The sequence below is a fragment of the Macrosteles quadrilineatus genome, unplaced genomic scaffold, assembly GCF_028750875.1.
Source record: "Macrosteles quadrilineatus isolate MER2022 unplaced genomic scaffold, UCM_ALF_1.0 Scaffold_3__2_contigs__length_128488019, whole genome shotgun sequence".
Lineage (NCBI taxonomy): Eukaryota > Metazoa > Arthropoda > Insecta > Hemiptera > Cicadellidae > Macrosteles > Macrosteles quadrilineatus.
In genome coordinates this window covers 110,404,722-110,693,079 of record NW_026542596.1, presented here as the reverse complement: position 1 = coordinate 110,693,079, position 288,358 = coordinate 110,404,722, and the positions used below count along the sequence as shown (strand labels likewise).

Below are 288,358 nucleotides of genomic sequence, written 5' to 3'. Positions count from 1 at the left end.
ATGACCCACTTCGCAGAGTCTAAAATTATAATTCCCTCCTCGGTTTTCACAGCGATTGTAATGTGTTATGAAACATGCTGAAGCTTATGATAAGTCGTCTTGTCAGTTTGACTTGGTTAAAAATTATTGGACATTTGTCAGAAATCATGAACAAATTTGCCATTAGCTAGCACAACATTTTTACAATAGATTAGTTATCAGAACTAGAATTAGTAAAAAATTATCAAACCTAGTCAAGCTGATCCAATGAATGCATTGTATTTGAGTGAAATATGTCTACCTGTGTTCAATGTTTAATTTGATTTGCGACAAATCTTAGAGTAAGAAATATCTAAAGATGTGAAAACATGTAGTTTAGTAAAACTCCAAAGGATATTTCAAGGTAATTGAATTATTAATACTAATACCAAAACATAAGAATTACATTTTAGGGTGTGTTTTTTTGTTATCAGAAGGTTTGCCAAAAGGCTGACAGAAATCATGTACTCAGCCTATTTTTTATCTTCAAAATAAAGTGCTGGTAATTTTTTTTATTTTATTTTTTTAATTAGAGAAAACAGTTAATGTTTACCTTGTTACTAAAAGTTACATCATGAGGTTCATCTTCAATCCTTACTGAAGCACAACATATCCATTCACTGTTTTTAATTTTGACTTTAGTAATACTTAGTACTTTAACTTTAGTTTTCTTGAACTGAGGATACACGACTTCACCAGTTTTATTCAACATGTCATCAATTTGATCTGAAATGGAATCATTGAGATTTTTATGATTTTGAGGAATTTCCGCAGGTCTATTCTGGAGTCCAGATTTATTTTCACTTTTTGCACTACTCGGTGATACACTGAGCTCTTTGTTCGATTCATAAGCAGCTTGTCTATTTAAAGTGTTTGTGTTAGACACTCTTACACCAGTACTTGAGGATGATTCGGAACGGTTATTCAAGTTCTTATTCAATGTTGTTGACAAAGAAGATTCTCTCTCCGGCCTTAAATCTTCCATAGAAGGAAATAGTTTTGGTCTATTGTGATTTTTAGGTCTAATAGGTGATAGACGCGTTTCTTCTGGAATGTTTTCCACAGAACTATGAACTATTTCTGGGGAGTTGTGGTCTAAAACTGGAGACAATTGGTTCACCGGTTGATTGAAATTGTCATTAAACATCGTGTCTGGCAACTGACAAAACAAGTCATTGTCATCTTCCATCAGAGCAACATAATGGTCTTGGTTATCTTGATGATTGTTGCTGTCAATCTGGAGGGAAAAATAATTTCATCATCAAATATGTTGTGGCATAACACAGAGGAAACTAATATGCTATGTTTAACAAGAACTGCATACAAAAATTAAATAAAGCACAAAATGTATTTTTTAGTAGAGTAATTGTTAGTTAAATGATGTTACATCTATATTTTATATTTACCTAGCACCACAAAATTAACCATTACTGTAACATTTTTTTCTTGTGGTTACGCCAGTGGTTTTTTTTTTTAATGCAGTAAGTTGAAAGTTGAAACGCTTTTAAGGGAAAGCGGTCCAAGCCCATGAAATTTTTTCATTCTATTCATGGGTAATATTTATAAAATATGGAAAACATCTTTTGAGATCTCTGATGGACTAATAATAGACTTAAATGATTTCTGTTAGACCAAAAAAATCTTAAAAGAAGATTTAATGTGAAGTAAATAATTACTATTCAGAATATTCTTTGACTAAGTAATCGTCTAATGGAGATACACAGCGAATGTAATTGAAAATAATAGGTTAGTCAACATACAAATGACGTTGAATCTGGTAGCTGGTCTACATCATTCATCATTGGCTCAAGTTGAGGTCTGTTGTCGAAAGTTGGAGGAGGGGGTGGAGGGAGAGAAACCGCAGGACGATTACTGTTACTCCCTGAGCTGTTGTTACTCTCTGAGGGTGTTATATTCCTAAAAACAAGAAATGTTCATCAAGTAAGTATTAAGCAAACACAAATACGAGGTATAATCAAAAATTATACGGCCCTTCTTTTTATCTAGTTTGAGTAATCCAACAACCCCATTAAGCCGCAACCCTGGCGTGTAGATCGAGGAAACTGTAAAGCACGTCACGTGACTTCGAAATGGCGTCAGTTTGTTGTCAGCCGCTTGAAACTGTGTACGTAGTGTTAATTGTGTTTTAGGGCTAAGCATAGTGACGGAATGGGTGGAACAGCGATACTGCATTATTTTTGCCAAAGTCAGGGTGATAGCCAAACTCAAATAATTCTTTTAAGATTCAGCAAGCATATGGAGACGCTATGGGTGTAACACAGATAAAAGAGTGGTACAACAGAAGTTGCTCAAGACAAGATGGGGTGCATTCAAAATGCTACATCTGGCCCCTACTCACCGGATACGGCACCGTGTGACTTCTGGCTGTTCCATACCTTCAAGACGCCGCTTAAAGGAACCTGATTTCGGAGCAGAAATGAGATAACGCAAAATGTGACAGCTTGTCTGAAGTCCATTACCAAGTGCCAGACTTGTTTCCAAAAGTGGCAGGAGCTCGTGAATAAGTGTGTTAAGTCCCAAGGGGACTATTTTGAAGGAGATCACATGTTGTAACAAATTGATCAATAAATTAGGCTTTCCTGTAAAGGGTAGGGTATTTTTTGAACAGACCTCATATGTTTATTAAGTAGCTTGAGGACAAACTGAACAAACTTCTTTGTAGGAAAATCATACTACAGTAGACTTCCAACTATCGACGATAATGAGTGACTGACTTGGATAGTCAAAATCGGGTTAGTGCAAACCTAACCTAAAATGCCTGGGAATATCTAACATTGACATGCGTATTGTTAAGCTTTAATGCAGTTGTTTTAACGTAAGCATAAAGTAGATAAAAAATTAAAACTCATACAAAACATGTCTTACTATCTCATAGGCTGCAATCGGCTTTTCATTACTATCATATTGATGGTCAGTGAAGTAAACATTTGCAACTCTATAGTCTGCGCTCAGGATGATAGGCCTCTTAAGCATCTTATTTGTCACTGTATTACGTACATTAAAAATACATTATACCCCACTCCATTCCGTTTATCAGCTGTGCCTCCAGGAATCATGTTGCCAACATAATTGTTACCAAAGTGATCTAATGGCGGAATGGAGTGGGGTAAACAGTCATCGTCGTCGACCAGTTCAGTGACGTGTGCCGGCCGGCCAATTATGTTAAATGTCTACCGTGTTCGTGTTATGTTTGTTTGTGTGTTTGGTGTAAGGTTTGACAACATTCAATGAATGTAATATTTTAACGTTCCGTTTTTGATAATGACTACATAGTAGTCGAAACTAGTCAACGGACGCCGACTAAGGAGTTGTGGACCTCAAGGTACGTAACCTGTTATAATTGATTACCAATTCCGGAAGGCTTCAACATGAACAAATCTAGACTCCTATCTTCTCTGTAGACAGCCCACTAAAATTGTCTTAAACTACATCTTTAGGGAGGTTGTAAATTTTTATGATCATATGATTTTAAGATGATCTTCATTTAATGTGACAAGTGGTCACCTCGAGGTCAAAAACTCAACAAAAAATATGTATTGTATGTAACTTTTCTATTTTCACCCCACGCTGTAAATAAAACAAGTGAATGGAATTCCTGCAATTTGTTTTGATTTTCAGTTTATATTTCGTTGTTATTTTGTCACCAGCATGGCAACCCATAAGGGCAATGTTAATTTTATATTAAATTTAAAATTCATTTTTTGTGCTTTTTTTACTATTTTAATTTATAAAAGAATTCTGTACATCTACAGGCAAATATCTTCCAACAGTATGCGTAGATTTTGCCTTGGATGCACACGAGCTGAGAAAAAAGGTTTTCAAGAAACATGCTTGCCTTAAATTTTGCAAGAAAGAATATTTTTAAACTCATATGTAAAACACAAATACTTACAAACACCGAGATAGGATGCTCTCTTTTGAGTTTATATCACCCATATAGTCAACTTCGCCCCCAAGAACAGTGATATTGTTACTTTTCAGAAAGAGAATACCTTTTCTACATTCAATGGGTCCAATTAAAACCACCTGAAAAGTCAAAATTGAATTTTTAAAACAACCATTGCTATGAAAAAATAATATGGTAGGCTACTTGAATAAAAGATAAAACAAATAATAATGCTGAGAAGACAGGTTTGTTTATTGCAGGATTAAATTAGAACTAGGGAAAATATAAGTTATAACTACGATGCAAAACAAATTCAAACTATATAAAAAATAAAAAGCGACAGTATTTCTGATCAATATTTACAAGACATGGAACAAAAATTAGGACTAACAAAACAGACATCCTGAGTTAACAAACCAAAGCGTGCCTAGGGGCGGTGCAGAGAAGTAACGTTGAAAAACTCTCTTTGCGCATGCGCAGCAGAAATTGTCTGCAGGAGGATTTTTTTAAATAGCTCGAGGTGATAAAAAAAATCTGTCTGCGAACTCAAGCGGAGGGACTGATTCCTGTGTGTGTTGTCACATTTGACAACATGTTCATATTCATATTCAAATATCTTTATTCATCAAGACTCATGTACAGTATTCGCAGCTAGTCTGGGCGCGCGGACTCTTGTGTACTAACCGTCCCCCACGCCAAAGACATGAAGACAGCGCTGAGGCGCTGAACAACCCCAGATAGCCTTGTGGGCCAGATGTTTTTGGAAATGAGCAATAAACACTCCCCTCTACACCCCCCGCCCTAGCGTGGCCGCGCGCCCAGACTAGCTGCGACTACTGTACATTGGTGGTACAGTAAATAGTGTCAAAATACATAAAAGAAAATACTATTTCTATTTCTGGGAGGTGGTAAACTCATCAAAAAAATATAACGCTAAATTTATTTAACCTTTTGGAATTTTCTTGAATTTTGATATTTTTTTACGAATTAAGAGACAAATTTTAGAAAAACTTTACCAGCGTATGAGTGCTTTTTTTCAAAAACTTTTAACTTGTGAGGCTGGACAAATTCCTTTCTCCTCCTGAAATTATAAGAATGCAATGAATTTATTACTTTCTCTGGTTCTTTTTTTAGCGATAGCAATTGATTTATAAATATATTGCCCATAAACTGTTAAAATTATTAATTTCTTAAAATGTTCTTTTGCCGAATCATCTTGATTAAGCTTGAGCATAATTCTAATAGCATTTTTTGCTGGTTCAGAATGCTATCCATATTTAATTTTGTTGTTGACCCATACAATGCTACACCCAATGAATGATGAGGGGCAAATTTTAGTCCGTTCGTCTACGTCTCTGTGTGCGCCGGCCTTTGTTGATACGTACAGTTAGCCCCTTGACCCTTTTTTCTTAGAATACTATCTATCTGAAATAATTCCTTCTTCAGCCATACAGCTTTCCTTCAAATCTTGACATATTTAAGTGTTAGTTTCCTACTTATTGTTTAGGCCCTACTGTCATTACAACTAAATATAATAAGTACCGACAATTTTGCATCACCTTAAAGCCAGGTATGAAGGGCTCTACAAGCTTTGCTATCGGCGAATGCTCCATGGCTTTGAGTGTTGTGAACCCGTCTGTTATCTCCATCATCAGTACTCTCTTGGGATTTGGTTCCCAGTTTTGTTTTTTTGTTTCCTCTGCAGATACGTTCTCATTGCTGTCCTCAATATTGTTGTTTTTCATAGCTTGAAGCTGTGTGTAGCATGGCTGGCTTATATCTCTGACCCAATTCACCTACAAAATAAGATACTCAATAGTCAGGGATCAACAGTTTTAAATGTTCTAGAGCATAAGGGTTTATGGTTTGGTTTATGATTCTCAGGTTTAACTCAATTTACAATTAAAAAGTATAAAGTACCGACAAGTATGTAAATCAAAGTTTGTCAGCAAGCAGTAGAACTTAACTTAACCAGCAAGCTATACCTTGCTACATGTCTTACACTAGTTTATCCCGTGCTTCGCAACGGGGCAAGAATGCTCAAGAGAATAATGTGGGTCTCTAAATCTACTGTAGCTAATAAGGATGACAAACTTTAGAGAAAACTGATGAACTTTTGAGGTCTTGATATAAAACTTTCCCAAATTATATCAGTTTATCGATAAACCCTCTCCTAAGGGCACAAACCTCAATTCAAGGGTTTTATTGAATCACATTTATAATATTTTAAGATGCATCAGCTGTTAGATTTGTTTTATTTAAAGTTTGTTTACTTTTCATCTTTTGGTTCTCATTACGGATGTTTACAATTTGATAAAGTTATTGTTTTGTATCCTGCCACAGAGTTTAATGGAAGTACACAAGAGAGTTTCATCAAAGTAAGCTTTAACTACTTGATTTGATTTACATTTATAGTTTCCATTTTAAGTGTAACAGTTTTTTACAGTATATTTAGAGACCTTCATTATTCTTTTAAGCATTCTTGCCCCGTTGCAAAGCACGGGAAGAACACTAGTGTTTGTTAAACATCTTAAACATCATAATATTTGCTTAAGTAGGCTACAGTTCCGCAGAGAACCTGTGATATATTATCAGTTTAAATATCGGTATATATAGTGATTATAATTCAGTTTAGCGCTTCTAGAACTTTTTTTCCCGATGTAGACATTGAATTTAGTTATGATCTATTTACGTTTTTTGTTTTTATTGATGTTAAATGGATCTATCTTAAGCTATCCATAAGCTATTCAATAAAAAACTAATGGTTATGAACATGAACATTAACAAAACAAATAATAACCAAAATTTATTTATATGATTACCGCATAGGGTTAAAAAGGTTTCTTCGATTTTAGTTGTATAAATTTAGGATGAAACCAATGATAAAAAAAACATAAATTTGTTTGTTAACTTATTTTTTTTATATCGTAAAATTAAATTTGATGCGATATAAATATATCAAATCGACTTATTGATATTTAATCCGATAATATATCACAGGTTCTCTGCGGAACTGTACTAGTTTGCTTTTATTCTGAGCAAGGATTAGGAAATACTTTCTTTTCAAAATCAAATAATAGCTTACATTGAAAATCACTATCTTAAATCTTACCTGAACACAGTATCTTCCGGGCAGCTCTGTGTTCAAATGCTTACAATTTGTGGGTAAACATCGCTGTTGCACATCCTTCAGATCAGACAATAGCCACTGAATACATACATAGTCTTGAAGGGAATGGTAGATGTTCCTCTTGAATAAAACACAAATTATCAAGAATAATAGCAGATAACTTATGTTAGGAGTATGTTCTAAAGTTAGTTTATAAAAAAAACAGAGCATAGCTACACTACAAATTACAACGTATCAAATTCTCAAGTCAGTAGTAATTGTGATAGAATAGGTATGGTACTAAGTTATTAACACGTTGACTGCGAGTGCCGACTTTAGTCGGCGTCGCCAGCGCTCCCAGGTGGCGCGCGCCGACTACAGTCGGCACCAGACCAACAGTAATATATTGAGTCAGTGTGAGCTTAGCCTCAGACGGAGACGTTATAATCGTTGCCAGCCTGCCAGCTTAGAATGCGAGCTTTACTTTGGTGTAGGTTGGTACTAAAATTTCCTTTAAAATCCCGTCTGGCAATGCTTTTGTCCCGGTTTCGGGGATTTTTTCTCTTCAACCCACATTACAAAGACACTGGATACGGATCCATGCAGTGCTGCTACCTTTGGGTGTTTCAGTGAACTACATCCACTCTCGGGGTAACGCAGCACAGTCACCACTGCTCTTTTGTGATTCGTCAGACTGAAATATTTGAATGCCAATTGCGTTCGCTGATTCGGTTGCGCGCCGGGGCTTCGCCCGCCACTGGGGAGCGCCTGTAAAGTCGGCGCGCGCAGTCAACGTGTTAAGATTAACATTTGGAATAAACTAAATCTGGTAGCACCCACACATTGTGCAACAAGAGAGTACATATATTGGCAAATTTTTAAAATTAATTTTTAAATTGTAAAAATATTTAATGAAAAAAATTTGAAGGTTCCTTACCACTTCAGAGTGGGATTTATACCAGCTTATGCAATCTAAAAGCCATTTATTGTTTGAGGGTAGCTGAATCTCTTTTGTTTTTAAATACTTGGAAATATTTTCAGCTTCTGTACCCATGATCAAATCTGAAACAAAATGAAGAATTAAAATACCCCTGCCGCAGCAAACCTGTTAACTAAGTGAAATGCCCATTGACCTGGGTGGATTACCTCTAATTTCCTTAAAATTTTCAGAATCATTTCCTATTTAAATAAAATTAATTTTAATGTGTACATAGGCTTGCTACGCCTAATAAATAAGGTGTTTTTTTTTATCAAAATGTTGATTAGCTTAATATGAAATAAAGAAATGTGAAAAATGTTATTAAAACATAGGTAGGCCTACATATCCATAAGCAAACAGCAACCCAGTCTATTTAATATTTATTCCCCATAAGACGGGAATTTTTACTTACCACCGTATACTTTTAGAGATTTTTTCCGTAACTTAACCGACAATAATTCAATAGACTTCTACTCAATTATTTGTTGTTAGATATGTGCAAAAAACTGTAAGTAGACATATCAGAATTAAATTTTTAAATCATTGAAAGTAAGTTATTACCTACAGAACATTTTCTATAGATTGAAATAAGCCTATTTAATTATGTTGTTTACCTTTTGTTGCCAGGTTCTTGATGAAATAATAATGTTAAGCTCTATGTACATTTTGCCATTTTTAGTGACTAAGTGATAGTGATGTAAGAAGAAACCATACACAGCTCCTGAGGATGCCACACTTGTGGCGAAATGTACATAGAGCTTAACATTATTATTTCATCAAGAACCTGGCAACAAAAGGTATGTAAACAACATAATTAATTATTTGTTCTTGAATCTGGGAATACCACATCAAGCCTATTTAAATAAAGATTTAATCAAACTAACTTGATAGGCCTACTTCATTAGGCCCCCCTAAGTATTAATATATTGTATGTTTTCTGCGAAACTGTACCCAAGTAAATCGGTCCCGGGTCTAAGTCTTACCATGAGACCGACAGTAAGTTAGGCTAAGTTAATTTAATAACTTAACAAAATATATGTTTATTGGAGTGTAGCCTCTATGGTCCTGATGATCTTTCTTCTTACTCTTTACACACATCATAATTTCATCTGATGATCTGCTGCACAAGATTATCAACGGAAGAGTCGACTGTCCTGACATACTCCGACAAATCCATTTCAAGACTCCTTCCAACACAAGGTCGACTGATCTGTTTATTAAGCAACAGCACCGCACTAGCTACTCAGTCAACAGCACGATGGTTCGTGTCCAGGGAGCTGGCAACAAAGTAACAAGGCATGTCGACTTTTTTCAAGACAGCGTTACTACATTGAAAAAGAAAGTTATCTCTTTAACACTTAATGTTTAGTTTTTTCCCCTTTCAAAGTCTCTGACCTGTCTAATTAAAAATTGTTTTCGTTGTTACCATCCAAAACTTCTTGTCTGTAAAAAATTCACTGTTGTTTTTGCATTAAACTATATGTTTGTCGTTGCTCTCTAATCAATTTGATTTTATATATAACTTATTAGTCATATTTATCTTTTTTAGTTGTTATTGGTTGTTAGCTTGTGGGTTTGTTGTTATTGTTTTCATATTATTTATTTATTGTTGTTGTTTAAATTATTTATTTATTAGTATACCTTTTGTTATTTTGTCAGTTTTTGTCTTGTTCGGCTAGGTTTGTCATTGTTATTGTAGTTTGTATTAGATCATTATTATATTGTTGATTTTATTTCTAGTCTATAAGCACAAAATTTGTTATTATTAATTAAGCCATTCTGAGTTGTAATGTTTTGATGTGTAGCTGTAAAATGGAGATGTCCGTTGGAAATAAATAAATAAATCTGTCATCGACATCTGCTGGTACAATTAGGTGTTTGAGGTTATATTTTCATATTTTTATAAGAAATTTGACAGTTTCTGGTCATTTTAGGAACTTTTAGCTCCAAAATTGCTGTATCACAGACTTTGGCTGAAAAATCACAGATTTTTTCCCGTGAATCACAGGATCTAGGAAATAGTAGGAAAATTGAGTGTTAATAGGACGTAGAAAATACATTTTTTGGCCATAATACAGGGTAGACTTCCATATCTGTTGGCACAAACAACCGAATGAAAACATTGATCAATATAACGATCGTTTGGTTAGTTAGGTAAGGTTAACCTAACCTAAGTTAAATAACCAAACGATATATCGAATGAAACAATCGGATAATCGACATATTCATTCGATTGTTTGTGCCAACAGATACGGAAGTCTACCCATCGTAATTTTATTTGTTATAAGGCCATTTAGGTTATTGTGCAATTTCAAGAGAACATTTCTTAAGGTCACGGTATTTGGGCAATTTACCTTAACAGAAGTCAGCCTAAAAAATTATAACTTAAATAAGTTAGGCCTACTAAATCCAGGAGCTATAAAAATGAATGTTATGCTAAATAACTTAAATTATTGCCAAATAAGTTTACTGTAGTATGTGGATGAATACTTCTACTAGGCCTAGGCTGTATTTGCCAGAAATATAACTTTCGACGAGAAATGTAACTCCACAGATTTTCACTAGGAAATACACATAATAAGCTAACACGTAATTTAAATTTTATAACACTTTAAATTGTTTGGATCCAATTCAAAATTAAACAGAAACATTCACTTCAGGCTATCAAATTGTGCTCTCATAGAGAAAGGTTTACTTTCTCAAAACTAGTTAGCACTAGGTTAAGTAATGGAATAAATATTGATTCTTAACTTACAAGGCGTGATGAGAAATAATATTTACCAAATTTTCTGGTTAGGTACACAATACTTACCAAAATCCTATGCTGATTTGTTTAAAGATAAAATCAGAAAACTTAAACTAAAGAAATTATTTCAACCGTTCGTATTGTAACTTAACATAACACAACTCATATCACATATCATAGAACAAACAAAACAAAACAAAACAACTTCAAAGAAATAAACAAACAAAAAACAAAAGTCCTATTTCCTATTCTACCCCATAGAGTAAAACTGAATACTTACTTGAATTGATTCCTTCATCTTTGAGCAAAAGATGCAGTTGGATAGATTCACGGCCGCCTTTAAATCCAGGCCTCGGCCTCGGCCTTCAAAGTGCCACGTCGCAAGTAGGGTTGTAACAGCTGTTTTTTTTTTTTTTTTTAAGAAGCTAATTGTATTAATTTGGGTATTTACTATTTACAAAAGCTTGGACTATGGAAATATCGGGAAATATTGACTCCGCTTAAAATGTACAGATCTAGATTTTCAATTCATATTGTTTTGGCTTTCAATTCTGTATGTTATTTTAAATATTTTAATAAATTTTTGTTAGTAAATTTTAATAAATAATATGCGAATTAATGAGCTGATGTCACCTTTCTACCACCTAGCCGCGGAGCGCGGAGCTAAAGACGGCCGTGGCCTATCCTATTCAGAACATTTTAGCTCTATGTCACTAATTTTCTTCTCACTCTCTCCAAAACTCCAACGTCAATGCCAAAGCCCAAAAGTCAACTGCAACTCCTTTTCCCTAACCTTTCCCCCCCGCGAAAGGTTATGACTCTGTAACTGTGCCCTTGTTGATAATTTTCTCAATATTTATAATAGTTCTTTAATAAGTTAATTTGATTTACAGTGGTGATCTGATAGATTTAAGAAATGGCCCCTTCAGCCTCCTCCGTCCCTAGAGGGAAAGAGAACGAACAACCTGTTGGAATAAAAGCAGTTTTATTGGGACCACCGGGATCGGGAAAAGGGACTCAAGTAAGTTAATATTACTTTTTACTAGCGATTCAATGTAGGCTATATAAGATTTTCTGTTTTATTTATTTCTCAGGGCTTTGTAATTAAGTTAGTGTTCGTATTTTGTTCTCAGACATGAAATTACAGTTAGCCTTTGATAGTCAACAATACCTATTTTATTAAATTTTCTAAGTCCACATGCCTGTAGTGTTGGGACATCGATATTAGTATCGATAGTCATATCGGCCTTTATATATCGATGTCAAAAAGATACCGATACATATAAATATAAATATAAAAGATACATATAAATATCGATTAATGGGCTATCGGAGAAAAACATTGACAGCCTATTTAGTAAAACAAAATGATAGTAAAAAATACATATCGGAGTATATATACTAATTTATACGCTATTAACAAAAATATTGGAGTGAAATATCGATAACTTAGTAGCAATATCGGAGTAAAATGTCGTTACCGGTACTAAAAATATATTGGATGCCTACTATCGATGGCTAAAACATCGATATTTTCGATATATCGACATACCTAGAACACTACATGCCTGTCTAGTTAGGCCTCATAAGTTATAGTCTGTGAACTTGATTTTCAGGCTCCACTGCTCAAAGACAAATTTTGTGTCTGCCATTTATCAACAGGGGATATGTTAAGAGCTGAAGTTGCGTCTGGTTCTGAACTGGGGAAAAAACTGAAGAAGGTTATGGATGAAGGTAACTTAACCCTGCATCTGGCAAACGACTGTTTACTAGTCGCTAAAACTAGTTCCTCCTTTTACCTTTTACCTTGGTCCTCTTCACCTTAGTCGTAGTGACTAGAGAATCGTCATCTTCTTTTAGCGAATTTCCCATATAGGGAATAAGCTATTACCGTAGTACTCATGGTAAGACCTGGTCGCGGGACCGATTTTTTTTCTTCGTTTTGTGGTCCCTAGAGGTCAAAAACACCATCCGTTCAAATTCATATATATGGCCTATGTATATTTATATATTTATATATATATATATACAGGGTGACAAAAAAGTCTGGAAACGGTTTAATATCTTTTTAACTAAATTCGTTAGAAAATTCAAATCTTTCACATCAACTTATATGTACGAAAACTACTTTTTGCAATCATTGCCATTATTTGACCTCCCCCAGGGGACGGCCCACAAGGAGTAGGTACATAATCTTTAATGTAAGCATAGGTTGATATGCACACCATTTCAAAGGTCTGGTCAAGTGGAGTTCATTGCCGGAAACCGCGTCAAAAAAGGTTCATCCGTTACGAAATGGTGGCAGTCCAAAGTTCTTGCGGAATATACCTGCAGAGGCAGTATTGGTAGATACTCATAGTCAACATTAGTAGGGAAATCTGAAACCCGGTTAAATTTGTTTTGAAGATTGAATACTATTAGTCTATGAGCTAGTTGACTTTAAAATACAGTTTAAGCTCTCAAGCTAATGTTTAATACGAGTATTTGCCCATACTAAAGCCTGTGCAGGTATATTTCACAAGAACTTTGAACAGCTGCCATTTTGTAACGGATGAACCTTTTTTGACGCGGTTTGCGGCAATGAACTCCACTTGACCAGACCTTTAAAATGATGTGCATATCAACCTATGCTTACATTAAAGATTATGTACCTACTTCTCATGGGTCGTCCCCTGGTAGAGGTAAAAAAATGACAATGCTTGGAAAAAGTAGTTTTCATTCATGTAAGTTAATGTGAAAGGTTTGAATTTTCTAACGGATTTAGTTAAAAAGATATTAAACCGTTTCCAGACTTTTTTGTCACCCTGTATATGTGTCCGTTAGCACGATAACTCGAGCAAAAATTATCCGATTTTGATGAAATTTGGTACAAACGTGTAAACCTACGTTTATTCGAACGAGTTCGCGATCCAGCATGATCGGACCATGGGTACGGGGGTTTACGGGGGGTTTTATGGGGTAAAAATAGGTTTTTCCCATTTTGACCCAAAAAACATAAAATTTAGCATTATCTTTCCAAACCATTTTGTAGAGCTTAAAAAAATAAATAATTTAGTATATTGAAGCGCTGATATGCGCCTAATGGTTACATAGAAAATTCCAAAAAATTGTAAATTAAAATTCCCATGTTATTCTCATGGAGAATAAAGTAAACTGTTGTAGTTTGCTTGTTTATGAACATATTTTGATCAAATTTGGAAAATGTTTTTATTTCTTACTAACTATTAACATTTTACAAAAAAAAACAGTTTTACCCTCCCTGATGCAGCAAACCTAAGTACTTGTTAAAACTAATTCTATTTAAATCGGGAATAAATGTTATTTTTTAAATAGACATTTCAGTGTAAATTCAATCAGTCAAATGGAAATTCGCTTAGTCTGCAGGTTGGCTGCGGCGGGGGTATTTTCTTTGTTGTCTCGTTGTAGTGTTTGGTGTATACCCTATGTGTGTGTGTGAATGGTGTATTGTGGGTTCATTTTGGGACCTGTCTTTATGGTGAGCAGTGTGCTCTTAGAAGAAGTCATATCTAATTTGTAAAATGGTTTTTGGATTAGATATTCTTTTTAGTGTTTAAAAAAGGTTTTTGGATAGGCATATTTTATTTGTTTTACTTTCTGGGAGAGCATTTAAAATTTTGACCCCATGATTTGGTTAACTTATTTTACTGGTTTTTGACAATCTGTGTTGTCAATGAATTTGTTTGTCAGTGGAGATATTTTTTGCTCCAATGGCAAACGACTAAGTTAGTCACTACTAAGTTGTTTGGGCATTAACTTTCTTTAACTGCTAAGTTTCAATAGAAAACATCACTGTATTAGATATTGCATTAAGGTCCATACCATTTTACACAAGAGATATTGATGTACAGGTATATTATTTTACAAAAGATATTCTAACGTTTATTTTGAAAGTTGTGAATAAAAACATAGAATGATGCAACTGCGTGTTTAGCGCAGTGTGACGTAACATTCTTTCTTATATTTTTTACATAAAATTAATAATAAATATGGCTGTAGTTCCGTTAGGGACTACGATATATTATTGGATGAGTTTTAACGATATATAGGCTACCGAAATATGTCGATTTCAATCTGGTTTGATAATAATATAGTAATGATTTTATTTGTACCATATGATATAAATAAAAACAACAACAATAACATTTACGATTTTTTATTAATTTTATTCCATGTTTCCACTAAAATAAGTATTTAGGCTAATACTAAAAATGGAAGAATCTGTGAATTTGAGATAGTTTAGTTTATATTTGTTAATATTTTGTCGTTAATTTACTTTTTGGTTATTGTTTTTTGTTAATTTTCATATAGGCTAATAAATTTAAATTGTGTTTTTGTTTTTATATTTTTAGTTAGGGCCTATATATTTATTAGGTAGGCCTAATAAAATTATAAACAAAACAGTTTTGAAATCGGTGCTTAAAGTCTAATACAAAAATTTAAATTGATTTATCAAATGGAAAAAGTTTTGATGTGTAGGCCTATCGTTATTCATCCTGTAATATATCGCAGGCCCTATATGAAACTGCCATAAATATGATTTATTTTTCTTATGAAGAATAATATTTTAAACGTTTTGCAGCCTATATCTGGGATTTATAATAAAAACATCCTTCTGTTTTTATTATAAATCAATAATTTAAAATAATACAGTTCTTCCCAAGCCTCTAACTTACTTTGGAAAAATGTTACAGGCCCATTTTCTTTTTCTTTTTTTGTTCTTACAAGTTAACAGTAAAACACATTTTTTTGTAGGTATCTGTCAATGGTTTAAATTTGTACCTTTTAATGTCCTGAAAAATAAAATCCTTACCTATATAATACGTGAAGGCGATTTCTACGAAACACTACTCCTCCGTTAATAATGAACAGATTTTTTACAAACGATGTGTCAAAATCAAGTATTTTCTGTGTAGACGCCCCCTTTCACCGATTCCTGTAATAAAAGTCCTCGGACTTTGCCCCACAGGCCATCAAAATCCCAATGTATTTCTTATGAAGAAAAGATTTTGTTTACTTAAATAGACGGATAATTTGAATTAATTACAGCTGTTCAGTGTTCATAGTAAACACATGATACTTGCAAGAGCGTTCATCTTCAGAGTGAGTTCATTTTCAGTTTCGATAACTGGAGTGTAGTGATTGATTACATTATCTTGGAGTTGACTCTTTTACATAGTAAATTATGATGGTTTTGATATCACGACTGTAATACTTTGCAATTGCTCAAATTCAAGCAACAGGTGCACTAGTAGTATATAATTAGAGGACCTAAGGCTATATACTTTTGTATGGTAGAGAACACAATTTATTCAACTCTAAAGTAATTTTTGTACATACAGTAAAAAAAGGCCTGCTAGCACAGAGATTTGTAGCTGCCAGATGCAGAGTTAAATGTATCATAATATCCTTGTAAATTTAAAATGTTTGTATAATAATTATAAATACAAGTGTTGATCACTTAATCATGTAACAGACGGCTTGGCTTAGGACTCCTATCCATGTTTTACACTCAAATGTAGAACACCTTATTGGAATAGATCAGGAGAGTCCTGTCATTTCAACATCCTGTAGGATGACCACTAAGTTAGTCTTATTAGTATCAACTGATAAATAAGCCAATTTTATATTATAATACAAATAGACTACTGTCCAACAAATGTAGTCTTTAAATCCGGTATCCTATAAGTAATTACATTTGTATTTGTATATTGCCAGTATATTAGGCCTACTAACTATATGATATTTTGTAGGCAAGTTGGTGAGTGATGATCTGGTGGTTAGTTTGATTGACAGCCACCTAGACAGGCCCGAGTGTGAGAATGGATTCCTACTCGATGGGTTTCCTCGTACTGTACCTCAAGCTGAAAAGGTATGTAACTATTCATTCACTGAAATAAATCATTGATTACAATCACATCTTTACAATTTCATACGAGCTCTAAGAATTAGTGATGGACCCCATTTGAAGTGGAATGTGGGGGATTGGTATTCTAGGATTAATCTCTCTAGAATGGCAAAGGATATTTTCACCAATTAAAAATGTTATAATAATGTGTCTTACTGGTACGGTACTGTAGGCTATTTGTTGTGCTGAATCCGAAAATGCAATCAGTTTTTAACAGAAAAAGTCATTAGTGTAAATACCCCCGCCGCAGCAAACCTGCAGACTAAGCGAATTTCCATTTCCCTGAATGGATTTACACTAAAATGTCTCCTTAAAAATATCACATTATTATTCCCTATTTAAATAGAATCAGTTTAAAACATACTTAGGTTTGCTGCAACAGGGAGGGTAAAAGTGTTTTTATGTAAAATGTTAATAGTTAGTAAGAAATAAAAACAATTTCCAAATTTGGGCAAAATATGATATTAAACAAGCAAACTACAACAGTTTACTTATTCTCCATAAGAATAACATCGGGAATTTTAAATTTACAATTTTTTGGAATTTTCTCCGTAACCATTAGGCGCATTATAACGCTTCAGTATACTAAATTATTTGTTTTTTTAAGCTCTACAAAATAGTTTAGAAAGAAATTGCAAAATTTTATGTTTTTTGGGTCAAAAATGGGAAAAACCCATTTTTACCCCATAAACCCCCGTTCCCATGGTCCGATCATGCTGGTTCGCGAACTCGTTCGAATAAACGTAGTTTTACACATTTGTACCAAATTTCATCAAAATCGGATCATTTTTGCTCAAGTTATCGCGCTAACGGACACATATATATATATATATATATAAATATATATATATATATATATATGAATTCGAACGGATGGTGTTTTTGGCCTCTAGGGACCTCAAAACGAAAAAAAAATCGGTCCCGGGTCCAGGTCTTACCATGAGTACTACGGTAATAGCTTATTCCCTATATGGGAAATTCGCTAAAAAGTAGGGAAGATAAAATAGTATGAATTTGAGGATTATAAAGTTGTTTGAATTGTGGTTTGGGGTGCAAAGATTACCAAACGTCGAAGGCATGGTACAAATTATGATTGATCATTGCAAATTATTTTGTTCTTATTTAGGCCTATGAGGCAGGTAGGTCAGACTTAATGCTGATTCGTGACTGTATAGGAAAGTAAAGTTTAGGTTGGTTTAAATGAATCAAGTTATTTATTTTATGTCAGCTCCAGTCTGTTTTTGTAGCCTAAGGTTGAATACAATAAATAATCATTCAAAAATGCTTGTAAACAAAAATTTGTTGTAAATCTTGGACTATTTATACAACTTCAGTTTCCAGTAGTCAATGATTTAAATGCAATGAGGAGGCAAAATTCAATAAAACGGAGACAAAAACTACGACAACCAATCAATACAAATTTTTACTTTTCGTATCCAAACTATTAGACAAAAAGTTTTTTGTAGGTTAAATTGCATAGTAGCGTAACTGTCATACTCTGATAGAGAGTAACAATCAATCTTTATACTGTAACAAGTAAATGTATTAAAATTTGTAATTGGCTACCTCAAATTGTGTAATATCCGTTCATTTTTTTAATTTTATCAACTTGGTATCTCTTTCATTTTAAATCATATTTAACAGTCGCCAAATGTTAAATGTGTTTTATCAGTACTTATCATTCATTACATCATAGCCTACTGATAAAAATATTGACCCTCACCAATTAGATAAGGGAGCAATCTTTAACCTTTATTTTCAGTTGAGAGATTTATGGCTCTAAATAAATACAGAATTCCATTACACGTAAAATTGTACTGTAATGACCTAGAAAACCTTTTTGAACAAATATTTTTTCCCACTTACAGTAGACTCCCTCTTATCCAAACACCTTTTAACCGGACATCGGTTTAACCGGACTACATTAGGCGGAAATGACATCTTTTTAACTGGACAATTTTTATCAGCACATTGGTTTAACCGGGCTAGATTGGCAGGAAGTGGGCGGTACTGAAACAACTGTTCTCATGGGAAAGATTTAAGACCAGTCATCACGTGTCTAAATACAATGATCTCCTAAATTTAAGTTGAATATCACAGTAAACGGTCCGTTTTAACGAGTTTTTGGGGACGTCGGTATAACCGGAAAACCCGTTATCTGGACTGGCCTCGATCTCAAGGAGTCCGGATAAGAGGGAGTCTACTGTACCTATTACTATCATATTTATTTACAAAATTAAACTACCGGTACCTACCTAGTCTTTTCTGTCCATCCAATGTGGGCTTTTAAATTAGGAACCAATAATCGTGACCTCCTAAGTATTCAAGAAAATTACAGCTAGCATCATCACAGATTTGTATCAAAATTTAATTGTAAGGCCTAACAAAATTGTGAGTTTATCAAAATTCAAATGAGCTCAATAATGATAAATTGTTATCATGACCATTATATTTTGTCAAACTGAATACAATTTAAAAATACCCTCGCAAACCTGCAGACCAAGCAAATTTCCATACTTGGCTGGATTTGTATTAAAATATTCCCTGAAAATTGTCAGATTTATTTCCTATTTAAATATCATTATTTTAATTGGTACCTAGGTTTGCTGCTACAGGGAAGGTATTGTGGTGTGTTTTTATTGAAATGTTGATAGCTTAGTACGAAATAGGCCTAACCAAAATTTCAAAATTCAAATTTTAATAAAATATACTATAAACAAGCAAATCACAACAGTTTATTTATTCTTCGTAAGAATAACATGGGAATTTTAAATTTAAAGATTTTTTAAAATCATCTCTGTAACTGTTAAAAAAAACAATAATGCTTCAATAAACAACATTATTTCCTTTTTTAAGCTCTACAAAATGGTCTAGAAAGAAATTGAGATTTTTTTTTAGAGTCGAAAATGGGAAAAACCAATTTTTACCCATAAACCCCCGTTACCATAGTCTGATCATGCTGGTTTGTGAACTCGTTCGAATAAATGTATGTTTAAACTAAACGTTTCTACCAAATTTTTAAAATCAAAATGTTTGGGTTATCGCGCTTAACGAAAACACATACATACATATATATGAATTTGAACGGAGGGTGTTTTTTGCTTCTAGGGACCTTAAAACGAAAAATTAAATTGATCTTGGGTCCAGGTCTTTCCATGAGTACTACGGTAATAGCTTATTCCCTATTATGGGAAATTCACTAAAACACTAAGTCACTATTATTTTTCCAATATTTGTTTTTTTTAACAAGGTAACATATAATCCCAATCTTCCTAGAAATATCTATGATTATAAATTATCAGTAGCAAACTCTCATATACTAATATGTACTTGTTGATTAGTAGGCTAAACTTTTTAACTTTAAATAAGTTTTTAACTTTAACTATGTACGGTATGGTTCAGTAGTTAAATTGAGAAACTGACGGTGTGTTTCTACAGGGTGAGGCAAAAAACCCAATCTATTTTCTACAACACACTGTTTAGCGACATGTCGTCTGAGGGTGGTAGGGGTAGGCTCAATGGAAAGCCTACACGATGCCAGTATCCGTAGTCATAGAGCAGTGGTCACGAGAGCAACATATGTTTGTTATTGGGTCGTTCAAAAAAAGTAATGATTCAATCATTGCTACTAGGTGGCATTTCCATGCTTTTTTTTAAATTAGGTTGACATGGAGAGGTTCCTTCGCGATTATCTGTATGGATAATCAATCAAATTAAACCGGGAATGTGAGCTATCATCATGCCAAATTTCAGCCCAAACCGTCCAGTAGTTATTGCGTGATTGAACTTCAAACAAACACACAAACATTCACAATTTTATAATATTAGTAAGATTTTAGCAAATTTGCCATTATAGGGAAAATGCTGTCGGTTTCTGAATGTTTAAAAAAATAAGTTATAGCTTAGTTTTTCTTCTTCAGCTGGATGAGTTACTGGCTCGTCGCAAGTCTGCGCTGGAGGCTGTCGTAGAGTTCAGCATCGCAGATAGTCTTCTAGTCCGAAGGATCACCGGAAGACTCATCCATCCATCCAGCGGGCGGTCGTACCACGAGGAGTTCCATCCTCCCAAGAAACCCATGACTGACGATGTGCGTACAGTTTTTTAGCCTCACATTTCAGTTTTTTTCAATATCCTACCTTTAAGTTCTAGGACACAGGTGCTAGCCTAGAACATTCGTACACTTCACTTAACTCAAGGCTATGCCTAGAGAGCCAATAATCTCTGGAAATCAATTCAAGATCCGATAGGGTGTGGCTAGGGGATTCAACCCAGGGTGTCTACCAACCGGGAAAACCGGGAATTGTACTTAAATTTTTACTGACCATGAAATGTACGGGAATTGTCCTTAAATGCCAGACAATGTCCTTAAATTTTTAATGGGCCATAATTTTATTGATCGCTAGTTGTTTAGGAGCACATAAAAAGTTTATCAGATGTTTGTTTACATTTTCATAATTTATTACTAGAGTAATTATGCAATAAAAATCCCATTAACAATCTCAAACCCACTAATATTTTATCACGACAATCAAGTGTGAAGTCAAGTACTTCCAAGAACTGTTGACTCAGCAGCTAGCTCATAAAAGTTGTATCACTTTGATTCCTTTACAACTTCTTTTTTTATTACTAGGGTAATTATTATTAGATCCCAAACCTATTTTATCGTGAAAATAATAGCTTTATAATGGCTGTTAAATTTCACTTCTTACTTGTACTTTCGGTTCAATTTGCCGCGGCCAGTGCCTAGTGCCATAAAACTGTTTATGGTTTCATATTAAACATGTAAATAATCTACATTCTTATTATGTAAGTTAACCCCTTTTTTATGGACATATTTTATCTTTCAATTGACAAAACCACAAGCATTAATGTTTTATCACTATGTAGGCCTGCTTGGTTTCAAATTATGTCATTGCATTTTCTGTATCTTTGTCTTATATTGTTGGCTATTTAGGTTTCAATGTTTTTTGTTTCCCATATATTTATTTATTGAGTTGTATGCTTTAAGCAATCAAAATCTTATGAACTAGAATAATGACAGTAACTTTGCTGCTAACCTCATTGTTTGTTACTCAGTTTATATAGGCCCTCCTAAATAATTAGGTTTAGGCCTGGGTATTTTGATTCTTGAAAGAGCTGTAAAATATATTAAGAAAATGTAATTGAGCCTAAGATAAACAACTAATGATTGCTATAGTCGATATTAACTTTACAAATGAAAATACAATAATCTTACTCTGTGCTTATTGCTTATTAATACCTTGATTTTGTACTAAGAATTGAGTAACAATATGCATTAAAGATTTTTTTTCAAAAGTAGTCAAGAACCTAACGTTGTGCCAGGGCGAATCATGCCAAATTAATCCGCCTGGATCGGATAAGCTATGTTATGAAGTTTACGTGACGGATGGAGATATTTGTCGCTATCGCAGGAGACAATGATTGCGTTTCTCTGTTACACTATAAAAGCTTTACCTAAAGTATAGGTAGGCCTATGTTTGTTTACTTTCAATAAATTTACAACTACAGTGAATAACAAGATTAATACAGTTTGACAAATCAGGAAAATTATTCGGTAGGCCTAATGACACCGACAAAGGTTACGGCAAAGTGTCCTTAAATGTACGGGAATTGTCCATGAATTTTTTATCCAGAATGTAGTAGACACCCTGAACACGTAATGTCGGGAACCAAAGCCCCGTGGGTACTTTCCTGTTAAAGGGATCATTAATTTTTCTTAATTTTCAAGATTATCTCGTTCGCATGGCTCAATCACGTCCTGGTTGAAGTTTGTTCGCTACGCTCACTCACCTTTAGGTTGGAGCTCGTTCGCTACGCTCACTCACCTTTAGGTTGGAGCTCGTTCGCTGCGCTCACTTGCCTTCAGGTTAGCTCGTTCGCTACGCCAACTCGCCTCCAGGTTGAAGTTCGTTCGCTACGCTCACTCACCTTTTGGTTGTAAATTAGCTGTTGTCATAAATGTAAAAGAAATAATAGTGCTGCACCCTGTTGGTAATCCTTGTAACTTTAATGCTATTGAACATCATAGAACAGAACCAACTTGTTTAATTGAAAAAGCTGTTAAGATTCAATAATTCCATTTCTCATAAGGTTAACATGGGAAACTCCAGAGCCACTGGGGCGGAGCCCGAAAGGATTTTTGAAATAAGAATATGCCTATATGTTAATCGGGAATGTGAGCTATCATCATGCCAAATTTCAGCCCAATCCGACCAGTATTTTTCGCGTTCACTTGTCACAAACATACATCCATCCATACAAACTTTCTCATTTATAATATTAGTAGGATGATTTCTTTTCGATATTTTATTTTTTTATTCGATATATTGATATTAACAAATTGAAACTTATCAGCTGATAGCTACGATAAATAAATATTGTTCAGTATCAACAAACAATAAAAAAATATTATATTCAAATGAAACTGTTCTAAACTAACCTAACTATTAAATGCCAGTGTTTTGTGTGTTTATAAAACTCGACAACCTCGCAAGAGTGACAACAAGAGCCTGATGATGAGGTTATAACCTCGAAACAGGTTGCTCATTACTACAAATTTAGGATCATAGACGGAAACAGGTAATCTTATACCTTTTTAATATTGAAGAAGTGACCCTGGACCAAAGAACATCATTATAACCTAACTAACCAAACTTGCTGTAACATTTCAAAATTCCGTTTAATAGCCTATTCCACAAATGCCTTTTCTGTTATCAAACGGAAATTTGATACGGTAACTAAGCATACAACAAGTTTGGTTAATTGTGTTAGCTTAGTTTGGAATAGTTTCATTTGTTAATCCAATATATAGGCTATTATTTTTGCCTAAACCAGATTAGTTCTTAATCCTATTCTCTAATACGAGCTATAACTCAATAACTCGGTTATTGAACCGAGTATAACTTAGACATATTTGATATGTCTGTTTGTCTGTTTGTCTGTCTGTCTGTAATTTAAATGTGTTTGAAGATATTAAAACATATGGGATATGAATCGTAAAGGAAAACAAAAATATGGATATATCGAAAAGAAATCATCGATAATAATGAATGTTCCCCTTAACAGAAAAGTACCGCCCTGTGTTCAATCACTAGACCAGCTTACTTGCAACCTTGCATTGTAGGGGGTTCTTTATTATTCCGACCTTGACTTTATATGACTTTATATCCTTGATATGCTACCACACTTTTTTCTGAATCAAATAAGTTTTAAACATCAGAAAGAACTAAAACAAATGGATAAATGTAAAACTACTTATTTTCTATGAAAAAAATTCTAATTAGTTAAGGAACATAGAGCATTAACAACTTTATGTATGTATATACAGACCACTTGACGAATATGATTGTTAACGATATATGACGAATATGATTGTTATGAAGGTAAAGTCTCATTTTGTCTGGACTTAATTAGTCCAAGTTGCAATAATTATCCAAATAAGAAAACTGTCTTACTGGTATTTTTAAATATATATTTTTATTGTAGTTATTCTTAAATTGGTTTTTTCTTTCAATAAAAGTATTACCAATGAACTGTCATGTCATGTTTCATAAATATCTATTTTTTCCAATTTCTAATATTAATTTCCTGATAGCGGAAAATCTCTCACGCACGGGCAGTAGCCTATGTGAGAGGCATTTCATATTTAATTACTATGTCAGTCAGGGCCGATTTACCGAATAGGCACGGTAGGCACGTGCCTAGGGCGCGAGACAATAGGCTTTTTTTGGGGGCGCCAAAATTTGGAAATAAAAAAAATCGTGGTAAAATCGCGGTAAAATTCTGATAACCCCTCGCGGCCGTGTAGGCATCATAATCGTCTCCCGCGTTTGCGGCAAGATTCTTACTATTTTCCGTGGTCGGGTCGTTTAGACATAATTATCGTCTTCCATGATCGAGGCAATACATAAGGATATCCAGCGGTCGTGAGGAGATTATCATCGTCTACCGCAAATGAGGCAATATTCTGTTATTTTCCCGCGGTCGTGAGGACATTATCCTCGTCTTGCGCGATCGCGGTCAAATTCTGACCACCCCTCGCGGTCGTGAAGACACCATATCGTCCCCTACGGTCGTATGGACATAGTAATCACCTCCCGCGATTGTGGAAAAACGGTAAACATCTCCCTCAGTCTTGTGGCAACATTTTGACCTTTTCCCGCGATCTTGTGGCCATAATAATCGTCTTGCGCGATTGTCATCAAATTCTGATCACCCCTCGCGGCCGTGAAGACATCATTATATCGTCCCCGTTGGTCAACGGACATAGTGATCGCCTCCCGCGATTGCGGCAAAATGGTAATTATCTCCCGCGGACATATGGGGATAATCGTCTTTGGCGAATGAGGCAAAATCCTGATCCTTTCCCGCGGCCATGTGGACATTATCATCGTCTTGAGCGATCGCGGCATTATTGTGATCATCCCTCGTGGCCGTGTAGAAATCATTATTGTATTCCGCGGTCCTGTAGACATCGTAATCGTTTCCCGCAGTTGTGAAGACATCGTAATCGTCTCCCGCGATTGCGGTAAAATGTTAATAATGTCCTCCAGTCGTGTGGAGATCATCATCGTCTTCTACGATCGCGGCAGAATTCTGATCTTTTCCCGCGGTCGTGTGGACATTATCATCGTCTTCCGTGATCGCGGCAATACTCTGATTTTCCGTTGCGGCTCTGTAGATACCATCATCGTCTTCTGCGATCGCGGAAAATTCTGATCATCCCTCGCGGCCTTGTGTAGACATATTATCATCTCCCGCGATCACGGAAACGTCACTTTTGTCATGCGCGATCACGGTAAATTGAAAACTCCAGGTAGAAAAACAAAATTCACGGTTCAAAAATCTCTCGCATGATTCCCGGATTTCCCGGTCGGTGGACACCCTGTTATATATATATTGCAAAGGGGCGCTACTATTAGATGTGCCTAGGGCGCTGACAGGGTCAAAAACGGGCCTGATGTCAGTATATTATTATAACCATTGCATAACTATAAAATTGTTACTGACAAAGTATTGTAACAATGTATTTACTTACTGAAATAAAAATGATTTTGGTTTGATTTGATTTGATTTAACTAAGCAACAGACAAGGTGAGTGTGGTTCTGTATGAGTCCAAGTGGTTTCTGAACTATGTGGAGTCAAAACCTGGTTATTTTTTTACCTGTGTGATTTGCAGTTGTTGTGTTATTGTCTAGGGACAGCTTCTGGGCGATTCCATAGATTGGCCAATCTCGATAGAAAATGTAAATTCTCTATCACAATATAAACTGCATGCATAAATACAATCTAAGGCTTAGGTTATGCCTGGGTTTAAACCGAACCCTAAACGGGATTTGTAGATAATTGTACCATTTAAATGAAGAAAAAATTTGTTGATTGGGCATTAATATAATATATATGGGGGAGCGAGCTGGTCTAGTGGTTTCCGGTTCCTGGAGTCCCGAGTTCAAACCCCGCCAAAACACCAATGGATTTTATCTAAGTGATATTGCCATAACCCCTTGGTCTAGCCTGAAGTAATGTGAAAAACAATTCTGGGCTTGTGCCTAGCGTCCTAGGACAAAAAAAAAAAAAAAAAAAAAAAAAAAAATGGACATTAATATATAAAAACTTGACAGATTTACATTATTACATTGATATAAATAAGGGATTGAATCAGGATAATTTGTTGATTGACTTTATCTCAATGTTTCAGGTTACTGGTGAACCGCTCATTCGTCGGTCAGATGATAATGTTGAAGCTTTGAAAAAAAGATTAGAAGCATATCATAAGCAAACTAAACCTCTAGTGAGCTATTACAATCAGAAAGGTAACTATACTGTTACAAGTATTTGCACTAGGAATCGTTTTAGAAATAAATCCGGTCTAAACATAGCAGTCTTTTCTCTTTGGTGGTTGTAATGAATATCATTTGAATTACTTTAACACACAATTAATTTTAGTAGAGTAAAATGTGTAACCGTCTTCTGATTGTGCTAGCTACCACCTGCTATTCCTTACATTAAAATTGGTTTTAGAAAAGTTTGCAAGACACTTTTCCTGCACTGGAATAAATATTAGATTGCAATCGCAACTGTTTGCCAAGGATAGCTCAGCCTACAATGGCTGGGTAAACTTCCAGGGTATGCGTAAGGGAACCACTAGGCCAAAAGCCGGGCCCAACAAGCTATCAAGATAATGTGTTGGATCAACAAACAAGCTGCTCAGGTTAAATTAAAATCATAAACAATTAACCAATAAAACAGTAAAACACTACTACTATCAAGGTGATATTAATTAGCTGGGTTTCTAATGAGTCAGCCAACAAATTTAGCTACTGGCCACGTTCGGTCGACAACGCACGCCAATTTCTGTGGCCTAGGTTCGTCCTGCCTCAGAGTTACCAGTAAAACAGTTAACTTGTGGTACAAACCAATACAATAATTATCAAAGACAATAAACATATTTTTGGTGCTTGCTTGGAACTGTCAGGAATATACTTTAGTATTATTTCTGACACCAGTAAATCCAGCTACCGTCAGGCTTAAACCAGCAGGGGTTTAACTCTAACCATTGTAATAAAATCAGGGAATAATTCTATAGATATTATTGTACAGCACTGTTGCCAAAATAAAAGGAAAGTCGTCACTCACAGCTAGCGTGTCTCTACCCAAATTCACCACAACACCGACACAACTGTCCCTTGTACACTATTCTCATCTCCACCAGACACCAACACCTTGCTATAAGTCTGCGACTTGAATTTAGTAAGAATATAGTATAATCCAACCCAACTAAACCTCACTTCAAAATGGAATTTACGTTAGCTAGTATTTTTGGGAGTACTTGAAAAATCTTATGTGACAGCTAAGACCATTATGAAAGTCGCCAGCCTTGCTTTTTTTTGGAGTTGCTACACTCTTCATTTGATTTCAAACTAAAGGAAGGTTTTCAAAGATATAGTCTTTGAAGTTGACAAGACATTTTAATGTAAGCTTTTTTTCTTATTTTAATTCATATTTAACCATATTTTAAGCTAGAAAAAGGCTCAGATTCTGCAGTTAACTTAAGTATAAACAATATCAAATTTTGCTTCAGAAGTTAACTAATAAATAATTTTTTCTAGGTCTTCATCACAAAGTGGATGCTTCACTACCAGCAAGCCAAGTGTTCAAATACATAGAAAATATATTTTACAAATGCGCTTCCACGAAAACTAAGGATAGAGTGGTGTTTGTGTGATAGTGTAAATTATAGTTTTGGAAAGTCAATACAGGTAAAGGAATATAGATCTAAAATAAATGTTGGCAAATCATATCATACAATGTTTTGTGATTGTTCAACTTTTCCTACCCATATCTTTGATCGATTTGAGAAGAAAATTATTGGGAAATAAGTGTGAAATTGTGTCAACCTGGTAGAGATTGTGTTTTTGAAGGATATTTACTTAGTGACTAAGTTCTAAAGTGAGTCTACAAGTTTCACAACGGAGGCAAAACCGAGGTCGGTAAATGAGTAAGGGTCGTAAAGTTACTTTTTGTCCATTTGATGAACTATATTTTTGTATTTGTATATATATTATGTCTACATGATTATTATAACTAGTAAACACGTTGCTCGGAATAGAGCAATTGCAAAGAAGTAAAGTAGTTATTTAAAAACAAATAAAAGTCATCATAATTTCTGATGTGTTTAAAATACGTTGAATTGAAAAATAAATAACAGCAATTAAATTATACAGCTGATCAAAATGTAAACAATTATGTTCTTCATAAGGATAACATGGGGACTTAAACAGCCACTGGGGCTGAGCCCAACGGACTTTTCCAAAAATGTAAATGTAAGGTCAGTTTGCAAATCTACGCGACACAGCCATTGTGTAGAGCTAAAAATAATTTTGTATAAAAATTACAAAGAGCAAGAAATAGAAAACTGTTGTATTTTGCTTGTTTATGGATATATTTTGATCAATTTTAACAAATTTGTTTATTTACTATTAACTTTTGATCAAAAATCTCTTTTTTCTTGCTTCGTAGCAGCAAACCTTAGTAAAATACTTGTTAATATTTTAGTAAAAATCCAATCAGACAAATTGAAATGTGCTTAGTCTGTAGGATTTGCTGCAGGTGGGTATTTTTTTGCTATGCCTTGCACTGGTTTAGGTCATTGTGGAAAAAAATGGAATGTTTAAAAAGGTGAATAACCTCTTAAAAGAAGACATCGTTGAAGGTTTCGTATAAACAACCACATCATATTGAGATATTTTATTAGTCTTATTAAAAATATCATGTAAAATATCACATTAATAAAGCACCAATCTCGCATTGAAATTAAATTACATTTAACATAACTTAAATATTTACAGGTATTTATAGTTATTAATCAACTCAAATATATGACTTGCAATTTTTTTAAACTATTTATTTTGTTAAAAGCTTTTTATTTTGTTGTTAACAATTTAGTTGAGTAATCAGTTTTTCTCTAGATATGGTACTTATTTGATTTTGATATTAAAAGAGAGGAACACAAAACTCAAACAACATACATACTCCAGTGCTATTGTAAAATAAATAAAAATAATGTTTATATAATAAGATTTAAAATTAAAATTAGTTAATTATTATTTATTGAACAAAATTAAAAATAATGTTACTCTTTGTATTTTGTAATAGTACCTCAAAACAGTTATCAATAAATGAAGATATCAAGAACAATTTTAAAAAAATCAGGATACATGTAATACATTATGTGTGTGGAATAGTAGTTTTTAGTAGGCCTATTATTGATTACGGAAATTGAATTAGACATTTTTAAACAGTATCTTGGAAAAAATACCTAGGTTTAACAGCCTAACTTTTTCCCAGTTCTTTGATCAAAATCACCATAGCTGATGTGAGCCACCAACAGAATTTCTGGTGACTACACAAACCTTTTTACCAAGTCGAACTAATGGAATTAATTTCTAACTATCAAATAGCTACTGAGAAGTCAGTAGCTTTTTGATGATCTGAATCTGGACCCAGCGGTTCCTGATCATTTGGCTTTAAATGAATGATTCTGACTGATTAAAAAGACCTTAGTCAGTAGCAAAGCTACACAGATCATATCCTACCATTCTACACTTATCCTTCACTCATTTTGGGGTGAAAATGCGCACATAGGTCGCGTCCCTGTCTCGATGAATTGATAATTGATAACTTATTGTGAGCTATAGCTACTGATATGAACCCTCACCTTCGTCAGCAACACAAAATAAGGTGGACAGTAGAATTTTACACACTAGCCTATTCTGTGGCTGGCTCACACAACTATGTTCTTTTTTAAAACATTGTCAACAGCTCATCCAAATATGCTAGATGTGATGTATTTATCAGTATCCAATAGCCAATGGTAGAAGCTACCTTTAAAACTACCTTTTGAAACAATTATTTTGATGTTTATTGTTCTATATCCTACTTTTTCTACCCAGTAACCATACCTAAATGTGTTTTTAGAGCAAATTTTGTCTGATCAGGTCAACACTATTTGTACTGCCCATAAACACGAACAACCTGTAGGAAATGCTCAAATCACATTTAAAATATGTATGATCAACATTCACATACTGTATGAGTTTTTTGTTAGCCTCCAACCTTACCAATTTGCCACATGTATACTAACATTTTCATCTATCACCATCAATGCTGTGTCATGAAACCAATTAATTGTAAAACTTACCCAGCTAGAAAAATATAAATTATACACTTTTTACAATATCAGTCTTATAAACAATATAATACAAAATATTGACTATTTCAAACTAAAGTTTCGCCCCCATTTTTCCCTTTGTGTTTCCTATGACACCTCTGTACTTTCACAGGCTGTTGGTAATAATAAAAACCGTGGCTGGCCGGTGTTATAGCTGGCTTTTTGTGAGTCTCCGGACAGAACACGGTTTTCAAAGTGGTCACTGACTTGGGCAAACACAGCCAGATCGATAGAACAGTGCCGACCGAGAGAGACAAGATAGATCGTAGAAGGAACACGTAGAGGTTAGCGTGCGGCTGTGTCCGAGGAGTAGGGGAGGGGGGGAGAGCGAGCACCCAGTCGTCGTGTTGGCAGTACTGGTAGAGGTGACTGGCAACAGTGGCTGCGGAGGGGAGGATGTAGAGGGTGGCGAGTAGTGTACGATGAGATGACCAACCGCCCTGTCGAGACATGAGGGTGAGTAGCAGCATGGAGGCCCCCAGCACGAGGCAGGTGAAGCTCGGGGCAATCACCAACAGTAGGAGGGACTCTGGGTTATGATTACCCACAGAACATATACCTGCGACAAACAACTTGAATAAACTTAGGGTAATTGTTCATGTGCTTTCTCAATATCTACAAAATTTTAATGTAACAAAATATAGCTGTAACATTTTAAATATCATTAAAAAGTAATAAATATCATTAATAAGTAAATAAACCAGTGTAACAGAGACAATAGAGTTTAGGGTTTAAGGTACATGTGCAGACGTGCTCTATCAAAATGTAAAGAACTGTACGTCATGATTGGTAAACAATTCAAATGTTTAGCATTAATGTTAGATAGCCTACAAACAATTCCTGTGGACAAAGCTTACATGTGTGTGTAGTGCGTATATAATTATCTTTCAATATATTCTCGCTTATGGCAAAAAATTCCCTATGAACATAAGATCATGTAAGTTTTGTTTCTTTTGTAGCATGAACAAAAAATGTGCATACCCTTGTGAAAGAAGTATTCACTCTAACCCTTTTATATTTAAAACTTTAATTGCTTAGTATTTGTAGTAACAATCAATTCTTATATGAAAACTAGTATAGGACAGAATCAATATTTTTCCATAAAGATAGTAATTAACTTTGTAAAAATATGTATCAACAAAAGCCGTTGCACATATATATTAAGACATTTTATTAAAATACAAGGTGACTAATCAAAGTTAAGCCAGTAAATCCAGTATTTTTTTATATTTAAAGTTAGTAAGTGTTATTTAAATATTTGCATACCGGTATCTACCTCTACAACATGGCAATGGGAGATTTTAAAAACAATACCTTGTCTAAATACAAAGTTTTATACAATAAGGTAAAGCCATAACTAAATTACCAAAAAGTACGCCCAAAAATCAGTTGTGTATGATAAGAAATTGTATTTAAATTTAATAAAAATGGAGGCTCTCTGGCTCAGTTTACATCATCTGCAGGTGTAAATTGAATGCATAAATGTGAATGTGTTAGATTTGGCAGCTGGTAGAAGGCAGGGAGTGCTGGAATGTGTTCCAGTAGCTAGCATCTGGTTATCAGAAGATATACAGAGCAAATAAACCCGATCTGACAGTTATTTATTAATCCCTCAACACACGTGCCACAGCCTTGCTTACAACACGAGTCTGTTCATGTTACCTCAGCAGAATATTAGTTTTGGTTTTATCCTAATTTTGAGAAAGCAACGCCACCTCTAGGTGACAGGTATGTAGGTGTATTACTGATTAATTCCTGCTGATTCTTTATGGGTACCTATTCATTTATCTATTATTTAAGTCCCAATGATTAAGCACAGTGCTGGGCATTTCGAACCATTAAAAAGCTATACTGACTGTCTCAGGATCCATTTAGCTACCTACTTCAAAATCATTTGGCATCAATGCATCCATTCTGCTATACCATAGACAAAAAGAATTAAATATAGACTGTCAGCTGTGCTGTGGTTACTATAGGTTCTGGTGCACACCGCTGGGAGCGCCATGTATTTGTAGAGCACCTTAACTACATACATGGCGCTTCCAGCGGTGTGTGCCAGAACCTATGGTAACCACAGCACAGCTGACAGTCTATATTTAATTATTTTTGTGTATGGTTGTTGGGTTATACCCAGCTGGCCCTGGTCAAGTTGGGAAACCACTTCTCCAATTTCGGATGGATGATTAAGATTCTCTAAAGATTTTGAAAATTGTGATTAATCCGACCCAATTGCAAATAATTTAAAATCTGGCATTAAATTGTTGTAACTGTAACATGTTATAACTGATGTTTAAAATTGGCAAAAAAAATTCTCAATCAAATCGGTATAATATGTATATTACTGAAACGTTATTCCTGTAAGTTTAGAAAACTTTCAGCTGTAAGAGTGATCAACCTGCAACGAGAGATATCTTATTCTACGAGCTATATCTGTCTTTGTCTGTAATTTAAATTTCGAAATCCAGCAAATGATTATGACTAAATTTTGGAATTAGGGACTTTTAGTCCTAAAAACGTGATTCGTGACAGCCACTCATTTGTTTTTCTCTACACAACTCATTTGAAAATTTAACATTGGCTTTGCCAGGTAACAATGTTGATTGAACAAAAAGGGAAAAATTAAACACACTGTGTTTTTAACAAGCCATCAACAGTACACTAGCAAATTACAAAATACAGTACAAAGGGAAAAACATCACTTTGTAACTATTGAGCAAAGATTACACAGTAGAATATTAGATATAGGGGAAAACAAAGTCGATCAAATACTGATTATTTTACTTAGTTAACCCTTAAAAACTTAATCCCCAACTACTGAGGCATTCCAAGTAAACTAATTACATCTGGGGGTTTTAATTGGCATAAAACTATTACCATGCCCGGTCCCAGGGTACTTTAATATATAACTGCAATCTTTAAATCATCAGAATAAAAATATCAACTTTTCCTACACAAATTGAACTATTACCCAGTATTTATAACATGAATGTGCAATCCCTTCTCCTAAAAAAAAGTATGTACACATAATTTTAGTTATTTAGTTTTTCTACAAAATACGATTTTTGACTGTTGGTGAAGACCAATCCCCACTCACAGGCTATGCCTAAGTGGGAATAATGAATGGGTAACCCATCTGTTTGTACAACTCTATGTAACAGTTATTGTGTTTTTGATGGAACACAATTTTAATTTCATTTCAAAATAATTGTCTAAGAGAACGTTTCTAAGCCGTAAGTCCTACTGTAGGCGCTACCGACTGAGCCACCCAAAAATAAAGATTAATATATTATTAAATTATAGTTTTAGAAATTAAGGCTTAAAAATTAGCATTTAATGGATTTTTACAAGATTTTGCATACTTATCTAGTGTCACTCCGTCCCTCGTCTCCCCCCCCCCCCCCGAAAATGTGCCAACATCATCAATCATACAACATATTTTCTAGTCTGCTTCAGACTCTCTGCCCGTGGTTAATCCACTGTTGGATGAATAAATTCGATTCGGTTCTAGTAAACACTTTTATAATAATTCAAACGTTTTTCTAAATAATCGCTAAAGTCGGAAAAAGACCATCTAATGCAGTGCAATATTTCACGTGCACAGTGGCCTAAACGAAATAGGGACTTTTATATATCTGTTTTAGCCTTGCATAACTCAGAGACCGTATCGGCTGTCTGGTGACTGGAGGGCAAACAATAACGCTATAACTCCTGGAGCGGCTGAGCGGCTGCTTAGCATACTGGACCACCGACCATAATTGCCGATACGACGCTCCTTTATTTACGGGCTTCCTTGGTAATTGACAACGTAGAACGTCGGGCCCCTTATGCATATGTTGCTATGCATACGGGCTTGTCCCATTGTTCCTTTCTATTTGGCGGGTGTTTAATAATACTTCGTTTGAATTCTCAACACGGTCTGGGAGGCGATTTGGGAAAAAGCCAGGTTAAAGTTTTGGCAAAATGTTAAGTTCAAGCAAATTTGTAGGTTGGTCAACGATTAAAAATTCTATAGCGGACACATTCCTTTCCTCTTTTAAATGTATATATTAATCTTTAAATATCTTAAACCATATATCATTGTCACAATTTAAAAAGGTATTATGATGTATACGCGTTTATTAAAGTATATCAAATCCTTGGGTTATTTCAAAGGCGTCTGAGTTAATCATTCGTTTCCGTTATATCAACCTGCTAGACATATTTTGTACTATCTACCTAAGTTTTGTACTTGACTCAAATATTTTCCGTAAAATCTAACTAGCTTTGTACCCTTTTATAATTACTGCAGTTGAAATTCGCAAGTAGCTACTACAAACTCTCCTAAAAGCAGTATCGCCAAAGAAAGCAAAACACCTTTACAACTGGAATTCAACAGGTTTACGTTTAAAATATAAATGGACTTCCGTATGTGTTGGCACAAACAACCGAATACAAATATCGATTGATATATCGATTATTCGATATATCGTTTGGTTAGTTAGGTAAGGTTAACCTAACCCAACGAACCAAAAGATAAATCGAATGAAACAATAGAATAATCGATATTGTCATTCGGTTGTTTGTGCCAACAGATAAGGAAGTCTACCCTGTAAATGTTGATGATTATGTATACAGGTATTATGGAAATTTATGTGGTTAAGTGGTTTTAGGAGTTGTACGTTTAGCTCTGACATGCCTACCTGTTAGCTCTTCAGCGTCGACGTATCTAAGGATCAGGACGGCGATGGTAAGACAAGCAGGAACACCCCAGCTGAGGAGGTGTAGTAGAGGAGCGTGAGGCAGTATACGATCATGTGTCCATCCTAGACCTAGAGACAAGAACCAGCACGTCATCAACATGATCCACCTGTAACAATCAAATAAAATCACATGACTTTTCAAGGGCAATCTTCAAAATATTTCTCTTCGACCATCAAGTTAACCAAACTCAAAATGTGTTTCCTCTTTTGCTTTCTCGATTCAACCTCCAGTATAAGTTGCACTCCTGAAGAAGGTAAAATTCTCAAACAACCCCATTGGGCCATCACGACCACGTCGTGAGCTTAGCACCGAAACTAGCTAGACTATAACCATTTACTTGGGGTTTCTCAAGGAAACATCCCATCTGGACTATCCTGGACAGCTCTCCAATATTTTTATCATACAAAACATAATGAGCCTTCTAGAGTGCCCTGTAATCTAATAGGAGTTTTTTCATCACTAGGAGCGAAAGTGGCTTAACTTTTTTCTACGCAATTTCTGGAAATACGATTAAGTAAAAAAACACACTTTCTCTGATGAACAACTACTGTATTTCTATTTGCATCATACTGTGGGAGATAACTTTATAATCGTAAAAAAGAATTATCGTAAAAACGTATTTTAAAAACGGCTCCTAAAATGTCTTCCAAATTGCTAGAAATATTGGAAATCATACATTTGTAGGGTCATATTTTAATTTTATACTTCTTGAGCAAATTAAACAACTCGATCTACTTTACATTTATACTGTTTACTCACAAGACGTTTAAACATTATGCACAGCTGATTTTAGATGACATTGTAACAAACCTCTTCTCTATATAACATGTTTTTCACCACACTATCATGTTTTTGGCTGTATTACATACGTTAATTGGTGGCCGAAAGTTACGTTTTGCTGGCGATGCCAGCTGTCCATAATTTGGGGACCGAGCAGGTTTTTACAGGCCGGGGCCGCAAAATCAGCTGTCCGCTTACTTACTTAAAACATGACTGCATTTTAAATACATAATCAAAATCCATAGCATTTCAATAGAATTGTGTTATTGTCACCGTTGCCTAGCAACTATATATTTTTATTTTTGCTGATTCCTCAAATTATTTCTTCACATAACCTTAAAGTTGTAGTTGTGTTGACTATCAGTGTGCATTATTATTGTGGTGAATAGTGGTAATAGGGTATAGTGTGGTGAAAAATAGCGTTCGTACCACGGACCGAAATGGTTTTGCGGCTCTCGATCGATTTAAGTTCTCGACTTCGTCTCGAACTTAAAAACTATCTCGAGCCGGCAAAACCTCATTTTCGGCCCTAGGTACGAAATATACTATTGTAAACCATACTGCAAGGCTAAAACAGTTAAGCATCAGATCCAAACAAGTTTGATTGTCTTTGACACAAGGCGTAAATGTTTATAGTTAGGCGTTTCAAACAAACGATTTCAACGCTTAACAAACAAGACTGAATGTGTTGATATTCGTATACAACTAGCTGTATGTGTCTTTGAAATATACCTAGTGAATAACCTTGATTATATACAGGGTGTACCACGAAAGGTTTCTCAAATTGATTACAGAAAAACGGCTTATACAAGGGTGAAATAAAATTATCTCTCGCTAAATCGACTCCAAGGAATAAGGTAAAAATATTTTTAACTTTTTCCGATACAGGGTGTGCCAAAAACTAAGAGTCACTAGTTCAAATTTTGGGATTTTAAAATGTAAACATATGTCATGTTATACATAATTTTAAAGGGATTTAATAGACAAATATTTTGGCGAAAACATAAATGAATGATCATTTTCCGTTTCAAAAGGAGGCAGTTTCTTTTATTAATTATGTTTTAATGCTCTGTGTTTCATATACCAAAGCATTTAGCACTTCTCTGGTTTAATTTTCTCACTCGTTATGAAATTAGCTTTACTGGGATATGCACCAAGTAACGGGTTTTTTATAACAATAGAAATTGAAAAAATATTGATTTTTGAACATTTGCAAATGCCCATTGTACAACATTTCCAAATAGCAACACATGTCAAGTGGCACATTATTTTATAGATCTTTTAATTCTTAACAACGTTGTAATTTACACTTACTTCGTACCTCTTTTAGTTTTTGTGTAAATTACAAAAAACCTACTTTTCCTATATCAAATACACGTTATTTGGGTTCAACACTAAATGAAATGTCAAATAACATGCATTTAATATAGGAAAAATAGGGATTTTGTTATCTACCCAAAATTAAAGAGATACGAAGTAAGTTTACATTACAAAGTTGTTAAGGATTAAAAACCTATAAAATAATGTGCCAATTGACATGTGTTGCTATTTGAAATTTGTTGAACAATGGTCATATTTAACAATTCCCAAAAATCATTTTTTTTGGAATTTTTACTATTTTACAAAACCATTATTTGTAGCATATCACAGTAGGCCTAAAAAGCTAATCTCATAATGAGTAAGAAAAGTCAACCATTAATTTTATTTCATCCTTGTACTTTAAGCAGTTTTTTCGTAATCAATTTGAGACACCTTACGTGGGACACCCTGTATACCCTTCTTGATTTAGTCAAAATTGTGAATCTGATTGGTGAAATTTTGAGATATGTTTCACTGTGGCACTTCTTGAGTACAGCACATGTTCATATGATTGGTAGCCTACCGGTACCCTCTAACTTAACTATTTTCTACTACAAAATACATTGTTTAACTGCTGCATGTCCTAAAAGCGGGAAGGTAAAGTTTTCAATTGTACTCTAAAATAATAAACGTTATCAGAAATCTGACTCATACTTTCTCCCATTGGCATGTCACCAAACTTTATCATGAGCAGTGGGAGTAGAGTAACTATGTTGAAAATAACAAAATGTTGTAGTTACTAGACTTACATTGTATACTTTTTAGACGGTTTGACCTACAGCTAAAGGTTGGTTCCGGACCAAAAGGTCACGAAATACCTGAAACCAAGTGATTGGCGAGGTTTGAACCCGTACCAAGACAAAAGTCCCTCGCTCTATCTACGTTACTTGGACAGCCACGTTGAATTTCTTATTGGCGAATGCGAGACCAAGCTTATATATTTTAAAACCGAAGCAAAAGTGCTACATACCTATATCTATCAATTTTGGCAAACATTTGATGAGAAATATATCCGAAACTACAGATTAACCAACATCCACGGTGGTCTACATTGCCCCCAGTCAAGATCGATGGACGCCAATAACAAGATATTATTTGCTAAACACCGAGCTCGTAATCACCATGATGTACAGCTTATTTGCTCAACGATCAGACAATTAGGGGGGACGCAAATTAAAACGGGACAGGTTTGTAATTACCGGCCGTAAAAAACGACGAGATCGGACGAGGTAGTAACTATTACGAAAACACACAAAACGTGGAACGCCTTGTTAGAATAATCAGGTGGTTAGTCCAGCAAATAGCTCGAGGCACGCGGTGTTGCCGGTTCGAACACATTAACATACTGTGGAACTCGCTTCTCGAGGAATCTGGGAGAGTGTGGATGTTTGAAGACATCTCGGTTAACAAAATCTCGTTGACAAAAGACAACTTTTAAATTTTCTCGTGTGACATGTTCGGCTATATTTGGGAGGGCTGACAGAAAGGACTCATTGTAGGGTAAATTTTATACATTATGTTTTATTCATTGCAGACTACAATTTTATTTTCAAATAATTGTTTCAAGAAGAAAATGTAAACATCTTTGACTTGTCAATGGTAACATCGTAGATTAACCAAGGGAGTTTATACATGGTAACACCAAAACACACCCTACTTAAATCAGAACAAAATAAAAAACGTCTCCAGCTAATCGATAAGCGCGATAAACAAGTGAATTTGTGTTTCGTATTAAAATATGTAATTCAAATTCATTTAACACGCTGAGGAAGTTTTTGCGATCAGTAGTGGAGAACTACCGGTTTAACGGCACTTGGGGCACGTTTTCCCATAAGAAATAACATGGGATCATTTTTTGGCCACTAAAACCAAAAATCCTGATCTTTGCCTAAATATCCCTATATAATTGTCAAACCTTATTTCTTACTTATTCCCCATAAATATATTCGATATTAAGCTAAAAAAGCTATTTCTTATATTTATTGACCCTTACAAGTTCAAATGTAGAGTAGTGGCGAACTAGCAATATGACATCACTTTAGGCACGTTTTCCCCATAAGAATAACATGGTGAGCTTTTTTTGACCACTTTTTTTAAAATCCAGCTCTCGGCCAATACAAGCCTATATAAATGTTCAATGCCATTGTATAACTCCATTACTATTTCAAATCCACATCCATTCACAAAATCATCAACTTGACAGTGCGAGGTTTGTACGCGAACTCGGCTCATGGCGTGTGTGCGCTCCCGGCTCATGGCGTGCTCCCTTGGACATCCTTAGTGGAAATCCATGAGTTCTGGCTACTTGGGAACCCAAGCCATTTGACATATAATAAATCACCTTTTCTCCTAATAACCTTTTCTATCAAATACATGTCTTTATATTTGGTCTTTAACAATTCCTCTGTATAGAAGCCTCCCCTGATTATATTACCATTTTCATCTTTCAAGATATAAGTCACAGGCTTTGTATTCTTTACTTCTGCTATTGTAAATAGCTCCCCTGTCCAATTCGGGGTATATCCTTTACTAAAAACATGTTTATACTTGGAAATTCTCACACTATCACCTACCTTATATCTTGGCTTTTTGACTTGCACTACTTTAGAAGTCAACCTCTCATGCACATATTTACTGTTCTTAATATTCACTTGGTTAGGCTTCATACCTATAGATCTATGCACCTTATTATTATATTTTCGAATTAACTTTGGAAGTAAATCCACCCATTTATAACTTCCCTGAGCACTAAATTCCCTATATAACCAATTCTTTAAAGTTCTCTGAAACCTCTCCACAATCGCAGCCTTAGTTGTAGAAAAAGTGTGATAGTGATTAATATTTAAGTTTTTCATTAGTTTGCTAAAATATTGATTAAAAAATTCTTTTCCATTGTCAGATTGAATGTTTTTAACCCCCTTTGGTAGAATGGTTTTAATGGCTTCTGTAACCACTAACCCTGTCTTATTTTTTAGTGGAGCAGCATAAGCTTTTTTAGAAAATATATCTATTAAAGTTAAAATATATTTATTGCCAGAATTTTCTCTAGCATAGTTTTGCATATCAATTAAATCTATTTGTACAGTTTCGTTTATACCTAATACTTTAAAAGACCTTCTAATGAAATTCTTTCTTGCAGGCTTATGAAGTTCGTATGCAATTTCATTCATTTTTTATAACATCATTCTTTCCTTGTACTGTAAATATATTACCATTAGCCCCAATCAATAGATTATCTTCCATTCTTTTAAATACATAGTTTTCTGGTATATATGGTCTATTATCTATATACTTAAATCCACTCAAAGATGTGGGGTCGGCAACTAATAAATCAGGATTGTATTCCATCAAATTAAATTTTCTTCCTCCATATACAAATTTTGATCCATCATAATACATAGCTTGTGACATTAAACAAATATCATCTAAATATTCCCCCATTGGCAGATTTCTTATATATTGTTTTTTGGCATCCCAACATTTTTCTTTTTTATCAAAAGTTATAGTCTGTTCTTTTGTAACACAGTCAGTGTCATCAACGGCAGGTTTAACACGTACTAACCTTTTATTATTAAAATCCCAATAGCCTGCTTCCATTTTTGGAACTTGTGAAACATTCACAGCATCCTTACTATCTGTACCTTCTATCAAATTGCTAAGTTTCTGTTTCTTAGCATTCCAAACACCATTCTCTGATTCTAAAAATTCATAATTATTATCGTCTTGTACAAATTTACCATCTTCTTTTCGTATTAAAGTCTGTTGTAAAGTGGGCACATCATTTAAACTTTCACCCTTTTCTACATTAGTAATTTTCCGTTTCTTAGCATTCCAAACACCATTCTCTGATTCTAAAAATTCATAATTTTTATTGTCTTGTACAAATGTACCACCATCTGTTCGTATTAAAGTCTGTTGTAAAGTGGGCACATCATCTAAACTTTTACCCTTTTCCACATTAGTAATTTTCTGTTTTTTAGCATTCCAATTTTTATTCTTAGATTCTAAAAACTCATATTTAGTTTTACCTTGTAAAAATACATCACCTTTTCTAGTTAATGTCTGACCCAAAGTTGATACATCATCTACAAACTCCCCATCTTTAACATTACCAATTTTACGGTTTAAACAATTCCAACTATCGTCTTGTAAATTTAAAGTAGGTTCATTACTAGCCCTGGGTTCTGTAGGCTTATTATATGGATTATATAAACGATAAAATTTATCTATAAACATATTTTTATTTAATAAATAATTCCACTTTCTCTTAATTCCTCAATAATGGAATCTATTTCATTATCCACTCCTGAGTTACCGGCTTGGCGACTTAGCCAAAGAAGTCTTAACCTATCTACAAGCTCATTAGGATCATCCCAATAAATATAGTCTATTTTATTACCAGTCACTTGTCTCAAACCTTCACCAACAGATTTAAAAAGAGGTTTAATTATATTAAGATATTTAGTATGTCTATTACTTGAAATTGGTGCGCCATCTTTGTAACTCTTTAAATGTCCATTTGTGGCTTCCAAAATCTCTTTATAATTTTGCAAATCAACGTGAGTATAATCCTCAGGTTCTTTTAAAGTTAACAACTGCCACAAGCCTTTTGTCCCCTTGTAGGTTTTATTTGCAACTGTGACATCATCATTGGCAATATCAACTTCCTTATTTCCAATAAAAAATTTATTTGCTTCTCGTCTAATACCATATGTAGTGTCTGTCATACTACTTTTACTGAGGTAATTTCCTAAATAGTCTGATGCTAAAAGACCAAAATCTAATTTCTGTGGAGTGGATTGCTGTAATGGTTGTAATGGTTGTAATCTTGGTATCATTGATATTCTAGATGGAGTCATTGGGAGTATCTCCATTTGAGGCCTCTCTGTTTTGCCAATAGATGTGATTTTTTTTAATTCTTGTAATGGCTCTATTAAAGGTTGGAATGTTTGGAACCTCTCTTCAGCCTCTAGAAACTTGCCACGTTTTAAAGCTCTATATTTCTCTCGTATTTGATTTGCAGAGTCAACCAATTCTTGTTGAATGTTTTTCATCTTTTATTTACATTTTATTTATCTCATTTGACAAAGGATTGTACTCAAACACTTTATCATGTATTATCAAACAATATGCAGATGTATTTGCTGGTACATTTTCTGCAGTTTCAATCTCTAATTTAATATCAACAATTCCTTCCTTCACTGTTTCATTCTGTCTAGAACAGTCTATTACAATTAGTGGATATTTCTTCATAAACTCAGCCCTACTAATCATAGGATCTGGGATAGTATTATAGTAAGTCTCTCTAAACCTCATAAACATCTCATAAGCTTTAGAGACATCTCCATTTTCAAAGTCGAGATTTAAATCACTATAAGGATAATATTCAGAGTTTAAAAATACTTTGAGATTTTTTAATTTACAGTGATCAAATTCATCAGTTCTTTTTCGTGCACTATTATCCCTAGCTGTTTGGAAACCAAATATAATATACCTAGGCTTCTCCAAACTTGAAGACGTCTTTACTGACCATGTATGTCTTGTGGTATTGGGTTATGATGGAAGTTCATGTAACTCTAAACTTCTAAATGCAATTTGCAAATTTTTATTTTGCAATAACATCTTTTGTAATTGTAACTTCTCTCCATCTGATGGTATCACGTGTGGCATTACCCACTGAATTGAGTTAAGTGTAATTTTGGGAATCGTATCAGCAGTGCCACTGGCTGGAGCACTAGTGGTTGTTAATATACAATTCAAATCATTTTTGGATCTTTTCAACACCAATTCTTGTTTGACATTTACTAAAACCTTATTAAAATCCTCGAATACACCCATTAACAACTCTAATGGCAAACAAGTACTGAACTTGCCACCTTTATGGAACTCTTTTAAATTCGTGTCAGAATCAAATGCTACATTTGACAATTTAGTAGTTTTATTGTAAGAGCTCAATATTTTCATAAGACTAGAAATTCCTGGGTTTCTTACAATGTCTATTTCTTTACCTGCAACTTCGTATCTAATTTCATCAAATAAGAACGCAAATGCATTATTTATAAAATGACCTTTATCATGATTTTCAATTTCTCCCTTAATATACAGATAACTCCTACATGGGAGAGTTAGCAAATCTTGATTATTAATACATATTCGAATTTCATCAGAATTATTTATTGCCAAAGTGTTGTGGGGAACATAGGAGTGATTTGTAATTTTAACCACACTATCGTCGAATTGGTATTTCCCTGTAACGTCTAGAAAATCTTCCATTTTTATTAATAGAAAATTTTAACTTTAGTCCTATTGACTTTAGGAACCTAGCATTTTGTACACTTATAGATAAATTCTTATAAATTCTCATATCTTTTTTATATGACAAGTAATTGTAGTTTCTTCTCCGTTAAAGTCAATTGCCTTGTCGTGTTGATCGGCAAATGTAATACTGACAACATCTAAACTTCTCTTATTTACAGGAAAATATATAATATTTCTTGGAACTTCAATAATTTTGTAGCCAGGAGGAGCTTCTGGATAAAAGCTATGTATGGTGTGTGATTTGTTGCCATTTAAATAGGACCCGTTTGCAATATTACATTTTACTCTAATCACATTTACATTATTAATGTTTATTTTATTTGTAGATTCAAACTGAACACCAGGAGTAGAAACACCTTTAAATCCCAATAAGACAGACCCTAAACATGGTTTTGTAAAATCAAACACATGGCTAGAAAGTAATGTCGCTTTCATAGTTTTATTATTAGCTGTAAGGAAAAAGTCTGGGATTTGCTTTTGAATTTCCTTTGCAAGCTCAACCACCTCATATGTTCCTTCAGAAATTTCTATTGTAACTGGAGCATTGTGATCATAATAGAAAACATCATCACCTTCTCCAATGGTTAATTTGTTGCCTTTAAGTTGATTTAATTTTGGAATAAGCCCTTTGAATAAAAGTTTGGATTTAGTATTAATTAATGCGTCTCCATTTTTATCTATTATAACTTTAAGTTTACCATCTAATAACTGGTTTAAATCATCAACTGAGATATCTCCTTTTGGTAATGTTTTTTTCTCTACTTTATAATATGTTAAAGTATTTAGAGGTTTTTTAACATTAAATATAGAATTATAACTTTGAAAATCTACTAATCCAATTACATAATCATCATTTAATTCTATGGGAGGAAAGAAGACTGACTTTAGCTCTGGCTCTGTACCTGAAAATGTTATAGTAAATGAATCCATTTTTATAAAGAAATATTTTTTATGAATGATAAACATAAAATTCCACAAATAGAACTATTTAAATCTTGTATTTGATCGGTTGTATAGAATATTTTATATCCCTCAAAATATTTAATTACTTCTTTTGGAGGTTGGATTCCAAATGGGTCAAAATAAATTACAATATCTTTATTTTTACGATATGCTGTCCAATGTGTGCCAGATGAGCTATCTAAATTAACTATTCCGCACTCTTTTACTCTTGGTGTTAGATTTTTTAGCTCGCTTTTTAGGTACACTCCCCGGAAGTGAGGCACGTCTTTTGCGACCTCTAACAGCTGGTAGTTGTCCATCTTTTTTATTAAATTTTAATCCCATTCCCATTTTTGCTTTTGCCTTCATCAAATTTGTCACTGCATAAGCAGCAGCTTTTTCAGCGAGATTTGCATCATTGGCTGTAACTCTAGTCCAAGCTAAGTCTGCTAATCTCATGTCTGCTTTGTTCCGAGCAGCAGTATCAGGATTATTCATGTAGAATATGTCATGCTCTTTACAATAAGAGTCTAGTTTATTTTTTGGAGGTACATTTTTGGCTAGATTCTCACGTATATTCGTTCCAGGTCCACAGTACCGATATGATGGTATGTGAAGTGGGAATGGAAGGTTATTTATAAGAGTATTCAATAACCCTCGACCCCTGTAAGGCTTTAGGAATAAACCTTTGCCCTTTTTACATGTTTTCTTATTAACATTTTTTACCATTTTTATTATATAAAAAATGTCTTTTATTCAACAAAAACACAAATTTAAAATAGTACATACTAAGGAAAATATACCAAAGAAGTTGGGTCTATTTCCTACCAATATTCGATGTGTTATTTGTGGTCCAAGTGGAAGTGGGAAGACGGTTGTAATTTATAACTTAATTGTAAGAAAGGAAGGATTAAAATTTACAAACTTATATTTAATATCTAAATCTTTAGAACAAGAAAAATATAAAAAAATAATTGAAATATTTAGTTTGTGTGATGAAGTGAAATTACACACGTTTACTGACTGTGAAATCACACCAAATGATGTAAAATCACAGTCAGTTGTTGTATTTGATGACATAAATAGTCCAAATATTACACAATTTTTCTCAATGGGTCGACATAAAAATATTAACTGTTTTTACTTGTGTCAATCTTACAGCAAAGTACACAAACATTTACGTGATAATGTAAATTTCCTAATATTATTTAAACAAGATGATTTAAATTTAAAACATGTATATAACAATCATGTTGGTAATGACTTTTCATTTAACCAATTTAGAAATCTCTGCCACCAATGTTGGGATAAAACTAAATATGGCTTTTTTGTAATAGACAAAGAAAGGTCAAAGAATAATGGCAAATATAGATTTATGTTTGACCAATTCTATCAAGAGGATGGTAAGGGTAAATAAATAAAAGACTGGAGTTTTTTTAACATTTGTATTTATTTTGCAACATTAAATATAAAAACAACATAACAATTTATTGAACATAACTATGTTTGATCAATTTTATAATGACCAAGCGCAAGAGTATTGATGCCATCTTCCAGAATAAACCTCTTGTCATCGTCAAAGGATAGTACTTTCTTATTCATGGTCAAGGTTTGAAGATGATGATTTGTAGATTTAATTCTTGTCACATTCTCATAGTAATCTTGCCCAGTTGCAAGACAGTTCAAATAATGTTGATGTCTAAGGAGATGTTTAACTGTAGCACCATCAGCTCCTTTAGCTTTCTTCACCTCTAAAGCTTGCTTGTCTTCTTCATATAACCATTTTAGAGGAATATAAGAATATAACTTTGGTCTTAAACCACAATATTCATACATAATATGACCATTTAATTCGTCTTTAAACTTTCCAGTGACTTTTTTATTTTTATCAGAGTATAAGAAATGGTCTTTACTATATCCAGAGGTATCAAAATAGTGCAAGTCACATTCTATTTCCTTGTAAAAGTCCTCTGTAACTATAGCATACATTAAAGAATCTGTATCTGTCATTAGAAATCTTTTATTCTTAAATTTTGACATATAATTATAGTGGAAATCATACATTATTACTTTACTAATATCCAAAATGGTCATTCCCAAATATATTGGTTTATTAAACTTTACAACTAATTTATTTAAATGTATAGCATGTAAATTGTTATCAAACTTTTTGCTACAATCAAACCTTGGATTAGTGACATATTTTGTTAATAGTGACTCATCCTTGAGATATATATCACGAAACTTTCGTTGATTTATAATTGTTCGACCAAAGAGACTATTATTTAACAATTTGTAAAAGTCTTTTTCAAAATCAGTTTTAGCACATTTGCGTTTTTCAATATTAAAATTAATATAGGGCGCAAGCCATTTTGATTGTCTAAATTTTAAAATTCTGTGGTATTTTGTAACAACCAAACCTAATTCCTCATATTTTTGTAATGCTTTATAATGTAAAATATATTTAGTTTTGTCATTTAAATTTGGTATTAATTTGCCATTCATTTTCTCAGGTGCTAATGGATAGTCATTATGTAAATCATGTAAGCTTTTATCATATTTTAAATCAACTTCTAAAATGTATCCAAACTCGTCATTTTGATTGTATTTGTAGTCTATCTCATTAGTCCAACGGAATCCATCCACAGGCAGTGGCTCGCACATTGCTGTAGAGTATAGTGAGTTACAGTCTAAATATATTAAATAGACACTCTCTTGATTGGGATCATAGTGTTCACCCATATATCTATTATTTGCTTTAGCGTAACGTGTAGAAATCATACTGACTCCTCCTCTAATCGCACTTTCTATGAACAAATGCATGTCAATATCTTGAAATAATTGTAATTTTATACCAGTCATTCTAAGACAGGCCTCCCATGTTAATCCAGGGAGTGAATACATATGTACGGGGTCCAGTTTGTAATCCTTTAAACACAGGTCTCTAAAAGTCTCAAACACATCAGCCAGTAGCAATACGTCTGTTTTAAGATATAAATCATGATATTCTTGTAAATTATTTATATTAAAATGGTTCCAGACATTTTTAGCATGTTCGTATTCGTTGGAAGAGATATGTTCTTTAGTTAGAGTGCTATAGAATGATTCAATTTGTGGTAGAGACTCTGCAAACTTATCTGGTCCCGTCATATATTCATAGGGATATACACCTTTACGTTGTAGTAGTGGATTGTCTATGAATCTAAATGTATTTAAATTGGAAGCTAATTTGTATAATGGAAGGGACAAAAAGTTATAGGAATCTAAAAATACTAAATCATCAATAGAGAATGAAATGTACTTTTCCATATCCTTGGCTATGCAATTTAATTTACTATTAAACTTTCCCAAGTGTTGCATTATTAAATGTCCATCATAATTTTTCAAGTTATGGAAGAATATTGGGATTTTCTTTGTTACTTTATAGTTTAAATTACAATCATTGTGGGCAGCTCCACGGTATTGGCCATTTGAATGAGAATGATCTCTCACCCTATCAAAATATAGGGGCTTTTCACAAATATGACAATGCGTTGAGTTTTGGAAACATGCCTCTTGCTCTGGAGTCATTACAAGAGGAATATATATCGCCATTTGGCTTTTAATGAAGTCATAAGTCTCAAACAACCTTTTGAAAAATACGTCCATAACATTTTCGCCACTATATAACTCTTCAGAAATAATCTTAGACTCTTTCACTACTACGAATGCAAATCCAGATGGAGTATGGTTGTTTGAGTTTATAAAGCACTCAAAATCTGCATAAATCACAAATGGGGCTTTAAGTTGATATTTATAGTTTTTAAATTGTAATGTATCTTGTTTAGACATTTCCACTCGTTGGGCATCAAAGTTTTTACAATACATTATGTGACGTTCTAATATATCATTACTGTAAAAATGTTGCAAACACAACTTGCAAAAATGCTTCTTATGGTCATCTTTTGTAGAGTGGAACATTAACTTATCAAAATCACGAATTAAACAGTAATGTGATTTACGACCTTGTTGTAATAACAATAGATCTATATGAGTACTACTATTTAGTTTGGTTGTTCTTAATGGATATATACATTTATCATATTCAACCCCAAATACATTAACACTTATGTTATTTTGTATTTCAAATTTATCTATATCAGATATTTTCACAGGATATTTTATGTTTGTCATATTCAACTGACTTTCATAGGGTACATAATTAGAGACTCTATTAGCACTTTCATTTTTAGCATTCCTTGGATATAAAGCTGCTAAAATTGACCAAAGGAAGCATTTATTATCAGAATTTTTTATATTTAAAACTGCATGTTTCGATTTAATACTCTCTGGTGTGGAGATATATGACTTTGGAGTTAAAGGCTTATACTTATAAACATGCAACTGCCAATATTTAGTATGGTCATATATCCATCCACTGCCTTGGGCTTGATATTTGTGCATGGAAGCATCAATCTTTAAAAGTGCATTTTCAATTTGAGGTATTAAATCTCTCTTCTCAATAGTTAAGGTAGTAAGGCTTCTAAAATCTGCAATACATTCTTTTTCATTAACTAATTTTCCATTTTGATCCATTGAATATTTTAAAAATTTGATTCTCCTAACTAAAGTCCATTTTATCGGCAGAGGACAAGACTTCAGAGTACTTTCAAGGTCAGTTCTAATCGATTCACCGACAAATTTAATCATTGTATATGGACATTTTATGCAAGAATTGGCGTGTCTTTTAAAATGTCTAACAACATTCGTTTTACAGAAATTACAAGTCTTATGACTTTGTAATATATGTGATTTTAAAGCCACATTATTATCACAGATTAAATTGCAAACTTTGCACAGTTTCACCTTCATTTTATGAATTACCTTGTAGTGGCGAATCAGGTTACTTTTGGTGGAGAGCGACACGGAGCAGTGTTGACAGGTCGGCATCATGCACGAGAATGAAATATCACCCGGATGCCACCTCTATTTATAGACTTTTTGAAATTTGCAAAATTTTTTACCAGAAATTGTGAAATTTTCTTAATTTTTTACTAGAAATTAAAAAATTTCAAACAATTTAACTAAAAATTACTTCAACAGGAGGTCTCCCAACTAGGACTAGACCACTAGAGACAAGAAGACCGACCATGGATCAGGAGCAGGACCATGGGTCGGGAGCGCACACACGCCATGAGCCGAGTTCGCGTACAAACCTCGCACTGTCAAGTTGATGATTTTGTGAATGGATGTGGATTTGAAATAGTAATGGAGTTATACAATGGCATTGAACATTTATATAGGCTTGTATTGGCCGAGAGCTGGATTTTAAAAAAAGTGGTCAAAAAAAGCTCACCATGTTATTCTTATGGGGAAAACGTGCCTAAAGTGATGTCATATTGCTAGTTCGCCACTACTCTACATTTGAACTTGTAAGGGTCAATAAATATAAGAAATAGCTTTTTTAGCTTAATATCGAATATATTTATGGGGAATAAGTAAGAAATAAGGTTTGACAATTATATAGGGATATTTAGGCAAAGATCAGGATTTTTGGTTTTAGTGGCCAAAAAATGATCCCATGTTATTTCTTATGGGAAAACGTGCCCCAAGTGCCGTTAAACCGGTAGTTCTCCACTACTGCGATCATATCTCCTACAGTAAATTGTTTAGTCACCAGATGGTTTGGTGCTACCAGACGTTTGCGTATACCGTGGGCCAGATAACGTAATTCGTTTTGTAATAAAAATTACAAAATGATCATTCCCGAGTAAGGGCGATAATTTTCTGTGTAAGATTTCTAATTTTTCATATGGCTTTTGTAGAAACTTGAACTGTACTTAAAACAAATAATTGTTACTTAAACTCCACATAAATGTTCAATGATAGACCCATTCTTAATGTAAACTAAAAATATCCAACAACACAAGTCATATATAGACATCAATGCTTAAATATGAAAATTGTTTCTTTATTGTTTTAAAGAATTCAATAAGGATATTATGAGGGACATTTATTTAAAAAGAAAATTCAAACAAGAACCATATATTGATTCGACATTTGTACACAAGGGTATCCAGACTTGAAATTGAAACGAGCATGATCCTACAATAGGATGAGAGGTTTACGTGCGGTATTAAAAGTCAATGGTCTTGTGGACCGGGCCGAAAATAAGATGTTAATTTATTCAGTTTAAACATTTACATAACTACTCTACTACAATATTTGTTTTGTGTTCGTGCCTCTTGGCACAGGAAACCACGAAATTCAATCATTGAACTTTCGTACAGTTTTGTTTATTGGATTCTCAGGGTGAGATTCAAAAGCCTAAAGTTTATTTTATACGAGCAGCAAATCCCAGCTTTGCCTGGTGACAATAATGTACAATAATGTTGAATAAGTTTTTTCTGTTTCATTGCATCCAAATCTTGGAACCATTAAATCTAGATGTGAAATAATCTTTCTCTAAGGTGGAACATCATAGACCAACTAACTACTATCACGCATTTTTATATTTTATTTTTTAATCTCCCCTACAACCTCCACATCCTACATCCTACACATCACATTGACTTAGATTGCCCTGGAGAACTCTGACATATTGCACGAAAAATTTGAATATTTTCACGCACACTGATATTTTTTGTCATCAACACGACCTCGAACATCCACCGCCTTTCTTCAATGAACATAGCATTGTTATTTCAAACACAGTATCATATACAGGGTGTCCCGCGAAGTGGTTTAATCGTTTAATTCACAGCTGTGTCTAAATAATATGTCGGCATTGTACTTATAGCATCACTAACACGACTACAAGATCGCGCCACTCATCCTACACTTTACACACTCATCTCCATTCATACTTGGCTTAAAATACCTAATTTGTATGGTCGCTATTTCAATGAAAAGTATTAAAGATTTTATTTTACTTGCCCATTAATGTACAGAATATTTGAAACTTTACACAATTTATAAAGTAGGTTTTGAAAATATCCTGGAAAATGTTAGCTCCCTTATCCTTGCAGAAACAAAATGGTGGCAATTTTTAACATTGGTACTTTAAAAACATTAAAAATTTTGTTTTTGGTTTTGTTAACTATTTTTATTGCCACATTCTGCCTTCTTTAATAAGGCCTTTAAATCAGGAAACATAGACTAACGAAAACCCTAAAAGAGTCCAAAATGATTTAAACATCCACAGCAACACACTGATAACAGCGTACACATGCATCGTAAGTTCAAGGATCTGGGAGCTAAAATTTTGCCATAATATTTTTAAAACCTACTTTAAAAATTTTGTAAAGTTTCTAAATGTTTGTAAATTTGTATATAAAAGGAAAAGAAATATACAATCAAACGCTTAAACCTCTTCATGAGACACCCAATATATAAGATTTTTTCTCTTGAAAAACATGCAGACAAAAACTTAACTTACGTTAGGGTAAACTCTCACAGAATTGGCTTTTAATAAATAAGAATTACAATATTACAAATTATTTATTAAATTGAAATCATCATAACTGTAAGCAGTCCTACCATTGACTACTTTAACATTTCTCATTGAGTATCACAGTTTTTTTGTTGTTACTTACTGTTGTCATAAATTCAAATAAAATATTAATAATGCCGCACGTTGTAACCTTGTTACTTTTTATTGAACATCATAGAACCAACTTGTTTATAGTTGGAACTGTGTGTTAACATTCAAGTTCGAATACTTGAGTAATATTTTTGAGAACTCCAAAGTCACTGGGGCGGAGCCCAAAGGATTTTTGAGATAAGAAATAGCCTTATGTTAATCGGGAATATGAGCTATCATAATGCAAAATTTCAGCACAAACATACCAGTAGTGTTAATGCGTGATTACACTTCTAACAAACTAACAATCACACAAACTTTCACAATTTAAAATATTAATATGATAATGGGGAAAGAGAGCATTCGCACCTCGGGCAAATCATTTGCAATAACTCGTTAGGTACCATGTTTCGAACTTGAAACTGTAGTCCACAAACTTGAGAAGATTTTCTATATCATTCACTTTTTTAGTGGAAGGACGGTTTCCTTACAAAACAAATTTTGAAGTACCTATGTAAATTTAGAATATTGTTTTATTATAACAGTGTTGGATGGACAATTCTACTTTTGACGTTCAAACGTTTATGTTCTAGGCTATGTAAAGAATGTAAGCGGATACCTATTATATTAAACGGGCCCTTAGTAGATGCTTTTAGGTTTTTTGCTTCAACTAACTTTCAACTTTATGGTAAGATAATGTTAAATATTTACACATTTTTAAAGAACATTATCTCACCAAAAAGCCATGGTGTTTTTGAACTATAAACATTGTGTGAGAAAGATATGTTTATTCATTTTACGTTTAAAAATGTAAAATCTATGTAAAACACTTTCCGCAAACATCTTAAATTTATGTTTGCGGAATTGTCGGCATCTATAGACTCAACTTTTTAACTACCGGTAACTTAAATATTCCAATAAGAAAACATAACAAATTATCTTACCAAACAGCAATAGCGTTCCCAAAGAAGAAGATGAGGAAGAAGACGAGAGCGCAATGAGCGTTTCCCAGCCCTTGCTGAGCGAGGAGCAGTTGCGACGAGTGACCTCTGGGGTCAGGGTAGCAGGACACCTCCTCGCGGCCCAGGACAGCCCTCAGGCCCCACCCGATACTGACCATGTTGTAGCAGAGGGCGAGGAAGGGCAGCGGCCGGTCAGGGTAGGGCCAGCGGGAGTTGCGGGACCCAGGGTCTCCCAGGAACGTGAGGACCGCGAACAGAGAAGTCACAAAACACAATGAAGACATGACGGTGATCCAACACTCTGCGGAGGATTTGTCCGCTGGACTAAACAACACGTCTCCTCTGCACAACTGAAGACATCTCCGAGAGCGGTTGGAGCGGACGTACATCCCGGGACGGGCGTAGTGTGCACACGGAGCTTGGTCAGGATCCGGAGGAAAGGGTGGTGGAAGATTACGAGGAATAGCTGCAGATATCCCTATATCAGTCTCTCCTGGACCCTCCATGCACATGTGTTCGTGGTCGTTCCTCTCAGGGAACCTAGAGCAGTCCAGAGCCGCGGGCCAGGGAAATCCGAATCCTTGAAGAACCGGGTAACATCTCGCCTTGACCGCCTCACACAACCCTCTGCACGGACCGATGGGCACGGGGACCTTCTCGTTGCACATTGGAACATACACGGAACACAAGAAAAAACTGAGTTGTCCGGAACATCCGTACTGCACCAGTGGTGAGAATGTCTGGAGGGTGAACTCTGCGTCGGCTTGCGTCTCGTGGCCTACCAGGTTGGGGGTGCCGGTGTAGTTGTACCCCGTCCCGTGGCAGAGGTCGACGGCGATGGGTTGACACGAGGCCGCTACTGTGGCTAACACGGTGGGTAACACCAGGAAGACGAGTGACGTCATTGTACCACTCCAGGTCCTACCACGACGGGAGGAGCGCGCCGACTACGCTCGCTCACCACTTCACCTTCACACTGGAGCTGGAGAACTGCGATGCTATCACTCACTACCGGTACCGATAAACGAGTACTCAAATACTCGTACCCACCGACTACAGTACTCACAATCGCATCGAATGCGAGTTAGATTCTTTCTTTATTTTTAACATTGATACAGTGTAGTCGGTATATTTTGTTAAAAAAATATAAAGAGTAGCACGATTTATTTTAAAGGTATTCTACTGAAAATTTTGAATAGATAGTAGTTGCAGTAACAGTATAACAATCACAATATTTGAAACACAATTCTGAATATAGTATTTCTACAAATAAATGCCTACCTAAACACATTTTTACTTTAGCTGTTTTAATGTTTACGCATGCTGTTAACATGATAATAGCATTTAAAGAAACATAGAGCAATAAAACCCTAAGATTATATAAACCTGTGTACGGGATCTACAGTGGTAGGGGGTGCGTTAGTTTGATGGGACTTGACCTGGTCTCCATCGGCACTCCCGTTTTGCTACCACTGTATATTTAAAACTTACACAAACTCAGTGTAGGCTAGAGAGTGTCTGGTCGGAATCAGTGCCACAATTATACTATGTACACACATATTTAAAAAATACCATAAAAATGGCTTCTTCACATGAAAATAATATATAACTTAATTGTTTTATCTCTTAAATAGCAGAAAATAATGGACAAAATTAATAAAACCCAGGTAATTTATGTGAAACTAAAATATCAGACTTTTATATCATTTTACAAGTTTGCACTAAAAAAAGGATAAACGTAAACCTTCACTTGAAATACGGCTGGCTACATCGTACGGACATTTTACATATATTTTCCATTTATGGTTCAACGCTGTGTATATTGGTATAATGAATGTGTAGGCTACGTTATTTTTAAATACATCAATTTTTAAGGTTAACGGATAATTCTGTATACAAATTTGGCATTTAGAACAGCATATTTTCAAGCTGTGTAAACTTCTAGACATATTTTTGTTGATTTTCCCTCAGCCAATCATTGATTGTTCATAGGATGGCTAACTTGTTTATCAATATTTTAACGACTGACTACAGCCGCTACAACTTCCCAACTGTTATAGATTGGAACCGAAACTTCGACTACAACATATCGACTACCCTTTATTGACTCGATTTTCAACTCGATCGATAGTATCGGGTATTTTTCTCACAGTGGGAGGAGTGCAGGAGTAATAGGAAGAGGAGGGGAAGTGTTGATGGGAGGGGAGGGGAAATCGTTGGCCGGAGATTAACAACCTGTTCTGTTATGAAAATAAACAACTAAACTACCAAACCAGCCACTTCCCATGGCTATGAATAACATTGTTTAATCAGGAGTTTGTTTGCTGATAAATCTACTGAGATTAACCAGACGAAATAATTGGTTTTGGTTCATGTTCGATTATAGTTTGCTGTCTACACGGTTACATAGGAATCAGAGAGATTACTTCGAAGTTGGCGAATTTATTGTTTTTATTCTGTTAACGATTATTATATTTTACCGTTATGTTATTTATATTGAAGTAAACAGCTTACAAATAAAGAATACGCAAGCAATGTACAATATTAATTTAAAATTAATTTTGATTAATGATTAAGTTTCAAAAACGCGATATTTAATGACAATTAATTATTCAGATAAAGGATTCTGTTGCATAAATTAAACGGGGCTAGTGACTCTCAGCGAAACAGCTGATTGATTGTTTTGATGTGAGGCCTAGCAATTAAACAGCTGAATTAACAGCAATCTATCTAAATATATAATACCCCCGCCGCAGCAAACCTGCAGACTAAGCGAATTTCCATTTGACTGATTGGATTTACACTGAAATGTCTACTTAAAAATATAACATTTATTCTTGATTTAAATAGAATTAGTTTAACAAGTACTTAGGTTTGCTGCATCAAGGAGGGTAAAACTGTTTTTTTTTTTTTTGTAAAATGTGAATAGTTAGTAAAAAATAAAAACATTTTCCAAATTTGATCAAAATATGTTCACAAACAAGCAAACTACGACAGTTTACTTATTCTCCATAAGAATAACATGGGAATTTTAAATTTACAATTTTTTGGAATTTTCTCCGTAACCATTAGGCGCATAATAACGCTTCAAAATACTAAATTATTTGTTTTTTTAAGCTCTACAAAATGGTTTGGAAAGAAATTGCTAAATTTTATGTTTTTTGGGTCAAAAATGGGAAAAACCTATTTTTACCCCATAAAACCCCCCGTAAACCCCCGTTCCCATGGTCCGATCATGCTGGATCGCGAACTCGTTCGAATAAACGTACGTTTACACGTTTTTACCAAATTTCATCAAAATCGGATCATTTTTGCTCGAGTTATCGTGCTGACGGACACATATATATATATATATATATATATATATAAATATATATATATATGAATTTGAACGGATGGTGTTTTTGGCCTCTAGGGACCTCAAAACGAAAAAAAAATCGGTCCCGCGTCCAGGTCTTACCATGAGTACTACGGTAATAGCTTATTCCCTATATGGGAAATTCGCTAAAAGGCAAAACCCTCACTGACTGACTGACTCACTCATTACTAATTCTCCCACTTCCCATTTACCTAGGAGGCTGAAATTCGGTACACACACGATTATTTGGGCATTAAATAGGAAAACTAAGTAGTTTTTATTCTGTTCGGGCTCCGCCCCAGTGGCTCTGGAGTTTCCCATGTTAACCTTATGATTTTTCATATTTAAAAGGAATTAATGAATCTTAACAGCTGTTTCAATTAAACAAGTTGGTTCTGTTCTATGATGTTACAGCTAGTACTATTATAAAAATAATATAGTAAAGAAGAATTATTGTTTCCTCTAATACCTGAAACAAACCAGTAGTATCTTATCTTCTCATGGTGAGGGTAGTTTTTGGAAAATGTTCAAATGTAGGTTAAGCGACACCTCATTTTCAAGGCATTTGTTCACTGAGCATTTTGATAAAAAATATTTTAAATTTATCTTAATGGTCATGTACAAGGTGTTCAAAAATCTTTAAAATTCAGTGTCTTACAGTTGATTTTATTGGAATCGCCTATATCAATCTAAGGAATCACAATTTTTATCTCAGATTAATGAAAAGGTACCCTTTTCAAAATACCCTTAAATGTACCACTACGACAAATTTTACCAACTTCAAAAATACAGGAAATTTTGGAAAATGTAAGAGCTTACAAGTGAATAAAAGAAGAGATAATAGATTACATTGTTGATCCTTATCTATTCACCCCTGTTAATTTCTACTTGTTAGTCTTATATCTTGACGTCAACTGTACAATCTGTTTCTAGTTTAAATAAATCTTTGAATCTAAACTCAAATAGCAACAGGTTTTAAAAAAACATTAAAAAGGTTTAAAAAAACAAACATTTACTACATTTAACGTTGGGTTCTATCATTGACTATACTATTTCTATCTCCAACAGGATTTGAAACTATAGTCTATAGTTTCAAATTTTTCTTAGTTTTTTTAATGTTAACAGCCCTTTTTACCTAGAATAATTACACCCACATGGGCCTCACCCGTGCTTGAGTATTATTAAGCAAAGCAATGGGTTTATCTTGCACATTTGCCTTAATAATCAATAGATGATATGATGAGTCGGTGGAGTAGTTGGTTTGCTGGCTTTCAGAGGAAGTAATTTTTTCAGTACAGGTATCTTGTACCTCCACAAATTCGTTTACCATAGCTCAAAAGGTTTTCTTAATGGATTATTAAACCATCCAATCTACCAGTTTAGTGACCAGCTTTTTTTGTGTTCATAAATTAGTAGTGTGTTAAAGATAGTGTAGGAATATAGTTGAAATCACTGTAAAATCCGGAGAGTTATAATGGTTAAAAGGAATTGGCTAGCAATTTGATACTGTAGGTTTACCAACTTCAATAATGAATCACAAAATAAAAACACAGATATTAAACATGTTATGAGGCATTTATTTACAAATTTTCCAACACAACGTCAGTCAATAACAAGCGCCATCAAAAACTGTTCACAATTTAAAAAATAAAGATATAGCCTTAATATGTACAAGCTGCACGGTAAACTTAACAGTTTCAATTAAGGACACAAGCATAGACATTTAGCTGTAAATATTTATAAACAATTTCACTATTGGTTTTCTCGTTAAATTTTATACAAAAAAAAAAATAAAAAAAAATCATTATTGCAACCACAGTTTGTCCATAACAAGTTGAGTATACTTTATAAAGCGTTCTAAACAGCATATGCAGACTTAATATAATCTCTATCTTAATAAAAACTATCAACAACTAACTATTAACAAATACAGTGTATCAACATCAATGTTATACAGGATGTTTCGTGATAAATTTTAAAATTCATTTAAATAAGTAGTATTTCTAGGTGTATTTTAAATTAAATAAATAATTAGAGCACTAGTTATTACCCATCTACTATTTTATATTTTCATTGTATAAACATAAAAAAGTTTCTGGCAAGATAGCTTCAGAATTGTAAAGTGTATAAAATATGACTCTGGGATTAAAACAGAATATATTTATATACAAACTAACACCCTAGGCCTAGATATATATTTTAATGTTAATATTTTCATAACAAAAATATAACGTTATTGTTACAGCTATGTATAAATAAATATTTTTTTACTCATTACACATTACTTTATGCTGAAAGAAAATGTAAATACCACTAAATGTGCAATTATGAGGGGTGTATTTTAAGGGACCGATTGTGCAAATAGCTCCATAGTTCACAAGTACAGTAGAACTCCAATTATCCGGACTCCAATTAACCGAATCGCCGACTATCCGAATCGCATATTTCAACAACTTTAAAAACGTAAAGCTTCAGTAATAATAAGTTTTGCAAAATATGAAAGAATTGTTACTAAACAAATTTAGCCAGTGTGTAATTTTGGACTCTGATAAGAACATGTATAGAACACTTGTGCTATGAGCATTGTAAACTGTAAAAATGTTCTGATTTAATTTATTATTAATTAGAAGTTCATTTAGTACCGAAAATGAGGATTTTCTTGGAAATTGCCGGAATTCCTGTAAAACTCCGACCATCCGAATGGGGTCTGGTCCCAATTGATTCGGATAATCGGAGTTCTACTGTACACAGCAACGTGGCAGTTTGCTGCTTACTGGCGTCATTTGTGAACAGAATTGCCCCATTTTCAGCTCTGTAGCTGATGTGTATGCTTTGCTGTGTGCCTAGAAAATGTTAAGAATTATTGAACATTCCGGCTAGGTTTTACATTATTGTCTCTTTTCTTTTTGGTTTGTTTTCTGAATGCAAGAAACATATCCAATGCTGCTCATCCATCACCAAATGACTGATGTTTTTCACCTTGCAATGAGTTAGAGTAAAGTGCGGAAATGGGTTGGGGATTTTGATTTTTCTTGCAGTCAAAAACGTATCACTGATCTTATCTTTGCATATGGAGGAAGATTGAATAATTTCAATAAAAGTCTAGGCAAACAGCATAGCCATTATCAGCTACACAGTTGCAAGTGGCGTGATTCTGTTCACCAATGAGTTAGTAAGCAGCGTGTCGCCTCGTTGCGGCGTACACACAAAGTATAAAGCTATGCACGAACGGACCTTACTTAAAAAGTAATGAAATATACTTCGTCAGAAATTACGTGTTAAGATTATAATATTTCTCTTCAATAATAACTTTCAAGATATTACGCAAGCATAATACAATAATTAAAGGACTAGAATAAGAATATTAAGATAACTTGCAAATTGATAGGGCTACTTATTTTATAAAATTGACAATTACTGATTTTAAAATATAAAAAAAAATCTAAGCAAATTTGACTTGGCTTGTCTAGCATTTAAAATTAAAATTTTTTTAGTATCATACACAACAAAATATAGTAGGTCTATATGTTAATAAAATATGTTTGATAATATATGGAAAGGGAAGTATAAAGGACTTAAAGCTTCATAAGTAAGTTTAGTATTGATAAGGGAAAATTGCCATTGAGGCCATACTGTATTACCCATTTGAAAGTTTCTACAAGAAATGTTTTTATTTCAGAACTATAGACATGCAGTGTTATCAAAATTAATAGACTTGTTGAAGCAAAATTACAGATAAAATTTATAAAGAATTTCTTTTTGGGTTTTACTTATTTAATATATTTATAATCAATAAATTTTTACTACAAGCTTCGCTATGAAGAACACAATAGTATGAAGGTTTGGCCATCAAACCCATAAAGTACTATTTAGGGATGCAGATCACTAAAAAAATTCCTAGGTATGTAACAAACAATTTGAAAAATCTTTGCATATTTGGTTCTGGGTGGCTGGGTAGCTGAGTGGTTATAGGGCTCGCCTATTAATCAAAAGGTCACCGGTTCGATCCTGAGAAAAGTCAGTAGCTTTTTGATGGTTCGAAACTGGACCCAGCTGTTCCTGATCATTGGGCTTTAAATAAATGATCCTGACTAATGAAACCGCTGATATTAGTCAGTAACAAAGCTACACAGGTCATCACACACCATTCTACACTCATCCTTCACTCATATTTGGGTTAAAATACGCACCTAGGTGGCGTCCCCATCTCAACGATTGATTATTGATTATTGATTATTATTATTGATCCTAATCCAAATAAAGCACATTGATTTCAGACCGTGAAAACTACAGTAGAACTCTAATTACAATCAAAACTACAATCCTCCAGATAACCTTAAGAAAAAGAAAAAAAATTGACCAGAAAAATAACTAAGTTTATTCTTGTTGCATGCAGTTTGTGGTAATCATTCACATATTTAAATGTGGGCCAATAATTGTGTGCATCATGCGGCGAGTCTATTGGACAAGTAATCATCTTCCTAATGCCACCTTCTCATAAACAAACTACTAAGCAATTGTCATGTAAAAATGTACATTACAATTTGGTTTATAACTACTTTTCCATTTTAGACAATTTTTTCTTGAAAAATATGTTTATCTGGATTTTTGATAATCTGTATATGGGGTCCAATCCCGATTGATTCGGAATTGGTTTCCTACTGCACAGAAATAGCCAGTTTCCCCAAAAAATCACTAAAGATTAATAAATAATAGAGTTAGTTTTTCTGACATTTGCGAGAAAAAATTAATTGTGATCATTGTTTTAATTTAAGTAGTACAGTAACTATGAACCACCCTATAGTTTTGACATACAATGTATTTGTAATGATACTTTGTTTTATAATGGAAAACTAAATTTTAAGTAAATATAATTTAGATTTTAGGAAAAAGTAAAATAAAAAAAAAGATCTTTGCTGTTCTTTATCATACTATTATCACCAAGACACCTCTCTAAACTTATCAGTAAGCCTTAGGACACTTAAATGACTTAACATAGCAATATGTGAGCAAATATAAAATCCTTAAAATATTTATACACAAACTGTAAGTTTTTGGCTGCTAACAAATAAAACATAACAAATCATACAGTCTAGCTCTGTTGTTATATTTTTTTTTTTACAATAACATATTTATACAAAATAACACTAGTGCAAAACAGTATAACATCAACCATTAAATTAACGATAATACTATTTTGAAGGGTAAATTTACAGCAATTAACGTATTGTAACAACTGAGATTATTAATTAATTAGCTAGAAGGTCTAACTGGTTATATTCTTGGCATTTAGTTTGTCCAGTTGTAACTGAAGTGAGATTTTCTCCTCTTTTACGAGAGTCAGATCGGTATGCAGTGTGGCACACAGTTGCCGCAAAACCTCATTATGTTCCTTCCGAGCGTCCAGGCTGAAAACAATTGATAATGTGATAAACAGTATACTCCCTCTTCTCCGCACACCTTTTAACCGGACTACACTCAGCGTAAATGACATCTCTTTAACCGGAAAATTTTTATCAGCACTCGGTTTAATTTTAATTGAACTAGATCGGCAGGAAATGGGCGGTACTGAAAAACTGTTCTCGTGGTAAAGATTTGAGACCAGTGATCACGTGTCTAAATACAATGCTCTCCTAAATTTAAGTCAAATACTGTATACAAAGTCATTTAAACAGTCCGTTTTAACGAGTTTTGGGGACATCTGTTTAACCAGAAAAACTGTTATCTGGACTGGCCTCGGTCCCGAGGAGTCCGGATAAGAGGGAGTCTACTGTAGTGGTCTTTAAACTGACAACAATAATAGATGATTCTCAACTAAACGCTTTGTGGCTTTGGATTGGTTACGAATCCTAAATCTCTTGCAAGGGGGAATTGTCATCATCTACTGCATTTGAGGTAAAACAATGATAATCTTTTCTGCAATTGCAGAAATATAGTAAATTTTCGACCACAAACTTTGCACTTGTAGACATCTTTACATCTTTCACAATTAATTGTGCCAATATAACAATATTCCAGATCTAAAAATGGCTGAAGGTATTCATAGTGGTGTTTATCAGGAAAGTGCAGCTTAACAATTTCTCTGATACAAAAAAGAAGCATTTATAACCAGTACTCTACAAACAGTTGATGTTGACTAACAGAAAATTATGTTACTTTTCACACCAGTACAGCTGGCACTTGGCCTAGCGCGGGCAATATAGTAGGGGCCGTCGGGGGGTGGATGGAGGTAAGGAAAAGACCGGACTGCAAACATTTCTGCTGACTCATGCATGGGGTTGACTCCCCATGTTTCATGTACTTGAGCGCCTTCGCATGGGTTGCGACTGCGAGGACAATTGACGCAACCCGCATGACGGGACAAGATGTTTTTGAAGTAGGGAGTAGGGATCAGTGCCAGCTTACGTGTCACAAGCTGTATCTGGGTACTACGAGTACAATTACAGAAGCCTGAAGCGAATGTATTTAAAACATTATAACACAGCTTTGACACCTACACATGAAATGTGCCTACTGATAAATCACTAGACGATTATTAATTAATCAATTATTAGTCCAACATTATTACCTGCCATCAGAAGGTGTGGGAGGAATTTCTCTGAACGGCGGAGAACTTCTCTCTGGAACTAATAGATATTGTTTAAATAAACTTATACAAATTGATAATACTGATTGACAATATAGATTCGACCCTTCTTCTCAAGTTATTTAAATTTTTAATAGCTAAGAGAGTTTTTTGTTATGGAAGGGTTTTAACTGTTTTAAGATTTCAACTCTAGGTTACCACAAAAAATTATAATCTAAAGTTATATAAACACAATAGATGTAAAGGCAACACAACTGAAAGTAACACGTACTTGGTTTTCTGTACACCTGGAAGGCCCCGTGAGATCTGACTTGATCACTCGTCTCCGCGGGGAACTGAGCGAAGTCTGCGAAAGCTGTCGACTGATCTGCCTCTCCTTCTTGGTGATGATGAGTGATGTACTTTTTGGGTGACATCTGGAAAAAAAATCAATTTTGAGTACATCACAATTAAAAAACTGCGAAGGGTTGAGTCGGTAGTGCATCAAACTAAAAACAAAGCATCGATGTTGAGGGTTTGCGCCTTGGAGGCATCACCTAACAATTCATCAATCCAGTTGATTCAACAATACTAGCTCATCTGTTGTTTACAAGAGGCTGGCGACCTAAAATATGAATAACCTTCCTTTCAACTACTGCATCAGTACATTTCCATATACACCATGAGTTGGGGAAAACTGTGAAGGAGTGCCAGTGGGAAGGGAGAGGAGTGCAATAGTGGAGAGTAGTGACTAGTCAAGAGGGAGCTTTGGTGAGTGACAGGGGCAGATGAATAAAATTATTTATATTACCTGTCTGTCAATGATCCTATTGTCGTCTTAGGTGACCGGTTTTGAGATTAAAATCCCATCATCAAAATACTATATAGGCTAGACTCGCTCATTTAAGCAACGATTTAAAGAGCACCTTCATTCCAAAACAATAGTCCAGCAAAAATTCGCTTTGGCCAACCACCTCGCAGACAGTAACCATAATTATTCTAGCCTTGATAAATAACCTACACATTTTACATAGTTACCCTAAAAGGACGGTTTTTAGACTGCTTTAGAAGAATTTGAGATCTACAAATCCATAAAGAATGAGCCACAACATATTTTAAATGAACAGACCTCTTTTAAGTCCAACATTATCTATGACACAGCGATTAGAATAGCACAATACCACTGGCATTCCATAGATAACAGGAGAGGAGCAAGGACACCTCAGTCATGACCACACATCTACCTGTGTCGCGTCGTAGTGTCCTGTACTGGCCAATATCTTTGTACAATGTCAATCCGTGTTTTATGTGTGTGTTTTTGTGATTACCGACGACCTCAATTCGAGTGATATGACGTTTTAACCGCCCGATAATGGGATTTTAATCCTGGAAACCGGTCGCCCAAGATGACAATAGGGTCATTGACGGCAGGTAATATAAACCATTTTATTCAATAAGTGAAGAGAAATCTTAGAAAATGGGAGTTGGCCTAGAGGATATAGTATGACCTGGATTTTAATAAACTCAGGTTTATAACATGAAATGAAATGAGAACTTCAATTAGAGAATCTCACAATGTACCCCTTCTAATCAGGAGAGTGTAACATGAGAATAGCCTATCATTTATTTAAGCTAAATTTAAATTAGCCTACTTATTTTTTGTTAATAGCAATTTTAAGAATCAATTTAATCATTACCTACTTTGAATGAATGAATAAATTAAATGAATGAATGAAATATAATATGTTTATTTCCACATAATGTATACAGAAAGAAACATACTTTTTAATACAAAATATACTCACAATTACAAAATATAAACTAAGAATAAGAATAAAAAAAGAACATTTCCGTATTAATTAATTTGATGATTTTATGAAATACAGCAGACATAGGCAGGTGCTGCCTGTGCGTCTGCTGGGTTGCTATTTAATAATTATCAGTAGGTTACCAAATCATAATGGAATTAATAAAAAAAAGATTAATAAATGGAATGACAGTTGCTTATTATTTATTATTTATTATATCACATAAACTTACTGATCCAGGTGATGTCCTGGGAGGAACTGGAGGTATGTTTGTGAGTATGCCACTTTTACCTGAAAATAAAAAAAAAATTATTATTAAAAAAAAGATCAAATAAACTAATAGCTAAGCAAGATTTCTAATAGAGTTAAATTACCCCCCAGAGCAAACCTCGAACGATGTGAATTTGCATTTACCTGAATGGAATTTTACTAAAATACTTTCTAAATATGTATAATAATATTAGTGAGATTTTTTTTTTTAAGAGGTTGGCGGCCTCTTTTAACCTTGCATTTACCCGTCCATATAGACTAACCGCCCGTGCATGGATTGTTGACAGTAAAGCAAGGAGTGAGCCGGTACAGTACAAAGGTGAACTGTACTGATAAAATGTTATCGGCAGTGACCAGGATCCAAACCCACGATATCGCTGCCTTGGGCCCGAAGTGCGACGCTACCGACTGAGCCACCGAATCACTAAGGAAGGAAGGGTTAGATAATTATGGAAGTTGTTTAAAAACCTACATAGGATGTCATAATGCGAAACATTTCACCTTTTTTGACACTCTTTTTGCATAGTCCTGCACTTATTCTTTTACCTAGGGAAGCAACTAGGTGTATTTGCAACCTCATATAAATTAACCCTTAGCAAATCAAAAGAACATTTTTAGATTAACTTAATTGGTAAAGTGGCCAATAATTATACTTTTTGTTTTTGCACAGAAGCTACGCAGCTACGATTCATGAGGGAGTCAGTATCCATTTACGAAAAACGCCTGCAGAAAGTCAACGCAATACAGGAGCGCATTGTTGTTGCGTTTCTTTTGCGAAGGCGTTCTTATTATTAATTAATTCTTTGCTTGTAAATATTGCTTTAATTGTTTTAAATTTTTTTGTTTTGACATAGAAAATGATGAGAAGTTTTATTAAGTGTAAGCAGTGTGAGACATCTTTTACTACTGTAGTAGCCAAAACAAGTCACTCCAAAATCTTTCTAAAAATAACACAGGTCTGTAAAATTGTTACTTTATACTTAACTAATAAGATTGATGTTATAGACTGATAAATTTGGTATTTTTGTAGGTCTGCTTTGTATTCCTTGTAGTTTGTAGGTCTGATTCTATCCTCTCATTTTATCAGTGTGAACCAATTGAAAGTTTCAGTATATATCTTTCAAATTTTTTTATTTGTTTAAAACAAAACATATCTGTATTTGTAAAATAAATATTATAAAATAGGTAACATGCTAAACAATAAGATTCTGCGTGTAAAAATTATGAAATAAGCAAGTAAAGCTTACACTGACATTTCCAGCGATACAGGTTCTTCTAATATATATGATTGAAAATAAATATTTTTTCACCCAAAATTCATATATGTCATATGTATTTATAGGCCTAATACTACATCAACAAAAATTCGCATTACACGAATGTAGTACATTTAAATTAGCCTATTGTTACTTCACTTCATTGGCAAGTATGAATTGTAAAATGCCGTATTGCTTCGAATCGAGTTCTATCGATTCAAATAGAAAATCTTTTGAATCAAATATTTTTTCTGCTTTGCACACCCTTAGTTCTCACAATTGCTTGGATAGGCTTCAGTGTTACCATAGATAAAACATACTCCCTTAGTAGATTTCTCATCCTTATGGAACAGCTGTAGACAATTATATTGTTAGTTCATGTACGGTTTATGTAGAGGTCGTGTTTTGTTTACAATTTGTTTCCCGTTATTACAGCCATTTAAAACCTCGTTTAACCAAATAATACGATCTAATCATAAACAATAACTTGTCCCCTAGTTATATAACCAAACAGTAAAGCACAAATAAAGAAATTAACCCTAAAATAATGGAAACAAAGTTTCATCGACACTAGCGCCTTTGTGTCACGTACATGAACTAGACACGAAAAACGTGCTTCAAAATTTACAATGGGATGAAAAGTCTACTTGTGTTGGTTAGTCTATGGTGTTACTACCCGACATAATACCAAGGGTTGTAGGATAAGTGAGCTCCTTTTGTAGATTTAATGACTATGAACAGCTGTTTCATCAGCGGGGACCATTTAAACAAGCACAACTATAAATTACACGATTACTGTTCAGTTACCAAGCCTGTTGAGGTCGAGAGAGGAACTTCTAGTGTGTGTGCGGTGAGGCCGTGGCGGGGGTGGAGGTGGAGGCTCCTTCTTGAGTACAGTTGTGGGCAAACTGACAGGGCCTGAGCTGCAGACAAACCAGAGGAATCAGTGTATTGCTGTTCCGCGGATGAGTTCTCCGATAAAAATTCCCCCAATCCTAAATGACTTATCTATTTTGGTATTTTATTTTTAAAGATTAATTGGTGAAATAACGCAGGGGTCAGTGATACGGTAAACAATTTTTGTATTGCATAATACTGTTACAAGTCAGGAGCCCCGCGCAACAATAGCCAGGCGCCGTCACAAAAGGGTTGTTTGTTTACACGGGTTTCTCAGAACGCACCACTGATAGACAAAAGACCTATGTCAACGGACTACCTCAATAGGGGCCCTAGAACCTTCTACTTCTACGCCGGTTTGTAAACAACGGATGCTCGAACTCTCCACTCTAGAATGTTCCACGAAAAACTTATATAAGGGACCGTCCTCCAGCACACGGCAGTTGAGTTGAGTTGAGCCTTCCGAGAATCGTCGCAGCAAGCGCGTGTCGGTGTTAGTGACCAGTGCTAGTGCTTGTGGCAGTGACAGTGCAGTGACGGTGTAGAGACAGTGTAGTGACACTAGTGACAGTGTAGTGACAGTGTTGTAACAGAAGTGATAAATCCTGTAGAGGCTAGCTGTAAGTAGAAACATTGTAAATTAGAATAGGCTTTAGCTAGGTTTAGATAGGGTTAGTTAGGTGTTAGGTAATTCTAATATCTGTAAATATAGAATAATTAGTGTAAATAAATAGTTACTATAAAATCGCCAAGTTTTTATTGTAGAGAACCCGTTAAGCCCGCAACAATTGGTGTCAGAAAGCGGCATTATTTTGGCGATTTTATTTGTAAAATATTGAGTTTTATTTTAGTTGTATTAGAATTAGTAAAGAATCAGGGTCTTTGTTACATATTAGTAATTTGTGTCTTACATTTGTTTACAAAGGACAAAATCATTTATTGTAAAATTATTTTAATTGTTTTGCATAAAAATGGCTTTCAAAGGTGTAAAACTTGATGAATTAAAAGTAGCTGATCTTAGGAGAGAATTAGAAGAACGAGATCTAGATACTAGTGGAACTAAATCAGCCCTTCAGGCACGCCTTAAACAAGCTTTAATTGATGCAGGTGAAGATCTGGATAACGTTTTATTTGAACCATCTGATGTCAATAAAATGCTTAAAAACTTGGAGTCAAAAATTTCAGAAAGTAGTAAAACATTAGAGTCAAATATGTCAGAAACTAGTAAGAACCTAGAAGCTAATATTGAATCTAAAATGTCAGAAAATAACAAAAACTTAGAGTCTAAAATGTCAGAAAATAACAAAAGCTTAGAAGCTAGCATTGAGGCAAAAATGTCAAATTTAGAATCAAAAATGCTGAACAAATTAGATGAATATTCGAGCAAAGTTGATAGTTTAGAAAGTAGAATGAATGAAATGGATGAGAAATTTAATTGTTTAGAAAAAAAACTAGAAGATAGGTTAGTTGATAAGCTCAGGCAGGAGATGGCTGCATCGGGAAGCTTCACACCTGCGTCATCGGCTAGCACGGACGAACTTCGGCAGGATAACGCCCCAGAAACGATCTCCAAGCCAGCGCCCACCATTGCTGCCGTTGCCCCACAGAACATCGTTCCTCACTTCGATGGCAAAACCCCATGGGATGACTACATGCTTCTCTTCGAGACAGCGGCTATGGTACATGGGTGGACTGAGGAGACAAAGGCTTCAGCACTGTGCCTTGCACTACGGGGCGATGCGTTAGCAGTTCTGCATGCTATGCCAATGGCGGAGAGGAAGAATTTCCCAGAACTAGTGAGGAGATTGGACATGCGCTTTGGGCATCGACACATGGACCAGCTTTACCGATCTCAACTGCGGAACCGGATCCAGAAACCCAGCGAGTCACTTCAGGAGTTTGAAGCCGACATTGCTCGTCTGGTGAGAAACGCCTATCCATCGGTCACGGATGATGTCTACGAGAGTTTGGCAGTGGATAAATTCCTAGACGGTCTACGTGAACCTGAGACTCAACAGGCAGTGAAGCTCGCCAGACCTAAGACCCTGAGTGACGCACTGACACAGGCACTGGAGTTCGAGGCTGTACGGCAGTCGGTGAGAGGTCAGGCCCGAGTCCGTGTAGCAGACGCAGAACCTACATCTCCGCTCGACATCGAGGAGCTGGTGAAAAGAGTGCTGGAGGCACTAAAAAATCGTCGCCGGCAGATACGCTGTTGGAGCTGCGGACAGATGGGACATCCCCGGAGTAAATGTCCTTCGACCACACCAGAACTGAAGCAGGAAAACTAAGGAGGGTTGATGGAAAGGGGCAACCGTCAGCCCGTGATTCGAAAGCCCCGAAGGAAAGTGTTAAAGTTGCTTCACTGGGAAGTCAGTCAAGCAGTTTCTACATCGACGGAAAAGTAAACGGGCGTCTCCAAAGCTGTCTTCTGGACACCGGAGCGACTATGACCATCCTGAATCCAAACACTGTGTCGACTGAAGATATTTCGCCAACATCATGGTCTCTACGTACAGCTACAGGTCAGCTGGCTCAGGTCTATGGACAGACGGTTGCTACCTTCCACATCGGCGGCTGCGTGTTTCAACACTGCGCACTTGTTGCCGACATAGACGAGGACGTGATTTTGGGAACCGATATAATGGTGAAGTTCGGATTGAAGTTGGACATGTCAAGGGGATTAGTGACTCTCGGAGATGAAGATGTCATACTTCGGCGTGGAAAGGATATCTCTGCACGCGTCCTTCTATTGGAAGACACGACGCTACCAGCACGCAGCCAAGTCATCGTTCGAACTACTGTCGAAGGAGAGTGGACTAGTGGACAAAGTGTTCTTCTGGAGCCAGGAAGTGACAGTGAATCCCAGCTTGGACGTGGTGTTTTTGTCGCCAGATCCTTATTTAACTTAGGACACGACAATCCGGTGCGACTGATGAACTTGAATGGTTTTCCTGTGACAATAAAAAGAGGAGTAACGATCGGAACTTGCGTGGCTGTTAATTCGGTGGTACGTCAGCTAAAATCATGTCTGCCATCCCCAAACGGATTGCCGAAGGAGCTGGAAGATTTCGTGGAGAGCATATGTCAGGAGCTGACGCATCAACAAAGTGCTAAAATAAAGGACTTTATTACCAGATGGCAAGATGTCTTTGAGTATGGAAGTGGCCCTAGAGGAAGAACGAATATAGTACAACACAAGATAGACACCGGAGATGCAAAACCCATACGTCAGGCCCCAAGACGACTCCCACTGGCGAAGCCGAGAGAATGATAAAGGAGATGGAAGCGGATGGTGTCATCGAGCCTTCTAACAGCCCTTGGGTATCACCTGTGGTACTAGTGAAAAAGAAAGACGGCTCAACGAGATTTTGCGTAGACTACCGCCTTCTCAACAATGTCACCAAGAAAGACAGCTACCCTCTACCCAGGATTGATGACACACTCGACACTCTGGGAGGATGTCAAATATTCTCAACTTTGGATCTGAGAAGTGGCTACTGGCAGGTCGGGCTCGCTCCTGAGGACAAGGAGAAGACGGCGTTCTCTATTGGGACAGGACTTTGGCAATTCACCGTCCTGCCTTTTGGACTTTGCAATGCCCCTGCTACTTTTGAAAGGCTTATGGAGAACGTCCTCAGGGGATTGTCATGGGAGACATGCCTGGTATACTTGGATGACATTATCGTCCTAGGCAAATCCTTCGAAGACCACCTGAAGAACCTGGAGAATTATAGAGACAGTGTAGTGACACTAGTGACAGTGTAGTGACAGTGTTGTAACAGAAGTGATAAATCCTGTAGAGGCTAGCTGTAAGTAGAAACATTGTAAATTAGAATAGGCTTTAGCTAGGTTTAGATAGGGTTAGTTAGGTGTTAGGTAATTCTAATATCTGTAAATATAGAATAATTAGTGTAAATAAATAGTTACTATAAAATCGCCAAGTTTTTATTGTAGAGAACCCGTTAAGCCCGCAACAATACTTTTAGTAGTAGTACTCCAATACAAAAATACCCTCCTATTCTCAAAAGACCTGGATTAAACATATGGGGATACTTATGTTTTGATATTTTCCAACACTAAACATCAATTATAATAACTGGCTGAAGGATATTCTTATCTTCCCAAAACGGTTTTAAAAGGTAATATTCTTTGAATTCCAGAATCCAAGAGTCAAGCTGAATTTAAATAAATTAAATCAACTTTATTCGTATCCTACACATTGAAAGGATTTGACAACTGCACAATTTATTTATTTTTTTGAGTAAATAATTATAAAAAACATAAATGATATATTTGTTTAACAGAAGTAAAAGTTACAGGTCTAAAATTGCATATAGTAGTATTTTCCACAGGAGACAAAAGGAATTCTGCCTAAGAAATCAAACAACTAATTCTTGTTTCGACCCGTCGAAAACGTACTGATAACAACTGAATTAAATCTCAACCACAAACACATGCTAATGAATGAAAATTACTGTTCACAAAATATCAGGTGACAAATAGATTATTACAGCTTTTAGTTAATATGTGCTGACTAACAATGTAACTACAAAAATTAATATAAACTCACTTTGTAACATCGTCCAAGACTGGCTGAGGTGGTGGAGGTATTGCACCAGGCCCTGGTGCTAGAATATAAATTAATTGTTTAATTCAAATTATTTCACAGTTGTAAAAGCATATGCTGAATTTGAGAACAAAACCTTTCACCAATATATGTTTATCTCTAATACGTTTGATTTTTGAATAGGCTAAGTGGTAAAGATAGCCTCAAAATTATAAATCAACTTTTCATTTTGAGAACACTTTGTCCAGTAAATATTACTAGGGAACTTAAATTGCTCATGAGATGGTGTTGATCTAGTTGAGTTTATATAACAATAAAATCCAATGTTTTTGGTAACGATGGTTTCAGGCCATGGTTTTTAAGGAATCCATAAATTAACCTAAATTCTATTAGTTCTGCTCTAATTATACTGTGTTCTAACAAAAATGAAGAAGGGATAGACAAGTCTCGAGAAGAAGGGATAGACAAGTCTTGAAGTTTCGGGAAATTTTAAATCTCGTCCTGCCTGCAGAAAGTCAAGGCAATAACCGCAATACTGGAGCGCATTGTTGTTGCGTTTCCTTTGCGAAGGCGTTCTTATTTAATTAATTCTTTACATGTAAGTATTACCATTGACTATATATACCTACAACAAAAAATTATGTTGAAACCTTAGGCTTAGTACAGCGGACATTTACCAGCAGGTTTCTTGGGCTGCGGCCGCTGTATTGGTCGTATCGGACTCGCCTCGCCTCCACTCAGCTGTTCCGTTAGTTTCTTGGGTTCCTCAGACTCCAGCAGGTCTGGCGCAGGAGTCACTCTCAGAGGCACTGGGTGGAGTATCTTGGGATCCTGCAGGAAATATTCCCAAATCATGACAAATACCCATAGGAGTGTACAATTAAGAGGCGGCGGGAGCCAGCTCGCCCGAGCTCAGCGCTGCCCGCTAGTTTAACATGGAGCGGCGACACATTTTACTTATTTCAGGAAATATATAGACATTTACAAAAAAAATGGAACACTAGTAATGTTTGTCACTACATATGCTACTATATAAAGTATAATAAACCATTATAAAGTTGTTTTTTAATTTTATATACATGAAATACGTAATTTGATTTCCCATAAGGATTTCGGTAAATTAGTTCAACTGTAACTAACATATATTTTAATATTTGTAATTGAAATTGGTACCATCACAAACTAGAATATTTCAGTTTTTGTTTGAGTGTACCACATCTAAAAAATAAAATCTCTGAGTAATTAATTTGATCGTTTTAAAAAACCTTTGTCATCAAGGGTCCCGCAGCACACGGACAAGCGACTGAGGTAGTTCAGCGGTCCTACGCTAGGGTGCACTAGCGTCGCACAGTCTTGAGAAACAAAACACGCCAAGCATGAGTAGCATGACAGATATTCCAATCACTTTCGCTGAAGTGGATGCAAGCCTAATACATTGTTAATAATCTAAACGCAAACTGAAATTGTACAAGTTTAGCTCAATTTGTCTCTAGGTCTATAGGGAAAAACTAATTGAACTATGATTTAAAATAATTATACTTTTTACCTCGATATCTTAGTCAATACTATGTGTGAATAGTTTAATTTTATTATTGCTTTTTATCTCATGCAAAAAAAACCTATTTTTATATTTTTTTACCTAAATTATCACTAGATGTAATGAAATTGTAAAACTACATCTAACCTGCAACGTTGTGATATAAATCTATGTTTTTCTCGCGTTATTGTAATAACCAATTGAATAGAACGTATTACAGTTAATTTTAATAAGTATGTTTCGTTATCTTTTAAAAAAAGGTCTCAATTTTAACTATAACACGTATCCTTATATAAAACCTTATAAAGTTGTTTCATGTTTATATTTAAAATATGTTTCCTTATACAAATGAAGTATTCTATGCATCGATGTATAGTCAAGAAATATATACGACGACTCCATTTTATCCAAAACACTAGCCATAAATCATGTTTTAGAAAATTCTCGTTCCTAGGGGCGAGGAGTTCCAGGAAAGGTGTGAGAGAATATCTGTATTTGTTTATAGATTTCCTCCTCACCCTATCTCGGCGATTGTCTGTGTGGTTGTTAGCAGGTAGCATTGTTTAGTCTACACGCGCTGGAGCTGGACACAGTACCTACGATATTCGTGTTTATATTGGCCTAGTGGATGTTCGTGTTACAGTGCGCGATATGTTATTTTCCTTGTGATTCGAGGCTAATGTAAGTTGTGTCAGTTTGGAACAATGGGAAATTGCAAGAGGTTTCCTTCTAGGAGGAAGAAAAGAAGAGTGCCTGCTTGTTTGAAAAAGTTGAATCAGCAAAGGACGTAAGTACAGAACAAGTCAATTTAACAATTCAAAATTCTATATCATGTGCTCTTATACAGCCAGCCAATTACATAAGGCACTAATACACAATAACATAAATACATGCACGACAACTACCCTACAGCAAACAGCATACGACTTTGATACATACACATAAGAAATATTAATAATTGTAATAGTTTGAAACTGGTTTTAGATAACTATATTACTTATAGATAAATAAATAAATAATATACACTAACAAAGGACCATAAACAGGCAATAATATGCAACATGCAGCCAGCTAACATGAATAATTGGCACTTTTCATTTAACAATTGTTTATATTACTATTTAATTTAAATCTAAACATGCTTAAAGAAACGTTAAAGATATCAAGTTCTCGGCAAGACCAATTATATAACCTACACATGTTGTTTAGTGGTGAATAGAATTCTTGAATTTACTTTCAATACTAAGTTTGGTCCCGTGGGCGTTGGCTAAACATGCCTTATGCCCCGGAGAGTTGTATATCGTTGCTTATGCCGTATCCCAATGTTGGCTTTCAATTGATTTAAGCGAATTCCCCTGTAGAAGTATTATGGTTTATGGGGGTGTGACTTGTAGTTTTCTCAAAAGTTCGTGGGTACTTTGGGCTTTATATACAGATATATAGATTTATATATATATATGTCCGTCAACGCGATAACTGGAGTAATTTTTGTCCGATTTTGATGAAATTTGGTTTAAAGATGTAAGGCGAGATAAACTTGAATGAGTTCGCGAACCAGCATGATCGGACTATGGGAACGGGGTTTGATGGGGTAAAAATTGGTTGTTCTCCTTTTTGATATCAAAACCCAACCCTTCCCAATTTATCGCTAGACCTTGTTAAAGAGCTTAAAAAAAATAACAAGTGTTTTTGTACAGTTATTGGTAACGGAGAAAATTCAAAAAATTTTAAATTTAAAATTCCCATGTTATTCTTACGGAGAATACTGTACAATGTTGTAGTTTGCTTGTTTATTGACATATTTTGACCAAACTTGGGAAATTTATTTTTTTTTATACCAAGCTATTATTTTTTACCAAAAAACACACACTTTATTGGTTTCCTTGTACTGTAACTGAACTTTATTGAAAATAGTTTATAACAATGCCAGACGTTTAATGTTTTAATCGAACACATATCTGTATGATCTCATCGTCTAAACTGCTATTAACGAATAAGTGCATATTATATATATATGTAAATTATATAATTTATAACTTGTGTTTTTTAATGTTTTGAAATGTGTTTTCCAGTTTGATGAGTGCCATGAAAGCTAAACCATCGTTGGAGCAAGAGATTGAAGATTCAACTGATCAACAAACAACATCGCAGAAAAAAGAATACCGGCTGAGTGGCAGGCGCTTAGTGAACATATGCGACTTTATCAAACAAATAAAAGTGCTGAACGTCCACAACCCCAGCATCGGCTGCAATTTTTCTAACATGGAAGTGATATCTGAGGTTAGACATGGACTAAGAAATGGATTTGTCTTTGAATGTGCCATGTGCAAATTTAAAACCACTCTTTGGTCTGAGGAGATCAACGAAAAACTTATGGATGTGAACAGTGCTAGTGTTTGCGGTACAGTTACAACCGGCGGTGGACATGCTCAACTCGAGGAGTTCCTAAGCACTCTTGATATTCCCCCTATGAGTTTTAAAACTTTCAAGAAGACAGAAGAAAAACTGTCAGTGGGATGGGCAGCAACAGCGGCGGTTGAGATGGAAGAGGCTGCGGCTGAGGAGGCGCGGTTGGCCCGGGAACTCAATGAGGTCGACAAGGACGGTGTCCCGCTCATCACGGTGGTTGCAGACGGCGCCTGGTGCAAGCGTTCCTACCGAACCAACTACTCGTCATTATCTGGAGTCGTAAGTATCATAAGCAACTGCATTACATGGTGCATGGTACATATGTGTTATACGAGAATATGGTCATGTTACAGCATAAGTGAATACTAAAAATCGTAGTTTACACAACAATCGCGTAAAGACTATTTACGCGTGTTGCGTACACTACTTTACCTACGACCGTATCTTATATTACTATCAATCTGTGTCATATTACTAATTGACTCCTAAGAAAGGGTATATTTTCGTTGATAAAAATGTTATTATTACGCCTAATCATAACTGAAACAGTTTTTAGCCCCACACTCGGAGTTTGATGCAGATTACAACGATATAAGTTTTATATGAACAAAAATTTTGTAAATTCAGGGAAGAGAGAAGCGTGTAAATGAGCCCGTGCGCTGGTCCCTGCTCACCCTGGAGTGCGTGCGGTTACGTCACAGCCACGCGGCAGTGGAACCACTCGTTGATTTGAGCCAGCCCCTGTATTCTATAGCCCCAGATGCAAGAACTCATTTTACCAACAACTAATTGCACCCATCATTAACGATTAAATCGGTCGTTCCATCTAGTAAGTTGACGTTCGAAGCATTACAATTTGACTTATTTTCTCTAAATATTTTAAACTCGTTGGTCCGTTACTATAGTCCGTCCGTTTGCGAACTGCCCAGCGGATTAGGAACCTTCTCGGAACTTTTTATTGTGTTATGTATATATCTTTTCAACTATCAGAACTCCACTGAAAAGGCTAGTTTTAAAAACGGTCGTAGGTAAAAATGATTAGTTTTATGTTTTATAATTTATTTTTTATTTATTATTTTTTTTTTTTATTTAATTTTTAATATAGATTTTCCCATAAAACCCCATAAAATACTAAATAGTGGTTTAAATTACCTTGTTACTGTCAAAACGATCCTTTGTAGTTAGTAAGACTACAGCTGTTTCATGCTTCGAATGGACACATCATCGGGTCAGAAGAATGTCAAGTAGTCTTCATATTCCTCGCAGTGGAGTTCGTCAAAAGTTTAATAATAAATAGACAACAAAACACATAACACACGGAAATACGAAACATTTACTTTTACATTTACTAACTACAAAGGATCGTTTTGACAATAACAAGGTAATTTAAACCACTATTTAGTTAATTCAGACGATCCAGAGGCCATTCCACCCGGAAATCTAAATGTATTAAAACATCCCAAACTATTTTGATAAACATTTTATATTTTACATTGTTTTAAACTTTTAACTAAACTGTGCAACCAAATTATTTTTTGAATTACGGTACAAAAGTGATTTTAACTTATGTGATTTACCCTACCTATCCATAGAAGTCTGAAGCCCATGGGTAACAGCCAGTAAAATGTCATAGTTCCAAGAAAGGGGTTTTCAAAGTAATGGGATAAACTATGTATCAGATTGCTGATACAGTTTATTTTTATTGATAGAGAAAGTTTTGTATCAAAAGTAGCACAGTAGTTTTATTTTATTTTTCATTGTCAAGGAATTATTTACAGGAGTTTATTTCTCGTCACACTGCAGCAAAAACTGCCATTTTTGTACCGTACTTGCGTTGCGGGTAAATAATTATTTGTGTAACTGTGCAGCAAAGGCCTTTTGCACTTGTGTTACACGTTACATTTTTCCTACAGTCACTATAAAGCATATAAATAATTAGTCTTTCAAACACTATACAACACGTTTTTAGGTTCAGCTGGCAACACAAATAGGTGCCCTAGAGAAAGTAGTACCCGGTCCATATCACTCCGCTATTTTTCCTCGGCAAGAAATGTGCTCCGAAACTATAAACACGAAATGACAGCACCAAAGTATAAACCGTACGACGAATTATAAATATGCAGCAATTAGCAGCTTTCTTTACTATAAACAGTACAAGGAAGCCAACTTTGTCGGGTGACTGTAGGAAAAATTAGTTATTTTACTCCTTAGTAAAAATCAGCTGTTGTAAGCTCTTTTGTAAACTTCGTTTATAAGTAATCGCATGTATCGAAATTAATTATGTATTCGTTTTTCTTTCAGGCCGCTATTGTCGGGTACAGAACCCGTAAGGTGCTGTTCATTGGCGTAAAAAACAAATATTGTACGACTTGTGCACGAGGTGAGGGAAAAGATGAGCCGGTGAAACAGCACACATGCTACAAGAATTGGGGAATGAAACAGAGCTCTACAAGTATGGAATCTGCGTTGGTCTGCGAAGGATTCCAGAATAGCGAACAAATGTACAACGTAAGGTATGCTAAACTTATTGCTGATGGTGACAGTAGTGTCTACAAAAAGATCAATGAGTGTCGGCCATACAAGTCATTGTCTGTGCAGAAAATTGAATGTAAAAATCATCTACTCAGAAATATGTGCACAAAACTAAAAACACTCACATCCTCAAAAACTACCGAACCTTCTGTCTGGCAAAGAAAGAAAATTGGAGACAATTTGTTGCGATGCAGGATGGCTGTACAAAAGGCTTCTGAACACAGAAAAAATGAAAATCTGCCTATTGCTAGTAAAATAGAACAACTGAGGAAAGATATATTAAACGTACCAAGCCATGTCTTTGGAGAGCATAAAAACTGTTCAGAGCGTGGATATTTCTGCAACCTTGACCCATCTTCAGCTCCACCAAATGAAAACTTGGTTCCCAATCTAATATCAGTAGGGTTGTACACGCAGGTGTTAGACATTTTTAGATACTTGAGCCGTCACAGTGCCAGCCTGATAGCAGACGTCAACAGTAATTACGTGGAACACTACAATTCCATTGTAGCGAAATTCATTGGGGGCAAACGGGTGAATTTCGCTAGCACAGGATCATTTACAAGCAGATGTTCTGCTGCGGTTGTACAGTATAATTCGGGACTTGCGCATTACAAGCTGCACAAACAGATTTATGACTCCAGTCCAGGCACCTTTGCGAAGAGCACGGCACTGAAAAGGAAAAAGAAGGTAGAAAATCAACGAAATCAGAAGAGATGTAGAAAAGCATTGTTTACACACAAAAATTCATCGTGTGAAAAGGACTATGGGCCTAGATGTGAACAACCCGACATCGACGAGAACCAAATGGAAATTGAAAAAGAAGAGTTTTTGAAAAGTTTATTTAAAACTGAAGAGGAAGTACGGCGGATTGAAAGAGAGACGACTGAACAGAGTGGCTGTAGCGAGTGGCTGGAGATTAGAAGAAACATCCTCACAGCATCAAACTTCGGGAGGATTTGTAAAATGAGACCCACTACAGGCTGCGAGTCCATCGTGAAGCAGCTGCTTTACTCTTCATTCGATTGTGAAGCCATGAGGTATGGGAGAAGCAATGAAGAGACAGCACGCCAAGACCTTCAACAACACATAGGCGAGGAAATAAAGAAATGTGGGCTATTTATCGATATCGACCATCCCTATCTTGGTGCAAGTCCCGATGGATTGGTAAATGACGATGCAACGGTGGAAATAAAGTGCCCAGCGTCTGCCAAAGACTTGACTCCTGATGAAGCAATTAGGAAGAAAAAGTGTACTTTCTGGTCATCAAACAAAAAAGGAGAGATTGGAGAAATTAATAAAAAACACGCCTTTTATTACCAAATTCAAGGCCAGCTACATGTTACGAAAAGGGAATTTTGCATTTTTTGTCTATGGACTCAAAAAGGAATAAAAAGCGTTGTTGTAAATAGAAATAAAGAATTTTGGGAACAGGAAATGTTTCCTAAGCTAACACAATTCTACATGAACTGCGTCCTCCCAGAACTAATAGACCCTCGAAACAGTAGGACTATGCCGATTAGAAATCCTGGATACATTTTGGAGGCTCAAGAAAAAGCCAAGAAGAGAACAGACAAAAGAACAAAAGAAATAAGTTTGTAAATAGTTGTACAAAGCACGTCAAGAAAGCATTGTATCCTAATATAATTTCAAATATTTTTTTGTAATTTTGTTTTAAAGCGATTTTTAAACTTTTAGGCTTATTGGTTTACTTATATGTTCAAAATAATATATTGTACATAAGTGTTTATTCATGTTGTAAAATTATATAATACTTGTGCTTTGTGAATATTCAGTTACAGATATATTATTTATTTAATAGATTTGCCTTACCGTTTTATTTTTACATACTGTATATTCAATTAATTGTACATATTTATTTTTAAAATTATGTTGTAAATAACTATAGAATATGAGACAGGTTTTTACTCTACTGACCCATATTTATTTATATTTATTTACTGAACAAATTTATTTTTGTTTCTTACTACTATTATTACTTAGGTCAATAAAAAACGTATTATGCGTTCAAACAAAAACAAACTTGAAATGCACTTTAATTGTTAGTATTAGATAAGTATCAATAAGTTGATTATTTAAAAAGGTTTGAATTTTAAGTTATTAAGCATAGATAGTCATAGGGATAATTATTTATTTAGTAAATTCTGCTCTCTTTACAAACTTAATGCAATTTCAAAAGGTTTAATTTTTTTTATTTTTTATACAATTATAACCTGGAATGATTACTACTTTCAATTTTAGTTTGTTTGCCACGGATTAGGCCTATAATTAAGTATTTATAAACTCTCTCTAAAATCAACTTATTATTTAAGTGTTTCGAGCTAACTCCATACTAATAACCTAAATTAAACCATGCATGAATGAGGTACTGTACTTAGGAAAATACTTTGGTTGTAATTTTGTGTTGGATCGCTAAATAGTAATAATAATTTTACTAAAAGTCCATAGAACACTATACTAGAGTTTTTATTTGTCTCAATTTATCGCCGATCTAATGCATATTGCTTAGTGTAATTTTGCTCCCTGTTAATAAAAAAGGCAGTTTTGAGCATCCCTTATTAAGTCAATTCAACTTTTAAATGTAATAGTATTCTCAAATTAGTACATGGTGAGGAAATACTTTATGTGATTTTATTATTATTCTATATATTTATACAATTTGGGGAAGACGCGGTTAGGATAGTAGCATGGTTCACTTTGATAGAGAAACTGACTTGGAAAACTTTAAAACTATACAATGCATGAATTTTGTAAACCATATACAAGTGTCTAACTTTTTCAATGAGGGGAAAGGTTTACTATTTATCCATTTAAATATTAGAAGTTACAGTAGGAACATTGATGCCGCATTGGTTTTGTTACAAAGTCTAAACTTAGAATTTAATTGTATTGCATTTACTGAGGCGTGGACCCATGATTTGAATACACTGAATCACATCGACGGATATGATCTATTTAATACAGACAACAACTGGAACAGAAACGACGGTGTTATTGTGTACTTGAAAACGGAACTTTGCGGAACAATGCAACAGATAAGACTGGGTGAAGCGACTGGATTACGACTTGACTATACATTGGACTCCAAACATTACAGCATACTTACAGTTTACCGTAGCCCATCCATGAATATTGATTTGTTTTTAAATGATCTAGAAACCTACTGCATTACTACCAACAATTCAAATACTCACATTTTCATGGGTGATATAAACATTGACATTTTACCAGAGTCAAAACAAACCAATCTTAAAGAGGTTTACTTAAATATAATGTATTCAGCGGGTTTTATTGAATTAATAAATAAACCTACAAGAGAAGTTAACAACTCTAAAACTTGCATTGATCACATTTTTGTCAAACACTATGACTGTAACAAGCTGACTTCGTGTGTACTTACAACTGACATAACTGATCATTACACTCTTATAGCAAAAATTGAACTTGACAACATTACAGCTCAACCCGAAACCTGCAACATGTACTTGGACTCGGGTGTTCTGAGTGGCTTGATGGCGGTCCAGTCGTGGGATCACGTCCTTGCACATCAGGATGTTAATGATTGTTGTGACGCATTTTTAAACACATTTTCTAGTTTAAAACTTAAAGCTATGCGTGTAATAAAACCCACCTCTAGATTTAAGAAATTAAAGCCATGGATAAACACAGAGTTAATATTTGCTATTAGAAAACGAGATAAAATGAGTAAACTGGTTAAAGCCCGACCTTTTGATGAGCAATTAAAATTTCAATTTCAAGCTTTTAGAAACCAGTTATCAAATAAAATCAAAACTACAAAACAAAACTTTTACAGAGAAAAAATAACAGCCTCTGTTGACAACCCCAGATTATTTTGGAAACATATAAATGAATTTAATGGAGCAAATATAAAGAGATGCAATTTTCCTGTTTCACTTTTCCAGCAACCGTCAGACTCAAGTGGAGGGGGTTTGGGGGCGGTGGCTAACTCGTTTAATGAATTTTTCTCTAGTGTTGGTAATAGGTTGGCGAGCGAGTTGCCACCGCCCGTGGGTCCGCCACTGGTCGACGATGCTTTGTTCAGTGTAGGACAGGGGCGTGAACTGCGACTGGAGCCTGTCTCTGACAGTCAGTTGGCTGAGTGTGTGAGGGAAATGCGAGGCGGTTCTGCTCCCGGGTTCGATGAATTTCCAGCCAAAATACTAAAAAATCATCTGCAAGACATTTTACTACCTCTCAAACATCTTATTAACTTGAGTATTACTTCAGGCATTTTTCCAAACAGATTTGAAATAGCTAAGGTAATTCCTCTTTATAAGTCCGGGCAAAAAAATGACAAAAATAATTATAGACCAATCTCATTGTTAAGTGTATTATCTAAAGTGTTAGAGAAATGTGTCAAAATTCAACTCCAAAATTATTTGGATGAACATGGAATTTTATCAGAACAACAGTTTGGGTTTAGAAAAGGTAAAAATACTACTGATGCACTATTTCTTATCAATAAAACATTAATCGAGTCAGTGAATAGAAATGAAAAAATACTAATTGCATTCATAGATCTTGCTAAAGCGTTTGACTCTATTGATAGGAAAATTCTTTTCAAAAAGTTAGAATATTTGGGAGTAAGGGGTTTAGCCCTGGCATGGTTTAAAAGTTATTTAAGCAATAGGACTCAAGTAGTATCAATTAATAACGTAATTAGTGATCAAATGAATGTAGATTTTGGAATTATTCAAGGTTCTACAATGGGGCCCTTATTATTTTTAATTTACATAAATAACATAGATAAAATTGATATTTCTGGAAAAATATTCTTGTTTGCAGATGACACAGCAGTAATCTTTAGGGCACGTACTTGGGAAGAGGTTTTTAATATTGCATCATCAGAATTACAAATTTTAAAAAGATGGTTCTCAGAAAATATTTTAACAATGAATGTCAGTAAAACAAAATGTTTGCCTATCGCACTTCGTCCCGCTAGCGAGCCGCCCGCCGAACTCAGACTAACCTTGCACTCATGTGGCACCGCAGGCAGCGATTGCAACTGCCAAATTATTGAAACTGTGTCGCAGTATAAATACCTGGGCATTATAATGGATTCTAAATTGAAATGGGAAAGCCATATAATTTTTTTAAAAACAAAGCTTAGAAAAATGATTTATGTTTTTTATCAATTGGGTCAAATTTTACGACATGACGAAATTAAAAGAATTTACTACGCATACGTTCAATCTCATCTGCAGTATGGTTTAATAGCTTGGGGAGGGGCTTATTCATCGGTAATTGAACCTTTGTTCGTAATTCAAAAATCAATAATTAGAGCTGCGTTAAGAAAACCGAGACGTTATTCTACTGATCATTTGTTCAAAGAATCTCAGCTTTTATCAATAAGGCAGCTATATGTTAAAGATTTATTAGCTTATTCATACATTCATTTGGACCTTATCGCCTTGCCCGTAGTTCATAACTATCATACCAGAAACTCAGTGATGATAGGATTACGGGTACCAAGAGTTCTCAAATCAATCAATTTAACAAATTCCTTTTACATTGCTAATTGCTTGTTGCGTAATATTCCTTCAGAAATTAGGGACCTGCGAGTGTCACTGAGTGTATATAAGAGGGTTATCGCTAATTGGCTGATGGAGATAGGCCTTGACAATACAGAGTCGCTTATCAGCCCAGAATATCTCGTTTAGACCTAACCAACTGATAACTGGACTATCTATTGTACCTTCTACAGCACTCTTTACTTGACGGAATCTACGCCTCAGTAAAATTGGGAATTGAAAAAAAAAAGTTATTGAGTTGCACATTGTGTATGGTTATTAGGTTGTTATAATTATAATTGTATATTAAATTAAATTGTATGCTTATTTTACCAAGTAATTGTTTTTTTTTTTATTCTTTTTTTTATGTGTAGTGAAGTGTGAAGAACTTTTATTTTGATGAAGCAGCCAGTAAGGACTCTATCACGCACAGGTCATTGTGACCCATGTGATATTTTTATTTCTTAATGTATTTGCTGCAAAATAATGTGTATAAATAAAGAATTTCTCTCTCTCTCTCTCTCTCTCTCTCTCCATATATTTTTCATTCATTATGCAATGTTTCAAAATGTTTTTATTTTATTTCAAACATACCGGTACGGTACGAGTATAATTAATTAATTACAGATATACATTTATTAGAACTAAACTGCCCTCCTGTAGTTGTGTTACTGATATATATATTTAATAAAATGTGCATATAAACATTACATTAAGTGTGGGTTTTAAACTTTTAAAAATTATGTTTTAAATAACTGTAAAATATCAAACTTGTTTTTACTCAACTGGCTCATATATGTTTTATTCATTATTGTAATGTTTCCGAATGATAAAATTGAATTTGAAACAAAAATCACTTTCCTAATTATAAATGGATTAATATAACCTAACGATGTTTTATTATATATTCCTACAATGCACATTATTATATAATATTTTAGAATTAAGTTCTATCGGTGCTTTTATTATTATTGATGGTATAGTTTCAAATCAAAGATAACTGTGCAGGTAGCTGGCCAATTTTAAATATATTTTAAATATGAAAATGGCCAAGTTTCAATTTTTGATGTATTGCACCTAAAACAGAGAGCCTTCGGGCAGTTCCGTACATCATTCTTGTTTGGAAATTGCAGGCAATAGTGCAAGCTAAATTATTTTAGGGTGATTCGCAATGCATTTTTTAGGCTGATGTGGCACTTTTAGTATACTTTAAAAATAAAAACCAATTGTGTAAACAGACAACATTGTTATAGTTTCAGCAGTATGCCTTGCGAGATGGTTATTCGAAGGATTTGCATATGTTGATATTTTTTTACTGTACAAGACGAATTTACTGACATTATTGCCAGTATGGGGTTCTACAGATATTTTGTCATACTTGGACCGCGCACGCTTTAGTACAATGCGAGTAGAGGAAGCGTTCGATTCCTGGACACGCCTGTACACTGGCAAAAATGTGAAAGTTAGAAAATAGGCGATCCTTTACCCACTCACTCGCACGAACACAATGGGACTACCTGCTGGGCCTGCCCTATCATCCGTTAGTGACGAATGATAATGTGGTTTACTAAAATAAAAACTACCAATACTTGTTGTTTATAACGTTTGATAGTGATAATGTTATGAAAATAAATACACATTCACAGGGAAAACAAGAAATATACAACGTAAAATATACTCCCTAAGAAATTTATGGAGTTGAGAAAAATCAACAGTGTTTTTACATTAAAAAGGGAAGACCGCCTACTTGCATTTAAGACAATTATACGAATATGCCTCACATTAGGGCCTATTTGTAAGTTGTAACGAATTTGATTAAAATAACATTTCACTCATGGATACAAAAATACTTACCCACTTTAATACAATTTACTAAACAACACGCGTTGAAATCGTTCAACGTACATACCGTTTTTATTACATGAACTGTTCTTTTATACAATCTTAGACATACAAGTCGTTTAATATCAATTTCATTTAAAAATTAATTTAAAGATTAGTCAAACTTGTTGTAACTTACGTTAGTACATATCGGTTTAGTCGAATTTACATTTTTGGAAATTATTTTTAAAACTCTTTAAAGCAATTGAAAGACTAGCTACTAACCAAATGTTAAAACTGTTCATATGTTGTTTAGAAAGATTATTTTGTTAAAACTGTTTTGAAACGTATGTTAGTCAAATCTTAGATTTAAAAAATGGTTGATATAATTATTAGGATCTTTGATAAAATTTTAATCGCTCAAACAAACATTCTTAGGAAAAAGCTTCAAACTGATTTTTAAATAACGATAACTGTAATAAAACTTATATCTAAACATTGTTAAAAATGGTTTTAAAATAATTCAATCTTGTAATAAAGTTATATCAATGACTTGTACTACAATTGTTTCAAAGTGGCATAGCAAGCTATAGTGAAGGTCAGGTCAGACCCGACCAAACCCGACAAACATTCAGCTGTTATGATTTATGATGGATATGGAGTCGAGGAAGGGCTACGTTACTATCTTGCTCGGTTCCTTGCGGTTATTCAGTGTTTTTTTTACACTGTGTGTTGTTCTCGAAGCCTAGGTTTAGTTCTGTGAATAGAGCAAGAGCACGTAACTCCCCTAGTGGCCACCGATAGTGGCGCTACCGCATCTCACGTATTGCAGGCGCTGCCAAAAGGCGAAATTTTCGCTGGCTCCAGCCGGCTCTTAATGTGCGTTTCCATGCATAGCTATTCAAAAATATTTCAGTTCCAACCCAAAGTTGAGGCTTATGGCAGAAAAACTGTAAGCGACTTGATGTTAGGCAGCTCCTTATAGCTTGTGGAACGTGAGCAACGTGACCAATGGTAGGTTAAGGAGGGAAGGACATGTTGTTTAAGATATATTTCCAGAAACTATCCCTAACCATAAGTAAAAAAAAACCCATGACTGGGTTTGTGTAAAAATCTTTTTATATTTTAGAAACTTTATCGACTGAGGATGGGATCAAATTCAAGATCCCAAAGGATGTGAAAACTTTACTTTTTAGTTTTTACTAATCGTGACAGAAAATGTTCATAGTAATTCCTTAAAAAGCATAAACTCACTGTCACAAAAAATGAAATTTTTGTTTGGGCAGGAAATGTGTGGAAAGTATAAGAACGATAATCAAGAGTGTTTTATTCAGATGTAAAAGAACAAGACCACTTGACAGACCAAGTAAAAATTGTCCAGTATCAAATTTAAAATATTCGCCTGTTGGGTCTGATAATGATTGGAGTGTCCAATCGAAATCGATCACCACTTACCATCTTTTTTGTATATTTACCGTCTTGTAACAGTATAAGCGTGAATAAATGTTTTAAGTGTTATAAGACGTTTCTTTTATTTACTTTCCGTAAATTTAATAACACGTAGGCCTACAATGCTGATCAAGAAGTTATTCAATAAATAGGTCAGTAATTATTTAAAATTTAATTACAAGGTTATATAGAGTGCCTACTTGTAAGGATTAGCATAAAAGTATAGGGTATCAGACAAAGTAATTGAGCGGCATGTTTTTATTAGCAGGCATCCATTCATTAACTGTCTAAATAAGTTGGATACCATTATATATCTAGATCCCTCTAAACTACGATATGATGTTTCAATATAACATATTATTCATATGAACAAAAATAATATCAAATTTAAAACCTACTAATTAACTACTGAAACAAAAGTGGTCTTACTTGTTCTACTGCAGATTTATGGAAGTCGAAATTCACAGGTTTGGGTCCAGGAGATGAAACTGAGCTTGTAGGTGAATCAACAAACTTGGTCCACTGAAATAAAAACAATGATCGTAAAAAACTAGAGCACACATTTCACACTTGCTGGCATATATCTATTTCTACACTAGTTAGTAATGATAAGAATCCCAAACTCACACTGGAATACATTTTTTATACCTAAAGACATAATGTTTTAGGGAAAAACACCAAAATTATACATCTACATTTTACCAAACTATGCTAACATCTACATTTACACGGATCTTTACATTATTACAGTTATTTAACATGCGTGAAAGACTAACATACTCTAACGCAAAATATTAACCACCGACAAAAAGTGCTCCTCATATTTCATTGGGTGATTAATAGTTAGCCAACTAGGGTTGTTCTACAACTTAATCCTCTTCAGCTTTGGAAAAATTGGAGCTTTGATGCTGAGTGTAGATATTATGAAACAATAATAGTCTATTCCAAACAAGCAACTTGTTAACATTTAACCCCGTAAACAGGATTTTTAGACTGTGTGCTGGATTATGACGGGATGTCGGATAAAACGGGATATGTGGCTCTCACAACAGTTTTTCTTTTTTATACTGATGTTCTAAAAAAAACTAACCTATTGACAGATTAAATGTTTCTATCAATAAGTGCAAGGTTTAAAGAGGAATTTAAAAACTATACACCAAAAAGTCCACTTGCAATAGAACTGGAATATACATGTGGGAGAAAAGGGGAGTTTTTGTTGTATTAAAGCAAGATATAACGGGATCTTCTCGTCCCGGAAAGCAGGATTTTTAAATTTAACTCCTGGACACACTAGTTATGTGTTGTTGTGGTTAGTTTGTGTTCTGTTGGTTTGGTTCTGAATGGTCTGGTTAATGCCATAGAGTTGTTGGGGAGAATTCTAGAGGTTCTAACACAATCGAGGTGTTGGAGCATGAGATGTTTAAGAAAGTCTCGGAGAGAAGATAGCCTATAGAGGTGGGGTTGAATTGTCTTGATTTAGGTTCCAAAAATAAAGGTGGGTAGGCTAGTTGCAAAGTCCGCCTTTCAACAGCAGTGTTAGGCTGACATGAGTGCTTTGACTAATGATTGTACTTGCCTCTTTCCCCCGGTGTGGTGAGCTGGTTGACCCAGCCGTGCTGAGAGCTGGACTAGACGCGCGTGAGCCGGTCACGCTGGGCAGTAGAGCGGGCGGCAACACGTCCGGTAGCGGGATGTTATTTCTCCTCAACACCACCAGGTGCATTGCAACATTGAATTCAGCCAGGGACAGCGCACCATCTTTCGTCACATCCGCTAGTTGCCTGCAAAATGTACATTAAAACATCAGAAAGTTTGTGGTTCAGGTAATCATTGTGTTAAACTGTAGTTCTGGGCGAGTCAGTGTTCTTTATTACAAAATGTATGATTAAACTTTTGCGATTCCTAAATAAACAAAATTTTAGAACAGGCTAGCTAAAAACCATTTGGCTTAGTAAAACATATAGCCTATATACAAAATTATAACATACTATCAGCAGTGTTACTACAGAATTTATTGTAAACCAATAGTTTTACATTTTAGTAGTTACTTTCATTCAGTTTTGTTGTAAGGGTTGAAACAGGGAAAATAAATGCTCCATGTTATTTTTATGGAGAGTAAATAAACTGTTGTAGTTACAATTTCAAACTAAGCTACCAACATAAAAAATACCCCCGCCGCAGCAAACCTGCAGACTAAGCGAATTTCCATTGACCTGATTGGATTTACACTAAAATGCCTCCATAAAAATAGCACATTTATTTCCTATTTAAATAGAATTAGTTTAACAAGTACCTTAGGTTTGCTGCAACAGGGAGGGTAAAAAAGATTTTTTTATGAAATGATAATAGTTTAGTAAGAAATAAAAGTATTTTCCAAAATCGATCAAAATATGTTCATAAACAAGCAAACTGCAACAGTCGACTTATTCTCCATAAGAATAACATGGGAATTTTAAAATTACAATTTTTTTGAATTTTCTCCGTAACAATTAGGCGCATAATAACGCTTCAATATACTAAATTATTTGTTTTTTTAAGCTCTACAAAATGGTTTAAAAAGAAATTGTGAAATTTTGTGTTTTTAGGGGCAAAAATGGGAAACACCTATCTTTACCCCATAAAACCCCCCATAAACCCCCGTTCCCATAGTCCGATCATGCTGGTTCGCGAACTCATTCAAGTTTATCCCGCCTTACACCTTCAAACCAAATTTTATCAAAATCGGACAAAAATTACTCAAGTTATCGTGCGGATGGACACATATATATATATATATATATATATATATATATATATATATATATATATATATATATATATATCTATATATAGATATATAAAAATTTGAACGAATGGTGTTTTTGGCCTCTGGGGACATCAAAATGAAAAAGTAAATCGGTCCCGGGCTTAGGTCTTACCATGAGACCTACGGTAATAGCTACTTCCCTATAGGGAAATTCGCTAAAACAAAAAAAACCTTTCTACCTTCCCTCTAGCAGCAAACATAAGTAAGCATCTTACTCATTAAAACTTATGTTATTTAAATGGGGAGATAAATCTGACAATTTTACAGGAATATTATAGTGAAAATCCAGCCAGGTGAGTTAAACGAAAATTTGCTCATTCTGCAGGTTTGCTGCGGTGGGGGTATAGTTTATTAGATGATTTTCACACAGTACCTAGCCTAATGGGGACTCAAAATATGGTATGTGCTTCAAGCTTTATGAAAAGCTCGTAGAAGTCGTAACTAACACTCGCGGACCGCTGCCAGATTATATGTGTTTGCCAATCGAGATTTGTAATATAATAGGCCTACCATATTTTGCGGAGTTCCTGCACAGGCAGTTTGGACTTCTCAAAGAACTGTCTGGCCGTGGGTCCTGGCAACAGACAGCTAGGGTCGGGCTGCAGGTTGCAGAACTGTGTCCTGTAGTACTCTTGTTGTTCCTCATTGATAGTCCACACCTCCTTTGGTATCTCATCTTCTCCGTCGCTGCTGTGGCGGTCAGATGACTCTTCTTCTGTGCCGAGCAGCTGTCTTTGCTCTTCTGAAACTGTGCAGGGCAGTTAAAGATCAAATTCATTTCTGTTACTTCACAGTATTCCTAAATACATGAATAAGCAAGTAGATAATAGGCTATTAGGTGAGTAGTGGATTATTACGATAGGCAAAATTATGTGCTAGTTTCAATTTTAGAATGTAACTTAATCATCTCAATTGGTAGGTACATATGCTATTCCAATATTCACAAATTAACTGCACACGATTTTAATACTTAATAGAGGTTAAAACTTAAAATACCTATTTAATCCGTCAGTGTGATCAATGTCACCGATGAGCGGCGACCGGTTTCAACCCAGCAGCGATAAAAGAAGACTACACTTAGAAGTGAACTACTTAGAAGTAGAACTCCACTTAATGTATTTAAGTGTAGTACTTCGTTATGTATTCATAGACTTTTTGACAACCTTTTTGGAGTGAATTTATGTTCTTTTATTGGTTGAAGATGACCCCATTTCCGGGTTGAAACAGGTCGCCGCTCATCGGTGACATTGATCACTCTGACCGATTACAGGTATTTTTAACTCTAGTATTATTTTAAATTTGTGATCAGGAGGCAAAGACACCAGAAATACATGATTTTGGGATTCTACCTAAAAATGTACAAACAAATCTATTTAATATTCACTACCGTACTCTAATTACATAGTAACTCCTGTAACAGTCTGAAGTAAGTTATGGTTCCCATTGTAATCATTGATTAAATCTAGGCCTATGTCTTATTATTTATTTCCTAGTAAAAATGGTGAGCAATTCTGTAGATATGCCTAGGATTTCTATCTCATTTGGCTATTTACCAGAGTGTGGTTATCCTACATTGTTATTTAAATTTTAGTTTTTTCCCCAGAAATGGATTTAATTTATTTTAATTTAAATTAGGTCTAGTTATTTTTGTTGAAAATCGTAAAAAGAATATGTTTGGCTATTAAATTTGAAATACTTTGTTAGGTAGGCTACACACCTTCGTTGTAATTTCTTTCAAAACCATTTTGTAGAGCCTAAACAAAACTTAGCACACTAAAGCGTTGTTGTATGCTTACCGGATATAGAGAGAGAAAAAAGTGTAAATAAAAAATGCCCATGTTTACTCATTAAATTGATTGTTTGTTTAAAGTAGAGGTTAAATCTGACAACTTAAAGAAAATATTGAGTAAAAATCTATAAAGGCAAATGGAAATTCGCTTAGTCTGCAGGTTTGCTGCGGCAGGTGTGTTTAGTTTTATATCTGTTTGACTACTACAGTATACTTGTTCTGTGGGTGTTTTTATTCTGTTTTTCCAGCTTTGGATGTGTTTGTATACTATCCTTGTAAAGTTTTTAATACATTCTCAGCTGAGGATGGAATCAGATCCAAAACCCTAAACGTTATGAAAAACTTTGTTTTTATTTTCACTATTTGTGATGGAAAATGTGTGCAACATTCCCTTAAATAATTTAAATTCACCTTCACCAATAATGAGCTTCAAACAAACCATAGTCACAGTTGATTGGTCTTACCTCCGTAATGTCATCTCGAGTAGCATTGTAAGGAAGTCCTCGCATGTGCAAAGCATTTGATTTACGTTCTCTACCTTCGCCCTGGTGGTACCTTGGTTCTGGGTCCCGTTGTCTTCCATGGTTTTGGTCGTATGGTGGGTATCTGGCGCCATTCCATTGTTGTCTAATGTATCTGTCTATGAAAAACAGGCTTTTATGACATAGATCATTGGGATGTTAGTAAAATATTTTTCCTACAGTTAACTAACAATGTACATGTTCTCTCACTGATTTGAGAAAGCAAAGTGGCCAATTCGCTCATCAGTGAGACAATGTTAACATTGTCTCACTCTAATTACTTTGTCTCACTCCAGATTTTCAACGTGAAGGCACGAAATAGTGAGCGCGTAACCTGCAGGCAACGTCGTATGCGCGCGAAATACGTTGGCAGCACTGGCTGTAAATCAGCTGGTCAGCTGTTGTACTGTTGTATTTGTCACTTCACTTATATTAAAAGTTCACTTTTGTGTAAAAATAGGTTATGTTTCTTCACAAATTTATTTGTTTTATGGTAACTGTAGGAAAAGTATAATGTGCAACTCGAGTTCAAAGTACAATTGCCTCACTCGAGAAACCATTCCTCACTCGCCTACGGCTCGTGAGTAAGGATTTCTCTTGAGTGAGTCAATTGCTCACTTTTCTCACTAGTTGCACAAATAACTATTGATAGATAAATGGTCAGCTGGTCATCAGCTGATTGTAGGTTATCTACCTACACAGTATGGCATTATTATTCTCATTTAATAAACTTCGTGCACAATATTTAGGCGGTTTTAGGGAAAGAAATCTATCCCCTCCACTTAACCCTTACCTTTAATAATAGCTCAACAGCTAGCAACATACATTAAATACAAAAAAGTGGTGGGGGAACTTCCCCTTCAATTCGCCTAGAGAACGAAGTATATATATAATTACTGACAGGAATTAGAACAACACTCAACAGAACTCTTGAGTTTTGTAGTTTTATTAGCTTGATGTCACTCAAAATAATGGAAGAACTTGATGTTTCATGAAAATGTATCTAGTCTATATAGTTAATTCCATATATCGTTCCCCACGAAATATCTCGAGCTAGGAAAAAGGTAGCATGGCTGTTGAGGATTCATTTTAAAGCTTAAGATCCAAGGACGATGGGAAAAATATCAGAAGTGTCAAAAACTAAACTGCTCTGCCCCATAGGCCATCAAAGATCCGGTCATTTTCTAATGGAAGTACTGCTACAGTGTTTCTATAAGCTGTTTTAAGCATACCAGATGATGTATACATTGTTATGTTTGGTGTTATATGTGGACCGCAACTAAATGTGTAAAAAAGTGTGTATTTCATTTAAAGTTGTATGCATAGCAATAAAGTAGCAATTGCTGCTATGGTCCCCTAGTTTAATTTAAACAGGGTTCTACTTCTTGCCTAGAGTGTTCATACTTGCACAGGCAGAAGTTGCAAACAATCATGTTAATTCCACATATTCCTCTTTGCCCGTCTCTTTCTCTCAATGAAATGGAGATAGTTGTACACCGCGTGCTCTTAGAATAATTAATTGTCATGCATTTTTCTTCTCTTAAAAAAGAGCAAAAATCTGAAACTGTAGTGTACAAAATACAAAAAATTGAGATTAATACCTGGATAACCAGAAAATCGCAGTGGTCTCAGTATTTGATAACCCCTGTTGTTCATAACCGGCCCTCTGTATTGGGTCTGTGGAGGGGGAGGGGGAGGGAGGTACTCCTCTTGATCTGTCTGGGGCGACTGAGCGAGCCTCAACTCTCCCAAACTACTTCTAAACACCTCTATATACCTAATGAAAAACTTAGTTTATGACTCTGACATTTTACAAAGCTTTGGAGTGGATTCTATGTTACATTATAAATACATACACCTAGTCAAACTAAGATGCAAAGAACTTACACACAAGATGACAACTAGATGAAAACTAACAAAAAATTAATAAAATACAGTCTGATTTTACTTTGATGTGCCTCTTCATGTGTAACTCTTTGACCAGACTGGGACGGGTGGCGTCGTCCTGTAATCCAGCTACTAGGAGGTCACGAATTGTGGATATTTATAGGCATGCACTGTGGATGTGATACTCTCTGGTGTGGATTAACGTCCGCACGAGTGAGTACTACAACTATCCGCAGTACTATCCTGATTAGACCAACTCGTATATACCAAGGCGAAAATGTGGTTCGGATTCCACTATAAACTGTAGGTCCCTTAGTTGCCATTCGCTGTATGGGCTATTAATTAACAGCTGTGTCTAAGGAATGTCGGCCTTAGTCACTAACAAGACTACAAGATCACGCCACTCATCCTACACTCATCTCCATTCATACTTGGCTTAAAATACCTACTTAGTATGGTCGCCATTTCATCGAAAAGTATTAAAAGTATTGAAGTATTAAAAGTATTAAAGTATTAAAAGTATTAAAGTATTAAAAGTATTAAAGTATTAAAAGTATTAAAGTATTAAAGTATTAAAAGTATTAAAAGTATTAAAGTATTAAAAGAAAAGTATTAAAGTATCATATCATTTTAAAAATGTCTATGGACACTCAGTCAGTTGTTTATTTAAATATCGTCCTTTGTAATAGAAAATTGTTCACGGTTAATCCACATGGATGGAATGGTATCCAAAAGTCAATGATAATATAGGCTTTGAAATAATAGGTTATTTTCTTAAAAGGATAATACGAGGGTTGTCCGTAAATTAAGGTCTCCATCTAACTCCAGTCGTAACCAAGCAAGCTGGTTCAGATCTCAAACCAACGTCGGGCTCCGGACTACTATTCTAGCTCGTTCCTATTTCAATAACCTACCAGAACAACTTAGAAATGAACAATTCACCGTTTCAAGAACCAATTAACTGCAAGAAAGAGAATTGGCTGCAAGAAAGGCCATTTACTCAGAAAAAAAATTCCTTGATAACCAGCTTTAACAACATATTAAATCCACAAACTTTATTTTTATTCTGACGCATGTACTTCTCTCAGCAAACATGTCAATAAAGATTATTGTCTATTGTCTATTGCCTATCCTTCCTTATAAAACGATTAGTCTATTCATAATATTGAAAGTTGTTGGAAATGAAAATAAACTCCCCCACTAATATGAATTGTGTTAGGTTTCTTTAGGAACTAGGAAGGGGATCGATCCCTGTTAATCTGATTACTGATACCAGTTGACAGATGTGTGTGCAGAAAAGTGGTTTAGGGTAGCAAATGTGCATTAGTGGCTTAGGCAGTGCGCAAAAGCATGTAAATATTTGCACAACGGGGCCCGAAGCTGATGTTCATCAGTTTCCATTGTGACAATGATTGATTAGGAAACTTTGCTGGTAGATCGGCGTGTTTCAGACTTACAAAGGTGAGCATAGTCCTGATAGTCTCATAGAGACTGTATTATTTATTTTTTGTTGTTTTTGCCTCCTGGATCACAATATAAATTAATACTAGAGGTAATACCTTAATCAGTTAATGTGATCATGTCACCGATGAGCGGCGACCGGTTTCAACCCAGCAATGGGGTCATCCTCTGGCAAAGCAAGGTCATAGAATTACTCTTAAGAGGTTGTCATAAAGTCCAACACTAAATACTAAAAATCCCAACACATTTTGAAAAAAGCATCTTTTGAAAGTAATTTATTGTATGAAACAGCAGTCGGCTTTGAAAGAAAGTAACAACACGGAAAGGACCTGATAAGAACTGAAAGAGGGGGAGTGGGATGGCAGATGGACAAGACGGCAATGACTACAGTCTGGACTTATAACTCAATTTACACGTACCGTCTGCCAAGCAGTCAATTTCTTGCAAAACGTTTTTATGTAAAAATGTGTTTAATTGTTACTGTTCTTTGTTTCATATTTATAGACTTTTTAACAACCTCTTCAGAGAATTCTATGTCCTTTCTTAGCCTGAGGATGACCCCATTGCTGGGTTAAAACCAGTCGCCGCTCATCGGATTAAGGTATTTTAACAACTAGCTCGACTGTATTAGTTTGATAATCTCTCTCATTGAGTCACTAGATACGTTTGTGAAATTCGCCTAACTTTGGGCAGATTAAACTGATTAAAAAAACAGTCAACCTCCACCATGGAAAGCATTGTGCTAAATTTAAAATCTTTCAAACTCCTTTCACCCCTTTCGCACATTTTTTAAATGCGAACATTTCACTTCATACGTCCGTCAACTGCTTTGGACTTCAATTGTGTTGACAGGTGAGAACACAGAAATTTAATAACAGAACTAATTTTGTATTTGGTGGGAGCGTGAATTTTCTTCCACAACCATATTCAATAACATGACCAGAGTAATCGTCCATTAGAGGTGGGAACCATCTGAAAAGTAGTGAACGAAGTAAGAAACATGATGTTGGTTTCATATTTGAACTAGCCTGCCTCTTTGCGAAAGATGGATGGAGACCTTAATTTACGGACAACTCTCACATTTAAACACTAAATAGACAACAAACTGAGCTGAATATACCTTGAATTCTATTTTCATTAAGAGAATATTGACTTTTTCTGTATTTTTAAAGCTTTGAAAAAATTGCTCAGTTCCACCTTGTGAGTAAATGCTATTCCTTACTTATTTGCTTGGCAATTTGTTGCTAGTTAAGCATACTTTACTTATTAATCCAACATTTACTGTATTTCCAATTATAATGCAAATTTAAGTATAGTTACACCACTTTTTTATTGTTATGTTTATCACAGCTCAAACAAACCTGTATATCATAGATTTATCAGGAGCATCAATAGCACCGATAACCCATGCAGAATTTCACAAGGAAATACTACATCCTAACCAGGAATTTCCATGATGAATTTTACTCAGGATCCAGAAGTTATTCTTTAGATTTGAAGGTGATTCCTCTTGATTTGTCTACTGTCTGTGATTCTCATGGACCAAAATATAGCTTCAATTAATTTATTACCTGAGATCTACATTTGTTATAATGGCGACTGATGGTTTTACCTGTGATACAGTCGTCCCATGTGCCTTTTGAGTGCTCGTTCCGCTTCTTCTTGATCTCTAAACTGCACGTACGCCTCCCCTGTAGTTCTTCCTTGATCATCGTGTACCAAAAATACTCCATCAGGTAATATGTCTAAACCTGAAAGACACATTCTTTCATACTGTTTCCTATTGAAATATTTTAAAACTTTTAATTCATTGGGTATTATGATTGATTTTGTATACTGGAGTAGAGAGGGGCTAGACCAGCTGTAGCAAATTTTTCATACGAGTTGAACATAGTTGTATCGTTGTATGTGTTGCCCAAGTTGCAACTCTATCCTATTGTTACTAGGTGTGCTAATGCAGTTATCTGCTTGCAATATTGAGCGGAGCTAGCATATTAATCCAATACTTTTCTTTGCTTCATCTATTTTTATAAATTCATTTTCTACTTGCAATATCCAATATCAGTGGAATATTTGGATCACATAAATAGAATGCCTATTTGCAGTACCCAAGGTCAATGGTACACTGGTTCACTTAAATAGAATGTCTAATTGAGTATTCAAAGTCAATGGCATATTTGGTTCATGTACATGGAATGGCTTTTTGGAGTGTCATAAGTCAATGGGGCATTAGCCTAGTTCCGGGAACCCTAATTAGTTATTCATTTTGTAGTAAATTATGCTCAACGATTTTAATCCAATTGTTCTTCCCTTTTGTTCTAGAGGTAAATGTATTAAATGTGTTAAATGAATTAAAATGTACTAAATGTTAAATGTTTTAAATGTAAATGTATAAATGTATTAAACCATTTCAAAGTAAAGTTTTAAAAGTATCTGGAACACACTAGTTTAGATGAGTCGTTGACCAACATATGTTACACTCTTTTGTTTACCTCTTATTTATCTTGCAAATAATATCGTAGTGAACAATAAACCCATAAGACCCACTTTCAATTTGTAAAAATGTAAATCAACGTAGAGAAAAGCCCTTTGTCTAATTTGTAAGGTATGAATCTTAAATGAGATTTATACCTTCCGATTGTTGGTTACTATGACTGTGCTAAATTTCATGCAGATCCCTTCAGCCGTTCAGGAGGAGTATGTGGAAAACAAAAGCAGGAGTGTAGAATAAGATCTTTGCTCGCTCTGCTCAAAAATGAAATTTCTCTGTGAGCTTTCTTTTCAGTTAAAAAGTTCCTTCCCTCACAATCTGGTTACAAAAGAAATAAGTAATTGGCATCAGCATACTCTGACAAGGATTATGCAACTACGAGATTTTCAACCTTTATCAACTTTAATCAACTACGAGATTTTCATTCTAAAATTGGCTTCTACTTTGATATGGGAATGGCATGCCTACATATCTCCATAATCAGGGTATATTACCTTACAGTGTTACAATGGTTAGTTTTCTTAAAATACATTAACTGAAGCAAGTAACCTGCCTGCATAATGCAGGTTAGTTGATAATGGAAAAAACCAACCTTCAAAAAAGTTGATAACATCCTGTTCACTTGTCTTGTATGGAAGACCTCTGACTCTGACACAAGCATCGGATATTGCTCGTTGGATGCTTTGTTTGCTTCTTCTAATCGTTCTCTGCATCTCACTTACAGTTGCTTGGAACACTAGATAAGTAAATCAGTCAAAGTAACTTTCCTGGTTATCTATAACATCTTTATACAGGGTGAGACAGACAGCCGTACACAATTATTACGTCCGCACTAGTGAGTACTACGACTGTCTGCCGTACTATCCTGATAATTAGACCAATTCGTTAATACCATAAGGCAAAAATGTGGTTCGGATTCCACTATAAACTGTAGGTCCCTTAGCTGCCATTAGCTGTATGGGCCATTATTTAACAGCTGTGTCTAAGGAATATGTCGGCCTTAGTCCCTAACAAGACTACAAGATCGTGCCACTCATCCTACACTTATCTCCATTCATACTTGGCTTAAAATACCTAATTTGTATGGTCGCCATTTCAATGAAAAGTATTAAAAGTATTAAAGTATTAAATTATAGCAGTCAAACTAATTGAAGTAGATCTTTTGTAACTAATTAGTAATTAAATCCCCCATGTTTTACATTGTAGAATTTGTAAAAATAATTTTGAAATCTCCCAAATGTACCAAATGGGTAGTGTTTGGAAAATTTAAAATCCGGACAAGTGATACCTCATTTTAAAGGTATTTGTTCACTGATTATTTTGATTTAAGAAAATAACTTTAAATCTTTATGCTTACAGGGTGTTTAAAATGTCTAAAAACTCAGGGTCTTACAGTTAATTTTTTTGCAACCGCCTACATTAATGCAAGGGAACACAATTTGTATCCCAGATTAATGAAAAGAAGCCCTTTCCAAAATTACCTTCAAGTGTACCGGTACAATGTACCACTGCGCCAAAGTTTACTAATTTTAAAAATAGAATGAATTTTGGAAAATGTAATAGCGTGTGGGGTACAAAGGTCTTAAAACAAACATTTTCTACATTTAAAGTTTAGTTCTATCTCATACGGTTTTAAAACTGTGATTCCTGAATAATATATTCTAATCAAAAATGTGTACAAAACTTTTAAGCAAAAATAATGCTGAAAAAATTATTCTTTACAAAAAATAAAAACAATAGTTTACCTTCTATGTACCTCTCCCCTAAGTATTGACCATCCTTTTTGTAAGCCAATTCCACATCATCCTGGGATTCCAAGTCTACATAAGCTACCCCACTTGGCCGTCCTTCTTTTGTTATTACCAAATGGACTCCCATAGTTCCGTTCTTGATATTGCAATCATCTAAAAACATATAACAACTATTAATTACTTAAGTTAACACCTGCTGATGCATTTATTCAAACAAAATTAAAAAAATAATTGTATGTGTTTGGTAAGTTACAATTCAACAGGAGAAAATATATTTGTTGACTTGTCAACATAAATACTGAAACATCAGTATGTGTGTAAGGAAACATGATTTTCTAATCATTGATATGAAACCTTTCCTAATGATACTGCCAGCTTGATATAGCTTAAAAGTTTCATGATCAAGGACAAGGACATTAATTATGTCCCTTATTCTCTTAGGATCCAGTTTTAGACCTCATTCCTATATGATGTGGTCAGGAAAAATAGTCTTGCTAAGAGGTTATCATAATAAACTAAACTAGAATAAACATTATAGTAGTGCTCCTGCTACCCAGAAACTTTTAATTAAACTATTAATTAACAGTTGTGTCTAAGGAAAGTGTCGTGCCTTAGTCACTAACAAGACTAAAAGATCGCCCCCACTCATCCTACACTCATCTCCATTCTTACTTGGCTTAAAATACCTATATATTGGTATGGTTGCCATTTCAAAGTTAAGTATGTACTTTGTTTGTGTGGGTAAGGAACATCTTTTTGGGGGAAGGCGTTGGAAAATACAGCGTTTGTTTGGCTAAGCAAAAACTATTTTCAGAACAATTAAAATCATATTTTTTGCTTGGTGATTGGCTGGATTTGAACCGAGGGCTGCAGAGGACAGAAGTCCCGCACCCTAATCACTACCCAAGTAATTATCTAAAAACTACTAATACAATGGTCAGTAATTTAATGCATGCTGTTTATTGTTATACATTTTATTTATTTAAGATAATTGTTTCAAGTTGTTTTAAAGCAAGCTAGTCTTATATATAGAAAGGTAGAGAATAGGTCAAAACAACAATATAATAGCAGATCTTGACAAGAAACAAGGAAAACCAGAGTGTAATATGGAGAAGGACTGACCAAGGGACAAAGTTCATTGTTATCTAGAACAAGTTTATCTCTATGAGCTGCAGACAAGCCAATTTTTCCTGGCTTTTGCAGCAAGCTTTGTTTATAAAATGTTGTAAGATTTTTTTGATTTTTCAAATAAACAAATTAATTAATTAATAATAATTATTACAAAGCATTTACAACAAGCCACTTAAGTTATCTAAGCATTAAATTGTACGTAATGTTTACAAACCAAAGAAATTAACGACATCGTCCACAGTTGCAGTCCAGGGAAGTCCTCTGAGTTTCACTACACAGCTGATACTGTTGTTGCTGCTGCAAAATTATTCACATTTTATTTACAGATTAATAACACCTGATTGACAGAATGCCAATGTAATACTAATAGTTTGTGTTATGAAATCAAACATAATCTCACCTTAGAAATCAACTGTTCGAAAAGTGGATGAGAAATTATATTTTAATTACCTTGAATTCGAAAAGTTAGATTGTTTTACATCTATCGTATACAATTCATTACATACGGTGTTGGATAAGTTGTGTCTTTACAATGTACTATCAGATAAAGTTCTAGCTTGAGCGACCAAAGCAACTGCAATCACTGTAATATATATTATACAGAAAAGGTTGTCTGGTTTAAAAAAGATTCCGAGAAATATTACTGTATTTTACTAAGTTTCATCGGGTGTTGAAACATAAACTGATTGGATTGCAGTACAAAATTACAGAATGATTTTCAAAACTTACTGATTTTCGAATCCTTGACATCGACTGAGGAAATTCAACTGAATAAGATAAACATAAATGAAACTGGTCAAGATCACTTTAACAGGTAAATCCATTTATTTAAAATATCCAACCATTGTTTCACTACGCCCATTCAATGTTTGATCTGATAAGATTTTCTTCAAGATATGAAAACCTAATTTAACATTGTATGTGTAACACATTGTGTGTGGTGACTGTAGAATTATTACATCATCGAGATTCTGTCACCTATCTTAACACTGCCACAGAACAATCATTTCTTAGTAGCTTATATTACTAATGATCAGGATTACCGGTACTTTTGTACAGCAGCTTTAATTCTCTTGGGCCAACATTTGAAACTGTTTTAAATAAATTAACCTCTGGTATGTTTGCAGGTTCAAACAAATTCACGTTTTTTTGTTATTTGTCTGTAACATTTCAATTTAAGTGTTATTAAACCCTTTTTAAGGGAAAGCTGTCCAAACCCATTTTGTAATATTGATGTTCTGAAAATTATTTACTGCTCCCTTACTAATATAGGTATATTTCATTGTTTTAACATACACACAAAATTTAGCACACTAATTAAAGAGCAATTAACCTAACAAAATATACAATATTTTGAAAGAAGATAATAATTTAAAAAACCAGATATATGCCAATAAAAATTTAAACAAAACTGAACATTTAAAATGCCCATGTTACTCTTATGGAGGAAAAGAAAACTGTTGCAGCTTGTTTGTTTATCAAAACAAATCAAATCATGTTTATTAGCACATAAAAGTACAGACGTTATAGATAAATGGACAGGTGCTTCGTCATTCTTCTTATAGCCTAATCTATACTATTATATAAAAATCTAATGGTGTCTGTCTGTATGTGTATTACTAATAGGTGCAAAAACTACTAAACCAACTGGGCTTAAATTTTACAAAAATATAGCTACCATACCAAGGACCATTATAGGACTATTCACATTTCGGTACTGACCGTAGGATTTGCCCCTTTGGCTTTAAAGTTCTGAGGTGAACATTTTAAAAGTAAATATTGATTGGTCTCCATGGCTGCGATGAGAACACTAACAATGTTTGTTTACTTGTTTGACATGTAAATGTAAACAAGAAGAACTGCTAAACTTAATATCTCACAATTTCAGACAACTGATACAAAGAAATTAAATATAATATTTTCCATAACTATGAAGTAGGTTTATTTTCATCTAACCTTTTATCATGGATTATCTATTATAAAACTATGTCAATGATTATAAAAAAAAGATTCTATAACCGTTGCTGTATCAACTCCGGCTCTGCTTTGGATTTTTTAAAGCGTCTAAGTTATGAAAACAATGTCATTGATATGTTTTCATGGAAACAGTATGAAAATTACAATGTATAGATGTTTTGTATGAATTTGGAGGCTACTTTAAATAAATTCTAACTGCTTAACATGGGTTGGATTAACTTAACATAACTTGCACATCATATTGTTTTTTATATGTATATTTAGGTAAATTAAGTTATTGTGTTTTGCTAAACCTATGCTTAAATTAAACTATAGAATATCACCAATAACTAAATTGTACGTTGTTGATTTTTGTTTTCTAAAATCTGTTGTATATGTGTAACTATATTTAATTATAAAATGGTCATACAAAATACTCTTATTTTATCTTAACCTAGCTTTCACTTCACATTTACTTTATTTGATACATTTATTATTTGTTTTGCCACACCACTGATTAAATTAAACCAAGGAAAATATCATACAACTAAGCAGTACACAGTGTTCTTTTGTTTCTAAAATCAATTAAATATCTGTTACTATGTTTACTTAATGGTAAGTGTGAAAATGTAAAGGCAATGGACGATGGAACTGATTAAAAGAACTGGTTTGTATATTAAGTTGTTTGTTGATATTTTTGTAGAGTAAAATCAGAAATGCAATGAAACATATACTGTATTTGCTATTACATTTTTTAGTGTTTGATGCTTTGATAATCATATTAGTTTTGTCCGCTGTCTTTAATGCTAAATTATTTGTTAAACATTTTTATAGTACCTATAGATATAGTCAACGATATAAACAACAGCTCAGTTTACATCGGTTAGTTCGTTAGTCGTAAAGTAGTTTTTACATCGTTGGATATAGTTTCTTTAATATTTCAAAAGACTGTATTGATAAGGCACAGCAATATTTCTAAAGCTTATAGGAGCTGACTTAGTTTTGCTAATGATTTATTGTGAGTGAAGAAACTAAAGATGGAAGGATTTGTGATTTAATATAAAAAGAGTGAAATAAAAAAATATTCATTTAAATTTAATAATTAGTATTTTTGCAACTTCAAAATTGAAATTTAAAATGTCAATAATAAATTAAAAGATATGTAATTAAGGGATATGAAGGTAAATCATGTATGTCAAAGTTTTATTCGAAGATTTGGTTAGTTTTTCTCATATATCAGCTTACACAAGATTTAAAATTAATCAAAACCAAAATGGTGGTATCCACTACTTACCAGATTTAAAAGTCATAACTTAAACGTTTCTATTACGGCTATAAAAGTTGAATTTTGTTTCTAAAAGCGTTGGCGGATGTGTATACACATCTATTATATAACTATTATGCAACAGATGTAAAGATTAAAATGTTTATATTTTGTGTCCTCTTCCCGTTGCAAAGCACGGGTACAACAGCTAGTATTATATAAAGCCCTTTCTTAAAATGTATTTAGTAATAATAAATAAAATAGTTGTTTCACATTTGTGGAACTCTTTGTACCGGTATAGACTAGCCAAAAGGCTTAATAAAGAAGATAATGTCAAGGTTAAAACTAAATAACAGGATTTATAGAATTTAATTATAAATAAAACATAAAAAATGTATAAAACATTTAATGTAGTCAATAACAAAGTCTTCATTAAAATTTCACAACAAAAACAATCTACTGAATATAATATGTAATATTTAATAATCAACAAGATTAACATGGAGAAGGAACTTTTAGTGTAATTCTGTTCACTAATGATGCCAGTAAAATGGTGATTAGCCTCAAGCGAACTACAGATTTATACCTGAGACCGGCACCGGCCCTTACTTAAAAAAAACCACACTCGTATTTAAATATTTTGAGGAGTCAATTAAACCAAGGATGAATACAAGGGATTCTACTGAAGGGAGACAAGACCAAAACCGGTTATTAAAATAAAATTTAAAGAAATCGTTGATGAAATTATGATATTTAAAATTCTCCTCAATTTGTCCAGTCATTACTAAAGTGATGTAATTTTGTTGTAATGCACTCTTATAAATAAAAAATGCAGGTATTTGTAGTACATACATTTAAAACCAAACTGTAAAGTCTCTAAAAGCTGGACAGATATGTTACACCAGTACCACTTGTTAACATTGTAAAATCTTTAATTTTAATTTTGATAATATGAATTTATAATGACTATATAGTTTGTAAACTTAGGTTTAAAATTTACTCGGATAAAAGGATGGTAAAAGTGATTTTTAATATAACGTAGAATCAAGTTTATTTTTCTTTTAAGGTTTGTATGAGTACCAACAAATTGTAAGCATTTAATTTATAGTAAATTGTGTACTGAAGATAAGTACACAATGTTATGTTACAATAAATACAGTAATACAAACTTCTTTTAGTATAGTATTTACATTAACTACAGTATTATGTTAATGTAACTAGAATTGACAAATTGATTCAAGTTTAGTATTTGATGTTCGAGGGTTGGTATAATTCAGGAAAAAAAGAAACATAGATCTTGTTATCTGTTGTCCTTATCTTGACTAGAAAATAGCAACTAGCTATAATCAGATCAGTGTTTTAGAGATGGGAATTGTCGTTGTTTTCCGGCAACGGTTATAACGATAACGCAGCTGCCCAATAACGTGTTGCGGCAACCTGTTATTTCAATAACGATTGCCAACTCGTTGCCGCTGTGTAAACCGTTGTCCGCCGGTCGGTGTCGGTGTTGCGGCGTTCAGTTACCGTTGTCGGTTGATCAGTTCAGTTTCCAGTTGTAGTCTCGAGTCGGACGTTGCCGCGTTGTCCAGACAGGATGCGTTATTCTAATTCTAGTTCGTTTCAGAAGTTATCGTTGCTCTAATGCTCTGGTAGCGTTGCGGCAACGGCACTAACTAATGGCAATGCATGTTTTCGTTTTCGTTGTCCGCGGTCCGCGCGGCTTTCCTGCAACATTGTGTTGGTAGATACGTTATTATAATAACAGGGAGTTCTCGGCAACGTGTTGCCGCGATAACGTTGCCGTGGCCGCAACACTGTTATTCATCCTGTTATGTTAAATAACGCCCATCTCTACAGTGTTTAGTTGAGAGTAACTGCAGAGGCTAACTGCACAGTTATCATCACACTTAATGATAAGCTTGATTTGACCAACAAGAGCAAATAGGAAGAAACAGGAATTGCTTTTCAAGTGCTTGATAGTAGATACAAATTACTGTAGACTTGCTCAAGAGAGTAATGTTGCATGTTTAGAGTTGAACAGGAAAGGATATTAAAACATGGTAAGTAAGGTTATTTCATATTTTAGTTTACATCTGTTCTTTAAGTAAAAGTGTATATTTAAAACTGCATTTTCTACAATTATGTATTGCTCTATTATTCATAGTTACCATGAAATAGTTATTTGTGCAGTAACTAATGTGTGTGAAGTGGCTCTTTGCTGCACGGCAAGTGCGGTAAGTTTCTCAAGTCCAGTAAAGGCACTTTATTCTCGTGTTCATGTTACATATTATATTTTTTCTACAGTTACTATCAAGCATCTATCTATATATTAATAGACAGCATGTTTCTTTAAAACCTATTTTCTCAGCTCATGTGCATCGCAGGGAAAATCTACGCATACTGTTGGAAAGATATTATCCTGTAGGTGTGCAGAATCCTTTTATAAACTAAAACAGGCTCAATAATAACCACAAAAAATGAGTTTAAAAATTTGAAAAAATTAACATGGATCTTATGGGTTGCCATATGCTGGTGACGAAAAAATAAACAGAAAATCAAAACAAATGGAAGAATCTCCAAAAACATGTTTTATTTACAGTGTGTGGGGTGAAAATATAAAAGTCTGTGCATTACATATTTTTGGTCGAGTTTTAACCACTGGAGGACCTCTAGTATAAATAATTAGTCTTTCAAACACTTAACAACATGTTTAAATTAGGTTAAATCCAAGTGTTGAACGGAAATAGCCTGCTTTGTCAGGTGAAAATATGTAGGTATTTATTCGTGTTTGAAATTCTTTGTAATTCATATTTTAGCCTATACATGAAATTCTATAGTAGATGATATGGTCCCGGTAACCTCTATACAGGGTGAATATGTTTAATGGGTCAAAATATATAATCATTAAATTTATTAATTTCTAAATTTTAAGAAAATTGGTTTATAAAAAGGGAGATCGATAACTCATTTTTAAGATAATCTACTGTTGATCAAACAATGAGCGTTCATTATGGTTAAGATCACAAAAACACCATATGTTCAAACATGTTTACAGGCAAAGTATGATAATGCAGACATTTTAACTTGCTTAAAGCTTTTAGGCAAAGTATGAAATAGTATAGTAACAATTTGATTTTATTCACTTTGACTAGGCATAAAAGCATTTTGTATGTCCACATGTGTGTCAGGCAAAGTACTAGGAAGTATTTAGCATATTAACATAAATTATTGTGTATAATTAGATTAGGTTGGTTAATTTTAGTTAACTCTAGAAATATACTTAACAGAATACCCGTCCTTCATACCGGGTTGGCGTATGAGTGTAACATGCTCATTTTGTAGTTATACTCATGCTTTGTGTTTGCAATGGGGGGAGAAGTGGTTTTAGAAATTTTGGTTACTATAAAACTAAGGAATGAAATGGTTAACACATAACCATAATGTTTTACCAGTCCACCTTAACCATAGAAAAAAGTAAATGATCAAACAATTAGCATTACAACTGAATCTAAATTTCCCTTTAACGTACTTTCAGTAATGACACCAAGTTTAAAAAGATTGAATAAGAATAGCTGAAACATTACGATTCTTAGTTGTAAAATGACAGTATAAGGCTAAACTAGACAGGTTTGCCCCATTTTACAACTAAAAGTTATAATTTTTCAGCTATTTCTTATTCGATTTCTTTGAAGTTGGTTACGTTTGATAGGGAATTAAAAATGCTAAGTAAAATATTCTTGAATTTTTTCATACAATCAGCCATTTTCTAATTTTAGTCGAATCAAGATGAGTTTTTTTTTCTAAGATGGGTCTTTTCAACCTTAACATACATACCAATTTTCATAAATATAGGTTGAACAATTTCAAAGATAAAAATGTTCATGTAAAAAATACAAAATGGCGGATACATCTGATTAACGAAGCAATAAAAACATGTTATTCTTGAATTTCTCTTTATTTTCACCCAAGGAATCACTACGTAAAATATGTCCCCACCTTTTTTGAACACCTGTATAAAAGTATAGGATATGTATCAGTGGAACCTCGACAACAAAAGTCTCATGGGGATAATTAAATAAGACTTGTTATCAAGGTTGACTTCTTATCTAGGTTTGCAATGTTAGGGGTAAAATAAGTTCTAGAAGATTTTGAAAATTACACTTGTTATCAGGTCTTGTTAACGAGGTTCCTCTGTACATATGAATTTGAGCAGATACTGTTTTTGGCCTCTGGGCCGATCAAAGTGAAATAGTAAATCGGTCCCGTGTCTAGGCCTTACCATGAGACTTTTGGTAATAGCTTATTCCATATATGGGAAATTTTCTAAAATATTATAAGATGTCTGCTGTTATTTTAAACTTGTTGTTGTTCCACTTCCAGGGTAAGGTGGAGGGGATATGGATTCCACTCAAACCTTTTAAATTTTGTGGATGTAGTTTTACAATGAGCTTGTGCTACGGTCTACACACGGGGACTATTTTTACATCTCACATTCATAAAGTTATATTTATTTTTCCTACAGTTACCTAACAATGTACATGTTTTCTCACTGATTTGAGAAAGCAAAGTGGCCAATTCGCTCATCAGTGAGCGACAATGTTAACATTGTCTCACTCTAATTACTTTGTCTCACTCCAGATTTGCAACGAGAAAGCACGAAATAGTGAGCGCGTAACATGCAAGCAACGTCGTATGCGCGCGAAATACGTTGGCAAGCACTGGCTGTAAATCAGCTGGTCAGCTGTTGTACTGTTGTATTTGTCACTTCACATTAAATGTTATATTAAAAGTTCACTTCTGTGTAAAAATAGGTTATGTTTCTTCACCAATTTATTTGTTTTATGGTAACTGTAGGAAAAGTATAATGTGCAACTCGAGTTCAAAGTACAATTGCCTCACTCGAGAAACCATTCCTCACTCGCCTACGGCTCGTGAGTAAGGATTTCTCTCGAGTGAGTCAATTGCTCACTTTTCTCACTAGTTGCACAAATAACTATTGTGTTAAAATAATTTTAATTAGGTTAGCCTAAATAAACCAAACATAAGATTATTGCGATCTTAAAGGGAAATTTTACAATGAATAGTTTTTTGCAAGGTTCCTTTTCAAGACAAATATTTTGAGTTGAGGGTTCCAATTAATTATTTATGTTGAAGGATGTTAATTTGTGTTTTCTGAAACAATTCTATTTCCAGGAGGATGAAGATTTAAAACGGTTGCTGGATCGGATAGAGGTGCTGTATGCGGTGCCACAGCTCTGTCCTAATGAAATGTGTATGGTTGTTACCTTCTTGGATAATCACTCTAAGTACTGTGTTTACAGACAGATAAAGTGTACCAATTGTCAATGGTTTGGAGCCGTCATTGAGTGGATTGAACATGTTAAAACACACAATTCCAGTGTTCTAAAATTAAATGTCACCAAATGCTTATACATCAATGATTTCCTGGACGGTTGGAAATCTAAGTATTTCAATTATCCAATTGAAGACCAACATTTTATTTTTAAATGTTGGAAGAAAGGAAACAAATTGTATCACAGCTTCAGACATGTTATGTGTGAGAGATCTAGTGTTGAGTACAGTGTGATATTTGAGTACAATCGTTGCCAGCAAACTGTGTATAGAACTTTGATTGAAGTCTTGCCATATGAGGATGATGAGTCCATGGAGAACAATGCAGCGGTTTTTCCTATTGACGAATTAGAGGAACTGGTTGATGAGGATGGCCATTTGCCAGTCTTTGTCACAGTAAAATCTAAATCGTTTTTTTTATTAAAGTGAAATAACTATGTAAAACTTTTTGTTGCATATTTGTATAAGAAATGAAATAACACAATTGCGAGGCATTTTTTTCTACATTAGCATATATGCATTATAATTATATTAATCAGAGGTATGGTATAGCATATTATTTTTCTTGTTTTGTATTCATTAAAAAACCTTGGGGAATGTTTTGCTTTAGGGTAAAAAAGAATGTACAATAAAAAGTTTTTTTCTTGAGATTTTGTAAGCTGTGTAGTATTTTTCCCTTTAAAACAGTAAAACCTCCTGAAATCCTGTCAGTCTTAGGGGTTTTTTGCAGATTTTGTGAAAAACTACAAAGCTTACTTACTCACCAAAAGAATAATAAAAAAAAATTTATTTACAATTAAGTTTACAACCCTTTATACCAAATTATTTGATTTTTAAGCTCAACATGACTTTAGAGAAACATTGCTTAACTATTTGTTTTGTAAAATGGGAACATCCTTTTTACCCCATTTAATCCTGTTTCCTTAGTCTGATCATGTTGGTCTGTGAAGATCGAATAAACGTTGTTTACTGTTTGCAGTTTATAGCAGCTAGCTTACCTTGAAAAAGTAAAGATAGGCCATAGAACATACAGCAGACACACAATAATGCATCCCCTGGGACTTTGTCAAGTGTAGAGAAAGTGATAAAGTTAACAAAATAGCTGCTGTCATGGCTATTGCCAACTATCTAGTGTTGCTACATATCACTAGGTATATCTTAGGTTAAGGTTGGGGGGAGTTCTGGTGTTGGTTACACACTGGATTGCCTATGTCAAACTATATAAATCTGGTTGAATAAATGACTTTGACTTTACTTTATGACTTCTTAAATTGAAAAGCTTTTTTTAGATGGATGGTGATCAATAATTTGGCTTATTCTGTAATGGTAGGTCCAGAGTGCACGCTGATTCAGATTCAGATTTTTGGCACGTCGTTAATCTGAGTCAGATATATTTGGTGGCTACAGTGGAAGCAGAAAATACGTCGCCAGTACTGACTCGGTAGCAAAGAAGCAAGTCAGTCGTTAGGAATTGTCGGATTGTAAAATTATAGTGTCTGAAAATGTTGTGAAGTTACAGCCAGTGAAAAATGGTGTTAATGATATTATATAAATCTTTTCCTATAGCTAGAATAGAAATGATAGAGCTTCTTTCTAGGTATATTGCGATGAATGGAGCTCGAAACCACCGAAACTTTTTATTAAAATTGGACATCGTATTGTAAGAAACTTGTGTAACCTACATAAACAAAAATCCTGAAGACCGTTTAGTGGTAACCCTAAAAGTAAGAATGAAAAAAAAATAAATATTTTCCTATAAAAACATAATTTATTGACCTAAATAGTATGCATACGAGCAAAATCTGAATTGGAATCTGAAACCAGAATGAAGAATTCCGGTAAGCAGTTGCCTGCGCGCGGGCTCGGAAACCGGCAGCCACTATGGCCACTTCCATTTGAATGCAAGTGCCATTCCTGTCCCCAAAAATCTGGCGTGCACTCTAGACGTACTGTAATTTGACAATGCTGACTACCTTATTAGACATTATCAGACACCTTATTATCAAATGTTTGTGATTTTATCTTTAGAATAAAGTCTAATCTTTTGAATAAAACCAGGGATGGCTAAAGATAGCATGGAAATTGCAGAAATATGCTAGGGAGTTTTAAAATGGCTGTGAAAATGCTCATTTTGGAAGGAATTCTGTTTTTGGTGAGTATCCAGACTTCTCAAAGAAGACCAATAAGAAAAAGATTTCACACTCCATAACGCATTTCCGCACTTTACCCTTACTCATAGTACAGGGTTAAAGACATCACCTTAATTCATTTGGGGATGAGGGGATGAATATCAGCATCGGAAATGTTTCTTGTATTCAAAAAACATATCACTTACTTTATACTTTTATACTTTTCTTTGAAATGGCGACCATACAAATGCAGGTATTTTAAGCCAAGTATGAATGGAGATGAGTGTGGGATGAGTGGCGCGATCTTGTAGTCTTGTTAGTGACTAAGGCCGACATAATCCTTAGACACAGCTGTTAATTAATAACCCATACAGCTAATGGCAACTAAGGGACCTACACTGACCTTACCTCGGACGTGGCAGGAGATTAGATTGTTAAAAATTTTTTTTAACATACAGCAAAGCATACATGACAACTACAGAGCTGATATTTGTGTAATTCTGTTCACTAATGATGCCAGTAAAATGGTGATTAGCCTCGGTGTGGCGTACAAGCGAACTACAGATTTATACAAGAAACCGGCACTGGCCCTTACTTAAAAACCACACTCGTATTTTAAATATTTTGAGGAGTCAGTTAAACCAAGGATGAATACAAGGGATTCTACTGAAGGGAGACAAGACCAAAACCGGTTACTAAAATAAAATTTAAAGAAATCGTTGATGAAATTATGATATTTAAAATTCTCCTCAATTTATCCAGGCATTACTAAAGCAGATTATTTAATTTTGTAATGCACTCTTATAAATAAAAAATCCAGGCATTTCTAGTACATACATTTAAAACCAAACTGTCAAGTCTCTAAAAGCTGGGCTGATAAGTTATACCAGTACTGTGACGTCGCCGGTGTGACGACGTCTTAACTTGACAGGAGACGGGACTAGTGAGAAATAAAAACTACATAATTAGTTAATACCACGGGCTGCACGGACCGGGATAAAGGTGTACGGTTGCAGGACTAGGACGGACTGACGTAGTGGTTAGATGCACGGGTATAGCGTGGTCGCGGCAGCCAATGGGAATTTATTAAAAATCACCTGATATGACGTCACAGACGTGGCGTGATGTACACACACACTAACACACACTTACATTTTATACAAATCTGGTTTCCTACAAGAAACGCTGTTTTACAACTATAATATCGAATACATAAAATCATTAAATATACTACATCCCTCCCGTGTAATTTTTATATACATCTCAGCAAATATAAAAGTTTAAAACAAGTAAAACAAAACTATTAATTTCAAAAACAAACTTCAAAAATCACACATACAATTTTTACAAATCAAGGTGTTCGACTGGTTTTATTATTCTACTGGGATATCTACGTGCTGTTGTAGTAACAGGTGTTTGGGGATGTACAATGGGCGATTGTTGTGGAGAACGGACCATGGGAGTGCTAGGTGAGGAGGGGAAGGAAGTATGACGTGTAGCTGGAGTACTATGATCAGGTGATCGGTTGGATATGCTGTGTCTATTTTTAGATTGGGAGTGGGATTGCTGTAACGGAGTTTTGGGGGGATCAGCTGATGGTACCACTGCCGGCTCACATACGGTTTCAGAATGCGCATTCCTGTCATTGTTACTACTTCCCTGCAAACCTACCAGTTGATCAATATGTCTCTTCCAAACAACACCTGAACTTAGTCTAACTTCATACAAAACATTACTCAATCTTTTATGTACAGTACCTTCTACCCATTTATCTTTTGAGCGGTAGTCTCTAATTAATACAGCCTGATTTGGGTACAGGACTCTGGTTTTACTGCCACCAAAATACTCTCTTTGTTTGTTTTGTTTACACTCAACATGACTTGGTAAGTTAGGTTTTAGCAAATCTAACCTGGTCCTTAGGGGACGTTTAAACATCAGCATAGCTGGAGTTTCATTGGTAACAGCATGCACGGAGTTTCTATAGTCAAACAATATACGACTTAGAGCAACATTAAAATCAGTGTTGTCATTTAGTGCACATTTAAGCTTAGTTTTAGCATATCTTACTGAGTTCTCGGCTTGGCCGTTTGATTGGGCATGATAGGGAGGTGAGAAAGTTTGTATTACTCCATTTGACTTTAGGAACTGTTTAAACTCAAGTGATGTGAATGGTGGACCATTGTCACTGTGACAAGTTACTGGCAAACCAAATCTAGCAAACAAATCTCTTAAATGTACAATTGCTTGTTTGGCTGAGGTGGAACCTACTTCAAAAGCCTCCAGCCACTTAGTATGAGCATCAACTACAATTAAAAACATTTTACCTCTTATTGGTCCAAAATAGTCCAGATGTAATCTTTCCCAAGGCTTAGATGGATAGTGCCAATTATGCAAGAAACTTTTAGTTGGGTTAGAACGTTCCATAAGGCAGGAAAAACAGCTGTTTGCTAAGGCTTCTATGTTTTGGTCTATATTTGGCCACCAAATATACGACCTTGCCACTGACTTCATTTTTACGATTCCCATATGACTACAATGTAACTCTTTTAAAACATAATCCCTCATAGAATTAGGAACCACGACTTTGTAACCCCACATTAAAATGCCCATTTCTACAGTCAATTCTTCCTTCCTTTGGAAATAAGGTAACATATCACCTCTCTCTTCCGGCAAAAAACTAGGCCATCCATGCAGGACATAGCTACACACTTTGTGTAAAATAGGGTCTTTTTGCGTTTCGACTTTAACGTGTTCAAAGGTTAGTGGCACTGAGCTTTCAAAAATACAATTTAAATATGTGCCTTGCCATTGGAAATCATTACTTTCCATCGGATGTGGAACTTGTAGTGGTAATCGTGACAGAGCGTCTGCGTTACCATGACTTACTGACTTAACATATTTGATGTCAAAAATGTAGCCTGACAAAAACAAAGCATATCTTTGTAGCCTACTAGCTGCAAAAACAGGCAACCCCTTCTTAGGGCCAAAAATACTTATTAATGGTTTATGATCTGTACATAAGGTAAACCTTCTGCCATACAAGTACTGGTTACACTTTTTAACACCGAAAACAATGGCCAGAGCTTCTTTTTCTACCTGACTATACTTAACTTCAGTGGGTGACAAAGTACGTGAAAAATACGCAACAGGTTTCTCTACTCCTTCACTTGTTTTGATACTTAACACACAACCTAGCCCTGTTGAACTTGCGTCAGTTGCTAATATTACAGGCAAACTCGAGTCATAATGAGCAAGAATAGGGGCATTTGTCAATAATTCTTTAACCTTGTTGAAAGATTGCATACATTCAGCATTGAAATTAAATGGAACATCTTTCTTAAGCAAATTATATACAGGACTCAGAATGGTAGACATGTTAGGAATGAATTTTCCGTAGTAGTTTACTAAACCAATAAAAGCTTTTACTTCAGTTACGTTCTTAGGTACAGGTGCTTTTACTATTGCTTCAACCTTGGCTTGGGAGGTGTGGAGACCTTCCTTGTCGATACAAAATCCCAAATACTCTAATTTGTCTGAAAAGAACTTGCATTTACTCTTTTTGATGGTAAACCCCTTATCATTTAGCCGTGTAAGAACTTCCCGTAACCTACTCAAATGAGTGTTAGTATCTTTAGCTGTAATCAAAATATCATCCAAGAATACTGCCACACCTTCCAACCCTTGGAGTGTCTGTTCAATGACCTTTTGAAAAATGCCAGGAGCTGATGAGATGCCATATGGCATTCTCTGATAGGAAAATAGCCCTTTATGAGTACTGATAGTGCATAATTTCTTTGACTCGTCATTTAATTTAAGTTGCATGTAAGCTTGGCTGAGATCAATTTTACTAAAGGTTTGTCCACCTTGTAAATTAGCAAATAGCTCATCGATTCTAGGTAGAGGATATTTTTCAACTTCTAGGAATGGATTTAAAGTTACTTTAAAATCCCCACAGATTCTAATTTCCCCACTTTTCTTTAAAACTGGGACGATAGGCGTCCCCCAAGATGAGCTACTTACAGGTACTAAAACTTCCTCAGTTTGTAATCTTTCTAGCTCTGCTTCTACTTTACTTTTCAACGAAAAAGGTATCGGTCTAGGTTTGAAATACTTGGGAGTAGCATTCTCTTTTAACTTAAGCTCTACAGGATTTCCTTTGTACTGACCTAACTTGTCACTGAAAACTTTTGGAAACTCTTTTTCCAAATCAACTACAATTTTGTCAAACTGCTCATTGTGTGATAACAACTTAAAATTTTTGTCACTCAACAAATTGGTTTTGAACGATATATTTACCCCTAATACTTGAAGTCAATTACGCCCCATTAATGGATGTGCGCCTTTTTTAATCACATACAGATCTAGGTTATCCTTGAAATCCTGGTAACTAACATTCACTTTTATTTTACCAATAGGGACAATAGGTTCGTTAGTATACGAACTTAAGGATAGATCATTAGGCTGTAATTTGCAAAATGACAGATTTTTGTTGTAAAAATCCTCACTACAAACACTGACACTAGCTCCAGTGTCAACTTCAAACGTGACTTGTTTACCTTCTACAATAGCATCAATTTTAAGGGCCGGTTGCTGAGCTCGGGATTTAGCTAAGTTCTAGACTTAAACCGGCTTTAGGCTCTGGAGTCTTTGAAATGGCTTGCTGAGATAGGGCGTTAGCGAAGTCCAGAACTTATTAGACTCCGGAGTTTATTTGGCTGGTTAGACTCTGGAGTTTAAAAATTGACTTGCTGAGTCAAAGACCTATAAGTCCAGAATTTAATTTAGATTCTCATCTCTTGCTGAGACAAGGATCTAGCAAAATCCGTTAAGTCCAGAACTTAAAACACTACGATTTTAGATCCTCGCCAGGGGCAGGATTTAAAACTAGATCCTAGACTTGACCGAGTATAAATGCCTCAGTTTTGGTTTTGAAGTCGGTTTGTGCGCATCGTTATCATAAAATAATTTGGATTTTTGCCATTTTTAAAGCACCACAACGTAGACCAAGACAAGACATCTTGGTCGTGCACTTAACCCATTGCTCGTGTTATCTGAAGAAGAGTTTCAGGATGATTTCATCTTTCAAAATATAGTTACGTTTACTGTCTCCAGGAATAAGGGTTTATAATAAAAGAGCTCCACACAGCATTCCGAAATTTTTTTTTTCCTGACGTGACTTTTTAAAGGGAAACTGGAGATCTTCTCCATTGTGTCAGAGTCTACTGCTTGTAGATTTATCCATAAGGTACCAAAGGTAATATGCAAGATATGAAGGGCATAATTTAAATTTCCTGAAGGGGAATAGGACGAAAGCAGGCATGTTTCCTGGGGTGTTAAACAATGTCGATGGCGCTTCGTACCTATTATGTAAAATTTATATACCAGGTTCCTATAATACTCCCCTGATTAATTTTTGAACGGCTGCATATATTCAAACGAGCTTCGATACACGTTACTAGGGCAATGAAAAGTATCTTTTTGTGGTATTTTGAAATTCACCCCTCACCCCCAAATAGGGGTCGCTAGGGGTAACTTGTTTTCTTAAAGGCAACCCGTATCAAGTATCACACCGTTTTAACTTTAAGAAAAGAAAAGAACTTTAAAAAAGGAAATTAATGCTGCAAATTCGACTTTGATACGACAAATTTTTTAAAAGTTGTGGCAAGAAATGTGTTAGATGTTAATTAATTCCATCACTTTTATTATCTTTTTTCATGACTTTAAATGTTCAAATACTCTTCAGTACACGTGACCAGGGTAATGTAATGCACCTTTTAACTTTACTTCAAATATATATTTGAATTTGAAATACCAAATAGGGGCTGGTATTAAAAAATCAAAACACCACCGGCAACCCGTATTTGGGGGTAGGGTGATGAACGTGACATCACCCTCACGTGAACTGAAGGTTATTTAAAAATATAGTCATGAAAAAATAAACGTGAAGGAATGTAAAGTTCAAGTTAAATTAACGTCTAACATTTCTTACCATAACTTTTTTTTATTTGTCGTGTCAAATTCAAATTTGTGGCATTAATTAATTTCCTTTATTAAAACTCCTTAAAATTATGTGCTACTTGATAAGGATTGTCGTTTAAAAATTTTAATTTATCCCCAGCAACCCCTAGGTGGGGGTGAAATTCAAAATACAACCAAAAAGTACTTTATAATATTACCCTAGTAACGTGTATCGATGCTCGTTTGGATATATGCAGCGTTCAAACATTATTCAGGGGGATTTATTATATGGGACACCCGGTATGAAAGATTGTTAGAATAAATCAAACATCATCTTGATATTTTACGTCATTGACCTTTGGTACGCATTTTTCAGAAGAGAGGACTGTCGTTAATTATAAATTGGTATTACTGTACTTTAATTGAAAACAATCATCTTATAAAAACCTATAAAATATAAAATAACTTATGAAGTATAATAAAATCATGCATAAAGATGACACAGCACTCCTAAAATGGATATGAAGATAACAACATAAAATGTCATTTTTCGTTCTCTTTGTTTAAGTAATTATTAACGCAGTTTGTACAACACTATTTTATTTATTTTATTTTTTATAAAAATGTATTTAAACTTACTTTATTCACAACCAAAATTACAAATGAATGATTTTGAAATAAATTTAAGCCTATACTGCATGTAAAAATAAAGAACCATTTAAAAATGTTAAATATAAAAGCAATTCAAATAAACGGTATCAGCATTCTGACACATACTTTCTCCCATAAGTTTGTCAACAACCTTTATCATGTGTAAGTGGTGAGTGTAAATATACGCAAATGGGATTTGTACAATATTGTTCAGAATTTAAAGGACTATAACATGCTAAATTTTTATCAAAATCGTTCGGGCAATTTTTAGGAAATCCGATTTTTCTGTTATTTTATGGGGGTTTTATGGGAAAATGACATAATTTACAATAACTTTTGAACCGTAATTTTACAGAAATGGGATTTGTACCATTTTGTTCAGAATATAAAGGACTATAACATACTAAATTTTTATCAAAATTGTTCGGGCCATTTTTGGGAAAATCATATTTTTCCGTTATTTTATGGGGTTTTATGGGAAAATCCCCATTAAAAAAAAAATTTCAAAAAAATTAAAAAAAAAACTATCAAAACTGTAAAGACTATAACATACTATGTTAAATCAAACCCGGATTGTTTTCTGAAATCCTATTTTTCGTTATTTTATGGGGTTTTATGGGAAAATAACATATTTGACCATAACTTTTGAATGTAATTTTTACAGATATGGGATTTGTACCATTTTATTCAGAATTTAAAGGGCTACAACATACTAAATTTTTATCAAAGTTTTCAACATGACCTTATCATACATATATTTTTAAATAGACCTAAACCAAACAAGAATGATAATGTAGGATAGTAATGATTATAATAACAGTTAACATTAAAATTTTACTAATCTCTAGTTTACGAGGGGGGAGCAGACAGCACGGCACGGCCGGCTATCACCCACTGCCAACATCACAACGCCAAATACTCTACGATTCCCTCAATTTTTATTGCTTTAAGTTCTGGACTCAAATAGGTCCAGGACTTATAGATCCAGGAGTTTCAGAGATAGATCCGCCACTCAGCAAGACGATTTAGATCCGAGAGCTTATTTGAGTCCTGGACTCAATAAGTCCAGAACTTATAGATTCGGAGCTCAGCAACCGGCCCTAAGTGGAGCTACTTTAACGTTGACATTACTATTATTAGGCCTATCTACCTCAATTTCGTCCTCAATTTGAAATAGTGTAGAAATATCGTCAACATACTCATCACAACTATCATTAGAATTTATCTGAGATTTCCTGTCAGAAACAAAGTTATGCATTTTGTTGTTTTTACTAAACTGTCCATTAGTCCTTTCAGTTTTCAAATTGTTCTTATCATTCTTAACAGTATAATTTTTGTTTGACTTACCTAACAGCTTTGATCTGCACACCTTAGATAAATAATTCTTTTTTCCACAAAAATGACATACCACAACACCCAATAATCTGCACTCATTTCTCATGTGACCGAAGCCACCACAACAAAAACACTGCACTGATTTGTGTTGAGGTCGAGGTGTTGACTTTGACGTTTGATTGTGCTGCTGGGCGCCGCCGTTGCTCCCTGAATCTCGTCGTCGTTGTGCCGCTGCCACTCGCAACACCTTGCCGCCGCTGCTGCCGATCGTCAACGCCGCTGCATTCTTCTCCGCCGCTTCCGCTGATGAGACGATTTTCACAGCTTGATCAAACGTTAAACTGGACTCTGATAACAGTTTCTGTTTGATAGTGTCGCTTCTTATTCCACTAACTAGACGATCTCGAAGAAAGTCGTTCAACGATGCGCCGAACTCACAGTGCGTGGACATCTTCTTCAAATTTGCTACATATTCGGCAACTCCTTCCCCCTCTAATTGGTTGCGTTTACTAAACTTGTAACGTTCCGCGATGAATGATGGTTTAGGATGTAAATGATCCTGAATTAACTTTACTATATCTTTAAAAGATTTTGCGTTAGGTTTATCGGGCGTGCACAAATCGCGTAACAGATTGTACGTTTTCTTCCCGACTACTGTCAATAAAGTACTCACTTTTTTGGCATCACTAATCCCGTTACACTCGACAAATAACTCAAACCTTTCAACGTACGAGGTCCAAGATTCTTCACTCCCGTCAAAGTCGCCGATTCCGCCGATGATTCCAGACATTGTATCTTGTTCAAAGAAGACACGAGATAAAATTAACACTGGGTTGTCGTAATCGGACATTAACCCTAATACTTATAAAAATACGGTCGAACAGTTACACCGCACACACGAATAATTAGGTTCTTAATAACGCCATCGTTATCACTGTAACTTCCTCGTCGCCAGTGTGACGACGTCTTAACTTGACAGGAGACGGGACTAGTGAGAAATAAAAACTACATAATTAGTTAATACCACGGGCTGCACGGACCGGGATAAAGGTGTACGGTTGCAGGACTAGGACGGACTGACGTAGTGGTTAGATGCACGGGTATAGCGTGGTCGCGGCAGCCAATGGGAATTTATTAAAAATCACCTGATATGACGTCACAGACGTGGCGTGATGTACACACACACTAACACACACTTACATTTTATACAAATCTGGTTTCCTACAAGAAACGCTGTTTTACAACTATAATATCGAATACATAAAATCATTAAATATACTACAAGTACCACTATTGTTTAATATTAATATTGTTAATATTATTGTTAAATCTTAATTTTGTTAAATTTTAATTTTCATAATCTATAATGACTATATAGTTTGTAAACATAGGTTTAAAATTTACTTGGATAAGGATGGTAGAAGTGATCTTTAATATAATGTAGAATCAAGTTTCTTTTTCTTTTAAGGTTTGTATGAGTATAACACTACAAATTGTAAGCATTTAGTTTATAATAAATTGTGTACTGAAGATAATACACCTTCTTATGTTACAATAACTATAGGTATTCCAAACTTCTTTTAGTACATTATTTACATTAACTATAATATTATGTTAATGTAACTAGAATTGACAAATTGATTCAAGTTTAGTATTTGATGTTAAAGGGTTGGTATAAGTCAGAACAAAAAGAAACATAGACCTTGTTATCTGTTGTCCTTATCTTGACTAGAAAAGAGCTTAACTTCAGGGAGGAGCACAGTTATCATCTTAAACACATGATGATAAACTTGATTTGATCAACTCTTGCAAATAGGAAGAAACAGGAATTTTGCTTTTCAAATGCTTGATGGTAGATAAAAATTACTGTAGACTTGCTCAAGAGAGTGATGTTGAATGTTTAGTTGAACAGAAAAGGATATTAAAACATGGTAAGTAAGGTTACTTAATATTTTTAGTTTACATCTGTTATCTAAGTAAAGTGTATATTTAAAACTGCATTTTCTGCAATTTATGTATAACACTATTGTTATTATTCATTGTTAACATGAAATAGTTATTTACCGGTAACTAGTATGCAGTGTTTCCATTCGCGGGATTATTATCCCGAAAACGGGATTTTTAGACCATGAGCGGGATTAAAACGGGATGCGGGATAAAACGGGATTTTCGGCTGTGACGACTATTTTCATTTTTTTTCTACTCAATTTTAGAGAAAAAGTAACTCAAATTGTTTAAATACTGTAGCAAAATATAATAGTGATGTTTAAACAACTTATAAAAATGATACGTAAAGTTTAATACTAGGTATTGTACCAAAAAAATCATGCGGGATAAAACGGGATTTTTCACGAATTTAAAAGCGGGATAAAACGGGATTTCTCGACCCAGTAAGCGGGATTATTTTTTTGGTCGTGTGGAAACACTGCTAGTATGTGCGGTAAGTTTCTCGAGTGCAGTAAAGGCACTTTGCTCTCGAGTTACATTTTTCCTACAGTTACTATCAAGCATATAAATAATTAGTCTTTCAAACACCAACATGTTTTAGATTAGGTTAAAAGCAAGTGTTGAACGGAAATAGCCTGCTTTGTCAGGTAACTGTAGGAAAATATGTAGGTATTTATTCGTGTTTGAAATTCTTTCTGATTCATAGCCTACATGAAATTCTATAGTAGATTATATGGTCCCGGTAACCTCTATACAGGGTGAATATGTTTAATGGGACAACATACAATTGTACCCATTAATTTATTTAATTTTAAATTTTAAGAAAATTGGTTCATGAAAGGGAGGTAACTAATTTTAAAGATAGGTTACTGTTGATCAAACAATATGAGTGGTCAATGGTCATTATGGTTAAGATCAACACCATACGTTCAAATTCATATAAATGTTACAGGCAAAGTATTATAATGCAGGAATTTCAGCTTGTTTAAAGCTTTAGGCAAATTATAAAGTACTAGCAGAATACCCGTCCTTGGTACGGGGTTAGCATATAAGTATAAAATGCTTATTACAGTTATGGGAGAGGACATGGTTTAAGAAAATTTGGTAGGTTGGAGCTCGTTCGCTGCTCTCACTTGCCTTCAGGTTTAGCTCATTCGCTACGCTAACTCGCCTCCAGGTTGAAGTTCGTTCACTACGCACACTCACCTTTTGGTTGCAAATTAGCTGTTTTCATAAATAAAAAAAATAACAGTGCTGCACCCTGCTGGTAAACCTATTAACTTTTTGATGCTATTGAACATCACTTAATAAAACTGTTTAGTTGAACCAGCTGTTAAGATTCTTTAATTCCATTTAAATATTAGTACTCATAAGGTTAACATGGGGAACTACAGAGCCACTGGGGCAGAGCCCGAGAGGATTTTTGAGATAAGAATATGCCTAAATGTTAATCGGGAATGTGAGCTATCATCATGCCAAATTTCAGCCCAATCCGTCCCGTAGTTTATGCATGATTGAGCAACACACATACACACAAACTTTCAGATTTATAATATAGTCCAGTCAATGAATGATCCAAAAGTAGGTGTAGAGTGCGTGAGCAGGTAACTAAGCGATTCCTTCAGAAACTTGTTCAGGGGGCTTAGGGTGTTAACATACCAAAAGTCCTGACTCCTAGGTGGTGAGCCAGGGGGTGGAGGGGGGAAAAAGGGGGGGGGGAAAGGTACGCATTTTAGGTTTTTTGATTATATCTCGAAAACTATCAACTTTTTGTATACTATAGTAAATTATAAAATTGAAGAAGATTAAATTTTCTACAAGAAAAGTATATAATGTGTTTATTTTGGTTCAACAGATTACGAGTTATAACTTATTTAATTGATATCTTATTAAAATACTCCTTCCTTAAGAAATACATGTAAATTAGTATGCGAAATGGGGCGAATCCTATCCGCCCAAAGGAAATATAACTGATATTCTGGAAATCTTGACAAAATTTCCAGTAATTTGACACTTTAATCATGAAATTTTGTCAAAAATTAAAGCGAGGGTGAGCGTTTAAAAATGGGATGATTTAAGGTTTTTTTTATATTTCCGATAAAAAAAACACCAAAACTCGACATTTTGTTACCTCGCCCTCGCCTTAATTTTGGATCAATTTTAATGATTAAAGTGTCAAATTACTGGAAATTTTGTCAAGATTTCTAGGATATCATTTATATTTCCTTTGGGCGGATAGGATTCGCCGCATTTCGCATACTAATTTACATGTATTTCTTATGGAAGGAGATTTTAATAAGATATCAATTAAATAAGTTATAACTCGTAATCTGTTGAGCCAAAATAAACACATTATATACTTTTCTTGTAGAAAATTTAATCTTCTTCAATTTTATGATTTACTATAGTATACAAAAAGTTGATAGTTTTCGAGATATAATCAAAAAACCCAAAATGCGTACCTTTCTCCCCCCCTTTTTCCCCTCTCCACCCCCTGGCTCACCACCTAGGAGTCAGGACTTTTGGTATGTTAACACCCTAAGCCCCCTGAACAAGTTTCTGAAGGAATCGCTTAGTTACCTGCTCACGCACTCTATACGTCATTCCTTGACTGGACTAATATTAGTAAGATGAAATATTATAATAACAATTTGATTTTATTCACTTTGACTAGGCAAGGAATTGTGTAAGTCCACATGTGTGCCAGGCAAAGTACTAGGAAGTATTTATAGCATATTAATATAAATTATTGTGTATTAGATTAGGTTTGTTAATTTTAGTCAACTCTAAATTATACTCAACAGAGTACCCGCCCTTCGTGGGGTTGGTGTATAAGAGTGTAACATGCTATTGCAGTTATACTTGGGCTTTGTGTGTGCAATGGGGGTAAGAGCGGTTTTGGAAAATTTGGTTATTATAAAACTACGGAATGAAATGGTAAACAAATGTACCATAACCATAATGTTTTACCAGTGCACCTAAACTATAGAAAAAAATAAATGATCAAACAATTAGCATAACAACTGAATCTAATTACCCTCGTACTTACAGTTATGATACCAAGTTAAACAAGATCGAATAAGAAATAGCTGAAATATTACGACTCTTAGTTGTAAAATGGGGTAGTATAAGACTAAACTAGTCAGGTTTGCCCCATTTTACGACTAAAAGTCATAATGTTCCAGCTATTTCTTATTTGATTTTTTGAACTTGGTAACGTTTGATTGGAAATTGAATAAAATATTCTTGAAATTTTTCATAAAATCTGCCATTTCTTTGTAATTTAAGTAAAAAAAATTAAATGGCTGCCATTTTTAAATTTTAGCCGAATCAAGGTGTTTTTTTTTCTAAGATGGATCTTTTTAACCTTAACATACATATCAAGTTTCATAAAGATCGGTTGAAAAAATTCAAAGATAAAAATGCTCATGTAAAAATACAAAATGGCGGATATCTGGTTAACGAAGCGATAAACAAAATTTTATTCTTGAATTTCTCTTTATTTTCACCCAAGGAATCACTATGTAAAATATGTCCCCACCTTTGTTGAACACCCTGTATAAAAGTATAGGATATGTATCAGTGGAACCTAGACTACAAGAGTCTCATGGGGACAATTAAATAAGACTTGTTATCAAGGTTGCCTTCATATCGAGGTTTGCAATGTGATTAGGGGTAAAATAAGTTCTTGGCGATTTGAAAATTACACTTACTTGTTATCAAGGGTGCAGATAGTGTTTTTGGCCTCTGGGGAGATTAAAACAAAATAGTAAATGAGTGAAAATTTAAAAACGTACGTTTTCAGGAAAAGCACTTTGCAAATTTTTTTCCCCTTTTTTCAAAACTTTTATTATTTTTTTTATTTCATTAACATTTGAAGTTTCATAAAATGTCCATGGTAACGCAATATCTTTGGTAGTTTCTTTTTAAAAGAGCATCTTTAGTGGAAAAACACAAAATCCTGTCACGACCATAACGGACGTTTATATGAATATTAAAAATAGTTAATATTATTTTTATAGCTATGTTTTGCTATAAACTAATTTACTTTTATGACCATTATACAATAAAAAGGTCACTGAGCTTTTGGTATATTTGGTCTTTCTAGAAAAAAATAATAAAACTCAAAAAATTGAAAAAAAGCCAATAAAATCTTTTTAAGTTTGTATAACTCCGAAAAAACTTACCTGAGACCCGAAAAATCGTTATGTTTGTATAGAGGTGTGCATCTTTTGTGTATAAAACATTAAAATATGACGATATTTTAATTTTTTTTAATTTTTATGATAGAAATCATAAACGTGATGGTCAGGGACAAGCGGTACGGTCGTGAATTGTCTGGAAAAATCTAAATCTTTCTAAACAATCCTTCAATTATCCTGTTAGTTATAATAAAAATATGTGTTTCAATTGAACTAAACTGTTCAATTTACAATTATATTAAAGTTATTGTCACGACCAAACACATTATAATCCATAAGGCTGGACTGGTCGTGAAAAAACCCACGATGGTCGTGAAACTTTGGTCGTGATATTACGTGTTATTTGGCTCTGTTCTGGCGGTAGCCCTGCACCTCATGTTCGAGGATACAAAGTGGACTTCTAGGTTAATCTAGCAATTGAAATATCTTATAAACAAAAATTAACACCATGTCTACTTCATCGAATGACTACGTACGGTCATGGACACACCAAAATTACAAAAAACACAATCTTTCCTTTATTAATCTTGTAATTCCTCCTTTCAACTCGAAACGACCGGCACTACAATCCTGACGTACACCCCGAACTAGTCTCTAAAACCAACTGACTCCATTGACGCCAGGCTTGCCACTGTCGTGCTCCAAAGTTGAAAATTTTTCCCAAATGGTCGTGACGCCAAATCGAGGGACAGACTTATTTTGTCATGGTAGTCAGTTTTTAATGACAATAAAATTATAATATGCTCCTTTTTTGTAAGTTTAATAACCATTGATGACATAAAAATATGACTTTATATATTTTGGCATGAATAATTAGTCTAAAAACAGCGTGAAAGTTGGAAAATGTACCCTAGGGACACGTCATGGTCGTGAATTTCGAGACTTTAAAAATACGAAAAAAATACCTAGAACCTATTTAAAACTAAATAAATGTGTGTAACATGTTGCCCCCGTCCCAAAAAATATTAAAACACATAATAATAAACTACAAATCCAGTATCTACGAAGTAAAAGGCCAGGGACATGAAAACGTACGTTTTTAAATTTTCACTCAAATAGGTCCTGTATCTTACCATGAGACTTATGGTAATAGCTTATATGGGAAATTTGCTAAAAAGATTATCGGCTGTCTGATGTTATTTCAAACTGTTGTTGTTCCACCGTCAGGGTAAGGCTTGGGTGGAGGGGATATGGATTCCACTCAAACCTCCTAAATTTTGTGGGTGTAGTTTTACAATGAGCTTTTTGTGCTGTGGTCTACTGACGGGGACTATTTTTAACATCTTACATTCATATAGTGATATTTATTCTGTGTTAAAATAACTTTATTAAGGTTAGCTTAAACAAACCAAACATAATAATAGAACAAACAGATGAGAACCCTTTGGTAAAATAAAATATCCATAGCAAATTTATCCGTAACGTAAGTAAAAGAACATAGAAAGTTCCCTTTAGTCCCCCCTCCTTTAGTTCTTTTAGTTTTTAAATAGTTCTACCTTAAATGGCAATTTTACAATGAATAGTTTTCTGCAAGGTTTCTTATCAAGACAAATATTTCTAAGTAGAGGTTTCATAGGGTGTGTTCCAGACTGCCTCGTGTATAATCCAATTTTTTATATTGAAGTTATATGCAAGAGGTTAAGTTTTCTTTTATTCTGTCCAAGTAATCCTAAAGTTGTCTGTAGGGCAACCAGTTTCGACGTCTATGGTTGGTCTAAGGAGGTTGCGATTTTAAGCCAGCTTGACAATGACGCCATAGACATTGAAACCGGTCGCCCTACAGACGACTTTAGGATTACTCGGACAGAATAAAGGTAACTTAACCTCTTATATATCGTTTTTGAAGTAATCTGAAGTAAACCAGAAGGCAATACACAAAATAAAGTTATGTTGAAGGTCGTTAACTTGTGTTTTCTGAAACAATTCTATTTCCAGGAGGATGAAGATGTAAAACAGTATCTGGATCGGGTAGAGAGGATCGCTCAATGCCCAGTGTGCCTGGAGTTGGTCAGAGCGCCAGTCGTCTTGTGTGTCAACGGACACGTAACTTGCGGCCAGTGTAGGAATGCTGCCAACTGCCATGTGTGTCGTCAACCGTTCAGTGACGTTTCTCCCAGGGTATTAGAGGAGCTGCTGTCAGCGTTGCCACAGATTTGTCCTAATGAAAGGTGTGGGGTTGTTACCTTCTTGGATAATCACTCCAAGTATTGTGTTTACAGACAGATAAAGTGTAGAGTTGCCAATTGTCAATGGTCTGGAGCCGTCATCGAGTGGTTTGAACACATCAACATCCATACCTCTCAAACATCTAAATACAAACTAAATGTGGTCATTACAAACTTGTCAATCACCAGTTTCCTAGGCAATTGGAAATGTGTTTATTACAATCATGTAGTTGAAGACCAACATTTTATTATGAAATGTTGGAAGAAAGGAAACTATCTTTATCACAGCTTCAGACATGTGAAACATGAGAGATCTAGTGTTGAGTACAGAGTTATAGTTGAGTACAAGCGTGGTCAGCAAACTGTGTATAGAACTTTGATTGAAGTCCTACCATATGAGGATGATGAGTCCATGGAGACCAATGCAGCTGTTTTTCTTATTGATGAATTGAAGGAACTGGTTAATGATAATGGCCATTTGCCAATCTTTATTACAGTAAAAACTCTTTCTTCTAAGGGAGAGTAAAATAACTGTGTGAAACTTGCTGTTGCATGTTTGTTTGACAAATAACATAATACAAGTGATGCATGTATTTTTGTTAATCAGAGGTATAGCATATTATTTTCTTGTTTAGTATTCAATGAAAACCTCTTTAGGAAATGGGAATGTTGTTTAGCTTTACGGTAAAAGCCACATTATACAATAAATAAATATGTTTTTTCTTTGAGATTTTGTAATCTGTGTAGAGTTTTTCCCTTTGAACCCATAAACCTACCTCAAATTCTGTCAGTCTTAGGGTTTTTTTTGCATATTTTGTGAATAACTACAATAGTTAACTTACTCTATAAAAGAATAATAAACTAATTTTAAATTTACAATTCTTAAAAATTGTCTCTGTTAAACAAATAAACACAACACTCTGTTAAATGCACAACACTTTAATAAACTCAATTATTTGATTTTTAAGCCGTACATTGTCATTGTGGTTTAAAACGCCCATTAGTTATCCCATTAAATCCTGTTCTCCTAGTCTGATCATGCTCAGGGCCGCAGCTACACATTTTTCTAGGGGGGAAGTCCTAAATTTGCCACCCTTTCACTATGCAACTATGGATTTTGATGATACTTTTATTTAAGTTATTAAATCTCAATACATGAAGTTCCTCAATAATTAAAATAGATTTTTTCTTGATTTTTAGCTGCAAACATCTTGATTATGTCATAAAATTAAATTACACCTTACATATTTTAATTAAGATGATACTTGCTGAGTCTTTGATCGTCTTGTCTAATGTTCAGTGGCGGATCCAGTCAGGAGTCGAGGGGGGAAAAGAATTGCCTGCGATCGCGGCAAAATCGTTAACACCTCCCACTCACTATTACGGGAAATCGTTATTGTTACACTCTACAGTAGGAAGGGGTAAATTAGTGGGAAACAATGCTGTAATTAGTTAGTTTCAGCCTCCCATTTAAAATCATTATCCAAGTCCAAAGTTTCCCACTAATTTATTTTCAACTAGGGCCAGCAGCATGTGTCTAAGGAGGACAAGAAAGAAGTGGAGGACTCTTAGAGAGTTTGAAGATGGGGCTTGAAAATACCAGCTTTTTATTAATTTAAATAGCAATTTTTTATTATCTTTCCATGTAAAAAAAATCATTTAAGGAAGATAAGTTTTCTTTAAGTCCAATATGGTGGCCAGTGAGTTGCTGTTAAAAACACAGTTCCAGTTGAACACACACTAAGATAGTAAGTGTGTTTAAGTATTTATAAGGTGAGTACCAGTAGGCTAAGTATATGGCCATGAGTAGTGATTGCTATCTAGTGTACATTTAAAAAGGAATGCAAGTATATTTTTGTTTACGGGCCAGTTATAAATAGACAACAGCATACTTATGACAAGATTTATTTTTAAGTGATCACAACAAAAATCCACATAGTAAAAAAAGAAAAGATTAAAACTAAAACACATTTGAGTTAATACGAAATATACAAACTGTCTCGGCAACAGTTAATTGATCTAGTCTTCAATGATTGGACAAAAGAGAAAAACTTGAAGTTAGTTTCACGTTACAGAACAACACTACGGACCCTGTAGCCACCGATCTCTATTGTGCTAGACTGTTACAATCCGAACAAATCACTTTAATAATTAGTGTTATTATACCCTTATTTTAGAAATGAATTACATTCAAAAAGAGCTGTACTTAAAACCTAGATTGTTGCTGCTGCTGTTTGAATATCCACCACCTCGGAATTTGCTCCCCATCCCTGCAACAAACAGCACAAAATTTCAAAGACAATTAAACTGTGAAGTTTCACAAAGAGTATAAATCAAAGATTTTTGGAGTACTTTTTTACCAGAAACATAAAGTGATTTTTAAAATAGAGTCATGGAATGATTGTTGGTTATAAGGGGGGAAGTCAAGTAGTTTTATCTTTTCTGATAAGTTTAACAAGCTACCTTTTACGTCTCACCACACACATACTCTTCCGCCAGCTTAATCAAATGGGGTTTCATACTGTACTGTAACGAGTTTTTACCGGACACCAAACAGCTGATTATACTGTATTTGGCAATGAGTGGTTATAAACAAAAACATAACTTCTTGTAGAGGTTATGACTAGTAATTGTTAGTCCTTTAGTCAGTGGTAATATATACGCATTTGTACAGATTTAGTAGTATGGTGTAAAATATCGTACGTCACTCTTCCAAAATGTGTTTACCGGACTCGTATGGTAATCCTGTACTCGACATTTCTCACACTACTCCAGTAAACACCTATTTTCAGGACTAGTAACGTAATATAACTATTACGCCACACTACACTGTTTTAATGAACTTCCCACGCAAGGATTTAATCAAGAAAACAGCTGTTTGCCACCAGCTTAATCAAATGAGGTTGCATTACATACTACTGTACTGTAATGAGTTTTTATCTGACACCAACCAGCTGATTATATTTAAAAACATAACCATGAGTAGTGATTGTCCTTTAGTTGGTGGGGATAAAAGGGGATTTGTACAGAGATTCGTTATTGTTCAGTTAGCTTAGAGTAGTATGGCGTAAAATATTGTACGTCACTCATACAAAATGTGTTACCGGACTCGTATCGTAATCCTGCACTCAACTTCGTATCCCACGGGGACGACCACACTCGTCTGGTTAACACCTATTTTAAAGGACTAGTAACATAATGTACTATTACAAATCTTGATTTAGGCTACTTGTAAATGTATATTGTCTCACCATATCCGCCACCGCCTGGGGTGGAGTTGAGGAAGAGTTCGATGTAGCGATGTTGCATGTGACTCTTGTCTTTAGACATGGCTCGCAGTGCGTCGTCGTGAGATGCAAATTCTACATCCGCCTCTCCACTTGGCCGCCCGTTGTCATCATACACTATGCGAATGTTCACTGGATTTACCGGTCTGAAGAACTGCAACCAAACACGATAAATATTTTGGTCGGGTTATGTTTCTAGTATGGAAACTTGTTTGTACAAGATAAAACACCAGACATACTTATATTCCAAATATTTTACACCCTCCGAATATAATTTTATTCAGATGAATTATAACTTCAACACAAAGTATAACGTTGATAGTGTATTTTAGCAATTAATAGTTGAAATATGTAGAAACGAAGAAGGAATAGTAGCTGGCTTACCATTACCTTAGAGGAAGTATAGGTAGGCCAACACAGATAAGACATAAAACACACAATATCTCGTCCCTTTGGGAACTTTAAGTGTAGGTACGACATGAAGAGTTATAGCTGTAATGTAAACTACACAGGGGAGCGAGCTGGCGTAGTGGTTAGAGCGCGGGACTTCAGTCCCTGAGGTCCCGGATTCGATCCCCGCCAATTCACCAATGGATTTTATCGGGTCCGCGGAATTGGCTAACTCTGGAACTCGCTAACCCCATGTTAAATGTCCTATCTTAAAATTTGGTCGATGAGAGGAACTCGCTAACTTGTTCGGTTTCGGAATTGGCTAACTCCGGAACCCGCTAACCCGCTCTAGAGCCGGGTTAGTGACTTCCGTACTAGGACAGAATTCGCTAACTCGGTCCCTCGGCGGAACTCGCTAACTTCCAATCAGAAGCGTCGCGCGCCGGCCAATAGGAGCAAAGCACGAAGATTGTTGGCCAGTGTTGCCGAAAGTGTAGAACCTACGATCCTATCGGTACCATAATATCGTATCCAATGAATAATTCGCAGTAAAAGCAATGGGGTTGATGTTAAATAAAAGTATATTGAGAAGTAGGCTATGTTTATTATTATTGTTATGATTATTATTAGCGTGTAAAATGCGTTATTATATTCTAATTTAATTGTTGTTTATTCGTTTGTAAAAAGATAGTTCGTTCGGTTCTTTTGTTGATGAAATATTTATTTTCATAGGCCGTAATTTGCTCCTTTTTCAAATAAATAGCATTAAATATATGAAATGCTGTAAATAAAATTATCAAGTTCGTATTTGGTAGACCGGGTTTGTAGACGTGAATGATTTTCCTTGATAGGCTATAATATGACTATTTAAAGGTCTATTTTATGTCTGTCGTGCGGGTTATGATTTTTATTAATTCGAATAACTTATCATTTTGTTTCAATGTTCTTATATTCATTACCCACATAGCACATAACATCAATTTGACGTAAAAATTTAGTAAAAGACGTCAAATTGACGTCCTGATCAAATTGTAGACGTCATATTGACGTCAAATTGTGGTCAATTTTTTTTATCACATATTTCAATGAAAAAATTGTGTATCCTTTATTTTTAATGACGAAATATAATTTGTGCTAGTATGATAATCAAAACCAACTTCATAATCCAACTGGAACAAAAATTATTATCAAAATGTTTACATCATTTTGCCGTAAAAATGACATAAAATAATTTATCAACTACACTGATCAAAAATCTGTATATAATTTAAAGTGAAAATGAAAAAACAAATCTTTTGAGACTTACTTATACAACTCGTACGAAAACCTACATTAATTGTGGTATACATTAATTTAAGCTATAGTTCACATATTTTACAGTGTGAAAAAAGTACATAATATAGCCTAATCAAATTGTAGAGTTCCATTGAATACAAGTGTCAAATAAGTGCTTAAAGTCGTGTAGTAAAACAACGCTATTTTCTTTAAAAGTCAAGAAAGTTTCTTTTCGGATGAACAGAATGTCATATTGTTTTAAAAAGGCATTTTATTATGGCAAGCTACATTAAAAACTTTATTTATGTACACTTTATTTATAAGGCAAGTTTGTAAAAGCAGTTAGTTGACTCCAACAGTAAAGGTGCCTCTATCTTCTATCTTTTTCTTTGGTCCTTGTCCATTAATAATTTTTGTTGTCATGCCTGTCTGCTGGTCTGCTTCATATGGTTGAATGTTTATGTTTACCAATGTTTGTTATATATGTTTGCGTTATTTATTTGTGATGGCCAAAAAACCAGCCGACTTTTCCTTGAATGAATTATTTATAATCATCCAATTATTGAAAAATTAAGATGTGTTATTACATTAATAACTTCATTTGATTTTGTAGTTTCAATTGTTAACAGTTTTTTTAGTCTAACTTAGCTAGTTTTACTTAAAAACAAGTGTTCAGGCCTAGAAGCATCTAGTTCAACCGGGAAATCCAATTTCAACAGAACTCAGGCAAGTACTAATCATTTTACCTAAGCAAATAACTTAGCTTTAACATTAATCGGTAACATTAAGCCTATTTCATATCTTAGACTCCTGGCCCACGGCTATTTAATTAGGCAGAGGATACGCGTCCGGCAGTTACTGTCATAACCTAACCTAACTAGCCTAAACATACTTGCTGATAGTGAAAAAATCGAATGCAGGTTAAATTCTGTTCATAAAATTAAATTATAAATGCCTCAAATTCTAACAAAAGATGTACAGTTAAGAAGAAATGGCATTCTAAGCTAGGTAAATCTTTAACAAAAAGTTAACTTAGTGCCTCCGTTGGTATTGGATCTAGATAACTCTTGTTCATCAGCCGAGTAGGCTACTCTATCCACTACACCACTGAATACGGCTGTACGTCGTATCGTTGTGGTTATAGTGTTCCGGGCCAACACAACCCGGTGAGGTTGCTGCCGGACGATTAAATTAATCTACGTTCGGTTACAGGACGTGTATCTTCTGCGATTTAATTAATACGATTGCAGCAAAGTATTTAGCCTAGGCTATCTTAGAAGTAGGCCTACCCTACAGTTTCAAGTTAAGCTAGGCTTGTTTGGTATCGTAGGGGTAGGTCTAAGTTAAGTAAGTTAGGCTATCTTTTGGATAAGGAGTCTAAACCTAAGAAAAGGTAATGTTCTAGCCTAACCATTATGTACTAACTTAACTTATTTTGGAAACTGAAGCAGGTTACAAGTCATTCCGTCAATCAGGACTTGCCAGTTTAGTAGCCTATTTAAATCAGTAGGCTAACTCAATAACTTAACAAAATAGCCAAGGTAGTTGGATGAGCCATCTACACAGAGTGTGCTAGCCTACTGTTTTAAATTCTATTTTATAGTATAATTCTTAACCACTTACACCTAAATAGGCCTATATGTGTAAACCTTTTGCATTTCAAACTGAGTTCATCTTGCCCATCATCAAAATTTGCTGGATACCGATATTTAATATCCAATGGGATAATTAGGTTACCGGTACTCAGTAGCCTACTTAATTTCATCTGCTTTTCACTTTGTAAACATAGCCTACGAACAGCTGATGAACAGTAACACTATTTATCTAATTAACCCTGAATTGCCCACTTCGCGACTTCACTTCACTAACAACAATAGATATAGTATAGGCAGGCCTAGTGTGATACATTGAGAACTGTAATTATGTTGTTCCAAGCAAAAGCCTATAAATTTAAAGTTAGGCTACATCATTCCAATCAACCGTAATTAAAACTACCTTATCTTCTTTACAGTACGGTACAGAGGCTATCATGAAGAACTCCAAATGCCCAGGGTCTACCGCCAACATTGTTGAAGACCTCAAAATAATTGGATGCGGGTGGCATGCTACTTGAGGTTTCTTAGCCTAACTTACTAAAAGTAAGTTTTCATAGATAAACTTAACTTACATGTATTATATAAAAAATGAATAAGGAAATATGCCCAAGTATGAACAAATGAAATGTTTTTGAATCATGAAAATAGTGTTGTTCCTGTAACCTAAATAAATAAATTGTTAGGCCCATGATTTAACTTTTTTTACATAAAGTTAATTAAGCATCATTAAACATTAACCACCATAATAATTTAAATAATCCACCATAAACGACAACTCCAACTTTTTATTTAAGTTCATTTTTTGTGATATTGCGATTGTGTTGGTTCCGCGTTTAATTTTCAGAGGAAGCATTGCCTAATTTCCACTTCCAAATCCTGACATGTATTACTACAATAATCCTGCATGTTGAAATACTATTCCCTCTCAAGATGCAATAATAATATTAGATGAAGTAAATTTAAAATCATTTACAGGTAATTAGCAATCATGTTGTGATTTAATTTATATTTAAGATATTTTGTTTTGTAATAGGGATTGTTTACTGTTCTATGATTTGGTTGGGGTATATAATTAGCTCTTCAAAAGAGGGATTCAGAGTTGTGATTTAAGAGACGAATTTGACCTAACAGTAATCTTCCACCAACTTTCAGTTTCTATACCCTCTGTATGAAAGGGCTTGTGGCCCTTCTTATAGGTTATAGTCACATCAAGTAGGCTGTTGGCTAGTACTTTAATCCATCACAACAAGATTGTTTAAGCTTCAATCTAACTGTAGCCTAATCGGAGCATGACCAAGATACAAGATTAAACTAGTTTGTACTCTAACGACGAGATAACATTGTCACTGTTAAATGCTACTTACGCATCTTAGGCTACGCCAATTATCGATTATTTATTTAGAAGGTCAACTTGGCTATTAACTTACACTATGAAGAATAAGTTAGTAGGCCTAACCATTAATGTATTTACCATATCATGATCAATTCTGTGTTCATCCTAAGCAGGCCCCTAAAGATTCTATATTTTTATATTACAGTATATTTTTTCCAGTTAATCATAGTACGTATGCCGTATGCCTACATTCATTTATTACCCACTTTCGTCAGATAATTATAAATTGTAAGACGGGTTCGTTTTATTGAATCGGCCAGGGTAGAATACTAGTCAGACCTAGACTACAGAGTCATTCTTAAAGCTAGACCAATTTTAGGGTGAATATGAGATAGCTCTCACCTTAGCGTCTTCTAGATTTCATGAGCACTTCTAGAGCTCTATAAAATCCCCTAGGGTCCCTTCGATAAAATTAAAATAACTAATCAGTTAAAAAGAGTGAAACAGCTTTTTATCGACACCTGAATTTTATCGGCTCCTTCTGAGCATTCCGAGGAGGGAATTTAAGTGTGGCTGGTTCTATGGGTAGGCCTAGTCTTTTTCGTGAATATAATTTTATTTGTTTTTTCTGCGTTCGTTTAAAATGGATTCTTAATTTTATGCTTGATTTTAATTTATAATCCTTGTTGGTCAAACTTCTTGAACCGTCCTAATTTTCCACTCTAATGGGTTAACAGGTAAAATTTTTGAATACGCTAAGTTCACAAACGATCAAGCAATACACATTTTGAAGTTCAGTTGCCATCCTCAAAAAAAAGGCACACAAAGATCAAAATCGTAAATCGCTTTCTATTAAAATTATTTAGAAATAACTACAAATAATACCTCATATTTTTAAACATAACTGAGGGTAAATATTTCTGAAAATTTTTTCATCTCAATAAATAAAATCAACAAATATATGCCTATAGGCTATTAATAAAAATGCCCATGTATGAGCGTTTCTCAGTAGGCTATAAAAAATCACATGCATCGCAAATTAGCTAGCATGAAACTTGTTTGCAAAGCCCGGCCACATCTTGTCCAAAAACTTAAAAGAGTTGGTAAATTTTACTATTTTGTCACACCACCCTCTTTTTCGTGTCTGTCCTCCTGGGTCTTTAAGACGGATAGGTGTATTTGTATATTTGGTTAGCCCCTCAAACCGTTGGTAAATCAGTACCAGCCCTCTGACACAACATTTGTGCGCTGCTATCCATTTAATGATCTTTCTATAAAGAATCTATTTTGTATTTTCATAATCAACCATTTTTATTTATTGCTTGTTACAGAAGGGTGCAATAGAGAAGAATTGGAGAGCGAATATGAGTTATATAAGTAGTGTGGATGTTAATGATGTACCTAGTTTTATTGTATGAATAAATATTTTTATTTGGACTCCAGGTTTTATTTTCCAGCATAATTAATTCCTATTCTATTTTTTAAAATATCATAAATTGAAAATATTTTTGTACAGTAAAATGTAAAAAGTACATAAAAGATTCTGTATGAAATTTATAAAGCCGATCATTTCCGTTTTGTAAGATACTTTTATTTACATAACCTAAGAATATAAACACCATAATTTGAATTAGATCAGAAAGTAAGAGCATAAAAATATATTTTCCACAGTTTAGTTTATACCAATGTCAAACACTGCTATTGAAAAAAAATTGAAGCCTAACAAATATAAATTGCAGTATTTTTTTAGTAGGCCTAGTTTTTTTATCTGTTATGCAGAAAATTCATCAGCTGATGCCTAGGTCATCCATTTGTTTTACAATTTGTTATAAAACTTATTACCTTTGTCTAGGTTAGGTATTTATTTACAAGTTTTCCTCAGCATGGTTCCAACAGATTTTTGCAAAAGATTTGCCAATTATGTCATCAAGATTTTGCAGAACTAAAAAATTTTTGGCACTAGTAACATTGAAAATTAATATGAATACAATTACAGTTCTATGAAGAATTACCGATAATTTTATAAAAAAAATAGGGGAAATATTTTACATTATTTTTATGTCAATTTTACATTTTTTTGCTCAACATAATGATGTCAATTTGGTGTGAATTTGACATCATTTTGCCTAAAAAACTGAGCAATATTACGTCAAATTTACAACAAAAAGACGTCACATGACGTCAATTTTTTACATCATTTTTACATAAATTTTATTTTCTTTTTTACTTCATATTGACGTCATTTTGACGTCTAATTGATCTTGATTGACGTCAAAATGACGTACAAAATATCATTGACGTTGACGTCTTTGACATCAATTTTACGTCAAATTGATGTACTTGTGCTATGTGGGTAATCTGGCACTCCCCTCATGAAGCAGAACAAGACAGTCCGTTCTGTTTACACCCACAGTTGCACAATGGGTCATAAAAAAAGAATGGACCATTTTCAATAATCACTCTAGGGTTGGCAGTATAGGCCTATCAGATACTGTACGGTAGTAGGTTTTCACCAAGAAGGACATTATTCTCAGACGTTTGAACAAATATGTGAAAAAAACTATTATAGGAAACAGTAAACATGAATACTATAGTATGAAATAGTAAACAATATGAATAGCAAATATGAATAAAGTAGACTGTGGCGTATACATGTTGATGTTTGTTGACCTTCTCATTCAGGCAATTGCAAGTGAGGTTACTCATAATATTGAATCTTGTGTCCTGCGACTGAAGTTTGAGGAGTCAGATATTGTGATTAAGCGCTCCACTATTGCTTACCTGCTGTACAACAATAATCACATTTTCTTAACCTCAGAAACACTGAAGAAATTAATATTTCAGCAAGCACCAACAGCCTCTCATAAAACTACTGATCAAACATGTGTCAGCTCAATAACCCTTAATGCAAATCTGTCTAACACTAATAGCAGTGTGAAATCCACCAACAAGGAGCAAAATGAATGGATTGAAGTGGGGGGCTCCAAAGCCTCGGGAGGTATATCTAGAGTTCCTAGGTTAAATACTGAAGCTTTTGGTAGGAACCAAGAAAACGTGTTATTAAGAAACAGGTTTGGCGCTTTGGAGGTAGTAGAGGATTCTCCTTCAGATGGACAGGCTGGTGGTGAAGCCCGGACAGTTAAAAGTGGAAAGAAGTCTAGTCAAAGAAACCTAGTGAAGCCAAAGTATGAAAAGGAAAAAACAGCTGTCTTCTCAGATAATTTCCGTGTTGGTAAGCCTGTTTTGAATGTCTCAGTTTTTTCGGATAGTCAGGGGAGATATATAGGTACTACATTAAAACAAAAGTATCCTGATAAGCTTCAAACTCTGGGATCTGTGATGCCAAATGCTTGCCTTCTTCAAGTCGCCGAGACTGCGTCACATTCAAAGGGTGACATTACAGTGCTTATGGGTGGGACCAATGATACTCTACGTAAAGATCTATCCCCTCTCTACTCTGGTGTGGAAAAAAAGCTGCAAGACATCAGTGCAAATTCGCCTGTGGTTATAACAACAATACCAAGAAGATATGATTTGCATCAAAATGACTCCCTTCACAATGAAATTGACCTTTTAAATAACTACCTTAAAGAACTAGTGGCCCGGCTTGACAATGTATATATTATTGACGTTGATAATTTAAAGAGGTTTCACTTCACGAAGCATGGTCTCCATATTAATAATAGAGGCAAAAATTTCTTAGTTCATCTGATATTTAATACAATTAAAAAAATTCAACCAAACTTATTTCATAGTAAAAAAGAATTGAACACAAACATAACTGTCACAGATATGCACATGTCGGAAGTCATTAAGAAGTATGGAGGCTGTAAAACTGTAGGCTTTGCACACTCTATCTCAGCTGACTTTAGCGATCCTCGCCATATGTCTGCTGGAGTGGCTGTAGTTTTCAAAAAACATTTTGGTAAACCTAGTCCTGAACAACGTCTAACTGAACACCTAGCCTTACAAGAAAGTCAAGGTACTTTCATATACAGCCTCATCACTAAAGGCAAATACTACGGTAAACCCAAAATTTTTGATTATGATACAGCTTTTAAAAATTTGACCCAGGATTTCAAAAGAAAAGGTCTAAATCACTTAATTTGTTCACCAATTGGATGTGTGCGAGATAGGATTGAGCTCTACCACTTTATCACCAACCTAAAAAACTTTCAACAGGAAACTAAGGCTACGGTTACTATTGTGTCGTACTATCAAAAATCTCACCGACAACTAAGAAACGGTTTGGCACATGAAGAATTTCAGCATCGACTCGAACAATTAATTCGACTGACAAGACCCACCAACTTACGAGCTTCCGAGAGTCAAAGTGATGATCTTCCATCTGATCCTTCAAAACTGCAAGTTCCACAGCAGCTAGATAATTCTACAGTCAACTCCCGCTTACAGTATTGTGAGAGTCAACAATCCAGTCATCCTGCTTCTCCACAAACTGATTACATCTGCAGCAGTCCCGGAACTCATGACATCAGTAATGAATACAAGGAAATACAGAGGCATACTAAGTTGTCAGCTACTGAGCAAGATGCTTCTATGTCTGAAGCTGTTGCGGCTCCAGGTCCTTCACCCCACCATGACCATCCAACATCACAGAGGCCAGACGATGATGTGCCTACCCTGGCCAGCCTCAACACCTTCCCTCCACTCATCCCATCACACCATCAGTTACAGCATTGTGAAAGTAACAAGTGCAAAAGTGGTAGTGAAAAGCAGAGTACAAGTGGTAACAACAAGCAGAATACAAGTAGTACTAATAGTAAAGATATTTTTTTAGAGAAATAGATAATTTTACTGATGCACATGTCAAGTTAGCGTCTGATAGTAAATTTGGAAAAGATATGTTTTTATTACATTTTAACATTCAGGGTTTTCTAAACAACTATGTAGACCTTAATCTGTTTATTGGAAATATGGATTGCAAAATTAATGTTATATCTATAAATGAACATTGGCTTGATGTTAAAAGTATAAATGTTTTAAATAAACTAGATGGTTTTGTAATTGCTGACTACTATGCTAGAATAGATCAATGGCGGGGGGGTTCATGTTTAATGATTGACAAAAATGTTAGTTTTAAGGTTAGAAATGACTTAAAATTTTTAAATGAACAATGTTGTTTTGAAGGATCTTTTATTGAAGTCAAGGACTGGAATTCAGTTTTTATTTCAGTATACAGAATTCCAGGTAGGGACATAGATAATATATTTTTAGAAAAGTTTGAAATGTTATTAGACAAAATAGCTTTGGAAGCAATGTCAAAAAATGTTTTTATAATGTCAGACACAAATATAGATTTATTTACCGATAAAGTAAGTACTGATAATTTACTAGAAATTTGTGATTGTTTTGGATTCAAACCTAACGTTCTTGTTCCAACTAGGGTAACGAGTATTTCAAGTACTTGCATTGACAATATTATTTCTAACTTGCAGACAAAAAAAACTAGCAGTTTAGTTTTAGACATAGGTGCATCAGACCACAAAGTTTTACTTTTGTCATTTGAGAAAATGTCCTCTCCAAGACTTAAGGGTGTAAATAAAAAACTTACTCGGAAGTTTACAGAAACAAATTTTCAAACCTTTGAAAACACACTAAATAATGTTATTTGGAACCCTTTTGAAACCTTTAATGTAGATACAAATTACAATAAATTTTTTACAAACTTTCTAAATTCATTCAACGAGGCATTCCCCAAAACAGTAGATCGTCCAAAGAATAAACGTAACAAAAATAACTGGATAACAACAGGAATAAAAATTTCAGCAGAAAATAAAAATAGGTTGCACCAAGAATCAAAATGGAATCGTAACCCTCAGTTTTTAAGCTATTACAAAAACTACAGAAAGGTCTTTAAAAAAGTAGTTGCATTAGCAAAACTGAAAGCTAATGACGATTTTATTAAAAAATCTAAGAATAAAAGTAAAGCATCTTGGGTAGTAGTGAAAAATGAAACAGGACTTAATAAACAAATATCTGATACTCCAGTTGAGATTAAATTCAAACATGAAAGGGATATACAAAATTGTGCAGTATTGGTAGCAAATAAATTCAATAACTTTTTTATTAATGTTTCTCAGTATGCCAACAAATCAACAGATAAATTAAAAGCCACTCAGTTACTAATCGAAAATCATCCACGTTCCAAATTAACATTTAAATTTAGAAATGTTTCAATTGACGAGTTAAGAAAAGTTGTTACATCTCTCAGTAACACTAAGTCCTCAGGTTGGGATGAAATTCCTCTTTTTGTCATTAAAAGAGTTTTTAAATTTATAGAACATCCATTATGCCAAATAGTGAATCAGTCCCTTGAGAGGGGGGTTTTTCCTGATAAGCTAAAGTTGGCTGAGATTAAACCTCTGTTCAAAGAGGGCGATGTCAACGATCCCTCTAACTACCGCCCCATCGCCCTTCTGCCTTGTTTTTCAAAGATTTTTGAAAAAATTGTAAAGATTCAACTAACAGAATATTTAGAAAGCAATAATTTAATAAATCCTTCACAGTTTGGTTTCCGCCCAGAACTCGGTACTGAAAAATCCATAACAAAAATGATTAACTACATTGCGGAAGCCTTGGATGGATCGCAGAAGACTGTGGGTGTGCTATGTGACCTATCCAAGGCTTTTGACTGTGTGAATCATGAGATACTCATAGAAAAATTAAGTATGCATGGAATAAAAAATACTGAATTAAAATGGTTCATATCATATTTAAAGACCCGAAAACAAAGACTTATTTTACAAAAAATGCAGAGAAATTATAAATCAGAGTGGAACATTAACCCCAATGGAGTTCCTCAGGGCTCCATTCTCGGCCCTTGTTTATTTATTATTTATGTTAATGATCTGTGCAATGCTACTAAGATGTCCACCTTCCCCCCTGCGGTTTCGGGGTTAGAATAGAACCGCAGCCTTCCCGGGCTTGTCGTAAGAGGCGACTAAAAGGGTGACCGACGCTCTCACTGGGAGTCCTTGGGAGTGCCCCTGTTGTGTTTGCAGGGGTTGATGTGTGCTCTGCACTGCCGATGGGTATTCTCAGTGAGTCGTGAGAAACCAGCCACTTCGGTCCTTGGTCAGGGAGTGCGGCATGGATGTAGAGGTCGGGCTCTACATTGTGACGGGTGACCCCCGGCACGTCAGGTATCCGGTGCTGGGAAAACGGAGGTTGGGCCTCGGGGAACTGGGGTAGGGGCGCTGTCCCCGAGGGTATACCCGTTCCTGACTATTCCGGGCCGCCCCTTGCCGCACGATGCGCTGGTAAACACAAGATGGCTTTTATAACAAATACCCTGAACACATCTTTAATAAGTAGCTCGAATGAGCAAGAAAAGAAGTCGGAAGTAGAGCGAGACCCTTTTGGGCGAAGCTCCAAGGTCCAGAGATCGCCAACATTGAAAGGCGTGAAGACGTCCCCTCCACCTGCATCTTTCAGGTGTACAAAAGACTTGACTTTGGGATCTCCCTTGACAAGTGGAGAAGGAAACGGTGGACCACCCTCTAAGTCTGGTGAAGGGATGCCGGAGGAATCCCTAACAACAGCGTTAGATTTGGAAGTGTCGGGAATGGTACTTCTGCGTCAGCAATATCTCGACGCAGAAAATGACATTGAAAACCGGCTTCGAAACATGGAGCAGACCATAAAGGCAATGCTTGAAACCTTTAAGACGCAGAGAGGAGTTAACCAAGTGGTTAAAAATGGCATGGCTAAGCTCGAGGACGACCTTGGTTTTGTCTTCGCCTGCCGGCTGGTGAGCAAGGCGGCCATGGAAAGGATCGCCGAGAAGGTGGTGTCCCTACCTGACGACAATGCGCGACCTTCCAAGAAACGCAGGAGGCCTACATCAGAAAGCCCTCCAAAAAGAGAAGAGGTTGTTCAGACAGCAAAGCCTAAAGTTAAGGTCAAGGCGACCCAGACTTCTAGGTCCTTCTCTGACGTAGTTGCCGCTCCAGCGAAACCTCAACAGCCACAGCAACCTGCGACACCCATTGAGGGTAGCTCCCGAAAGGGGTCAGTCGTAGAAACACCATCTGGGACTGTGTGGGAAAAGCGCCTTACGAAAAAGGAGAAGAGGAAATTGAGGCACGCGGAAGTCGGCTCCAAGACATATGTGGCAGTGAGGGCGCAATCGACCGGCGTGGCCCAAGCTGTGCCTGGCTCGGCACTCGCTAAAAAGTCGCGGCCCAAAAAGCCCAGGACTGAGGCAATTTTGGTCAAGCCTTTGGAGGGAAGATCATTCGCCGAAGTCTTGGGTGTTATCAAGGCCAAGGCTAAGCCAGAGCAAACCGACACGGTTGTACGGTCGATTAGACAAACCCGGGACGGGGACGTCCTCCTCGAACTGGGTAAGTCTAAAGATAAAGCCGCCTTTGCTGCCGAACTAAAGGCAGCTGTGGAAGGTCAGGGCACCGTTCGTGCTCTCGAACCCAAGACGTCCGTCGAGGTTCGGGATATGGATTGTGTGTCAACGGAGGATGACGTCATTGATGCCCTAAAAAAAGCTGTCCCCGAGCTTGCCGGACAAACGGCTAGTCTGAGGGTGTGGCTCACGAAACCAAACCGGAGTCAACAGCGGATGGCGGTCGCCGAAATGGCAGACGCAAACGCCAGTAAGGTTTTGGCACTCCAGCATTTGAGGGTTGGATGGGTTAATTGCAGGTTGAGACGGAGGGTGGAAGTAACGAGGTGTTTTAAATGCCTTGATTTCGGCCATTCCTCCCGAAACTGCGAAGGGCCCGACCGAGGCAAGAACTGCCTTCGATGCGGGGAGGTGGGTCACACTCGTAGGGACTGTAAAGTTGAGACCTGTTTCCTCTGTAAGGAGAAAGGCCTCAATGATAAAAACGCTAAACATATAGCTGGGTCTGGGCAGTGCAGTGCATTTAAAGGCGCACTACAACAAGCGAAAGCCCAACCACGAAGATAAGGATCCTCCAGTGCAATGTAGATCGATCCAGGACGGCTGACGCGCTTCTCAGTCAGCTTGCCCTCGAACACGGTGTTGACGCGCTCTTGGTCAGCGAACAGTACCAGTACCGGGACAGGGACCCATCTCTTTGGTTTCCCGATACACTTGGTACTGCTGCGTTCTGGGTTCGTAATACAGCTAAAGTGCAGGTAAGGAGTCACGCGAAGGGCCGAGGATTCGTTTGGGTCCGGTGCGGGGATGTCACTTACTTTAGTGTATACCTCACCCCCAACGAGGCTATCCGTGACTTTCGTGGAAAGATAGACCGCCTGGAAGAGAGCGTGCGCGATACCGCCGGGCACGTTGTCGTGGCGGGGGATTTCAATGCTAGGGCTGTCGAGTGGGGAATGACTCTCACTAATTCCCGGGGGAAGTACATCCTGGACTTTGCTGCCAGGGCTGGACTTGTTGTCATAAACGAGGGCAACACGCCAACTTTCCAGCGTCCCGGAATGAGGGGAACGATCCCAGACATCACGCTTGCATCTGAGTCCCTCTTGCCGAGGATACGAGCCTGGAGAGTCCTAGAGGATTATACGGCCAGTGACCACCAGTACATCATTTTTGATGTCATGGATAGTCATCAGAGACAAGCTACCGTGTCTCGGCAGGTGCCCGTTCGGTGGAACACCAAAAAGCTGGACGTGGCCAAATTCACCGAAGTCATACTACGGGGAGAGCCAGTGGTACCTGCTGCATCCGGCGTGGCTCACGCAGAGACATCAGTTACATCATTGATGAGGCTGATAGTCTCGGCCTGCGAAGAGTCAATGCCTCGCAGGATATCCCGGTGCGATAAGCGACCTGTGTACTGGTGGACAACCGAGATCGCAGAACTACGACGGGCAGCATTGAGAGCCAGACGTCTTGCTACCAGGGCTAGAGAACCTGAAGATAGACGTCTTAAGTCTGACGCTTACAAGGTGGCAAGGAAGTCTCTTCGCCGGGCCATTAACCGGAGCAAACGCAGTTGCTGGGAGAAATTAAGGGACGATGTCGATTCCGATCCGTGGGGCCTTGGTTACAAGATAGTAACCAAGAAGCTTGGCACCCGCTCTCCACCTTCCGTTATGGACGGGGCCTCTATGGAGAGGATCGTAAAGTCCCTTTTCCCGACTCACACACTGCGTCCATTGCGGGAGTTCGGAAGGGTGGACGACGTACCGCTTTTCAGTCTCGAGGAGTTGGAGGCGGCCGTTCTGTCCCTGAAGAACAACAAGGCTCCTGGACCGGATGGGGTACCTGGTGAGGCCCTGAAGAAAGTCTTTTCAATAAACCCACAAATCCTTTTGAGCACGTACAATGCCTGTCTGGCCGAGGGGAAGTTTCCCTTCTGCTGGAAAACAGCTAGGCTTGTGCTCGTGGGGAAGGGAAAAGGAAACCCAGACCTACCCTCCTCTTACAGACCTCTCTGTATGTTGGACACTGCTGGGAAAGTCTTGGAAAAGTTGATCCGTTCCCGACTGAATTCAGCCGTGGTTGCTGCAGGGAATCTATCCCCTCGTCAGTACGGTTTCAGGAAGGGACGGTCAACGGTTGACGCTATTGAGGAGGTAAAGCGAGCCGTAATGAGAGCTGAGGAGTTTAACAACTATTCTCGTCGGGTTGTGCTGCTTGTAACACTTGATGTGCGAAACGCATTTAATTCCGCGAGGTGGTGCGATATGCTCGACGCACTGGAGAACACTTTCCACGTCCCGGCATACCTCATGCGCATGATAGAGGACTACCTCCGGTACCGCCTCATCATTTACGACACTACAGAAGGCTCCAGGACGATGGATGTAACTTCTGGTGCTGCTCAAGGATCCATACTGGGCCCGGACCTCTGGAACGTCGCCTACGACAGCCTCTTGAGATCCGAGATGCCTGAGGAAACCGTCCTAGTTGGGTATGCAGATGACGTTGCGGCTTTAATAGCTGCACGTAGCATTGAGCTTGCCCAGCTGAAACTAAATCGAGTCATGCGAACCATTAACGCATGGATGGCAGAACATGGTCTCTCGCTCGCTCTGAGCAAAACTGAGATTGTCATTCTGACTAAAAAGAGGATTGACACCATCGTGCCTTTGATGGTGGGGAACGTTGAAGTCCAAACCACTCGTGCCGCAAAGTACCTTGGGGTCATGGTGGACAGCAAGCTCAGCTGGCGAGACCAGATCACCCGTACGGCGGACAAGGCCGCTAAAATGGTTTCTTCCCTTAGTCGGTTAATGGCCAATGTCGGAGGTCCACGGTCCAGCCGCAGAAGGCTGTTGATGTCTGCGGTCCAGTCAGTGCTCCTGTACGGTGCGGAGGTCTGGGCAGACGCTCTCAATAAGGAGGTATATAGGATGCGGCTCGCCCGAGTGCAGCGTCAGGCAGCACTAAGGGTAGCATCTGCCTATCGAACAGTGTCCGAACCCGCCGTCCTGGTGGTTGCTGGAGTCATCCCCGTCAAACTTTTGGCGGCGGAGAGGAAGGCAATTTATCAGCGCCGTGGGGAGGACCAGGCAAGTATTGAGGAACGCACCCGGACCTTCCAGCTGTGGCAGGAGAGCTGGGAACAGGAGACAAGGGGGCTCTGGACCAGGCGACTGATACAACAGGTCCAACCTTGGGTTAATCGGCGGTGCGGAGAGGTGAACTTCTACCTCACCCAATTTCTGACGGGTCACGGCTTTTTCCGGTCGTACTTGTTCAGGATGGGCAAAGCCGTGTCACCCGATTGCATATACTGCCCAGGCATTCCCGATGACGTGGAACACACTTTCTTCCACTGCCAGCATTGGGAAAGGCCCCGCCTAGAGGCTCAACAGTTCGTAGGACTGCTGTCGGTGGACACGGTCATACCGATGATGATGGAGGGTGAGGACAATTGGACCTGTGTGTCACTTTACATCCAGGGTGTTCTCCGCGCCAAGAAGCTTGACCTCGACCGGGATGCGGTGTAGGTCAAAAAATAAATAATGCCAGAAACGGTGCGAGCCCTGTGGGCTTAGGTCACATGTTGGCCTGACTTGAAGTAATGTGACAAACAATTCCAGGTCTGTGTCCAACAGAGTAGAGGGGGTTTTTTAGTGAGTAGTCTGTGATAAACTCAGGAGTCTCACACTACAGGCTGGCTACCTGTGTGCGTAAAAGCATTTTCCCTCCTCACCCTAAAAAAAAAAAAAAAAAAAAAAAAAAAAAAAAAAAAGATGTCCACCTTTCAATACGCAGATGATACCGCTTTAATATGCACAGGACAAAACAATGAGTTCATTCAAGCCTCAATAACTAAGGAATTTCAACTCCTTGGGGATTGGTTTGCAGTAAATGGCCTGTCCATGAATGTGGCAAAAACTCAACTAATTCAGTTTTCTGCATCCAATATTAACCAAGAAATAATTGTAAATACAAACTTAACTACAATTCATTCACAACAGTCAATAAATTATTTGGGAATAGAAATCGATTCACAACTAAATTGGCAAAAACACATTAAAAACCTATCAAAAAGACTACGCTCAGCAACATTTGTTCTCACAATAATTCGGGATACTACTAATCTAGAAACACAAATAGTAGTATATCACGCATATTTTTCATCGATTATGAATTATGGAATTATGTATGGGGCTCATCAAGCCAGGCCAAAAAAATATTTATTCTCCAAAAAAGAGCTGTAAGATTAATGGCCAGAGTCTCCCGTAGAACACATTGTAAAGATTTATTTATTAATTTTAAAATTTTAACTTTTTTTAGCTCTTATATTTACAAATTGGCATTAATGGTTAAAAGTGATTTCGACACATTCATGGACTGTCAACAATCTCATCCACATAACACAAGATTCAAAAATATTATAAAACCAGTTCAACATAGGCTTAAAATCTTTCATTTATCCCCTCAGTATATGGGACCAAAAATTTACAATAAATTACCCGCTGGGATTAAAAACATTGCCTCATTCTCTAAATTTAAACTATCTTTAAAAAATTTCCTTTTGGAGAGGGCATTTTACTCGTTAGAGGAATATCTGGAAAATGAGTATATTTGAAAGATATTGCTTCTCCCATAGGTTTTTAGCTTATTATATGCTTTATTTCTTTTGTAAGCTATTTTATTTTAAAATGTAGTATAGTATTAGTATTAGACTTTGTGACAAATCACCTGTCAAGAGAATTGATGTAATGTGATGATGTTTAATAAATAAATAAATAAATAAAAAACATATCAAAACAGGCAATGCAAAAAGACTACAAAACAAAAAAGTCGTACCCCCATACATTTCTTATGGACGTTTCGTAGTTTGAACATGTTTGTAGACAATTTTTCTTTATCTCCAGTTTTTACAGCTTGCAGTTTGTTCTAGCCTTAAAATATTCTGTGATAAAAGGGTTTACATTTGAGCTATTGATCATTATAATGGTATGATTTAGAAACGAGCTACCAACCCTGTCACATTAATAATGTGACACCCTGAAGGTGCGGGGTTCGCATCCCGCTGGTAGTACTAATTTTTTGGCCTTGCAAACTAACAACACGTCTCCTCAATCATTTTCTGTCACCTGCCTCTTCTAATGCACATTATTCATTAAATTCCCAAGATCATATTATAAATTGTGTTTCTTTCTATAGTCTAATGCTAATGTGTTGAAATGCATTGTATATTTATTTAATTTTACTAGGGTTTTACCATTATTTACATGCATTAGGTTCTCACATTATTGTTTTTGAAACGTCACAATTTTTATTTGACAAACATAAAGTGGAAGCATAAAAAGAATCGGCTGATAGCTTCAAGGTCAATGAGTAAAGTAAAACTTGCGGTAGTTGTTATTTTAAACGTTACAGTTTTTATTACTGAACTAAGATGTTAATGACAAACTAATATTATTGAGCAATAATACTGTAGTTGTAACTTACTTTGACTATGCGAAAAGCAAATTAATAATCACAATAATGTACATTTATACAGTTAGGACTATTATGAGGTTTTATGATCTTTTATGGGCAAAATCCTTTCGTCAAGGGGGGGGGGTGACCCCAAACCCCACCCCTTGCCACTGCAGCAGAATCTGCAGAATATTTAAGACGGTTGTAGAGCAATTTGATCTATAATAAATGTAAACAGATGATGTTGTGATAGTTGTACTAGATGATTGAGTACTAGCGTTGACTAGATATAGTTGAACACCTGCTTACCCTTTGTCGACCGACGGGACTATTAAGTCCCAGCATTGCTTTTTCAGAACAGCTGCTGCCAATTAGGCCATTCTAGGGTTGCTATTGGTTGTAGCTGTTGCCTAGCAACAGTTTCAACATGTCCTTGTAGTTCAAACTTAGTCCACCAGGCTGCAGCACATACTGGACTCCATAGGGTACTAGCCCTTTGTCGACCGACGGGACTCTTAAGTCCCCCAAACGGGACCCTCAAGTCCCAAATAATATTTTTTTTCTGTTACAAGTAACCATGGAGATATTTAATAACTTAATTTGATCCATAAAAACATCTTCCAGCAAATATTGTCTTATTTTTCCAATTTTTCAGTGGTTGGGCAACAACGGGTTAACATAATAATAATAAATGCAAATAATTGCATTAATTAATGTTTGTTAATTTATTTAAGCAAATATTTGTAGAGTGGAAATGAAAACCGGGCTAAGTGCCAAAAAATAAAAAAAATGAGTTAAGTGTCAAAATGTGTGCTATCTGCCAAGCCCAATACGTTAAAAAGCGGGTTATCTGCAAAACAATAGCTCCAAGACGTTTAAACAGTGGCCACTAGAATGCGCATGGGTCAACTTCATCAGCTGAGGAAATGAAAACCGGGCTATGTGCCAAGCGTCTTTACAACCCATTTTGAAGCTATGCAATGTTCCGGCAGTGTTGGTAGAGGTGTGGGTGATACAGAGTTAGTAGAAGTTAATCCTATGAAGAAACTCCTAAAAAACATTCAGTGAATTGGAGCCATGTAAAAAATAAAAGTTTTAAAGAAAATGTGCAGCTAGAGGCTCTGAAACACCTACCACAAGTCCTTGAATGCTACAAACAAAATGAAAAAAAGAGAAGAAATATGAACTTAAGAATATGATACCATTTCTGAAGGAAGAATGTGTAAACACTTTTACAGAGAGTTAACTGTTAAATTTTTATACCTAAAACCAACACATTTGTCGTTTACCCTTTCATGTTTTTTACGGGTTTTATGATGTTTTATGATAATAAAACTTGATTTCAATATTATTTTGTTTAATTTATATTTTACCCGTCTGAAATGTTAAAATATTTAGAATCTTTTATGTTTACTAACTCTGCACATACCCCGTTTTATGGTTTTGAAGTATATGTACTTAGCTCGCTTTTCACCACTATGATTATGGACATACCCCTTGTCTCAAATGTGTAACTTTAAAAGTTTATAAATTCTATTAGTGACTTTTAAAAATAGTTGTTTCATAAAATTATGATTACTCATCTTTTGTTGTAGCTACTGTAAATAATCTGGTATAAAAAAATTAACAGTAATGGTTTTATTGATATTTTTTGCAATAACTCAAAAAGATGTTTTTGGCACTTAACCCGGTTTTCATTTCCACTCTACATTTAGTAGTTGAACATTTTTAGGGGAAAAATTAATTAATTAGGCATTTACAAATGTATCATACAGTAATAACATTACTAATTGTAATTAATGAATCTATATTAAAATAATAGTCTCCTCTCCAACTCCAGAAAAACAATTCAACTACTTGATGTCATAACGGAATCATAGTATCAAAAATATTTTAAGTATTGCGACCATTGCAACTGTCGGCTGTTATTTGACCGCTTGAAAACACATTGTGTCAATAAACAAATAGTTTAGAGGTAAGGTAAGAGGCTCACGACACGTAGATATCAGGTTCGAAACCCATTTGGAGAAGATTTGTTTTTCATCATTTGATTTCATATAAATAGATAGGCATACTTTTGTAAACAACTTGTAAAGTTGACATTTTTGCGACACTTAGAAACCCACTGTAAACCACATTAAAAGTTACTCAAAATAATAACGACGGATACTATTTAAAAAAATACACAGTTGTTGACATCTACAAAACTGAAACCCTAAACTAAAATGACCTTGACTTTACCTTTCTTAAATCTATCCTTCTTCCAACACCAAATCATATAAAAAAATTAATAATAAATTAAACAAATCTTAGGATTAGGCTAAAAAAAAAACTAGCTTTTTGCATGTAGGTCTAGGTTTACATTGCTTTAGTTGTCAATTGCCTAGGTTTAGCCTACAATTATTCTATTAACTGTTATGAAACGTATGTAATATTTTTACACATAAGTTTGACGAGTCAACAACGAACCTTTAATTTGAAGAATTACTTATAAAACACGGTTAAAGGCTTTATTAGACAAGGGTCAATTACATCACGATTAAATTGTGTATCCGTGTTTGAGAGCTCACTTACATTTACAATCTCTTCGTGGTTTAGTTGGTAGGTCTACTATTCTCACTAATTTTCATGTATTGCTATTTTCCTATAACACTGGCATTCATTTTAGATACAAATCATATAACACAATTTCATTGGACTTGTAACAGCAAAATACAAAACCATATAACCCCTTAGAATTTATGTGGCATTCCCAGTTTCAAGAACAAAGGATTTATTATGTTGGTTTACCTTATGATTGCCATGTTCTTGGATAAAACTTTCAATAAAACTCTACAATCATCAAGAAACAATCACAAGGTGAACCAACATAATAAATAACTTCTTAATGATGTTATAATTGCATTTTAATTGCTTTGAGCTACGTAGCTATTATATTCCCCCTAATGGATTTGATAATAGAAACAAATACCGAAACAATTATCTTTATTGACACTGACGTTTTGAATTACGGCAGATTACGACTATTTCGTCGTGCAAGGTTGGCAACGCTCCGTGCAGTGGGCGCGGCCGGGTTAGCGACTTCCAGAGTTAGCGAATTCCGCCGCGGGACAAAATCGAGTTAGCGGGTTCCGGAGTTAGCCAATTCCTGACTGGGACGGTTAGCCAGTTCCAGAGTTAGCCAGTTCCGACACACGACCGAGTTAGCGAGTTCCAGAGTTAGCCAATTCCTACGTCTCGTAGTATCTTATATTCTCATGGTGAGGGTAGTTTTTGGAAAATGTTCAAATGTAGGTTAAGCGACACCTCATTTTCAAGGCATTTGTTCAATGAGCATTTTGATAAAAAAACATTTTAAATTTATCTTAATGGTCATGTACAAGGTGTTCAAAAATCTTTAAAATTCAGTGTCTTACAGTTGATTTTATTGGAACCGCCTATATCAATCTGAGGAATGAATCACCATTTTTATCTCAGATTAATGGAAAGGCACCCTTTCCAAAAATACCCTTAAATGTACCACTACGACAAAGTTTACTAACTTGAAAAATACAGGAAATGTAAGAGCTTACATACAAGTGAATAAAAGAAGAGATAATAGATTACATTGTTGATCCTTATTCACCCCCTGTTAATTCCTACTTGTTAGTCTTAATATCTTGACATCAACTGTACAATCTGTTTCTAGTTGAAATAAATCTTTGAATCTAAACTCAAATAGCAACAGGTTTTATAGTACATCATTAAAAAGGTTTAAAAAACAAACATTTACTACATTTAACGTTGGGTTCTATCATTGACTATACTAGGCTATTTCTATCTCCAACAAGATTTTTGCAACTAGTCTATAAAAATATTTTTTAAATTTTTTCTTAGTTTTTTTTTTATGTTAACAGCCCTTTTTACCTAGAATAATTACACCCACATGGGCCTCACCCGTGCTTGAGTATTATTAAGCAAAGCAATGGGTTTATCTTGCACATTTGCCTTAATAATCAATAGATGATATGATGAGTCGGTGGAGTAGTTGGTTTGCTGGCTTTCAGAGGAAGTAATTTTTTCAGTACAGGTTATCTTGTACCTCCACAAATTCGTTTACCATAGCTCAAAAGGTTTTCTTAATGGATTATTAAACCATCCAATCTACCAGTTTAGTGACCAGCTTTTTTTGTGTTCATAAATTAGTAGTGTGTTAAAGATAGTGTAGAAATGTAGTTGAAATCACTGTAAAATCCAGAGAGTTATAATGGTTAAAAGGAATTGGCTAGCAATTTGATACTGTAGGTTTACCAACTTCAATAATGAATCACAAAATAAAAACACAGATATTAAACATGTTATGAGGCATTTATTTACAAATTTTCCAACACAACGTCAGTCAATAACAAGCGCCATCAAAAACTGTTCACAATTTAAAAAATAAAGATATAGCCTTAATATGTACAAGCTGCACGGTAAACTTAACAATTTCAATTAAGGACACAAGCATAGACATTTAGCAGTAAATACTTATAAACAATGTCACTATTGGTTTTCTCATAACAATTTTTACTAGGCAAAAAAATTAAAAAAAATCATTATTGCAACCACAGTTTGTCCATAACAAGTTGAGTATACTTTCATAAAGCGTTCTTAACAGCATATGCAGACTTAATATAATCTCTATCTTAATAAAAACTATCAACAACTAACTATTAACAAATACAGTGTATCAACATCAATGTTGTACAGGATGTTTCGTGATAAATTTTAAAATTCATTTAAATAAGTAGTATTTCTAGGTGTATTTTAAATTAAATAAATAATTAGAGCACTAGTTATTACCCATCTACTATTTTATATTTTCATTGTATAAACATAAAAAAGTTTCTGGCAAGATAGCTTCAGAATTGTAAAGTGTATAAAATATGACTCTGGGATTAAAACAGAATATATTTATATACAAACTAACACCCTAGGCCTAGATATATATTTTAATGTTAATATTTTCATAACAAAAATATAACGTTATTGTTACAGCTATGTATAAATAAATATTTTTTTTATATACTTTATGCTGAAAGAAAATGTAGATGACTACTAAATGTGAAATTATGAGGGTGTATTTTAAGGGGCCGTTTGTGCAAATAGCTCCATAGTCTGCAAGTACAGTGCCGAACTCCAATTAACCGAATCGCCGACTATCCGAATCGCCGATTATCCGAATCGCCGACTATCCGAATCGCATAAGTTATTTCAACAACTTTAAAAAACGTAAAGCTTCAGTAATAATAAGTTTCCCAAAATATCAAAGAATTGCTATTAAACAAATTTAGCCAGTGTGTAATTTTGGACTTTGATTGAACACTATTAACTTAAGAACATGTATAAACACTTGTGCTATGAGCATTGTAAACTGTAAAAATGTTCTGATTTAATTTATTATCAATTAAAAGTTCATTTAGTACCGAAAATGAGGATTTTCTTGGAAATTGCCGGAATTCCTGTAAAACTCCGACTATCCGAATGGGGTCTGGTCCCAATTGATTCGGATAATCGGAGTTCTACTGTACACAGCAACGTGACAGTTTGCTGCTTACTGGCGTCATTTGTGAACAGAATTGCCCCATTTTCAGCTCTGTAGCTGATGTGTATGCTTTGCTGTGTGCCTAGAAAATGTTAAGAATTATTGAACATTCCGGCTAGGTTTTACATTATTGTCTCTTTTCTTTTTGGTTTGTTTTCTGAATGCAAGAAATATATCCAATGCTGCTCATCCATCACCAAATGACTGATGTTTTTCGCCTTGCAATGAGTTAGAGTAAAGTGCGGAAATGGGTTGGGGATTTTGATTTTTCTTGCAGTCGAAAACGTATCACTGTTCTTATCTTTGCATAGAGGAAGATTGAATAATTTCAAAAAAATGTCTAGGCAAACAGCATAGCCATTATCAGCTACACAGTTGCAAGTGGCGTGATTCTGTTCACCAATGAGTTAGTAAGCAGCGTGTCGCCTCGTTGCGGCCAACGATCACATAAGACCAATAGATGGAGCACGCCTATCTAACTAACATTAACGCAGGTGAAGCCAGGTCTGCCACCTTACTTTAGGTTAGAAGCGCTGGATGTCGATGAAATTGGCACAAAAACTCAACGTTCCGCTTCAAAATAACTCGACATTTAGCCTACTTCGACTAAAGTTATATGGTTGAAACTTCGTATGAGTGAAGTCAATAAGTCTATGACACTGTTGGTTCTAATAAAAAGCTTAAGAGTTAATATTTTCATTTTCTATTTTAAATCTTCAAATAAAGTCGGTACTTTCAAATGAGTTTTTAAATATGACATGAAAAAGTTTGTCGGCTGCTACTTTTTTAATTTATTGGCCAGGTAAGTTAAAAAACGGTGGATTTTGTAGCTAAAGAATTGAATCTTTTGGATCATATTTTTAAAAATTTTTAGCTGGTGTAGTTTGGTTGTAATTTAAATTGTAATATTGGGGCTACCCGCCGCGCCGCGTTGCGTCATGTGGGCAGATTCTGCCTTCAACCTCACTTGTAATACAGTTTAGATACCCTAGTTTGGAGCTATATAGAAAAGTTACTAAGCTAACACAGATTACATATAAATGTTCTTAGTTTTATTATTTTTATTAATCTAAAAAATAATATTTTTTAACTCTTTCATAAAAATTATTATGACAGTCAGAATATAAAGGAGAATTGTATAAAGAGTTTCAGAGACTATCTTGTGACTTTGAAAATTCGGACATTGTAAACCAAACATCAGAACTTTATCAAACTTTAATACGATGTAGATACATATATTATTATAAATAAACTTGTAGCTTTTCAGAATTTTCCTTTCGCCCAAAATTTTTTTGTTGCTAATAAAAACTAACTTTTTCTAAGAAACAGTAAACGCTAGAAAAAAAATCAAAAGCTTATTTTGAAGGTCATTGTGATAGTAACAGAAATATTTGTAATACAAAGGCATATTGTCATGGGTACCATTGCTATCGACTAACATTTAATTAGCTGCGCGTGCTACTAGGGCTCATCACAGCCGGCAGCTGCCATCTTAGTGAGGATTGGTGAAAAATACTGGCTTGACGTCGCGGCCAACATGCTCCATCTGTTGGTCTTATGTGATCGTTGGTTATGGCGTACACACAAAGTACAAAGATATGCACGAACGGACCTTACTTAAAAAGTAATGAAATATACTTCGTTAGAAATTACGTGTTAAGATTATAATATTTCTCTTCAAATAACTTTCATGATATTACGCAAGCATAATACAATAATTAAAGGACTAGAATAAGAATATTAAGATAACTTGCAAATTGATAGGGCTACTTATTTTATAAAATTGACAATTACTGATTTTAAAATATAAAAAAAAAATCTAAGCAAATTTGACTTGGCTTGTCTAGCATTTAAAATTAAAATTTTTTAGTATCATACACAACAAAATATAGTAGGTCTATATGTTAATAACATATGTTTGATAACATATGGAAAGGGAAGTATAAAGGACATAAAGCTTCACAAGCAAGTTTAGTATTGATAAGGGAAAATTGCCATTGAGGCCATACTTTATTACCAATTTGAAAGTTTCTACAAGAAATGTTTTTATTTCAGAACTATAGACATGCAGTTTTATCAAAATGAATAGACTTGTTGAAGCAAAATTACAGATAAAATTTATAAAGAATTTCTTTTTGGGTTTTACTTATTTAATATATTTATAATCAATAAATTTTTACTACAAGCTTCGCTATGAAGAACACAATAGTACGAAGGTTTGGCCACCAAACCCATAAAGTACTATTTAGGGATACAGATCACTAAAAAAATTCCTAGGTATGTAACAAACAATTTGAAAAATCTTTGCATATTTGGTTCTGGGGATCCTAATCCAAATAAAGCACATTGATTTCAGACCGTGAAAACTACAGTAGAACTCTAATTACAATCAAAACTCCAATCCTCCAGATAACCTTAAGAAAAAGAAAAGAAATTGACCAGAAAAACTAAGTTTATTCTTGTTGCATGCAGTTTGTGGTAATCATTCACATATTTAAATGTGGGCCAATAATTGTGTGCATCATGCGGCGAGTCTATTGGACGAGTAATCATCTTCCTAATGCCACCTTCTCATAAACAAACTACTAAGCAATTGTCATGTAAAAATGTACATTACAATTTGGTTTATAACTACTTTTCTATTTTAGACAACTTTTTCTTTAAAAATATGTTTATCTGGCTTCTTGATAATCTATATACGGGGTCCAATCCCTACTGATCCAGATAATTGGAGTTCTACTGCACAGAAATATCCACTTAAAAAAAAATCATTAATGATTAATAAATAATCAAGTTAATTTTCCTGACATTTGCGAGAAAAAATTAATTGTGATCATTGTTTTAATTTAGTAGTAACTATGAACCACCATACAGTTTTGACATATAATGTATTTATAATAACACTTTGGTTATAAAGGAAAACTAAATTTACAGTAAATATCTTTTAGATATATTTCAGAAAAAGTAAAAAAAAGATCTTTGCTGTTCTTTATCATACTATTATCACCAAGACTCCTCTCTAAACTTATCAGTAAGCCTTAGGACACTTAAATGACTTAACATAGCAATATGTGAGCAAATATAAAATCCTAAAAATATTTATACACAAACTGTAAGTTTTTGGCTGCTAACAAATAAAACATAACAAATCATACAGTCTAGCTCTGTTGTTATATTTTTTTTTACAATAACATATTTATACAAAATAACACTAGTGCAAAACAGTATAACATCAACCATTAAATTAACGATAATACTATTTTGAAGGGTAAATTTACAGCAATCAACGTATTGTAACAACTGAGATTATTAATTAATTAGCTAGAAGGTCTAACTGGTTATAATCTTGGCATTTAGTTTGTCCAGTTGTAACTGAAGTGAGATTTTCTCCTCTTTTACGAGAGTCAGATCATTATGCAGTGTGGCACACAGTTGCCGCAAAACCTCATTGTGTTCCTTCCGAGCGTCCAGGCTGAAAACAAATGATAATGTGATAAACAGTAGACTCCCTCTTCTCCGCACACCTTTTAACCGGACTACACTCAGCGTAAATGACATCTCTTTAACCGGAAAATTTTTATCAGCACTCGGTTTAACCGAACTAGATCGGCAGGAAATGGGCGGTACTGAAAAACTGTTCTCGTGGTAAATATTTGAGACCAGTGATCACGTGTCTAAATACAATGCTCTCCTAAATTTAAGTCAAATACTGTATGCAAAGTCATTTAAACGAGTCATCAAAACTCGTTTTAACGAGTTTTGGGGACATCGGTTTAACCGGAAAAACTGTTATCTGGACTGGCCTCGGTCCCGAGGAGTCTGGATAAGAGGGAGTCTACTGTAGTGGTCTTTAAACTGTCAACAATAATAGGTGATTCTCAACTCAACGCTTTGTGGCTTTGGATTCGTTACGAATCCTAAATCTCTTGCAAGGGGGAATTGTCATCATCTACTGCATTTGAGGTAAAACAATGATAATCTTTTCTGCAATTGCAGAAATATAGTAAATTTTCGACCACAAACTTTGCACTTGCAAAGTGTCTTTACATCTTTCACAATTAATTGTGACAATATAACAATATTCCAGATCTAAAAATGGCTGAAGGTATTCATAGTGGTGTTTATCAGGAAAGTGCAGCTTAACAATTTCTCTGATACAAAAAAGTAGCATTTATAACCAGTACTCTACAAACATTTGATGTTGACTAACAGAAAATTATGTTACTTTTCACACCAGTACAGCTGGCACTTGACCTATAGTCCTCGCCACCCTAAGTTGAGGCAGCCAAATGCCGCACTAGGTATACGCCGTGCGGCCTTTGGCTGCCTCAACTTAGGGTGGCGAGGACTATAGCGCGGGCAGTATAGTCGGGGGGTGGATAGAGGAAAGGAAAAGACCGGACTGCAACAATTTCTGCTGACTCATGGGGTTGACTCCCCGTGTTTCATGTACTTGAGCGCCTTCGCATGGGTTGCGACTGCGAGGACAATTGACGCAACCCGCATGACGGGACAAGATGTTTTTGAAGTAGGGAGTAGGGATCAGTGCCAGCTTACGTGTCACAAGCTGTATCTGGGTACTACGAGTACAATTACAGAAGCCTGAAGCGAATGTATTTAAAACATTATAACACAGCTTTGACACCTACACATGAAATGTGGCTACTGATAAATCACTAGACGATTATTAATTAATCGATTATTAGTCCAACATTATTACCTGCCATCGGAAGGTGTGGGAGGAATTTCTCTGAACGGTGGAGAACTTCTCTCTGGAACTAATAGATATTGTTTAAATAAACTTACAAATTGATAATACTGATTGACAATATAGATTCCACCCTTCTTCTCAAGTTATTTCAATTTTTAATAGCTAAGAGAGTTTTTTGTTATGGAAGGGTTTTAACTGTTTTAAGATTTCAACTCTAGGTTACCACAAAAAATTATAATCTAAAGTTATATAAACACAATAGATGTAAAGGCAACACAACTGAAAGTAACACGTACTTGGTTTTCTGTACACCTGGAAGGCCCCGTGAGATCTGACTTGATCACTCGTCTCCGCGGGGAACTGAGCGAAGTCTGCGAAAGCTGTCGACTGATCTGCCTCTCCTTCTTGGTGATGATGAGTGATGTACTTTTTGGGTGACATCTAAAAAAATTCAATTTTGAGTACATCACAATTTAAAAAACTGCGAAGGGTTGAGTCGGTAGTGCATCAAACTAAAAACAAAGCATCGATGTTGAGGGTTTGCGCCTTGGAGGCATCACCTAACAATTCATCAGTCCAGCTGTTCAACAATACTAGCTCATCTGTTGTTTACAAGAGGCTGGCGACCTAAAATATGAATAACCTTCCTTTCAACTACTGCATCAGTACATTTCCATATACACCATGAGTTGGGGAAAACTGTGAAGGAGTGCCAGTGGGAAGGGAGAGGAGTGCAATAGTGGAGAGTAGTGACTAGTCAAGAGGGAGCTTTGGTGAGTGACAGGGGCAGATGAATAAAATTATTTATATTACCTGTCTGTCAATGATCCTATTGTCGTCTTAGGTGACCGGTTTTGAGATTAAAATCCCATCATCAAAATACTATATAGGCTAGACTCGCTCATTTAAGCAACGATTTAAAGAGCACCTTCATTCCAAAACAATAGTCCAGCAAAAATTCGCTTTGGCCAACCACCTCGCAGACAGTAACCATAATTATTCTAGCCTTGATAAATAACCTACACATTTTACATAGTTACCCTAAAAGGACGGTTTTTAGACTGCTTTAGAAGAATTTGAGATCTACAAATCCATAAAGAATGAGCCACAACATATTTTAAATGAACAGACCTCTTTTAAGTCCAACATTATCTATGACACAGCGATTAGAATAGCACAATACCACTGGCATTCCATAGATAACAGGAGAGGAGCAAGGACACCTCAGTCATGACCACACATCTACCTGTGTCGCGTCGTAGTGTCCTGTACTGGCCAATATCTTTGTACAATGTCAATCCGTGTTTTATGTGTGTGTTTTTGTGATTACCGACGACCTCAATTCGAGTGATATGACGTTTTAACCGCCCGATAATGGGATTTTAATCCTGGAAACCGGTCGCCCAAGATGACAATAGGGTCATTGACGGCAGGTAATATAAACCATTTTATTCAATAAGTGAAGAGAAATCTTAGAAAATGGGAGTTGGCCTAGAGGATATAGTATGACCTGGATTTTAATAAACTCAGGTTTATAACATGAAATGAAATGAGAACTTCAATTAGAGAATCTCACAATGTACCCCTTCTAATCAGGAGAGTGTAACATGAGAATAGCCTATCATTTATTTAAGCTAAATTTAAATTAGCCTACTTATTTTTTGTTAATAGCAATTTTAAGAATCAATTTAATCATTACCTACTTTGAATGAATGAATAAATTAAATGAATGAATGAAATATAATATGTTTATTTCCACATAATGTATACAGAAAGAAACATACTTTTTAATACAAAATATACTCACAATTACAAAATATAAACTAAGAATAAGAATAAAAAAAGAACATTTCCGTATTAATTAATTTGATGATTTTATGAAATACAGCAGACATAGGCAGGTGCTGCCTGTGCGTCTGCTGGGTTGCTATTTAATAATTATCAGTAGGTTACCAAATCATAATGGAATTAATAAAAAAAAGATTAATAAATGGAATGACAGTTGCTTATTATTTATTATATCACATAAACTTACTGATCCAGGTGATGTCCTGGGAGGAACTGGAGGTATGTTTGTGAGTATGCCACTTTTACCTGAAAAAAAAAAAAAAAATGATTATTAAAAAAAAGATCAAATAAACTAATAGCTAAGCAAGATTTCTAATAGAGTTAAATTACCCCCCAGAGCAAACCTCGAACGATGTGAATTTGCATTTACCTGAATGGAATTTTACTAAAATACTTTCTAAATATGTATAATAATATTAGTGAGATTTTTTTTTTTAAGAGGTTGGCGGCCTCTTTTAACCTTGCATTTACCCGTCCATATAGACTAACCGCCCGTGCATGGATTGTTGACAGTAAAGCAAGGAGTGAGCCGGTACAGTACAAAGGTGAACTGTACTGATAAAATGTTATCGGCAGTGACCAGGATCCAAACCCACGATATCGCTGCCTTGGGCCCGAAGTGCGACGCTACCGACTGAGCCACCGAATCACTAAGGAAAGAAGGAAGGAAGGGTTAGATAATTATGGAAGTTGTTTAAAAACCTACATAGGATGTCATAATGCGAAACATTTCACCTTTTTTGACACTCTTTTTGCATAGTCCTGCACTTATTCTTTTACCTAGGGAAGCAACTAGGTGTATTTGCAACCTCATATAAATTAACCCTTAGCAAATCAAAAGAACATTTTTAGATTAACTTAATTGGTCAAGTGGCCAATAATTATACTTTTTGTTTTTGCACAGAAGCTACGCAGCTACGATTCATGAGGGAGTCAGTATCCATTTACGAAAAACGCCTGCAGAAAGTCAACGCAATACAGGAGCGCATTGTTGTTGCGTTTCTTTTGCGAAGGCGTTCTTATTATTAATTAATTCTTTGCTTGTAAATATTGCTTTAATTGTTTTAAATTTTTTTGTTTTGACATAGAAAATGATGAGAAGTTTTATTAAGTGTAAGCAGTGTGAGACATCTTTTACTACTGTAGTAGCCAAAACAAGTCACTCCAAAATCTTTCTAAAAATAACACAGGTCTGTAAAATTGTTACTTTATACTTAACTAATAAGATTGATGTTATAGACTGATAAATTTGGTATTTTTGTAGGTCTGCTTTGTATTCCTTGTAGTTTGTAGGTCTGATTCTATCCTCTCATTTTATCAGTGTGAACCAATTGAAAGTTTCAGTATATATCTTTCAAATTTTTTTATTTGTTTAAAACAAAACATATCTTTATTTGTAAAATAAATATTATAAAATAGGTAACATGCTAAACAATAAGATTCTGCGTGTAAAAATTATGAAATATGCAAGTAAAGCTTACACTGACATTTCCAGCGATACAGGTTCTTCTAATATATATGATTGAAAATAAATATTTTTTCACCCAAAATTCATATATGTCATATGTATTTATAGGCCTAATACTACATCAACAAAAATTCGCATTACACGAATGTAGTACATTTAAATTAGCCTATTGTTACTTCACTTCATTGGCAAGTATGAATTGTAAAATGCCGTATTGCTTCGAATCGAGTTCTATCGATTCAAATAGAAAATCTTTTGAATCAAATATTTTTTCTGCTTTGCACACCCTTAGTTCTCACAATTGCTTGGATAGGCTTCAGTGTTACCATAGATAAAACATACTCCCTTAGTAGATTTCTCATCCTTATGGAACAGCTGTAGACAATTATATTGTTAGTTCATGTACGGTTTATGTAGAGGTCGTGTTTTGTTTACAATTTGTTTCCCGTTATTACAGCCATTTAAAACCTCGTTTAACCAAATAATACGATCTAATCATAAACAATAACTTGTCCCCTAGTTATATAACCAAACAGTAAAGCACAAATAAAGAAATTAACCCTAAAATAATGGAAACAAAGTTTCATCGACACTAGCGCCTTTGTGTCACGTACATGAACTAGACACGAAAAACGTGCTTCAAAATTTACAATGGGATGAAAAGTCTACTTGTGTTGGTTAGTCTATGGTGTTACTACCCGACATAATACCAAGGGTTGTAGGATAAGTGAGCTCCTTTTGTAGATTTAATGACTATGAACAGCTGTTTCATCAGCGGGGACCATTTAAACAAGCACAACTATAAATTACACGATTACTGTTCAGTTACCAAGCCTGTTGAGGTCGAGAGAGGAACTTCTAGTGTGTGTGCGGTGAGGCCGTGGCGGGGGTGGAGGTGGAGGCTCCTTCTTGAGTACAGTTGTGGGCAAACTGACAGGGCCTGAGCTGCAGACAAACCAGAGGAATCAGTGTATTGCTGTTCCGCGGATGAGTTCTCCGATAAAAATTCCCCCAATCCTAAATGACTTATCTATTTTGGTATTTTATTTTTAAAGATTAATTGGTGAAATAACGCAGGGGTCAGTGATACGGTAAACAATTTTTGTATTGCATAATACTTTTAGTAGTAGTACTCCAATACAAAAATACCCTCCTATTCTCAAAAGACCTGGATTAAACATATGGGGATACTTATGTTTTGATATTTTCCAACACTAAACATCAATTATAATAACTGGCTGAAGGATATTCTTATCTTCCCAAAACGGTTTTAAAAGGTAATATTCTTTGAATTCCAGAATCCAAGAGTCAAGCTGAATTTAAATAAATTAAATCAACTTTATTCGTATCCTACACATTGAAAGGATTTGACAACTGCACAATTTATTTATTTTTTTGAGTAAATAATTATAAAAAACATAAATGATATATTTGTTTAACAGAAGTAAAAGTTACAGGTCTAAAATTGCATATAGTAGTATTTTCCACAGGAGACAAAAGGAATTCTGCCTAAGAAATCAAACAACTAATTCTTGTTTCGACCCGTCGAAAACGTACTGATAACAACTGAATTAAATCTCAACCACAAACACATGCTAATGAATGAAAATTACTGTTCACAAAATATCAGGTGACAAATAGATTATTACAGCTTTTAGTTAATATGTGCTGACTAACAATGTAACTACAAAAATTAATATAAACTCACTTTGTAACATCGTCCAAGACTGGCTGAGGTGGTGGAGGTATTGCACCAGGCCCTGGTGCTAGAATATAAATTAATTGTTTAATTCAAATTATTTCACAGTTGTAAAAGCATATGCTGAATTTGAGAACAAAACCTTTCACCAATATATGTTTATCTCTAATACGTTTGATTTTTGAATAGGCTAAGTGGTAAAGATAGCCTCAAAATTATAAATCAACTTTTCATTTTGAGAACACTTTGTCCAGTAAATATTACTAGGGAACTTAAATTGCTCATGAGATGGTGTTGATCTAGTTGAGTTTATATAACAATAAAATCCAATGTTTTTGGTAACGATGGTTTCAGGCCATGGTTTTTAAGGAATCCATAAATTAACCTAAATTCTATTAGTTCTGCTCTAATTATACTGTGTTCTAACAAAAATGAAGAAGGGATAGACAAGTCTCGAGAAGAAGGGATAGACAAGTCTTGAAGTTTCGGGAAATTTTAAATCTCGTCCTGCCTGCAGAGAGTCAAGGCAATAACCGCAATACTGGAGCGCATTGTTGTTGCGTTTCCTTTGCGAAGGCGTTCTTATTTAATTAATTCTTTACATGTAAGTATTACCATTGACTATATATACCTACAACAAAAAATTATGTTGAAACCTTAGGCTTAGTACAGCGGACATTTACCAGCAGGTTTCTTGGGCTGCGGCCGCTGTATTGGTCGTATCGGACTCGCCTCGCCTCCACTCAGCTGTTCCGTTAGTTTCTTGGGTTCCTCAGACTCCAGCAGGTCTGGCGCAGGAGTCACTCTCAGAGGCACTGGGTGGAGTATCTTGGGATCCTGCAGGAAATATTCCCAAATCATGACAAATACCCATAGGAGTGTACAATTAAGAGGCGGCGGGAGCCAGCTCGCCCGAGCTCAGCGCTGCCCGCTAGTTTAACATGGAGCGGCGACACATTTTACTTATTTCAGGAAATATATAGACATTTACAAAAAAAATGGAACACTAGTAATGTTTGTCACTACATATGCTACTATATAAAGTATAATAAACCATTATAAAGTTGTTTTTTAATTTTATATACATGAAATACGTAATTTGATTTCCCATAAGGATTTCGGTAAATTAGTTCAACTGTAACTAACATATATTTTAATATTTGTAATTGAAATTGGTACCATCACAAACTAGAATATTTCAGTTTTTGTTTGAGTGTACCACATCTAAAAAATAAAATCTCTGAGTAATTAATTTGATCGTTTTAAAAAACCTTTGTCATCAAGGGTCCCGCAGCACACGGACAAGCGACTGAGGTAGTTCAGCGGTCCTACGCTAGGGTGCACTAGCGTCGCACAGTCTTGAGAAACAAAACACGCCAAGCATGAGTAGCATGACAGATATTCCAATCACTTTCGCTGAAGTGGATGCAAGCCTAATACATTGTTAATAATCTAAACGCAAACTGAAATTGTACAAGTTTAGCTCAATTTGTCTCTAGGTCTATAGGGAAAAACTAATTGAACTATGATTTAAAATAATTATACTTTTTACCTCGATATCTTAGTCAATACTATGTGTGAATAGTTTAATTTTATTATTGCTTTTTATCTCATGCAAAAAAAACCTATTTTTATATTTTTTTACTACCTAAATTATCACTAGATGTAATGAAATTGTAAAACTACATCTAACCTGCAACGTTGTGATATAAATCTATGTTTTTCTCGCGTTATTGTAATAACCAATTGAATAGAACGTATTACAGTTAATTTTAATAAGTATGTTTCGTTATCTTTTAAAAAAAGGTCTCAATTTTAACTATAACACGTATCCTTATATAAAACCTTATAAAGTTGTTTCATGTTTATATTTAAAATATGTTTCCTTATACAAATGAAGTATTCTATGCATCGATGTATAGTCAAGAAATATATACGACGACTCCATTTTATCCAAAACACTAGCCATAAATCATGTTTTAGAAAATTCTCGTTCCTAGGGGCGAGGAGTTCCAGGAAAGGTGTGAGAGAATATCTGTATTTGTTTATAGATTTCCTCCTCACCCTATCTCGGCGATTGTCTGTGTGGTTGTTAGCAGGTAGCATTGTTTAGTCTACACGCGCTGGAGCTGGACACAGTACCTACGATATTCGTGTTTATATTGGCCTAGTGGATGTTCGTGTTACAGTGCGCGATATGTTATTTTCCTTGTGATTCGAGGCTAATGTAAGTTGTGTCAGTTTGGAACAATGGGAAATTGCAAGAGGTTTCCTTCTAGGAGGAAGAAAAGAAGAGTGCCTGCTTGTTTGAAAAAGTTGAATCAGCAAAGGACGTAAGTACAGAACAAGTCAATTTAACAATTCAAAATTCTATATCATGTGCTCTTATACAGCCAGCCAATTACATAAGGCACTAATACACAATAACATAAATACATGCACGACAACTACCCTACAGCAAACAGCATACGACTTTGATACATACACATAAGAAATATTAATAATTGTAATAGTTTGAAACTGGTTTTAGATAACTATATTACTTATAGATAAATAAATAAATAATATACACTAACAAAGGACCATAAACAGGCAATAATATGCAACATGCAGCCAGCTAACATGAATAATTGGCACTTTTCATTTAACAATTGTTTATATTACTATTTAATTTAAATCTAAACATGCTTAAAGAAACGTTAAAGATATCAAGTTCTCGGCAAGACCAATTATATAACCTACACATGTTGTTTAGTGGTGAATAGAATTCTTGAATTTACTTTCAATACTAAGTTTGGTCCCGTGGGCGTTGGCTAAACATGCCTTATGCCCCGGAGAGTTGTATATCGTTGCTTATGCCGTATCCCAATGTTGGCTTTCAATTGATTTAAGCGAATTCCCCTGTAGAAGTATTATGGTTTATGGGGGTGCGACTTGTAGTTTTCTCAAAAGTTCGTGGGTACTTTGGGCTTTATATACAGATATATAGATTTATATATATATATGTCCGTCAACGCGATAACTGGAGTAATTTTTGTCCGATTTTGATGAAATTTGGTTTAAAGATGTAAGGCGAGATAAACTTGAATGAGTTCGCGAACCAGCATGATCGGACTATAGGAACGGGGTTTGATGGGGTAAAAATTGGTTGTTCTCCTTTTTGATATCAAAACCCAACCCTTCCCAATTTATCGCTAGACCTTGTTAAAGAGCTTAAAAAAAATAACAAGTGTTTTTGTACAGTTATTGGTAACGGAGAAAATTCAAAAAATTTTAAATTTAAAATTCCCATGTTATTCTTACGGAGAATACTGTACAATGTTGTAGTTTGCTTGTTTATTGACATATTTTGACCAAACTTGGGAAATTTATTTTTTTTTATACCAAGCTATTATTTTTTACCAAAAAACACACACTTTATTGGTTTCCTTGTACTGTAACTGAACTTTACTGAAAATAGTTTATAACAATGCCAGACGTTTAATGTTTTAATCGAACACATATCTGTATGATCTCATCGTCTAAACTGCTATTAACGAATAAGTGCATATTATATATATATGTAAATTATATAATTTATAACTTGTGTTTTTTAATGTTTTGAAATGTGTTTTCCAGTTTGATGAGTGCCATGAAAGCTAAACCATCGTTGGAGCAAGAGATTGAAGATTCAACTGATCAACAAACAACATCGCAGAAAAAAGAATACCGGCTGAGTGGCAGGCGCTTAGTGAACATATGCGACTTTATCAAACAAATAAAAGTGCTGAACGTCCACAACCCCAGCATCGGCTGCAATTTTTCTAACATGGAAGTGATATCTGAGGTTAGACATGGACTAAGAAATGGATTTGTCTTTGAATGTGCCATGTGCAAATTTAAAACCACTCTTTGGTCTGAGGAGATCAACGAAAAACTTATGGATGTGAACAGTGCTAGTGTTTGCGGTACAGTTACAACCGGCGGTGGACATGCTCAACTCGAGGAGTTCCTAAGCACTCTTGATATTCCCCCTATGAGTTTTAAAACTTTCAAGAAGACAGAAGAAAAACTGTCAGTGGGATGGGCAGCAACAGCGGCGGTTGAGATGGAAGAGGCTGCGGCTGAGGAGGCGCGGTTGGCCCGGGAACTCAATGAGGTCGACAAGGACGGTGTCCCGCTCATCACGGTGGTTGCAGACGGCGCCTGGTGCAAGCGTTCCTACCGAACCAACTACTCGTCATTATCTGGAGTCGTAAGTATCATAAGCAACTGCATTACATGGTGCATGGTACATATGTGTTATACGAGAATATGGTCATGTTACAGCATAAGTGAATACTAAAAATCGTAGTTTACACAACAATCGCGTAAAGACTATTTACGCGTGTTGCGTACACTACTTTACCTACGACCGTATCTTATATTACTATCAATCTGTGTCATATTACTAATTGACTCCTAAGAAAGGGTATATTTTCGTTGATAAAAATGTTATTATTACGCCTAATCATAACTGAAACAGTTTTTAGCCCCACACTCGGAGTTTGATGCAGATTACAACGATATAAGTTTTATATGAACAAAAATTTTGTAAATTCAGGGAAGAGAGAAGCGTGTAAATGAGCCCGTGCGCTGGTCCCTGCTCACCCTGGAGTGCGTGCGGTTACGTCACAGCCACGCGGCAGTGGAACCACTCGTTGATTTGAGCCAGCCCCTGTATTCTATAGCCCCAGATGCAAGAACTCATTTTACCAACAACTAATTGCACCCATCATTAACGATTAAATCGGTCGTTCCATCTAGTAAGTTGACGTTCGAAGCATTACAATTTGACTTATTTTCTCTAAATCTTTTAAACTCGTTGGTCCGTTACTATAGTCCGTCCGTTTGCGAACTGCCCAGCGGATTAGGAACTTTTTATTGTGTTATGTATATATCTTTTCAACTATCAGAACTCCACTGAAAAGGCTAGTTTTAAAAACGGTCGTAGGTAAAAATGATTAGTTTTATGTTTTATAATTTATTTTTTATTTATTATTTTTTTTTTTATTTAATTTTTAATATAGATTTTCCCATAAAACCCCATAAAATACTAAATAGTGGTTTAAATTACCTTGTTACTGTCAAAACGATCCTTTGTAGTTAGTAAGACTACAGCTGTTTCATGCTTCGAATGGACACATCATCGGGTCAGAAGAATGTCAAGTAGTCTTCATATTCCTCGCAGTGGAGTTCGTCAAAAGTTTAATAATAAATAGACAACAAAACACATAACACACGGAAATACGAAACATTTACTTTTACATTTACTAACTACAAAGGATCGTTTTGACAATAACAAGGTAATTTAAACCACTATTTAGTTAATTCAGACGATCCAGAGGCCATTCCACCCGGAAATCTAAATGTATTAAAACATCCCAAACTATTTTGATAAACATTTTATATTTTACATTGTTTTAAACTTTTAACTAAACTGTGCAACCAAATTATTTTTTGAATTACGGTACAAAAGTGATTTTAACTTATGTGATTTACCCTACCTATCCATAGAAGTCTGAAGCCCATGGGTAACAGCCAGTAAAATGTCATAGATCCAAGAAAGGGGATTTCAAAGTAATGGGATAAACTATGTATCAGATTGTTGATACAGTTTATTTTTATTGATAGAGAAAGTTTTGTATCAAAAGTAGCACAGTAGTTTTATTTTATTTTTCATTGTCAAGGAATTATTTACAGGAGTTTATTCCTCGTCACACTGCAGCAAAAACTGCCATTTTTGTACCGTACTTGCGTTGCGGGTAAATAATTATTTGTGTAACTGTGCAGCAAAGGCCTTTTGCACTTGTGTTACACGTTACATTTTTCCTACAGTCACTATAAAGCATATAAATAATTAGTCTTTCAAACACTATACAACACGTTTTTAGGTTCAGCTGGCAACACAAATAGGTGCCCTAGAGAAAGTAGTACCCGGTCCATATCACTCCGCTATTTTTCCTCGGCAAGAGATGTGCTCCGAAACTATAAACACGAAATGACAGCACCAAAGTATAAACCGTACGACGAATTATAAATATGCAGCAATTAGCAGCTTTCTTTACTATAAACAGTACAAGGAAGCCAACTTTGTCGGGTGACTGTAGGAAAAATTAGTTATTTTACTCCTTAGTAAAAATCAGCTGTTGTAAGCTCTTTTGTAAACTTCGTTTATAAGTAATCGCATGTATCGAAATTAATTATGTATTCGTTTTTCTTTCAGGCCGCTATTGTCGGGTACAGAACCCGTAAGGTGCTGTTCATTGGTGTAAAAAACAAATATTGTACGACTTGTGCACGAGGTGAGGGAAAAGATGAGCCGGTGAAACAGCACACATGCTACAAGAATTGGGGAATGAAACAGAGCTCTACAAGTATGGAATCTGCGTTGGTCTGCGAAGGATTCCAGAATAGCGAACAAATGTACAACGTAAGGTATGCTAAACTTATTGCTGATGGTGACAGTAGTGTCTACAAAAAGATCAATGAGTGTCGGCCATACAAGTCATTGTCTGTGCAGAAAATTGAATGTAAAAATCATCTACTCAGAAATATGTGCACAAAACTAAAAACACTCACATCCTCAAAAACTACCGAACCTTCTGTCTGGCAAAGAAAGAAAATTGGAGACAATTTGTTGCGATGCAGGATGGCTGTACAAAAGGCTTCTGAACACAGAAAAAATGAAAATCTGCCTATTGCTAGTAAAATAGAACAACTGAGGAAAGATATATTAAACGTACCAAGCCATGTCTTTGGAGAGCATAAAAACTGTTCAGAGCGTGGATATTTCTGCAACCTTGACCCATCTTCAGCTCCACCAAATGAAAACTTGGTTCCCAATCTAATATCAGTAGGGTTGTACACGCAGGTGTTAGACATTTTTAGATACTTGAGCCGTCACAGTGCCAGCCTGATAGCAGACGTCAACAGTAATTACGTGGAACACTACAATTCCATTGTAGCGAAATTCATTGGGGGCAAACGGGTGAATTTCGCTAGCACAGGATCATTTACAAGCAGATGTTCTGCTGCGGTTGTACAGTATAATTCGGGACTTGCGCATTACAAGCTGCACAAACAGATTTATGACTCCAGTCCAGGCACCTTTGCGAAGAGCACGGCACTGAAAAGGAAAAAGAAGGTAGAAAATCAACGAAATCAGAAGAGATGTAGAAAAGCATTGTTTACACACAAAAATTCATCGTGTGAAAAGGACTATGGGCCTAGATGTGAACAACCCGACATCGACGAGAACCAAATGGAAATTGAAAAAGAAGAGTTTTTGAAAAGTTTATTTAAAACTGAAGAGGAAGTACGGCGGATTGAAAGAGAGACGACTGAACAGAGTGGCTGTAGCGAGTGGCTGGAGATTAGAAGAAACATCCTCACAGCATCAAACTTCGGGAGGATTTGTAAAATGAGACCCACTACAGGCTGCGAGTCCATCGTGAAGCAGCTGCTTTACTCTTCATTCGATTGTGAAGCCATGAGGTATGGGAGAAGCAATGAAGAGACAGCACGCCAAGACCTTCAACAACACATAGGCGAGGAAATAAAGAAATGTGGGCTATTTATCGATATCGACCATCCCTATCTTGGTGCAAGTCCCGATGGATTGGTAAATGACGATGCAACGGTGGAAATAAAGTGCCCAGCGTCTGCCAAAGACTTGACTCCTGATGAAGCAATTAGGAAGAAAAAGTGTACTTTCTGGTCATCAAACAAAAAAGGAGAGATTGGAGAAATTAATAAAAAACACGCCTTTTATTACCAAATTCAAGGCCAGCTACATGTTACGAAAAGGGAATTTTGCATTTTTTGTCTATGGACTCAAAAAGGAATAAAAAGCGTTGTTGTAAATAGAAATAAAGAATTTTGGGAACAGGAAATGTTTCCTAAGCTAACACAATTCTACATGAACTGCGTCCTCCCAGAACTAATAGACCCTCGAAACAGTAGGACTATGCCGATTAGAAATCCTGGATACATTTTGGAGGCTCAAGAAAAAGCCAAGAAGAGAACAGACAAAAGAACAAAAGAAATAAGTTTGTAAATAGTTGTACAAAGCACGTCAAGAAAGCATTGTATCCTAATATAATTTCAAATTTTTTTTGTAATTTTGTTTTAAAGCGATTTTTAAACTTTTAGGCTTATTGGTTTACTTATATGTTCAAAATAATATATTGTACATAAGTGTTTATTCATGTTGTAAAATTATATAATACTTGTGCTTTGTGAATATTCAGTTACAGATATATTATTTATTTAATAGATTTGCCTTACCGTTTTATTTTTACATACTGTATATTCAATTAATTGTACATATTTATTTTTAAAATTATGTTGTAAATAACTATAGAATATGAGACAGGTTTTTACTCTACTGACCCATATATTTTTCATTCATTATGCAATGTTTCAAAATGTTTTTATTTTATTTCAAACATACCGGTACGGTACGAGTATAATTAATTAATTACAGATATACATTTATTAGAACTAAACTGCCCTCCTGTAGTTGTGTTACTGATATATATATTTAATAAAATGTGCATATAAACATTACATTAAGTGTGGGTTTTAAACTTTTAAAAATTATGTTTTAAATAACTGTAAAATATCAAACTTGTTTTTACTCAACTGGCTCATATATGTTTTATTCATTATTGTAATGTTTCCGAATGATAAAATTGAATTTGAAACAAAAATCACTTTCCTAATTATAAATGGATTAATATAACCTAACGATGTTTTATTATATATTCCTACAATGCACATTATTATATAATATTTTAGAATTAAGTTCTATCGGTGCTTTTATTATTATTGATGGTATAGTTTCAAATCAAAGATAACTGTGCAGGTAGCTGGCCAATTTTAAATATATTTTAAATATGAAAATGGCCAAGTTTCAATTTTTGATGTATTGCACCTAAAACAGAGAGCCTTCGGGCAGTTCCGTACATCATTCTTGTTTGGAAATTGCAGGCAATAGTGCAAGCTAAATTATTTTAGGGTGATTCGCAATGCATTTTTTAGGCTGATGTGGCACTTTTAGTATACTTTAAAAATAAAAACCAATTGTGTAAACAGACAACATTGTTATAGTTTCAGCAGTATGCCTTGCGAGATGGTTATTCGAAGGATTTGCATATGTTGATATTTTTTTACTGTACAAGACGAATTTACTGACATTATTGCCAGTATGGGGTTCTACAGATATTTTGTCATACTTGGACCGCGCACGCTTTAGTACAATGCGAGTAGAGGAAGCGTTCGATTCCTGGACACGCCTGTACACTGGCAAAAATGTGAAAGTTAGAAAATAGGCGATCCTTTACCCACTCACTCGCACGAACACAATGGGACTACCTGCTGGGCCTGCCCTATCATCCGTTAGTGACGAATGATAATGTGGTTTACTAAAATAAAAACTACCAATACTTGTTGTTTATAACGTTTGATAGTGATAATGTTATGAAAATAAATACACATTCACAGGGAAAACAAGAAATATACAACGTAAAATATACTCCCTAAGAAATTTATGGAGTTGAGAAAAATCAACAGTGTTTTTACATTAAAAAGGGAAGACCGCCTACTTGCATTTAAGACAATTATACGAATATGCCTCACATTAGGGCCTATTTGTAAGTTGTAACGAATTTGATTAAAATAACATTTCACTCATGGATACAAAAATACTTACCCACTTTAATACAATTTACTAAACAACACGCGTTGAAATCGTTCAACGTACATACCGTTTTTATTACATGAACTGTTCTTTTATACAATCTTAGACATACAAGTCGTTTAATATCAATTTCATTTAAAAATTAATTTAAAGATTAGTCAAACTTGTTGTAACTTACGTTAGTACATATCGGTTTAGTCGAATTTACATTTTTGGAAATTATTTTTAAAACTCTTTAAAGCAATTGAAAGACTAGCTACTAACCAAATGTTAAAACTGTTCATATGTTGTTTAGAAAGATTATTTTGTTAAAACTGTTTTGAAACGTATGTTAGTCAAATCTTAGATTTAAAAAATGGTTGATATAATTATTAGGATCTTTGATAAAATTTTAATCGCTCAAACAAACATTCTTAGGAAAAAGCTTCAAACTGATTTTTAAATAACGATAACTGTAATAAAACTTATATCTAAACATTGTTAAAAATGGTTTTAAAATAATTCAATCTTGTAATAAAGTTATATCAATGACTTGTACTACAATTGTTTCAAAGTGGCATAGCAAGCTATAGTGAAGGTCAGGTCAGACCCGACCAAACCCGACAAACATTCAGCTGTTATGATTTATGATGGATATGGAGTCGAGGAAGGGCTACGTTACTATCTTGCTCGGTTCCTTGCGGTTATTCAGTGTTTTTTTTACACTGTGTGTTGTTCTCGAAGCCTAGGTTTAGTTCTGTGAATAGAGCAAGAGCACGTAACTCCCCTAGTGGCCACCGATAGTGGCGCTACCGCATCTCACGTATTGCAGGCGCTGCCAAAAGGCGAAATTTTCGCTGGCTCCAGCCGGCTCTTAATGTGCGTTTCCATGCATAGCTATTCAAAAATATTTCAGTTCCAACCCAAAGTTGAGGCTTATGGCAGAAAAACTGTAAGCGACTTGATGTTAGGCAGCTCCTTATAGCTTGTGGAACGTGAGCAACGTGACCAATGGTAGGTTAAGGAGGGAAGGACATGTTGTTTAAGATATATTTCCAGAAACTATCCATAACCATAAGTAAAAAAAAACCCATGACTGGGTTTGTGTAAAAATCTTTTTATATTTTAGAAACTTTATCGACTGAGGATGGGATCAAATTCAAGATCCCAAAGGATGTGAAAACTTTACTTTTTAGTTTTTACTAATCGTGACAGAAAATGTTCATAGTAATTCCTTAAAAAGCATAAACTCACTGTCACAAAAAATGAAATTTTTGTTTGGGCAGGAAATGTGTGGAAAGTATAAGAACGATAATCAAGAGTGTTTTATTCAGATGTAAAAGAACAAGACCACTTGACAGACCAAGTAAAAATTGTCCAGTATCAAATTTAAAATATTCGCCTGTTGGGTCTGATAATGATTGGAGTGTCCAATCGAAATCGATCACCACTTACCATCTTTTTTGTATATTTACCGTCTTGTAACAGTATAAGCGTGAATAAATGTTTTAAGTGTTATAAGACGTTTCTTTTATTTACTTTCCGTAAATTTAATAACACGTAGGCCTACAATGCTGATCAAGAAGTTATTCAATAAATAGGTCAGTAATTATTTAAAATTTAATTACAAGGTTATATAGAGTGCCTACTTGTAAGGATTAGCATAAAAGTATAGGGTATCAGACAAAGTAATTGAGCGGCATGTTTTTATTAGCAGGCATCCATTCATTAACTGTCTAAATAAGTTGGATACCATTATATATCTAGATCCCTCTAAACTACGATATGATGTTTCAATATAACATATTATTCATATGAACAAAAATAATATCAAATTTAAAACCTACTAATTAACTACTGAAACAAAAGTGGTCTTACTTGTTCTACTGCAGATTTATGGAAGTCGAAATTCACAGGTTTGGGTCCAGGAGATGAAACTGAGCTTGTAGGTGAATCAACAAACTTGGTCCACTGAAATAAAAACAATGATCGTAAAAAACTAGAGCACACATTTCACACTTGCTGGCATATATCTATTTCTACACTAGTTAGTAATGATAAGAATCCCAAACTCACACTGGAATACATTTTTTATACCTAAAGACATAATGTTTTAGGGAAAAACACCAAAATTATACATCTACATTTTACCAAACTATGCTAACATCTACATTTACACGGATCTTTACATTATTACAGTTATTTAACATGCGTGAAAGACTAACATACTCTAACGCAAAATATTAACCACCGACAAAAAGTGCTCCTCATATTTCATTGGGTGATTAATAGTTAGCCAACTAGGGTTGTTCTACAACTTAATCCTCTTCAGCTTTGGAAAAATTGGAGCTTTGATGCTGAGTGTAGATATTATGAAACAATAATAGTCTATTCCAAACAAGCAACTTGTTAACATTTAACCCCGTAAACAGGATTTTTAGACTGTGTGCTGGATTATGACGGGATGTCGGATAAAACGGGATATGTGGCTCTCACAACAGTTTTTCTTTTTTATACTGATGTTCTAAAAAAAACTAACCTATTGACAGATTAAATGTTTCTATCAATAAGTGCAAGGTTTAAAGAGGAATTTAAAAACTATACACCAAAAAGTCCACTTGCAATAGAACTGGAATATACATGTGGGAGAAAAGGGGAGTTTTTGTTGTATTAAAGCAAGATATAACGGGATCTTCTCGTCCCGGAAAGCAGGATTTTTAAATTTAACTCCTGGACACACTAGTTATGTGTTGTTGTGGTTAGTTTGTGTTCTGTTGGTTTGGTTCTGAATGGTCTGGTTAATGCCATAGAGTTGTTGGGGAGAATTCTAGAGGTTCTAACACAATCGAGGTGTTGGAGCATGAGATGTTTAAGAAAGTCTCGGAGAGAAGATAGCCTATAGAGGTGGGGTTGAATTGTCTTGATTTAGGTTCCAAAAATAAAGGTGGGTAGGCTAGTTGCAAAGTCCGCCTTTCAACAGCAGTGTTAGGCTGACATGAGTGCTTTGACTAATGATTGTACTTGCCTCTTTCCCCCGGTGTGGTGAGCTGGTTGACCCAGCCGTGCTGAGAGCTGGACTAGACGCGCGTGAGCCGGTCACGCTGGGCAGTAGAGCGGGCGGCAACACGTCCGGTAGCGGGATGTTATTTCTCCTCAACACCACCAGGTGCATTGCAACATTGAATTCAGCCAGGGACAGCGCACCATCTTTCGTCACATCCGCTAGTTGCCTGCAAAATGTACATTAAAACATCAGAAAGTTTGTGGTTCAGGTAATCATTGTGTTAAACTGTAGTTCTGGGCGAGTCAGTGTTCTTTATTACAAAATGTATGATTAAACTTTTGCGATTCCTAAATAAACAAAATTTTAGAACAGGCTAGCTAAAAACCATTTGGCTTAGTAAAACATATAGCCTATATACAAAATTATAACATACTATCAGCAGTGTTACTACAGAATTTATTGTAAACCAATAGTTTTACATTTTAGTAGTTACTTTCATTCAGTTTTGTTGTAAGGGTTGAAACAGGGAAAATAAATGCTCCATGTTATTTTTATGGAGAGTAAATAAACTGTTGTAGTTACAATTTCAAACTAAGCTACCAACATAAAAAATACCCCCGCCGCAGCAAACCTGCAGACTAAGCGAATTTCCATTGACCTGATTGGATTTACACTAAAATGCCTCCATAAAAATAGCACATTTATTTCCTATTTAAATAGAATTAGTTTAACAAGTACCTTAGGTTTGCTGCAACAGGGAGGGTAAAAAAGATTTTTTTATGAAATGATAATAGTTTAGTAAGAAATAAAAGTATTTTCCAAAATCGATCAAAATATGTTCATAAACAAGCAAACTGCAACAGTCGACTTATTCTCCATAAGAATAACATGGGAATTTTAAAATTACAATTTTTTTGAATTTTCTCCGTAACAATTAGGCGCATAATAACGCTTCAATATACTAAATTATTTGTTTTTTTAAGCTCTACAAAATGGTTTAAAAAGAAATTGTGAAATTTTGTGTTTTTAGGGGCAAAAATGGGAAACACCTATCTTTACCCCATAAAACCCCCCATAAACCCCCGTTCCCATAGTCCGATCATGCTGGTTCGCGAACTCATTCAAGTTTATCCCGCCTTACACCTTCAAACCAAATTTTATCAAAATCGGACAAAAATTACTCAAGTTATCGTGCGGATGGACACATATATATATATATATATATATATATATATATATATATATATATATATATATATATCTATATATAGATATATAAAAATTTGAACGAATGGTGTTTTTGGCCTCTGGGGACATCAAAATGAAAAAGTAAATCGGTCCCGGGCTTAGGTCTTACCATGAGACCTACGGTAATAGCTACTTCCCTATAGGGAAATTCGCTAAAACAAAAAAAACCTTTCTACCTTCCCTCTAGCAGCAAACATAAGTAAGCATCTTACTCATTAAAACTTATGTTATTTAAATGGGGAGATAAATCTGACAATTTTACAGGAATATTATAGTGAAAATCCAGCCAGGTGAGTTAAACGAAAATTTGCTCATTCTGCAGGTTTGCTGCGGTGGGGGTATAGTTTATTAGATGATTTTCACACAGTACCTAGCCTAATGGGGACTCAAAATATGGTATGTGCTTCAAGCTTTATGAAAAGCTCGTAGAAGTCGTAACTAACACTCGCGGACCGCTGCCAGATTATATGTGTTTGCCAATCGAGATTTGTAATATAATAGGCCTACCATATTTTGCGGAGTTCCTGCACAGGCAGTTTGGACTTCTCAAAGAACTGTCTGGCCGTGGGTCCTGGCAACAGACAGCTAGGGTCGGGCTGCAGGTTGCAGAACTGTGTCCTGTAGTACTCTTGTTGTTCCTCATTGATAGTCCACACCTCCTTTGGTATCTCATCTTCTCCGTCGCTGCTGTGGCGGTCAGATGACTCTTCTTCTGTGCCGAGCAGCTGTCTTTGCTCTTCTGAAACTGTGCAGGGCAGTTAAAGATCAAATTCATTTCTGTTACTTCACAGTATTCCTAAATACATGAATAAGCAAGTAGATAATAGGCTATTAGGTGAGTAGTGGATTATTACGATAGGCAAAATTATGTGCTAGTTTCAATTTTAGAATGTAACTTAATCATCTCAATTGGTAGGTACATATGCTATTCCAATATTCACAAATTAACTGCACACGATTTTAATACTTAATAGAGGTTAAAACTTAAAATACCTATTTAATCCGTCAGTGTGATCAATGTCACCGATGAGCGGCGACCGGTTTCAACCCAGCAGCGATAAAAGAAGACTACACTTAGAAGTGAACTACTTAGAAGTAGAACTCCACTTAATGTATTTAAGTGTAGTACTTCGTTATGTATTCATAGACTTTTTGACAACCTTTTTGGAGTGAATTTATGTTCTTTTATTGGTTGAAGATGACCCCATTTCCGGGTTGAAACAGGTCGCCGCTCATCGGTGACATTGATCACTCTGACCGATTACAGGTATTTTTAACTCTAGTATTATTTTAAATTTGTGATCAGGAGGCAAAGACACCAGAAATACATGATTTTGGGATTCTACCTAAAAATGTACAAACAAATCTATTTAATATTCACTACCGTACTCTAATTACATAGTAACTCCTGTAACAGTCTGAAGTAAGTTATGGTTCCCATTGTAATCATTGATTAAATCTAGGCCTATGTCTTATTATTTATTTCCTAGTAAAAATGGTGAGCAATTCTGTAGATATGCCTAGGATTTCTATCTCATTTGGCTATTTACCAGAGTGTGGTTATCCTACATTGTTATTTAAATTTTAGTTTTTTCCCCAGAAATGGATTTAATTTATTTTAATTTAAATTAGGTCTAGTTATTTTTGTTGAAAATCGTAAAAAGAATATGTTTGGCTATTAAATTTGAAATACTTTGTTAGGTAGGCTACACATTTAGGTTTAGTTCTTAGCTAGAAACAAATAATAGGTTTAGAACTGGATTTCATGGACACATTAACTTCATAAATTACATTTTTTCTTCACACTCTATTATGATAAACACTCCCGTAGCATCCTTTTAGAAACCAATGAGAAAAATCAATGCTTCACTTTTTCATGATTGATTTGTAGCAAACGGATTGATGTTTTAATTAATAATTGTAACTTACGTCAATCAATCCAGTTGTGTATTAGGGACGTACGTTTTGACCTTTAGGCCATCTTCAGCCCCGCTACTACGACAAAATACTCATTACTCATTGAGTGCCGCCGCAGTCCCGAGCCCGTTCAGCCGTGCGCACGGTGATAGTTTTATTAATATGTGTTCGTCTTCATCAATGTCATATTTTTGTGTTTTTTATGTTCTTTTTTGTAAATATTTGACGTGGTTGCTACACCAACTATGCAACTAAGGATGGAACAACTTAGTCTAACAGCGGGGCTGAAGATGGCCTAAAGTTCGAAACATACGTCCCTCCAATACACAACTGGATTGATTGACGTAAGTTACAATTATTAACTTCACTTTTTGCTTAATTAAGAAGATACAACAAAGTTGCTTAACAGTTAAAACAAATATATAATAGGCTAGTCCTAAAAGTCAAATATATATTTTTCATTCCAATGAGCAGACCAGTAAGAATCACTAAGATTTCAACTTACCTAGACCTTGCCAATGTGAGGGCCAGTTTTTCTCGTGGACACTGTTTGTTGGGGTCGGGGAATCGCTTGCAGTGCTAGACGCTTCAGGAGAGCCAGTAGTTGCCTCACTTGACACTTGAATCAGTCCGTTTTCTCTTATCGGCTCAACAATCATGTTTTGTGATTCGGTGGTCATCATTTGCAAGCTAACATATTATGCTGTAACACAACAAAATCCTAAATGTGGCATGATTATAGTGTTTGATACAAATACAATGTTTTGTAAGATTGTTGGCGTGATTTCAAGATTGCTTCATTACTTTCATGTTAAGTACTCACCTTTAGGCTACCTGTAAAGTTACGTATGGGTTGACACAAGGTGTTAGTGAACCGACATCAAAGTTCATAGGATTTAAAATGAAAAGTGACTCAGGTTGTAAACAGGAAAAGAGCATTCGTCATTCTTAAATATTCCCTTTTTCCTTGACTGAACAAATTGGATAGTGTGTCGATGGTTTGACAAAACTAACATTGATTAGGCTCTACATTTACCTACTAACTTATATTTACGTATCAACACGTTTGCTACCTATCGTCAACTATAGTAATATTTATTTATTAATTTAAGATTATAACTATCGTACTAATCATTTTTGTAATGGTCTTTGGCCGTTGGAATGTAAATAAATAAATAGTTGATGCCAGACTTTAAGTCACTGCCCTAACCTGCGGGTAAGATTTCCCTTTGGGACCAATGTTTTTTAAGCTAAACATACTCACAGACCAATGTTTTCTTTTTGCTTTTCTGATTACTGTAATTACCTAGGGTCTAAATAGGCCTAATATTTGCATTAATTTGCAATAAAAAATTCAGTCATGTATTTAATAAAAATTAGTTTTGTATAGTTGAAATTGGTCCATCGTTTATATCGTTGTATGTTTATTTTATTTTATTTTACCAACGGACAACTCCATTTTTAAATGTATGTAGCCTATCGATGTCTTTATCTATTATGTAGTAAGTTATTTCAATGATTAAAAAAAAAACACAAAAAAGGTTAAATAAGATAATAAACCACACACAAACTCACTTGAAGAGGACTGATTCAACTAACGCATCGAGACCTGTAGAATTTTATGTGTAAAAATTGCTACCAGTTGTACAGAAAAAAATCCCCCACATGGAAACCACAGCAAAAGCATATTTACGGACTATTCCATTAAGTTAACTTTTTCAAATAAAACATACTTTTTCAACAAGCCATAAAGTGTGTGTTTGTTGGTGTCCACAATACTTGGTGTCCAGTGAGTTCTGACCACACATCAACTATAGTTGACGCTGGTCCGTGGCAAAAATCCTTACGCTGGTCTGTGGTGAAGTAATTTTATGTCGGTAGTGACTTAAGTGACTTATGTGTTAACTTAAGTTAGGCCTAGGGTACTTACTTAGAAACACTTGGGAGATAAATTTGCTTGGGTGTATGTAAAATGTAGGGATCAAAGTCTTAATTTAAGATAGAGCAAACGGTATATGATGGAGATGTAATAATTGTAAAACTTTCTACTTTCTGAGGATGACTGATTACCTAGGCCTTTAAGTAAGTAACTTAAGTAGGATAAGGCCATGGGTTAAGATAGGTACTTGAAAAAGATCTTGGTGGATAATTTTTTGATTTTACTTTAGTTTTTTAATTATGGGCTTCTACAATTTATACCATCTACCAAGTATTCCTCAGCACAATCTTTGGATCAGGAAGTTGTCATATTTCTTCCTTGACGCAGGGGTCTTGATGCATAACTTGGTTTAACTTATTTATTTATTTGACGGTAACAACCATTTACAATAATTATTTAAATGAGTTAATATGCTGTACAGTAATTAACAAAACAATACATATATGATAGGTACCCTAAATTAAATTAGAAGGCTAACATTGGTGTGGTGCGTAATAACTTACATGAAATATTTTTTGTGACAATAATTAAAAAGAAAATATAAATAAATAGGTACCGGCAATAAATAGTACTAAGTTATGTGTTATGGTAAATGCTAAACTTAACGAAAGATAGAATTATTCTGAATGCCATACCATTGCTATTAATAGAAAATGCACCTGACTTGACTTATACTTCGGTTGCTCACGTGAGGTTCAACTTACATGAATGTATAACTTAGGCTGCACTTTAATTTACGTCCTACACTCGGAATCAAATTTCGATACATCAATTACCAGTTTCGATACATCAATTACCAGTATTTCATACAATATACCAAGTTTGGTTAGTAATAACCTAACAAACCAAATGAAATAATCGATATATCGAATAATCTATATAGCCTATTGATATTTTTCATTCCAATAAGTTAAGTGTAGGACGTACATTACTAAAGTGCAGCAGAATGTAGCCTGCGGTTTTGTAATATGGCCTGTTAATTAAGTGGTTGTTGATTTTATAGACCTAGGCCTGTTCTGGTAATGAATTGTAAAACTAGGCCTATGTGCCTGGTGTTGATGGGGGTATTGCTTTGGTTGTGTTTATTTCGGGTGTTGTACGTGTGTATATCTGATAGGAAATTAGAGAACTATGCTAAGTAGCTAACTTATAATGTAGGTAGGCCTAGGTGTAAGCCTAGCTTATTAATAAAGCAATAGTCATAACCTTACTTTTTAACACAGGTCAATCATTTGGATAAGGAATTAAAAAAAAAACATTAGCTTATAGTGTAAATCATGAATAATTTAGTAAACGATTTAGAATAATTACTAGCTAAGTAAAGTCGAATATAGTTTACGTACACACAGAATCCAGAACCGAAGAAGGGAGTTACTTCTCTCTTATTTTCTCTTCTCTCTTTTTCTTTCAATTCAATTTCAATAATATTTTGACGTCACTCCTCTGCTGGCAAAAAGCAAGATTAGTTCCAGTTTCGGTCCAGTTCACTCGGTTCAGTTTCAGTGACCAGGACTCTGTATTCGTATTCGTTCAATCGTGCATGGTGTTTCGGTTTCGGTATTCGGATTGAGTTTCGGACGTTGGCTAGGTCAAGCACACTAGCACAGCTGTTATAACTGAAATGTACACAAAATATGGCATTTTTGTTTACTTACAACTACGACCATAACCTCCTCGACCCTAAGTTAGGTTTCAGTTTCAAGTTTTATGAATAATGTTGTTTGTAAAAAAATACAGGGCTGTGTACAGATGTGCTATGATGATAATACAACATTGATTTAGATTTTGTTGTTTTTAGAAGGAATGTGATTTTTTCATGAGGTCGAAACCAAGATAAAGGACTCATAATAGTGTTGTATAGACTAGATAATCCCTAAAATGAAGCTGTACAAGCTAATAGTTCATACGAAAAATTTCAGTGGTAAGAATAATATTAATTATTTCTTGGCTAATAGGCTAGGCCTAGTTAGAAAGGCGAAACTTTGATAGATATACAACTTTATCTTATTAGCAAACATAAAAGTAACTTATCTGTCAATTCAATCGATAACCTAGGCCTAATTTAGACTAGGTATCTAACAATAAACCAAACTCTACAGCCTCACGATTAAAACAATCGATAAGACCATGGATTTGGATATCAAAGTTTTACCGCCAATGAGCATTTGTAAAATTGAGACTTAAATTGAAGTTGAATTTTTTGAAGAATCATTTATTTTAAATCACGGTAGGGCCTACCTACCTACCGGTACTTGAAAGAAAAAAAAAATCAACTGAAGTAGGAAACCCACTAATTCGTCACCGACCATTCTGTTGTTTTCCATCTCTGCCTGACTCTGACGCCTTCTGCCCTTTTAAATGAAATAGGCCAACCCATTGGTCTGTTGGGCTCTGTCAGCAACCGACGAGAAATACATGAGTCATCAGTTGCATGGGAGAGTTCTTTGGACTAGGAGATATTTGTGGCAGACATGTTGGGTACTGAAAGTACCTTAATTGTACTTTTTTATGGGGTGTATACAAATTCAGCGTTCCCTGGTAATTTTCCCTAGTAGGCCTAACTTAACTTAGGCTATTGCAAACACAAAATAAAATTAGCCTACCTGACATATTATCAAGTCATTCATTTCAATCTTTTCTTTATTTCCTGCCAGACCTGCTATCATGATAACTATAGTCATTGACTGTATAAAGAAAAGGATAGGCTACTCCTTACTGCTTCAACCCAAAGTTTGTCTAAACTCATGTCACCCCAGAAGGTTGAAAGTAACTAATCTAGGCAGGTGCACACAGACTGAAGTTAAACAATAGATTTGACTCTTGTTAACAATGCCACAGAGAGCAATAGACGGAGAAGGAGTTGAACGGAAAGAATCTGAGTCGACAAATGGGTTAGGCCTACAGTCAATTCAAAGACTTGCAATGCAATTTTTATGGAAGGCAACCGCCTAGTGTGTTTCCTTCTTTACACTTTTAAAAGCTAACAGTAGGCCTACTTAAAGTTTGAATTTAATTTATGAATAATCCTTATTTTAAGTTGATTGTCAATGATAGGCAACTTTATAATATTATTTTTTTTCAGTGGAGGACTTGATCATAAATCCTAAAGATTTCCCTACACTGCGTAAAGGCGATATTGTGGAAATCTATCATCCAGAAGACGAGTTCAGCCGTTTGCTTTTACAGATCACATCCTTCAAAGAGGACTTGCAGGGACGAGGTTAGTTCCAAAACAAAATACTTTTGTGCTCTTCAGGGTCCAACTGGGTCTCGTCACTAACATGGAGTTTTCGCTCTTGTGGGGCCAACACCAATATTAATGCTTTGTAACTCTGTGGATGACCGCCTGCAATGAGGTAAAAGGGTCAGGACGCAATGTCAGGAAAGACAGGTTCTACCATAGATTCTTAAAAGTTGGAGTAGGCCTAGACTAGTCATAATGAAAATCTGATACTGTACCTGTTTATATTTTTGTTCCACATCAGTCTTTGTTGTTTCTCTCATTTCAATACCAGGGGACAAGCAATCTTCTACTAAATGATGGTTGTATTTATAAATTGAAAGAAGTGTGCTTACCTCCGTCTATAAAGCACCACAACAGTATTGTAGTCCTTCTGCTGCGGCTGCAACCAACTGGTATGATAGTGCTATCTGCTTGTTTTGTGTCACGACTATTTCATATGTTTATTATTTTGTTCTGATATATGACAAGCTTTGACAGTAATGTATTTGCATTAAAACTAATCAGCAGCGTTTGTTTATGGAAATTTGTACTATATACCAATTAACCCTCCGAGTGTCATGCGTCGCTGCAGCGACGCGTAACGCACTTTGTATAGTGTCGTGCGTCGCTACAGCGACTCGCGAACACTGTTTACGGCGAAGGCTCTATGACTAACTGAATCGGACTGTACTGGATTGAGTTAGGTATCGTTCTTTCCGTAATATTCTAAGCTTTCTCCTAGGTCTGTCTCTAAGCACTATTCATTTTAGTTCCGAAAATATTGTAGCAGACAGCTGACTGAGCTGACGTGCGTGTATTTGTAAACGAACAGCTAGGTTACCCTCGGACCGATGACTGATGTGTTTTATTACATTTATCATTGTTTTAGTGTTAAAAATCAAAAGTAGTGATATACGTGGTGCATTATAAGAAGATTTAAGTGGTTTTGAAGTGCTGGTTGATGATCCTGAAGAAGTAGGTAGTGATATTGATGTAAATTATCAGCCAGATTCCTAGCTATGGTTGGGCTATGCATTCTTAGCTAAACGCTATGTACTGAAATCTGTTTTTTGCCCATAACTTATTTATTTGCAAATCTACTTCCTTATATTATTATATATTTGTAATCCTCATAAAATTTAGAACAAAGTGGCTATTTTCAAATATTTATAGGCCTATAATTTATACAATTTCATTGAGCGCAAAAATATTTTATTTTTTAAATTTTCGAAATTATAAATTTTTTTTTACCTAAAAAAATTTTTTTAAAAAAATCTTCCTTATGTTTTATATATAATATTGAAGCCCAAGATTTTCCAAACAAAATGGTATATAGAACAGTATAATTAACATTGTTTTTAAGCTTCTCAGATCAGTTTTAATAAAATCTTGCAAATGAGCAAAAAATAGGCTGACATTAAGGCCAAAACACGTGACACTCGGAGGGTTAAAGTAAAAAATCCCATATTTGTTCATATTCAGAGTTGACAGGCTTTGTTACTCTGTAGATAAAACCGTAAAAAAGTCATAAACAAAAAAAAAAATAATAGTTAGCTTAACAAAAAACGTCCTATCCATAAACCGAACATAAACATACTGTCCCCAACAACCATAGTTTCTTTCCCTCCGCTAGCACAGCCGCGAAGATTATTTATCCTGCATGCATCATTAGGGCTTCATCTACTATAAGCCTCTCATATTTCTGTCCATGTTTTATTTGTTGAGTCAAGTTTATTATAAACTAGCTGGCCCAACAGACTTCGTCCTGTCCTAATGTGGTTTTATGTCAAATGCTCGTTCATTTTCAAGATGAGCTCGTTCATATGGCTCAATCACGTCCTGGTTGAAGTTCGTTCGCTACGCTCACTCACCTTTAGGTTGGAGCTCGTTCGCTGCACTCACTTGCCTTCAGGTTAGCTCGTTCGCTACGCTAACTCACCTCCGGGTTGAAGTTCGTTCGCTACGCTCACTCACCTTTTGGTTGCAAATTAGCTGTTGTCATAAATAAAAAAAATAATAGTGCTGCACCCTGTTGGTAAACCTATTAAATTTGTAATGCTATTGAACATTACAGAATCAAATTGTTTAGTTGAACCAGCTGTTAAGATTCTTTAATTCCATTTAAATATGAGTACTCATAAGGTTAACATGGAATACTCCAGAGCCACTGCGGCAGAGCCCTTTTGACGGATTTGCACCAAACTTCACACAAATCATCCTTGAATAATGATTAATAATACCTGAAAGTTTCATTACGATCTGTCGAGCAGTTTCGGAGTCCATAAAGGACAAACAAACAAACAAACAAACATACATATACAAACATACATTGGATTTTATATATACAGATGAGTGAACCATTCGGATCGTGTCATTAATTGTGGTGTTCTTGATGTTTCAAGGGTATTTGTTTCTAAACCTATTTCTAAAATCTTGTACAGAGTCTCTTGTTGGTAAGAGAATGAGGTCACCATGTTTGTAGTTATTAACAATGTAGGTGGGTTTTCCACACCCTGGCACACCCTGGACAAGATTTAGATTAATTTTGCCTATACTGTCAATTTTTATTTTTTTAACACTGTTGAAGAGACGCAAGTCATTTAACAGTTGAGTGTCGTCTGATACAAGTATGTTGGAGTTTATAATGATGTTATTCGGAGCAACTGTGTATTTTCCATTTTCATCTAATTAAGCTCAATTAATCCGTCGAAGCCAAACTGATGGTTATTTTTATTTTCTTGATTTTAACCAGTTCATGGGTCTATTCAAGGTAACCCAGAGGCTAACACGATCATAAATCATGATCAAAAAATGAAAGTAGTTTTTAGCTTTTAGGAAATGGAATGGTTAAACTAAGTCTTTACTATGATTAGGCCTAAATTTCTTTTTGTTTTATCCAGAAACTATCAGTGTGGAGCAGAGCATTGCCACTACGTTTCAACTAAGGACGTACAATGATGTGCACATGAATGTGGTCAGTCCTGATACTGTGGCGTTGGACTCAGTAGAACTCATCTTCAAAGACCAATACTTGGGCCGTAGTGAGATGTGGAGACTCAAAAAGAGTTTGGTAAGTTCAGCCATTGTTGAGATTTGTTACGATTTGTGTCCTTGTGTTTGAAGAAACACTCATAACACTCTTGAGGTAAAATAAAAACTGTATAAACTGTATAAAACTGTATAAAAATTATTCCATTTTACAGTTGTTTTAGTAATTTATTTTGAGTTAATTAAAACCTTGCAAAAAACTACTATTATAGTCGCTGCCACTACAGAAACCACCTACTGCGACTTTTATAGTCACGCTGCCAGTTGGGGGATTGACACTATTGTAATTCTTAATGAATGAACAATAAAGAATATTGTATTGTATTGTATTAAAATTTAGAAACTTTGGGTTAGCCTACTTTTAAATTATATAGGCATTATTAAAAATTGAAATGATTTCTTCTTAAACATTCCAAACATTTGTCGAAACAACCTGAGCAAGGCTGGCTAAAATATGTTCAGCCGTTATTGAGTGATAAAGTTTTAATGAAGCCGATCCCAAAGAGCTGCAATTTGCTCCGCTCAAAACTTTCTAAAAATAAAAAATAAACGCTTTGAGATACCTTGTATTAAATCCACATACCGGTGTCAAATTTAATGAAAATCTGTCCATGGGCGTAGTCTGTAGCTTTGTATACATGCACACAAACACATACATTACTTTGCAAACTACTTTTTTGGGTTCAGGGGGAACCAAAACAAAAATTTCACAAAATTTCACAGTGGCTTAACACTAAATGTGGGGTTCCGCAAGGGTCAATACTAGGCCCCTTGCTATTTTTAATATTTATTAATGACTTACCTCGAAATGTATCGTCTAACCTTATCTTATATGCTGATGACACTACAGCAATAGTTAAATCAAATAATTTGCAAAATCTCAAACAAGAAATCAGTCTTTCTATTCTTAATTTATCTAATTGGTTTACAGCCAACGGGCTAAAACTTAATAATTCTAAAACACAGGTGATGTTATTTCAAACAATTCAGAATAGGCAAAACTCCACCGTTGAATTATCTTATGATAATAATATTATATCCTTTACTGAAAATGCAAAATTTTTGGGTTTAGATATCGATAAGAATTTAACATGGAAAACACACATTAAAATGGTAGTTGGTAAATTAAATACGGCTTGCTTTCAAATGTATGTTTTGAGAAATGTAATAGATTTAAAAACTAAACTCACAGTGTACTATGCAATGTTCTTTTCTGTCTTGCAATACGGGATTGAATTATGGGGAGCAACTTCTTATTCTAAAGCAGTTTTCAAAATTCAGAAGAAATTTATAAGGATTTTATCATTTATGCCTAAAAGAACCTCATGCAGAGCTTTATTTGCTAAATATGAGATATTAACTTTGCCTTCACTTTATATATTTAAAATGATGGTGAATTTTAAAATTAATTATCAAATGTACAATGATAAACAAATCAGTCAGCCATATCTTACACGCTCAAAAAATTTTCAATATCCAAGACATCGCCTTTGTTTATATGAAAGATCTCCTTATTATATGGGATTAAGGCTTTACAACAGTCTACCCACTAATTTCAAAGAAATTAACAGTATTTCAAAATTTAAAAATGATTTCAAACAATACCTTTTACAGAAAAATTATTATAATATTTCCGATTATTTAAATGATAAGTAAATATATTTTAGTTTAAGCTATGTGGATTTTAGTTTTGTTATGTAACTTAGTGTTTAAGATCTCTGACAATATCACCTGTTTCACCAGCTAACGCTGGATCTGTGAAATGTTTTTGTGATAATAAAGTAATATTTCATTTCATTTCATTTCAAACAAATATTTCCCCCTAAAAAAATATACTCAAACTAAAAAATGTTTGACAAAAACAATACTCCATATACTGTGTAGGCTATAGGGGGAGGAAGTAAACAAATAAAACCTAAGATCTTGCTTTTCATTTCACAATTCTGCCAGTCCATGAACCTAATTTTATAAAATGGATGCTGGAGTTGCCATTCAGAAAGTCATCTCTTGAATGCTTTGGGGGACAATCACAATGTGAAAAGCTTAACTCCGGTGTAAGATGGCTTCAGTTGGAAACTTGACTTGTGATTTCTGGTAAGTTGAAGCCTTGAGCATTTCTTGTGTTTTGATCGTGATTGTTGACATTGCGTTGCAGGTTCCTGGAGACTGCAAACAAATCACTTCAAGCATATGGAAACATACTAGATAATAACCCTCTTTAAAGAAACTCCTAAATTAATTTGATTTTTTACAGGTGAACACTTGTGTTTACTTAAACAAGAAGATAGAGTTCTGTGGAGGTAGTGTCCGCTGTCAAGTGTACGAGATGTGGGCAATGGGAGACAAGGTTGCTTGTGGGGTGATCACTGAGGACACCAAGGCCAGTAATGGACTTTTATAAATCAAATAATTGATCAATAAATTAAAATTATCTTATGACAAGTAGTAGAATTTATCCGATTATCTGTTGCACAACTAGACTATTTAGTTTATTTCTTTTGTAGACTCCCTCTTATCCGGACACCTTTTAACCGGACATCGGTTTAACCGGACTACACACTGCGGAAATGACATCTCATTAATCGGAAAATTTTTATCAGCAGATTGGTTTAACCGGACTAGATTGGCAGGAAGTGGGCGGTACTGAAACAATCTTTCGTGGGAAAGATTTGAGACCAGTGATAACATGTCTAAATACGTAATAATCATTATTGGCTTATACACTATGCATTTAAACGGTCCGTTTTAACGAGTTTTTGGGGACGTCAGTTTAACCGCAAAACCGATAACCGGACTGGCCTCGATCCCAGAAGTACGGATAAGAGGGAGTCTACTATTCTCTTATGACATGCATACAAGTATTTAAGAGAATACATAATTTATATTGCTTCAGAATTTTTTTAAGTTAGTCTAACTCTTAAAAAAATGTTGGTAGAAAGGTATTGGAATGCCGTAATCCTATGTACCCTTCCAAAGCATTGTTTGTCTGTACGATATGTATATACGGTGTGTGTTTTTGACATTTTAATAAAATGAAAATTCGTTATTACAGGTTGTCTTCAGATCTTCTACTGCAATGGTTTACTTGTTTATACAGATGAGTTCAGAAATGTGGGACTTTGATATTCACGGAGACTTGTATTTTGAGAAAGCTGTAAATGGCTTTCTTGCTGAGCTTTTCCAAAAGTGGAAGGTAAATAAAATTTCAAATTATTTGTCTGCATATCTAACTACACATACATATACTCTTCAATTATATCCGGTTCATAGGCATAGGTCATAGGCCTCCATTTTCGTTTATCCCACTCTAAATTTAATCTTTTTCTATCATTTACCTGATGTTGACCATGAATGTAGTAATTTTTAACTAAAAACCTGAACTTAACTTGTTTTAGTGGATGTATATAATACCACAAATATAAAACAAGATTATTCATCTGCACCAACAAATACCTCTTCATATTTTTCCAATCCCTCACATCTACCCCAATTGCTCCTTTCTCTTCAAATTTCCTTTCAATTGGTTCCAATCATGTTTACAGTGTTGCCTTCCTCTTGAACTCTTTCCTTCAGTTTTTTTATTACTTGTTTACTACTTATTTCATCGCAGCTCTTTCAAAATGTGCCCACCCCTTCTAATCCTTCTACATACAGCCATTTTCAACATTAATGTTAATATCTTTAAAAATATGCTACAGAAACATGGAAGTAACCATGAGGTGACAATCGTGCTGTTCTCTCGTCTCTTCTACTCGGCTGTAACTATTGAAGACTTCCCCTTACATATGAGGAGATGTTTGCAGCAGGATTACAAGGGGAGATTCTATGAGGACTTTTATAGGTAGGTTTGTGCTCAAAAGGTTTGTGTAAAACGGGGAATAGGTAAAGACTACATTTTAATGATTTTCTAAAGGTAAATTTCCGTTTAGAAGTCTCAAAAACTCTTGGGAATAAGCTAATGTAATGTACTTAAGCTAATATCAAAGTTCTTTCCTATTTAAATTATCCCATGTTTATTTATAAAGCAAACAACAGGCTTGTCAAGTTAACAAGGGTGTCTTAAAATCATGTTTTCTTACATTTGTATATCTTTATTAAGTTTTCCCTGTGTTTTTAGGGAGTGTTTGGGGAAAAATACTGTTCATCCAAGTTATCTGCAAATTTGAATTCGAAAGTCAAAATTCACCGATCGAATCTCATACTAGAGTTTTTTTTTCAAAAATTCAGTGGATTAGTGATTTGACTTCGACCCATCCCTACAAAATATTGTACCGTACCAAACTGTACCGACCTGTACTGCAGTTAAACTCACATTCATTCATCAGGGTGGTTATTCAGAACGAGAGGTATGACGAGTGGGGCCACGTCATGATACAGTTGCGGCGGATGTTCACGGACTACCAACGTACCATGTTGGACTACCACTCAAGAAGCAGCTCGGACTGCCCCAAGGCCAGTATATCTACAGCAGCTCAGGGGAACTTCCTGGAAGTGCTGAACATTTCACTCAACGGTAACCATAACTAGTTATTCATTAACATTGTGAGATCCTTGATGAGGCAGTATTTCTATTTGAATGCCCAACAACTTTCATTGATTTTACATGGTGTCTGTTGGAATATGATTCATTTTTGCTTATACATAATACAAAATAAGAACATCGCACAACATATTTAACCCAAGCGGGTTGCACTATGGACCAGTGTGTTTCAGAAAACCAGTTTCATAAAACGAGAAACTTAAGTTGCTTGTTCAAGATTAACAATCAAGATTCAACTGTTAATCAAGATTAACAGTGTAACAATTAACAACCTTAAAAAGCTAGAATTAAAGGGACTTACAATGAAGTTTGGGCCTACAGTAAAGTGGAAGGATTAATTTAAAAATGTAGACCTATTAGCTTTAAATAACTAAAAGTTGAATTTAAAAAAGGCTCTCTCTCAGGGTAGGTTGTCGTGCTGGCTTGAATGCAACGATTAAATGAATATAATAATGTCCAAATAAGGTGTAACTAACAATACACCAACAATGAATTTAAATTTTGATGTTATCCAAAAGGTAAAACCAAAATGTCCACTGAATTGAATAGGTTTAAAAAGAAAAGGTTTACTTAAGTTTTAAAGATAAAGTTGAAATTATGCCCTCTTGAGGTGTAAATTAATTAAATTTTCTTGAAGAGATTAACTAGATAAAATCTTTTTCAAAAAAATGTAGTTAGCTCCTCTGCACATTCCCCTACCAGGTCTAATAACGCCATCCATACATAGGATTGTGAGGGCTGGTAGGCAAAATGTTAATAAAAAATCAAAAAAATTCATGTGAATTTCTTGGGGCACAGTTTTGACTGGGTGCATCCTTTAATAAATATTAGTAGTCCTGAATACTGTAGCGATCTAATGCTTGTGACATTTGTGTTGCATATTCTTGAATCACAGTTTTGACTGAGTGCATTTTAAAAACATATATAACCAACCAACAAGCGTTCACATTGGTGGGTGCATTGTTAACCTAGCAATTCAGACTTAAACAGAGGATGGAATCAATCTATATACACAACAATTGGGTGGGTTTGGACATAGACAAAAAGAATTAAATATAGACTGTCAGCCGTGTTGCGGTTACCATGGTTACCATACGTTTCGGCGCACACCGCTGTAGTTTACGTAGCGCGTACGCCGTAACTACATGGCGCTGCAAGCGGTGTGTGCCAGAACCTATGGTAACCGCAGCACAGCTGACGGTCTATATTTAATTCTTTTTGTCTATGGTTTGGACCACTTTCCATTGAAAGCATTTGTGAATCTTTCATAAAAAATGCAACTGGCGTAAAGCGTAACCTAAATGTTTTAAGGATTTTTCTAAGGGTAGCAAGCTAATATGATTGAAATAAGAGTTGAGTTGTCATTGTCCATTGAACCTGAAGATCTTTCTCTTCCTATCTTCTTACATTTCATGGTTGAAAATGCTACCAGTGAAATATTATAACTTTTGTAAATGATCTGTGTTTCTTATGCTGGAGTGGACTCTTTCGCATTCATGTAAGCCTACTGCCTGCTATACTAACCTAGGCCATTGTGCTGTATGTTATCCTTAACCTCAACAATTCAAATGTGTTTGCAGTGTTTGAGAAGCACTTCCTGGAGCGAAGTTTCGATCGTACAGGTCAGCTGGTGGTGGTGATCACTCCAGGGGTGGGAGTGTTCAATGTTGATCGTGAGCTCACCAATGTCACCAAACAGAGGATCATAGACAACGGTGTGGGGTGTGACCTGGTGTGTGTGGGGGAGCAGCCCCTCCACGCCGTGCCTTTACTCAAGGTGAAACAAAATATACTTGTCGTATTTAACAATTTTGTTGTATAATCTTGTTGGGTGAGTCGGTGGCTCAGTTGGTAGCGTCACGGACTTCGGGCCCAAGGTAGCGATGTCGTGGATTCAGATCCTGGTCACTGCCGTAAACATTTTATCAGTACAGTTCACCTTTGTAATGTACTGGCACACCCCTTGCTTTGCTGGTTACGTTCCACGCACAGATATGTACTCTATGTGGACAGGCAAATCCAAGGCCAACCTCTTTTATAAAAAAAAGATTATTGAAACTTGGTAGTTTTTACAGTGCTTAGTTAAAATGTAAAGGTTAGTTTATCTTTGTAATATGGACATCAAGAGTTTAGGATACATTTAATGAGACATTAGTCATGTTGATATAAATCTAATTAAGGTTCTTTGATAGACGAACACACTGTTTTCTAAACTTCAGCCTTAGTATTTCCTTTTTCTGTGCCGCTTGACAATATTTCTCATTGTGTTATGGGTATGATGTATGCTGTTTAATATATTTTAGAATCTACCAACGGGTCCGGTTTTGTTCCTGCAAATCCGTCGTCCTGAACTGACATGGAACTTCATGAACGCAGCAGTAGCCTGAAAGTAAAAATATTTTCATCCTCAGTGACTCTAAAAGTGCTGTTTCCAATGCATACCAGGACATTGTGGACTGCAATGAAAAAAGAGACTGATCGAATTAATAAAGCAGCCGCATGCATGTACCGTATACTATCAAGACTCTATCACTGTTTTTTTGCGTCTTTTAACCTTGCACTTGCCTGTCCACATGGACTACAGATCCAGCAAAGCAAGAGGTGAGCCGGTACAGTACAAAGGTGAACTGTACTGATAACATGTTTACGGCAGTGACCAGGATCCGAACCCATGACATCGCTGCCTTGGGCCTAAAGTCTGTGATGCTACCAACTGAACCACCGACTCACCATTAGGTTGCATAGCCAAAACTCGCAAGTTATAGAGAGACAGATTGATAGAGAGGTGGAATGACGTACCAACTAGTTACCACCATCACTCCCTCCTCAAAGCACCTATATCTGCAAAAACACACATATGTCCTTGTCAAATGTTGCTTCAAGTGCCAGAGTAGGGCACATTACAACCCTATCTTATCTCGTTCGCTTCAAACTTGCTGAGTCGCCGTTGTGTCTGGTGTGCCAATTGGAAGAAGAGACTTTGCAGCATCTCCTCCTTCACTGCCCCATCAAGTTGGACGCGTAAGTAGAAGGTCCAACTGATTGCACTCTTAGCCGAACTTTGACTGATCCCAACTTCCAGAGACTAGCCAGCTATATTTATGAGACACTCAGTGTAATCAGTTGCACCTGGAAGCTAGATGCATCTACCAAGAAGTAAGAATTAATCTGTCAGCTTCAGATTCATCAAAAGAAGGTGTAGAATCTAGCGTCTAATCTATCTTAGGTAATTTCTGATCAGTACCTAAGTCATATTGTAGATAGTCAGTCTTCCCGTTCAAGTTAGACGTGAAGCATCACAATATTCTTACTTCGACTTTATTTAATTTATGTTCATAAGACTACAGCCTATTCATTTACCCATGAAATAATTTGTTTCAGTTCAATAACAAAGATGCCACAACTATCGCAGATGATTATAGCATGCCTCACTGGATCAATTTAAGGTACTATGCATTGATATTACTTTCATGGTCTGCTTTATTGATGGTTGAAGTCAAGAATTTTTAATCACTGAATTTTAAATTTGATTCTGAATTTTGGTTAGTTGATCCAATCAAATCCAATTAATATTCCCAAATTCTTTGATCTTAAACAGTTACTATGGGGTTTTTCCTGCCCAAAAAGGCTCTGTTTTGTTGATGCAAGAAAGCACCCAAACTTAACTTAATATGTGATTGAATTCTCCAATCCATCCAATTGAATCTACATTGTAAGACTTGTAGAATGTACATTTAAAGTATATTTTGTAAAAATATTACAGCTGTTAACTTTTGAGATTATACATAGGCTCATGTATAAAATTGATATCTAACGTTCTCATAAGTATACATTATTTGCAGCTTTTTCTCAAGCAACAAGAGAGTCGCCTATTCCACTTTTATTCCTCGGATCAAATTGCCACCTCGGAAAACCAAGTCAAGTTCTCAAAGCTCCGGTGTGAGGTCTCGGATCTTGTTTCTTGATGACGACAGTTACACACCTACCACAGAGGAGGAGTATGACGCTTACGATGATCAGGTGTTTGCTACTCCTTCCCCCCATACTTCCAGGTACTAATTAGGAATTCTTACTATTTTAAATAAAATAATGTTTAATAATAAAAATAAAAATAATTCGAATATCCAGGAAAGGATTGTTGTATGTCGTGCAACAAAATTATCTTAAGGGCTCAAACATTGTCTTTATATTTCTCGTTGGTATTTAAAATTTCTTTGTTACTTTATGATATCCATTTAAAACATTTAAACATAGGAGTAAAAAAAGTATTCAGTGATTTAATCAAAGTGTTCTAAATATACTTGTGTCAATGTCTCATTTGGATGTTTATTTCTTCTTTCAGTCTAAACAGAGGAAACAGACTGACCAAGAAGGCAAGTGTGTCTTTACTGGAAGGCACGCCTACTGCTAAGGTTTGTCTTATTTTACGAATGAAAACATATTTATAAATATGTACAGAGCCTCTTATATTCTAGTTATCTCCAGGTTTGGGCGTCTATAAGGCCTCTACAAATCCCCCTTTTCATTGTTCATACTCCTCCTACTCCTATTCACAATCTCATTCCTCGTTTAGGCTATTATCACTAAAATGGTAAGTTTTACCTTTTCGTCAGTAATCCTCTTTCTCGTCTGAATTGGGGCCTATTTTGAGAAACAAGAACGGAAAACATAAAACACGAAAAACAAAAGGTCATTACACTGTATGAATATACAACTGGTCAGTACAACACTGTACCACAGACGGTTCTGTGTGTGTGTAGTACGGTACTGGGCAGTACAGTCCACTATGACACAGCACAGGTAGATGTGTGGTCATGACTCAGTTTTGTTATTTTGAGTTTATGTTTTCAGACTAACTATCGTTTTTGGACAATTTTTTAATCTCCAAGTGAGTATAATCTAAGAGAATGATTTTAGTCTGCCACCAAAAAATCAAACAAATAAGTTGATCAAATAAGTCCAAAAATCAATAATTTAAAGATTACTGATATTTAAAACTAAAATCAGATTGGGTTTCAGTCAGTTTCTTGTTTAAAACCAGAAAAATTTTTATCTGGAAATCTATTTTCTGATAATGAATGAATGAATGAATGAAAAAGTGCTTTTATTTACAAATATTTGTACAAAAATAACTTCTTAGCACTAACTACAACAACAATGGACAAAAAGCCTGTCTGTTGCGGCTGGCGTACCTGGTTAGCATTAATTTGTACAATTGACTAACGTAAACTGTTCAGATTAACTGTTAACGGTTAACGTAAACTGTTGTGTAAATCAGATTAAAAATTAAATAATAAAACAATTATTTTTTTGAAAATAGACATATTTCTCAAACGGATTTATACATATATGTATATTTGCATAAATTAAAAAAGAATAATATTGAAAATATAAGTAAACTTTTTTAGAAACACAACAATAGCCTACATTCTAGCAATATTTAGCAATATTTGATCAAATTAATATATTGTATATAGATTTCAATGATTCTTGGGAGATAAATAATACATTTATATCTTAGAACTAATACAATTTTGATGCCTTAATGAAACTAATAAATAATAATAAAAAAGATTTTAAAAGTAAGGATATTTGGGAAAATGATTCTCACAGATTGAATTCTTGTATTAAACCCCATCTTTTAGACCAAGCATCTTTTAAATAATTACTTAAGGCCCGCCAATCCCACCCATTCAAAATCTCTATATATTGTTCCTTTGTCAAAATTGGACAGCCAAAATAAAATTTCCTTATTGAATTTAAAATGGGACAAACAGATATAAAATGAAAAGCATCTTCTTTCTCTTGTAAATTACAAAGAGTGCACAAATGATAATTGTCTACAAGCCACGGTTTGAAGTTGAGGTTGATAAGTTCAGCTCTTGCATTGATCGCCCAGGACATTACAGTTATGTCATATCTGTCAGCAAGGTATGTCTTATCTTTTAGCTCGAAGTTAATAGATAAGAGTTGTTGGTGATACAGAGACGTGCCATGAATAAACCAGATAAATCATGAATTTTCCCAATTGAACTTAGTAAACTGTTACGAATGCTGTCCATACAGTAATATTTTCTGTATTTGTCGTCCAGATGAGTAAGCGCAAGCTATCAGACCCTGATATTCACCACTTGGAAGGTGCTGGGTCTCCTCCGGTCACACCTGTTGCTGTCAATATCCCACCTCGGAGTGAGGATGATTCCACTGTCCACACCAGCTCTAGCGTCACACTCAACCCAGCTGATGGTCAGTCTCTGTAAAACGTTGACTTCTCAATAAGTTTTTATTCGTGTAAAAACTCCCGAAAAATTTGTGTAAACTAAGTCTCCAAAATGGCAGTTTATACAATTTCTTTGTCCAAAGTTATTGTGACAAATTGTTTTTCGCAATGTGTATGCACTACTGTATTACATGCAGTAAAAAATATATGCCCGAGGGGGGGGGTGGTCGCCCCCTCTGGATCCGCCACTGGTTGACATTGAAATTATTGTAATGGTTAGTTTGGGACCCCAATCACATTTACAAGTATTTTTGTGTAAGGAAAAGGTTCAACTATTTAAAGGCACACAAAGACTGATAGAAAAAAAGAGGGAAAACATAGGCTAACATGAGAAAACTTTTAAGGGAAAAAGATGTTTAACTACCTCAATTTTATATAAAAAAGCATCATTATTTGGTACATCGAATGACAAATAATACATAATCGATAATACCTGACTCCAAAACTGATCCTGATCATGGTCGTATCAGCAACCTTTATGTTTGAAGGCAATAGGTATAATCTATTGGCTATCCAGACAAAAATTTGATTATGTTTTTAGATGTGAGACTATAACTCGCAGTGCTTCTTATCTAAGAAATTGCAGTATAGAATGATTGCCACTTTACACCTTACATGTTTGCTTCAGGTAAGGCTAAGGCAGAGGAAGGTCTGGTATCAGGCAGTGTAGGGTCACCAGGTGCCGCCGGGTCACAATTACCCTGTCCCTCCCCCGCCAGACCCGGCCGGGCCCTCATCAATCCTTTTGACCCATCACATGTCACCATCAAGCTTACAAGCAACCGACGGCGCTGGTCTCACATATTCCCCAAAGGTGAGTATTGAGTTTCTATGTTAGTATATATGCTGAAAATGCTTTACAGGCAACCTAAACAAATTTGATTTGATTTAACAAAAACGTTTCTCAATATCTATAGAGCTAGGCCTACATCTTTGTCATATACCTTGACCTATCCCTGAACATTTCAACTTACTTAAACTAAATCTTTGTTATTGAAACATTTTACTCAGTTACTTGAAAAAAGTTGTGGAAAGAGACTGTGTTAAATGTTTAACTTTAGTTTTATGAGTTCTTTCAACAAACAATTTGGTGAAATATGTCTTCCTGTTTATTACATTGTACATTCATGTAAAAAAATTATTAATCTTATTAAATTATTAAAATTATGTTAAAATTATTAGTCCTACCTTCAGCATTGTATCATTGTGTACTCAATCTTAGAAAATGGTATTTTTTATTATATTAAAATAAAAACAACTACCTTTATGCCAGAAGTTTTGTAAAACTATTAATTATATTTCCCAGGACCAACGGGCTTACTCATTCAACAACACCATTACCAGGCAGGACCACAAACAACTGCAAACAACAACAACGGCGAGCAACTCTGTAGACAAAGTAATTCTCCTCCTCCGAGCGAACAACCCAGAGTCACAAGGTCTGCGTCACAGGCTGGACTCGTTGACAGTGAGTGCCAACTGTGTAGATTGATAGCCAGTATTACCAACTTATCAAGGTAGATGTAAAAATTATCTCCAAACAATTAAAGGTAACAATAAAACAATCAGATGTAAAAACTATTAAATTAATTAATATTAAATTAATAATTGTTAAATTATAAATAATTTAAATTACATATAAGAAAGTGCAAACAAGGACCTTAAGAGAAAAATTCAAGTAACTAATTATTGGAGAGTTATATGTGTAAAAAAATGTTGTCCTTGTGATTTAGACATGTTGAAGCCGAGGGCGAGTGTCGTGAGTGTCAGTGGAGGTCAGAAGAAGAACCAAGCACTGATCTGGGGCGTGACAGGCGAGCAAGAGTGGACTCCTGCACTCACCACAGGTACGAAGAGACTCGTTGTTTCCACAAGAGTTTTAAACATGTTTCACAATTTTGCCACGAATCTAGTGAAATTTGAGATAGCAACATAATAACCTTTACATGAGTCACTTTTCCCTTTACATGATTTACATCTTTGATACATCAGTTACCAATATCTACATGAGTTACAACATCCTTACATGAGTAGCATGATCTTTACACGAGTTACTATCTTCATGTAAGAAACACAATCTTTACATAAGTTGTACAATCTTTCCACTAATTTATTATTATGCACAACTCCGAGTACCATGATTTTGACTTGTATTATGTGGTGATTTTGCATTAGTTACGTAATATTTACATTATTTACACGATCTTCCCTGCATTTACATATCCCATTTTAAAATTTCATGCAGTTATGTTCACATGTTAACATGAGATTCATGATTACATTTTATGAAACTTCACTATCAAGAAGTCAGATAGAAATCTCACTGTAAAACTAAGTTTTAGTTTTCAATGTCAATAAAGTTGGCAGAATAGAATATTCAAAAGTAATGTTTTTGGTTTTTTACTTCTCTACTTTAGGTTATTGTGACATTAAAATTTATATATTTTAATTTTCTTTTATTAATCATTCATTCACTTAAAAGATTTTTAGCATGATTATGTGTTTTTAGCAGTAACTCCAAAATGTGAGGTTACACCATCACTATAGCTTTATTTGCACTTTCTGTAATCAAATACTGAATATGCTTAATATGGGGATGGAAATTAGATTTTGTTTGGACAATCCTCAATCGCCAGACTCACCAGAAGAAAGACTAACGGGATAGTCACTGGATGATCTATAAAGAACTGCAATTATCCGATTGGTCCCATCAAAATAACTTTTTACTGTCTTTTATTGTCATTGTCGTATATGTTAGTGCAGTATTAGTATATAAAATCGTTCTTAAGTGTTACTAAACCTGTTCTAGTGATTTTTCCTAAATCTGTCTATTGACCCTTTAACAGTTGTAAAATAACTGCATATGTTTAAAACTAATAATTTAAATCTGTCTGTAGCGTTTCTTTTGCTTAAGTTTTGAATCTAGTCATTGTTAAGTCCAGACGCTCAGTTTTTGGGCTATTTTAACGTTCAAACGTCTACACTAAACACAACATAACCCAATTTGTCTTTTTTTACATACCTTGAGAGCCAAACAAATTAACACAGCCACTAACATAGTGAGTCACACTGTTGTCCTACGTGTGACGTGTGTAGGGCCGAGGCCGAGCCTACTGTCGCTACCGAGTCACAACTTACAACGTAAGAGCATGACGTTGTTGTGGGGTGCGACGGGTGAACAAGAGTGGACTCCTGCGTTGACCACAGGTTGAACATTACAGTACATTCAGTGTATCACTAACACTTGGTCCAGCTCTGTCGCTGTTTGCTGTCTCGTGTGTCTTTGTATCTCTGTCGACTGTTCATCATCATCGGTTTAGGCTTGTAGACGGCTTGTCATTTGCATTTAGATTAATCAGATCAGCTTGCATTTCCACAAACATGAAACCTGTATATAAGTTATTGAATAATTTTTAGGCCTACTGAATTTTTTTGGGATAACTGGTTTGGCTGAATGAGTAAGAGTGCATTCTGGCACAAGAGACACAGCTTATTTACACAATAATTTTAAAATGTTTTCTATTTTTTTTATTTAGTGAAAGGCTTCTGTGTTTCTTCTGTGAGCATGGACACTTCCCTATTCAAGAGAACCTGCTACCTCAACAATAAACCTTAAAAACTAGGTACTAGTGCCATATTTGACACCATCAACCTTATACTGAATATAAACAGTATGTAGGAAGTTTATGAAGTAGGCAACAAGAATTTTTTTAACTTCTTGGAAATAGTTAAAGTTTTTGCGTAGTTTATTGTAATCATGTTTTGGCTTTTAACATTGACTGGGAAAACAAGGTTTTTAAGTATTTTGTATGACAATTGTAATCTACACACTACAGCATGCATTTTATTCAAGCATTGATTGTTTAATGAACTAATTTTATCAATGGTAGTAACTTGTTTTTTTTTTTTTTTATAAAAACTAGTTTCTCTTAAGCTATAATTGTTATTTTGAGGGTAAGTTTGAGTAAATAGTATTGTTTTGGGGTAGCAGTCTCTATTTGGAATGGGAACGAGTTCTTCCTGACTCAAGAAACACAGACAATTCAAACCATACACATTAATTAGAATATTTCAGTTTCAATGAAAGCATTTATACCATTGATTGAGGTCAAGGTTCTTGGTTAAAATGCTTTTAGCAAAAGTGAAATATTGTATTAATTGCATATAATAAAAAGTTTTGGTCTTTAACCAGGATGGACTCCAATTCATGTAAGCCTGCTAAGCGCTAACTCAACAACAATCTTTAAGGTACTTTGTTCCTATTTCTTGTAATTTCTCGTAATAATCTTTAAGGCTTGAGCCCTAGTGTCCAACATTACATCATTAATAATTAATTAACAATAAATTTACCTAAACCTTTTTGGTTTTCACAATTTATTTTAATTTCTGTTTTATAGTTTTTAAACTGTTAAAATGCAGAAGAGTATGTAGCTGCAAATTTACTTTTCATCATACTCTCGCGCTAAACTACTGTTTAAAATACTCTCAGCTGTGACAGAAATTTTTGTAATCTCTTTCCGGGCTAGTAACGAAATATACTATTAGGTTCTTCCATTTAATCTTATTTGTAGGCCTAAGTCATTTTGACCAAACATTAATTGACATCATTGCTCATTGCTGTTCAATGTGTTTTTTCTGTCCATGGTTGTGGTTTCGGTTGCGATGTTTCTGCTGCATTTGCTTTTTGGTGTGGTCTGGCTCCTGGAAAATTAATCGTAACCATCAGGTGGATGAGTTAACATCAAAACTATTTAATTAGCGTTTTGAACTTGGTGGAGTTTAACACAATGGGTATAACATAGATATATTTGCATTTGGTAAATATCACTGTAACAACTTAAAAAAAATAAATTAGTTTCAACATACAGGTTTTAATATTAAGCCGTCTGAAAACACGGATCTTATTTTTGAGACCCGTCTTGTGAAGAGAAAGGTAAAAAAATAAAATTAATTTCTTTTTTCATTTGGTATTTTCAATTATTTCATTTTAATTTGTTAAGTGGTTGGCATATTTTAAATGAACCACATTTTTTGAATTTAAATGTTTTGTCACTTAGTTTATCCAGTTTATATAATTTTGCTTGTTTTTATTTTTGTTTTATAACATTTTGAGTTTGTTTTGTTTTTGTTTGCTTGGGGTGTTGTACTGTTTTATTTTGATTTGTTGGCTACATAATAGCATGTCTAATTGCACTCAATTATTTCTTTTTCATGTCTGGCGGTTTTGGATGAAAAACGACGCAGTCTCCAAAGTTATTATAGGTTTGGTTAATTTCTATCAATACATGCTTGGAGGTGTATAATATAATAATGTGTTTTAGGAATTATTTCACTCTTGTTTTTCTGTCATTTTAAAAAATGATTATTCTATTATCAACATTTCAAAAATGAAAACAGATTTGATCGTTTGTCTAACAATAATTATATTTTTACTTAAATCCTTTTTGTAATCTTTCATTTGATAACAGGGACTATAATATAATAAAATCATCAATATCTTGTTGGATACTCTTGTTAGAAACTCGTAACTTTTAATCTTATTTATAAAATTAACTTTTAGGGGGCATTTTATTTTTGCCAAATTTACCCCATTCAAGGAACGCCAGTCAACATAGTTTAATCACTTATAAAAACATCTTCAAATTTATTTTTACATTTAGTATCTGCAAAGTAATTGTTGATTGAGTCGTGCTTAATCACAATAAAGAAGTAAATTTGATTTTCTAGTAACATAGCTTACAGTTTAGATTTTGAAGGCTTTATACAATTTTGGTTGGAATCACAGTTTAATGTAATAATCAGACAGAAGTAATTGTAATGTTATAAAATGGCATGTGCAAAAGTGGCTTTATTTTTTTATTGGGAAATAGAGATTGTATGCATGTTCAATTAGTTGGTTTTATGAGCAAATTTATTAATTTTATCATTGTAATGTCAATTTTAAACTTCCAAATTATACTGATTAGTGTTTTCAGCTAAAACTTCTGCTACATTGCTATACCTGTAAACAGTACGCAAAATAGCTCATTGCTGCTCTAGAGTGGGAATGGATGATTCCTGGGTACTGTTTATAGGTATAGCAATGTGATGATTTCCAAACAGTGGTAGGGAAAAGTAAATCTTTCATATGCACCACAAAATACATTCTTATTTATAGTAGACTTGTTAGAGCCGAAATTGAACATTCCCGCTCGCTAATCAGCTGATTTCACAGTTGACACCAACCACAGCTGCGGATCCGGTATGTTAGTTAACAACCAGGGAGCAAATAACATAACCCTAAAACACAAAAAAGTAAACATAAACTAAATGACATTTTATATACATCTAAAAAGTTAATCTGTGTATTATTATTATAAGTTGATTATGGTGGTAGAAAAAATCTTGTGTGTATTACAAGCACAAACAGTCATTTCCGCTCTCGAAATGTATGGCCACACTCAGCTAAAGCTGCGGCTATCTACAGTTCTTGAGCGGCAATGACATACTTTGCGTTCATAATAGATAAATAGATATTCTATGATTACCTGAGCAACAACCAAGAAAAAAGATCGGGATGGTAACTTTTCAACCGTGCTGAATAAAATCAAATTGCAATAAATCTTTACCCAACCAATTTGACACTTTATTTTTGGTCCATCTATTCTGTATCCCTTCTCAACATATGCTGCTACCGCCATCCTTTCAGAAAGTTGAGTCTTTGATAACGCCAAGTGTTTTTTAATGTTCGTTTGGCTATATATAAGTAAGTAATGTTGTTTGTCTACTTGTAAGTGAGCGTGCTATCCTGCCTGAATCAGTTTTCATGCCGTGTGTTTTTTTCATGTTTTGTAGCATTATCAAAATGTTTCCTTTTGGTTTGCCACTGTTCTGTTCCATTCCGTGCTAGTGCTGTTTAATCTTTTGGTTCTACAAGTTGTAAGAATTGTCACAAGTTACAGCAATATTCTTAATTATTTTAATTATTGCTCTACATTATTTAGCCTTTGGATGTAGTGTGTGTAAAAACTTTCGCTCAATGCAACTTCTGATTTCTGGAGATGTGAATTTTTCTATTGGTTTGTTAAAAATAGCCTTTAAAATAATTTGTTTTGAATAAGGATTTTACTAATTTTCTCAGATCTTGCTACAGTAATATTGATTGACTGTCCGTTTCAAGTCCAGAAAGCGAATATTGGACAAAGTAAATAATATTTAGAGCAAGTGGTTTCTAAAACATATGATCTTCATCCAAAACCAAAAGTTTTTTAAGGTCTAATACTTGTGATAATGTTATTTTATTTTACCATAAAAAATGCCTTGAACACTTTAGTATTATTGCTACATGATCAAGTTCATCAATGACCTTATACCGAGTACAGTAGTTTATTGGAGTGTTGAATCAAATATGGAAAGGAATTAAGGCGTAAAGATCAAAATATTGATTTATTACCAATTAATTACACTTTTTTTGTTTAAAACATATTTATTCACAACTAAAATTTAAAAAAAGAAACATTTATGCTACCTTAGCAATTAGTGTTTAAAGGAGAGAAAATGTGCCGTAAATCCAGCAATCAAGTTAAAATTCATATTTTAAAGCCGGTCTTAGTACTTAAACTACTATAAAGTAGGTGATAAAAAAGATAGTGGTTTTAAACTTTCAACCGCCTTACAAGCAAACCAGAATTAAATCATGTGTATAACCTTACCTTACAGTCAATGTGTAAAAGATATAGTTATGATGGATTATGGATGCCTATAAGAATATTCTTCTAGATACAATATTATTTATTGTATTAGTGACTTATGCTTATAACTATGGATTTTCTGCATTAAATCTATAAAGAGTGGTTTGAAACTAACTTAAATTAATGATTGCATCAAACTTTTATCAATAAAAAAATTATCATTAACAGAACCATCCACCCATTACAAGTTTTAATTTCGTATAAAAAACAGCAAATACTTAGATAATACTTTTTCAACTCCATCCTACTTTCTTTTTAATTTTGTATATATTCTTAAATCATTGAATATTTTTGGAGTACTTTTAGTTTGGACACTATGCACATGACGTTTTAAGCTATTTGATCAACTTCTAAAAAATAATATGTTTTTTTAATTTAAATCTTTTTAAAATTTAATTTATAGTGGTTTGATAATTATTGACTGAATTTGGTGAATTTAATTATTTTGAATTAAATTAAATAGTCAGACGTAGATTAATAATCATACTCTACATATGTCGAGCAACTTCTAAGCATGGAATGTTTTAAAAAAATAGTATGTAAAATACATATTTTGTAGGTGTGGATTGGAAATCTTTAACGATACCTGCTTGTCTGCCGATCACAACGGATTATTTCCCAGACGAAGTTTGTCTCAAGACTGACTATGTGTTCTCCGATTACAACCTTTTGCCGGACGATGTCAATGCGGATTACGCTCAACAAAGAGCAATCTACCGTAAACCTCTGTCAACTCCCGAGGTGTTTAGGGAATTGGTGTCTCAGAGGTTGGCTCAGGTGAGTTAAATATCTACAGAAAACAATAAATTGTTCATGGTTATGAGCTTATTAGTGGTATTTATAATGAGTTAAGTGTGGATTGCAATTGGATTGCAATTAAAAGGGCAGAACTGGTTGACTGTACTAGCTACTAACACTTTACTACTCTACATTCCCTCTAACTAGAGATACATAAGTGTTTTCTGTTCTGGTTATTCTTGGGTGTTGAGCATCACATTGACCTCTTCAAACTCTACCATCTGTCATCTCATTCCTCTCTTTACCACGTCCCTTTTCACCTCTTCAATTCAGCTTCTTTGTTTTTTTTCTCAGTCTCCTCTCTATCACCATCAACTTCATTTTCTTAAGAATTCTCTCTTATTGCATTATTTACACATGACCAAGCCAACTAAGTATTCACAAAATTACAATACTTACTGAAAAGTGCAGGAGAAGGCTGGTTTTGTTGCCAGTTCTTACCAACAAAACACCTTCATGTCATGTGTTACTGTTTTAATTTAAGCATATGATAATAGTTTATTGTTGCTATGTTTTTGTTTTCACTACATCACCTCTACCCAGCGACGTTGCAAGAACAAACTGTTAGTTTTAATCAGCAAACGCCCAGAGTTGATACGCCAGTTAGTTTTAATCATTCTCCTCAAACACCTAATGTAAGATTGAGGTTGTTTGAGATCAAAACAAGTATAGCACTCAAACCAAGCTACTGCAAAAATTATTGTGTATAAATTGCAATAGTAAAAGCCTACAATAATTCTTTAAAAACGTATGGTTGATTGCTCTCCATTTGCCTGATAGGGGTTTCAGCTGATAGTGGAAGCAGGGTGTTCCAATGGTGGAGGAGGAGTAGCTCCGGGCAGTGCTGTGGTAGGACCACGGCCTCAGGACATACAGCCTTCCACAGAGTACAAACTGAGCATTGGTAGAGTGTTCCATCGCATCGTACTCTGTGGCAGTGAGATCAGAGTCACAAGATACAGACCCAGGTATAGTACACAGCGTTAGTAGTACTAGCAATTCATCACCTCAATGTTCTGCTTTTTGTTATCTCTAGTGTATCTGAGCTCCTCTAAATGTACCTGTTTTGTAACTGTTAACCAAGCATTGATCTGTTAACTGTCATGTTGAATGTACCTGTCACCTGTTCTGTACCTATTATCTCTTATGTGGACCTGTTATCTGCTATGTAGCTGTTACTTGTTTGGTGGTTTCCAACAGTTAACGAACACATCAGATTAAAATCTATGACCTTCTGGGGATTTTTATAAGATCCAAAATTGAAGCAGTTTAGAAGCATGGAGAAGAACCACATGTGCCTCAAACTATCTCCCAATATCCTTCTATGGGACAACATTTATGGAGAGATTAGGATTCAAGGAAATTCTCTCTATCTGTAATACCAGCATACCAGTTGAGAAAGCTAGATTTTGCCAACCCTTTTGAAAATTTTGGCAGAAAAAACTTTACCATAACATTTTTAATCAGTTGGAAAATGTAGGAGTTTTTTGCTAAAACACTGTGGCATAAGTTACAAAATAAATACAACATTATTTTCAGGCACCCTTATCCTCCGTTCAATGTCCATTACCACTATCGTTTCCAAGCCCCGGACCATCAGACTTACGAGATGTCTTGGGTGAGCTTCAACACGGAAAAGCTAGAAACTTACAACTGGAACTACCTCGACCACTACATCTGCACCCGTGGAGACACCGACTTTGCTCTAGCCGAGGTAAAACACGTAAAAAAACAGTTTCAATCATTAATATATACTGATACTTATACTTTTTAAATTACTGTAAAGCTGAACAAATCCCCAAGCAAATTTAAGTTACTTGTTATGGCGATTTTGATAAAAAAAAAAAAAATTGGGTGTGTCATAAGCATTGCTTGCTTTGTTTTGATTTAATGAAAAATTGGGATTCTGTTGGTCAAAAATTTTCTTATAATAAAAGGTTAAATTACCTGTGTCCGCCAGTCGATCCTTATGTGCTGTGTCCTATTACAGGATATGCATTTCGGCAGAATAAATTACCATCATCAGTCCTAATATAAGATCTTGATCTTCCCCGTTGGGTGCATCTTGAAGTTTTGAAACACGTACACGACAACAACTTTACACTTATATACATTACGAATAAAAGACAAATACACGGTAGGCCTACTTTTATTTTAGTTACTACGGACATGTAGACGCGCGTCGGTCGTGTGTCGAGTCTCGACTGGGGTCAGACGTTACTTGCAGAGTTGACCTTTGTCCTGTCTCTGTCCTTTGTAGCTACAGGTGGCGTTTCATTCAATTTTAACAATGATTCGAATAATATGTTGGATTGTAGTGTACTTTTATCGTTCAGGAGGTTGTGGGGGCTGGTTTTAGATGCTCTATAAATTTCATATTGCTCTAGTGATGACATTACTCGACTTTTTCTACAAATGTGTAAAGGTTTTAAATTTTCATTCAGGCTGGAATAACTGTGATTGCTGCTAATTAGGTGCTCGGAAAAATTGGATTGTTGTGAAAAAACTATTTTTGGGAAGGTGTTCTTTAAACCTCTTGATTAATGGTCTGCCAGCCTGTCCAATATAATAAATATGCATAAATAAAATAAAGTCCAATATAATATAATTTTCTTATTCTTATTTTCTTACTCATGGATGAAACAAGACCCATTGCTTAAGATTTAACACACAAACTTATCATAATAGGTCTCCTCAATTATCTTGCATAATCAAAGTGATTGTTAACTGGTTCACAAATAAATTGTTGGCTTTCATATCTGTGTTGCTTGTGTTAATTGTTTATGTAAAACTATGGTTGTAAATTCCTAAACGACATGGTATATTAGGTGAGGTCAATACTTCAGTATGATAATATTTTTGTTGGGCATCACTCACCTTATTGAAATCACGAGAACGTAGTCCTTGTCATGTCACAATCATACACAGTTCATTGCACATAAAAATATACAAAAATAAAAATAAATCCAAATTTAAAATATCAGACAAAAGTTCTCAACACCGACGTTTCGCCGCACCAAAATCAACGTGCGGCGTTTTCAAGGTTATTCCTCTTCTCACGCAATCGTTGTGAGCGCCTAACCACTACTAATGAGCTCGGTGGTTAGGCGCTCACAACGATTGCGTGAGAAGAGGAATAACCTTGAAAACGCCGCACGTTGATTTTGGTGCGGCGAAATGTCAGTGTTGAGAACTTTTGTCTGATATTTTAAATTTGGATTTATTTTTATTTTTATTTTTGTATATTTTTATGTGCAATGAACTGTGTATGATTGTGACATGACAAGGACTACGTTCTCGTGATTTCAATAAGGTGAGTGATGCCCAACAAAAATATTATCATACTGAAATATGGTTGTAAATGTTGTGTCTGTATCTGCATCTGTGTTCGTTTCTCTTGCACTTCTGATGCAAACATTACTTAAACATTCAAATAAAGTGGTTACGCTTCCAGAAAATGTTTCTCCAAATCAAATTTCTACAACAGGAACAGAGGATTATATTGTGCACTTATTTAAATCATTTTGTGTAAAACAGTGAATTGAAAGCTAAACAACTTTTTTTAAGGTAAACTATATAATTGATGAGTATATTATTGCCTATTTCAGTCCCTCAAGTACTGGAGGTTCAGGGTTTACATCCTGCCAGTCACCAGCTCAGGAGCATCTCGCAAGATCCTCGAGGGGTCCGAGTATTGTGACCTGTACTCACCTCTGTCTCTCGAGGACCAGTCTCACATCAGCGAGACTTTCCTGCGGTTCATCGAGACTTGGATCAACAAGATCCGACGGCCAGCACAAAAGAAATCACGGGTAAGTACGGCTCCGTCGCCTCATAGAATGTTTGTTTGCAAATCAGAGCTGATCTGGAAGCACTGATAAATGTTTAAATTATAGTCTGATTTGAGCAGAAAAATTTAAATGCAGTAGATTTAGCAGTAGCCAAAGTTAATTTTAATTGTATTCTCATTTTGTGTGATTTTCAACAACATTCGTTTTGAAGTTTTTTGTTAAGGAATGGTCAAATCAATACCCCTCTTACCATCAGTTTGTTATCAGAAACTTCCCAGTTTCATTTTATGAAAGGTCAGTAGCTTTCTTGATGCTTCAAACACAAGTTCAGCTTGAGATTGAACCAGTAGCCTTCAGATTTAAACACAAGGATTCTAATAACTCAGCTACAGTGTTAACTTTTTATTTCTGTAAAAGTTTTTTTTAGGAAAAAGAGTTTATAGTTTTATACCTTAAGCTTAAGGAATGAGTTGGTAACTCAAACTAGAATACCACTCTTGTTTAAAACCCAAATATCAACTCTTCATATAATCACACCCTGTAGACAGTTTTCTTCAGATTCACTTAAATGTTTGTTACACCTTATTGAATTTTACAAAGGGACTGTTGGGAGAAAAAAATGCTGGTCAAGGGTTTAATTGTTTTCAGGAGTTGTTTCAGGGATTTCATATCAGCTCTGATTGTTATTATTTAGCCAGCCGCTGTTCTTTTCTTATGTTGCAGCTTTTTACGATTTTCTCTATCGCACACATAAATCTCAATCATTTCTACGAATCTATTACAAGTCTCTCTTTTGTATTATATTTCTTCTTTTCTTTAAAAATTCCAAATAAAAATGTCCAAGTTCAACATGTCAAAATCATGCCTTGAATGATGTGAATTGCCTGCTTTATGGGTATTTCTTTCTTTTGGAATTTGTGTGATATATTTGTAAGTATTATGATGAAGTGAAAAAATTATATAACTTTACAAAAAAACTTAATATAAAGTATATGCCACCAAAAAATACAAAACTGTCTCAAATCAAGCTTCTTCTTCTTTTTAAACTATTGAATTCAGTGTAATTAAAATGTATTTTATCTATACTTGAACCTGGTGGTGGTGTTTAAAAAAATGTTTTCCTTCCTAGATTCTACAATTCTATGTTAAATGTTTGGTTAACTAATAGGCTGCTGTAAGCAGTGTTGGTCGTAGCATTTGGAACAGTAATTTTTTTACCATACTCAAGACAATGGTTGGGATGTATGTGTTTAGTCTTGCCACCTTGAAACTGTTTCCTTATTGTTGTCATCAGTTCAATGAAATGTTTATAATTCAAAAAGGGAACTAGAACTCCTCAAACAGTTTAAATAATAATGTTATTAGCGTTGTACAAACACCGTACTAGACCATCCAATGTAAAACGTAAATTAGTTAATGATGCCCTTGTAATAAAAAACCATTCTGAATTTGGCAATTGAAAATAAATATTCAAAAGACATATTTAATATATAAAATAGTTAAAAACCTCAAAATAGTTAATAAATGGATACAATTAAGCTACTTTGAAACTACAAATACATGGTTCTTATAAAACCACTGACCATACTCCAAAAATTGTTCTATATGCATTAAAAATGTTCTCAGTCGTCCATATTTTTATTGCTATGGTTCTTCAAGTCTAAAGGTTTAGATATTACAGCTACAAAATGGATTTGTTTTAGGTAAACATTTAGTTTGGTTATAGATTTTTTTGGTGTAATGTATAAACAAGATAACTTTGAAGTCCTGACAAATAAAAAAATAATTAGAAAACCAATCGTATCTGGGCCATTTATTAAACTATATGACAACTTTAAGGAATCAGTTGGGAGGGGTGGCAACACTGTTAGTGTTTTGTGAGTAGTGATTATTGCATGTTCAGCTCGAGTTGGCAGGTCTGAACCAAGCTTCTCAGCTCACAAGACGCAGGCATAGCACCGGATATATGTCATTTAATTCTCAGGTAACTCTGACACTTAGATAGAAATGTAGTACGGTCTTTTCTGTAATACCATAGACAAAAAGAATTAAATATAAACCGTCAGCTGCTGCGGTTACTTTAGGTTCTGGCGCACACCGCCGGGAGCGTCATGTAGTTACGGCGTACGCGCCACGTAACTATACGGCGCTCCCAGGGGTGTGCGCCAGAACCTATCGTAACCACTGCACGGCTGATAGTCTATATTTAATTTTTTTTGTCCATAGTAATACATACATACATATCCTCTTCTATTACAAACTATTCCAGGATGTGATGGTCTAGGACCTCCATCTTCTCCTACCTTCTGGAATCTTACTCCTCTCTTCCCCACATTCCTCTTCTATCGATCCAAATTCTTCCAGTTCTTCCTCTTGGTCTTCATCCCTATATTACTACTCCATTTCCCTCTCCTCAAATTCCTATCATGTGACCAAACTATCCAGGTTTTTCCATTCTGCCTCTAGTTTTCTTCAACTGCTCTACTGATTTCTACACTCTTCACTCTATCCTATCCTCCCGTATTTATCCCTTAACAGTCCTTAAAAATTTCATTTTCCATCTTGTTTTCTGCCCTATTTCCTCTCCTGCACTTTCCATAATTAGCCCTATAAGTAACTACTGGCCTATATCTCTTATAAATGAATATATTGCCTAAATTTGTACCTATTTTCTATAATGTAACCGATTTAACTATAAAACTGCATATTATGTGAAATCTGAAAATAGTGATGATTTTGCCACAAGTCTCATTTTACAAATAAACTATTTGATTAGTTTAGCTGTTCGTCATTTACGTAAAATTAGTAGTCCAAATAGTGGCCTTAATCATATTTGAGCTCAAACTATGGGTTTTTGTTTGAACCTTAATGAAATATGTTCAATTTATTAGATAATCTTAATCATTTTAATAACAGTAAAAAGTTGAATAACATAGATCAACAAAATCTAAATATACCCTTAAATAGATTAACTAAAATTAATTATGTAGATTACCTAAAATTTATAGTATTTTTTAATTATTGTAACTTTAATACTTTTCTTTGAAATGACGACCATACGAAAGAAATGAAGATAACCTTAAAATCCATAGCATTCTCTGCAGAATAAACGTATGTTGGCTAACTATAAAATAACTTATTTGTAACATAACTTCAAATAGGCAAGTTTACTAAAAATACATTAAACTAAAAATTCTGTAGGAAAAATGTTAGTTTCTTTTAACTTTCTACCTTGAGATCATAAGTCAATTAAAATGGTAGTAGGCCTTAATTTAACATAGGTAAGTTAAAACTCTAAAAACCCATTAAAAACCCTTTAAAAAAAAACCCTAGGTAGGTGTGTTGTTTAACAGAAAAGACCTGAGAAATTAAATAATTCTTTAGATCTGCTTACTTTTAACAAATTATACTAGTTACCATTTATTGTAGTTGTTTTCTATAGTAGTAAAAAATTCATAATAAAATAGCATATTTTAAAGGACATATTTTATCTTATACAATAGTTAAAATTTCCTATAGCTTGGAAATAAAAAAAAAATATATAAAATGTTGTGTTATGTATCTTAAAGCTGTTGTCAAATTTTTCAATTATCTAGCCTATCTTCTGCACTTCTCTTTCATTTTGTTTTATTATGTTGCAACATGCTTTGTAATATTTTATTTCCTATGCTTGAATTGTAAGATTTTTGTTAAATTTAAGTTTTACACTGAATATCTATTTAAGCTGTAAAACAGTTAAAATGTTATAGGTTTGTGTTACTAGGTTGTATAATGGTAATATTCGTTAGTTTTTGCCCTCCCTGCGGTCATAAAAAACATTTAAGTTTGGAATACTGTTTATGAAAAACATATATTTTAAATGTTGTTAAATTGTTTGGAATAACTTTCAGTAATAGAGAACACTCTTGTTTTATTTTGACGGTTGCTTAATACTTATATGTTCTGGAGGATCTTATCCCACACTTTTCTTTTTTACCTTAAGTTTTGTAGTAGGCCTACCCCAAAATACCGGGTTCAAAATGAATAGCTGGGTTTTAACGCTTTATAATTTTTATACTATTAAACTTACCGCCATAAAATATGCATCAAATGAAAAAGCAACTCAAAGAGTTTATGCCTTCCAAAGACACATAATTTAACAAAATTGATCCAGCAGAACTGTAGATTTAATTGTACAAAGTTAAAAAGTAATCTCCAACTTTTTTACCACTAGAAATTTGGAGGTTGCTTGACGTTTTTGCAAATAACTTTTAAATAGTGAGGAAATCGACCAAATTGGAAGGTAATATTCCGAAAGAGAATAAAATTTCCTACAATCTACTACTATGCATTTCATGAAAATACTCAATAAATGTAGTCTGAATTTGGCTTATAATAAAAAAGTGTGAAATTTTATGTTTGCTATATTTATTGTCTACATTGGAGACGGAAATTTTCAATTTTTTCATTTTGAGGCAATTTTTGGTACCATTCTTGAGTATTTTCAAAAAATGCATAATAGTTGATTGTAGGAAATTTTATTCTCTTTCGGAATATTTCCTTCCACTTTGGTCGATTTCCTCACCATTTAAAAGTTATTTGCAAAAACATCAAGCAACCTCCGAATTTCTAGTGATGAAAAAAGTTGGAGATTACTTTTTAACTTCGTACAATTAAATCTACAGTTCTGCTGGATCAATTTTGTTAAATTATGTGTCTTTGGAAGGCATAAACTCTTTGAGTTGCTTTTTCATTTGATGCATATTTTATGGCGGTAAGTTTAATAGTATAAAAATTATAAAGCGTTAAAACCCAGCTATTCATTTTGAAACACCCGGTATAATGGTTAAATTGTTAAATTGGCTTGCATAATACTTTTTCAGTTGGCTTAACACATTCACTGCTAATGATATGTAATACTTTTATAAATGGCTAAAAAACATAAACATTAACATGATCATGTTAATTGAGTGACAATATATCTTTAATTAAATAAATTTTATACTATAAATTGTGGATTAAAATATATTATGTAATTATATACATCATGTATTATATATCTGCTAATATACTTATGACGCACAAGTGCGTCATTAGCAGTGAACGTGTTAAGAATGTTCTAAATTTATTTGTTTTCTTTGTTCCATTCATAATCTTATCTCTGTTCTCCCGACCATCATAATTGGTCTCCATTTAGCGAGGTTCTGCTATATAGGGTGTTGAAACCAGAACTATTTTGATAACCTAAAATACAAGAATAAAGTTTCAATATTAAAAGATATTGCATTATATTGTTGTATGTTTTGTTACTAACTGACTTACAGACGAGTGTAGCTAACTCCCCGTTCCGAGAGCGATTGGGGAGCAACCGCCTTCCGGATAAGCCTAGACCAAGGTCTGTAGCATGTTTGTTGCACGCTCTAGGTGGCAGTGGCTCTTCTTTGGGCATGGATTACTTAATATGTTTGCATTTGTGAATTGTAATAACTCTTATAATATTGCAATCCTTTTTGTTGGTTATTAGGTAAGGGTGTTGTTTTTTGTGTTGTGATTTGCAGGTGTATTTTTATTTCATTTTATTTATGTAACTGAGGGTTGTATGATCACTTTAGAATTTTCTGTCTTTTAATAAATTTTTCAGGTTTTTAAATCAATTTTTTTGTGATGTTTGCTAAAATTGGTGTCGTGCACTCAGCATTTTTAGATGGCCATTTGTTACAGATCCATCTTTCCAGAGCACTTATTTTGGCAAGTTATGTTTGAGTTTTTATATTGTTTTGTATTTAATAGTAATCATTAATTTTTCTTTTGTCAATTTTACAGGACAAATGATCCGGAAAATGCTAAATGCCGAAAGTTAGATTAAATTGTTAGTGACATTTAACTAATGACTCAAAATTTTTAATTTTACAAATTTCTAAAAAAACCTATTTATTTAATGATCTGTCAATTTTATTCATTTCACCTAATTGCCTATTAAAAAATACAAAGTGAAAGTGAACATTATTTTTTTACACCTTTAAAGCCCGAAAGAGCCAGTCATACATAATTTTTCCTAACAGACATTTTATTAAGTCATTTTAATAAAAATCATTAATCCTAACTATCCTATGCAATCAAATATTGGAATGTACACCATTTATAATCAATATCTAACATTTCTTACTTCAGTATTGGTTCACTGGAGCACATGTTGTTTGTTTATTTTGCCTGTCGCTTGGTAGCGGACTAGCATTCACGCTTTTGCTGTCTTGTGTTGATAGGACAGGCATGGCCGCATAAGTGAGCGTCTAGCCACGACCCCCAGGTGAGATAGACTCGTAAACACTAACGTCTCTAATGGTGTGATTTCTGTAATCGGATATTTTTTTGAACTTAGGTTTTAATCAGTGAGTTGTAGAGGTTTTGTCCAGTGTTTGCTGTTTGAATCCTTTCATAATTTACTTTTAGGAACGAAAACATTATTTCACTCATCTGGTAACTTTAGGTGGGCTAAGTACGGGATATACACAAATTACATAACGTACTTTTTCATCATGCTAAAACCCCCCACCCATTCCCCTTGCGTTACCAAACTTGTACCAAGATCGCAATAGACTTTGATAACAGCTTAAGCATAATTGTACTAGTGCAATTTGGTTTTAAATAAATCATTAAACTTGTAATGACTTTTGTTTTGTAACCTTTTTATAATCAAAGCAAGATTGTTACTAATAATATAATAAAACATTGAAGTAAAAACTACGGTAAATGAAAAACAGCTGTTTGGTAACAAATGTCGCCACAGAAAATATATTTATGAGATTAAAAAAAATGTTACATTTTCAAGGGAAATTAAAAATTGAAGCTTAAGTTTTAAATACTGATTTAGATATCAATTTGATTATTTCTGTATTTTTAAAGAGCGATGTTTGAGTTACGTGACGCTATGTATACCCCCTCCCCCCCTGTGTTAAGTAAAATTTGTATGGCCCCTAAGTTAAACTTCAAATATATCTTGGAACATAACGCTGTAGATATATGATTTTTAGGTCCATTGTTTAAATAAGTTTATTGGAAAATATAGACATTTTCCAATATTAATATAGCCTAAAGGTTGTTGAAGATGGTTTTTAGTTGCATTTCCCAACTATTTTTAGCTAATTAATTGTTAATAATGAGATCACTTACTAGCTGCTTACTTTCTATAAAGTAACTTAAAAAAATTAGTCTGAAAAACATTAAAACTATTCACTTACCAATCAATCAATTGCTCCACTTATTATAGATTTAAAATGCTTGATTTCAGGAGTTTTTACTAGCCTACTTCATAACGCCTTATGTAATATCTTTTGTAATTATATCATGGTATTAATTTGATTCCCTTATTTGAAGCTTTTGTTACCATATTAGTGTAACCTTTGGTTGAAAGTAATTCTATTTTTTCTTTTGCTTTGCTGTTAATTTATCTGGACGAGAATTATTTACATATACATTATGGTAGATTACTACATTAGAGCATTATGCTGTTCTTATGTTTTAAACAAACTCTGGTTTGTTCATGCAGAAATGTGTGAAATGTATCACAAGCAAAGGTGTTATAAAATAAAATATATTTATCTAAAAATTGGTGTTAAAGAAACCACTATTTTGTTTTCATCCCAAACATTTTATTTTTAAATGAAAAACTAGTATGTAGGTAGTCAAATTTTATAACGGCTTATTATAATGGATTTCATTAATTTGTAAAACTAATGAGTTTTGTAACTGGTAGAAGTTGCAATATAATAAATCTAATTTAACGTGATCCATATTTTATATCAAAAATAGTTTTTGATGTCATCCTAAATTTCAGGCATATAACTTTTGGCCAATTCATAAAAAAATAAAAATTAATTAATCTGCATGCATTAATGTTTTAATGCATTACTCCATGGAAAGCTTTCAGTACCAATCATATTGCTTAGTGATCAGTTGATTACTGAAATATTTTATTCTGTATAAACAAACAATGGTTAACTTGAATGTTGTTCTTACACTACTTAGATCAGGATCCAAAGTGTTGGAGAGGGGCAGAGCTTCTCCTGCGATTGACTCCGTTCCTTTACCATCGAATTTGGCTGATTCAGAACATTCCGATTCTGTTGATGATACGTAAGTACATTTTGCTCAGATAAGTAGACAACAACACTTTAAACAAAAGTTATTGAACTGTCACTCTTAAGTTTTGAGTCCATCAGTCAAGTGTAATTAAATGTAGAGCGGTAACCAATTATTAAGGTAGAGATCGCAAAAATTTCTGTTTGATTATGATTTGGCCGCTGAAAATCGTATTGCAAGAAACAGAACATTACAAAAAACCGTTTTCCATGACTTTGCGAGTCTGCCACAATGGTTTCCCCTTTTTGGGTTTTTAGTATGAATTTGTGTGATGCCACTTGCTTTCTGGAGTCTCATTCAAAACCCATGTTTCATCTCCCGTAACAATACAATTAAGAAATCGGTCTCTATCTTTGTCATATTGACCCTCGTATCAAATCGTCTTAACACAAAGTTTAACCTTTCCAGTTTTAATCTGTGTTTAGAAGCATTGACACATGTATATTAAAGTGTGCATCCCATTTCTATGGACAGTTTGTAGCCAGTTTTTCATCCAAATCAAAGATAGTTGAATGAGCTGTTCCCAATGTATGATTTCAAAATTTGATTTTCTATTTTAGCTTTCAAAACTTTGATAATTCATGAGGCATTAAAAAATCCTCAAGAGTTTACTAAGTTGTCCTGTTGGTTTTGCTTTGTTACAAATTCGGTGTGTATGACAGGAATCAGTAATTACGAGGGCGGTTTTTTAAGGTGGGGCCATTTTCGCGTACAAATCCGTAGTTCGCTTGTACGGTGCAACGACGCTCATCATCATTTACTGGCATTGTTTGTGAAGAACAGAATGACACACATTTGAGCCCTGTAGCTGTCAAATACGCTTTGCGGTGTGTTTTTAAATTTTTTGACCAATCAAATCTCCTGCTGTGTTTGAGGTTATACGGTTTTTGATTTCAAGAAATATATCCAATGCCAACATTCATCGCCAGTTGACTGGAGATAATGACCCTGATGCAAAGATAGCGTAGATGGAAAGAAAGTGTAGACATAGGCTAGGGAGTTTAAAAATGGCCGTAAAACTTCTAATTTTTGAAAGAATTATATTTTTGGTGGGTACCCAGACTTTTCAAAGAAGACTGCTTAGAAAAAAGGATTTCATGACCATTTTTACACCCCACACCCATTTCCACACACAGGGTAAAGACCCTCACTCATTGCATAGGAACATCACTTTCAGTCATTTGACGATGAATGTCAGCATCAGATATGTTTGTTGTAATAAAAAAACGTATCACTGACCTTACCTCGGATTTCATTCTTTAAAAAACTTTCAAAACACACATCTAAGCGTACATGACAGCTAAAGAGCTAAAATTTGTGTCATTCTGTTCATTAAATATGCCAGTAAATGGTAATGAGCCTCGTTGCGGCGTACAAGCAAACTATGGATTTATACATGAAACCGGCCCTTACTTAAAAAAAAAACGCCCTCGAAACATCAGCACATTCTGTTAGCGGCTCTATTCAACTATATTCAATTTCATTCTAAAACTGTCTGTAATTTTGAAGGCTGGATTTACAACAGAGTATGTTTACGAGCTACTAGCCAGATTTTTACTCTTAGCTTGTAAAATAGTACTCACTACACTTGCTTGACAGCGGCTTTTAAAAGTTGAGTTAAGATTTAGAAAAAGTGATGTCTGACGGCAACTTTACACGCCACTAACAGTAATTTGAGGTAACTAGATTGTAAAACCACCCAAGCGTATCTGTTTTTGCTTTCCTTGTGCTCAAAGTGACAAGTAGTATTACTCTTGTTGAAGTCGTAGGAATTTGTTAATAGGGGGAGTTGTAAGTCATACTACTCGCTTTCTAGTAGCTTGTAAACTTGCCTACAGTAATCAAGCCTAATTACGGGGATGGGATGTCAACGCTGGTAGTCATTTACAGTTTAACATTTTCACATTTGACCAAATATTTTGCAGACTGTTGTTGGGAGGAGAGATTCTAGTAGTGAAGGAGCCAGTAGTGCTGCTGGAGGTGGTGGATCTAATGAAACATCACCTCCATGGACTCACCTTCGTCAGCCCTCACACCAGGTTAGTAGACTTTTCATCACAATTATAAGCTGAAGACTTGATATCCGATATCATTCGTGTGTATTAATGTGGACCCCATGAGTTGTGTATTTTAGGTAAAATTGTACAGTGTGCTCATTGATTTTAATTTTGATTTTAATTTTTACTCATTGATCTTAATACAGTATTAACCCTCCAAGTGTCCATAGTTTAGGCCTTAATGTCCACCTATTTTTGGCGCATTTGCAAGGTTTTATTAAAACGGATCTGAGAAGCTTAAAACAATGTTAATTCTAATGTTCTATATACCATTTTGTTTGGAAAATCATGGGCTTCAATAGTATATATAAAACATAAGGAACATTTTTTCAAAAAAAAAAATTTTTAGGTAAAAAAAATATAATTTCAAAAATTTTCAAAAAAAAAATAAGTTCGCGCTCAATGAAATTGTATAAATTATAGGCCTATAAATATTTGAAAATAGCCACTTTGTTCTAAATTTTATGAGGATTACAAATATATAATAATATAAGGAAGTATATTTGCAAATAAATAAGTTATGGGCAAAAAACTGATTTCAGTACATAGCGTTTAGCTAAGAATGCATAGCCTAACCATAGCTAGGAATCTGGCTGATAATTTACATCAATATCACTACCTACTTCTTCAGGATCATCAACCAGCACTTCAAAACCACTTAAATCTTCTTATAATGCACCACGTATATCACTACTTTTGATTTTTAACACTAAAACAATGATAAACGTAATAAAACACATCAGTCATCGGTCCGGGGGAACCTAGCTGTTTACAAATACACACACGTCAGCTGTCTGCTACAATATTTTCGGAACTAAAATGAATAGCGCTTAGAGACAGACCTCTGGAGAAAGCTTAGAATATTACGGAAAGAACGATACCTAACTCGATCCAGTTCAATCCGATTCAGTCAGTCATAGAGCCTTCGCCGTAAACGATGTCTGCGTGTCGAAAAATCGACAAGTAACACTACACAAAGTGTGCTGCTTGTCGAATTTTCGTCAAGTAACACTGGGAGGGTTAAACAAAAATTGTTCCTTTGTTTTGTGTGTCTTATATGTTTTATCTCATTGGCTTTTAACAGGATCTAAAGATTACACATTCCTTTGATGTTTCTATGACACTTAAAAATGAACTTTAGAAGTCTGAAATTACATTAGTAGATCCAAACATGGATCACTTGACATAGCAGATAATCTAAACCTTTTGAGAATCAGTGATCCATTGGCTAATTTGTGATAGGCCTACTTTATTGCTGACAGTTTTTGTTGTATGTTCAGCCTTCACATCCTAGGACGCTAGCATTGACTATTGGATACAGAAGAAGACATCCCATCTATATGGATCCGCTGTCGCCAATTTTTTACTAAAAAAGAATGTAGTTGTGTGAGCCAGTCACAGATTGCGCTAGTGTCTAAAACTCTATTTTGTACCTTATTTTTTGTTACTGACATAGTTGCTGGGTCACAACAGTTGTTTGTCAATAGCTCATAATAAGCCATTCCATCAGTTTGACTTGGTAAAAACCATCATGTAATCGGCAGAAATCAGTAATTTAGATCAGCGCAATCTGTAGGTGGCTCACATCAACTAAGACAAATTTTATTAAAAACCTGGCTACATCTTTAACATGGGGATGGATTGTGTTAAAAGTCAAAAATGGAAAGAGAAATAGACTCGATAATGAGCAGAAAATAATTTAATTATTCACAAAAGAAAAGTTACTCAATCATAGTAAAATGCTACCAAACAATTATTTCTGTATTCACAACATAACAATTCATTCAAAAATCATATGTCTCAAAATTATTAAAGTTCATTTTCATAGCAGCTGGAAAAAGACAAAATATAATATAAACCATAGATTATTTAAGTGAAATGTTTGTATACTATATCCAACATTCTCCCACCTTTTGACTTGCAAAGTCAAAATATTAATTATTAATCCAGGTATCTTCGTGGGGGTATAATTTTTCTTCCTCTTTGTGTGTAAACAGGTTGATCATGTTCACGACCAACACCTTCAGCTACTTGTTCATCTTCCATTTCGAATGTTTCATTACCATCTTGATTGTCTTTCTGCTGGACCAATTCAAGTGGAAACACATGTTGTATGGGTCTCAGCACTGTTCCTTTTGATGTTTTTATTTCCACAAGACGTATGTTGCCATCTTTTCCAGGAAGTATCTTCTCAATCTTCGCCAAAGGCCAGTCCATCCGTTTGGTATTGTCGCTTCCAAGTAAAACAATTTCTCCAACTTGCACTTGACGAGATTTCTTCTTCTTCGAATGTAACACCAATTGACTTAAATATTCGCTTCTAAATCTTTGTTCAAGATCTTCTTTTAATTTTAATTTAAAGTTCCAACGTCGAGACAAATTTGTGTAGTTGATCTGGTCCAAATCAATAACTCCATACTCCTTCGTACCATTCAAAAACATAGCTGGCGTCAAAACTTCCATGTCATGGCTGTCTTCTGAAATGTAAGTCAAGGGTCTACTATTTATGACAGATTCACAACTGCACAAAACGGTCAAAAATTCTTCATAAGTCAAACTAGCTCTTCCTAAGACTCTGCGAAGAAGCTGTTTCAATAGTCTTATGAGTCTTTCCCACCAGCCTCCCCACCATGGTGAGGCAGGTGGGTTGAATTTCCATTCTATACGTTTGATTGTGCTGTACTCAACAATCTTATTCCAATCGATTTGCTTCAACGCACTGTAAGCCCCTCGGAAGTTAGTGCCGTTGTCTGCAAACAAGACTGTTGGTCGACCCCGTCTGGAAATGAATCTTCTCAAACTTTGCAAGAATGACTCAGTCGATAATGAAGTAACTAACTCCAAATGCACGGCACGGTATACTGCACATGTATATAATGTAATCCAAGCTTTTTGTCCATCTCGCAGGAAAACAGGTCCAGCTAAGTCAACTCCACAGACTTCAAAAACAGAAGCATCTCGAACCCGTTGCGAAGGAAGTGGTACTGGATCAGTATCCAAACTTTTAACACAATATCGCTTGCATTTGACACATTTGTCAATAACTGATTTTACAGTTCTTCTTCCACTAATAATCCAAACTTCTTCTCTGAGAATAGATAACAATCCTTGGACTCCAACATGTGAATTTTCTTCATGTTTGTATTGTATGTATCTGTGAACAACAGGATGGTTACTCGGCAATACTATGGGAAGATTAAAATTCCTACTATCAGGTCTCTCTGTGATTTTCGTTTTTAACCTGAATAAGCCATCACTGTCTTCAAACGGACACAATGAACTCAATTTTTCATCCTTGATACTATGGAAAGCGTCTTTCTGAATAAGTTTAAACACTTTATTTTGAGCCTCAATCAATTCATCAACCGACAATCCTCCTGATATCTTTTGTTTAGACATATTTGTGTTACAGCAAAACCTCAAAATCCAGCCTACCAATCTGACGATTTTATCAAATCTGGAGAAATATCTGTAATACCAACAATCTGGTTCAGGTTTTGAATTCATCATAATCTTTGTAGTTGATTTAATCTTTCTAAGTTCAGAATTTACTTCTTTCTCATCACAATCATCACTGAAGTTTTGGTTAGGCCACAAGTTTGATGAGTTTCTTAGCCATTGTGGTCCCTCCCACCATTTCGACTCCACTAGCTGCTTAGGAGAACATCCACGTGATGGCAAATCAGCTGGATTCATATGACCTGGAACATGATTCCATGATTCGATGCTACTAAGGGATCTTATTTCCTTTACTCGGTTCCAAACAAACACTCCCCAGTAATCTTCTCGACGAATCCATGACAAAACGGTGGTTGAGTCGGTCCAATAAAATGTTTTGACATTTTCAAATCCCAAACTCTTTAAGACGTTGTCAGTTAGACGAGCTCCAATGGTAGCCGCCAATAACTCCAGTCGAGGAATAGTCATCTTCTTGACAGGTGTAACTCTACTCTTCGCTTGAACCAATTGAACTGTGACAAGTCCATTAGATTCACCCCTCAGGAAAACCGCGGCCGCATAAGCGTCCTGACTTGCATCACAAAAACAGTGAACTGTCCAAGAAATATTCCCTCCGATTTCATTTCCAAAATATCTTGGAATTTTCAAATTTGAAAAAATCTCAAGTTGCTTTGCCCAATCTAAAAACAAAAGTTTTATCTCTTCTGAAACCTTGTCATCCCATCCAATTTTACTTTCCCAAGTTTTCTGCAGCAGTATCTTAGGCAAGAGTGTAGCAGGACAAGTTATACCTATGGGGTCAAACAACTTGTGAGCAAAAGACAAAATAGATCTCTTTGTGACTATTTCAGGCTCTTTAAACTCAAAGTTTTCAAAATTCAACTCAATCATGTCAGTATTTTTGTTCCAATTTAAACCTAAAATAGGTGTCAAAGTAGAATCATTTTTAAAACTCTGAATTTCTGTGTACTCCCAACTCCGAAGACAGAATCTAGCATCTTTCATTACAGAAGTCGCTTGATCTACAAATTGATTCAATTCTGAAAAGTCATCAAAACTTGCCATACAGTTATCTACATAGAAACTTCTCGACAGTGTCTCTACTACTTTTCTTGAGTAGTTTAACAATCCAGAATCTATCAAGTCTAATGTTTTTTCTAAATGAAGTTTGATTACTGCACTTAGCATAAATGGACTACAAGTAACTCCAAAGACCACTCTAGCGTGTCTGTAAACAACCAATTGACCCTCTTCATTAATCCACAAAAAACGAAGAAAATCTCTATCATCCATATGTACACCAATCTGTAGAAAAGCCTTCTCGATGTCAGCAACAACTCCATATCTGTGTAGTCTAAAACGATTTAATATGGACGGAATCAATTCAATTAGGTTGTCACCTTTTTCTAGACAATCGTTCAACGAGGGCTGATTCTTTTCTTTAGCAGATGCATCAAATACAGGTCTCAATTTCGTGGTAAGACTGTTTTCTTTTATCACATGTCGATGCGGTAGGTAGTGACCAATTTCCAAATCGGCATCGTTAACCTTCTCTATGATACCTAATTCCTCCCAGTCAGACAACACCTGTTGATATGAACTAAGATATCCACTAGAAATAAGTTTATTTGTAAGATTACTGAGTCTCTTCTGTGCTACTTTTAAATTAGTGGGTAACGGCGGCTGATCATCAACCCATGGCAATTTGACCTGATATCTGCCATCATTTTCCACTGAAACAGATTCTACAAAATGTTCCATTGTTCTACTTTTAACTGAAAATTCACTCTTTACCTCCACTGGATCCTTGATTCCTAAAACATCCAAACTCCACAAATCTGAAATGGATTTATTATCAACAGGGGAAAGTAAAGAAGTTACTGCCATAGAACTGGACCTGTCATTCCCTTCAACTGTAGTTCTTCCCATTAAAGTCCAGCCCAACAAAGTGTGCATCGCAACTAACCCGTTGGAAAGCAGATATCGTTTCTCAGTGTAAAGTTTCCCAGCAACGTCTGCACCTATCAGAACTTCAATAGGCCCGTCTCCATCTTTTACATTAATTCCCAGTGTTCCAAGCTCAATGGACCAAGGACCATGCTTAACTGCTGTAACATCGTTACAAATTACATCTTGATCAAGAACGTCAAAATTGCAGGCATAACTGTTATTTAAGTCACTTAGTCTAACCTTATAACACGCATGTTCAATTGTTTCAGTACTAGTGCCACCAAATAAAGCATGAGCTAGCTTCTCCTTTCTGACTATGTCGTAGCCAAATTCCTTTGCTGTATTTTTCAAAATATAAGATCGTTGTGATCCCGTATCTATTAAAGCACGTGCTGTTCGCTCTCGATTTTGGTTTCTAATTTTTACTAAAAAGGTTTGTAAAAACACTTCTGTGTGAACATTGTTTGCTAGAGAACTTTCTTTGCCTGGTTGTTCACTCAATGAACTTCCTTCTGCAGCAGATGCCCTACACATAACAGCAGTGTGCCTCCTTCCACAGTTAGGACATTTTACTCTAACTTTACATTGCGAACTCCTATGACCATACTTCAAGCAAGTAAAGCAACAACCATTTTTTCCAACGATTTTCACCTTCTCATCTACTGTCAGTTTACTGTCTTTACAGTTTTCAGCTAAGTGGTTAGAACCACAAAACATACATTTAGCGTCTTTAGTATTTAAATTATCAGACATCGTTGGATTAACTAAACCAGCAGCTGTCGGCATCATTTCAGTATGTCTGGCGTAACTAGGCTTAGGTCGAAATACAGTAGATTTACTTACTTTAGGCTGTAGGTTAGGTCGCTTACTATTTTCAAAACCAGATGCGGCTAAGGTAATCCTTTCCTCGTTAGCAACCTCCTTTTGCAGAAACTTCATCAAACCATCAAGTCTATCCTTAAGTTCAGCATCAACTTCATAGCCGTAGTGACGCTGCCAAGCTCTCAACAGTTCCTCGGGCAAACAAGACTCTATAAGAGGATATAACATAGCAGAACATTTGTCAGTTGTTACTCCTAATGTCTCCAATGCTCTTAGCTGGGTTTCCAGTTTATCGTAAATGAAAGAAACTTCTACCTTACCGTTTAAATTACTCAGCACTAACTTCAAAAGCTCTCTAATATACACTTCTATGAGAAGGTCATCTCTACCAAAACGACTTTTAAGACTTTGCAAAGCTTTGGAATAGTTCTCAGAGGTAGCAGGATAGCTTTCAACCAGCTGACGAGCCCTAGAATTAGCTAAAGTAGCCTGCATAAGATAATGATATTTATCAATATCGTCAATATTCTCGTCATCATCTATTCTTTTTAATTGTGCCCAAAAAGGTAGCCAATCCTTCAAATCCCCGCTAAACTTTGTGAATTCAATAGTAGGTAGCCTCAGCTTAGTCCTAACAGCAGTAGATTTACTCTTTACAGACCCATTGGAATTAGGTGAAGTGGCCCTAGACCTAATCAATCTACTCTGTACAGCTAAACTAATTCGATTAAACTTCTCTACATATTCATCTGCTAGCCTAACTTCTTCATTTAACTCTTCTTCATCTGCTTCAGAATCTAGCAAGAAATCTAAAATTTCCCTGTCCAAAGTTTTAAGTTCTTCTATCTTACCTTCCAGAGAGCCCAATTTACCCTGTATATTGTGTAGGTCTTGCTCATCTTTGCATAGCTCCTCATTTATCCCATTATAAATTCTGGTAAATGCTGTTCTGAAGGTTTTTCTTAGTTTCCTATTTCTTTCCATTCTCTCAATAGTGACTATCTGGTTAAGAACTCATACAGTCCTGTCACGGTCGCCAAATGTTAAAAGTCAAAAATGGAAAGAGAAATAGACTCGATAATGAGCAGAAAATAATTTAATTATTCACAAAAGAAAAGTTACTCAATCATAGTAAAATGCTACCAAACAATTATTTCTGTATTCACAACATAACAATTCATTCAAAAATCATATGTCTCAAAATTATTAAAGTTCATTTTCATAGCAGCTGGAAAAAGACAAAATATAATATAAACCATAGATTATTTAAGTGAAATGTTTGTATACTATATCCAACAGATTGTATAGTTGTTGTATTAATAGTCAAAGACGGTAGGTTCTAGCCCAGAACTGATTTTCACATTACTTCAGGATAGTCCTTGAGGGTTGCAGCATTATCACATTGTCATTGGCAGGATTTGAACCCAGATCCTCAGGCTCTGAAGCCCCGAGCTCTACCACTAGACCATCTTGCTTCCCGCTTTATTGCTGACAGTACCACAATCCTTACTGCTGACATTTTATGCTTCCAGTTTGCCGGGTCACGTGTTTGTCAGTGCAGACGCTGTAGCTTGGGTCAAGGTCCACGTGGAGAATGTCACCACTTATCAGCAAGCTGTCACTCTTCTAGAGGTAGGTTTAATGAGTTACAGACGAGTTGGATGTTTTACAATACCATTTATGTTTAACATTGTTACGAATTCATAAATCATAGTACAATACTTGTACAAGACCAAAATAAGTGCTAGGCCAACAAGTCAGGATGTTTTGCATAAAAAAACATTGTTTTTGAAGAAAATTATAAACAATACTTAAGTTTGAAAAATGTAAATCCATAATTTGCATCTATAGTCAAAGAAAACAAAATTAAGTTAATGTTAAAGTTAAGTTTATGAAGTTTACCTTTCGAAGGTTATTGGTTACCACCAGTACTTGGGTGTTATTTTTGTAATCCGATATATTTTTTGATAATACGACATCCTTTTGCTCCCGTTACTTTAGGAGTATCACGAGTAAACTTCACTGGGTAATTAATAGGGATGGTCAAGTCTCGAAATTTTGGGAAATTTTCGGGAAATTTTAAATCTCGTTACACGAGACAAGATTTCTTTTTGGCTGAGATTTTTATCGAGACGAGAAAAAAAAAAAAAAAAAAAAAAAAAAATTAAAAACGCCTGCAGAAAGTCAATGCAATACCCGCAATACAGGAGCGTGTTGTAGTTGCGTTTCCTTTGTGAAGGAGCGTGTTGTAGTTGCGTTTCCTTTGTGAAGGCGTTCTTATTTAATTAATTCTATAAATGTAAATATTACTTTAATTATTTCAATAATATTACTTTAATAACATTTGAGAAGTTTTGTTAAGTGTAAGCAGTGTGAGGAATGTTTTATTACTATAAAAAGTCAAAACAAGTAACTATTTTATAAAAATTAATATTGCTTTTATTTTATGATTTATTTTATTTTAGGATAAGTTGAACTCTATCCTAACTGATATCACTATGTTTCCTAATCGTAGGCATTTTTAATAAGTTAGGCGTGATTAATAAAAAAAATGTTATTCTAATGTTAAAAGATTGTAAATATTCTTGCCTATTATCATTATTTTTGTATTTAAACAGTCATCTAACAATGTTACAAAATCAGGTAAAAATTTTGAACGTGCATTTCCCGTTGTGTATGAGAAGGGAAATCCCGTCTCGATCTCGTCTCGAAATTTTATGAGAAATAAAAAATCTCGTCTCGTCTCGTCTCGAACTAAAAATTCAATCTCGTCCATCCCTAGTAATTAATTATAAAACCTTGAAGTCTGAAGTCTGAAAGTTGAATATTTGCCAACAGAAATGATGGTGTTTTTAACATTATTGTACTTACTAACAGAAATAGTATTAGGTAGTTATAAGGATTAGTTTTAAGAAATTACCCATGTTCAATGTACTAACGCTACAAAACAATGAATAAAGAATGTTTTGACTTTGATTTAATACAAGGTACAGCGCAAATTTTAGTAGAATTTGTTTGTCAGTTCATTAATCAAATCTATATTTGTTTAAGGACTTGCGCAAAGAAAAATTGATCTGTCACGCATCTGGAGATTTCAGTCGACCATTTATCGTGGGTTTTCATCTTTACCATATTGTTAACTACGACCCAAATAAAGGTAAATATTAACACAGTAGAGGTACGATTTGTATGGTCACACTTATAAACATTAATGAGAAGTCTTCAGGATAGAACTGTGTCACATCACTCTCATGAAATGCTAACGTTAAACGTTTCAAATCAGTATTAGTGATTTATTACTGTTCTTGAAGATGGCCATCTGCAACGAGGCCAAAACATCATGTGAGTGATGTGATACAGTTCTATGTGAAAGACTCTGATAGTGTTAGGATTAGCTTGTTGATATTTTAAGAAATCTTTATCTTCTAGACGTTACTTTTGTTTTCGTTTATAATTCTCTGGTTGTAGATGAGCCCAAACCTCTCCGGGATCTACAGAGTTTTGAGAATGAGTGGCTGGAGGTGGAGGTGAAGCCACCACAACCTCCGTCATCAGTGCCTCTGTTTCTGAGGGAAGATCTGCCTTCGCACTGTCACGACGGACAACCAGGCGTCTTAGGTAACGTAACACTAGGCGTAAACGTCTGTACAGTCAAATTTGCACGATTCTTCTGGAATTGCTGCTCTGTAATATATCAAATTTGAACGAATAGTGTTTTTGGCCTCTGGGGACATCAAAATGAAAAAAGTAAATCGGTCCTGGGGCCCAGGTCTTACCATGAGACCTACGGTAATAGCTACTTCCTTATAGGGAAATTTGATAAAATAAAAAAACCCTCAACATAGTAAAATGCATTTTCTTAAGAAGGTCATTACTTATTTACTTACAGTTCTACTTTCTAAAGGTAATTTATTGAACAAAAGATACTGTTGATAATGGTACCTTTGGAAGGAACTTATACCCCACAAGTGTAAGTTGTGAGTGAAATCTTTTACCATGTCTTGATGCTCAAAATATTGTCTGTTTATCGATCCTAAAAGGTTTATACATTGGTTGACAGGTGCTCAGTACAAACACACACACCTGGAGGTGGATGTGCAAGGCAAGAGTGACAGAGTAGAGTGGGGACATTGCCGTTACCAGTCGGTCTACAGGCCAGACAGGGCCTACGAGCTGGTCATACAGTGGATGGCAGCATCAGGGACGGTGGTCTGTGAACTGGTACGTCTTCAAACAGTAGACATCCAAAATTACCATAAAAAATTGGGGAAAACATTGAAACAAAATCTGTACACTTGAGTGTACCAAAACAAGGACACGTATGTCAAAAGAGGTTTCATATTTACAGTAGATAAAGAACTCAACTTGCAATGCCAAAACAAAAACAAAACAAATTTTAGTAAACAAATTAAAAAGCTTCTTAACTGACTTAATTTAATGTTTTATTTTTGTAGTAGCATTTTCAGGCAGCGGCAGTCTACAAAATAATAACGCTTGCTTCATGATCTTTCACTTTCAGATACTTTTTATTTTATTTTGTCTATGCCATTAGCATTTTAGCGAATTTCCCATATAGGGAATAAGCTATTACCGTAGTACTCATGGTAAGACCTGGACCCGGGACCGATTTTTTTTTGTTTTGAGGTCCCTAGAGGCCAAAAACCCCATTCTTTCAAATTCATCCTACTAATATTATAAATGAGAAAGTTTAGATGTATGGATGTATGGATGTATGGATGTATGTTTGTGACAAGTGAACGCGAAAAATACTGGTCGGATTGGGCTGAAATTTGGCATGATGATAGCTCACAGTCCCGATTAACATATAGGCATATTCTTATTTCAAAATTCCTTTCGGGCTCCGCCCCAGTGGCTCTGGAGTTTCCCATGTTAACCTTATGAGAAATTGAATTATTGAATCTTAACAGCTGTTTCAATTAAACAAGTTGGTTCTGTTCTATGATGTTCAATAGCATTAAAGTTACAAGGATTACCAACAGGGTGCAGCACTATTATTTCTTTTACATTTATGACAACAGCTAATTTGCAACCAAAAGGTGAGTGAGCGTAGCGAACGAACTTCAACCTGGAGGCGAGTTAGCGTAGCAAACGAGCTAACCTGAAGGCAAGTGAGCGCAGCGAACGAGCTCCAACCTAAAGGTGAGTGAGCGTAGCGAACGAGCTTCAACCTAAAGGTGAGTGAGTGTAGCGAACAAACTTCAACCAGGACGTGATTGAGCCATGCGAACGAGATAATCTTGAAAATTAAGAAGTTAAACGGGGCAAAGCCCGCGGGTTACAGCTAGTATATATATATGTGTGTCTGTTAGCGCGATAACTCTAGCAAAAAAAATGATCCGATTTTGATGAAATTTGGTACAAACATGTAAACCTACGTTTATTTGCACGATTTCGCGAACCAGTATGATCAGACCATGGGAACGGGGGTTTATGGGGGCTTTTATGGGTTAAAAATAGGTTTTTCCCATTTTTGACCCATAAAACATAAAATTTTGCAATTTCTTTCCAAACTAGTTTGTAGAGCTTAAAAAAAAATAATTTAGTATATTTAAGCGATGTAATGAGCAAAAAATCAGAAAAACGGTTAGTAACTTTTGAAAACAAAATTCTTAGGAAAATATATGGCCCAACTAAAGAAGATGGATTCTGGAGAATTAGACATAATTTCGAAATAAGAGAGCTATATAAAGACCCAGATATAACAGCTGAGGTAAAAAGCAGACGCATTAGGTGGGCGGGTCATGTCCTCAGAAGAGAACATGGCACAACCTTAAGCAGTGTATTAAGGAACGACCCAGAAGGCAGAAGGCCACCAGGCAGGCCTAAACTGAGATGGAAGGACCAGGTGCGACGGGACTTGAGGAAGCTGGGTAGAAATGAAGACCAGGCGCAGGACAGAGAAGGCTGGAGGCAATGTGTAGGCGAGGCCAAGTACCACTTGGGGTACCTATGGCCACTGCAGTAAGTAAGTAAGTAATGCGCCTAATGGTTACGGAGAAAATTCCAAAAAATTGTAAATTTAAAATTCCCATGTTATTCTTATGGAGAATAAGTAAACTGTTGTAGTTTGCTTGTTTATTAACATATTTTGTCCAAATTTGGAAAATGTTTTTATTTCTTACTATCTATTAACATTTTACATAAAAAAACACTTTTACCCTCCCAGTTGCAGCAAACCTAAGTATGTGTTAAACGGATTCTATTTAAATAGGGAATAAATGTGATATTTTTAAGGAGACATTTTAGTGTAATTCCAATCAGGCAAATGGAAATTCGTTTAGTCTGTAGGTTTGCTGCGGCGGGGGTATTAATGTTTTTAAAGGTAACAGTGTAAACCCTGGTCTTGTCACTACCTGACATCAACCTTTTTAGATATCAACAGCCCTATGACCATCAGGGTCTGGAAACTGTCTCGCTTGGAATCGAACCAGCGACCTTCAGGTTTGAAGGCGAACACTATAACCACTCAGCTACCCAAACAATTAATTTTGTCAGTTACCTCCACTATGTACCACCAGAGCTGTCAATATTTTGTTTATCATATATTTCATTTTGTTTATCGTATATTTCATTTTGTGATTGTGTTTCCCAGATCTCAGGCTGGGCTAGAAAAGCCCAAGCCAACCAGCTGTTGATGATACCCATCCCGCCTGACCCTTTCGCTCTCCCATTCACAATCAAGTCGGACGTCGTGAGGGGAGACCCGTCCAGGGGAGACCCGCTGCGAGGACCCGTCTTTGTACCACTGGAAACTGAGAGTCTGATGGGAACCAAGAGCTACTTGTTTGAAGGTCAGTGTAATGTTTGTGCCATCAAATGTGTACAGATTTGGTTGTCAATATTATTTATGAATAATGATTATCATTTTAGACATTAAATGCAGTTCAAAAGTCTAAAATGTGTGTCTTAAGAGTCCTTGGAGGCTGGTGGCCATCTTGGCTGATTTCAAACAGCTGCTGAAGAGTTAATTATCATCCAAAAATAGTTTTTCAAACACCAAAGTGGTTATAATTTAAATATCTTGTATACTATGAGATTAAAAATTGTCTTTGTTGTTTTAAATTGATTTCCAAGGGAGTTCATGGAAGCCAACGGCCATGATGGATTTGCCCGTCATAAGAGAAATATTAATTTCGTTATTTTTAAACAGCCGCTGAAGAGTTATTTGCCTTTTCAAAATATTTTTTTTCAAATACCAAAGTGATTGTAATTTAAATATCTAGTATTTATTATTTTTATTATTATTTTATGGCCAGCATTGGACCACTTAAGTCAATATAATGGTTAGATTCTTTTTAAATTCTGTCTCTTCTTCTTGTCCGCCCAATACTTCTTCATTCTTTCCGACCGTTGTTTTCTTTCTTCTTCCAAAACCACTCTTCCTTGTCTCTGATTGTTTGCTCCTATTGGCAGGATGATATTTTTGTCTTTGAGTACTGCAAGCGCCTCTGAAATATATATATTAAATATCTAGTATACTATGAGATTAAAAATTTTCTTTGTATTTTTTAAATTTTTTTATGAGTTAGAACGTATAGGCTCCAAGGACTCTTGAAACCACCTTTAGTGTTGTTTTTTTTTTTATACTTTACAACTTTTATATTGTTTTTTTAATATTTTACTACCTTTTAATTATTTTAAACTGTACAAGTTGTATGGTCTCCAAATGTGTAAAAACATGTTTACATTGTATGAACGTTTCTAACACTTTTTTACAATAAAAATTGTTAGAAATGCAGAGAGTTTGATATTTAAGGTACTTAAAAAGCTGTTTAGTTCATTAATACTTGCTTTACCTTTATGTATTCAGAAATGGTTGGCAGGAAAAATAAGTAACACATAGAATAAGTATAACATTTTCAGGTTTTTTTTTTTTTTTTTTTTTTTTTTTTTAATGGTAGCCTACTTAATACTTATTTTATTTTGAACATTTTCATCTTCCTCTACAGATTTTTTGTATTAGTATTTTTACTAAATTACATATATTATAAGGACATCCCTTATAAATATACCTTATCTAAAATATAAACTGTATGTTGTTTTTAGAATTCCCTGAAGAGACTTGGGGCCAAAGGCTGGTGCTTTTCCAGGAAGCTATTGCTGTCAAGTTTGGCTTCATCGCCTGTTCTGCTGACAGTGGGTCTCAACATCATCATCATCAATATGTCCATCTCACTGGTAATCGAGACTTTTAATCAATGTTCTTTCTAAGCTACAGAGTTGGGCTGGTAATCTGTTTTAATCTCAAAAAAGGCACTTTACGCCATTCTTTATCTTATAATGCTTCATGATGACACTGCTATTGTAATTCTGAGAAATATTATAAACATTTTTATGCAGGTAATGTGTTCCTGATGATTCCCTCGATGTCTTGTGAGGGTTCATCTTCTCGTATCAGTTCAGCCTCGAGTTCGGCGCCGCGCAGTGTCAGGAGGTACCCGACATACAACGATGTGGCCAGTAGCCCACACCACGAGTATATCACACGGACTGCTCATGAGGATACCAAGGTACACTGCAATGTTTTCAAAGTAGTCAATTCAGTTTCTAGAAAACCTTTTGATGATTAAACCGATTGACATGTTACTTTTAAATAATATTGACATTCTTACTTTGAAAAAACAACATTTAACTCAATTTATAAAAACACGGAACGAATAGCGTTATTTTTTAAGGTCTTTTATTTTGCAGTTTTTTATGTTATAGCTGTTGGCAAACAATGTAAATTGAACCTATTGAGTTTATAGCTTTAGATTACAGTAGCATATGATGATAAACCAGACTTTGCTAGTTTGAGACCTGCTATTTTTTATTACTGCAGCCACTTTTGTGGTTGGTCATGTGTCTCAGAGATAAAACCAGACTTAATCTTAATGTCATACAGTGGCGGCTCGTCCATAGGAGCACATGAGCACAAACAACAATGATAACACCTGTTTATAGTATACTCAGTATATCATGGTCTATTAATTATAATTCGGCCGCTTAGAAAGCGACCTCCTCCAGCATTGGTTGAGCATCAGCGCGCAGGTCATTTTCTAAGAGGCCAAACTATAGTAAGTTTTAACAAAAAACGCCAAAACAAGATACGTCGGCGTAACTGTAACGCCTGCAATCTGAATGCAGCAGTAAAGCACAAACACTCGAAGCTGAGCTGTCGACCTTAGAAGCAGCCCCGAGCGCTCTCATTGGCTGATAGATGAACACGTGACACGTATTAGTCACTTGTTGATGTGTCACTTCACTTCACTAGTTCACTGTGTCACTCGCTACACTACCTCAGTCAGTGTCAGTAGTTGTTCTGCTTTGAATAAAGTGTTAGGGCTATGAAATGCTCAAATGTAACCGGCAGTGTTAATGTTTTTTTTTTAGAAAAACTATGGTGTTCAGTTATATTTCAATTTTATAGTTTACAAAAATGCTGTGTTTTATTAAAAATGTAAAACAAATATTGTTTCAAAATGTATCATTAGAAGAATACTATTTTTATCAGAGAGAATAGTGTAGGCAAACTCCGAAACTATATTATATAATTTTGAGTTAAGGTATTTTATTTTTGTAATTTTATGAGATATAATTTGTAATAGGCCTACATACAAATTAATACAATTTATTAAAACAGCAAAATTGTGTAATATTGTTTCAGAAAGGTTGAAACTTTTTTTAATAACAAAAATATTCAACATCAATAAACTGATACAAAGAGTAAGACAATTCATCTTTACAACCCATACTACCCCTTCACGTCGGCATTTTCCCTTCCACAAGGCCTATGAACCTCCCACCTAAATAGTCACCAGCCGCCACTGTGAAGTCATTCAAAGGCTTGTAAGTCCATGGTAACAGGAAGATGTGTTTTTGGAATTTAATAAAAAGTTACAAATTATGTTTTTATCTTGGATGATCATATAATGTAGTGAGTTGTGAAACATGAAACTTTCATAGAACATTTCTTTCAATTATTATTTGTGGTTTTTATCTATAAGAGATAAAAATGTGCCTTGAATTTTGTGTGAAATTTTAAGCAACGTATGTGCTCTTCTGTAATTATCAAATATTAAAAAAATTAACAAATTTTAAGGATTTCACTATTTCTACTGTAAATTGATAGATAAAACCTCATCGTTTTCATTTCAAAACTGTCCAACTTCAGTTCTGTTCTCCGAAACAAAATATACCTTTTGAATTGACCAAGTAGCAATTTGTTTTTCCAGGTTGGGTTTCTTTGGTCCTGGAACCACATGGTGAGTCGTCGGTGGAAGTTTGTCAGTTCAACTCCAGCTAAGAGTGATGAAGCGTTCCAGAACAAGTTGCTCAGTGACTTTCGTGCCTTTTGCTCCAACTCAAACAACAGACTAAAAAATTTTTGGGAAACGTGCTGGGTTATGCCAACGTAAAATTACATACTTTGATGTCATGATCCAAATGAATGTTATAGTGAAGTTACCTTTAGGTTTAAGTACTGAAATACTCTTAGCAAAATCATATGCATTACGCTTGTAAATAATGTTTTGTACTTTTAATACTTTTGATTGAAATAGCGATCCTACCAAGGTAGGTAATCTAAGCCAAGTATGAATGGAGATGAGTGGCATGATCTTGTAGTCTTGTTACTGACTAAGGTGACATGTTCCTTAGGTAGGACTGTTAATTAATAGCCCATACAGCCAACTACGGGACCTACAGTTTATAGTGGAATCCAAACCACATTTTTGCAAAATTACATTTTTGCCTTGTAATTTACAAATTGGTTGGTCTATTGCAATGTTTTTATTAAATGGTTGTTTCAACTTTTGTTTGTTGTAATTAAATGTTATATCTAATATATAAAATTCTCGTGTCACAGTGTTTGTCTGCAAACTCCTCCGGAACGACTTCACCGATCGTTATGAAATTTGGTGTGTAAATTCTGTAGGTATGCGAATCGGACGTAAACTATTTCCCGTTTCGAAATTCTTAAAAGGGCTCCGCCCCAGTGGCTCTGGAGTTTCCCATGTTAACCTTATGAGAAATGGAATTAATGAATCTTAACAGCTGTTTCAATTAAACAAGTTGGTTCTGTTCTATGATGTTCAATAGCATTAAAGTTACAAGGATTACCAACAGGGTGCAGCACTATTATTTCTTTTACATTTATGACAACAGCTAATTTGCAACCAAAAGGTGAGTGAGCGTAGCGAACGAGCTCCAACCCAAAGGTGAGTGAGCGTAGCGAACAAACTTCAACCAGGACGTGATTGAGCGATGCGAACGAGATCATCTTGAAAATTAAACGTAACGGTACTTTCTTTCCATCGGTCTGTCTTAGGGGAAACCTATAACTTAGGCGATACGAAGTTCGCCGGGTCAGCTAGTTTTATATAAAATTTCTTTGTTTTCCATTACAGTCCTTTGTTGTTTGTGTTCCTTCCAATAAGATTAGCATTCATGGTTTAGTGTGTGGATTTTTGGCTTTTCCTCAGCTAGCCATAGCGAATGTTATGTTTAGTTGGGAGTACAGTCTTCCCCCCCCCCCCCCCACCAACAAATTACATAATAATGCTATTGTGCACTTTTAAACTCTTTGAAACCATGCTAAAGCTCTTCAAAAGCACAACTTATATATATGAAAGCTAAACTTCATATATCTATGGACACATGTAATATACATATAAATGAAAATGTTAAAATCAAATGAAGAAAGAAAGTTTGGATCTTCAATTTGACAATCGACAGCAAAAATAAAGAACCATAGACTTGTCAACATCGCATTTTGAAGGCAAGTCGAAACTTTTAAGGTAAATCTAAAAGATTAACTTGTGTGCCCCTTTAGTTGAGTCACAATTCCACAAAGCTCTCAATTAGTAATTGAATGTTTGATTTAATTACATCGACCTTAAATTCCCTCAACTCCCCCTCTTTTAGTAGGTACGAATGAGTGAGAGTGAGGAGTGAGGTCCAATCAATGCTTTAGGGCAGGAAGGTTCTATTTTTACTTTACTTAGCTGTTGGAAAGAAACATTTGATAACACTACCTAGAACTTGACATAATGTCACCCTGAGCAGTGGCTTTAAAAAGGCTTGGTTTAAACTATAAAAACCTTTCCACTATAAAAATTTACTTAGTTAAAGACCTCATCAGGTTTCACTGCCTTGAAAAATTTCAGCATGATCACTCCCAAAATTAAGCATGTTCACTGACTGCCCTTGAGAACGTGTAGAAAAACTCTCTTGCCTGGTTGTGATGTGATTCCATTCATTGATTTGAAACAATATACTAAAAGACCAGAGTCTCTTTGGTATAATCTCTATGGTAGAGAAATTACAAAAAGACTATCAAAATGGCAAAAAGCTATATTTAGAAAGGAATTACGACCATAAAGGGCAATTTAATTTATGAAATAATGGATGGTTTTGCACAAGGTTTCACGTCATGGCAAGCATATTAAGCATATGGTTTATAGAGGTGTGAATTGTAGTTTTCTCAAAAGTTCATGGGTACCGGTAGTTTGGGATTTGGTATGGATAAGTAGTTGACTCACAGAATGTACCATTCTTTTATACTTTAACAAAACTATTCAGAAAACAAAACATAAACTTTTTTGGCTGTTATCTAGGCTTTATCATTGATAAAACATACTCCTCAAGTGTTTTTAATGGGGATTTTCCCATAAATAACAGAAAAATCGGGTTTTCTCGAAAATGGCCCTATAAACGATTTTCTTAAATAATTAGTATGTTGGTAGTCCTAAAAGTAAAGTAGTAAAAAATACGGTTCAAAAGTAATTGGAAGCTGGTTTTTATCAAAACTATACAATAGTACAACACCCCATTGCTGTAACAATTACGATTCAAATGTTATTGCAGATTTTGTAATTTTTAAGTATAAAATATCATAATTTAGGCCAACTCTTACCGCTTACCCATGATAAAGGTTGTTGACGAGCTTATGGGAGAAAGTATGTGTCAGAATGCTGATACCATTTATTTCATAATACAATCATAAACGCCGTGTCATTAGTCATTTTCATAGGATAGAAGCCTTGCTGAATTCAAATTGTTCATCAATAATCGTGTTGATGTTGATCAGCTTTTTGCGTGAGACTTTCTTGAGTGTTGGTAACCCTGCAATTGATCAGCAGACCTCGTGCTGACTAGTCTCTTCTCTTTTTTCTTTCCTTTCTCTTTTTTTTTGTCATGTCTGTTTCTCTGTCAGTCAGTCTCAGTGAGACAAGAATTAGTAAACATAACCTTAAAACACTAACCACTAACCTAAATAGAAATTTTTAAGATAGCTTAGGCTTAATATAAATTACTTTTACTTTTGCTTGAACTTATCAAAATATTTTCCCTGAATATTCTTTTATTATGGACGTGAGGAAAGCGATCGCTGAACTAACGTCCCAACTTTCTGAAGTTAACTATGACTCGGAAGAAGACAACATTTTACTAACAGGTAATGAATGGATTAATATTTAAAATAGTATTTACACTTGTAATGCAAATTGTTAAGTGTTATTTATATTTATGCCTCTTAAATTATTTTTCGTATACATTTTATATTAGGTTTCTGCTATAGTTTTATTTGATCAGTTTGGCTCAGTTAATTTTAAATGATAATATGGAACAAGATAGGCTAACATTATAAAAACAGTGATAGCCTATGATTAATTAAGACGTCAATTTGAATTCATGTCCTTCTTTTCATGAGTTTATAAAAAGGTATAATTTTTGTAAATAGGCCTAAGTTTAGTGCCTCATTTGTCATTATCACAAACTAGAATCTGACCCAAAATAAACTTAACCTAGCCTAGCCTAAACGCTGCAGTGCATTGTCAATGAGTGGCGGGTGGCACTCTTCTTGAATAGATTAGACCCATTAAAATGACAGAAAATCAATAACTTAAGTTATTTACATTAATACTTATTTATAGCCTACCTCAAATGAAATATTTTAGTCTAATAACATATTAAATATTTATATTGAATGAAAATTTCATCCGATAGTAGGGCCTATATCACAGGTTCTCTGCCGATCTGTAACTTACCCAATCCCTCTTTGATAGCCTAACCCTAAACTTAATGATGTACAATTTTGTTTTTAAAGGAGCAAGCAGTAGCCTATTTATCACACACATTTCTTTTTTCTACAAAACATTATTAGCCTATCTCATTTGCCTTGTACTTTTTATGTTAAACTTTTCTTAACTGTTACTATTTTGTCAAACAACTACCGGTAGTCTCAATATAAGATTTTTTATAATTTATACTGCATACAAATCTTTATTGTACCGTACAGTATTATGAGGCTGCCAGAATAAAGATTTGTGACTGTCACATGCAGGATTAGAATATTAGCCTAATTTTTCTTTGGAAACAAAATTAAGTAGGCTAACATTGAAAAATTATATAGGCCTAATTTGATTGTAGGCCTATATTAAAATAGCCTTCATATATAAAAAGAAAAGCCGAGAGGAGAAATGATATATTTTTTTTTTTTATTCAAACAAAAGATGGTTCGGCAGCCATAAGTAACGTTAGGTTTGCTTCCTATTAATTTAGGGTAGGAACTTAGCCTACCAGTGTTTAAACATTTCTTATCATGTTATCTAACTTAGTCTTTGTTTTACCGTACTTAAAATGTCAAAAACGAAGACATGGTATCAAGGTAATATTACGGTTACTTAAAATCCTAGGCTCCAGAAAAGGTTAAAAATATTATAAATGGGCCTTGATTAAAAGTATTAAAGGATTTAGTATACGGTAATTTTTTAGATCAACATCTAGACTCGGCTGATGACGACTACAAACCCGATGGCAGTAATAAGAGCAAGTTAAGAAAAGCTACAGATATTCTAACATTACCTGAAAATATATACGGTGGTAAAAAGACTTCAAGGAAAAAGTTAGACTCTACCTCTGAGAAATCTGAATCTGAGGATGATTTGTAAGTAGGCTTCTTATCTCAAGTCCTTTAAAAATCAGCTTATTAATTCCATTTTCTACTCTATGGTGTCCTAGATTTGAGATACCTAATATATTTACTTGCATAGGTACTTGTGGAACCTAAGTCAATCATAAACTTTTTGTCATTGGGCTTACTTTCAAGTACGGTATTTTAGAAGTAAATTTGTCAGAATGATAATTTTATAATATCAAAAATTTGCTAATTTGATTGGTTCTGATATTAATTGCTATTTGTCATTGGGCTGTTAACTTAACGATGTATTCTAACAGCAGTTGTAGAAGTAATAAACATAGCCATATTCGGGGATTCCCTTTTAAAGTACAGTAGAACCTCTAGATTCCGAACCTCCATAATCCGAACGTCCACTAATTCGAACGCCTCATCGCTGAACTCTATACACAGTACAGTAGTTCTTTATTGTATACTGTATTTAATGTCCAGTACTGTATATTCACTATATTTACCACTACTGTATTTTAATATAAAATAGGTTACGTACCTTTACAACAACGAATATGAAATATTAAAATGTATAGCAGTCAATAACGGATACAATAGCAGTATTATCGACATTATTATACACAAACAAAAGAACAGAAAACCACTACAGAAAACCGATCAAAACTTTATTTCTATAGAATATGGCAACTGCTTACATTATACCTTAAAAAATGAACTAAAGAAACATAACATTACATTGGCCTCCAAAACTTCAAATAAACTAGAAAGCCGCCTAAATCCACGTACTTCGAAATCTACAGTTTCCAATAGCCTAGAGGACACTGGAGTATACAAATTAACCTGCAGCGACTGTCCAAAAATGTATATCGGACAAACAGGTCGTTCATTCAAAAAAAGGTTTAATGAACATCTACCCAAGCCTAAACTGCGAACACAACATTCTAAGTTCGCTGAACACCTGATGAATGACAACCACAACGTAAGCAGCTGTAGTGATAACCTGGGTATTTTACATAAATGCACCAAAGGCTCCTTAATGAATGTCCTTGAAAGCTATGAAATCTACAAAGCAACAAAAAGGTTTCCCCACGACATCCTGAATGAAAAGCTAAATTTTGGTCGTAACACAATATTTGATAGGATTGAGGACATTGATAACAAAGGCGCTCATAATCAGCTGTCCAACCCCCTCCAAGGTCAATGTCACCAGACCAGTGGCAGTCGGTAGTTGAGTCGTGTCCGTCGTGCGTGTAATGGCCGGCCGCGCGTCTTTCTGTATCTTAATGTATTTGTGCGTGTTAAATGTTATATTTGTGTACTTTGACGACGACATTATGTTCAAGTAATTTTATGTTTGACAAGGCTTGAAAATGAAACGTCAGTTTCGAAACTAGTCGCTGCTAAAAAGACTAACCTAGGATTGACGACGTAAAGGTACGGTACCTATTTTATATTGTCTTAAATCAATCCTGGAGGCAATGCTGAATAAATACTGTATTTTACTTTTTAAAGCATTTTTCATTTTTCCCGTAACAGTTACGATCCATTTTAGCCAAGTTTTAGCTATTTTTATGTAAAAACAACAATACCTATGTTCTGTAATCTGAACTATTCAATAGTTCGAACTACCCCCGGTCCCAATTAGTTCGGATTAAAGAGGTTTTCTACTGTACATGTAAAATGCCACTAGGTAAATACAGAAGGAAATAATATCATAGACGTAGCCAACCTTTTTTGTTGGTATTAACTTATGAATTTTTCCTGTCAAACCGTTTATCAAGAAATGGTACTCTCTCAAGGGAAAGGCAACCCATAACACTACAATACTCTTAATCTAATTTTGCATGCATAGTAAAAAACACTAGGCTTTCATAACAAAGATTGTTAATTTTTATAGTGATTTACCATTTAACTGAATTTAACTTTTAGAGCCAGTGAAGATGATTCTGATAGCGAGGATAATCAAGAGGAAGAAGAAGATGCCGATGAAAATAGTGATTATGAAGGGTCTGAAAAAAGTGAGAACGAGTTAGAATTAGAATCAAATGATGATGATGAAGAGAAAACTTTGCATAAAACTCCAAAATCTAAGAAACATCCTGTCATTGATTGCAATATTTATTCCACTGCTAGTAAAAACATCCCCAATGATGTAAAAAAGGGAGTGGCTATCAGAAATCAGTTAAGTAAGTAAAACTACTCTAATTAGGCCCTAGTTAAATCTGTCCCTTTAAGATAGTAAGGTGTAATCAAATGAAGATGACGATGATGATGAGATATACCTGTTTTCTTATGGGATTTAAGTTAAGTTATTGTTATCTGACCGTGAGTAGGTATATTTAAGAAATACCCCCGCCGCAGCAAACCTGCCGTCTAAGCGAATTTCCATTTGGCTGAATTGATTTTCAATCGATCTATTTAAATAACATTAGGTTTAACGAGTACCTAGGTTTGCTGCTACAAGGAATCTAATAAAGTGTGTGTTTTAAGTAAAATAATTATTGCTTAGTAGAAAATGAATATATTTGCCAAGTTTGATCAAAATATATCCATAAACAAGCAAACTACAACATTTTACAACATTCTCCATAAGAATAACATGGGAATTTTAAATTTACAATTTTTTTAGTTTTCTCCGTAACCAATAACCGTACAAAAACACTTTCGTATACTGAATTATTGGTTTTTTAAGCTCTTTAAGAAGGATTAGAGAAAAATTGGGAAATTTTGGGTTTTGAGGGTCAAAAGTGAGAAAAACCAATTTTTACCCCATAAAACCCCCCATAAAACCCTGTTCCCATGGTCCGATCATGCTGGATCGCGAACTCATTCAAGTTTATCCCGCCTTACACCTTCAAACCAAATTTCATCAAAATCGGATAAAAATTACTCAAGTTATCGTGTTCACGGACACATATATATATATACATATATAAAAATTTGAACGAATGGTGTTTTTGGCCTCCGGGGACATGAAAATGAAAAAGTAAATCGGTCCCGGGCTTAACTCTTACCATGAGACCTACGGTAATAGCTACTTCCCTATAGGGAAATTTGCTAAAAAGCAAGCGGCAGTGGCTTAGTGAGCCTGCGCCCGTTTCAGCGCCGTCCTTAGGGTGGAGCGAGTGGAGCGGCCGCTCCAGGCCCTGCGCCGGAGAAGGCCTCGCGCAGCGAGGCCTGCCCAGTGATGCCTGCCCGGCGATGCCTTACTATCGCTAGAAATAAGTTAATGTTTTGGAATGAAAATAAAAAAAATAAAGTAGCCTACAGACAGATACATGTGCCTAAAATATGTCTTATTTATTATGAATTAGCCTATATCAATTGTTGTATCGATTAAAAACCTACGAACGACATTTAAAACACAAAAGAATATCAAACAACGTTTGACAGCTCAGCGGCGATGACGGAACCCGAGCCTCGCGGCAGCCACCAAGCCACCCCGGTGAATGTGAGTGAGTCATACGCTTACTCTTACTGGTGCCATTAAAGTTATATTGTATGATTAATTAACTTCAATTTATTTAAAGATGTAAATGTTTACTGGATTAAATGGATAATCAGCGTGGATAAGACTGACTGTAAACTACTCGCATTTCACAATAAACATAAACCTATAACAATATTTGTCATTAAAGTAAAAAGTAATACTGTGAATCAATTACACTGTAATGATACTACCTCTTTTAATTTATTATTAAAAACTCATTGACAATTATAGGATTATAGGTAATATTTGTTTACCTTTAAACCCCCCATTACAGACCAACTGCCGAAAACACAATAAACTTATCTTGACAAAAAGTACATAAACAAGTTAGCCTAGCATTTATTATTTACAAAGTGACGGGACGACAATCCACAGTGAAGAGAAGTGTTCATTTTTTTATTATTTATTCTAAAGAACTTCGTGGACAATATTTATGATATCCACTTTGGAATTGGAAAAATAATATGTGCAATTAGCTATAATATTAACGGCCATTTACAGAGTGTAAAAGAAATGACGAATTTGCAAGTATCTCATTGACAATTATTTATGTAATATTTTTACCTTTAAAACACCCTTCACAGACCAACTGCCGAAAACACAATAAACCTAACTTGGCATAAAATAAATAAACAAGAAAGCCTATAAGCATTTACTATTAATTGTCGTCCCGCCACTTTGTTTAATTTACAAAGTGTTAATTCAATTCACAATCCACAGTAAAGGAGAAGTGTTAATTTTTTTTTATTAATGATTGTAAAGAATTTTGTGTGCAATATTTATGATATCCACTTTGGAATTGGAACAATAATATGTGTAATTAGCAATAATATTCACGCCCATTTTCAGAGTGTAAAATATTCATTTTTTTTCGTCAAAGTGCTTAAAATGACGACTTTACAAGTATAATTTTACAAAAATTTTTTTTTATGTCAGTAACGAAGCTGTTGCCTTATTCATTTAACTCTAATCGTCCACTCATCTCTTAAACTACACCTTAAATTGGTGTGTCGGAAAACCCCCTTTATCTCTCTTGCCCTACCAAAGTTGTTATGTTACACTTACCTAATATCGGCTAATCTCAATCTACATTTGGATAGCTATCTCGAGGAATATAACCTAGAACCTAATTTAAGTATTTTTCAGGTATTTGTGAAAATTTGTTAAAGTGCAGAATAAAGCTTCAGAAAGCCCTTTCAGCGAGCAACACCTTGCCTAGAAATGAAGAATTGTCTATAGACGACAAAGATAAACTCAACAGATGCAAAAGTAAAGTGCTTAATTTACTTGGAAAATTAAATGAAGTACAGGTAACCAAAAATTAAATATTATAGTCTACGTATATTGCCTAACATTTGACGGCCAATATTTGGCCAGACTATCAAGTTGTGTTTGAACTTTTAATGTTCGCTTATAATTGTTAACAGTATTACACGACCATTACGGGTTTCACCAGTAGCCTAACTATGTAATCCTTCTATATTCAAATCTAGTTGAAGACAATTAGGAGACTGGCAAAGCTGAGACTCAGATTTGGCCCTGAGAATGCCAAACTGTTTGATGGTTAGATTCTTTTTGACTGTTGCTATGTTGCTAATACAAGTATAATATCAACAGCAAATAATGATTTCTTTTAGTGATGGGCCGATTCCGATTCTCGATTCCAAAATACTCTCGATTCCGCCGGAATCGAATCGAGCATTCGATTCGAATCTCCGTGGGTTTGGGATCGATTCCGACTCTCTTCGATTCTTTGATAAAATTGGTTAAAATCAGCCATAAACGTCATATAAAGCAACAAAGAAACAAAATAAATCAGATTGCTAATGATTTGCTTGCAACTCTGAGCAAACAACAAGTCCTGGTCGTATCGTCACTAACTCAGCGAGACTAGAGCGAACGTATTGCAAAAATAATAGATGCGAACTCAATACAGAGGCTTAGTACAATGAGAAACAGTTAACAGATGGGAATTGGAGATTCGGGCAAACTGGACTGGAGCGAGTAAGCATTGCGTCACAGCTCACAAGACATACAAGGAAAAAGATGAGCATCGATTTAGATCAACCAGTGGTACCAAGGCTACTAACCACGAATACTAGAAAAATACCGGTATAGATCATAAACATAAACAAATGACATTTTTGGCCCAAAAATACACATTATTTCACATTGCTTAAATGGAACTGCCAAAACATATGTTCAATGCTATTCGGGCCAACAACGTCAGTTGTTTATGTTTATGATCCATACCGGTATTTTTCTAGTATTGGTGCTACTAACTGAATCATTGCATCGCTACAACGATGTTATCAGTAACCGATAACATCGTTGTGAAAACATCGATGTTTTTGGGAATAAGACATAGATTTTTTTCTTCAATTTTTCGTCTGGTCTCTGTACTCTCCAGTAACGGAAAGCATCGATATCTCAATACACTTGGTCAAAAACATCGATGTGAAAAACAACGAAAATCGATAGAAAAACATCGGTGATGTGAAAACATCTACTATCGATGCTCATCCCTAAACAGAGCTGAGCTACCATTCATTACCAAAGTATAACAAAACACTTCGTATTCGGTCCCGAAACGTCACTACTCAACGAGACTAGAGCGAGCGTCCTTTTTATATAGCCTAAAAGTGACTTGGGCTTGGGCTTGGAAATATAATTTTGTACAGTGAATTTGGAAGGTTTTAACAACCTATAAATGTTCAAGTGCGCGAAATTGTAAATAAACTTGTTTAGTGTTGCAATCAACGGGTAAATCTTCAAACACTGGGTATTTTAATGGCCGATAAGCAGAGTAGTTTTGCAGGTTCCGTTATTGTCTGCCAACAGTGGCAACACTGATAAAGTGAAAAATACTTAAATGATCCAGTACGGACGACATCAACAAATCGTACTGTTGTGAAATAGTAACTTCAACTTGTCAATTTGTAAGATCAACTTTAACCCCAAAAGTAAAACGTAGGCTATTGAGCTTGCCTTGTTTTTAGTTATCGTGATTGTTAGTTTGTATTATTGTTAGGTTTAACTTATTTGGACAAACAAAAATCATGTCTAGAAGGAAGAAAAGTGACGTTTGGGACTTTTTTACAAAGGAAAATGACGAAAGCGTTTTTGCTACCTGCAATATATGCAAAAAACGATTATCAAGAGGTGGTAAGTCACATACCACATCCAACTTGTTTAAACATATTAGGACTTTTCATGCTCTCGAATTTCAGCAAACACAGGAAAATGACCAGCTGTTAGGTTATGATGATGAAGATGTAGGCCTAGATCAACCTGATAGGCCTAGTAGTAGTCTTGGAGCTTCTAGGCCTACTTTGCCTACTTTTTCTACTTACTTTTGTTGTGAATCGTGTGATGATAATGAATGATTTTTTATCGTTCATACAAAAGTTATTTTATAGTATTCTATAGCTAGTATTTTACAATAACCTTGTAGGCCCTAAATATGTGTATTGAATGTGTGACATTCTAAATTCTACATATAGATAACATGCTTGATAAGCTTGTACTGATTTCACAATTTTAAACACATTCATAAAACATAATTGAATTTGGAATCGGAATCGAGTCCGGAATCGAGATTCGAATCTCAAATTTAAGAATCGGAATTGGAATCGGAATCGAGAAATTTTGGAATCGGCCCATCACTAATTTCTTTACTATTTTAAATCATAGAATGGGTGAAACCTACATTGTAAATAGTGTTTAAATACAGACTTGACACGAATCTTCGGAAGACCCATAGTTTAGTATGTTCTCTTTGATTACAAAACTTGCCACAACGTGGTATAGATGGGACGTATGCAAAGTCATGGAAAATGAATGTATTTTTTCTTTTCATTTTAGAAGCTAGCCTCTGGAATACCTTGAATATATTAAATTGGTGTAAATAATACCTGCTTCGTGGTTATCCTATTGTTGCTAGTGTTGCAACTAGTTTAGACTTTTTACAAAGTCATCTTAGGCGAAGGCGTCAAGGATGTCAAAGGGTGGTCACTTCATATGAAGGTCGTCATTACACATAAAGTACATAAAAACACGAACACGAATACGGACATAACTTGTAAAAACGGCACATTTAACACGATTAAACGAACAACGGTAACTGTTAAGGAATGATGTGACACGACCGGGATGGATGCAAGGTCTAGACTAAACACAATTTGCACTATCGGTACAGTTATTTCTTAACTTCACTGATTAAATTTTGTTCTCAGGTGGAACTATTGAAACAGTCTGCTGAATATAACTTCAAATCCAAAGATGTGTAAGTATAAGTATGAAATAGCTTGGCAATAGTTGAGTTTAGATATGTTGCTAGTGGTTAGCGTCTCAGATTTCGGTGTGGGAGGGACGGGTTTAATTTCTGGCAACCACAAAACTTTATTCTCAAGGTCTCTTGTAAAATGCCACTGGCGTGGAAAAAAAATTACCCAATGAATTCTTGTAAACTTTTTAGACATACCTATAATATAAATCCTTCCTAACTTATGTAGGCTATAAAAAAAATAACATTCACTTCAAATTTGGTATAAAAATTAACAGCGGTTTAACAGACATTGATTTATACATCACATTATTTTTTCAATTGCAAAAGTTCCCACAGAGATAGTAAGACTAGAAGTGTGACTCACTGGTCAGGCGCTGGGCTACCTATGCTTTAGTGCATTTGACTGGTTCTACCTCACTCTGTATTAGGATCAGTATGTTGAAGTATCTTCCATTTTCACAGAAATTCAGACGCTGATGATGAAATTCTGTCCGATGAATCTGAGATTGAAAATGGAGAAGAAAAAGAAGAAGAGGACAATGACGAGCAGCCAAGAAAAAAGCGCAAGTTAAATGACTACGCAACAGTTTTGCACACAACTTATAAAGACTTCATTCCATATAGAAACACTTCCATACAAAAATGGAACGACAAAACTAAAGTGTCTACTGGGAAAATGGCAAACTCCAACTTTTCTGCTTTTGACCAATCAACCCTGAAGCAAATTGAACAGATAATGGCTGACAAAAGCAGATTAATAAGAAGAACTCAAGTTAGAAGAAACAACACTAACAAGAATAATTCAGATGAAAACAAAACTGAGGTAAATATAATGAAGACAAATTAGTAATCTAATTATAACAATTTTCCCTCGTTCTTGGTTGTTATTATAGTTACCGTGGAACTCCAACTATCTGAATCCCCAATTATACGAATCGCTTACTGAAATAATTGAACAAACTTCAAACCACAGTAATAATAAGAATCGTTGCTAAAGAAGGAAAAACCCATGGTTGTGGTAAAATCCAAAACCTTTCTTGTAATCGTGTAGGTGTAGACATCATCGTCTCCCGGCGTCACGAAAACAATTCACATCATCATCTATTCCCAGGATTAAGGCAAAATCTTAAATATCTAATTTGGTCTTTTAGACATATTTTTCCCTCCCTCTATCACATAAAATCATAATTGTCTTCCATGATTGCAGCAAAAGTGTGAGTTTTTAATCACCAAATCTTCGAAGACACTTTTCTGCGATCATAACAGTAAAAGCTGGACTGTACTTGGCCTATTTTCTGTTAGACCGGAATATAGGTAAAAATCCAATTATCCTAATTTATTCGGATAATTGGAGGCCTACTGTACTGTAGTATCCATAATTAATTAATTTACTAAGATAAAGCTGCCTTAATTAACGCTTATGTAAATTAGAATGTGTATTTTTTTTAATTAACAACTACTGTCATGTTAACCAACTTATTTACTGAAAATAAATAAAGATATTGTAAGGTATTTTATGTATACTATCTATCCATATAAATCAATATCCAGAAGTAGGACAATAATATGTCTATTTTCCATTTTGAAATGTATCTTTCTTTGATCTGGCTTGTACTCACTGTTTATCATTGTTTTAAAAACTTTTCTTACATACAGGGTATTTATAAAAGAATGCCGGGATTTTAAATGGTAATTGTTTTGATACTATTCAAGGTAACTAAACGTTTTATACGTCAAACTGAAGCTAAAATAGCTAAGTTTTGTTTCCCGTGTAGTAAGGGAAGAAACTTTGACCTTGGCATGCGCAAAATAGGCGCGGGGTGGTAGGCCGCTATTGCGACTCACACGCCTGATGCCAGTCGCTAGTGCAATTTTTATGGCGCAACAGCCAGTCGCTAGTGCAATTTTTATGGCGCAACAGTGCAGAGTGTAATCTGTGGTTCCCAGATTTTTTATTGATTGCTAAATTAAACTAAATTTTTTATCTACTTGATGCTAAAGAAATTTGACGCTGGTTTAATGAGTTTCGTAGCGTTTTGAAAAGACATTCACCTGTCCGGCTACAAACAAGCGATGCCATAGCCAAATAAATTTGATAATTCTGCATCAGAAGCCCCAAAAAAACCGATTGCCCAAAGAAGGCTTCAGTTGAACATAGCTAATTCAACACTTCATGATATTATCTGTAAAAAATATTGTCTTTGTGCCTAAAAAGATTCAGTTAAGACATCATATAAACCCACCGATCGCCCTAAGCGACTTAGCCAGATTTACGCTAATATAAGATTGATGAAAATCTGAATTTTATTAAATTATTCCAAATTGTATCAAAAGTATGAGAAAAAAACTTTGTTCTTTTCCTTTCAATTTTATGTTTAAATGATTAGATTGTCTTGAACAGTCCCCGAACAATGCATTCATAAAATCCCGGCATTCTTTTATAAACTCCCTGTATATATATTCAGTATTTTAGAAAGCTATTTTTTAATTGCAGGAAATCCCTCTGGATCCAGAGATATTTGATGACACAGACTTTTATCACAAACTTCTTCGAGACTACATTGAGAAGAAATCTGTTGACGCTTCAAGTTCATCAAATACCGAAAGGTATTTAAAAGACTATTTATCAATCCTTGTTATTTTTGGATTCATTTTAGTATTTGAGTGCCCAAAAAAGTTCATAAATTCAAGCCTTATAAATCGACTACATATTATATAACTTTTTATTTGTAGGCCCTATTAAATTCACAAGAATTTCAGTAGGTAGTTGTACATATAGCAACCAAGCCTAAGCTCAGGCTTTCAGACCATGTAGCTTGTTTTTTCGTAAGTTTATCTGTAAAATTTATACAGTTTGTTTCACAAAATGAAGGTTTTTTTGCCTAAAAATTCTCGTTTTTGAAAATAAATATTATTTTGATTTAATATTGCTGATACGTAAACTTATTGCAATAACAAAATGATACTTAAAACTGGTTAATTTGCACAAAAATTACAAAAACGAAGGCAAAATTTAAAGTGACTGTATTAACAACCGAAGAAAAACAATTCACCTTGATTTGAGTTTAGTTAATAAGTTTTTAAAAATTATTTTGATAATTTTAATTCAGTCCATTAGTAGGAAATACATTTATGATAAGTTGTTGGGCATTTAAAACTCAACTGATTTGAAAAATTGTGATGTTCAAACTGACTTCCAGACAGCTGATTGAGTTGCAAAAATTGAGGAGTAAAATGAAGAGGACCGTGGATACCAAGTCTACAAAGGGGAGGAAGCTCAGATACGTCGTTCTGCCGAAACTTGTAAATTTTATGGCTCCCCGTCCATACAACACGTGGAATGAACTCGCTGAAACAGAACTGTACAACTCTTTGTTTGGAAAAATTAAACTATCATAGTTGAAGAAGTTTAATATAGTAATTATATTTCATCCTTTTTGAAATGACTAAATATGTGTGATATGACTAAAGAACTGAGCTGGTCTGTATTTTTTTAAACCACTCTTTTCATTCTTTTGTCTTCACTTTGAACAATGCACCTTAGTATATGATACATGACAGTGTTGTTTACTTAACCAATAAGTGGGAAAAAATCAAACAACACGCTCGGGAGTGGGTTCAGTTATGTAATAACAAATAAATAACTTAAAACAGCAACAATAAATTATGATAAAACATTTGACTAGTAGTTTTGAAATCAGGAGAAGATTTCACTGGGAGTATCTAGAGCTGTAAGTATATTTAGGTGTTACATGCCTTTGCTGGTTTTGTGTGAGCTGTGAATCTAAGTGTTGTTTATATTGGCCTTGGTCAGCTGATAGTTGTTCAGGTTGAAGTAGGGGATGAAATCCTCCTTCTTGTTGGGGTTGGGAATATGCCTGTTCTTGTTGGGCATAAACTTGTTGGGGCTGCGAATAGTCTTGTTCCTTCTGGGTCTGGAAAGAATCCTGTTCTTGTTGGGGTTTGGAATATGTTTGTTGTTGTTGATGGGTTTGGTAATAATCTTGTTGTTCTTGTTGGTTTTGGGAATTATCTTGTTGGGATTCAGAATAATCTTGTTGTTCTTGTTTTATTGGGGAATAAACTTGATTCTGTTGATGGAGCTGGGAGTAAAATTGTTGCTTTTTTGAGGACTGGGAAGTAAATTGATGTTCTTGTTGGATTTGGGAATGATCTTGGGGTTTCAGTTGTATTTTTTGCTCTACATACTGGGGACTAATTTGTTTCTTCTGTAGGGGCTGGAAGTTAGCTTGTTTTTCTTGTTTCGATGTTGAGTAAACTGGCTCTTCGTTAAATGAGGGAAACATGTCTTCTTGTTTGGTTTCAGGATAAAACTGTTGATTTTGTTGAGCATTCGAGTAACCTTGTTCTTGTTTCAATGGTAATGACATTGGCTCTTTCTGGGATTCAAAATAATCTAGTTGATTGTGTTTAGGCCAGTCATCTTGTTGGTCTTGTTTTGGGTAAATTGGTTCTTGTTTGGGTTGTTGATTTTGTTGAGGCTGGGGATAAATCTGATGTTCTTGTTCAGACTGGCTATAAAACTGTTGCTCTTGTTGGGGTTGCAGTTGTACTTGTTGCTCTGGTTTCAATTCTGAATCATGGTGTTTCTTTTTTTGGAACGAGGAATTTTGTGGTTTGCGCTTTTGTTGGGGCTTAGGATAAATCTGTTGATTTTCTTCAAGCGGAAAATTATTTGGTTGCTTGGGTTTTAATGGGGAGTAAATTTGTTGTTGTTGAGGTTCAGAGTAAAGTTTTTGATATGGTGGGGGCTGGGAGTAGGTTTGTTGATCTGGTTTGGACTGAAAATGCTTATTTTTTTGTAACGGTGTATGAATTTGTTGTTCTTGTTGAACCTCAGGGTAAACTTGTTGATTCTGTTGGAGCTGAGCGTAGGTTTGTTGACCTTGCTGTAAGGGGGAGATTACTTGTTGATTTGGCGTATAATATGGTTTGTCTTTTTGTAACTGAGAATAGACTTGTTGTTTTTGTCGGGACTGGGAATAAATTTGTTGCCATTGTTGTAATTGTGAATAGTCTTGGGGTTCTAGTAACTGTGTTGACAATTGTGGAGTTTGTTGATGCAAATTTTCTTCTTGCTCTTCATGCACAGGTGTTTCAAAACCCTTTGTGGGCTGAAAACCATTCTCAGACTTAACATTCTCGAATGTACGTTTATATTGAGAGGGCTGTGTGTATTGAGTTTGTTCAAGATTTTCTTGTTGGTCATGCTGAGAGTGTTCATATTCTGGTTGTTCCTCTTCTGGTTGCTCATATGAAACTTGTTTATAATTCTCTGGCTTCTGGGGTAGTATGTGTGTAATAGGTTCTGTATGAACCACTGCAACAAATCCTTTGTTCTTATCTGAGGTGTAATGGACAATTCTTCGAGCCCCTGTAGGTTCCACAACTTCGTACTTTCCTTGAACCGAGTCACCGTCTCGCTCCTCATTGTGGCTTTTGAAATCACCTGTGTTTGGATCGTGAACTTTGTACTCATAATTGTACTTGGGGTGAGAGTCATGGTAATCTATGTGGTGCTTGCCCCTGTGGCGGCCGACTTTATTGGGTCGATTCTCCACAATTTTACTATCTAGACCTTGAGATTGGGTATGTTCTGGTTCAGTGTAATGCTGAGGATGTTTTTGAACCGGAGCATACTTCTTACGCTGAAAGTGTCTGTGGTTCTCTACTCTTCCAAAATTTTCAATTCGTTTCCGTTGGTTTTTTCTCATTTTTCGACGAGGAGCTGGATACCTTGGGTGTTTCCGAAGCCCGAACCCTCCTGCGTAGGGTGTTCGTTCTCCAGATCCTACTGCAGCTTGATTTTTTGGAGGTAGAAATGAATCTGATTGTGCAGGGTAGTTATAAAACTCGTTTTGAGTTTTAAAATCTTGGTAGTTGGGTGTTTCATCTTGTTCTACCTCTTCTGGATAAGTGAATGCTTCTGCTTGTAAGGTTGGCTGTAATGGTGGACCTGCCTGTTGCCTATGTCCTGGCGATGGTGGATAAGCCGGCTGATTTGCGTATGCCTCGTATCTCTCCTCTTCTTGCTCTGCAGTGGGATGATAACTCTTCTGGATGGGTTTGAAGCCATTTTGGTAATTTGTATAGCCATAGGAAATGGAGACTGATGTAAGCAAAATGGCGAAGAAGAGCTGTAAAAATTAAAATAAGTTTTACTGTCGATTCATGAATTTCTCCTCATAGTATAGTGAGTATTCATAATTTAACCTTTGCGGTCGAATTTTGTTTTTATTTGTTCAGTGAGTATAGGTCGCCATTAGAGCAGTAATGGCGTGCGGCGACCTATACTCGCCATTCAACCGCAAAGGGTTAATAGTTTTTTGAAAAAGGGTTCATGTAGTGTGACAAATTTTGGTTATACTCAAAAAATGTGTATGTGGTCATTAATGTAGCAAATAAAAATGTTTTGTAGTCCTCGATAATTCACTTATGCCCATGAATGCATTTAAATGCAGATGAGAGCACCCCAAATTTCTTTTGCTGACACATAATAAGGAATGCCACAATGAATAAACAGCTGTGATTGTAACATCAATTAAATTATGCAATTTTAGTCGACACAAGTGAACCCGTGCGGTTCAACACGCCACAAAATAACATATTTATGAATTTAGAAAACAAATTGATTGTTGTATATATTGACTCTATCTCAAAAATAAAATACAGTAATAAAGCCTTAGAAGGGAAGCAGTCCAGCAATTTCCTAGCTGTATATGTCTTATATTTAGTAAGTTTATTAAGTTTTCAAGTATGTTATAGTTATTTTTTAAGATTTTAAAACTCATTTAATAAAACATTTTGTTATAAAATAGCTACTTCCCTATAGGGAAATTCGCTAAAAAAATATGTAGCATATTTGAAGGACGTAAAAATGCTGCTTGAAGATAGCCAATAGTGTTTAAAACTAAACACTAAAAACAATACTTTAATTTCTTACTAAACTATTAACATTTTACAACAAAACACTTTTTTACCCACCTGTGGCAGCAAACCTAAGTACTCGTTAAACTAATTCTATTTAAATAGGGAATAAATGTGATGTTTTTAAGGAGATATTTTAGTGTAAATCCAATCAGGCAAATGGAAATTCGCTTAGTCTGCAGGTTTGCTGTGGTTAGGGTATTTAGATATTCATTTTAAACACCAAAAACAAAATGACAGATTCCTCGGAACACATTTGGAAATAAAAATGGTTTCCTTGATTTTGGTTTCGAAAATTTTTGGCAGTAATTTATTGGACTTCCTGCATGTGTAAAAACTTATATGTCCACAATAATAAATAAGCAAGGTTAGTAACAAAGAATTTCTTTAAAATTTGTCTTAAAACTTAATGAACACATGAGTTACAAGAAAATTTGTTTCACAGTTTGACCTACAGACAGTGACTTAATCAGTTAAATTCATACCGGTAATTGGCATAATGGACACCAGACCGATCCCTAATAAACACCAATAAAAATACAATGTCATGGATAAACACTAATTAAGTATTGAAAAATAATTGTTTTTCAGTTAGTTTTACTAAAGATTTTCCTGACAACTAAACAGCCTCTCGATCCCTTACCCCAAAAAGATATAAGAAGGTATATTCAAAGTATGCCTTACATGTATTCCTTATGGATGTAGGATCTCTATGAAAAATACATCCACCACTTAATTTCCATTTAAATTACTGAACACTTTAGATCATCGCCATGTTTAAATCCATACAATAAATATGTAAGTTATAGTAATGCTAATTTTAAAGAGAATTTAAAAAATCAAAAAGTTAATTTTTAATATTTTGGAATTACTGTACATTGTGTAGTTTTTAGTGTTTTAAAATCTCCAAACAATTTGTGTCAAGGTTATAGAACTGGTAGATTAGAACAAAATAAATTAATATTCTGACACATAAACCCCATACAATTAACACTCATACCAACTATACTTATCTGTGAAAGGAAACAAATTAAGAGAAAAATGTTTTCTACTCACATAACAGTCCATCTTGTACTGATGTAGATCTCACTATAATGACTCCTAGTGGACATGGAGGGTATTTATACCAGGCCACGGTTCGTGACTTCACTTATACTTTCTCGTAGGAGGGGCTCAACTTCTAATTGGAAAACTGATCCAATTTAAATATCACAGCATTAATGTCCGGAAAATGCAACTCTTCCTTTCTTAAACATCATTAACCACTTCACTCTTCAATGTTTAGTGGTTGCATGCCTCTTGACATGCATTTAGGTTTACTAATGTAACAATAGTTAGGATCATGAAAACTATGTGTTTTAGAAAATACAACTCCTTGCTATATGTTTTTTTACACTGTGGCGTTTGAACATTTGAGAGGAAATGGTGAAAACTAGAGCCCAATACTGTTTATCGTTGTAGGATCATGGACTTTACAAACAACATTAATTAATTTCATTGTGAGAAAACTCACTGGACTGGAATTAAGTTTTAAATGTATTAAACAAGCTGTTACCCACAGGCTTCACCCCGTTTGACTTCATTAGTATTAATAAAACTATTGATTGGTTAAATTAAGCTGAAATAAACTAACATTAGGTATATTGAAAGTCCCCTTTAGGAAGGAATTACGACCTTAAAGGGCAATTTATGAATAGATAGTGTTGCGCAAGGTTTCTCGTCATGACGAACATTTTAAGAATATGGTTTATGGGGGTGTGACTTGTAGTTTTCTCAAAAGTTCATGGCTACTTTGGGCTTTATATATGGATATCAGGATGAAGGTAGGTTTCCCCAAGAGGTGTGACAGCTTAGTAGTTTCAATATACTGCATTGATAGTTGTACTGTTCTACAGGAACAAAACTATTTCCCCTAGTCATATGATAAGATTTAATAGGTTACTGTTGAGATAAGGAACCAATTTGCAATGTTATATTTTCTACACTTACTATATGATTTACAAAACTGTGTGTTTTTGTAAAGCTGGAATAATTTAATGAAATGCGTTAGTGAACCAGAAAATATTTTAGCATATTTATCCAATATATTGGAAATTATTTAGTTTGATTGCCATGGAAAGGAATGAGTGGACCTCCTAAAAAAAATTCAGTAGAATTTTAGCTACTCAATAAGTCTAATTTAGTCACCAACTTTAGGTGAGAAATAAATGTATTGTAATTCCAATACTAGTACCAGAAATGTTTATATTCCAGAAAATCTGTAAAACCTATCATGCGCTTAAGAGTTGAAAAATAAATAAAAACTGTGAAATTAATGGTGGTACATTTTAGTAGCTTAAGATTTCATGAATGTAGAAAGTGATTGGAACTCGCTTCAGCATTTTGATTTGAAAATTAAATTGAGTTAAGCCGACTAAGAGTGAAACGAAGGAACAATTGTAATGTGATCAACATCACAGCAGTTGGCAGTCTGGCTAATGTAATCAACATCAGTGTGGACATTTGGAGCTAAATTAAAGTCTTGCGTTAGTAAAAATACAGATTAGACATTCAGTAAGATAAAAAAGTGCATTTGGAAACCAGTTTTATTATTGTTTTCTGGTACTTTGGTTCATACAGACTACCAACATATATGAAGCATTTCAAACTAAAGCTCTTAAAAAGTGTAAGTTTTATTCACATCTAGTCCAGAAGACCATGATCCACAGTCTATGCTATTCATTATTCATTACCTCTATTATTGTTGGCATAGTCACAGAGAGAAGGGAGGTAGGATAGAAAACATTCAATTAAGTCACATCACATAAGTGGTGTTTAGGCAAAGTTCAACACCACCCCCTCGACTTCATGTCCTATAACAATCACGTTCCCTATCTGATAGGAATTTCCGCTCAGTGCTTGCCGTTCAGACTCTTCCTCGCTCCTCACAAGTATAGTTCCGCCACAACATACAAGAGCTGAAAGTGCACGGTTGTCGCATAAGTGTGGTTCTTCTGTACCTTAGCCTTGTATCAGAGGAGGCCATGCTATTGGTCATTATAGTGTCAATGCAGTGTATCACACATCCCATCAGTAAGGGCCAGAGGACAAAAGAGGGATATGAAGATTCTCTATAAGGAAGCAGATGTAAAAGTGAAGAGAAGTGCAAGGACTGACAAACGAAAATGGATGCGAGAGCTGGTGGAGAAGGCTGAAGAGGCATCTAGGAAAGTAGATATGAAAGAACCTATACCCAACCCAAGAACCTATACCCAACCCAAGAACCTATACCCAACCCAAGAACCTATACCCCAAAGAACCTAAAAAAGAATTTTGTTGTTTTGTTCTTCTCATAAGCACAGCAGATAAGTTTTCAGCGAATATCGTTCCTTGAATGTGGGTTGTGTTGAACAGCATTTTGCAGCTTGTTTAAAGAGAACATGTTGGAAATGTATTTTCAGAGTGTGCTAATATTAAATTTATTTCCCATTTAGCTTTTCATTCTAAGAGCGTTTGATGGGGATATAAAAGCTATAGCCAATTTTACAATGATTCAGTGGCGTCATTTCACCAAATCCTTGGGGGGGGGGGGGCAAACACTGGGGGATAAGGAATACCCCCAGCAAACAATATATTTTATTTGCAGTTTTGAAACTAAAAAAAGGGGGGTTTAAGCTTATTTTAATTGTCAAAAGCACTTCGAATGAAAACAAAATTATGAGTGAAATTTATTTAGATTTAGGTAGAAAATTAATGAAACTAACAATTATTGACAACAGACAGAATAATAATAATATGTTGCTAAGTTAGTCATCTAAGAAACGTGATCAATAGTTTCATGGTGTATTATTTTTGTTATTAGATTTATGATCAAATTCTTTTGTACAACATTTAGACCTATGGCAATGAATAGCATTGTATTCATAGCCTATAGTTTATAACAGTGTAATTTGGTTTTTAAATAAAACACAAGTATTTAATACTTAAAAGCAATTACAATTTTACTATCAATAAAATTATTTGACGCAATTATAATTGAATGTGCTACTGAGACACTAAAAAATATTTTTGTTTCAAATTACTGTAGAAGAATAGGCAAGATTTTTGTCTGCCGTGCTTTTTAGGATTTGACAGGAGAAAATATTTGTATATTAGCTAGTACAGCATATTTTTTTTCTCTAGCCCAACCCCCCCCCCCCAAATGACGCCCCTGCAATGATTGCCTTTCAAATTAAAAGTATTAACAAGTTGTTAAAAGGCAAAATTGAATTTACAACAGCTCACTTAGGGAGGAGCAACTGGACTAGATGCTCAAAAACGAAATCTTGAAGATAAGAGTAATTTAATTTTGACTTCACAGTAGTGTAAAGCATCTAGTCAACTGTTTTATAAAACTAGTGCACCTGTTGCTTGAATTCAAGCAATTGCAAAGTATTCTAGTCGTTATTTCAAAACGAAAAACAGTCATAATTTCCGATTACTTAAAAGAGTCAACTCAAAAATAATGTAATCAATCACTCCACTACCACAGTTATCAAAACTGAAATTGAACTCACTCTGAAAACGAACGGTCACTCCACTCCAGTTATCGAAACTGAAAACGTACACTTTTGTGTGTATCGTGTATCATACGTGTTTACTATGAACAGCTGTAATCAATACAAATTATTATTCGTCTGTTAAATATAAACAAAATCTTTTCTTCATTAGAAATACGTTGGAATTTTGATGGCCTCTGGGGCAAAGCCCGAGGACTTTAATTACAGGAATTGGTGAAAGGGGGCGTCTACATAAAACTACTTAATTTTACCCATTGTTTTTAACAATCCGTCCATTATTAACGGAGGAGCAGTGTTTTGTAGAAATTGCCTTCACGTATTATATATAAGGATTCTGCCTATTAAACGTTTTTTGCATTGAATATGTTGATGAATACAATATTTCCAAGCTCTATTATATTACAAACAGATGTTAACTAGGTGGCGTTCGCAGATGCATCCACAAAATTGAGCGGAGTCATCAAGGGGTCGTATTATATTGTTTTTGTCATAATGCAGTAAAAACAGTCGTCATTGGTGCATGCGTTGCGGGTCTAAAGTAGCATTTTTACTCTTTAGGGAATAAAATTCGTTTTTAGCCTCTATGGAGTAAAACTCAGCTGTTGTCAACTTAGTTGTAAATTTCTATTGTAAACGATTGAATAAGTACCAAAATATGTAACGATTCGTGCTTCATAATCATTTTAACCTACAGTCTACAGTCTCTTCCCATAGCATTTTAGCATTGCAGATACATTAATCCATTCCCACACTCAACACTGCCCACCTTTACTACTTCCTTCACCCTCCCCTACGTCGTGGAGCTGTTTCCCTCTCTTCCCATAGCATTTTAGGATTGCAGATACACTAATTTAATTGCCAAAGACAGTTCCCACACTCTGCACTGCAAGCTTTACTACTTCCTTTACCATTTCCTACGTCATAGACCTGTTTCCTTCCCTTCTCATAGCATTTAAGTATTAGATACATTTATCTAACTGCCCAAAAGGTTCCCTCACTCTGCACTGCAAGCTTTACTACTTCCTTTACCATTTCCTACGTCATAGACCTGTTTCCTTCCCTTCTCATAGCATTTAAGTATTAGATACATTTATCTAACTGCCCAAAAGGTTCCCACACTCTGCACTGCAAGCTTTACTACTTCCTTTACCATTTCCTACGTCATAGACCTGTTTCCTTCCCTTCTCATAGCATTTAAGTATTAGATACATTTATCTAACTGCCCAAAAGGTTCCCACACTCTGCACTGCAAGCTTTACTACTTCCTTTACCATTTCCTATGTCATAGACCTGTTTCCTTCCCTTCTCATAGCATTTAAGTATTAGATACATTTATCTAACTGCCCAAAAGGTTCCCTCACTCTGCACTGCCAGCCTTTACTACTTCCTTCACAACTTCCTACGTCGTGGGGCCTGTTTCCTTCCCTTCTCATAGCATTTTGGGATTGAAGATACATTAATCTAACTGCCACAGACGTTTCTCACAATATGTTCATACATTACTACTTCCTAAGCCACTTCCTACATCGTGGACCTGTTTTCATAACTTTCCATAGCATTTTAGTATTTTAGATACGCTAATCTAATTGCCACAAACATTGCCCGCACTCCGCACTGCTAGCCTTTACTACTTCTTTCACCATTGTATATGTCGTGGACATTCTTCCATCCCTTCTCATAGCATTTCACCATTGCAGATACATTAATCTAACTGCTACAAACGGTTTCCAGTTTCCAAACTCCACACTGCTCACCTTACTACTTCCTTCACCTCTTCTTACGTCGCAGAACTGTTTCCCTCTCTTCCCATAGAATTTTAAAAATGTAGATACCAAGATACCTTAATCTAATCGTCATAAACAGTTCCCACACTCCGAAAAACTCGCCTTTACTGCTTCCTTCATCACTTCCTACGTCACGGACCTGTTTACCTCCCTTCCCTTAGCATTATTGGAATGCAAATACCTTAATCTATTGGTCATAAACAGATCCCACACTCCGGACAGCTCGCCTTGACTACTTCGTTCACTACTTCGTACATCGCGGACCTGTTTTCCTCCCGTCCCATAGCATTTTAGGATTGTAGATACCCTAATCTAATAGTCATAAACAGTTTCCACACTCCGGACAGCTCGCCTTGACTATTTCCTTCACCATTTCCTACGTCGCAGACCTGTTTTCCTCCCTTCCCATAGCATTTTAGGATTGCAAATATCTTGTTCTAATGGTCATTAAACAGATCCCATACCCCGAACAGCTTGCCTTTACTACTACCTTCACCACTTCCTACGTCGCGGACCTGTTTCCTTCCCTTCCAATAGCATTTTAGGATTGCAGATACCTTAATCTAATTGTCATAAACAGTTCCCACTCTCCGGACTCCGGAGAGCTCGCCTTGACTACTTCCTTCACCACTTCCTACGTCGCGGACCCGTTTTCCTCCCTTCCCATAAAATTTTAGGAATGTAGATACCTAAATCTAATCGTCATAAACAGTTTCCACGCTCCGGACAGCTCACCTTGACTACTTCCTTCACCACTGCCTACGTCGCGGACCCGTTTTCCTCCCTTCCCATAGAATTTTAGGAATGCAGATACCTTAATCTAATCGTCATTAATAGTTCCCACACTCCGGACAGCTCGCCTTGACTACTTCCTTCACCACTTTGTACATCGCGGACCTGTTTTCCTTCCGTCCCATAGCATTTTAGGATTGTAGATACCTTAATCTAATAGTCATCAACCGTTTCCACACTCCGGACAGCTCGCCTTGACTATTTCCTTCACAACTTCCTACGTCGCGGACCTATTTTCCTCCCTTCCCATAGCATTTTTGGAATGCAGATACCTTAATCTAATCGTCATTAATAGTTCCCCCACTCTGGACAGCTCGCCTTGACTACTTCCTTCACCACTTCCTACGTCGCGGACCTGTTTTCCTCCCTTCCCATAGCATTTTATAATTGCAAATACCTTAATCTAATGGTCATAAACAGATCCCATACCCCGAACAGCTCGCCTTTACTACTTCCTTCACCACTTCCTACGTCGCGGGCCTATTTCCTTCCCTTCCAATAGTATTTTAGGATTGCAGATACCTTAATCTAATTGTCATATACAGTTCCCACACTCCAGACAGCTCGCCTTCACTACTTCCTTCACTACTTCCTACGTCGCGGACCCGTTTTCCTCCCTTCCCATAGAATTTTAGGAATGCAGATACCTAAATCTAATCGTCATAAACAGTTCCCATGCTCTGGACAGCTCGCCTTGACTACTTCCTACGTCGCGGACCCATTTTCCTCCCTTCCTATAGAATTTTAGGAATGTAGATACCTTAATCTAATAGTCATCAACCGTTTTCACACTCCGGACAGCTTGCATTGACTATTTCCTTCACCACTTCCTACGTCGCGGACCTGTTTTCCTCCCTATCCATAGCATTTTATGATTGCAAATACCTTAATCTAATGGTCATAAACAGATCCCATACTCCGAACAGCTCGCCTTTACTTCTTCCTTCACCACTTCCTACGTCGCGGACCCGTTTTCATCCCTTCCCATTGAATTTTAGGAATGCAGATACCTTAATCTAATTGTCATAAACAGTTCCCACTCTCCGGAGAGCTCGCCTTGACTACTTCCTTCACCACTTCCTACGTCGCCGACCCGTTTTTCTCCCTTCCCATAGAATTTTAGAAATGCAGATACCTAAATCTAATCGTCATAAACAGTTTCCACACTCCGGACAGCTCGCCTTGACTACTTCCTTCACCACTGCCTACGTCGCGGACCCGTTTTCCTCCCTTCCAATAGAATTTTAGGGGAGCAGATACCTTAATCTAATCGTCATTAATAATTCCCACACTCCGGACAGCTCGCCTTGACGTATTCCTTCCGTCCCATAGCATTTTAGGATTGTAGATACCTTAATCTTATATTCAACAACCGTTTCCACACTCCGGACAGCTCGCCTTGACTATTTCCTTCACCACTTCCTACGTCGCGGACCTATTTTCCTCCCTTCCCATAGCATTTTATAATTGCAAATACCTTAATCTACATCACATGGTCATAAACAGATCCCATACCTCGAACAGCTCGCTTTTACTACTTCCTTCACCACTTCCTACGTCGCGGGCCTGTTTCCTTCCCTTCCAATAGTATTTTAGGATTGCAGATACCTTAATCTAATTGTCATATACAGTTCCCACACTCCGGACAGCTCGCCTTGACTACTTCCTTCACTACTTCCTACGTCGCGGACCCGTTTTCCTCCCTTCCCATAGAATTTTAGGAATGCAGATACCTAAATCTAATCGTCATAAACAGTTCCCACACTCTGGACAGTTCTCCTTGACTACTTCCTTCACCAATTCCTACGTCGCGGACCCATTTTCCTCCCTTCCTATAGAATTTTAGGAATGCAGATACCTTAATCTAATCGTCAGAAACAGTTCCCACACTCCAGACTGCTCACCTTTACTACTTCCTTCACCACTTCCTACGTCACGGACCTCAAGCTAGTGTCGTCATTTGATTATATTTTTGATCCATACCACCGTTTATGTTCTAATATCTGTGGAATAATGCTATCAGCTATTTATTTATCTACTGTATTCAAAAGTTAACAGCTGATCATATGTCTTTGTTTATGTGTCAAATACTGCTTCCATAAGGATTACATTGAAACTTTGAGACCCAGAGGGGCGGATTCCTGAGAGCCTTTTTTAACGCCATATAGATGTTGGCACTCACCGATATGGTCTTTATCACCATGCAAAATTTGAAAACGATTGATTCAGCCGTCTAGGAGGAGTTTGCGTATTACGAAATGCATAAAAGTCGACGTATAAGAGCTTCGCTCGCTCCGCTCAAAAATATTAGATTAATTACATACCCTTTCCGCAGCAAGCCTGGAGACTAAGCAAATTTCCAATTGGGCTGGATTTCAACTAAAATATTCTCTTAAAATTGTCAGATTTATGTGCTATTTAAATAACATTAATTTTAGAGTTGCTACAGGGAAGGTATTGAGGTTTTTTTATTGAAATGTTGATAACTTAGAATGAAATAATAAAAAATCGCCAAATTTGATTAAAATATATCCATAAACAAGCAAACTACAACAGTTTTTTCTCCATAAGAATAACATAGGAATTTGTAATCTACAACTTTTTTGAATCATCTCCATAACCGTTAGGCATACAACGCTTCAATATACAAAATTATTTCCTTTTTTTAAGCCCTGCAAAATGGCTTGGAAAGAAATTGTAAAATTTTGTGTTTTTGGTGTCAAAAATGGTAAAAACAAATTTTTGTCCCATAAAACCCCCCATAAACCCCCATTCCCATAGCCCGATGATGCTGGTTCGCGAACTCATTCAAGTTTATCCTGCCTTACACCTTCAAGCCAAATTTCATCAAAATCGGATCATTTTTGCTTGAGTTATCATGCTAATGGACATATATATATATATATATATATATGAATATAAGCGGAGGGTTTTTGGCCTCTATGGGGACCTCAAAATAAAAAAGTAAATTGGTCCCGGGTCTAGATCTTACCGCGAGACCTACAGTTATGGCTAATTCCTTAAATGGAAAATTCGCTAATAAAAACTACCGGTACTATAATTGAGCGGAGCGAGCGAAGCGAGCGAAGCTCTTTGGGATCAACTTCAATGCAAACAATATAACACCATCACTCAATAACGGCTGAACACATTTCAGCCAAACTTAACTAGATTACTTAGACTAATAATGAGATGGTTTGTAAACAAACAAATTTCAATTAGATAATGCTAATGCAATTTAAAACGAACTTAAAATTTCAAATTTTTAACATTAGGCTTATGGGACTAAAGTAGTTATGACAGTTTTTTTGTTTACAAGAAAAATGTAAACAAGAGAATCATAAGGTATTTCTGAACTTTCTATACTTTTCTTTTAAACGTTTTTAAACCATTCCTATGATTTTAATAAACGAGAAAATGCCGTTAAAACATTTTTTTTAGGCGCGGAATTCACTGAAAATCGAGAAAATATACGGAACTACTTTCTCAATGCGCGGAGCATAAATAAACAAGGAGCGGAGGGATACGGACCGGTGGCTACTTTCTTGGGAACCTATTTGTGTTTCCAGCTGATTAGAAACAGCCAATGTTAGAAATCAGGATTTAATAAGCGATATATAACCGCATCGAATTGGTATTTAATCCGATAATACCTCATAGGTTATATTATGTTGAATTACATCGACGGTACAGTAAGTTATTACACTTATTGATAAAACGCAGATTGAACACTGATCTAATTTAGGCATGTGGGGAGGTAGGTCGGGGTATATGAGTATTCGTGACTTTTGAAGTAAGGTTAGATTAGGAAGGTAAAGTGTAGGTTATAGGTAGGTGATCGGGTTGTTTATTTGTGTTGCACCATATAATTTTTATCTTTTGGAATGAAATAGTTGGTTAAGGTTAAACGGGGAAACGATTTCAAAAATTTAACAAACCATCCACAGTATTCTAGCTTTGACTTTATATAAAGTTAATGATTCTAGCAAATTATTACATACTGACCAAAAGAAAAGAGAACATTTGGATTTGGACCTTTGACCATAGCAAAACTAACATATAATTTATGGAATGTGAAAAGTTGTACAGTATATCATCATATACTATTCTGTAATATTAATAATTGTTCGGCAAATCCTCATTTAATTGGCTCGGCTGAAAATGGAATCTGCATTTTGTGAAACAGTAATTTGGTAACAATTCAGTCATTTCAAATGTTGATAACAGTAGCCTATCCTATATAAATACTGTTATTTGATTGCCAAGCCACGGACTATACATACGTCCAGTTATAACCGTAATAAGTAAACCTGGGCTTATAGAAGTACACTTTTAACCACGGTATGGATAATTGTCTAGACCTGTCCAGAAGTAGGCTACTAATTTCTAATTATATTATCTACATTGTATATTTAAGGCATGTCTTCCCTACTTATTATATTATTCTGTTTTCACTTAAATCAGCTGAATGCGATGTTTACTTATTACTTATGTTTATGCCTACATTTCAGCCATCTTATTTTATTGTTCAATAAGTAAGTCTTTTTGCAGTTTTTACGTTTTTACACATTGAAATACATGACTGATAATTCAGTTTATTTTAGTCTTTTAAAGGAGTTTTACATTTGAGTCTTAGATTAAAATAGCCCTACATTTTTCGTAGGCCTATGTTTTATCTTTGACTATCAATACAACTAGACATTCCATCCCCATGTTGAATTTGTAGCCAGCATTTTCATCAAAATCTACTGTATTCAATGGCCAATGGTATTATTAAGGCCAGTATTAAAATGCCGTCGCTAAATGGTCCTAATAATGGCAGAAGACCACATTCCAGTTACATTACAATCATATCCTCCATCAAGTATACTTGGTATTAACAATCATAAATTATTTCCAGCAAAGAAAGCTGAGTTTAACCGATGTTTATGCTGCACAGTTGAATTTAAATGTCACATTTCCTCTCCTGTTGTTATACAATACTCGTTTTTTAATAGGTACTGTTTTTTTATACTTAAAAACTTTCACCAATTGTAAGGGTGAAAAATGAAGTCCAATGTTTTTGTTGTAGGCTACAGTTGAATTTGAATGTTAAATTTCCTTTCTCTTTTTTATACTTTAATGCCCTTTTTGGATGTTAATATCAGATTCCAACTCCTGTAATATTTTCCTGGTCAAAACTACCATAATGCACTTCTCGAAGAGGTAAATTTGAATTATTATAATTTTAATCTTTAAAACCAGCATTAGTAAATAAATCGATTTACCTTTTTACATTTAGTTACTTATACAAATATCAAATCACGTTTGTTCCGCTCAACTGGCTTTCACCTCTCTGAAAGCAACCCTAGTAATAAATTACTTTTCATGGAAGGGTGAAAATGGAATACCAAGGTTTGGCTTCACAGTAGGATTTCAAAACCATATTCTTTTTAATTTTATATTTAGGGATATGGGTTCAAGTTCTGCCAGTAATAAAAATAACTCCTTTGTAACAATGCAGTTGCCAACCCAGGAGGTATAATCAAAACTAATTTGAATGACAGATAGCAAAATAATTTATTGAAGAAACAATTTTAATGTATAGTATCAATTTCATAACGAAAGGATGACAATCAAATGTTTCCTAGATGTTGACATAAAGAAAATTCCCCCAACTATGCCAAGATATAAATACTATTGTGTACTTGGAGCTACTCCATCACATTATTATATTTAGTTAGAGTTTATTTCTCCAGTGATATGCCAGTTGCACAGTTGGTTAAAGTTAGCTCTCCCAAAGGCCACCAACACAATGTGTCTCATTGTTCTCTGTTTTCAGTGGATAACTGTTGGTAGTGTTAGTAGTCAGTTATTTTGTATGTAAGTTAAACAAGTTATTTAGTTTGTGTTTAAGGATTTTAATTTTTTTTTTAAGATATAACTAATTTTAGACACAGCTTTTATAAACAATAATTTTGTCTCCAAGATAGAACAAAATATTTAATTTCTTGAATCATTTGTATAAAATAACTGTTTAATATGTACAGGATGAGTTACCACTAAGTGCCTTAATTTGTCCTTTTATTCTACTAACTAAAATTAAGAAATAAAAAATGTCAAACAAAATTTAGTTTTTATAACCCCACCTGTTAAGCTGTAATAGTTGATTTTTAAAACCTTTGGTAGTTTCTCTAAACCATTGAATATATATGTTACATATTCAATGACTAAACCAAGCATAGAAATCAAAACAATACATGTATACAGAATTTTAACCTACACCAATGAAACCATGTTAAATTTCCTATAAAATCATTGCAACACTTTTAACATATAACCCTATTTCCACCGTTTTTAATCTCACATAACATAAATAAAACAGTTTGGGGCTCTCTTCTGAAAAAGATCCCAAGTTTGTAAATAACTTCTTTACCGCTTCAAAGTGGTGTTTGTAACTATTTACAGTATTAACCCTTATGCAATGTTTTTTTTTGCATTTCATAACCTTTAAAATTATGTAACCAATAAGGTTATAACTGCATTAAAAGTTCAAAAAATTAGGTCAAATCTCCGTCAAGGTCAGAGTTTAGGGAATCAAAACATTGAACCAAATTTAATGTCTGTCATTTTCTTTGTTTACAAAACCAGCTGATTTGATTGTTGCATTGTAAACTAACTGTTAACTCTATTTCATTAACATACTTGAAAAATATTATAATTTTAAAGTGCTATGTCGGTGTTAGAAACAATATCCATGCTTTTTTATTATGGAAAAATTTTTTTTGTTGAAAACTTTAAATTTATGTTTAATATATTTTAACTAAACAAATTATAAGTAAATAAATGAATTAACATATGCTTATGACAAATCATCTAACCATTATTTTGTTGAATTAAAGGCTTGAGGAAAAGCCAAGGCGTTTCTGTAGTTTTTGACAATGTGCCGCCAGAATTGGCACGTTGTTTAACGATCCCCCGGATTATGAAATAGAAACGTTAAGGATCATAAACAAATAAATGTCCCGAAAATAAATATATTTGTTTAATTATTGAAATACAACTCTCTAAAAAACGTCCAAAAAGATTTAGAGATTATTAGTATTAGATTCAATCCAGTGACATAGTTCTTTTATGTTTTTGATCCATATGTTTCTATCCAAATTTCCGTAGACGATTCCATTGTTGTGACGTTCCGCGATCCCAATGACTAACATGTGACAGATTCGCATCAATGCTGCTCAACATATGTTAAATATTATCACGAGTTTGTTACTGGAATTTTAGAATGTTTACTAGCTTTTTTGCAGTCCTAGACTTTTGTAGATTCATTATAGTTTTGGATAAAAATAACTTAGGCCTAGCAAAGAATTGTTTGATGCGTCTAACGGCTTAGTGAATTAATTGCCCCAATGTCAAGTAGGTCAATAAACTATAAAAAATTAGATAACTTTATAAAATAAAGTCAAATATAATGGTTCAGCTTTAAAACAATGAAAATACAGTACTGTTATAATACTATTTTTAAATGCAGATTTTTTTATTTGGTATTTTTACTGTGTCAGTAATAATTGTTTATTTAGACCTACAATGGTTCTAAATGACTTGAGGCGACAAGGTACAAAATGTTGTACAAATAGCAACTATACTTGAGCATGATAACATGTAATTATATTATTAGTTTTACTACTTATTTTAGACCTATTTTATAATGTCATGGGAATTGTACATATCTAGGTATATGTGATTTTTTTACCTCTAACAAATTAAACACCACGAGCAATGCTCGGCCCCCTGGTACTTCATTTATTTTTAATACGAAGAGATTTTCGAATCTGCAACAAAACAGAGACCTCCATGATATATTATATTAAGTAATTTAAAAAACTTGTATGGTCATTGGATTAATAGGTTCGAAGAGTGTTCGGTTGGATTTCAAATTAGATTTTGATTGATAGTATAAAAATAATCTAATTTTTGGATAATTTATGATTTACCATTTTGCGAAAATTTAAAACTGTATTAAGAAAACAAATACCGTAGGTGTATTCGTCATAGTTTAGAAAATAAAACACAAATTGGAAAATAACAACTGTTGACAGAGACGGTAGCTGCAGCTCAATATTTACTTCTCACTTGTCAACCTAGCTCAACAGTGAGAGGGGAGGGGGGGGGGGTTGGGTGTATGAAATAACGTTAGAACTTTTCTTTCCCGTGTAACTATATTAAAAGCCTTTATTTAAAAGTAAACTAGCTGTTGTACACTTGCTTTGCAACGGGAAGAGAAAACAAAATAGAAACATTTTGATCTTTACATTTGTTCTATATAGTTATTTGTGCAACTAGTGAGAAAAGTAAGCAATTGACTCACTCGAGAGAAATCCTTACTCACGAGCCGTAGGCGAGTGAGGAATGGTTTCTAGAGTGAGGCAATTGTACTTTGAACTCGAGTTGCACATTATACTTTTCCTACAGTTACCATAAAACAAATAAATTGGTGAAGAAACATAACCTGTTTTTACACAGAAGTGAACTTTTAATATGACATTTAATGTGAAGTGACAAATACAACAGTACAACAGCTGACCAGCTGATTTACAGCCAGTGCTGCCAACGTATTTCACGCGCATACTACGTTGCCTGCATGTTACGCGCTCACTATTTCGTGCCTTCACGTTGCAAATCTGGAGTGAGACAATGTTAACATTGTCTCACTGATGAGCGAATTGGCCACTTTGCTTTCTCAAATCAGTGAGAGAACATGAACATTGTTAGGTAACTGTAGGAAAAAATAGTTACACATCCACCAACGCTTTTAGAAACAAAATTCAGCTGTACTTTAGTACAGTATCTGTCCTACACTTATTCAAATGCAAAATTATAGAATTCGATATTTCATTCGAATGAGTGTAGGAACAGATACTAAAGTGCAGCCCAAAATTCAACCTTTATGGCCTTTATAGCATTTATGGTTTTTCAATCTGTAAAGTAGTGGAAACCACAATATCAGTGTTAATTAATTTTAAATCTTGTGAAAATCTTACAAAATGTTCAAATAACATTTTCACATACACGATTTACCTTCATCTCTCTTAATATTTCAATTACTTAAACACTATAAAAAAATCTAAAGCAGGGCCTGGGTTGATACAGAAAAAATATTTTTTTATTTCTATAACCATTGACATAAATTGGAAAAAGATATTCTATAATGAAGTTTTATATTAAAGTTAATAGTACTGCACCCTGTTGGTAAACCTTATAACTTGTTAATGCTATTTAATATCATAGAACCAACTTGTGTATTTGAAACAGCTAACGAAATTCTTTTATTCCTTTTAAATATGATTACTCATAAGGTTAACATGGGAAACTCCAGAGCCACTGGGGCGGAGCCCGAAAGGACTTTTGAGATAGGAATGCGTCTATATTTTAATCGAGAATGTGAGCTATCATCACACCAGATTTCATCCCAATCCGACCAGTAATTTTCGCGTTTACTTGTCACAAACAAACATACATACATACATACATCTATACATCCAAACTTTCTCATTTATAATATTAGTAGGATTAATTGAGGCCAAAAGTAAACAGTTAAAAGTTACACTCAAAAGCTTGGCAATTAAAAACAATGGGATACAAAACAACCAGCCGCCTTTGGCGAGCTTTTGATGAACTTAATGAAACATGTTACCGGAATTCATTCTAAACTAAAAAAAACTGAGTTTATTGCTAAACATACTTTTTAATTACAGGATAGGTTCTTCAAATTACTAGATATAAATAAATTTGTAGACGTTATTATTATTTTCCTTATGGAATTATGTTTTCTAAATCATAGCACTATTTAATAACAAGTTGTCAGCATTACCAAATTATAACCACTTATTTTCATTGGAAAATGAACACTGTTAAACCGTGTAAGCCAAACGATCAAATCGGCTATTTCATTTGTTAAAAATATTGTTATCTTTTAAATATGTTTTACATTAAATGGATTAAGTAGCACAGAGGTATGCTTATTACAATATTGTCGTCAAAACTAGATAATTTGGTTTCCTGTTAGGTTTAAGGTGTTTCGACAAAACATTCTTTATAATGGATTATTTATAATTTTAGGTTAAAACTCATCATCAAAATATAATGCAGGCCCTGCACTTTGTATTTATTCTTGTCTCCATTAGAAACGTAATCAATTGAATAACAATTACCGTTGTCTGATGGAAATAAATATTAGATCTAAAATAAGTTTAGCAGAAAACAAGCCAAATTAAGTAATATGGTTTGTACAGTAAAAAATATAAAGTTAGTCGTTAATGCTTTTATAAACTACTAGCTGTGTACCCGTTCTACGCACGGGGATCTTATAGTATTCAGTTGAAACCTTCTTATATACAGTATAAAGAACAGCAGTTGGTTTGCATATTTTCAGATATGCTGGCCAAACTATTTATTATACATAACTTCATTTTATGTCGTTTGTTGTTGTTCCAGATCGGTATGACAATCAATAAAAGGTTAAATTACCTGTGTCCGCCGGTCGATCCTAATGTATCCTATTACAGCATTTCCTATTATGCATTTCATTTCGGCGAAATTAAATCGCCATCATCAGTCCTAATATAAGGTCTTGAGCTTCCCCATTAGGCGCGTCTTGGAGTTTTTGAAACAAATACACGAACTGTACACTTATACACATGACGAACAAAACATAAATACACGGTAGGCCTACTTTTATTTTTAATATGGACATGTAGACGCGCGTCGGTCGTGTGCCGAGCCTCGACTGAAAACGCTCATTAAAAAAATGTAAGTTTCCCAGTCATATACAACACTGATTCAAGGTCTTTTCCCCAGTTATCAAAACTCAGGAACAATTTTATACACAAAGAATCTATATTTTCATTTACGGTTACCCTACAAATTATTGCACTTGCGATTAATTAAATCCGTTATGTAAGGAAAAACGTTTTTTAAATCTTAATTGGTTTGGATTTGCTTTCAAAACGTGATCGGAATTGGTTACGGTATTTGTAAACAACATCCAATGTAAACATATAAGTGACAGCTAGAAGAAATAATCTTGATTGAAACAGCTGTTCGTTATTTCATAGATGAATATGTGATAAACATTTGGAGAAAATCGCAAAAATTGGGTTTTTAAACGTTCGTCATTTTATTTACAAAGTAGTGACGCCATTTTTTAATGGCTAAAGACAATCTCGCCAATCCAGTGAATACATTAAAATGATTTGGAACTTGATAGGTACTCTCGTTTTTCAGGAGAAGGCCGCGTAAAATGGCTCTTGGGCAGTAACAGACAGGAAGACAGACAGAAATTTAGGTGACACTTGTTTCGGTTTCTTTAATGTATAAAACGTAAAAATAACCTAAAAGTTTATGATTCTGAGCAATGTACAGACAAAACTCTGATTTTATTTATATAGATAACCAAATTGTTGTTAAAGTAAACCAAAGGAAAGGAATCAGACCGCTGAAGATCCTGTGATTAATATAGTGTTGTAAATGCTGCTGCACTCCTAACAAGAGTGTTAGTCTTGGTAGTGGATCTGTTGTTAGCCATTTACAACAACTTCAGGGTTAGTGCGTTTTGTTGTTAACCAACATTCCAAGACAATTAGACAACCACACTGCAAGCTATGTGACTGTGTTGATCTAGTTTTCATATTATGTGTGAGTAATCCATTTACAAGGAGGAAAGACTGCCAAGCAATAAAACACCACTTAAAGGATTGTCTTTGCAGAAATTAATTTGCTCTGTTTAAATACATATTGCACAGACAGTTTAAGCATATTAGGGTGAAAAACGACGTAAAGAAATACTTTACTACATTATTGATAGATTTGCATTGATCTATTAAAATATCATTTTTTCAATCACAAAACTGCTTAAAATTAAGGTTTCCTTTATAAATTTTAGTTTTTGGTTGAAAATATTATGACTGTTAACACAATTTGCCATATTTTACTACAAATATAAGTTATGTAAAGTTAAAAATATCTCAGTTACTTGGCTAAAATATTTTGTTAAAGTTTTGAACTATAATTTGAATCGATAAAATATTTTAAATTGAAAAAAGTACATAAAATCGATTTATATAAATGGATTCAAGTACTTTGTAATGCAATTGTGAAACAAATTTTTTTTATTCCAACAATTTTATTTTTTAAATTGTACGTTTTTATATATGTTAACGTTTTTGTAAATAAATTGCAGTTTTGTAAAATAGTTAACAACATTATAGTGTATTTTAAACTAATTTCATTTCATTTTCTCTCTCTCCAAAACAGTTTTTAATGCTCATAAACATAATACGTTTGGTTACCCATTTAACATACTTCACAGTTAGGCTACATCATTTTTTAATGGATACACACAATCTATTAGTTCAGGATCTGAAGGGGGTTGGGTATGCATTGCATGGAGTATATTTTTAATAACGATATCAAAGCAACGACTTTAGTATCGTCAAGCTTATAAAATTCAAGTTATTTAGTGATAATAGTTAGGCAGCATAGCAGGCTATTTATTTAAATATATATAACTAGCAGAGTACCCGTCCTTCGTACGGGGTTGGCATATAAGTTTAAAATGCTTATTGCAGTTATACTCAAGCTTTGCGTTTGCAATGGGGGAGGACAAAGTTTGAAAAAATCTTCTTCTTAAACCTGACGGTATACTATGGTATTACACATCTGCCATAGCCATAATGTTCTACCACTTCATTTAAACAATAAAGAAAAATAAATTATAAAAAAATCGCAAAAAATCACTAACTATTCGTTACATTAAAAACATAGGCATAACTGTAAAAAATCCTCCATTGCCAGTTCTCATTGCGTATCACAGTTTTTTGTTGCTGCTTAGTTCAAATTAGCTGTTTACATAAATGCAAAAAAATATAGTGCTGCACCCTGTTGGTAAATCTTATATTTTTTAATGCTTTTGTATATCATAGAACATAACTTTTTTAGTTGAAACAGCTGACTAAATTCTTTTAATTCCCTTTAAATGTGAATACTCATAAGGTTAACATGGGGAACTACAGAGCCACTGGGGCGGAGCCCGAAAGGATTTTTGAGATAAGAATATGCCTATATGTTAATCGGAAATGTGAGCTATATCATGCCAAATTTCAGCCCAATCCGTCCAGTGGTTTATGCGTGATTGAACTTCAAACAAACAAACAAACACACAAACTTATTAGTAAGATTTTTCATTGTTTTTCTTTTACAAGCCTTTTACTTAAAATAAACTTATAACAAAAACAAGTTTTTAAAACAATTTTATATTATATAAATCTAGATACAATGACTTTATTTTATGAGTATAGATTACTGTATAAAACGGTGACTGATTTAAGTTTTTAAATTGAATCAATAGATAAATGAATTATACCTTTGAAGATGCGAATTCTGCTGGATAATTTTTTATAATTTGCCTCGAGATTGATTTATTGACATAAAATGAGGTTGCTAACCTGTCATCAATCAGTCCTATATTATCGTGGGTGATTATAGTTTCAGGGCTAAAATCCCATTTTCAAATCTTCTCTTAAGTCGTCATATGTCAAACGTATACTCTTGCACAAGCCGTCGTCAAAATTAGTTCACACATACACGTACAAAACATTTATAATTACAAAATCATGTACATGCGCGCTATAGTCATTCACGACAATATAGGACTGATTGACAACAGGTTAGTAATCTCATTTTACTGCTGAATAAATCAGTTGTCTAGCTACTTCTACGATTCAGGGAAATAAATTACAATCAACCCTTAGTATATTAATTTGCATGGCCTCATTAAACTTAGACTAAAGGTAGCAACAAATTTAGGAATGGTATTCGGTCCAGGGTTTTCTTTGTCAAGCTATGCTCTATAATGAAAATACTTCTCACAAGTTTCATCCAAATAGTTTAATCATCAGAGGAAATTCGTTGTAAAACAAATTTAATAATCGAAGATTTAATTAGATGCTTAACTGAAATTCAATATCGTCCTTAGTGAGAATGCGTTCCAATCAGCGAGTCATTTTGTTTCAGTCCAATTTCTGATTCAATAAACTTGTATAACATTTGGAATCGTACTATATTTTAAGATCTGTAAACGATATTTACTACTATAAAGTTTTTTTTTTCTGATACAAAAACAGTATCGTCATATTTGCTAGCTCTGAGACTACTTTCAAATAAACCATGTTAACTAAAGGCAAAAAAGGAACACTGAACTGTATTTAGGGCTTAATGGGCTTTCGGACACTTCCTTTTAATGTTTAGTACCGGGGCACCAAGCCAAGGCACGGTATGGTTATTTCGAATGTAAAAGCAGTATAAAGGAAACTTGTGTTTTTATTTAAAACTAACTTTGGCTTTTATTATTTAAGTGCCAGTGGAATTGCATTTTATTTAGATGTAAATTTTAAATTGAGTCGACGCCAGAGCACTCAAACATCGCCAACACGAAACTCATCAACACTTCAGTGTACTCTTGGATCGATAGTTACACTGATGTTTTCCCCTTTGTACTGTATTTTGTAATTTGCTAGAATACTGTGGATGGCTTGATATAAACCACGGCCGCCCTTAACTCCAGGCCGGCCGCGGCCTTCGAAGTGGCAACGTCGCATGTAGGGTTGTAACAGCTGTTTTCTTTGGAGGCAGCTAACGGTATTTGTGATTTACGAAAGTTTGGTTAATGGACTTTGAAAATATTGACTCCGCTTTAAATGTACATATATAGATTTACAATTCATATTGTTTTGGTTTTCAATTTAGTATTTTTATTTTCAATATTTTAAGAAATAATTTATGTTCATAAATTTAAATTTAAACAATAAAGTGCGAATTAATAAGCAGATGTCACCTGTCTGCCATGTTATCTTATGGGACGTCTGACACTTAACAACCCTACTTGCGACGTTGCCAATTCTACCACGCCGCAGCCTGGAGTTAAAAGTAGCCGTGTATAAACACGGTACAAGTATTTTGTTTACTTTTCCTTGTTATTTGTTCAGCCATTATAGTTACTTGGCAACCCATAAGGCCATTGATAACATATTAAATTTTCAAATGAGTTTTGTAGGGAAATACTGAAGCAGTGGTGGTCACCAATCACGTTTTTAGGGTTTCAAGTCCCTAATTCCAAAATTTAGTCAAAATCCTTCCACTGGATTTTGAGATATTTGTTACAGACAGACATACAGACAAACAGACGGCTCGTATTAGAGTATAGGATATTTTTTTGCGGTAAACAAGTAATTTGCTAGTTTCATCCTTTAAGAGTACGAAAGTAAAAAAAACAACATTCAAGACCAGCAAATTCCTACCATCTTAGTTTTAGTTCTTGCCATTATACATTAGACAATATTTCTTAGGAACATTGAGGGAGAGAACCTCTTGTTATTGTGTAACAACGTTACATTTTGAGCATAATTATCTTGAAGGGACAAGACGTTTAGTGTAACTCCGCCTACACTGAAGTTAACTTTAAACTTAACATGTTCCAGCAACCAACTAAGTTAACATAACTACACAATTACAACAACAAGTAACTATATCATAAATCAGCAATTTAACACGTTTACCTAAAAACTTTTGTACAATTTATACATTTTGAATGGGAGTTTTTAAAGAAAAAAAGGTTATGGTGGGTAGGCATGTTTGATGAAATATGTATTTTTAGAAAGTGGAAAAATATAGAAGTTATCATTGAAATTATTCACAAAGTTAGGTTTCGGAACAAAACACTATACTGTGGATATGTTTAGTAAATCTGTTTAAGCATATCTGCTCTTACAAACAAAATCTGGGTGTGAAGTATGATATGAAAAAATAAATATTTGAAAAATTTATACTTCAATATACAACACTTGTAAGCATCTAACATTATTTAAACTATTACACAGCAACCTCTTCTCCTGCAATTTAAAATACAGTACCTAACTTTACATAACCATTTTTAAACATATATTTTATTTCCCTTTAATAACCGAACAAAATTGTAATGAGTTTTCTTTTAGATCATATTACTAGCTTTGAGAGCAATTAAAAATTTAATTTAATATTTACTGTTTCTACTTTAAAGAGAGATTCGTGGGATTAATGCTATTAAAATGCTCTAAGGATTTCCTTTATGCTCTAAGGATACATGACCAGAAAGATTATTGAAATTAAAAGTAGCCCTTAAGGGATGGAACTTAAATTAAATTAAGTGTTAAGTAGCCTTTTGATAGTAAAAATCCTCGTCACCTCTTTCTTTGATGTAGCTTAGTTAATTATAAACATATTATGTACAATTATTTCTCTCTTGTGGTCTCAGAAAGTGATTATTTGAGTTTTATTTGTATATTTGCTAATTCAGTAGTACATTTTGTTAACTGAAATAATTTAAAAAAATACTCTTGCAGCAATAGCTACCCATCAATAACAACATTACAACACAAGTAAGTTGTTACAGTGATTCTTCGTTAGTATAAGTGTAATACATTTAATTGTTTATATAAAAAATATAAATATTTGCATACTATTACTTTAAAATATAATCGCTTTTAAAGGGGAAACATTAAAACTTTTTACTATTTACAATTTTGTATAGTTTTTCTTACATTAAAAGTATTATTCTTATTATACAAAAAATTGAAATTACATTTTTTAACGACATCTAAGCCTAATAAAAATTACCAGCACACCAGTTTATTTTAAGTGTGTTTGAACATAATCCTATAGTCGTATCGCTATAAAACATACTACTATATACAATGCAAAGCATTTACAAATAGCTCAAGACACTATTGTAAGGGCCATGAAAGACTAAGAATGCCATTGTGCGCTTTAGGACATGGCGCGATATTGAAATATAAAAGATATTTAAATTCGTAGCCTGATGTGTTTTCGGAATGTTACTTTCAGAAGGACCTTTGCCTCTTAAAAATTCAATACAAAGATATACTTAGATTTATTTTTAACAGAAAGCATATAAATAACGTTTTATCATACTGCAGCAAAAATAGCCGATTTTAATACACGCTTTGTGGGTCTAAAGTAGCTAGTTTACTCTTAAAAAGCCTCGTGAAAAGCCTTTTTAGTCCATAGGGAGTAAAATTCAGCTGTTGTAATTGTAAACTTTGATTGTAAGCGATCGCATGAATCGAAATTGTTTGCAACCATATGACCTAGAAAAGAAACTTCATTCTGGGCAGAAGTGACCTTCTCAGGTTTTACTGTGTCCAGCCTGTTTGAGCATAGTCTTCTTATCAATGTGATGCAAATGGCTCTCAAAAGTTTCACTGTACGCCAACAAATCATCAAGATAATTAAACCCATACTTGAACTTGACATAGTAGAAATTGGAGTCCAACAGACGGTGTTTGAGCTCATACGGCTATTCCCATTGGTAACCACGTTAACTGATAGAGATTCCAAGGAACACAACTTGTCAAATGTCTTGACTCTTTCTTGATGGGGATCGGTGATATGCCTGATTGAGGTCGAACACAGTGAAAAACTTCGCCTTTCCAAACTAATCAAAAGTAGAGTGGAGATCCGGTAAAGACACGCTGTCGATCTCAATCTCAATCTTGGCTTCAACCTCCTATAGTCATGAACCATGCGGGACTTTTCGTTTGGTTTTGAGGCCAAGAAAGCCGCGCTCGAGTATTGTGATCCAGAGGGTTCAATGGCCCTATTTTTAAAAAGATCATCAATATTGGTTCTAAAGGGCTTCCATTTTTTGGGGGCTGTCTTGTAAGGCTGACTGCGCACAGGGGTGCTGCCATTGAGCCGAATCTCGTATTCGATCAAAGTGGTGAGGCCAAGTCGAGGAGTAAGAACCGCAGGAAAACGAAAATAGCCTACTTAAGCTCTGCAAGGCCTCTCTCCGATTCGGACCCAAGTGTTCTCCGATATGGATATTGATATGGAATACTAATAAATTGGTTAAATACTTTTACCTCCGACCGTTTTTTAAAGTAGCCGTTTCAGTACAGTTCTTAGAATTGACAAGTATCTCATAACAGCATAGTTTTACTCGTAACAACACGGGTAACGGACCAATGAGGTTCAATTATTTAGAGAGAAGAAGTAAGATTGTAATGATTCGAACTTCAACTAATCAGCTGTTCAGGCCAGTTTAATTGTTGAGTGGTGTAATTAGTGTTTGGTACAATGTTTCGTTGCATCACTGTCAGTGACAATGATAGGTTGTAAACAAAAACATAACCTCTCTTAGAATTTAGTAGTGATTTTTAGTAATCAAAACACTGTTGTAGGTAAAGTAGTGTACGAAACTCGCGTAAATAGTGTTGACAGCACTCGTAGAAGTTTTTAAGGCACTCGCCAAAGCTTGTGCCTAAAATTTTCTGCTCGTGTCGTTAACACTATCTTTACGCAATCGTTGCGTAATTAGAGCATAAAGTAAAAGCTATTATGTTTTTGTCTTGCAAACTCTGAAATTTAGCCTTTGAAACTATATTTTCTAGCCTATAACTATATCTTAGCGTATTCAGAGTGTTTATGTGCAGTTTTAATATTTTTTCTACTTTACGTTTACTTTACATTATTCTAAGGGTATGTTTATAAGTGGGATTTTGATAACATTTTCTGTAGGCCTAGCACACCATTGTAGGATACATCTATCTGCTTGGCCAATTAGTTGATAGAAGAAACCCGATGTCAAATATATGCCAATAAACGATAAAATTAGGCACAAAACTAACTATAGTATGACATAATCAAGTCTTTTACAACGGCCCAGCGTTAATTAATGACTGTAGTGATATGTGCAATTTTAAATACAGATGTAGGCCTATTTATTTCAGTATTTTTTCCAATGCCATTAATGTTTATTTACGATGGTTTTCAATCACTAGAGACGACCAGGTTGTTAACAAAATTCTGAATAGCCTACACAGCAGCAATACTTGAGCATGATAAATTTTATTACGAATATAATTTATTTAATCCATATCTTAGACCGTTTTATACTACCATAGAAATCGTACATAAGTAGGCCTATATTTCATATTTTTAACTTCTTGAACAAATGAAACACTTTGAGCCATGCTCGGTCCCCTGGTACCATTCTTAAATAGAGCTATGGGGCTCATGAAATTTGGTTGTTAGCTAAAAATGGTTAATCAAATTATTTTAAAACAACTGAAAGAAGAATAAAAACATAATTATAAACATTACATTTTATTCCTCTGTGGTCAAATCACAGTGAAAGAGTTGATTTGCCCTCAGCGTCACCGGAGACACGTTGATTATATTTCACCTTTGATTAAAAGTTGCCGTTGAGCAAAGGACAACGAGCACCAAAGGATGTAGTAATTTTCAGTAGAAAATAATTCTTTTTAGGTCATTCTCTATTAGTTAACACACCCCATTATGATAAAAAAAATAAAATTGTAACGATTAATTAACTCGCGAAGGTTTTTATTGTTTTCTAATATGTCAAAATTGCAAAATATGTAAACATTTATGGAACAACAATGTAAACTTGCAAGTAGTTGGTAATAGATGGTAACGTGTAGTATGTTGGTATATTGTAGGTTGTGATAGCATCTGACATAATATGCAGCCTCGAGGCAATATCTGTAACTAGATATCCATTAACAATGAAAACTTGCAAGTAGTTGGTAATAGCCGATAATGTGTGTTGGTACAGTTGTAATTACTTAGCATATGATAGCTTGCGAGATAATGTGACTAGTTGGATAACTGAGTGGTTATATGCTCGCCTAACAATCAAAAGCTCTTTGCTTCGATCCTGAGAAAAGTCTGTGTTTGTAGCTTTTTGATGGTTAGAAATTGGACCCAGCTGTTCCTGATGATTGGGCTTTACATAATATATGATCCTAGCTAATGAAACAGCTGATCTTAGTCAGTAGCAAGGCTACACAGATCATCTCACACCGTTCTACACTCATCCTTCACTCATATTTGAGTTATAATACGCACCTATGTGTGTCCCCATCTCAATGATTGGTAATTTGAATCATCTGACATAAAGTACTTTATCTAGACAACACCTAAAATGTGTATAACAACTTAAACACGTAAGATGCTGGGAATCATTGATAAAGTGTATTATATTGGTGCTGGCTTCTGATGTAACATACTGGCTTTGGCATCATCTGAAGAAAATAGTTCTAAAAAACAACTCAATCTTGAAAGTTGTACGTACTGTAATTATGTTTAAAGCGTGTGGTATGCCTCAAGGAACCTCTTCAACTATCAAATAACAATGTAAACTTGCAAATTAATTGTTGTGTAGTATGTTGACATATAATTACCAAGTGTGTGGTAGCTTATGCTGTATATGCAGCCTCAACGTAATTACCTGAAAACAGATATCGAACAACCAGGAAAACTTTCAAGCTGAAAAACACTGGTAAATTGAAGGATGTTGGTCAAGGTAGGATATAACTACTTAGGATGTGATAGCTTCTAGGGTAATGTGCAGCCTTAAGGCAACCTCTGTAACTAGATATTGAACGAGCGTAAAATACTCTTGTTACTAAAAAATAGTTAAGTTTTTTGGAATATTTGTAAGTTTTCCTATATCAAACTATATTTTGTTTATAATTTAAATCTTACTAAAAGTACACTATTGTCTTACAACAAATCTACATTTTCTTATACGATAACACAAATACTTCTTTAAAATTAAATAAAAAGAAAAATTTTATCTTTTAGTCTAGGCTTTTACGCATATGATTGCTTAGAAATAAATACATTCTGAGTTCCGAAATGAACGGATGGTTTATATTTGCCTCCCAAATGAACCTTCATTCAAGTAGTCCCCTCATACGTGTCCCTTCCTGATGAGGCATGTCATCCAGATCACTTGTTTACATGTAATATGGAATGCACATATGTTTTTAATATTTGCAAAAACTAACACCCATATTGCAACAAAACTGGCATTGTATGTGCATTTTTAGGTTCCTTTTTGTATGCTTAGCCATTAGTCTAGAAAACAATAATTTCTAAATAAGAAATTTAGTTTAAATATAGGTTCAATTATCTTTTAACAGTCAAAACCACGAAATAATATAAATTTTTGCTCAATCTTACGAAGGAATGTCTAAAAATTATATTTTTATTTATGATAAATATTTGTTGGATTAAGATTTATAGGAGGCATGCACTGAGTTACATCGTAATTGTATGGTGTAAGACACTATTGTCAGTTATTACTTTGAAAATTGTTGTGTGTATATTAATAAAATAAAAATAAACATATTATAAACACTGCAATCAATGGTTGATTTACTTAATAAGATGCCATCGATTGAACGGTTTTTGAATCAGTGACAGATTTAATTTACAGTAATAATTTCCACACGAAATATTAACCATATAGCGTCTTACTTCCCTCAGAAACGACTCGTAAATGGTGGATGATGAGCTATTAAACGTTTTAAGGAGAAGCGTAAAAATGTTACAATCTTTTTACGTTCACATTGTAAGGCTTATCATTATAACCAAAATCACTGCTTTAACCTTAAGAGTGCTGAAGCGTTATATCCAATAGTAAACGTTAAAACTGTACTTCCACTGAAGTAATTTTGCACTAATGTAACTTACATCTTATAATATAAATACTGTATTTATTTTAAATTTTTACAATCAAAATATAATCACTTTGTTTTTTATTCCAACACAATCTTAATAAACTGTGAATAATTTTTTCTTTGGGTTATAGCAAAGCGAATTCTTGATAAATATCTAAATTTTTAAGTAAAACATTAAAAATCCTACATATATTAACAAAATATACAAAAATATCAATTGACAACAATACGAGTAATATGTAAAAAAAACTTTTTTCCTACAGTTTCCTGACATGTGGGCTTCCTTCAGCGAGCAAGGAATACCATATTCCTTGCTCGCTGGCTTCCTTGCACTGATTATAGTGTGCAAAGTAGCTAATTGCCGCATTTACTTACTTTTTCTCCGCACTGATTTTTTTGTACTCCAGTATTCCAACCAAACAACACAATAAAATGTGCTTGTATTAGGCACGTAATACGCGTACGTTTGAAAATCAGTTTACAACACAACTACTAAAAGCGTCCGCTGCACCAGCTGATCGTAGTCGTTGTTGAACGAAATGTCGTTCAACGCTTGGATTTAACCTAACCTAAAAACGTGTTGTATAGTGTTTGAAAGACTTATTATTTATATACTTTATAAAAAATTTAATACTGTAGGAAAAACATAATGTGCAACGCGAGCGCAAAGTGCCTTTGCTGCACTCGGGAAACTTTCCACACTCGCCTGCGGCTCGTTTGTAAACATTCCTCTCATGTGCAGCAAAGTTCTACCTTGCAAAATAGTTACACAAATAACTAAAAAATAACCAAATACGAAATGTTTGAATTAGGTATTTTAATATCCATCTTATACATGCTATAGAGTCAGGATTTAACTCGGAGCTGTTTAACACGTTACTGCGTCTGGGTCACGAGGTTGTAGCAAAGCTTACGCTGTTGGTAATTTTTCTGATTTGATCCCGGTTTCCTAAAGACCGAAGCCCTGAGCATTGTTTGAAAAAAAATTCAACCCAATACACTAGTAAACTCTGGTGAGATGGTTCTGAACTTAATCTATTTTCTCGGCTTCAAACTTTTATATCACATGGAAAGTCTATTCTGTGTATAGTCAATGCTTTTATATTATGCGGTATCATTAAAATCGGTATCACATAATAGGGGAAAAGTACTGATCTAACACTATGTAAGTAAAAAAATAGGAATTGGAGGATACGTTCTTCCATAGATCGATACAAGATAAAAAAATGTTTTATTGTGGCCTTGAATACCAATATTTGGTCGTTAAAAACATGACTCCAACTTATCAATCTTAAAAGACGATTTTGGAATGACAATAAGGATATTCTGATCATACAAGCGTGAGGAGGACAAACTCATATAAAATAATTTCCATGGAGCGAGAATATGAAATATTACAATGTTCGACGGGGGATTTGGATACCCTCTCCACAAAACCGTT

General features: G+C 34.8%; 10 protein-coding genes and 1 long non-coding RNA gene across 20 annotated transcripts in view; 5 read left to right on the top strand and 6 right to left on the bottom strand.

The window, feature by feature from the left end:
• Nucleotides 1–10,949, bottom strand: part of LOC128989808 (recQ-mediated genome instability protein 1-like) — a 13,353-nt gene extending 2,404 nt beyond the window's left edge. The window contains exons 1-7 of the mRNA XM_054411864.1: nt 10,826–10,949; nt 7,972–8,096; nt 7,038–7,175; nt 5,485–5,721; nt 3,932–4,065; nt 1,779–1,935; nt 572–1,255 (exon numbers count right to left, since the gene is read on the bottom strand). Coding sequence (XP_054267839.1) covers nt 572–1,255; nt 1,779–1,935; nt 3,932–4,065; nt 5,485–5,721; nt 7,038–7,175; nt 7,972–8,088 — 1,467 coding nt within the window. The 5' untranslated portion in view covers nt 8,089–8,096; nt 10,826–10,949. The remainder of the gene's footprint in view (nt 1–571; nt 1,256–1,778; nt 1,936–3,931; nt 4,066–5,484; nt 5,722–7,037; nt 7,176–7,971; nt 8,097–10,825) is intronic.
• A 576-nt stretch (nt 10,950–11,525) lies between these two features.
• On the top strand, nt 11,526–28,015 carry LOC128989865 (adenylate kinase). The gene is made up of 6 exons (XM_054411956.1): nt 11,526–11,780; nt 12,376–12,493; nt 16,531–16,649; nt 20,606–20,773; nt 26,406–26,520; nt 27,817–28,015. The coding sequence occupies exons 1-6, from the start codon at nt 11,676–11,678 to the stop codon at nt 27,930–27,932; spliced, it is 741 nt and encodes a 246-aa protein (XP_054267931.1). The 5' UTR covers nt 11,526–11,675; the 3' UTR covers nt 27,933–28,015.
• A 990-nt stretch (nt 28,016–29,005) lies between these two features.
• LOC128989932 (frizzled-4-like) lies at nt 29,006–54,063 on the bottom strand. The gene is made up of 3 exons (XM_054412085.1): nt 53,082–54,063; nt 35,117–35,283; nt 29,006–30,996 (listed from the first exon to the last, which is right to left on the bottom strand). Exons 1-3 carry the CDS (start codon nt 54,002–54,004, stop codon nt 30,485–30,487), a joined length of 1,602 nt encoding a protein of 533 aa, XP_054268060.1. The 5' UTR covers nt 54,005–54,063; the 3' UTR covers nt 29,006–30,484.
• A 4,696-nt stretch (nt 54,064–58,759) lies between these two features.
• LOC128989465 (ralBP1-associated Eps domain-containing protein 1-like) lies at nt 58,760–102,181 on the bottom strand. Its single transcript, XM_054411358.1, has 16 exons — nt 102,178–102,181; nt 99,824–99,982; nt 98,671–98,814; nt 97,200–97,338; nt 93,841–94,016; nt 92,158–92,358; nt 90,440–90,677; nt 88,700–88,904; nt 87,553–87,645; nt 72,501–72,654; nt 71,827–71,884; nt 67,164–67,279; nt 65,063–65,121; nt 63,315–63,459; nt 63,026–63,083; nt 58,760–61,865 (listed from the first exon to the last, which is right to left on the bottom strand). The coding sequence occupies exons 1-16, from the start codon at nt 102,179–102,181 to the stop codon at nt 61,724–61,726; spliced, it is 2,091 nt and encodes a 696-aa protein (XP_054267333.1). The 3' UTR covers nt 58,760–61,723.
• A 3,502-nt stretch (nt 102,182–105,683) lies between these two features.
• Nucleotides 105,684–110,180, top strand: LOC128990602 (uncharacterized). The gene is made up of 2 exons (XR_008490546.1): nt 105,684–106,240; nt 109,374–110,180. It is a non-coding gene; the product is annotated as an uncharacterized LOC128990602 (long non-coding RNA).
• A 10,517-nt stretch (nt 110,181–120,697) lies between these two features.
• Nucleotides 120,698–128,647, top strand: LOC128989464 (E3 ubiquitin-protein ligase Siah2-like). The gene is made up of 3 exons (XM_054411357.1): nt 120,698–120,705; nt 121,997–122,045; nt 127,690–128,647. Exons 1-3 carry the CDS (start codon nt 120,698–120,700, stop codon nt 128,443–128,445), a joined length of 813 nt encoding a protein of 270 aa, XP_054267332.1. The 3' UTR covers nt 128,446–128,647.
• A 1,161-nt stretch (nt 128,648–129,808) lies between these two features.
• Nucleotides 129,809–150,043, bottom strand: LOC128990995 (heterogeneous nuclear ribonucleoprotein H3-like). 2 transcript variants are annotated; one of them, XR_008490583.1, is made up of 3 exons: nt 149,679–149,806; nt 131,171–131,360; nt 129,809–130,189 (listed from the first exon to the last, which is right to left on the bottom strand). XR_008490583.1 is itself a non-coding variant. In XM_054413686.1 (3 exons), the coding sequence occupies exons 1-3, from the start codon at nt 149,991–149,993 to the stop codon at nt 130,110–130,112; spliced, it is 306 nt and encodes a 101-aa protein (XP_054269661.1). In that variant the 5' UTR covers nt 149,994–150,043; the 3' UTR covers nt 129,809–130,109. The 2 variants fall into 2 exon arrangements, 1 of the variants encoding a protein (XP_054269661.1); XM_054413686.1 differs by lacking the exon at nt 149,679–149,806 and adding an exon at nt 149,958–150,043.
• A 3,933-nt stretch (nt 150,044–153,976) lies between these two features.
• On the bottom strand, nt 153,977–184,150 carry LOC128989572 (ralBP1-associated Eps domain-containing protein 1-like). 3 transcript variants are annotated; one of them, XM_054411478.1, is made up of 12 exons: nt 184,094–184,150; nt 181,315–181,512; nt 179,400–179,637; nt 177,666–177,870; nt 176,519–176,611; nt 165,624–165,777; nt 164,950–165,007; nt 164,071–164,186; nt 161,961–162,019; nt 160,222–160,366; nt 159,935–159,992; nt 153,977–158,686 (listed from the first exon to the last, which is right to left on the bottom strand). In XM_054411478.1, the coding sequence occupies exons 2-12, from the start codon at nt 181,490–181,492 to the stop codon at nt 158,545–158,547; spliced, it is 1,446 nt and encodes a 481-aa protein (XP_054267453.1). In that variant the 5' UTR covers nt 181,493–181,512; nt 184,094–184,150; the 3' UTR covers nt 153,977–158,544. The 3 variants fall into 3 exon arrangements, with proteins under 3 accessions (XP_054267453.1, XP_054267454.1, XP_054267452.1); XM_054411479.1 differs by lacking the exon at nt 184,094–184,150 and adding an exon at nt 183,960–183,979; XM_054411477.1 differs by lacking the exon at nt 184,094–184,150 and adding an exon at nt 183,016–183,034.
• Nucleotides 184,151–184,422: 272 nt separating this feature from the next.
• Nucleotides 184,423–239,363, top strand: LOC128988688 (GATOR complex protein Iml1). Of its 7 annotated transcripts, none has more exons than XM_054410225.1 (33): nt 184,423–184,669; nt 185,831–185,968; nt 188,872–189,041; nt 191,274–191,399; nt 192,072–192,212; nt 192,718–192,860; nt 193,345–193,532; nt 195,140–195,336; nt 196,941–197,005; nt 197,402–197,611; nt 197,902–197,971; nt 199,652–199,805; nt 200,468–200,653; nt 201,146–201,307; nt 201,573–201,686; nt 202,936–203,046; nt 205,084–205,101; nt 208,129–208,346; nt 209,148–209,335; nt 209,907–210,081; nt 211,976–212,179; nt 214,062–214,142; nt 217,462–217,532; nt 220,163–220,270; nt 222,202–222,315; nt 230,097–230,196; nt 231,616–231,721; nt 232,033–232,182; nt 232,625–232,785; nt 235,178–235,376; nt 236,632–236,763; nt 236,926–237,095; nt 238,800–239,363. In XM_054410225.1, exons 1-33 carry the CDS (start codon nt 184,627–184,629, stop codon nt 238,980–238,982), a joined length of 4,596 nt encoding a protein of 1,531 aa, XP_054266200.1. In that variant the 5' UTR covers nt 184,423–184,626; the 3' UTR covers nt 238,983–239,363. The 7 variants fall into 7 exon arrangements, with proteins under 7 accessions (XP_054266200.1, XP_054266198.1, XP_054266204.1 ...); XM_054410223.1 differs by having other exon boundaries at nt 202,900–203,046; XM_054410229.1 differs by lacking the exon at nt 202,936–203,046.
• A 2,416-nt stretch (nt 239,364–241,779) lies between these two features.
• On the top strand, nt 241,780–254,684 carry LOC128989764 (protein AATF-like). The gene is made up of 8 exons (XM_054411802.1): nt 241,780–242,020; nt 243,340–243,511; nt 245,423–245,679; nt 248,130–248,293; nt 251,219–251,268; nt 251,734–252,094; nt 253,766–253,878; nt 254,472–254,684. The coding sequence occupies exons 1-8, from the start codon at nt 241,933–241,935 to the stop codon at nt 254,668–254,670; spliced, it is 1,404 nt and encodes a 467-aa protein (XP_054267777.1). The 5' UTR covers nt 241,780–241,932; the 3' UTR covers nt 254,671–254,684.
• A 371-nt stretch (nt 254,685–255,055) lies between these two features.
• On the bottom strand, nt 255,056–259,287 carry LOC128989462 (putative mediator of RNA polymerase II transcription subunit 26). The gene is made up of 3 exons (XM_054411356.1): nt 259,276–259,287; nt 255,481–257,429; nt 255,056–255,206 (listed from the first exon to the last, which is right to left on the bottom strand). Exons 1-3 carry the CDS (start codon nt 259,285–259,287, stop codon nt 255,056–255,058), a joined length of 2,112 nt encoding a protein of 703 aa, XP_054267331.1.
• Nucleotides 259,288–288,358: the final 29,071 nt, after the last annotated feature.

Bases quoted from the DNA above. Each gene is read 5' to 3' on its own strand.
- LOC128988688 (XM_054410223.1), top strand. From the start codon at position 184,627: ATGAAGCTGTACAAGCTAATAGTTCATACGAAAAATTTCAGTG. The intron at 191,400-192,071 runs GCCAGTAATGGA...TCGTTATTACAG, and splicing joins TGATCACTGAGGACACCAAG to GTTGTCTTCAGATCTTCTAC. The intron at 192,861-193,344 runs GTAGGTTTGTGC...TTCATTCATCAG, and splicing joins TTCTATGAGGACTTTTATAG to GGTGGTTATTCAGAACGAGA.
- LOC128989865 (XM_054411956.1), top strand. From the start codon at position 11,676: ATGGCCCCTTCAGCCTCCTCCGTCCCTAGAGGGAAAGAGAACGAACAA. The intron at 12,494-16,530 runs GTAACTTAACCC...GATATTTTGTAG, and splicing joins GAAGAAGGTTATGGATGAAG to GCAAGTTGGTGAGTGATGAT. The intron at 16,650-20,605 runs GTATGTAACTAT...TTTCTTCTTCAG, and splicing joins CTGTACCTCAAGCTGAAAAG to CTGGATGAGTTACTGGCTCG.
- LOC128989764 (XM_054411802.1), top strand. From the start codon at position 241,933: ATGGACGTGAGGAAAGCGATCGCTGAACTAACGTCCCAACTTTCTGAA. The intron at 248,294-251,218 runs GTAACCAAAAAT...TTTTGTTCTCAG, and splicing joins GAAAATTAAATGAAGTACAG to GTGGAACTATTGAAACAGTC. The intron at 252,095-253,765 runs GTAAATATAATG...TTTTAATTGCAG, and splicing joins CAGATGAAAACAAAACTGAG to GAAATCCCTCTGGATCCAGA.
- LOC128989465 (XM_054411358.1), bottom strand. The intron at 92,359-93,840 runs GTATTAATCTCA...TGTTTTTCATAG, and splicing joins GCGATTTTCTGGTTATCCAG to ACAGATACATTAGACAACAA. The intron at 90,678-92,157 runs GTTTGTTTGAAG...TGCCCTGCACAG, and splicing joins ACCAATCAACTGTGACTATG to TTTCAGAAGAGCAAAGACAG.
- LOC128990995 (XM_054413686.1), bottom strand. From the start codon at position 149,993: ATGCTGGGACTTAATAGTCCCGTCGGTCGACAAAGG. The intron at 131,361-149,957 runs GTAAGCAGGTGT...GTTTGGTTGCAG, and splicing joins GTCCCGTCGGTCGACAAAGG to TTCTTCAGACCGGTAAATCC. The intron at 130,190-131,170 runs GTGAGACAATAT...TGTTTGTTGCAG, and splicing joins CCCAGGCGGTGGCGGATATG to GGATGGGGAGCAAATTCCGA.
- LOC128989932 (XM_054412085.1), bottom strand. From the start codon at position 54,004: ATGACGTCACTCGTCTTCCTGGTGTTACCCACCGTGTTAGCCACAGTA. The intron at 35,284-53,081 runs GTAAGATAATTT...TGATTGTTACAG, and splicing joins GGGAACGCTATTGCTGTTTG to GTGGATCATGTTGATGACGT. The intron at 30,997-35,116 runs GTAGGCATGTCA...TGTTTGTCGCAG, and splicing joins CGACGCTGAAGAGCTAACAG to GTATATGTTCTGTGGGTAAT.
- LOC128989572 (XM_054411478.1), bottom strand. From the start codon at position 181,492: ATGATGACCACCGAATCACAAAACATGATTGTTGAGCCGATAAGAGAA. The intron at 162,020-164,070 runs GTAACTGAACAG...TTTTTTTTTCAG, and splicing joins TCTCGACCTCAACAGGCTTG to GTAAAAGTGGCATACTCACA. The intron at 159,993-160,221 runs GTACGTGTTACT...AATATCTATTAG, and splicing joins CCAGGTGTACAGAAAACCAA to TTCCAGAGAGAAGTTCTCCA.
- LOC128989464 (XM_054411357.1), top strand. The intron at 122,046-127,689 runs GTAAGTTTCTCG...TTCTATTTCCAG, and splicing joins AAACACTGCTAGTATGTGCG to GAGGATGAAGATGTAAAACA.
- LOC128989462 (XM_054411356.1), bottom strand. The intron at 255,207-255,480 runs GTATGTAGAGCA...GATTCTTTCCAG, and splicing joins AAGAAACAAATTAGTCCCCA to ACCCAGAAGGAACAAGACTA.